The 288358-nt window shown below is 33.5% G+C and overlaps 3 protein-coding genes and 3 long non-coding RNA genes across 20 annotated transcripts in view; 2 read left to right on the forward strand and 4 right to left on the reverse strand.

Moving 5' to 3' along the window:
* Window positions 1–21716: 21716 nt before the first annotated feature.
* Window positions 21717–67923, reverse strand: LOC105836762 (nuclear pore complex protein Nup98-Nup96). Of its 7 annotated transcripts, none has more exons than XM_036291769.1 (21): window positions 67762–67921; window positions 67449–67656; window positions 65224–65295; window positions 64920–65144; window positions 63526–63762; window positions 63000–63200; window positions 61107–61190; window positions 54338–54517; window positions 49925–50052; window positions 48229–48535; window positions 47402–47585; window positions 47134–47245; window positions 46918–47058; window positions 46523–46803; window positions 46180–46412; window positions 42326–42568; window positions 32899–35203; window positions 27445–27756; window positions 27259–27356; window positions 26921–27170; window positions 22789–22981 (listed from the first exon to the last, which is right to left on the reverse strand). In XM_036291769.1, the coding sequence occupies exons 3-21, from the start codon at window positions 65252–65254 to the stop codon at window positions 22789–22791; spliced, it is 5745 nt and encodes a 1914-aa protein (XP_036147662.1). In that variant the 5' UTR covers window positions 65255–65295; window positions 67449–67656; window positions 67762–67921. The 7 variants fall into 7 exon arrangements, 6 of the variants coding, with proteins under 6 accessions (XP_036147666.1, XP_036147665.1, XP_036147663.1 ...); XR_004964553.1 differs by lacking the exon at window positions 67449–67656 and adding an exon at window positions 25891–25987 and having other exon boundaries at window positions 22913–22981; window positions 67762–67923; XM_036291773.1 differs by lacking the exon at window positions 67449–67656 and having other exon boundaries at window positions 21717–22981; window positions 49925–50049; window positions 54368–54517.
* A 12379-nt stretch (window positions 67924–80302) lies between these two features.
* LOC105832523 (peroxisomal biogenesis factor 19) lies at window positions 80303–157567 on the forward strand. 8 transcript variants are annotated; one of them, XM_036292109.1, is made up of 8 exons: window positions 80306–80667; window positions 85490–85672; window positions 104622–104773; window positions 109987–110217; window positions 118915–118960; window positions 119623–119718; window positions 134118–134237; window positions 157111–157253. In XM_036292109.1, exons 1-8 carry the CDS (start codon window positions 80601–80603, stop codon window positions 157119–157121), a joined length of 906 nt encoding a protein of 301 aa, XP_036148002.1. In that variant the 5' UTR covers window positions 80306–80600; the 3' UTR covers window positions 157122–157253. The 8 variants fall into 8 exon arrangements, 7 of the variants coding, with proteins under 7 accessions (XP_036147999.1, XP_036148000.1, XP_036148002.1 ...); XM_036292108.1 differs by lacking the exons at window positions 134118–134237; window positions 157111–157253 and adding exons at window positions 121707–121834; window positions 123192–126524; XM_036292106.1 differs by lacking the exons at window positions 134118–134237; window positions 157111–157253 and adding an exon at window positions 121707–122615 and having other exon boundaries at window positions 80303–80667.
* On the forward strand, window positions 80674–81984 carry LOC118647343. Its single transcript, XR_004964644.1, has 2 exons — window positions 80674–81063; window positions 81146–81984. It is a non-coding gene; the product is annotated as an uncharacterized LOC118647343 (long non-coding RNA).
* LOC118647344 lies at window positions 128612–133488 on the reverse strand. Its single transcript, XR_004964645.1, has 2 exons — window positions 133070–133488; window positions 128612–132118 (listed from the first exon to the last, which is right to left on the reverse strand). It is a non-coding gene; the product is annotated as an uncharacterized LOC118647344 (long non-coding RNA).
* A 27748-nt stretch (window positions 157568–185315) lies between the features above and the next one.
* LOC105837274 (nuclear factor related to kappa-B-binding protein) overlaps window positions 185316–288358 on the reverse strand; it is a 107099-nt gene continuing 4056 nt past the window's right edge. The window contains exons 2-15 of one of the 2 annotated variants that reach the window (XM_036292105.1): window positions 256958–257176; window positions 249030–249262; window positions 241753–242018; window positions 230778–231130; window positions 228065–228396; window positions 224272–224523; window positions 221504–221734; window positions 211012–211233; window positions 210378–210760; window positions 206878–207195; window positions 206333–206525; window positions 203449–204247; window positions 203071–203382; window positions 185316–186496 (exon numbers count right to left, since the gene is read on the reverse strand). In XM_036292105.1, the coding sequence (XP_036147998.1) occupies window positions 186032–186496; window positions 203071–203382; window positions 203449–204247; window positions 206333–206525; window positions 206878–207195; window positions 210378–210760; window positions 211012–211233; window positions 221504–221734; window positions 224272–224523; window positions 228065–228396; window positions 230778–231130; window positions 241753–242018; window positions 249030–249262; window positions 256958–257176 (4578 nt within the window). In that variant the 3' untranslated portion in view covers window positions 185316–186031. Of the gene's footprint in view, window positions 186497–203070; window positions 203383–203448; window positions 204248–206332; window positions 206526–206877; window positions 207196–210377; window positions 210761–211011; window positions 211234–221503; window positions 221735–224271; window positions 224524–228064; window positions 228397–230777; window positions 231131–241752; window positions 242019–249029; window positions 249263–256930; window positions 257177–288358 lie in introns of both variants that reach the window. The other variant, XM_036292104.1, reaches the window with a different exon arrangement.
* Window positions 195065–203057, reverse strand: LOC118647345. The gene is made up of 2 exons (XR_004964646.1): window positions 198554–203057; window positions 195065–198473 (listed from the first exon to the last, which is right to left on the reverse strand). It is a non-coding gene; the product is annotated as an uncharacterized LOC118647345 (long non-coding RNA).

Here is a 288358-nt window from a genome sequence, read left to right on the forward strand (position 1 = left end):
CTTCTACTTGAGACTGCTGAAATCCGTTTTTTAATCCTCTCTTGCATAAAACGTAGAATTGAAAAGAATTAAAAAATATTAACATTTTGCAAAAATCAGAATTAAGCTAGAAGATCAGATTCAATTAAATATCTTCTGAATTCTATTTTTTGAGGATTTAATTCATTTCAAATATTAACTCTTGCATTCAAAAGAATTCACTTGACGCTAAACATTTTTCGCATTTAATCGCAATAAGAAGCATTCAAATGAATGTGAATCCTCGCATTAAAAAAGATGCACTTTTTTTGCTAATTGTTATCAGATTCAGAGGCATACAAGATTTCATGGTTCTTTTCTCAATATCGCACTGAAAAGTATTGGCCACGATCCAACCCGAGATTTTTGCACAGCAGAAGTCACGATAAAATCTCGTGAATACGAAACAGTATTTTTAAATAAGACATTTTATGTAAGATCTTTTTATCTCACTTTTGACTCCCCTCCCCATTTCTCGAACTTGGGAAGCGGACTCAATTTAAAATTTTTCATCAAACTTTCATTTAGCATACAATTTAGCTCCAAATTTAAGGTCCAAAAAACAGGCGATTTATTGTCTATTTTTAGGGCCATTCTTTACTAATCATACAATTTCTAACCTAAAAAATAAAAACAACACAATAAATATAAAAGTATCAGAAATTTTATTTACTAATACCTTTATAATCCTGAAAACGCTGAATTACAAAATTAGGTTTTTTTGATTGCTATTATTTTTTCCATTGACTGTTGCTTTTTCTCTGCTGCTTAGAGTATATCCTCGTATCATTATTAAATTTTAGGAATATAAAGCCTTCAGCCCACGATACGATTTTTTATGCTTATTGGCTTACGATTGGTGACATAATTATCCGAGCCAATCAGGACACGTATTAAGACGCCTCGTATACGATCTAGCATGAAAAATCGTATCGTGTGCCGAAGATTTAAGTCTTCCATGAAACGTGAGATTTAGCATCTCAAAAAGGTCAAAGGTATTTAAGATGACAGTGTTGGAAAATGCATAATTTTTAAGTAAAATCAATGTTTACATGTCTGTAACTATTTTTTCCTTGACGTAATTTTAAGGTCAATTTTTGAATTCTACAGAAAAAAATATAAAAGAAAACATAGGAAATTCGTATTCACTTTGCAATTCCCAAATCGCCTAAAATTCATACCTTCCTCACTTCAAAAAAATGTATTTTTTTTTAAATGCAAAAATGCCTTGATTTAAGAATATTTTATACTTAAAATAGCGCCAAGAATAAATATACTTCAATTAAGAATAAATTATTCTTAATTAAAATTTTTTAAAAATTTTTATTAAAAACAAAATTTGTTTTAATTAAAGAATAAAATCGCATTAATTTAATACTAAATGTACTCTTATTAATTGTAATTTTCCTCTGAAGGAGTCTTTTTTTAACTTTATTTAAAATAAATTTAATTAAATTTAAACATATTTTTCTGAAATAAAAGTTTTCACAATTCTATCCTTTTCATTTTTCTCAATCCTTTTTATAGATTGACATATTTTAGCCAATTTTATATGTGGATGGCAAAATCTTACTTCCTTCCGCACTCTTGGCGAGCCCCTTTTATTTATAAGAAAATGCATTTTGTTCACGAGATAACACGCCACGTAGCGGTAGGTAGTGAAAAGAATACCATCTTAAGAATAAAATATACTCCACACAAGCTTAGTTACTAACCCAATATTTAAGCATGTTATTTTTAATCCAAGAATAAATAACTTTCGAATTACGTACTTAAGTGTGTTTTAATCATATACGACTTTAGAAAAAAGAATACCATCTTAAGAATCAAATATACTTTACGTAAACCTATTTGTTATTGATATAAATAAATATTTCTAGTTGATGATAGCATTTCATGCTTATATCAAAGTATATAGCATTTAATAATAAAAATTTACTTGCAGTAAGAATTCATTTTTTTCTGTGCTTTGATTATTTCAAGTTAGGCCTTTTTTACCAGTAAAAAACGGATAACGCCATATGACATCATTATTTTAATTTAATCCTTTTTAAGAGAAAAAATTAAAACTCTCTCTACTAAAATTTAATACGAATACTATCCAGGGATTACTAATCACAAATCTGCTACCAGATTTTTGAAATACAAAGTGGCAGATCTAATATGATAAATCGAAGTAGCATACCTTTGTCTTTCAGTTAATTAATTCTAAACCTCGATTTTCCAAAGATCGTTACGGTCGTTGATTATATCATATTTTTGAAATTAAAAATAGCGGATTTAATATGGTGGAAAAAAGGTAAACATTGATAATTTTTAATCGCTTTTAAAACCTTGTCCTTATGGATTTTTGGGGTTGTTCATTAAAAATCCACAATTAGAATTTCAATTTTTAATGGCGGATCCAATATGGCAGATAAAAATAGCAAATTAAAAAACTACATCTTTCCACACGTTTTTTTATTATTCTGTAACAAAAACTACTTTTAGCTAAAATCAAAGTTACGATAGGGACATAGCGATATTCAATTTAATTTTAATTTTTATGTTTTTATTTTTTATTTTTTTCCATTTGATATTCAAAATAAATTGAAAGTTCGAATACATTAAAAAAAACAGTTATAGATAAAGTTTCGAAATTACTAAAATATATCAGAATTTGTCAATATCGCTATATATTTAATCCTCCATTTTTAATATTATAATTCTGATTCGTAGATTTGTAATCAGCAACGAAAAATTCTTGTAACCAAAATTTATCGAATTGTTATTTAAAAAAGCTTCTTGTCCTTTACTAGTTATTTAACTCTGGTTACTAAGTTATAAAGTTACTAAATTTTTAGGTATGACTATTGATTAAGTAATTAAAAGTTTTAATTTGATTACTAATTAATCAAATAATCCAAAAAATTTCAACTTCAGTGACTAATTATTTAAATAATCAAAACATTTCAACTTTGATTATTAATTAATCAAGTAAATAAAATTGAAAATTTTTTATATTAATCTATTATTTTAGTAATAAAAAAACTTTCGATTTTGATTACTACTTATTTAAATAATAAATAAATTTTTGACTTTGATTATGATTAATCAGGTAATTAGAAATTTTTTAATAAATATAATAATTAATTAAATAATTAAATATTAATTTATTCTGAATTTTGCCGATCTCTGATTTGTAACATATCATATTAATCAAGATTAAGTAAATTAATGCTTTTTTAAATAAATAAAATATACGACTTATAAAATTAAATTAAAAGTTATATAAACAAAAGACTAAACTCAGTTAAAAGTTACAATAAGATTAAGTAAAATTAATAGTTAAGTTTAAAAATTATTTGTTTACATTAGAACGTTATAAGTTTTTAAAATTAAATTATTCAAAACAATTATAATATAAACTATCAAATAAATTTAATATTTTTTGTATATCAAGTTTATATATAAAATAACAAAAATATTGTTTTTTGTATTTAAAGAATTTTTTTTAATATGAAGACATTTTAATTTGAGGAAAAAGTTAATAAGTTAAAATTTATGTGCTTTAAAGATAATTAAATAAAGTAGAAATTAAAAATTAACTATAGTAAGTTAAATATTAGAACCTTTTAACTTTACTGTTTAACTTTTAACTTTTAATTATTACCCAACTTTGATTAGAATTCTAAAAAGCAGAGAAGCGCAAACTTGTTTCTACTTTCTGGTTGGTTAAACTGTCATGTCATGTAAGTCACAACATTCTATGTAAGTTTATATTTGTTGTTTTTAATGGTTTTTAATGTGAGGCGGCATGGTAAGAGTGAAGTTTGCATTTCTCTGGTTTTTAGGACTCTAATTTTAATATTAATATAATTTTACATTCAACAATATAGATGTTATGTCAAATGTTGTACATTACATTGATGAATGTAAAATTGTAACATTAGTATTGTTATTGTTAATTAGCGTTTTATCATACATTATATTAGACTTTTTTGTCAGGGTTTCCTTTATTTCAAGTTCTGGTTCTGTGGTCTTATAACCCTTGTGTCTTATAACCCTTAATTACAATACTGCTTTCGTTATTTTCCTTAGAGGAAATACGGGGAGACCGATGGAAGGTGAAGCACGCTTCATGGCAATAGTGGCGGTGGCGGCGACGGCGACGGCGACGGCAGTGGCAACACCGGTAACGCCGGCGGCGGCCAGCGCGACATCGGTCTCATCGAAGCTTCCTCGACCATCCCCGGTAGTTGCTCGCTCCGCGGAGCTTGGAACCCTTGCACAGAGGCGAGGAATGAAAGGGACGAAGAAGTGGGGAATACATCGTGAGAAAGACGGGTGGCGGTGGGGGCAGCGGCGTGGCATGCAGGGATGGAGGATGGAGTATAGTGAGTAAAAGCGGCGTGGAAGGTGGAGAAGGCCCGGCGCCATTCCGCAGAAGATGTGCTAGGTGGGGATGGACGCGGTGTCCTGACCTTACGCCACGCGTTACGGGGGTGTAACGCAGCGCAAGCCCGGTATCATTGATTTAACATATATCTATATCTTACATAAAGACAGCGCGAAAGCTTTTCCTATGCCGAAGCGCGAGGGTCGGAGAGGCGCGAACGTCGCGTTACACTTGTCCGAGCGGACTCGGCGGGGAAATGGTGTTATGTGCGCGAATTGTGCAACAACGCGGTGGATCTCTCTCTTCCGAAATAAATTAATGTTACTTTGTATAATAACATTTTATTGTCTCATACCTCACAATGTGTGAAATATTTATATTTTAATACATATTTTTCAACACACTTTTATTGTAAATGTCATTAAACAATAATTTTAACAATAAACAATAATATAAAGTTTAAATATAGCAAAAAAATAACCATTCTTTTTTTTCAAATCGGAAGTCTAAAATTAAGCTCTAGAGCGATATTATCTTTTTCATAGTTTAACTTACTGACAAGGACAAAAATATTCTACCCATACAGCACAGAAACTTTCAGCAACATTGCTGCTAAGTAATATTGCAGATGAGACGTTTCAGAAACATGCAATATCAATATTACGCCAAAATGTTCCAGTAATGTTGCAGAAATATTATAAAATTTCGAAAATATAATATTAAAAAATATGCAAGTGTTCCAACATACGTGCAACTTCGTATAAGAAAACATTTGTGACATTTTTATAAATAGTTTTGTAAGATTTAAATATTTGGATTTGTGTGCAATATTTATATCAAAGATTATAATCTTTTTGAGATTTATAATAGAACAGTAAATTAATCAATTTTTTTAATAAAAAAATAAAACTATTATATATGATTGATTATTTAAAAAATTGTTCAATTCACTGTTCTATTATAAATCTCGAAAAGTGCAATTAATCGACTATAAATATTAATGCTAAGAAATTCATATATATATATATATATATATATATATATTCATTAATATTATTGCTTTTGACAATAACTACATAAAATAATGATACTTCGATAATAGAATGTTATGTAAGTTTTTATTCCTATATAAAATGTAATAATAATTTTCTAATTTTCTAATATGCTTCTAACATATTTTAAATTTTAATAGGTAAACTTTGAGAATATATCAAAATATTCAAAAGAAATAAGAAAGAAATTCATTGCAATTGCGTAAATTCACAATTTTTTACCCGAATTTTGGATGCAAAAAGATTATAAAGTTACACAAATCGCAATGAATTTCTTTTTATCTCTCTTATCTTTATGTATTCACAAAATTTATTTACTAAATTTGAAGCGTTATGCATATTTATAGCAACGCGTTTCAATGCATTAAATATATTGTACCGTAACATTGCAGTAGTCTTACATTGTAATATTTCTCAGGGCGGACATTTCAGCGTTGCCGCAACCTTGCAGTAACATTACAAGATTTGCAAGGTGTAAGGTTTCTGCAATATTTTTCTAGTAATCTTTCAGTGCTGTATGGGTAGCACTAAAATTAAAAGTCTTTCTAAAAGAGTCGGTTCTCTAAAGGTTAAATAAAAAAATTAATATATTTAGTTTAATACACTACTTAAAAAAAAATAGAGAATACTTTTTGTATACCGAAAATTTAAACTATTTTCAAACCGCTGGAACTCGACAAAAAAATCACCGTAGAAACAATATCCGAAAAGCGTTTTAAAGCTTGAAACTTCTTCTTTCAAACACTTTTCGGCGATTTTAGTTATTTTTTTTTCGTGGAACAATGACGAAACTTGACCTGTTAAAATGAAAATTTTTAATTCGCATTTGCTGCACTGCATCTTGCGTGAAAAAACCATAGAGAATTTCTGTTACTTGCATCTTAGAGCGGAATCTTTTCCTTTTATTTTAAGTGGTTGTTCATTACTGTACGATTTTTTTTGACCGAGTTATTGATATTTTAAGAACAAATGGTCATTTTAATTTTCATCGCTTGTTACTCGTGAACAGATCAACGTACAGCGCTCAGCAAAAAAACGTTGGGGAAAGTTGAAAGTTTACACTTTTGCTGTTATTAATTTTTTCACAGATTACTTTTTCTAACAACAAATCGCGTTCAAAGATTACGTAAAAAATTGCATATTTTACGGTTTTCATTTAGTTCAATGTACTGTTGTGAAGAAAGATTCAAACACATCGCTAAAGCAAAGTTTTATAGTACGATTACTCCCCAGTAATAAACACTAACGTTCATGGAAAAAACATTTTTATTCCACGTGTTTATCATTCTTGGAATTGCTGAAATTGCTTACAACGTTTTTTCAACAATTTTTATTCTCTTTGACCAAGTTACAAAGTCAGTCTTACATTTTTTTTTTTTTAATGACGCTTACCACCGGCATTAACGTTATCCAATGTGCATCACGTGGAGGTTACCGGTCGGATTTTGCACATCGCGCGCGCGCACGCGTGTGTATGCGTGTGAATGCGTGCGTGCGTGCGTGCGTGCGTGCGTGCGTGCGTGCGTGTGTGTGGCGTGTGCGTGTCTCCAATCGTGCGGTGTCCAATAATGCGGTGTCCAATCGTGCCATGTCCAATCATGCGTGTTTAATCAAGCCGTGTCCAAACCGGATACTCTTATCTGGACATTGACTTTTCCTCAGAAAATTAATTATTAATTACCCCCATAAATTCATCTTTTATCACCTTAAACATTAACAATTCACTCGTTATTCCTAGTTCTCTTCTTAGTAGATAAATTACTTACAATTTATTCTAAATACCTTGCATCTATCAATTCAAAATCTTCTATAATGTTTTTCGTTTTAAAAACGTGAATAACTCTTTTTCTCGACCGCCTCTTTTTGCTTTCTATAAATATTCACAATATTATTAATACTTTCTATGTAAAATAAATTAAACTTATTCACCATATTGCACCAATTAATATTATTCAATATTTTAAAATCTATATTTTTCATAACTTTTCATTCTATTGGCACGCCTTTAATTACTTCTTTTAAAGTTTTCCACACTATCGCCGGATTATTCTTGTTTCGAGCTAGCATGTTTTCATTGTATTCTTTCTTTATAATTTTAATAAGCTTAATTATTTTATTTCTTTCAATTTTATATTTTAACCAATCCCATTCTGCACCTGTAAACACGGCTCTACAATATGCATCATCTCTTTTCAACGCTGTGACTCTTATATCATTCAAAAACCACTTTTTCTCCTACCATATATTTGGAATTTTAAATGTTTTCTTAGGAGCTACTACATTTAATGTGTCTACTATGTTAATGATCAATCTTTCATTTTCAGTTAAACCTTGCATTTACAGATAGACCGTGACCTTGCATAGTCCTCTTTTCTAATAATTAAAGAAATTTATTTATATTAAATTTAATATAATCTCTACCTTTAAATATCCTATATTTATCCACCAATTTACTTGATCCTAATTCAATTTTTAACTACGAATGATCCGTTATTTTAGGTTTAGCACACACTTTAACTTTTATCTCATTGTTGGCAAAAACTAAATCTATAATTGTCTGGCTATCCTTTGTAATTCTTGTCGGCTTATTAACTAACTGCTTCATACCGAAACTTAACATTGTTGTTCTCAATTTTCTTGTACAAAATGATTCCCGCATAAAATCTATATTAAAATCGCCTACCATTATACACTCAGAAGCAAAAAAGCGGTACACTTAAAATTTCGAAAAATTTTACGAAATTTCAAATAATCATAACTTGGTAAATAATAAAGATAAAAATTTTTCTCAAAAAGAAAAATAAAGCTTGAAGTGTCCACTTTAAGAATATTTCAATAGCAATTATGCGTGGATATTTTTTTCAAAATGGCGGATGACAGGGTTAGAGGGTGCAAAATTGATAAATAAAGATCGGAGTTTCCGGCGGTGCATGGCGTGAATCAGGTGTCACAGCCCAATGGAATGAAATGCAAATGAAAATATAGAGCATTAGCTTTAAAATGCTTTTTTACAGAGTTCGATGCGATCATTTTTCGCTGAGTAATTAAAATTTAAATTAAAAAACAGCTTTTCTCTTTAAACTTGCATAACTCAGCGAAAAATTATCGTATCAAGCTCCGTAAAAAAGCATTTTAAAGATAATACTTTATACTTTTAGATGATTTTTGTTCCATTGGGCTATGGCACCTACTTTACGCCACGCGTTATTGCAGGCTCGAATACTTATTTATTACCTTTGCTTGCACTTTCCTTGTCATCCATCATTTTGAAAAATTTTTGCCTACAATGTCGATACAAATTTCGAAAAGTATGGTTTCAAATCTTTTAAACCGTTTTTGAAATTTTGTGCTAGGGCAATTAGGTGCCGAGATGTTCAATTTTGAATTTGTAACAAGGTCGATTCATTAAGGCTTAAGGAGCTCGTAGGCGTTGCGATTCGTTTAGTTCTTTCATAACTTCAACAGCCAGATTTATTGTTCTTTACATTAATAATTTGCATTATTTTGGGAATTGAAAATTCATTATTTTCAAAATGTATCAATTTAAAGGCCAGGAAAGTAAAGACAAAATTCGATTCAAACTCTTCATTCTTCGCAATAAGTATTACGAAATAAAAATACGATTTACGTTTTAAGATACCGAAATCATTAGCTCAAATTATTGTTGCAATTTTTCCCAATATGATCCGCATAGGTTTTGATGAGAGTGGTTCACTTGGACACGGTACAATTGGACACAGTGCAAATGGACACAGAATAATGTACACGTTTCAAATGGACACGGTTTATTTCGACACAGGAATTTTGGACACAGTAATATTGTATACATGAAAAATAAATTCTAGACAAATTACAATTTGGACACGATAAAAATGTACACCGTGCAATTGGACACGTAACATTTGTACACCGCAAAGTTGTACACCGCCAAGTTATACACTGTAAAGTTGTACACCGTAAAATTGCACACCGCAAAGTTGTACACCGCACAAACTTGTACACCGCAAAGTTGTATACCGCAAACTTGTACACCGCAAAGTTGTACACCGCAAACTTGTACACCACAAACTTTTACACCGCAAAGTTGTACACCACAAACTTGTACACCGCAAACTTTTACACCGCAAAGTTGTATACCACAAAGTTGTACACCACGTATATTGTATTGGAAATCTGCAAACACATAAACTTTACTTTGTTTGCAATGTACAATATTGGTTAGCGACTTCGACTTCCGGAGGCCCCCCTTGCACCCCCCCCCGGTGTGTGTGTGTGTGTGTGTGTGTGTGTGTGTGGTGTGCGCGCGCGCGCGCAAACTATTCTCTGCACCACATAGGTTTGCGACTTTCCACGCAAAACTTTGTGGTGTACAACTTTGCGGTGTACAACTGTGCGGGGTACAAGTTTGCGGTGTACAACTTTTACGTGTCTAAATAAACGGTGTACAATTTTACGGTGTATAACTTGGCGGTGTACAACTTTGTGGTGTACAAACTTTACGTGTCCAAACTTTACGGTGTACATTTTTATCGTGTTTAAATTGTAATTTGTCCAAAATTTATTTTTCCTGTGTACAAAATTACTGTCTAAAATTCCTGTGTCAAAATGAACCGTGTCCATTTGAAACGTGTACATTATTTTGTGTCCATTTGCGCCGTTTCCATTTGCACTGTGTCCAATTGTACCGTGTCCAAATGAAGGCCACTCAATTTTGACTGGTCAGAATTGCATCTCCCCCCCCCTCTCTCTCTCTCTCTCTCTCTCTCTCTCTCTCTCTCTCTCTCTCTCTCTCTCTCTCTCTCTCTCTCTCTCTCTCTCTCTCTCTCTCCCCCCCCCCTCTCTCTCTCTCTCTTTCCCTCCCTCCCTCCCTCCCTCTCCCTCTCCCTCTCCCTCTCCCTCTCCCTCTCCCTCTCTTCTTTCTCTCTCGTTCTCTATCAAGACTTTTATCAGCACCGAGCGCTCCATTCTGCGGCGCTGTTATAGACGCATTGATAATTCCAAGTTCCTCGAGCTCGTCAGTGCTAATGTTGAGCATGTTTCTGCCACACGTAATATTTTGTCCGACAATGCTATTGTTAACGAATCATGCGCAACGCTTGCTAACGTACTTTGTAATGCGCTCGATGTCTATGCACCCACCCGCGCTTTCGATCAGGAGGCCGCCGGCGCGATGGCTGACTGATGATTTGAAAAGTCGTCTTCGTGCTCGTAGCGGTATGTACAAGCAGGCCAAGCGTTCACGCAGTCTACTTGGTTACTTGAGATACAGACATTTTAGAAATCAGCTAAACTCCGACATTAAACGTGCAAAAAGTGAATTCCTTGTTGACTCTCTGGACAATATTGATGATCCGGCTAAATTATGGAGAGAGTTGCCCGTCTTGGTCTTGTAAGGTCCACTTTGGTTTTCCCCTCTTCATTTCTTTACCTTATCCCAGTTAAATTCGTATTATGTCTTTGTCTCCTTCGATTTGCCATTGAGTCATTCTGACCTCAGCTCAGCCATTTCATCCTTTACCTGTCCACCCTTACGCCCAAAGTTTTCGTTTTCTCCTATCACTGCTAGTATGACTTACAAGCTTATTGTTGCCAGCCTCCTTCACTCTTACGCGTCTGGAGTTGTGTGTGTGTGTGTGTGTGTGTGTGTGTGTGTGTGTGTGTTCCACAAGGATAAGGACCCTGTGGTTCGTCAACTCCAGTATTTCAAGTTGAAAATGAACCGAATACTACTGTTAATACTACACTATTCATTCACAGAAGCTCAGACTTGTTATAAGTATTGAATTTTCCCCGGATAATGTGCTTACGCAAGCTTGCACGCTCTGAATTATACATTTAAGATCTAAGCTGCTTTTACAAGGTGTTTTTTTGAGGTTAGAAAAAAATAAGCCAATTTAGTAATTCTGACCTTGAATTTCGATTCAGCGGGTCAAAATACATAAGGATAAACTACTCTGGTCCGCCAGACCAAGATTAAAAAAAAATTTTTTTGAGGTTAGAAAAAATGAGCAAATTTAATAATTCTGACCTTGGATTTGGATTCAGCGGGTCAAAATACATAAGGATAGACTACTTTGGTCCGCCGGACCAACATTAAAAAAAAGTTTTTTTGAGGTTAGAAAAAATGAGCAAATTTAGTCATTCTGACCTTGAATTCGGATTCAGTGAGTCAAAATACATAAGGATTGACTAGTCTGGTCCGCCGGAGCACTTTTTTTGTGTGCCTGTGATAATTGTTCCTCCTTGAAATATCTCCTATTATAAAGACAACGATAGAAAACGATTATTGTTCCATAACATATATTTGATAGAAACATATAGAGACAATTTTAGATTAATTTGTATAGACTTTAAATCGTAATTTTTCTATTCAGTAAGATAATTAGGTAAGATTATATAGGAAAGTATCCATATTCAGATAAAGTTTTAATTAAGATACGATAAAGAACGACAGAATTTTATAAATTTTCTATTAAATTTCTATATGTTTCTATCATTTTCTATCCAACTTTTTAGTTAGTACGCGGCGCCGCCGATAGGCTGGTAGGCGATTACTCTCTCGTGAGTCAAATGCAGCCGACCCGCTATATAAAGACCACCCGCAACACGATTAAGACAAGCAATAATCAGTTTCTTTCGCTACAAGAGGACGATGTGGAAGACGACTGCCACATTACTTTTATAATTTACTCATTTTAATTGAGTAAACGATTCTGTACAAGAAAAGTAAAACGTTTACATTTTTTGACCTAGATTTACGATAGGTAATCTATACGAGAAATATGATACAGAAAGATAAAAAGTCTATCATAAGTTTCAGATAAGCAATCTAATATTTGCGAACCAAAAACACGATAGAATACGATTAATTTATATAAAACATGACGATAGAAATTGATTAAAAACGATAGGTAATCTATACGAGAAATATGATACAGAAAGATAAAAAGTCTATCATAAGTTTCAGATAAGCAATCTAATATTTGCGAACCAAAAACACGATAGAATACGATTAATTTATATAAAACATGACGATAGAAATTGATTAAAAACGATAGGTAATCTATACGAAAAATACGATACAGAAATATAGAAAGCCTATCGTATATTTCAGATAATTAATCTAATATTTACGAACCAAAAACACGATAGAATACGATTAATTTATATAAAACATAACGATAGAAATTGATTAAAACCGATAGGTAACTATATGAAAAATACGATACAGAAATATAGAAAGCCTATCGTATATTTCAGATAACCGATCTAATATTTACGAACCAAAAACACGATAGAACACGATTAATTTATATAAAAAATGACGATAGAAATTGATTAAAACCGACAGGTAACTATATGAAAAATACGATACAGAAATATAGAAAGCCTATCGTATATTTCAGAAAAACCGATCTAATATTTACGAACCAAAAACACGATAGAACACGATTAATTTATATAAAAAATGACGATAGAAATTGATTAAAACCGATAGGTAACTATATGAAAAATACGATACAGAAATATAGAAAGCCTATCGTATATTTCAGATAACCGATCTAATATTTACGAACCAAAAACACGATAGAACACGATTAATTTATATAAAAAATGACGATAGAAATTGATTAAAAACGATAGGTAACTATATGAAAAATACGATACAGAAATATAGAAAGCCTATCGTATATTTCAGATAACCGATCTAATATTTACGAACCAAAAACACGATTCAATTAGATAGAACTTTTTCTTATCTGCTTCTATCGGATTTTTTGAGCAGGGAAGGAGATTGAGTGACCTCGATCAGGTCGTGCAGAGAAAGGAAGGAAAACGGAGGTGATGTGATGTGATAGGAGTAGGGATTGATCGCTTAGGAAACAATGTTCGATGCGGGTATGGGAAGAGAAAATATGATGCGTATCGGCGTAAGGAATGATATAGAGGTGGTTGCTAGAGTAGAAGGGAATTGAAAAGGGAATTGGAATCAAAGGAGGTACGGTTCAGATCTATGTTGAAGTCGCCCATGATAACTGCATTAGAGTTATCATGGGCGACAGGATGGAGTCTCTCAAATTCAGCCTGAAACATGTCTAGATGCCCCAATTTAGGGGGCCGGTATAGTATACCTAGGAGGTAAGGTCATAGCGAAGCGACCGAAATGCGCAAGAATAAATATTCGGGTTGACCGGAAAAAGTTTCGGGCAAAGAGGCTAAGATGGTAGCTCCGATGCCACTGCGCATATATAGTCCAATCCTGCCTCCCCACTTACCCCTTCTATCGAACCTGATGAGCCGAAAGCCGGGTAGTGAGACCAGGCACTCAGGCAGGTGAGCCTTGAGCCAGGTTTCCGACATGGCAATAAGGTTGTAGTGATTGCGTAAGTAATCATGAAATTCTTGGAAGTGGGGGAGGAGAGTCTGACAGTTGATGTGGCATAAGCGTAGCGGCCTATAACCAGTGTTGTAATACATCATTAAATAAATAATCTAGATCAGATCAAGATCTTTATCAAAATATTAAATCTAGATCAGATCACAGATCATTTTTCATACATTTGATCTAGATCATAGATTACATTAATTTTGATCTAGATCAAAGATTGTTTCTTTTTTTTACTTGACAATTTGGTAGGAGTAAGAATCGAAGTTTTTTAAGCTTCTTTAATGGGCTTTTAGGAATGTCCCAAAAATTTTCAAATGAGAAAATCTTCGATAGTTTCATCTTACCCAGTAAACACATTTTATAGCGGCAATATAACATGGAAGTTACATGTAATTTAACATTGTTATTCTTGTGATATGTAGGTGCTATATGACATGGAAATAACCTGTTACGTAATATTTGTTATACGCAAGTGATATAGCTGTTATACATCGTTTTGGCGTTACAGTTATTCAACAAAAATTGTATAATCGTAACATAACACGTTCGTATCAATGTTATTACGGAACGATGCGTCGTAGTTGACTCAGAAATCAGACAACATTATAACATCCTAAATGATAGATCTATTTGATAATAAAAAAAATTATTATAAAGATAATGTTTTCAAAAATAACAGTTTGTCTACAATTACGGCGCACAAAAAATGCACAAAATCAAAATTCATCATGAACAAAAACAGAATAATAAATGTATACAATTCAATTTTTTCTTAGAATTCTATATAGTTCGTATATATTATAGTATATATGATCTATATAGTTAACCATCTAATTAATCATTTGAACGCTTCAAAGATTAGTGCTAAATAGATCGCAATTTCCATCAAATTATTAAGGTTATAGAAAAAGATAAATTTAACAATGAAATTAATAAGTAAATAAATTAATGCTATTTATTTTTAATATGTTTTGCAAAATTTAATTGCTTTTATAAAAAATAATATAGTTGCGTCAGTTTATAACATATAAGTATATGTAGACAATAACAAGTACCCATATCAATGAGTCAAATTGGCGTAGCAGGTAGAGTACAAGGTTCGTCATCCTAAGGTCCCGGGTTCAAACCTAGCAGCGGCAAGTAAGAATAAAATAAAAAATAACATAATTTAAATTTAATTAATTAATAAAAATTTATTCTAAATGTAGTATGTGCTGTTGATAAAAATAATTTTGAAAAAATGAAATTTTTATTTTATTTTATTTTTCTTTGTAACTGTTGTGTAACGGTTAGATAACATGTAATTATAACATGTTATATTGCTGAGTCGGAAATTGTAACTTACATGTAAGTTACGTGTAATTTCAGAGTAACGTAACCTGTTATATTCGGTTACATTGCTGTTACATTGCTGCTATATTACTGTGTTCACTGGGTATTACCTCCACTCTACGCCTCTAAAAGGAAGTTCTTGCCGTCAGAGATTTTTCGTCGAAGATTTAGTGATACGCATGCGCAGTAGAGAATCGCACAATTCACACGGAACTTTCAAAACAAAAAATTGAATTAATTAAACAACTATTTGTGACATTAACTTTAATAATATAATTATTTATAAGTATACATATATAATTATACATAAATAAATTAAAATCTGCAAGTTGATTGGCTACACATTTCCCGGATTGCGAACTTGGACCAATAGTACAGGGAAAGACTTTTTCGAGAAAAAATTGTAAGAGGCACTTTTATTGCAGATTCTTATTCGGAAAAATCATACAAACATATTAAACAAAAATTCAACTCGGAAAAAGTTGGACACAAGGACCAAGTTCTAGCATCGCGGACTTTAATCTCAGAAACTATTGACCTAGAGTAGAGGTTACAGTATAGATAGAGACCCTCTAAAGTCGAGTCAAGTAATAAAAAGATTTAATTTTTTATAGATCAAGATCATATAATTTAAAAAATCTAGATCAGATCAAAGATTATCGTAAAAAAAAAGATCTTTACCAGATCAATAGATCATAGAAGTTGATCTAGATTAATGATCTAGATCATTTGATCTAGATCGTTTACAACACTGCCTATAACTGCAGGCTGAGGCAGAAGACATGCGTCATGTCTTGCGCTGAGAGGATCGCTTGGAAATTGTATCGGTGGCTTGTTTGTTAGAGGTACCGTTTTTGGCAGGTGAAGGCGCGGAGTCGACCCAATGGCGAGTGGTAAAGTTAAGGCAGCCTGGTCGGACAGTACAGTGTCAGTAGCGCACGCGTTAGTAGGAGCGATAAAAGTTCCGGCGGCGACCTGCCTCGCGGTGGACACGCAAGGCAAAGAAGAGAGCTAGGAAGCCCCAGCGAGAATAGCATTAAGATGTTCAAGGTGGCGAACTGTAATAAGAAAAGAATTTGAGTGGCACATTACGTGTATGCGCCCATTTCGCGTCCAGGGGCGATGCAGCGATCCGCTCTGAACAACCTGCCTCGCTTTGGTAAGAATACGGCGCGTAGGAACAATGAGCCGCTCGGTTATGTCAATGCGCGAGCCGACCAGGAAGACAGATTTCTGCCTCGAGGATCCCCTTGGTACGCTTATCGCTAATTCAACGGTTACAAACTTCGTTCGAAATAAGATGGACAATGAATGGGCGAGGACGACCATACAATGAAATACGAAAGCATGACTGAATGTCACCCAGGGAGACCTCGACGTTAATCGTCAAAACGATACTTCTTAGTAAAGTGAGGAGATCCTCAGGAGAAAGCTCCAGCACGCTGAATAAAATCAGCTCACAGTTGAGTCGCAAGCGCTTGAATGCTTCAAGTCGAACTTCGAGTTGAGATCCAGTCATGTTAGGCTCAGATTAAAACGACGGGAGGTGCTCGAGAGCATTGACGCGCTTATTTAAATCTTGTGTGGTAGCGACGAGGGTGTTGATTCTTGTAGCGAGATCGTTGTAAAAAGCAGAACAGCGTAAGATGTCAAGTTCGAGCGTAGAAAGTTTGATGTTAATTGCGGTAAGATCTTGAAATTTGGTTTCGATGTTGGACACCTTCTGTAGCAGCGTGGACATAAGACACACAAAGTTGTTGAAGATCACCTGAGATGCGCGAGTGAGTTCGTCCTCAGCGGCAGAAATTGAATGATGAACCGAGCGTGACGAACTATTCTTACAGATGGGACGAGAAAGTCCCGCAGCATCACGTCCGCGTATTAAGGCCCACGATAAGAAAACATGTATTTCATGCAATCCGCATGAAATACATGTTTGTCTGGGCAAGAACTTGTCAGTGCGATAAAGGGCGAGATAAACTTTTGGTAATTATTTAGATTAAGGAACATCGCGCCGATGACCTTGATCTTGGCATATGTTGTCAAAGACACGACCCTGAGTAACTTTTCCTTATAATTTAATCGGCGGTCATTCGTTAAAGAGTTATTAACAAAAGAAGTTTGAAAAATATTCATGTAAAATAAAATAACATACATACACATGCACACACATACACACGCACGCACGCACGCTCGCACGCCCGCCCGCTCGCACGCCCGCCCGCCCGCCCGCCCGCGCACACACACACACACCACACACACACACACACACACACACACACACACACACACACACACACACACACACACACACACACACACACACACCACACACACACACACACACACACACACACACACACACACACACACACACACACACACACACACACACACACACACACACACACACACACACACACACACACACACACACACACACACACACACACACACACACACACACACACACACACACACACACCACACACACACACACACACACACACACACACACACACCACCACACACACACACACACACACACACACACACACACACACACACACACACACACACCACACACACCACACACACACACACACACCAAAACACCACACCACACCACACACACACACACACACACACACACACACACACACACACACCACACACACACACACACACACACACACACACACACACACACACACACAACACCACACACACACACAACACACACACACACACACACACACACACACACACACACACACACACACACGGGAAGGTGCAAAAAAGAACGCGTGGGCGGGGAAGGGGCTCCGCCTCTCCTATGCACCCCCTCCCCATAATTTTTTCTATCTCTAACCCACCAATTTTACGTCACTATTCGGTTGATGTGAAAACATTGGAAACGAACAGCGTGGAAAGTCGCAAACCCATGTGGTACAGTACAAGCGTGGACGTCGTTTGCTTTACGTTCAAGTTTATTAATATTACAGTAAAAGTGTCTAATAAGTTTGCTTCGTGTAGAAAGTCAATGAAAGAGCAAAAACCAAGAAAAATGCTGAGCTCAAATGTTTAATTTTTCAATTGTATTTGATTAAATGACGTCCACGCTTGTACTGTACCACAAGAGTTTGCGACTTTCGACGCTGTTCGTTTCAAATATTTTCACATCAACCAAATAGTGACGTAAAACTGGTTGGTTAGAGTTAGAAAAAATTACGAGGAGAGGGTGCAGGGGTAGATGCAAAGCCCCTCCCCCACCCACGCGTTCCTTTTTGCACCTGCCCGTGTGTGTGTGTATGTGTGTGCATGTGTATGTATGTTGTTCTATTTTACATAAATATTTTTCAAACCTCTTTTGTTAATAACTCTTTAACGAACAATGAGCGCCGATTAAGTTATACGAAAAAGTTACTCAGGATCATATCCAGGATCAACATATGTCAAGATCAAGGTCATCAGCACGATGTCCCTTAATCTAAATAATTAGGGACTGTCCCGATTGCGCACATAAGCGATTGGACACAGTAATATTTCCCGATTGGACACAGTCGCGATTGGGCACGGACTCAATTGGACACAAACCCGATTGCACACGATGCGATTCCGCATTGCAGATAGTACATGGGTTAGAGACTCGGGGTGTGTGTGCGTGTGTGCGTGCGTGTGTGTGTGTGTGTGCGCGTGTGTGTACAAAACATTTTCTGCACCAGGGTTTGCGACTATAAAATATGTATAAGAAAGAAAAATATAATAAATATTTTGTACGTATTTTTATGTCTGAGTGTGCCAAGTATTAAAAAATTATGATAAATATTTATAAAAATATTAAAAATAAATATTTATGCTATTATAATCCAAAAATATAAAAATATTTCGAGTTTATATACCATAAATATTTTTCAGTACATTTTAAAAATATATTTTATATATTGTTAATAATTTTTGTATTATTTCTAAATAATATATGAAAAACGATTATATAAATTTTAAAAACTGTTTTTTAAAAATAAATTCGTAAAATATTTATAAAAAGTTATGCTAAATTTTCTGTCCTATCTAGGTTGTTTTTGCAGTATTCTGCGATGCGAAATCGTATCGTGTGCAATCGGGTCTGTGTGCAAACGGATCGGTGTGCGATCGGGTCTGTGTGCAATCGGGTTCATGTGCAAATGGGTCGTGTGCAATCGGATCCGTGTCCAATCGGGTCCGTATCCAATCGGTTCTGTGTCCAATCAAGTCCGTGTCCAATCGGGATTGTGTCCGATCGGGATGGTGTGCAATCGGGTCCGTGTCCAATCGGGTCCGTGTGTAAACCCAGACAGCACACGGATATCTTAACGACATCCATAAGACGTCCTTAACGGATATTGAGGATATCCACAGGCCATCCGTTTTACATCCTTCGGACATTCTATGGACGTCCATGGGATATTGGTTTATGAAATTGGTGGACATGCTATATCCCTAAATTATGTCCGATGGACGTTTTATGGACGTCCTATGGACGTGATAAAAAGCGACATTCAAAATTAAATTTTACATTAAATAAAAGGGTAAAAACAGAATAAAATATATAAATATAAATATTTATTTAAGAAATTATTTTATTTTTTCGATAGATTATACATTAAACAATTTTAATTATTTAAGTATCATACGTATAATATTAATTAAATAATCAGCTTAAAGTATTTTGTAATTATCACACACATATATATAGTGTATATCCATTGTTTAACGACTACTGTGGAACGAATATTCTTTATATTGCAGACAATGACTGCAGCATGTGAGTGATCTCGTCTAGGCAACAAATGATTGACTCGTCAATTATAACAGAAATTAAATTTTATGTTTATACACACACACATACACACATATATACATATATACATAAGCTACAGAGTAGACTGTATAAAATTTTATTGTGTGCCATTGGCTTTGCTTCTACCTGGTTGATCAATTCGCCAATATATTCCATCACAAACTCGCCTTTAACGAAAATGAAGGTGCTCAGCCGACGCTTGCTTGCTCGTAGGCTCTGATTGTTCCTGTTGCTGCAATCTCTAATTCCGTTGTTCTTTATCGAGACCGTCGTAATCCGCGTACTCCGCCGTCGTCTATTACCATCTGTAATTATACGTCTAGAATTCGTCGCTGATATCGTGTACACGTAAACAGAACGGTCAATCAGGCAGAGGCAAAGCTAACGGCATATAATAAGATTCTCTGCTGCTCTCGTAACTTATGATTACTAAAAATTTTTAGGATGCTTACCCGACTGTGTAAAACATGCCGATAACCAACGAGAACCTAACCACTACTACGGCCATATTGATTTTAAACGACCATATTGCTTTTTAGTTCACCTGTGCATGCAGATGGTGTTGGCGGAGCGAGTACAAATAAGGATAGCATATGGACATACAAAGTAGTCCATTTTAGGACATCCCTTCAGTGTCCACAAATATACAAATATCCTATGGATATCTTCATAAGGTCCATGGACATCAGGACAAGAAATGGACATAAAACGGATATCCATAAGATATTCTGTGGTCTGGGAACGGGTCGTGTGCAATCGGTTCCGTATGCAAACGGGTCGGTGCGCAGTCGGGTCCGTGTGCAATCGGGTCGGTGTGCAATCGGGTCCGTGTGCAATCGGGTCCGTGTCCAATCGGGAAATACTACTGTATCCAATCGCTAATGTACGTAATCGGGCCTCACTCAAATAATTACCATATTTTTAAACTTCTTTTGTTAATAACTTTTTAACAAACAATGACCGTCGATTAAGTTATAAGGAAAAGTTACTCAGGATCATATCCTTGACATTTTACAGTAGCCACAGTTGAGCGGCATATTCGGTAAGTTCAAAAGCGGCAGTTGACAAGCCTGTTTGACAAGTGTGTGCGACGGCTTGTTATGAAAGTTGAACTCGCCACTGAAGCACGCACAGTAAAAGAAGACGGCCCGAGGGGCAGCAAACAGCAGTAAAGAAGTTTAAAAACGAATCAGTAGAAAAGTGCGTCCACACGTACTTACAGTGGCAGAGAGGGCAAGGGGGAGAGAGAGAGGAGAGGGAAGGAAGGTGGAGAGAGGAAAGGGAGGGAGGGGAAAGAGAGAGAGGGGGAGAGAGAGAGAGAGAGAGAGAGAGAGAGAGAGAGAGAGTTAAGAAGGAAGAAATAAGAAATATCAAATAATAACAAAATATGAAATCTAAAGGTAAAAAAAGGTCTCACTCAAAGATTGTAATTGGATTTAAAAAAATTTTAACTAATTTTTACTCAATTGGCTAAACGTGCGCATACTTACCCGGTTATACATACATTTTATAAATCTTTACAAATCTTTATCTGCACTGAATTTTAAAGGAGGTACCAATTACTTATAAAGTTACAAAACTGCAGAGAAGCACGTAGGTCAAAACATTTTAAAATAGAAAATCACTAAAAAAGTACACAAAAGAAAAAAGGATTTGTATATTTATATTCAGATTCATTTATATTTTTGTTTGCAATTATGCAGTAACTATATGTAAATATCTTATTTATTTATTTATTCCAATTTTAAAAGAGTGAAAACTTAATTTTATTTATACAAATGTTCCTTATACATAAAACATATCTTACTATTTCGTGATTGTAGTTATATAGCTGGATTTTTTTCATTCAGAAGTGTCTATTCTACCAATAATGCAAAAATTTATTATGTGCGCAACACTACGTTAAGTCTTTTTCTTTTACAGAACAATGAATTCCTCTGAGCATGTCCAACTTTTAGTGTAATGTACAAGTTTGTTGCAATTTACATTCGCGCAATAATTACACTGGTTATTTTTATCAAAATTTCTCGTTAATATGCAAAAAAAACATTCGAAAAAATAAATTCAAAATGTGGAAACGTAATAATACACATACTACACATACTATATGACAAATATATCACATAATATATATAAGTTGTTTTTTGCGTGCCTGCGTAACTGTATATCTCAGGCTATGTTTTAAAATTGTTGTCAGTGAAAATCTGTAGCATACGTAACAGAAACTATAGATTTTCAATATTGACAGCAATTTTGAAACACAGTCTTGAAAGGTGTGTTTAACATGACGTGTCACAATAGCATACAAATTATACAAAAAAAACCACGATTTATATGATAAAAATATTTTTCTGCGCAGCACAGAATTATTTCTTGTCCATGTTTCTTCTTGACCAATCGCGATTACACTTAATCACATACCCTCATCAGTGACAGTCGGTCACATACGTTTCCTAAATCACAAGATAATTTTGTGCACAAAGCAATAAAAAATGTAAGAAAGACTTAAATAGTATCACACATCGACATATTTTACTACATGTTTATAATTTCCAGCTTTTCATCACATCTACGTATAAACCGCGCAATTTGCTACTGCTATTTGTATATGCTTACCAGAATTACTGAAGTCCTTCGAGAAATCTCATTCTTACTTTTTGCACAAAATTATGACTGCAGGCGCGTATACACGAGAAAAAAAATAAAAGTAAGATCTCTGTTAATATGAAACTTTATAACTACACGTTCAATAAGTCAACTTTTGTGTTTGTGTGTTTCATTACGGCATTATTTCTGCTACGCGCATATTAACGATAGGTCGCAGCTCCTGTTGCGCATAATCTTCCGGTAACGGTAGCTGAGAAATTAAACGAACTAACAACTTTGTGATGGATCTTTGCTCATTTTCCTGTAGCAACAACATATTTCTAGCCAAGTGCAAAGTTCTCTTTGCAATTTCAGCCTGGCACAATCTAAAAATATAGAAAAAAAATTTAATATAGTATAAAGAATTAACAATTTGTATTAAAAGGTTTAAAAAATACATTTTGTAAAAAAAACTTCTTTAAATATTTTCTGTAAAAATTGTGAAATTTTATTCACAATTTCTACAGTGTTTAAATTTTATAAAATTTCCTCAAAAAATTTTTTTCAAATTTCTTTCAAAAATTCCACATAAAAAAATGAAATTTTAAATGCAGTTTTAAAATAAAATTTTTACAGTATATAACTTTTAGTGTTCTTTAACTGTACAATCACAAAGAAAAACTACTTAAGTTTTGAATACAGATTTGAAAAAATATGAGTAAACTTCCGTATAGGTCGGACCGCCAATTTTTTTTTTAATTGTGTATTCTTATGTATTTTAGCGCACTGGGGCTCGATTCTTGAATTCATTCGCAAGAAAACGTATGCGCAAATACCCGCTCTAACAGAAAAGTTGCAAGTTTATTGGTTAAAAGCCATACGATAGCCAATAAATTTTCAACTTTTCTGTAAGAACAGAATTTGCGAATACGTTTCTCTTGCAAATGAATTCAAGAATCGAGCCCCTGATTACGAATATGATAATGAAAATTAGCGCAAATTTGATTTTCATGGCGGAAACCATAATAAAACCATAAAAACACGGTTTTTTCCATTTATTTCCATAAATAATGGGAATTTCGAAAAATCACATAAAGTTGTAGATGTCATTGAAATACACATTTTATGCCCTATTGATTTTTGCCATAAAATTAATAGTTTTTGAGAAAAATGACGTTAAATGTTCAAAATTTCATATAACTCATCTAACACAATTCGAGTTTTATTAGTTAATTTTATTAGTTAATATCAAAAGAGATGTTTTCTGTACCATTGGATTTGCGACTTTCCACGCATAGCGAGGTCCATCCATACTCCTCCCTTGCTTACAGAGCGAAACAACGTACAAACGTTTTCTGTGCAACATAGATTTGCGACTTTCCACGCGAAGCGAAGTCCATCCACACCTTCCCCCTGGTTACAGAGCAAAACGACATCCACGCAAAACTGTACCACATGGGTTTGCGACTTTCACGCGTAGCGAGGTCCACTCATCGTCTTTATTACTCTCTTCAATATTTTAATGTTTTGGGGTGTTTGCATTACAGAGCAAGCATTGAAATAAACTAATAAAACTCGATGTGTGTTAGATGAGTTATATAAAGTTTTAAACATTTAATGTCGTTTTCCTCAAAAACCATTGTCTTTATGGCAAAAATCAATAGGACATAAAATGTATATTTCGAGGTATACAACTTTTATCTAAAGTATTTTTCAAAATTCCCATTATTTACGGAAATAAATTTAAAAAACGCATGATTTGGTTTTTTCATGGTTTCCGCCATAAAAATCAAATTTGCGCCCACTTTCACTATTATATTCGTAATCAGTGTACCAAATACGTAAAAATACATAGTTTTAAAAAAATGGGGAGTCCGACTTATACGAAAGTTTATCCCATTAACCCTTAATCCCTCTCTATGGATCGTTTTCGTCCTGCTTAAAACTACTATTCTTAATTTCTCATACAATCGTGAATCTAGCGCCATCAAAGTTGTACAAAAAAAACTTTGGAGGGGAAGGGTTTTTAGTGCAAAAGATCAGCCCGGTCCGTTTGTTTTACTCCAAACGCCAGCCAGGTAAAATTCAAATAGGACGTTTTCGATCCATAGGGAGGGATTACGTAAGTAAAAATGACTTTTTCAAAAAAAATTTTTTTGTAAATTAAGTATTTTCGGACACGTACATGAATTTTAGAACATAATTATGTATATATTTTAAGTTGATTGTGTACAATGCAGGTTAGAAATCCAAAATATTTTAAGCAGACCAATAAAATTTAGCATGCGGCAAATATTGGAAAGATTGGACATTAACTAATAAATTTAAAAAAAAAAAAGATGTTTTTATTGTTTATATAATATAAAAATTAATAAAAAAACAATCAATGTTGTGCTCGATGCAACAAACCCGTTTGCGATGATCGTCGTTTAAATTGTCGCGACTGCTTTTAAACTCTGTTCTCTTTTTCTATTTTTATAACAATTTTGTATTTTTACTGTGTATTAAATAATAATTTGTTAAAACTTTAAGCAGAAAAAATAATTGTAGATTTATTGATGTTTTCCTATTTTACAACACTATTCATCATCCTCAAAAAATACCAATTTTTATATGCTGAAATTGGATATCTGCTTTCATTCTACGTTGAGCAGACATTTTTTTCGTAAAGAGGAACTTTTTTCTTTCCAGAAACTGATTAAAAAAATTTTTTTTCAAAACTTTTACTATCGCTATATATTTTTTTAAATTAACTTTTTTACCGATTTTTCTCATTGTTTATTAAAAAATTATTAAAAAATACATATTAAATTTAGAAGGGGGATAATATAACGGTAATTTCTTAAAGAGAAATGTTTAAAAAATATACATGATTTTTTCAGATTTTTTAAACCATTATTTATATAGTTATAAGGGCGAAGACGAAAACGACCTATAGGGAGGGATAGAGGGTGCCGAAAAACACGGTATGGATTGAGGGTTAATTATACGTATCAATTTAGAATGATGTATTGTCTTCAATTGTCAACTTTTTTTTTAATTTATGAGTCACATGAAAAAATATATAAGTATGTCATATTGCTGATCGCTTCTACATCTTATTGGGGAAGAAAAAAAAACCCCCAATATATCAGAAAAAAATTACATTTAACCCCAAGCTGTCACACCAGGTCACTGTGTCACATAACCTGGATTGATGACTTATTAATAAAATCTTTTGGCGTGCTTGGAAATGTAAACTTATGATGCAATCTAAAATCAATTTCAAGTATCTACTACAGATAAAAACGCTTACTCAAAGGAGGAGAGCGTCAGTGTCTGTTCGGCAGCCGTTGGAAAAATACGTCACTGTGACCCACCCAGGTGTGATGATTCTTTTTTAAAAGGTTTATCTATAGAATAATTTTTTTATTAAAGTATAATAACATATCTCGAGAGTATAATTCTAAATTTTTAGCTTAAAGTATTAAAAATTAAAGAAGTTATGATTTTTCGAACAAAATGTAATTTAGAAAAAATTTTTAGTTTTAACAATTTTTTAATAATTTCTTTTTAAATAAAAATATTAATTATATTTGGAATATATTTTTCTATGTTTGAACTTTATTTCTGAATTTTTTAAAAAATTTTGGACATTTTTAAAACTCATTAAAAATTGTGTTAAGTCACAATGATCCAGTGTGACAGTTTCGTTCGAAAAAAGAAGTGTGACAGCCTAGAGTTAAAAATAAAATTCCGAAGATTTTCCCTCCAAATACAAAAAAATCCTGAAAATTTTTTATCTTCAAGATAAATTCCCTGAAAATTCTAGATTTTCACGGTTTTTCTCAATTGTAAACGTTCTGTAGAATTTAAATTTAAAAGTTAAGTTTTCTAATAATTTCCCTAAATATCATAAATCCCAATATAATTTTTTTTCACTTACACGATTACACGTAATGACTGCGATTTAGCAAGTAATTGGTTAACCAGGGAATCGATTAACCAAATCTAGAAGAACCGATAAACCGGTTAATTGTTTGATACCCGGGTAAAACCAAATACATGGTTAACCGGTGAACCATTTAAATCAGAGCCTTAATATTTATGTTACATTTATTATCAATCAATTGTCAATTTGCATCATCGAGAATAAATTATCAAAAAGACAATTAAAAATAAAAATAGAATTTAAATTTATAAATTAAAAAAATGTTCTCAAATATAAATATAAATGAAACAAAAATTCATGTAATTTTTAAAGATAAAAAAACAAATTTCCTGAAAGTTTTAGATTTTTTTAGTCTTTCCCGGTAGTACATACCTCGAATATGTACTGGTCTTACCTGTGTTTAGCAGTTAGACATGGGAATTGATCAATTTTCTGACAGACGGCTGTTAATCGAGGCTTCAGCGCTTCCAATTGATAAGTTAGCCCACAATAATCTGGAGCAGACTTCAATAGGTCCTGGATCTCGCTGGTTATTTCCATATATTCCCACAAAAGTTGCCCCTGATGCGACCATCCACTAATTGTGCCGCTACATTCGGCTGCTACTAGTGAACTTAATAATGATTTCAAATATTCGTAGTTTTCTGTAATACAGTACGTAAAAATCATTGCTGTAGAATCGTCACTGATGTGTAAACAGAAAACAAGAGAAAAGAAGAAATTGATTCTTACCATTTATTACAGCATCGGCTGCCAGATGCTCTATAATAATTTCATGGGCTTGAGTCCACTGTTCTGCCTGGATGTAATACCAAGCTGCTTCGCCATATCTACAAAAAGTATTAAAGTTTTCTAAATATATTCGGAGTTTCATATTCCAATTAATCTTTGTATATATTGTATGTAATGGTTAAATACCTTTTATTGATACTACTTTTGATGGCTTTAGCCTGATGAATCCAAATTGATGATATACCAAGTTCTTCCTTTAAGAATTGCTCACGTTTTACGTATTCTGGAGTATTATCTATCTCTATATGGCGTAACAACAGATCTTGCACAGCAGTCCGTCGTCTAGATGAATCTCGTAGATGCAATACCACAAAGATCGCCCAATGCCAGAGTCCGTGCGCCTCCAGTTGAGTTGCGAAATTTGTGTGCGTTAACGCAGCAACGTGATCAGAGAGATGCGTGTAGCCCAAAGCCACAAGCGTTTGTTGCATCAACCAACTATGAGAAAGATAATACATGTAGAGAAGATAAGAATACCATAAGCCACACAAAATAAATGATCTAAAAATTCACCTGTTTTTGGTCTCTTGATTTTTCAAGTAATTTATATATCAAATGTTATTTTATAATGAGGTATGAATCGTCGCAAATTTTTATCTTGAGATGACAATTGGTTTCTAAAATAGAGAAGGTCAAAATTCACCAGCAATAAAGTTTATGTTCTTCAAAGCTTTTGACATTTTGAAAACTTAAAATAACGTATTCTAAGGTTTTTTGTGTCGATAATTATGAATTTGAAGTCAAAGAGAAATTTAAGATAGCTGATATAGCGAACCTTATTACAAAAAATACATTTAATTATATTAAAGTTTAGCTTAATGATTCAAGGATAATTATCCTTTAGAATAATACCATATGCTTCGGTTCGAATAGACTAGGACACTCGCACGGAATGACGAGAGGTCCGGATTCATACTCCGGCTGAGGTATTATTTTTCGCAATAAATTAATTTATAGTTTTTCGGGGAAGATAAAAAGGGGGAATTTTAAGATGCTCGAGAGCATCGAAATTTAGCTTAGTAACTATGTCTTAAGTCTGACGAATCCTGTCGGCGTGCAGTTTAAAATAAAGCTAAAAAAATTAAAAATTAAATTTAGTAGAAAAATTATATCCATCACTAAAATCCGATGCAAACTGTTGGACGATTTACAACTCATTGAAATATTTATCCTGATATAAAGTTAGATTTTAGAACTAATATAAAATTAGATTTTAAAACTATTGATTGATTATGAAATAATTGATTCAATATTGCACTGTTCATAAAAAAATGGTTTTCTTATCTTGAGCGTAAGTTTCTTTTGTATCTTTTGTGTAAAAAAACTCCATTTTGTTATTTCCATTGCATTTCATTATATTGTGCCACTAAAATGGATTTCACAATATAAACATATTTTTTGTGATAAAGTCCGCCATATTGAATCAGCCATTTTGAATTTCTTTTTTGCAGAAATTTGATTTTACATTTGTAACTAGCGATCCAAAAACCTTAGAATACGTTATCTTCAGTTGAAAGAATCAAAAACACTATGCTTTAAAAAACAAATTACCGTTAGAAAACTTTGACCTTTTCTATCTTAGAAACCAATTGTCACCTCAAGACGAAAATTTGCTATAATTTATATCTCATTATAAGATAACATCTGGCATATAATTTGCTTAGAAAATTGAGAGATCAAAAAAGGGCAAAAAGTATTTTTGGGGGGATCAATCTTTAACTTAAATTTTCAAAAGTAGGAGAATAGAGGTAAGATGATAAATCGCAATTTTTTTTAAGTTAATAACGGTGTTATTAAGTTAATAACAATAAGTTTAACATTCGATCCGATGTTAAACTCATTGAAAGGTTTAGACAATAGTAGGTCATCTGATGTAATTTGGTTTCAATCGATTCACAAAAGTGGATAATATAACAAAAAATGTGTTTTAGGTACACTCATATATAACTTTTTGGCACTTCTTTATAGGGAATGAAGTAATTATAGTAAATATTTCCGTTTTTTAAATAAAAATCTTGATATAGTATACTTAAAAACGTATACACTAATACCAATGCATTCATATTTTTTATTTCTCGCAATGCAACATTTTTATTAAATAAATAAGTAAATACTATGATTGCGGATAAGATGACAGATAACGGCAAATAACGCATTTGACACAGACTAAATGCGCACAGACCAAATGCGCACGGACCAAATGCGCACGGACTAAACACGCACGGACCAAATGCGCACAGTCGCAAACCTATGTGGTGCAGAGAATGCTTTGCACACACACACACGCGCACGCACGCACGCACGCACACACACATACACGGGGGAGTGCAAGGGGGGACTTCGCCCTCCCTCCCGCACCCACCCCGTCGATAGAGGTGCCCGAAAAGTCGCAACCCATGTGGTAAGTTTGTTGGTTACTGTATAAATTTGGTCTGTGCGCATTTGGTCCGTACGCATTTGGTCTGTGCGCATTTGGTCTATGTCCATTTCACTCAGCCTGTATCCGTTTATTACTGTGCGCATCTGGGACGCTCCCTATTTTAGATTCTACAAATAACAAACAGTCATATTAAATATTATAAATTGAAGTTGCGAAAGAGACTTTTTTTCCTTCACTTTTAATAAAGCCGTGTAAGCAATTTTATTGTTGACAGTTTTTCGCAATGCTGATTGCTTCTCTTGCTGCGTTTACTTCGTATTGCGAGAGTAATTATCATTGCGATTGAATTTTGACAGCTATCAAATTTGTATAGATGGTTATCTATTCTATACATTTATTGGTGTAATTTATTTTTAAAAAATAAAAAAATAAAAAGTTAAATAGCGCGCGCGGCAATAGTGTCTAATACAAATTTCTGTCACGTCCACGCCATTGATTCTGAGTAATGCCAAGAGCAGGATTTACACGCGCGCGCACGCGCGCGCACGCACGCACGCACACACACACACACACACACACACACACACACACACAGCAGAGAGGGTTTGGAGTCAAAACATGCTACGGGAGTGACAAACCATGGAGTCCTTATTTCTGCTGTAACGCGCGCGCGCGCGCACGTACGCACGCACGCACGCACGCACGCACACACACACACACACACACACACACACACACACACACACACACACACACACACACACACACACACACACAGAGTGTCACAAATATTTATACATGCAGATATATGTGTATATATACATATGCGAGCAAGTTGACAAGTGCAAATTCACGCAGTAAACCTTAAAATGACAATTTTTTTTAATTTTTATCTCCGAAACTAGGCATAGAAAGTTCGCACAAATTGTAATTTTTCATTAGGGCTATAAGTACTCCAATATAAAAAATTCAAGGAAATTGACCGAGCTTTTTTTTTTATATAAATTGTGCGGGGTCCTTTTATATCCAATTTATTGGTCTCGTTATTTTAAAAAAATAAAGTAGTTGTACTATTAATATTGTTGCGCCGCGTCACCAAAAGAGCACTCGTGCACACACACACACTCACTCGCACCGAGACTTCCCAAAAGAAAAACAAACTGTAGTATGAATTTCTATAACTTTATTAAAGAACGAACTCAGACAGAGAATGCGCGTAACACGTCCTCCTCGGCAAGAGTTCGACGCTAAACTGTTAATGACATTTTGTTTACAAACATTCCTTGGCAACCGGCCAATAAATATATTTATTACAAATCTCTCCCGGCAATCGGCCGATTTATGATTTAAGGATATAAGGTGTACCATTGCGCATAATGGCGGGCAAATAGGAGAACAGCCAATCAATTTGTTGCCCAAAATGCAGCGTCAAATCATGTAATTTTTCAAATCACATGATTTTTAAAAATCAGATAACAATTTGAAACATTTTGTTACGTGTTTGATCATTAATTACATGATTTGTTACGTAATTTCGTAACGTGATTTTTTTCAGTAGGGCATGGAAGAAGCCATGCTGCTTTTCGCATTTGGGGCTATTCTCTGATTGGCCGTCTCATTTTCGGTCACTGCGCATCTCGGGAATACTACACCTTATACCAGTGCTCGGAATTAGTTGCACAATTCGCCTCGATTCCTGAGGCACCGCCTGCTATACCCCCACTACCGCTCTAGGCTCGACGGCCAAGCCGCCGATCGGCGCGCTTGGCCTTGTGTCTCAGGAGCGTTCTACGATAGATATGCCTGATCCATTCGCGTGATTAAAAAATTCTCTTGCGCTGTGAATAATTTTTTTTATTTTTACAGACAATTAAAGTTATTAATATTATTTTTCCTCCTGGGTGATGTGGAAAGCTATTGACAAAATTGCAATTATTACATTGTGTTATATTATACTCATTATATGTATATACAAATATGTTTATAAACGTAAAAATAATATTAATAACTTTAATTGTCTGTAAAAATAAAAAAAATTATTCACAGCGCAAGAGAATTTTTTAATCACGCGAATGGATCAGGCATATCTATCGTAGAACGCTCCTGAAATACAAGGCCAAGCGCGCGATCGGCGGCTCGGCCGTCGAGCCTACAGCGGTAGTGGGGGCATAGCAGGCAGTGCCTCAGGAATCGAGGCGAAATATGCAACTAATTCCGAGCACTGCCTTATACTTATATCCTTATATCATGGGTCGATCGATAACAACGATCGGTCCGTCAGCTGACTGGCGCTTCAGGGATGCATCGGGCGACGCGCGGCGCGCAACAATATATTGTTAAATAAATAAAAAAATTTGTTTATACAGATAAACAATAAATAGGTTACAATGCTACTTAATTTGACTCTTTGCTACTGAAAATCATCTTACCCACAGAGGGGCAAAATGACGAAATTGACACGTTCTTAGAAAATAAAAAATTTTTTTAATTCTAATTTATTTAACAACTTTTAATTTTTATGGTAGATATAAAAGGGTTTAGTAAAAAAGATTATTTTTACATTATCACAGAAATTAAGAAAAATCAACAAATCTTTAAGGTTATCATCTTACTCCCCTTTCCTCTACTTGTAAATATAAAATTCATTATTTCATTTTTTAGTGTATAAAAAATTATATATATGTTAAAATTTATTGAATATATTTAGTAGATATTAATTAGTTTTTATAAGAAAAAATAGAAATACATTTTTAAGAAAGAATCCAAGTCTCATACCCAGGACACTATGGGTTACATAAATAAAATATAGATTTATTCAAGAAGTGACGATAACGAAAATTAAAAAGAAATTTTAATTTATATTTATACCTCTTAACATAGTCACGGTTTTAGCATAATCATTGAAGTTGTTACTTTTTTAGACAACAAATATTTTATACTTTAAGTTTGGAAAACAAACACTCTATAAGTGTACAATATAAAAGAAACACAGTAAACATTTAGTTGATACTTTATGTCAAGATATTGGTCAGGGCATAGATAAGAATAATTCTAATCATTAGATCATGTAGTATAAACAAAACCGCTAATAATTTATAATAAAAAATTGAAATGTTTTGTTAATTAAATAGAAATTGTTTACTTAATTTTATCTTGATTTTATGATATTGTCCCAACTAAAAGCGCGAATACGAAATTACCTCAATCTGTAATCTAGGGGATTGGCGGTGTATGTCAGCGGATTCAGAAGCTCGCCCAGATCGTGATTTCCCGTACAGTACAGCTTTAAAAGGTGAAAGCAGAGATCGTGTATCCGTTTGCCGTTACTTAACTCAGCATCATAGTCATTCTGTCTATACTCGGGTTCGGGTACCGCCGCGTACGCCTGAGCCTCCGTTGTGTTAAACGATGCCTCGTAGAGATCTAAGGCATCAGTAATCGAGCAGGTCGGCGATGATAGGTACCATAGATGGATGGCAAAAGCGCGCTTCCAGTCCAGATACTCGCATACATTAATAGTTCCATGCTTGCTGGAGATAAGCGGCTCACCCGCCACCAGCATAAACAACTTGAGACGATCAATCGTAAGATTTTCATCCACGTCAGTTTCCTGCCAAAGTGCGAGCTGTTGCTTGATCAACTTCTTGACCGTTGCGCCGCTTCGCAGTTGCGCCATCAGCAACGCCAGACAGTGGTCTCCGGCCTTCCGCGCCTCCTGGCAGGCATCTTCCAGTTTGTAAGCAGAGAGTAGCGACAATATCATTTTCTCGTGGGAATTCTTCGCTTCGCCGTCGATGCTCTTGATCTCTCGTTCGACCGTTCTTTGCACTACATTTCTCAGCCATTCGCCTACAGCCTCTCTCCTTACCATAACATTGTAGTGTTCTTCGTTAGCATTATTAAATGTGTCCTGATTGGCGTAACTTCCCCAGAGCGCTATGCATAAAGCCCACACGATGTTCGCGTATTGACGGAACGATCTTTCGCTGGCGCCACTTTGTATTTGCTCGTCGTTGGTGTTTTCGCATGGTCTCTGCTCCTTTTCTGCAAGATCTTGCGCCAATGTGCAGTGTAGTTGCAACGCCTCATTCGCGCTATCAGTCGCTACGTCAAATGTGGGACAGTCCCCTTCGTGGCCCATCACGCAGTGATCCAGCTGAATTCTCAAATGACGCTCTATACTGTCGCTGAACGTTCTTGCGTCGTATTCATCGCCACCTAAGATCTGCAGACGTTGAACAATCACTGTTGACGAGACATCGTCGGCGAGACGACCGGAGACGTAACGACTCAGTTGACTGAATGCGCTCCGCAATTGCATCTTGGTCGCCTGCTCTTGCGTACTCAGCGACAACAGCGTCAGACCAGTGCCCCAGCTCGGCCGAAACGTTCGACCCATGTAAATGCCGGCGTCAGCAACGCAACGAAATCGTAGCCTGTTCAATCTGGACTCCTTGAGTGGCACAACCTCATAATGATATTTTAACACGCTCGTAACTGGCGTAATTATAGGCGGCAGAATAGCTTTCTCGATGATTGACTGTTTGTCTCGAACGCCAATATGAGACAAATGCGATCTTCTACTTGATGACGCGCAAAGTGCCACGTTCTCTGAGAGTGGTGTAGAGAACAATGTTTCATTTGCGACAAAAGTTGTACGCAACGCCGTGGTAGTATACAGAGCTTCCTGGTTGCTTTTAGCTTCCGTGACGTTCGAAAAGTAACGTATTAAAGTTTTCTGTACAGAAGGAAATATTCCGTTGCTCGGTTCTTCATTTACGTCTTCATCATTCGCGTTGAAGAAGCTCGCTTTCATAAGCTGCAATTTGTGACTATCTGTACCAGCGACTCTGGCGCTATCGCCGACCGGACTGACGGTCATCCGTTTCTCGTAACTATAATCCCCAGAAATGAAATCAGAACAACCAAATGGGATTTCTCTGACCGAGCTGACGATCATTCCTCGCTCCTCACAACTATGATCACTGTAACCGAAACGATTAATCGGGGTCTTCCCTAAAAAATTGCTCTCGGCCATGCTCAGTTGTTTGCCGTTCCCGATTTTTGTGCCATCGAACGTTCCGTTAATTGTTCCATTAATCGCCTTATTCATTGTTGCGGATGGATCGACGGGCTTACTTTTTTGTACGGACGCGGAGAATCCCTTTAGTTTCTTTGCGTCTGAAGTTGGCGAGACCTGACTGTCATCCTCATCCGAATCGCTGAGACCGTATTTGGAAAAGTGATCAACTTTAAAAACCCATGAACCAGTTTCTGGTCGATATTCGAGGAAGCGAGTATCATGTTTAGCAGAAACTCTGCGTAATTTTCCCTCGTAATTCATCGCAGCGAGTCGCTGCGGATCCGTGATCGGTTCGTGCAGTGACTTGTCGTGCGGCCACACTTTGTCCAGGGTAACTTGCGCTTTTCTGTTCAGACCTTGTCCCACTGGTGGTTTCTTCTCGTCATCGGGATAAATAATTACCTCCTTGTGACGAAAGTGTACTGCAATGGTAAATGTAACATCATTAACAATTGTTATAAAAATAATATTACAAATTCAAATTCTTAAGTTAAAAATATTGTTATTTTCCGTTCAATATATTTTTTTGCCAACTCATGAATGTTATATTTAAGGGATCATAAAGTCATCTGCTTTATTGACAGTCCCTATTTTAAACTAATCTTGTAATAATTAGCTTTATAAAGCTGTAAGTCTTTTGCAGAATTAAAATATGCACAAAAATGTATAAATCATCAAATTTATATCAAAAATATAAAAGAATATTTTTAGTATATCACTGTTGATAATTGCTGTCACTTTACTGTAAGCGAAAAATTTAGAGGAGCGTTAGGTAAATTTGAACTAGGGGTCCTAAGTACCACAGACTGCTTTCTGACTGCTACGCCACACTGCTTCAACTATTCTCTTATTTCTATTTCGCTTATAAGTCCCTAACTGATTAGAACTTACGGTTCTGTTGTGTAGGATATCCTTTCGATTCCAAATATCTTACATTAACATAATATTTACTTAAAGCAAAGCTGCCCCTCAAACTTGATCGGAGTAAAAAATGTAAAATCATTCGTGCATATCATTAACAAAAGTTTGTATGTATTTCTTTTATAAATTTCCCAGATAACACAGAGATGAACAAAAATTCCTAAAAAAGTCATTTTAATGAATACTTGGAAAAGTAGAAGAATGAATACATAAAGAATTCTTGAGGAATTAGCTACAATGAGTTCACATTGAAGTATTCCTTAAGAGTTCATTGCAATGAATACCTCGCGATTTATTATTATATATACTTTGAGTATTCATCAGAAATTACTCGAGTGTTTGGATAATCTTAATTACATTTTTATAATTATATATCGCTTAATAAATGCTAATTTATACTTTTATACACGAAATGCGCTATATAATTATATATATAATTAACAAAACAATATATTAACAAATATGTATGCATAAACAAGTGTTTATGCATACATATTTGAGTTTTTTATGCATACAAAAAGAAATGTTTATGGATCATCACGGGGCGTTAGGATGCGTACGGTCTTCGAAGTCAAGCAACGTTGGCGATGGTTAACACTTGGATGGGTGACCGTTTTTTCAGGTACAGAAATTAAACATGCTTTAACAGGTACGACTATATATGGCTTGGCTGAAACATGGTATAATCTTCTTCCTCTTACAAAATTAATCAGAATTTTTTATTTTTTAAATTTTTCTGAGAAACGTTCCAATATTATAAAAATCGGAACATTTATCAGAAATCTTGAAAATAAATTTTTTAATTCCGTTTGAGATATCTACTTGGAGAAGTCCTAATGAATACTTTAAGAAGTTCTGAGAAATTCCAACAAGTAATTCTATATAAATACTTTAAGAAGTTCTGAGGAATTCTAACAAATAATTCTATATAAATACTTTAAGAAGTCCTGAGGAATTCAAATCATGGTGCATGTAACTTCCTACGTTATTCTTAAAGTATTCTTCTATGAATTCCTCAGGAATTACTGTTCAGAAAGGAAGACTACTTTATGAATTCTTTAAGAAGACACTGTGTTATCTGGGTTAGAAATCCTTTTCCAGAATTAAAAGACATTAATATCAATCTGTGATCAGACTTTATATCGAAAATAATTTTTTTTTATATTGCTCTACTTATCGATTTTTCACACGTATGTAACCTAAATTTTTGTAAACATTTTTCTCCTATTCTATTAAGCTTCTGAACTTGCTGCTCGAAGCACAGTATTGTTCTTTGATGATGTAAAATTGATGCCTACTAGTTAGTTCGTACATACATACTGCAAAATTTTTATATTAGACAAATATTTCGTAAAATTGCAGTTTTATATATTACAATGTTATACAAATCTATTATATGTATTACATCTCTTTAATATACAAAATTTGATATATATGTACACTGCCCGACAATGATTCGTTCCTAAACATCTTACGGGATAAAGGAGGACTTAGAAAGTAGCAATAGTGCTATCAACCGGCAGTGGCTAATTGGAAATATTTATCAACTTAATTATCAACCGCTCCAAAATAGTCACTAGGTCGATAAAAAAAATCTATAGCCAGTATTCATAATCGAATCTTATATTTAAGATCATCTTAAATATTGTCTAAAGATGTCTTAAGGTGTCAACCAATTACAAAGCCATTAGCATCTTAAGATATTACTTGAAACAATCTTAAAATAAGATTCGACTATGAATGCCGGCCTATGTTCCCCACGAGAAGTGTCTAGAAACAAATCATTGTCGAGCAATGTACATACAAAATATAAGACTGTATTCCCCTAGGGAAACCATATAAAAATAATATTGTATAATTGGAATCAAATTGAAAGCCTGCAAAAAAATTAGAGCAAAACAGTTCCAAAATGCTCTTTTATAAAATGTAATCAACTTTAAAGAATTAAAAAATTTTTTATACAAAGTTCGTAATAATCGAAAAATGCACAAAGTGAAGAAAACAAAAGGCAATTTCATGTCAATAATAAAAAAATTAACGCTTAAAAATAAATTTTTTTAATATAAAATTGTCCTTAGCTCTTTATTTTTGCGTACTTTGACTGTATAAAAGAATTTAGAATTCTATAAAGCAAAGATATTTTCAAACAAAAAATATTGGTGATTGACTTTAGAATCCCCTTAAATAATAAGAATATACTTTTCTTGGTAAAAGTATAATACAAAATTTCTTTATATAAGCAAATTTGTTAAATGCTCTATAATCTGATTTATAGTAATAGTAGTTTATTCCGGACTCCTCTCAAAGTTGCCGGGGTGTTTTCAAGAGAACCACTCTTCACGTCCTCCTTTTCTTCTATCTCGTTAGATACATTCATAAATATACAATATTTATAATATTATACAATACAATTTCAACTCGCTCTAATTCTTCCAAATCCTGTCAATTAGGCGACCTTACAGTACAGCTCCCTCATCTCTCTTCACGGTCCCACCTTCCTTTCTCTTTTCCCCACCTTCCCAATCATCCTCTCTCTCTCCGTCATACGTCATTATTCCATTTCCTCCTTCTTCCCTCTCTTCTTCCTTCTGTCCCCTTTTCCCCTCGTCCCAGTTCCACCTCTTGCCCTCATAACTTTCTACTAAAAACTGTCACCCTTCTCTCCTTTGCTCTTTCCATCCCGAGACTCTCCACCATTCTCCACCTATTTCTTCATTCCTCCATAAGATTCTCGTCCACTCCCACCCCTTCAAATCCACCCACTTTTCATTCCTAAATCTCTTCTTCTTCTGAAAATCTCTTTGTTCATTAAATCTTCTAATTCTGTGATTAATATCCATCTTCCTGCCTCCTCTATCCTTTCCTCCGCTTTTCTTACTCTCACTCCCCTCCCCAACGCTCCCTCTATAACTCCCTCCACAAAGCATTGCCTCTCCTCCAAGTCATCTCCCTCCACTCCTTTCCAGACCAGATTCCTCTCCCTCTTCTTTTTCTCTTCCAAGTTCTTCTCCCTTTCCATCCCTTTTCTCATCTTTTCCACCCTTTCTTCTACTTCTCCCCTCCTACTTGTCCTTCCTCCTTCGCTCCTCCTTCCACTTACTCTCATTCTCCTCCTCCATCAAATTCCACCATTCTTCTCCTACTCCTCTTCTCTCCTCCTCTTCTTCGTCCTTGTGCTCCTCCTCCTCCTCTGGCTCCTTCTCTGGATTCTCTGACTTTCCTCTGTGCATTCCTATCCTCCTTTCTTCTCTTCTTATCTTTTTTCTTTTCCTCCTCTCCTCCTCGATCACCTTCTCCTTCTCCTTTTGCTTCTGTCCCTGCTTTCTATCCTTAAGGTCTGTCTCCCTCTCTTTTGCCTTCTCTATCCTTCTCCCACTCTCTTGCTTCTCCATGCCTCGCCTGTCCTCTTGCTCCCTCCTGTCTCTCCTTCTCCGCTCCCCCTTCTTCTTATCCGCCTCTTCTCCTGCGACATTCCGTCCTTTTACTCCTCCTCCGTTCCTCCTTTGCCTCCTTCCTTTTCTTCCGCTTTCTCTGACTTCCCCCTGCGCTCTACTTTCCACCTTTCCTCTTTCCTTCTTCGTTTCTTCTCTCCTTCTCCATCTGATTCTCTTTTTATTTCTCCTCCTTGTCACTTGTTTTTTCTCCATTTCCCCTGCCCTCCTTCTACTCACCTGTTCCTCCGTGCCACTTCTCCTTCTGTCCTCCTCCTGCCACTTCCTCCTTTTTCCTTTGTACCTTCTTCTCTTCTCTTCCCTCTCTAAGTTCACCTCTATCCTCTCTCCACCGTCTCTCCTTCCTCCTTTCTCTATACCATCATCATCTCCAGACATCTCCTTCAACTCTCCTATCACTCCCTCTATGCTTCTGTACTGTTTTTTCTCTTTATCTCTCCTTTTTTCACAAAATTTCTACACCTGAATTCTCTCCTGTCTTTCCTTTCCTGACTCTTTAACTTTTCGCGCTCTACTCTCCTCGATCCTTCCGACTCGATACTCTAGATCGATATATCGAATACTGATCGTTCTCCATCGCGTACTTGTGCCGTCATCTGCCGCCGTCCCCTACTTTTGTTCCCTTTGACTATAAAAGTTTGGACTCCCAATTGCCTATCCCAGCCATAGACTAACGTAGACGGAGCCTTTTGAGAGGGATAGCTGATTTTTGCGGTAAGGGGAAAGTCCATGAACTTCGGTCAGTTCCGTCGCGATTCGACTATGTTCGGCATTATATCGTCCGTCGCTCACTCGCTCGCGCTTTCTCTCTCTCCCTCTTGCAGTCATATTCTCTCTCGCTTGCGCGCTCTCTCTCTCCCTCCCCCCCCTCTCTCGCTCTCTCTCCCTCTTGCAGTCATATGTCGAATTATTAGTCGAATATTATCGAGCGTGCCCGAATTCAATCAAAGTTCATAGAGTACCTCTTCACCCCGAATATCAGCCCCCTCTCGTCCTAAGTGATAGGTAATGCTCCGTCTACGTTAGTCTATGATCTCAACAAAAGTTTTTGTGTAATGGAGACGAAACACGCTCCCAATGTTAAAGTGGCAGAAAATAGAAACATTAAGCAAGATCTCGATAGTAAAAGATGAAGAAAGAGAGAGACAGAACGAGTCATTCGTCGTTGTTTTATCACCTAGCAAATTATCAAATAGGTATTTAAAAAATTAACCCAAATAACGGCTGAATTAATTCTATAAACATATATATTTATACAGGTAATTCTGCTAATATATTCCCATAATAAAATTAGAACTAATTAATTTAAAAAAAATACAGTTTTATTAATACAGTTAAACAATTAATTACTTCTAATTTTATTATGGGAATATATTAGCAGAATTATCTGCATAAATATATATGTTTATAAAACTAATTCAGCCTTTATTTGCATTAAATATTTTAATGCATATTCGGTAATTTGCTAGAAATTGATAAAAAAAGCGACGAATGACTCATTCTATCTCTCTCTTTCCTCATCTTTTACCATTGGGATCTTGCTTAATGTTTTCATTTTCTGCTACTTTAACATTGGGGGCGCGTTTCATCTCCATTACACAAAAACCTTTGCTGGGATAGGAAACTGGCAATCCAGACTTTTATAGTCAAAGTTTTTTCCTACCTTCTTCTTTTACTCCAGCCTCACATTCCCTCTGCGCATTCTCACCTCCTCTTTCCATAAAACTCTGGAACCCAAGGTCCCACCTGTTTGCCACCGGCCGTCTTTTCGTTCTCTTTATAATCTCATTTTAACATTCCAAAAATAAAAATTAAAATATTTTCAAAATAAGAGCATTTTTTTCTACGCAGCATTATGTTTTATAGGAAAGAGAGTTTCAAATAATTTAATCGCAAACAAAGTATATAAATTTTTTTAAATTATATATACAGGGTAATTTAAAATAATCACTTGTCCTTCAATTAAAAAATAATTAAATCAAGAACTAATGAGCCAAATTATATCATCTTTTTATAAATAAAAACTATAAATATGCATTAAAAACAATGTCAGACATTCTGACTTATAAACTAGTCAAATTCAGTAAATATGATAAATACTTACAATTAGATAAAATTGAACAAATAAAAATATTATACATTGTTGAGATTGATATTTATCGTATATTAAAATGTTCTTGCCAGATGTCCAAGAATAAAACGAGTTATATATATATTAAAAATATGAATAAATCTCTCGATTAAAAAATTTCTTATCATTACATCGAGAAATTTCTCTATGTGAATAATTATAAATATTATAATTTAATAGAGTGGATTTACACATACAATATTTAGCAACAGCAAATGTTTGTGTGTTGAATTGATATTATTTTGCAAATAAAATCTTTTAAATATCATATTAGTAAAAATAAAGCAAGGCCACTTGCTATCATATTTAAATCATCATCAAAAACAATTCTCTTGTATTTTTTTTCACATTGATATAATAATATAATAATAAATAAAATACTTTAAAGTAAATTATATTTTTTATTGCTTAAATTTTATTCATTATCAATTGACACGATAATGGATTAAGTGAACATTTACACGAACCAGCGAATTAAGAGTACCAGATATTATGAGATCTCAATAACGATTGAATTCAAGTTTTAAGTAGGTTTAATTGATAATTTGAATTTAAATTATATGGTAAAGCTGTTTTTATTTTTCCTTTACATGATCTATGGGTGGAAATATCGCAATGCAACATCTGAAATGTTTTGTCTTTGAAATTTTTCGTAAGAAACATCATTATGCATAGAGGATTCAGAAAAAGATAAGAAAATGTACTTTTCGTTTTCTTGACACCATACGATACCTGCATCGCTTTCTCACTGCAACTATTGCGACATTTCTTTAATTATAATTTTGCTAGCATCATATATTAACAGTGAACAAGAGAGAAAGTAAAAGCGATTGAGAATAAAAAAACAAGCAAGTGCATTTAAGGAAATTGTTGATAATATTAATCTAGAACAAGAGAAAATAAAATAGCATGCAAGAGAACAAAGACTAAGAGAGTGAGTAAAAGATCAAATATTACTGCATTAAAGTGTTGACAAAATATCGATATAATACATTGTAATATATTTAGAAAGTTGTAATTAATATATTTTTATAAATTACCAATTTCATCAAGATTCAAGCCATATACATCGAACGAATCCGGGAAGTATACGTTGCCATAACCCTCGCGGCCAATGGTAAAGTTTGGGACGATACACGTCTCGCCGCAAACAAAATCGTCCAGTTTGTCAAGCGGCGGAATGGTATAATAGCCTACTCGTCGTAATGTAACTTTAGCCATGTTCATACTCCAGTTTGATTGTAACATAGAAAATGAACCCTCGTCTGTCTCCTGACCAGATTCTGAGAATTAAAGAACAAAAATTTAAAAAAAACATATAAAAGAAGCTCTTGTTAATATGTGAAAAAGTTTCATTAAAAATTGACTATTTAACTCTTCATTGCTTTTGTATAAGATAAATAATCAATTCACATTTTTTGAATTGCAGATGTGATATAAGAGTTGACTCTGAAACTTGACTCTAATTTTTTATTTATAACTTTCTTAAACATATTTGTTTTCTCAAATTTGTTTAGTACAATTTTTGTTAATAACTTTAAAAGTGTGATATATGTGAGCGCAATATTTATAGTAAGAACAAATACGTACAGTTGACACGATATGTACTGTTACCCTACCTGATTTACTGCTATAAATTGACAAATTAACTCATCCTGCTGCTTTAACAAAACTGTATTAACCTTTTAACAGGGGCGGTGGGAAGTATACTTCTCACCTTATTTTCTTCAGTGTTTTTAAATATAACTGAGATCTGTTACATCGTATGATCGTAAAATAAACTGTTCTATATTTGTTAATGTTAGAACTATACACTACTGTACTAGTTTTGCATCAATCATGCATTTTGCAATTATTAACAAATAAACAATGACGAAAAATGCTCTTTTTTATGATAAATACGTTCTAGAAGTCCTTTGAATGTAAATAAACTTTCAGATCATAATTTTAGATTCTAGAAATGACGAACTAAGTCATATTAAGTTAAAGTTGCAGAAAATATATTATTTTTTATTCAACAAAATATACTGCAAAAAATGCTATTTTTGGCATATAAAAATGATTTATTCATTTAATTTATAAGTCAATTGTGTAGAATTTTGTACTTAACGGTTATTTGGATTGCTGATTATGAAAATAACCTAAAAAATGTAAAATTCGCAATGGCGGCTACAAAATATCGAATAAAAGGATTTCAAAAATATCATTCTAGGAATTTTTTTCTTGAAAACTAGCATTTTAGCAAAATATCGAAAAAAACCTTTTTTATTACAAATTTTGTGTAGAATATGACTATAACTTTTTAATCTCCACAAATTTTGAATTTTTATGTTCAACGTGCGCCATATTAGATCCACCATTTTAAATTTTTTTATTTTGATTTCGGATTCGGTCTCAAGATAATCTAAAATATATAGATATGAAAAGACTTATCCGACATAATTGTCAGAAAAAATGTGCCCCTGAAAAAATTAATGCAAGATTTTTATAATTTTTACACTTTATATTTTTTATTTATCTTTTAATAAATTTTTTTTCAATAATAATGTAATCTAACAAGGAAATGCTAACATTTGCTATACCTACTTTCAAACGAGCCATAGTGCATTTGAAAGAGGAGGTGAAAAAACAAAAACCGTGTTTTGGCTTTTGGGTGAATGGGCCCTAGTTTCTGAGAAAATTGTTTTTTAATATGCATTTTCGACTGGTAAGGTAAGTACAATGGAAAGCCACTTTTCGACATAAAGCGCGGTGGCCGTGGGTGCTAAGTGCGCGCCTACTGTTTTGCTATCCGTGTGAGCTAGGTTTAAGACTAGTTCTAATAAATTTTTTTTAGTCTATACGCTAATTTTTTTTTATTTACAATAAAATTTTGTAGTTTTAATATAAATTTTTATAATTTTATTATAATAAAAAATACATTTTTATTTATTATACAGTTTTGACATTCTTGTATAATGTCGCGTTCATTTTTTTAACATGATCAAATTTGCTTGGTACGCATCAAAATTAGCAAATAAACGTGACATTATATTTTATTTTAATGTTAAGCAGTTGTGTTTTCTACTCACATACGTAACAAAAAATATATTTGCAACACACGAGTTGCTTTTATAATATGTTCATGATGCGAGAAAGCATTTGTTTCCAATGTTATTATGTAAATTTTCACCCACATTGTACAAGAATATCAGAATTTTATAATAAATAAAAATGTATTATTTTCTATTATAATAAAATTATAGAAATTTATATTTATTAAAATCGCAAAATTTTATTGTAAATAATTTAAAAAAACAAAATTAGTATATAGACTAAAAAAAATTTATTAGAACTGGTCTTAAACTCAGCTCACACGGATAGCAAAACAGTAGGCGCGCACTTAGCACCCAGGGCCACCGCGCTTCATGTCGAAAAGTGGCTTTCCATTGTACTTACCTTATCAGTCGAAAATGTACATATTTAAAAGCAATTTTCTCAGAAACTAGGGCCCATTCACCCAAAAGCCAAAACACGGTTTTTGTTTTTTTACCTCCCCTTTCGAATGCACTATGGCTCGTTTAAAAGTAGGCGTAGCAAACGTTCGCATCTCCTTGTAAGATTTTTATGTGACCTGAGAAAACCATGTAGTAACGTCGCGCATTATAATGACACACATATACATAGTGATAATCATTTACAAGCATGAGCATTTATCAAATGAAAACAATGGAAAAATTAATATCATTATAAATTATTATTAAAATAATAACAATATTAACTACATAAATATATAGCTATAATCAAATACCTATTATAATTTATATAATAGAGTTGTTAATATCAGTGCAAGCCTTCTAAAGCGATATTCTTTTATTTTTTAAAAACTAAATATTGCGGGAGCGTCCCAAATGCGCACAGTAATAAACGGATACAATAAGCTGAATGAAAACGGACATAGTAACAAACAGACACAGTGCGGAACGGACACAGACCAAATGCGCACAGACCAAACGGACTTACCACATAGGTTGCAAGCTTTCAGGGCACCCCTACCAACGGGGTGGGTGCGGGAAGGGGGCGAAGCCCCCCTTGCGCCGTGTGTGTGTGTGTGCGGGGGGGGCGTGTGCGTGTGCGTGTGCGTGTGCGTGTGCGCGCGCAAAGCATTCTCTGCACCACATGAGTTTGCGACTGTGTTCGTTTGTTACTGTGTCCGTTTCGCACTGTGCCCGTTTGTTACTGTGTCCGTTTCACTCAGCCTGCTGTGTCCGTTTATTACTGCGCATCTGGGATGCTCACTCAATATTGTACTCTAGTGACAAAAATATGACTTGCTTAGATAAATAAAAAAATAAAAAAATTTTAATTCGGACATTTTCATGACTTTTCAGTGTTTATACAGATAAAATCTATTAAAAACTAATCTAATCTAATCTTCATATATAGTTGCGTTGTATGCTGCTTCTTAAATAGTATCAAGTATATGTACATTGATAACAGTTTAATATTAAAGTGAAAAATTTATAGGAATTCTCATATTAACTCATAAGAATCCACATTAATTTATAAATCCTTTATACAAATGAGAAAAATACAAAAAAGGAAAATATTACCTACATATCTATCTATTGTGTTGTAAAAATATTGCAAAATATAAACAGTATTAATTAAAAATCACTATATCATCTAAGAAAAGTTTCTAGTTTTACCTTTTAGTTTATATTTGTTTTTAAAGTTTTATTTTTTAACTTTTATTTAAAAAATACTATTTAAAAACAGTATTAATGTGACCATCCAGTATTATTATTATAAACTATTTATAATTAATATTATCATATATTATTCATATAACAAATAATTAATAATTTATATAATATATTAATATAATCATTATGTTATTTAATTAGCAATTCACCTGCATTTGGTATGGTAAGATTTGCGGAGTTTTTCTCATCAAAAGTAGAATTTAATGGCATCTCGATCGAATTAATTGTTTCTGAATGATTCGATATATTATTTTGTGATCTCAATTCGGCCACCGTATTATTCACCTCTTCAGGTACATTTGTTCCAGAAAAGGGCGATCGCTGTCCCTCGAGCAACTCATCATCCAAAATTTTATTTTTCCGCGGAAGTGTTGACTTCAACCTACAAAATTACACTTAGAAATACTAAAAGACTTACGTTCTCAGAACCCTTAAGAACTTTTTATGAAAATTTCGTGGTATTAAAGGAAATCTATTATATCATTGCATTACCAAGATGTAGACGACCGTCGATCGTTCGCAAGTCGATTATTGTCTTGACTGTGATTTTCTTTGTCATTGACTTCGATATTATTACTGTGCATCGCATTTGATATATCTGCTCCATCTATAGTACCATTTCTTGTCACGGATTCTCCATTTTCCGTGGGTGATTGAACCAAGGAATTTATCGTCGACTTCGGTCGCAACACTAAACGTTTCGCGCTTGGCCGGGGTTGAAAAGCCTCGGTTATCACAGGATCTTCTTCCTCGAGGCCATCAAACAAAGATTTCTGGAACAGATGTTTTATACAAAAAAGTAATTTATTATTTTCCCAAATACAAATAAGATACTTTGTGACAACGTTTCATGGTTAAATATTTGTAAACTGACTTAGTAAATTTACCTTGGACAGCTGTGAAGAACTGACGACTCTCGCTTTGATCTTCGGAGATTTGTTATTAGCAGTAACTCTGTATTGCGGACTATTCAGTACTTTTGATGCTGGATTCGTAGGTTTTAACAGTTCCTCGGTTTTTCCAGATGCCTATAAAAAAATACAAACCAAAATTAAATAACATTTATTTATTTCAGGATAATATTAAATTGACGAGATGTTTACTGGTAAAAGATTCTTCAATAATGGTGAATCGCCAAATGGAGCGGAAACAAGAGCCAAAATTTGTTGATGCACTGGTACTGAACCATTTGTCTTAGCTTGATTTGACGTCATCCTAAGATATGTAGATATACATAACATTTATTTAATTAATAAACATTTAAGTAATAAGTTTTAAAGTCTATATTTATAATCGAGTCTTTTCTATTCTTTCAAGTTAGAGAATCCTTTTAATCAAATTAATAAAATTAGAGCATAAACATCACGTTACCCTCCATTAAGTAAACCAATTCCTGTTCCGGATATCATGTTAGAGCTCGTTCCAAAAGTAGAAGGTCCGAATGATCCAGGATTATTAAATGTCGTATTGTTTCCGGTATTTCCGAACAGACTGCCTGGCTTTTGTTGCCCGAATAATGAAGAATTACCACCTAAGCTCAAACCAGTATTTGTACCTATAATATACATACATATTTTACACACGCACGCACGCACGCACGCACGCACGCACACACACACATATATAATAATACTAAGACTAGGGTAAGTTAATAATACTTTCTTAAAACCAAATTAAACTTAGTGGTTTATAAAATTGATTACATTATAATTGCATAAACAACAAATTAATATTAAGTTAAAATTAAATTAAGTTAAATTAAAAGTGAACGTTGTAAAGTATTATATATCTTAAGTTAAAATAGATTTTTTTTTAATTAGACTACTCAAAATAAAGTAATTATGAGAATTATAAAATAAATTTAATATTTTATTTGTAAATTAAGTTTATATAAAATAACAAAAAAAATGTTTTTTAAGGAAAGTGCATTTTCTTTCATAATTTTTTTTACGTTTAAGTATCTAGTATTTAACTTAGTAAAAAAATTATAAATTAATGTGTTTTAAAAATAACTAATTAAAGTTAAAATAAATTCACGAAAATTAATGAAAATATTTAAAATTAACAAAATTAAAAATTATTTTTAACTTTATTATTTAATTATTAACTAATTACTATTCAATTTTGTGATAATATTACATTACATGTATTAATGGAATAACATATGTAAAATCGAAAAAATATTAAAGAAAAATTACCAAGTCCAGTTGAAGACACAGGTGTAGTTCCGAAAGAAAATGCTGGCGTTTGTCCAGCTGGTTTGAATGACGAGTTAAACAATGAAGACCCAGCATTGGAACCAGTATTGAAACCTGTATTAGTTCCGAATGTAGATGGTGCAGTTGCACCAAACGTAGATGTTCCTCCAAATCCAGTAGTAGTAGTTTTATTACCAAATAATGTAGTGGTATTAGTGGCCGGTTGACCAAAACCAGTAAAGCCAGTGCTGGTCGAAGTCGATGGAATATTGAAAGCGGATTTATTTTGATTAAACAATCCAATACTCTATAATAAAAAATAAATAAAGTATAAATATTATTTTAGAGAAATTTTTTTATTTTTTTTTCAAAATTCATTTTTAAAATCATGGTGATCATAAAATAACGTAAACATCGAAGAATTTTAGTATAATTTAAATAAAATTTAGCATAATTGTTATAAAATTGTTATAAAATTTTAGTACAATTACAGTATACCGTAATATATATGGTAAAACATAAAACTATAATTTTAATCAATTTCTATATTAAATTAAATTTTATTATATTATGTATAGTAAAATTAAGTATAATTTTACTATAATTATTGTAAAATTTTTCAATGTTGCACAATTATTATCTTTAATCATTTGAGAGTGGAAGCTTTATAATAGAAATAAAATTATAATTTTTTCAACTACAATTTTTGTTATAATTTTAGAGTCACTTTTTATGATTTTGACCTCAAAATTTTTAAAGGACAATGTAAGAAATCGTCGATTTTCGGCCACATTTACAAATGGATAAAATCTGTGTGTGTTCCATATGATTCTTAGATTCGTATGTAATGCGAAAATATAGCTCAAAAAGCAGGAAACTCTGGGGTAAACTGTTGCCAAAACAAATTTGTATGTCAAAAATGACTTTGCAAGGTGCTGATTTCATGAGTCTAATGTCCATTGAGATACGCCCAGTTCATTTATTTATTCACTTATTTACTTGTTTTATGACCAAAAAAGTTTATTTACATAGTTTACAAATCAGTTTTTGTATTCCTATGTTATTGGTAACTTATCGACTGCGTACTGACTGCGTGCTTAATTGTTAATATACGCGCCAACGCAAGTACTACAGTTACCAGCATCTCGGCTTTTCTTTGCTTATTTCTTATTTGAATATTTTCTAAAATCATGTATATAATCAATTTCATTAGTCTTGAGTTCTAAAACACATTTTAAATTCTAACAAAGACGGTGGTGTTAGAGCAAAACGTTTAGAGAATTTAATAAAAATTAGATATAATAATTCTTATTAATTTTTGTCGAATTATTTTTGTTGAATGGAATCTAAAATATATGCAACAAAATGTAGACAGTCTAGTTCAGAGCTCGGAATTAATTCCTTCTTCTGCCAGGTTTCTAACAAGGCGAGACCTACTGTCTCCCCACTACCACTCAAGGTTCGGCGGGTGAGCTGCTGAACTGCCAATCGCGCGCCTGACGCTGTGCCTCAAAAACGTCTGTATATGACACATAATAGTTATTCTTCATCAAGTTTCATTCATCTTTGCTCTTTCTTCATCAAATTTCATTAAAATCAAACTAATAATTTTTTAAATAAAAAATTTGGTCCAAATTTGGACCTGCTCATCCTCAACTAGTTAAGTGTAAAAAAAATCTCTCTATTTGTACATTACCTGATTAGGTTGTGTGGAACCAAATGCAGATCCAAATCCTGTATTCTGTGTAGTGTTTATATTACCAAAACCAGTTCCAGCAGTTTGATTAGTACTGGGGGTTCCAAAAAGTGGCGTCGGGGCAGCTGCTATACATAAAAGAATTATTCTTTACTTTATACTCACGCTTTCCATATCTTGCAAAAGCTACAACCAACTTGACGTTACAAATAAAGCGTTTAATTAACCAATCAAAACAAAGAATTTTACGAATCACTTAATCAAAAAAAGCTTTAAAGCATCAAGTTAACCGTAACTTTATTTTTATTTACTTCATTAATAAAATAATGAACAAAAAATCAGGCATACTAAAGAAACAAAAACTAAAATATCAACTTTTCTCTTCATAAAATTTTTAATGCATGTTCGTACGTATGCAGAAGTGTATAGGTGTGTAAATTTTAATACAATTTTTATAATTATTACATATTTTTTAATAATAAACCTATATGCGCATTGTAATTTGCAAGCTAAAATGAGATAAGACTATGCCCAGTTTCATATAAAAAATTAGGCCCCGAGTGAACAGCAATAAGACATTTCCATGAACACTATCTTCTAACAAGTCCCTAAAATGCTAGAGCCGTCCAAAGTTTGCAATTATAACCATGTATTGGTCTTGTGCAAGTTTTCTGTGTTCAAAGTACCTGCCCCCGTGGTGACGGCAGTAAAGGATTGTACCAAAAACATTAAAATAATATGTCTAGAATGTATTTGACATAGTTCATTATCCCAGCTAAGTCTCTGGACGCGTTGTATGGGGTGACCTCCTTTTGGACACGGCTCGATTAGACACGCACAATTGGACACGGCATGATTGGATATCGCACGATTGGACACCGCATTATTGGACACCGCATAGTCTTCTAGTAAAAAACATTAATATATCATATGACAGATTATTTAACCTTAGAAACATCTGGTAGAAAAAAGCGTCGCTCTGCCAGAAAAAAGTGAATTTTAAACGTCTATATACGTATTTTTACGAGCATCTCGTTTTGCGTGGAAAGTCGCATGTGGTACAGAGAATGCTTCGCGCGCGCGCGCGCCTACACACACACACACACACACACACACACACACACACACACACACACACACACACACGCACGCACGCACGCACGCACGCACGCACGCACGCACACACACACGCACGCACACACCAAGTTGGTAACCTATGTAAATCGTATTTGAAATCTGCAAACACACACGCGCGCGCGCGCGCGCGTGTGTGTGTGTGTGTGTGTGTGTGTGTGCGCGCGCGCGCGCGCGCGCGTGTGTGTGTCCGTCCAATCGTGCAGTATCCAATAATGCGGTGTCCAATTGTGCGATGTCCAATAATGCGGTGTCCAATTGTGCGGTGTCCAATCGTGCCATGTCTAATCGTGCGTGTCAAATCGAGCTGTGTCCAATCGTTATGTGTCCAAACGGAATACTCCCCATTATATGCCGTCATGTCAGAGAAACTCACAAGGAAACCTCGCAAACCCAAAAATTATAATTTTAATGAAACTTGACAGAAATGTAAAGAGGGTAAATATATAAATTTAGAAATTTTTCGTTTGGGCTTATAAATGGCTTATAATAGTTTAAAAAGTTGAAACCCTTCAAAAGTAAGGACATTTTTGCTTTTTCTCGATATATCTCGTAAATCAAACAATATCAAAAAATTTTTTATACAAAAGTTTTACAGTATAAATACCTCAATTTAACTATGCTATTCATTAAAAAAAAAATTTTTTTTTCAAAAAATGAGTAGCAGAATAGTATTTATGCTGTAAAACTTTTGTATAAAACATCTTTTAATATTTTGTTTAGTTTACGAGATACATCAAGAACAAGCAAAAACCCTCCTCAAAAATTTCTAAATTAATGTATTTACCCCCTCTACATTTATACCAAGTTTCATTAAAATCAGAATTTTTGGGTTCGCGAGGTTTCTTTATCAGATACTGTTCTTCTAATATATTTAACAGAATTCAATTAAGCAATTAAAACCTTCTATTTCATACTTCATAAGTAAGCCTCCTATCAATTAATCCATTAACGCCCAAGCGGACGCATTTTTAACGTAATTTTCAACGATTTTATTTGCAACGTTAAAGGTTTATAAAAAATTTAAAAAGTATAATTTCTTACGTAAAATTTTACGCTCCTTCAGAATATATTATCAAAATTTGTGTAAAATAAAATCCAAAAAAGTTATAGCAACTTTTAAGTAAAAAAATGCGAAAAAATCGCAAAATTATTCAATATTTATTCACATCGAAATAGTATAAAACTCCAACTCTTTTCGCAACCATCAGTGCAGAAAATAGTTGTACTTTAAGCGTATATTTTTTTAATTCGCCAAAATTGCCATTTTCATTGAAAAATGGCGGATAAATCACAAAAATTTACGAATTGTATTTTTTCCACAATAATTCATAAATTTCGGATAACTAAAAGTTTATTATCACTGAAAATAATGAAACTGATATTCGTAGTTCATTTTCGATCAAATACAATTTTTAATGGGATCCTAAAGTCGCCTGTTTTGCCGACATTTTGTTCAACCATCAAACAAAATTTGATCCAATAAACCTTTTTTTACGTGATCGTAAAAAAAATTTGTAATCATAATTTGACGAACATAGTCTTATTCCTCAATCTATTCCGAACTGCGGTGTATCATTCATTTGTACGTATAAACTACATAACTTATATTTTGAAGCAAATATTTTTATGAACAAATAAACTTTTAAAATTTTTTTTATATTTTGGTCTTGATCTAATCGTCCTTAGGTTTATTTGTGTACATACTTTAAACGTGTAAAATGATTTTCAATTCTGTAAATTCAATTCAAAACTAAATAGTTGAATAGAATGGTTGAATAGAATGTCGATAAAACAGACGACTTTAAGATCTCCTTAACATGGCGGATTCAATATGACAAACAAAAAGATGCAAATATCGTCAATTTTTCTACATTTTTCCTAAATTTCTCTATAAATTCTTTCTTGAAAACTGTTTTATGCACAAACTATTATCAATTTATAAATTTATTTATTGATATATATCAATAAACATTTATAAAATTATAAAGTAGTGAATTTAAAATAATAAAATTATTAACTATTAATTCTAAGTATACATGTTTTCTTACATACGTTTTTCATGAAATTTCGTATACATGGATTTTTAAAGTCATTGAGTCAAAGTCTGGAGTGAGAATTCAAAAATTTTCAAGATTTAAGAGGACGAAATTAATGAATAATGAGCCAAGTTTAAATTTGAGTATCTGGGAGTTTTTAGGATCGTTATTTATAAATATGAAATCCAAATTACAAATAATCAAAAATAAGACGGACCGTAAGGAGTCAGTGCTGTTGTCTGTGCGCAAAAATAAATTACACGACAAGTAACATTTAATGGCTTTAATCGTGGCAAGTAATGATCCGCAGACGTTTCGGTTCACTTTGAGCCATCCTCAGTGCAAAAAAAACATTTTGACAATGTAAAAATTGTATTCATGGTTATCCAAAGCCAAGTTTAATCAACATAGCTGATTCCATAGCCGGATAAAAGAACTAATTATATCAAACAGTGCTTAGAATTAGTTGCACATTTCGAGTCGATTCCTGAGGCACCATTTGCTATACCCTCACTACCGTTCTAGGCTCGATAGCCGAGCCGCCAATCGGGCGCGTGACGCTGTCTTAGAAACGCCCTAACAGATATACCTAGATTCATCTGTGTGATTAAAAATTTCTTTGCGCTGTAAATAATTTTTATTCACGACAATTTTGACAAATTTGACTAATATGTCCTTAAAGTAAAACTATTTCGTGCACCGATGGATGCGAAAAGAGTTAGAGTTTCATACTATTTTATTGTGAAAAATTTTTTAAAAAGTTCTTACAATTTTTTCGCATTTTTTTATTTAAAAGTTGCCATAACTTTTTTGGACTTTATTTGACACAAATTCTAATTATGGATTCTGAAAGAGTGTAAAATTTTACGTAAGAAATGATACTTTTCAAATTTTTTGTAGACTTTTAACATTATAAATAAAATCGCTAAAAATTATGTTAAAAATGCGTCTGCTTGGACGTTAATGCGTGTACTTTAATTTTAAAGATTTCCAATTCTATAAAAAAAATATGTACAAAATCTAGTTAACGTATATACTAATAATTCTATATTATCGACAAATAAATTGCTTTCATTTAAAAACTATTATCGCACGGAATTTTGTTAGACAAAATTGCTTTTTTTAATACAAAGAGCTTTTTTTATACACTTTGTGTACAAATTTTGGAACATACTCTGTACAACACATTTAAATCGATGGAATTTGTAATATACATATTGGGACAAATAAAATAACTTACTACCAAATGGTTTTGTTTGAGTATTAGTACCAAACAGATTTGTAGTGGGCGGAGAATTGAATACAAAACTGTTGGTCGTCGTAGTAGCTGATGATCCAAAATTACTAATGGGCTTTCCAAACAGTCCGGTCGATCCTGATTGGTTGGTGGCACCGAATCCTCCAGTCATCGACCCAAATCCTTCAATATGATAAATTAGGAAAATCTTCTATTTATGTAATAGAACAAAATATTAAATTCCATACAATTGTTGCAAAAAAGCAATCCAGTAAGCAACAAACATTGATCAACGTTTTTAAAATACTAATTTTAGAGACATTTTCTTAACGTTATATAAATATTTCATTATACCTACTTTTGAATGTGTTAATTTAATATGTATGTATACATATATGTATACAATTTCCATAATCTATTTTATTTCATAATTATTTGCTTTCTCCCTCTTTTTCTTTCTCGCTCTGTTACACTCTTTCTTTTTCTCTTTCACCATCTTTTTAATCTCTTCTTCAGAGGCTTGTAATTTTATTAATTTTTCATTAATATTTTTGACATTTATTACATATTGTTACGCCCCTGCCTGTTTGATCGGTCAGCTGTTCTGACCGATCGATATATTGATTTTTCCGGGAAGAGCGTTGTCAACTGTCGTCGGTTTGACAACGCCGATAAAACGGAGAGTTGAATTTCGGTCTCGCGTTTGAGTAGACGTGTATTGCCTGTCTCAGAATTAAACTGCTTGTTTATTAAGAGAGAGAGTGTTTCATTCATTTCCGCGAACATGCGTGTAACATTTTGGGGGCTCGTCCGGGATCCGTTCGTCGGATCCTGTAAAGCGCGCACGAGTTTCAAGTAAAAAGAGCGCGAAGTAAAAGTGCGAGGAAATGAAAGATGTCTATTCCCCGTTCCCCCGTCATGACCCGTTCTCACGGTCCAGCCCCTGCGGAGGATGCCCAGACGGACTCGCGGAACTCGGAGCAGCAGACGGGGACAATCCTCAAAGCACTTTTGGAGGAAATGCGGCTGTTACGAGAGGACCAAGCGCGGAGGGAGGAGGAGCAGACGCGTCAGCAGCGGGAGTTCATTAAGACGCTGCGGCGGCTACAGTTTTCCCGAGACACACAGCTAAGTCTTCCCAATGCTTCTTTGTCCGAGAACGCAGGTGGCGCGGCGCGAATGTCCGGAGCGGACGTGTGCGCGGGCGGGGATGTGCGTGCGAGCGGTTTAAAATTAAAACCCGACACCTTTGACGAGTCGGTTCCGTTGCGCGAGTTTCTTACTCAGTTTTCGCTTGTCGCGGTCGCAAATCGTTGGACCAAAGTAGAAAAGACGGTTGTTCTGTCTTCTTGCTTGCGAGGGAAAGCTCGCTCCGTTTTGGACTCTTATGTCGACGAGATAGACTTGATTTCTTTTGCGGCGCTCAAATCTAAATTAGAGTTGCGATTCGGAGAAAGTGAGCTCGCGCAAAATTCTACTTACAATTTACAAATCGAAAGCAGAATATGGGCGAGGATTTTGCGACGTTGGGCGCGGATTTAGAGCGGCTTTCGCGGAAAGCTTATCCGGAGTGCTCGCACGAGGTACGGGATAAAATAACTTGTTCGCAATTTGTTGCCGCGCTTTCGGAGGGATTTATTAAGCGTACTCTTCAGATGGAGGGGATAGCTTCGCTTAGGGTGGCGATCGAACGCGCGAAAACATTAAAATTAATAAATCAGAGTAGTTTTTCGGAAAGGCCGTCGGGAAATTTCCGTTTCGTTTGTAAAGAGACTTCAGGGCAAAAAGAGAAGAAAGCGCGTAGGAAGAAATTCGTTGTTTGGAAAGTCAGAACCCAAATTCTTTAGAAATTAAGACAGTTAAAATTAAGTGAAATTGTTTTTGTTTTCTGCCTTTATTTGTTTAATTTATCAGAGACTCTCGTCGTGGAAGAAAAGGCGGGCCGGGCAAAGGATTCTCTTGGAAACTGTTCCGTGGGATATTCGAGAATGACCCTCTCTGTCCACGCGGGAGAATCTTTTAATTATTAAGAAGACTGCCTTGCCCACGGTTTTTGAACCGTAGTTTTCCCGTGGGACGAAGGGCAAATGCCAAGGCAGGGACTTGAGGAGTCCTTTTAGGACGATGGGTCCACGGTGGTTACCCCCCCTCTTGTCCGAAGAAATAAAGAGCAGACACCGCTGAAGAGGAGTTTCTCTTCGCGGGACAAAATGTTACACGCATGTTCGCGGAAATGAATGAAACACTTTCTCTCTTAATAAACAAGCGGTTTAATTCTGAGACAGGCAATACACGTCTATTCGAGCGCGAGACCGAGATTCAACTCTCCGTTTTATCGGCGTTGTCAAGCCGACAACAGTTGACAACGCTCCTCCCGGAAAAATCAATATATCAATCGATCAGATCAGCTGACCAATCAAACAGGCAGGAGCGTAACAATATATATCACGTACAAGTATATAATTTAAATTATTTTATTTTTATTAATTTTGTTAAATTTTGTTAAATTAAAAAACACTACGTACATATATGTATATATACATATATACACTGAGCAACAAAATTAACGCAACAAAAATTTTTACCAAAATTTCATTCAACTTCAAATAATCGTAACTTCGCGAAAACTCGTATTAGAAAGTTCTTTTTTTTTCATTTTAAAGCTTAACGTCTCTACTTTAAAGAGCATTTGTCAGATTTTGGTTCTCTGCTTTTCCCTTTTCGACATCTTTTCAAAAGTAAGAGTGTTTTGTTTTCAAAATTTTTCATACTTTGACGGGCTCCACGAGGTGCAGTAAATTTTTTTCGTAAATTTTATAAAAATTATCGTAAAATATAAACTTTTCCCTACAAATTGAAAAAAAGTTAAAGTCGTACAATTTTTTTTTTTGGCGGGGTTAAGATTTTAAGAAAAAAATGATCATTTTGATTTTTATCGCTTATTACTCGTGAATAGATCAATGCATGATGTAAGGATATAAGGTGTAGCCATAGTATAACTAGTATGGGCACTTCGAGATTTTCTGAGGTTTGCGTCGATCCGTTCTGCGCATCCGCCATATTTTTGAGGGGAACCAATCAGACAATTTTGGTACATGTAATAGTGAGAGAGGGTTATACCAGGTCCTGAGAAGCCGACGAGTACAGACGTGTCTCACTTATATACTTGAATAAGTTGCTATTAGCGCATTTTTCTTTCGCCTCGCCTACATACTTTTTGAACATTCATTTCTCGAACATCCCTGTGGTCCATCTTCTTGCCGTACTAATATAATACAGGTTCCTTAAACAATTGATACGTTACTAAATATTAATCCAAAAACATGGCGGAATACCACGTGATCAAAGACAAAAAGATCAAAATGCCGACAAGAAATGCCCCTATCAGTTATACTATGGTGTAGTATTGCGCATAATGGCAAGCAAATAGAGCAACAACCAATCAATTTGTTGCCCCACATGCAGCGTCGAATCATGTAATTTTTCAAATCACATAATTTTTAAAAATTAAGTAACAATTTAAAACATTTTGTTACGTGTTTGGTCGTCATTAATTACGTGATTTGTTACGTAATTTCGTTGCGTAATTTTGTGACATGATTTTTTTCAGTAGGGCATAGAAGAAGCCATGCTGCTTTTCGCATTTGGGGCTACTCTCTGATTGACCGTCTCATTTTCGGTCACTGCGCATCTCGGGAATGCTATATCTTATATCCTTACATCATGGATCAATGTACAGCGCTCCGTAATAAAACAATGGAAAACTGAAAATTTGCACTTTCAAATATTAATTAATAAGTTGGGAAAAGCGCTTAGGCAAATTTGGCACAAAATTCCGCAGAAAATTATTGAGAAATGCATAAACATATCAAAACGTTTACAAGCAGTAATTGATCAAAGAACGTTAGTGTTTATTACTGGGGAGTAATCATACTATAAAACTTTGCTTTAGCGATGTGATTGGATCTTTCTTCATGACAGTACATTGAACAAAATAAAAACCGTAAAATGTGCGATTTTTTACGTAATCTTTGAACGCAATTTGTTGTTAGAAAAAATAAATCTATGAAAAAATTAATAACATTTGAAAGTGTAAACTTTTAGCTTTCTAATGCTTTTTTGCTGAGCGCTGTATGTTGATCTGTTCATGAGTAACAAGCGATAAAAGTAAAAATGACCATTTTTTTCTTAAAATCTTAATAACTTCACCAAAAAAAAATCGTACAAACTTCAATTTTTTTCAAGTTGTAGGGAAAAGTTCATATTTTACGATAATTTTTATAAAATTTACAAAAAAATTCACTGCACCCCGTGGAGCGCGTCAAAGAAAATTTTTGAAAACAAAACATTCTTACTTTTGAAGAGATGCCAAAAAGGCAAAAGGAGAAGATCAAAATCTGACAAATGCTCTTTAAAGTAGAGACTTCAAGCTTTAAAATGAAAAAAAGAACTTTCCAATACGACAAGTTTTCGCGAAGTTACGATTATTTGAAGTTAAGTAAAATTTTGGTAAAAATTTTTGTTGCGTTAATTTTGTTGCTCAGTATATATGTATACATAATACACATAAATATTTATTATAGATATATAATTGTAATTATGCTTGAATATTCCAGACGTTTGTAATTTTTAATATTTTATTATTAATATTTTGACATTTACATATATATCATGTATTTGTTTGTGTTAGATTTATTTTATTTTTATTAACTTATACTTTTTTCGCGTACCAATATTCACCACTTACATTACAAAATAATTTTATTTTAATTTTATAAAATTGTATGTAGGGATATTGTGAAGCCCCTTGAACGACAAACTGGCTTTACATGTGTGTGTACGTGTGAATCTGTGAAAAATAACTCAAGTGAGCTTTTTCGCGCTCGAGAAATCTCGAAAATTGAATGTACTATTTTTAATCGAACTGGTCGCAATCGAAAGCTCACATCCATTTATTTATATAATGTACAATTTTATGAAAAATAGTACGAAAAATTAAATATTTTAAAATTTTAAAGATTTAAAATTTCATTAATTAAAATCTTTACTTACTCATATAATACTAAAATTATTTATATATAATTGTATTTAATGTACCAAAATTACATTAATTTATTTATTATTTGATATAAATATTTTTTTGTAGAAATTTTCAAAAAAATAACCACTTAAGTTACTATTTTCTATTAATATTTTATAATTATATAGTTTTTTAGTTTTATAGAAGAGCAAACACAGATATTTTCATTAAGTTATTCCACGTGTTATTTCGCATATATAAAATTCAGTAAAAAAACTGTAAATTTATATTTATTTATAAAAATATTATTTAACTACACGTTTTATCTTTCTGACATCTATTAAACTGATCTATAACAAATATGTATTCGTGAGCATCAAATGTTCATTCATTAACATAAAGAGTTAGATTGCATAGGGTCTTCAAAGTTAGGCAACGTCGATGGTAGTTCACAGTGGATGGATAACTGTTTTTCTGATCGCAAAAGTTAAGCAATGCCAAATGCAACTATGGTGGGGTAACCGTGCTTGTTGAGAAACAATGTAAATTTAATTTTTATCTTACATTATAATTATGTTATTTCAACATTTTCACAATGTTATTTTAATTTTAATAATACTATTGCATAGTATTATTAAAATTAATTATTAATATTGTATTAACATTTTTTTAGCATTGCAAACATGTTATTTTAACATTGCAAATGTTATTTCAATATTACCGAAACCTCCAAATTAAAGCCAAAGTTTGTTCATAATGATGTTGTATACAACGTTAAAAACTACATACTTGGAAACGTTACTATGTTAGTGAATAACATTATATTAGGTTGTTCAAATCAAACCAGGACTTTTGAGTTTACAAAATAAAAGAACAAATAACAAGGAGCGAAAACTGCATTTATCCTTTGACACACTCCCCTGCTACATCCCAGTGCCAAACCAATGCCTGGAAAGCTCCGGCATAGAGAGATCTACCAGTCTAAATCATTTTACAAGAGCCCGTTTCACTTCGTCACCAGTGCTGAAATGGCGACTTCCAAGGAACTCCTTTAGAAATCCAAACAAGTGGAAATCACTCGGAAAGGAGTTCCTCAGAGATCACCATTTCAACACCGATGACGAAATGAAGCAAGGCTGTCACAGAACGGCGCAATGACAAACCCCTCCATGCCAAAGCCTTCCAGACACCAGTTAAAAGTTGGGATAAATGTACAAATGAGCAGAGGAGTACGCCGAAACATAAAGTGAAAGCTGCATTTGTTTTTCGACGTATTCCCATGCTCCGAGGAACTCTTTTCCGAGTGATTTCCATTTGTTTGGATCCCTCAAAAAGTCCTGGTTTGACTTGAACAACCCACGTAATAACGTTGCAGCATTGATTTTTTGCTTACTGAAAACATCTTTTTTACAAATGTGTCAACTTCAAATTTCATATGCAACAATTCTAAAAGAATTATACAACATGTTATACAAAATGTTGCAACAGAAATATTTCTAAAATCTTGTGACATAAAACACTGCAAAACAGAAAGTTAAATTTAATCAAGCTAACAACTTTTCTTAGTATAAATATGACAAATATAAATGTCTGTGTAATATAATATTTACAGTGTATATAAACATTTGCAATTTATTTCGATTTATATTTAGACATTGCTCAATTAATGCACTTGTTTAGTTTATTAATTCATTTTTAAGTCTGAATATCCATGTTTAGCTGAGATAAATTGTTCTATATCACGTGACTCACCTGTACCACCTGTGCTAGTACCAGCTGTTGTGCCACCGAACGGCGATGTCTGTGTTGATGTTCCAAAAAGGCCTGTTTGCGGACCTGTTTAAAAAAAAATCAAAAATGTTTTTTTTTTGTGTGTTAGAATTTAGTGTTAGAATTTGGGTTAGAACAGGGATCATTCACTCTCTATTTTTTTTTTATTATAGGAAAAAAAGGAGGAAACTCTTGACAAAAAAAGGGCAAATTTCTTATAAAATAAGGAAGATTTTATTTAATAAAAAAACAATTATAGATAACGTAATGTTATTATAATATAGAATACTAAAATATAGACCAACATCTGTAATTGGTTAGTGTCAATAAGTGCGCTCAGTAGAACATACTGCGAGCAGTCGAACGTGATTAGCTCTTACTTTTCAAGCAACAAATCAACGTCAAATTTTGATAAGACAATAACTCACCAGTTGTTCAACTAAACGCGGCTATTTTGAAAATTAAAAACTTTAAGGCAGTATATTCCACGATTCGCCCGATTTCTGGAAGTCAATGCCTATTGCTTTCCCCCTCATTATGAAATCCTAGTCTGACAATCGCATAAACAAGGTGCGAGTTGCTCTACCTCAGATACGACACATCAGTATCGCGAGATATTCCGTATCCTTACTGCCAAATGTCAAATATTTTAATTTTAAATGCTAATTCTTTAACTTTTATTATTTTTTTAAAAATAATTCAACAAAACAAAACTTCAATTCTCAATTATTAATTATCTATGAATAAAATTCCTCTAGAAAAAATATTATTAAATTATATTTGATTAAGTTTCTTAAATGTTCTAAATACTTTTTACAAATTAATAATATAATTTTTAACACTTTTTATAAATTAATAATATAATAAATATTTGGAATTTTATACAATTTTATAAGAAATTTTCTATTAAAAATATAAAATATTTATCAAAAATATTATTTACGTTATACATATAATTTATTCAATTTCCTCATATATAATTATATTTTTGGCAATAGGTTTTCCCGTCACCCAGGAGATACTATTATCGACGCATTTCTTTTTTTAAATGATATTCAGTGATGTACTCTGTAGACCTAATCCACTAAAAAAATAATAGCATAATAATAAAAATATATTAATTTTAAATTATTTAACTTAACTATTACATTTAACTATTACACCTATAGGGGATACCACTTAAAAAAAAACGCGTCGACAATAGTATCTCCTAGATGACAAAAAAACTTATATTGTTAAAAATCTAAAAGAAAATTCAACATTATATAACGTAAATAATGTATAAATATTTCATATTTTTAATTAAAAAAATATCTTTTATAAAATTTTATAAATTTCCAATTACTTATTAATTTGTGAAGTCAGAATATTTAAGAAACTTAATCAAATATAATATTTTTTCTAGATGGATTTCATTATATCATAAGTAATTAATAATTAAAAATTAAAGCTTTGTTTTGTTGAATTATTTTTAAAAAATAAATATAAAAGTTACAGAATTAGCGTTTAAAATTAAAGCATTGATATTTGGCAGTAAGGGTACAGAATATCTCGCGATACTGATATGTAGTACCTGAGATAGAGCAGCACAAGTCTTGTTTATGCAATTGTCAGACTAACAATAAAATTTCACGATGAGGAGAAAACCAGTAAGCGTTAACTTTCGGAAATCAACTAAAATATGTAAATCGTGGAACACACTGCTTTAAGGTACTAAAACTTTGTGTGCTAGCCATGTCAAAGATAAGAGAAAATAGAGGAAAATTGCGGAATTTAGTGTAAAAAAGAGAGAATTAATGGAAAAAGAAGAAAAAAAAGAAAAAGAGGGAAGAGTACGACCCCTGAAATTAAAATGGCTCCCAAAATACAATGTACCTTTTCTTCCAAGCTGATAATCTTCAAAACGTAATTCTTCGTACGATTTGTTTTCATATTCCTTCATAGATGCAATGCAACAATGACGGGCTGATATACTGTGTGATATTCCATTCTTTGACATTGAATCGGTCGTGATGACAGGTGTGAATTTCACTGCGGTACCAGCTGGTACAGTAGTAGGATTGGTATTACCAAAATCTATAAATAGCAAAATCAAAGTAAATTGTAAGGAGATTGATCCTGGAGAAGATCTTTTGAACTCTTTCTTATTTTCAACTTAAAATCTATATATTTATATAAATTACAATTATATTTTAATTGGAAAACATTTATTAATCTGGGTAAAGCTAAAGCAATAATTAGTGTGTAATAAAAAGTAAGCATTTTATATCAATAATACAGACGAATTCAGTATCTCCTTAATAAAACATCAAGTTTGTCAAAATTTTATCAAAATGTTATTAAAATTTTTCTACAGAATTATTAGATTAAGTATACACAAATTATTGTGCTTGTAATTTACTTGTGGTTGTTCCAAAAAGATTTGTATTTGTAGTATTAGTTTGACCAAATGGAGTAGTTTGCTGTGCATTCTGCTGTGTCTGTCCAAACAGATTGGTTCCAGATGTTGTGCCAAAGTTGAAACCAGGCTTGTTCGCTTGACCAAACGCCGAAGTTCCTGTACTCGTACCGAAAAGATTTGTACCAGTATTTTGTTGAGTACCAAAAAGATTAGTGCTTGTATTTGTCGTCCCAAAGCCTATAAAAATAAAAATATATTCGTCAGACTTTAACTATATAATAAAAAATGCACAGTATCAGATAAATCAAATTAAATTTGTTTGCATATCATATTTAATATTTGTTTATTTAATAATAGCATGTAAAAATAAATTATATAATAAAATTAAAATATTAAATATTAAATATAATAAAATTATATTAGAAGTAACATATCATTTATTAAAATGTTTTTTACACCACAGGAAATGATACAGTAAGAGTAAAAATAAACTATCATTTCAAAAAATCAATAAAATTAGTTTTAAGTTTTTTTTGGCTTACAAAAAGTAAGAGAAAGCTATGTAACTTTTCAGTGTCACATACATGTTATTAAATATTTTAAGAAACTTTCGCCATTGCCAACTTCAAAAATTAAGAAAAATTTAAATAATAATAGGAAATCATGATTTAAAAATATTCTCTTTATATTGATAAAAATTGATGTAAAAAAATTTTTTTAATTACTTATAATTAAAATGTACTGTCATATTGTAATGACTTAACGAAAATTATATATTCCATAAACATTTCAAAAACAGTCTTATACAAAAATAACACGTTGAAAGAGTGACCTGCAAAACAGTCAGTTTTCAACTTGCTATTGAGCTCCAATGAATTTGACATCATTTTAAAGTCTATTAAACGCCAATTTTAAATATCCAAAGAACTTTTCTGCCAAGTTCCAACAAAGATGTCAAAATTGTTCCAAAAGAACTTTAAAGACAATTAATGGTAATATTATTAATTTGGTACATGATACGATTTTTCATGTTAGATCGCATACAAGGCGTCTTACTATGTTGGAATTTAGCAGAAATAATCTTTGCTTATTTAAAATCAGTGCTTCAAGTTTAAAATAATATCAGATTGATTAGGGCCTGAGCCCAAAAGAGTGGGCTAAACCACAGGTCATTCTTTCATTCACTCTAATATGGATAAGCTTTACAATTCACAAAAATTTTTGTTTAAGTATGAGGTATTTTAAGCAATTTTTGGGATTATAAAATGTTTTTCTTCTAAAAAAATGACAATTGAGAGTGTTTCAAATGCATGAGTTTCTTGTGCACACACAAATACATACAAAAGAATTTTTTTTCAATTGTACATGCAATGAAACAGTTAATAAATTTCTACCTCCGAAGGATGGTTGAGTATTAGTTGGCTGTCTAAATGCCGGTGGCGTTGTGGTATTTCCAAACAAGCCACCTGTAGTAGAACCTGTGGGCTTAGAACTAAAGAGTGAAGTATTGCTACTACCAAAGACGGGTGTTGCGCCACTACCGAAACTTGTTGTGGTAATAGGTTTACCAAATGCAGACTGCCCGAACAGACTGTTCTGTGTTCCTGTGCTAAATCCACCTTAGAAGAAAAAAATATTACATATTTTAATAAGAAAGTTCTAGCTAAATCTCTCAACATGTATGTGTGACATACGTACTAAACGATGTATTTCCGGTTTGCCCAAACATATTTAAAGTTGAATTGTAATGGAATCTTACTCAAAAGCACTCTGAAATAAAATTAATTACAATTATTTGTGTATAAAACTCTTTTACAATTATTTGTGTATAAAACAGCTTTTTTACATTAAACTATATATTTAATTATTGCTCAATTATATAATAAATATAATTAGTTAAATAATTAAGGTATAAAAATCAATGCATGTAATTATTAATTATTAAATTAATTCATTTATTGTAATGGTTTCAATGTATAATTAGTATTATATATTATTCTAAATAAAAGATAAAAACTATATTAATAAAGAAAATCAATAATAATATTTTGATTAATGCTACTGAGAATTATTTATGGCAAGTTTAATGAGTAGGATATGGTTCACCATGTGCAACATGGGATGATGTATAATCTGCATTCCTGAGTGTATCCTATTAATGAGCGTTTCTATATATGTTCTTATTATATATGTATAATACATTTTGTGATAAAGAAAAATATCAAAAAACCATTGGAATATTAACTCCTTCACTGACAGGCAAAATTTCACTGTGGGTAAAAAAAAAAGTAATCGCAATTCAAAAATATCTTGTATCTAAGGATTTTTTGGAATGCTGAATATGAATCTAAGGTTTAAATTCCAAATTAAAAATGACAGATTCAATGTGTCGGTTAAAAAACTAAAGTCTATTGTTGTGAAAACTGGTATTTGAGGGTTTTTGAATTGCTAAATTTGAGGTACAAAATTGTGTTATTGAAAATAGCAAATAAGTATTTATGTGTTATATGTTTTTTTGCAAATACACGTACCCCCTAGGTATCAGATTTCATAAAAATTAAAAAATTTTGATTATTTTTGACTGCTGTTTTGGATCCACCATGTTGTATTTTGTAATTGTGATCTTGGATTCATACTCAGCAATCAAAAAAACCCCCTGAATACCAGGTTTCATAACAATTGAAAAACTTTGATTTTTGACCACCATATTGGGTCAACTATTTTGAATTTTGGAGTTTTGACCTTATACTCATATTCAGCAACATAAAAAACCTTTGGATATCAATTTTCATGTAAATCGATCCATCTAGCCAATTAAAAAATAAATGTGCACCAAAAATATACAATATGGCGTTAATGCCCACTGGGACACACATATTTTCCACACCATATAGCGCCAATGCCATTGAAGAAATTAAAAATGTATCTTGTTAAAAAATATAAAATAATTCTCAGATTTTTTAAAACCTTATTTTGTAGATTTTTAGACATATAATCTATTAAAAGATTTTTAGGTCTGGTTTACCTTTTTATATGTGCACTCTTGTATGTAAAAAATATATACAGAAAAAAAGCATTCCTGTTTTAAGGATATCTTTATTTTGGAAAATATTAAAATAAAGTTATACAGTTAAACTTGCAGTTACTTACGTGAACGAATTTTATATAATTCCAAAAAGTACACATATATTTTCATTATTTAATAATAATTTAGTCAAGAGAAAAAAATATTGGGTAAAAGGTAACAATATCTTTAATCTAAAAAAAAAATTTCTTAATATTATTATAAAAACAATTATAATATTCTGTAGATGATTGTAATAATATTGAAATAAAAGTATATTTTGCTAAAATTTAAAATCAAAATTTTGAAAGCAGATTCAATTATATGCAAGTGAGATTTTTCAGAAACCTTTATAATTTCAAAATATGTAAAAATTCTTAAAAAATAATACAAGAGATTAAGGGAATTTCTTTCACTCTATATATATATATATATATATATATATATATATATATATAGGTTCTATTTTTAAGCTCATCAAAGTACATTTCAAAAATATATTGTAATAGTATAACAATATATGTGAAAATGTAATACTTGATATCTTGGAATATTTATATCTTGTACATTATTTCTTTTCTTTGAATTTTGTTGGTTAACATAATTAACTAGTTATAACATTTAAATATAATTTTTTTTAAATATATAACTATATAAATACTGTCTAAAGATTCAAAGAGGGAGGACATGTATGCGTATGTAAAAATTATTTGATTTGTAAGTAATAAAAATGAACAATGGACGCAGACAACTCATAATGTACACTAAGTGATAAATATTATAAATGCACGTCATTCCTTTAAGACGCAACTTGACATTTCGCTTACATACAAGTTGTTGCATTGAATAAATTACAAACCAAAGAAAAAAGGGAGAATAAGAACGACGTTCTCATCATGATGAATCAATTTTTGTGCCTCACATACATAAAATATATATGTGGGATACATAAAATATATAAACTTTGTAAAGATTATTGAGATTTCTTCACTTTTTCATGGTTTTGATGACAAAAATGAGTAATGCGCATTAAGTTCACTTTGGTTAGAAACTGGTTAACCCGGAATCTATATGCAGGAGAAAAAGAAGAATCACAAATTGTCTCGGCAACTACTTGATACAAAAACAGTTAATTGCTACTTCCAGTGATGAATATTTGAAATTTTGCTCACCTGCACAAAGTTTACTTAAACTCGTGCGTGAAGCACGAATAATTCTTGCGATCGTCCGCAAATTTGACATACAACGTACTTTTACACGCAATTACACAGAATGGAGCTCGGAGGCTTGGATAGTACCATGGCACAGTATGGGTCTGTTCGCGTCACATGCCCCAACATGCTCCTATTCACCCCAACGCACTCCAATACGTTGATTCCGATGACGCCAACCTATTAGAATGCGTTGGAGTGAGTAGGAGCATGTCGGAGCATGGCGACGCAAACAAACCAATGGAGTTTTAGCATTACTTAACCAATGAAATAACAGCATTGACGTCTCAAGATCGTGCTTAAGCTGGAACTTGAATAATGCTAAAGGGCCATCTACAATGGAGAGTCGTAGGCCGTAGCAGTCACAGGGGGTGTTTACGATAATGGCTATCCGAGTAATTTTCTCTAGGACCGAAATATATGATAAGCACAACCATCTACTATCATCATGATTCGTGACAACTCAATGCTGTCCGGTATAGCAGAGAGAAGCCTGAGAGCGGCCACCGCGGCCTTTTTCGTGCGACCGAAATGTGGATGTAGCATCAGCGCCAAACGTGGATGTAGAACTACGTACCACATCCACTTTTCGACCCTGTCAATAAAATCGTTCGTTTGGTGTGCGTCCGTGCTACCTGGTTGTGTTCCGTGCTATGTGGACGAAATGACGGTAACAGAGTTATTGATTTTTCGTATGTGTGCGAGCGAGAAAATACAAGAGCGAACGAGACATTCAATAAGAACGAGCGAAACAGTAAAAGGAGCGAGCGAGAGATCATTAAGAACGAATGAGATAGTAATAGAAGTGAGCGAGATGAGAATAACAGCATGCTGAAGCCCAAGAATCGGATTGAGCTTCCTTGCACGTTGTTATTCTCATCTCGCTCGCCCCCCTTACTGTCTTGCTCGCTCGCGTAATGCAAATATATATATTATGTTTTTGAGGCCGACACCTTCTTTACTTAGAAAATTTAGAATATTAACAAATTATTATATTTAATATTTTTTATATACATCATTAATATGTCATTTTTTAAAATTAATTAAAATAAATTAAATAATTTGGTAATAATTTTGTTATTGTGTGGATTTTTTAAGCTTTAAAAATTTTGTAACAAATTGTTATAAACACATTTATTTTTAGCATAATCATCAAAGAACGACACAAAAAATGTTATACACATATTATAATATTTCTTTCGTTATTTTTTCCGATTAGCATAATTAGTTTGTACAGTCAATTTACAATAATTTGTTTATAAAAATTTGTTGCAAAATTGATTTTTTCAAGGTACTTTTTATATCAATTGTAGTTTTTTACACTCTAGTCTTATTTTTAATAGTTATTTTTTGTTAACTTTATTAGTTTAGCTACAGGCTAGAACAAGTTACAATGAATCCTTTTATTTATTTTTCGCACAAAGCCACAACGAAAATGTTATTTACGTTTTCTTCGAAATTTGTTCCATAGAAGCGGCGCAGTTTTTTTTAAGTCAATTTAATATGAATATTAATTATGTGTGTATAATTTACATTTTATACAAATTTTATCTGTTGAACAATTCCACTAATGACATCTTTATTTTCTTTTTGGCCCTGTGATCAATTCCAGTTAAATTATTTGAAAACGTGTAAACGACATTTTCATACATAGTGCACGCTTTGTGTATTACACATTTATTGATTACTTCATCGGAATTTGTTTAAAAAGTTACGTGAATAACTGTTGTTTTTTAAACGTTTGTTTCATTTTTATCATACTAAATACTTTGATAGTGAAAAAAATATCTAATTAGTGCGGTAAAATTGATAAATTTTTCGACATGTGTGTTTATAAAGATTCTTTAAATGGAAGAATTTCCAATGGAAAGCATTTACTCTAATTTCCACTAAAATTGAATTACAGACATATTTTATATGGTTACGCAATAGTAGTAAGTTTCTACGTATTATTTCTTATAATATTAAAAATATTACATGACTTTTTCTTATAGCATTACTTATACAATTATTTAACTTTAAGGAAGCACATACCTTTCATGAATTTTATTATTCATGAATTTTTTTAGAGCCAAGAGACAAACTGCAAAAATGGAATTTTTTGCACAATGAAGTACATCTTTTGTAGTTTTCATACAAATGTTACTACAATGATTTTGTTGAAAAATCCCCCTCCTCCTTTTACCGTCATGTAGACAGTTGTGCATGATTCCGCGATTACAATGATTTCTCCTTCCTTGTTTAAATGAAATACAAAAACCAAACGGCATCTTAAAGAACAGTAAATTTCAAGTTAATGTAAATAAATATAAAATTATTAGTGCAATTTTTCATCACGTACAGTAAAAATATAATCGATGTACAGTACATTATACAAACGTGTTATGAATTAAAAGCGCAAAAAAAGCGGTGTTAATGAATGATTTAAGTATAGAGAAATGCAATTGGCCTAAAAATGCATTTATATTCTTTGCAGAACCAATAAAATAAAATATTAGATTACGGAAATATATATACATACATAAATATGAAATTAACACATTCAAAAGTATGTATTTTATTTGTTCTGAAAAAAATATGAATGCATTTTTAGCATTTTGAGGCCAATTGCATTTCCCCAATCAGCAAAACAATATTAAAAAAATGTTTTCAATAATATTTAAAAAACATTTTAAAAAACCTTTCCAAAAACGTTAAAAATAATGAGATAAGTTCCCTTTTTTAAATTAAAAAAATGTTTTTTTTAATGTTTGGACAATATTTTTTTAACCTTTAATAAATATTTGTTTAAAAATTTAAGAAAATGTTTTTTTAACATTTGGTAAATAATTTTTTTAATATTTACTAAACATATTTACAACAAAAGCAAAAAATTGATTTTTTTTTTTAATAATAATTTTATACATTCAACATAACTCATCAATCTAATAAATTTCTACGACAATTTTGTAAAGGGGAGAAGACTATATACATGTTTCAGCCAAGCCACAGTACCTGTTAGAACATATTTAATTTCTATGCCTGAAAAAACGGTCACCCATCCAAGTGTCAACCACTCCCGACGTTGCTTGACTTCGAAGAGTGTACGCATCCTAATGCTTCGTGATGATCCATGAATACTTTATGTTAACGCACACATATTTGGTATACATTATTTCAATAGATGTTGTCAGAAGGATGAAACATGTATAGTTAACTTATATTTTTATAAATAAATATAAATATAAAGTATTACAATTTTTTACTGATTTTCACATATGCGAAATAGTATGTGAAATATGAAAAGATCTATTTTTGCTCTGTTCGTAAAAAAAATAAATAATAGATGTTATTTCTAAAAAATATTAATTAAATATTATATAAATATATATCCTAGATTATTATTTCAAATAATTAATTATTGTAACAAATATTAAATTAATATTAAATAAACATTTTTTTAATATCTTTTTAAAATGTTTTTTAAAGATTTAAATAAATATTACATAAATATTAAATAAATGTTATGTAAATATTATTTTAAACGTTTTATTAAAATTATAAATTAATATTAAATAAATATTAATTAAATATTATATAAATATTTGCTCTAAATCATTATTTCAAACAATTAATTGTTGTAACATAAATATTAAATCAATATTAAATAAACATTTTTTTAATATTTTTTAAAATATTTTTTTAAAGGTTTAAATAAATATTACATAAATATTAAATAAATCTTATGTAAATATTATTTTAAACGTTTTATTAAAATGTTAAATTAATATTAAATAAATATTAATTAAATATTATATAAATATTTGCCCTAAATCATTATTTTAAATAATTAATTATTAAAATATAAATATTAAATTAATATTAAATTAATATTTTTTAAATATTATTTTAAATACTTTTTTAAATTTAAAATAAATTTTGAATAAACATTAAATAAATGTTAGATAAATAATTTTCTTAAACTATTATTTTTAATATAAAATTAATAATTTTTAAATATTAAATAAACGTTAAATAAACGTTTTATAAATATTTTTTAAAATAATTATTTAAAATAAATAATTTATATAAAATAAATGTTTAATAAATATTAAATAAATATTATTTGTACAATAAACGCTAATAATGTAAAAATAATCAAAAATAAATATTTAAAAAACATTTATAAAATATTGCTTGCTGATTGGGTCTTTATACTTAAATCATTCATTAACACCGCTTTTTTTGCTCTTTTAATACATAACATATTTGTATAATGTACATTAATTATATTTGCACTGTACGTGGTGAAAAATTGCATTAATTAATAATTTTGTACTTATTTACATTGACAGATATCTTTGTCGTAGGTATAGATTTAATATTTAGATTTTTAATTTTTTTAATACAAATTTTGAATAACATAGTTTAAAAATTAAGAATATTGTTTGATTTTATTACATCAGTTTTTTCAATTATAGATTTAGTGTCACAATTAGTACATAATTTTCCTACGTTAATCTAATGTGAAAAATTATATATATATATATTAAATATTAAATAAAATATATTAGATTATAGAAATATATATACATACATAAATATGAAGTTAACACATTCAAAAGTATGTATAATCAAACTTAATGTAATTTAAAAAAGACGTAATTCGTTTATTTTTACAAAAAAGTAAAATTTCATTAAAAAATTTTAAATAAAAAGATAAAAAAGATATGCCAAATATATAAATGCGTGATTTCAAAAATTTTGAGATTAATAAAATGAACCAAGTATATTTAAAAAAGAGACTTAAAGAAATTTAATAAACATCGACTTAAAAATTATATAAGTAAAATTAACAAATAATAAGATTAACCAAGTATATTTTTAAAAAGCTTAGAAAAACCCCTTAACTTAAAAATTTATTCAAAAAGTATTTAAAAATGTTAATGTTATCAGTGATAAGAGATAGTGAAACAAAAAACTTGACATTTCCGGCTCGTGTTTTTTCTGTATTTTCAAAGTTCTATATTATAGTATTGATAAATGTATATACAAGAATGCAATTGATACGAACCAAGTTTTTGTTTCACTATCTCTTATCATTGATAACAGTTTTATTTTTCAAATAATTTTTGAATAAATTTTTATGGGGTTTTTCTAAATTTTTAAAATATATACTTTGTTAATTTTATTATTTTTTAATTTTATTTATATAATTTTTTAATCAATTTATTAAATTGCTTTAAGTCTTTTTTTTAAATATACTGGCTAATTCTATTGATTTCAAAATCATTTTTAAAAGCACGCGTTTATGTACTTGGCGTTACTTTTTTAAGATTTTATAATCATCAGAAATATATGTATTTAATACTTTATTTGTAAATTGAAGTTATATTAAATAACAAAAAAATGTTGTAGTTTATATAGAAACGTATTTGTTTTTTATATTTTTTCTTTACACAGATAAATTTTTAACACTGTGAAAAAGAGATAAAAAAAATTAAAATTGTATTTCAAAAATACCCAAGTTAAAGTTAAAAATCGTTTTCATATTAGTTTTAAAAAATTATCTGTGTAAAAGGAAAAATTATAAAAGAAAAAATACATTTTCATATAAACGACAATATTTATTTGTAATTTTATATAAATTTAATTTATAATAAAGTAAATTAAATAATTAATTTAAATAAAGTATCGAATATATTTCTGATCTAAATATAATTGTTTTAGTAATTTAGTTTAAATAAATTTATGATTTTTTAATTTAATATAAATATATTAATGTTTTGAAAATTAATTTTAAATTTAACTTGTTTTAATTTAATCCAACTTTCAACTGATAATGAGTCAGTTTTTTGTTTATATAACCTTTAACTTAACAAAATTAATTTTACAAGCAATTAAATTAAATTAAAGCAAACTAGCTTTAATTTAATTTAGTTTAAAAAATATATTGACTTATTCAACTTTAATGACTTTAATCTAATTGACGTTTTGCGATGCAATATTATTTTGTTCGCATTTGTTCCAACTTTAATTTAATTTTAAATTATTAAAGCATAACTGACAGCGATTTTATTATGATGCGAACAATTTTATTCATGTTATTTAAATGTTGTTTTTCTTAAATACGGCATTATTATATTGATAAACTTTAGTTTCTATGTTGAAAAATGCATAAGAAAATATAAATCTTGACTTCGAAGATCGTACGCTACCTAGCCCTTTGTGATGATCCATGAACACTTGATGATCATGAATACATATTTGTTATAGATCAGGGGCTCGATTCTTGAATTCATTTGCAAGAGAAACATATTTGCAAATTCTGTTCTTATAGAAAAGTTGAAAATTTATTGGCTATTGTATGGCTTTTAACCAATAAACTTGCAACTTTTCTGTTAGAGAGGGTATTTGCGCATACGTTTTCTTGCGAATGAATTCAAGAATCGAGCCCCAGTTCAATAGATGCGAGAAACATGAAACTTGTAGTTAACTAATATTTTTATAAATAAATATAAATTTACAGTTTTTTTTTCTGATTTTTACATATGCAAAATAACATGTGGAATAACTTATAGAAATATGTTTTTGCTCTGTTCTTTTGATAAAGCTAAATTATACCTCAGACAAAACGCAATATTTTATAAATTTTTGTGGTCTTAGATTTGACAAATCATAAAGATTTATCATAAATATTATAAAAATATTTATGAAATATTTATAAATATTTACAAAATATTACTTATACAAATCTTTATCTTTTATTTACCATAAATATTATATAAAATATTTAATCTATATTTTAATATGTTGAATAAAGATTTTTTTCTTCGTATATATAAAATATGTGTAAAATATTTATATAATATTTTGAAAAAATAAATATTAATAAATATTAATAAATATTTATCATAAATATTATGTGCTGCCTGGGATGATTCTAAAATATTAATAGTATTAATTATATAAAATATTATATTAATTTTAATAATGTTGTTTATTAACCAATCTTTAAATAATGATTAATAGTTATAGGTAGCAAGGTGTCGTCCACTAGATCTCAATAATTTGTCATTTGAGGTCAAATCGTCAATTATTACAAGGAATTATAGTTAACGTCAGTAATTAGTCACTAATAAAGTCTTATTAATACGTCGTAAAATGATCAATTAACTGACGTTATTAATTAGTCATAAATATGACGTCGGAAATACGTTGTAGGATGGATAAATGACTGACGTAATTAATAGGTCAAAAAATGACGTTACTATTACGTCTTAATTTGGTAACATGACGTCTGCGACCTTAAATGACGAATTATTGACGTCGTATTAACGTCACCTTGCTACCTGGGTATAGTCAAAATTGGAATTGTTATATTATTGCCATAAATATATAATTATAATGAATAATACATATATATTTTATGTTAAAAGTAAATTAATTGCCCTGTGCGTTTGGAACTCTATACACTGTTGTTCTTGTTAGGTTGATACATTTTTAATTATTATATGTCTCATGCTACATAAAATATGTTACGAATTTTATTATCTCAACAATATTTTATGAAAACAATACTAGTTGTAATCAACAATAAATCCTGTGGTTTATTACATTTGAAGTTTTATTATGCGTATTAATTATACGATTTTCTCATAATTCTTTAATATTATAATTTCTATCAATTTATTTCTATCGACTTTTTTTATTTTTTAACACAAAGTATAACATGTTAACATAAGCGTTTAATTAACACTCAGCATTTCTTGTATCATGTTTAATTTTAAAGAATTGGATTGTTATCATTAAAATTTGAAACTTAATAAAATATACATTATTTTAAAGTTACGATAAAAGCTTGCTGAGGAGCCCCTGCTTCTCTTTTAACCTTTTCCAGTTGCGACTGTAACACATAGCTCTTCCTGCCTTATACCTTTACACTTGTTAGTTAATTAATGAGCGATGGAAACAACACATATTATTGCTAATGTAACAAAAATTAAATAACGAATTAAGGGCTGGTTGCACAGATATTATTTTAATTTTAAGTGAGGCTTAAGTATGTGTTTGTCTTAATTTATTTGAAAAGAAAAATAAAGATAGGCATGTTTAAGGGGACATATATTTTTCATAAATTGCATTTTTTATGAATTGTTTTCAGAGCCAACAGATAACCTATAAAAATGGGACTTTTTGCACAGTAAAATGTATCTTATGTTGTTCTCATACAAATTTTATTACAATGATTTTGTTGCAAAATCGCCTCTCTTTACCGTTATGTAGACAGCCGTGCATGATTCCGTGGTTATAATGATTTATCCTTCTCTTCAACTAAAATATAAAAACTAAACAGCATCTTAAAGAAGACTTGTCATTGCCGTATCCGATTTTTAAAATTAGAATTTTAAACAAAATGACGGTCCTTTAAAATTAGAGTGCTGATTTTTGGTAAAAAGATTTATTTTTATTTGTTAAAAAAAAATTAAAAAAATTTACATTTAAAAAATGGATACAATAACTACAAAAAATGTACTATTGGTCAAGATGCCGTTTGGTTTTTGTATTTCATTTAAACAAGGAAGGAGAAATCATTGTAATCGCGGAATCATGCACAACTGTCTACATGACGGTAAAGGGAGGAGGGGGATTTTTCAACAAAATTATTGTAGTAACATTTGTATGAAAACTACAAAAGATGTACTTCATTGTGCAAAAAATTCCATTTTTGCAGTTTGTCTCTTGGCTCTAAAAAAATTCATGAATAATAAAATTCATGAAAGGTATGTGCTTCCTTAAATTTAAATAATTGTATAAGTAATGCTATAAGAAAAGTCATGTAATATTTTTAATATTATAAGAAATAATACGTAGAAACTTACTACTATTGCGTAACCATATAAAATATGTCTGTAATTCAATTTTAGTGGAAATTAGAGTAAATGCTTTCCATTGGAAATTCTTCCATTTAAAGAATCTTTATAAACACACATGTCGAAAAATTTATCAATTTTACCGCACTAATTAGATATTTTTTTCTCTATCAAAGTATTTAGTATGATAAAAATGAAACAAACGTTTAAAAAACAACAGTTATTCACGTAACTTTTTAAACAAATTCCGATGAAGTAATCAATAAATGTGTAATACACAAAGCACTATGTATGAAAATGTCGTTTACACGTTTTCAAATAATTTAACTGGAATTGATCACAGGGCCAAAAAGAAAATAAAGATGTCATTAGTGGAATTGTTCAACAGATAAAATTTGTATAAAATGTAAATTATACACACATAATTAATATTCATATTAAATTGACTTAAAAAAAACTACGCCGCTTCTATGGAAAAAATTTCGAAGAAAACGTAAATAACATTTTCGTTGTGGCTTTGTGCGAAAAATAAATAAAAGGATTCATTGTAACTTGTTCTAGCCTGTAGCTAAACTAATAAAGTTAACAAAAAATAACTATTAAAAATAAGACTAGAGTGTAAAAAACTACAATTGATATAAAAAGTACCTTGAAAAAATCAATTTTGCAACAAATTTTTATAAACAAATTATTGTAAATTGACTGTACAAACTAATTATGCTAATCGGAAAAAATAACGAAAGAAATATTATAATATGTGTATAACATTTTTTGTGTCGTTCTTTGATGATTATGCTAAAAATAAATGTGTTTATAACAATTTGTTACAAAATTTTTAAAGCTTAAAAAATCCACACAATAACAAAATTATTACCAAATTATTTAATTTATTTTAATTAATTTTAAAAAATGACATATTAATGATGTATATAAAAAATATTAAATATAATAATTTGTTAATATTCTAAATTTTCTAAGTAAAGAAGGTGTCGGCCTCAAAAACATAATATATATATTTGCATTACGCGAGCGAGCAAGACAGTAAGGGGGGCGAGCGAGATGAGAATAACAACGTGCAAGGAAGCTCAATCCGATTCTTGGGCTTCAGCATGCTGTTATTCTCATCTCGCTCACTTCTATTACTATCTCATTCGTTCTTAATGATCTCTCGCTCGCTCCTTTTACTGTTTCGCTCGTTCTTATTGAATGTCTCGTTCGCTCTTGTATTTTCTCGCTCGCACACATACGAAAAATCAATAACTCTGTTACCGTCATTTCGTCCACATAGCACGGAACACAACCAGGTAGCACGGACGCACACCAAACGAACGATTTTATTGACAGGGTCGAAAAGTGGATGTGGTACGTAGTTCTACATCCACGTTTGGCGCTGATGCTACATCCACATTTCGGTCGCACGAAAAAGGCCGCGGTGGCCGCTCTCAGGCTTCTCTCTGGGTATAGCCAAATCATCACGAGCAAGTTGCGAGTTCCGTGAGTTTGTAGCAGGTAACCTAAAAAGTACGACATAAATAATTTGATTATTACAATTAAAAATAATCTGTTTTTAATGTATGGTAAGATTATTAACTTCATTAAAATAGTAATTATATAACACAATCATGTATTTTTAAAGTATTGTCTAAAGTAATATTAAAGAGATTATTTTATTTACAAATATTTTATTTATTAATTTGTCTATCAAGTTTCTATTATAACGTATATCTAACGCATATCTAACGTATATCTGTTTACAGTATATCTTAATTTACTATGCACTTGTATTACAAATTAAAAAAATTTATTGTAAACATTATTATTAGTTTCACATTAGTGAAATATTCATGCATAATATTTATACATAAAGATATATGATTTTTTAAAATAATGATAACACCATGCAACTTATCATTAACAGTTGTTACAAGAAAGAAAAATATTTATACTTAAATTTTTATTTTACTTGTAATCTAAAAAATATTATTAATAATGATTTATTTAGTAATTTTACATAATTTATCTCATTTGTTTCAAAGTGTTAACACCATCTGTTTAATAAAAGATGACTTTTCTAATACATATGTTAGTTAATAATAAATAATAACATTTATTGAGAATCAATGTTTAATTAAAATATTATATTAGGTTTTGAAATAATACCGTTATGATAGAAACTTGATAGACAAAATAAATATTTGTAAATAAAATAATCTCTGATATTACTTTAGACAATACTTTAAAAATACATGATTGTGTTACATATAATTACTATTTTAAAGTTAATAATCTTATCATACATTAAAAACAGATTATTTTTAATTGTAATAATTAAATTATTTATGTCGTACTTTTTAGGTTACCTGCTACAAACTCACGGAACTCGCAACTTGCTCGTGATGATTTGGCTATACCGGATAGCATTGAGTTGTCACGAATCATGATGATAGTAGATGGTTGTGCTTATCATATATTTCGGTCCTAGAGAAAATTACTCGGATACCCATTATCGTAAACACCCAGTGTCTCCCCGAACGCACCCTAGAATAAAAACGACGTAGCAATAACATACAAGCCGGCCATCAAAGAAAGGCGACCAAAAACTAATCCCGAATGCCCCAACGCTCATCGTAAGCACGCAATGAATTGGCTCAATGTCTGCTGTAGGCTGTAAACAGTAAAGCAATACGAAGTGGAGACATTTTCTACGACTACTGCTACGGCCTACGACTCTCCATTGTAGATGGCCCTTAAAAAAAGATAGAATGATGCTTATTGTGTCGACTTGTGTTACTAAATGGAAAGCACCCAATGGACGTCGTAAGTCGTATCGTAAGAAATTTAACCAATCATGTTCGCTTTTCTTCTCTCTTCTTCTCTAAGGCCGGTATTCATAGTTGAATCTTATTTAAAGATCGTCTCAAGCAATGTCTTAAGATGCTAATACGACTCTGTGATTGGCTGATGGCATCTTAAGACAGTACTTAAGATGATCTTAAATATGAGATCCGACTATGAATACCGGCCTAAGATCAACTATGGCCGATATTCATAGTCAAATCTTATTTCAAGATCGTCTCATGCAATGTCTTAAGATGCTAATACGGCTCTGTGATTGGTTGATGGCATCTTAATTAAGACAGTACTTAAGATGATCTTAAATATAAGATCCGACTATGAATACCGGCCTATGATTGGCTAGATTTCTTACGACACGACTTACAACATCCATTATAGACCAGGCCTAAAGGGCCATCTACAATGGAGTGTTTTAGCCGTAACAGCACTAAAACTACGGCAATGCTGTCTAGAATAAAAACGACGTAGCAATAACATACAAGCCGGCCATCAAAGAAAGGCGCCCAAAAACTAATTCCGAATGCCCCAACGCTTATCGTAAGCACGCAATGAATTGGCTCAATGTCTGCTGTAGGCTTTAAACAGTAAAGCAATACGAAGTGGAGACATTTTCTACGACTACTGCTACGGCCTACGACTCTCCATTGTAGATGGCCCTTAAATAAAAAGCACCCAATGTCAAGGCCCTCGCACACACTTTTACATAACGCATAACGTATGTATGTACATAAGCAAATTGATTGGTCCATAAGTAAAGTGCATAAGAAATTCAACCAACCTGTGCGGAGGCCATTATGCATTTATGTTATGCGTTATGCAAAAGTCTGTGCGGGAGCCCTTACATATATAAGTGCGAGGGCCCATAAAAAGAATGACTGCTAAGCATTTTTTATTAATACAATTTTTACATTTAATTTTTTAGTTTTAAATGAATATTTGCGTCAACACGTAATGGTATAAAATTTTATGTTTGATCACATTCTTTATGATTCTTTATCAGTGACTTGAACTTCGTCAGTAGACAGTTTTTTTTGCACGCTTGCACAAGAAAGTTTGTGTAAATTAGTGGAAATATTATAATTACGCACAAATATGACGGACAATGTCAAGGAAACAAAAAATGAAATGGAAGATAAGGAATTGAACGATTTATTGGATAGTAAGTGCATTTTATTCGGAAAAATAGGTTAAACTTTATGGAAATCTATGTGTCAGATCTGATTTCATAATCAATAATAAAAAAGACAAGGAAAATATTCGCAGTTACATAATAAATTGTTTCGTAATTTTAAAATTAATTTTCTGATTATTTAGACAATATAATATTTTAAATAATTTTTATTAAATTTTAAATATTTATAAACCTTTTTTCAACAAAATCTAATTAAAAAAAAAATGTTATCTATTTTTTAAACATATCAAGAAAGTTGATTGGCCTATACAGTCTGCAGCGGATCTTGGTGCTCAATATAATTTTTCTATTTCAGCTCATATTTTTAGTTTATATGAACTGAGTGCCAACAATTTTGTCAGTCTTGAAACTGATAGTTACAAAGTAAATATCGATACTCAAAGGCATCTTTAAATCTCCTCTTACCCAAAAAACTGTAAATAATTTATTACGAAAAATATCTCAGCTAGGATTTCTCACCTGGATTTTCCTTTATTCCATGAGGGTGTCTTAATTTGACCATTGAGGCATATGGGATTCTTTGCAATAATCAATATATCTTTAAAGAATGTCCTTTCAAGCAACATGTATGTACAATAATAGTAAATGAATTCTTTGATTAATAAATGTTTTAACCCTCTGTCTGTACACTGACCCCAAAAGGGAACAAGCAAAATTTTTTACTTGTGTAGGCACAAAACTGGTGATAGGCAAAGCTTGGCTTCCCTCCCTAAAAAACTTTGTAATAGTAGGTACTCATACCCAAAAGGACGCTTTGATCTGATACTTGTTAAAATGGCAGAATGTAAACTTTTCAAGTGTTCTCAAAAAGACCCAGTGTATAGACCATGTTAGTATTTCGTGACAGAAATATTTAATTTTTGTATTTTTAATTATTTTGTCATTTTCATCATATTTTTACTTGAGTTACAAGCATAATTTGCTTTTTTTAATTGATAAAGATAATTTAATCACAATGGCCTCTTGGACACGTCTAATCGCTGGCTCTTGCGTATATTCTATGTCATGCTTGATTATGCTGACATAAATTCGTCATTTTATACTATTTGCGACAAAAAATCTATTTTTAAATCAGCGTGACTTTATAAAGACTTTGCTTTCAATTTAGTAAAGCCACATTTGCAACGTTGTTTAGAAATAAAAACATTAAGAAGCTATTTGCGTCATACAATTTGAGAAATTTTAAATAATGACGATGACTCTACTCAGGCTTTTAATCCTAATACAAAAATGAACAAACGAAAAAGATATTCTGTATTTCGGTCCGCAGATAATAACAAAAAATGTGATTTTGTGTGGTGTATGTGGCGAGCCAATTTACGACGATCATTGCACAATTTTCTGTTTAGATTGTGCACAAAAACATAGTTAATATTATTACTTCAATTTTGATCATTTTACATTATATATAGCTAAGTTTTTTATGATAATATATTATAATTTTTTATAATAAAAAAAGATTTGTGAAAAATTATCATTTTATTATATTCTCATTACTTGAAAAATACCTATTTTCAATCATGCAAATAATTATACTTTTTGCAATTGACACACGTAGAATTTTTTTCTGAAAAGTCATATTTTAGTCTAAAAAACCTCAAAAGAATTTTTCTTAATAATAATTTGTTATTAAGTTATTAATTTTTTTACGAAATTCTATTTCTTGTTAATTTCGGGAAATTTAAATTGTTATTGTAAAAAAAATTTTTAATAAATGACCAAAATAACTATTGAAATTAAAAGTGTAGTCATTTAAAAGTAATTAAGATTTTTTTTCCGATTTTTTGCATGTATTTAACATTTAAGAAAAAAGGGACAAGACAAAAAAGAATCAGTGTACAGACCGTGTTAATGAAAATAAGTGTACAGACGGAGGATATTGATAAAGTTGATTGATCTGTACCGTCTGCAGTGGATCTTGATGCTGAATATAATTTAATATTAATTTAATATTTTTAGTTTATATAAACTGTTTTTTTGCCATAAATTATTTACAGTTTTTCAGAGGATTTAAAGATGCCTTAGAGCATTAATATTTAACTTTGTAACTGTGTTTCAAGACTGACGAAATTGTTAGCGTGCAGTTTATATGAACTGAAAATATTAAATTAATAGAAAAATTAGTAAAAACGTTAAGAGAAAATATCGCCAATAAGAGCCAGCATTAGGTGTAATTATGCAAAAAATTATTGAATAAACATCTAACATTGCAACATGAACACAGTTAAATAAAAGATACAAATGTGCAACGTGAACTCAATAAAATTGTACATCAAGTCTGCAAATGTTTTGACGCACATTTCGAGTTCTCTTCAGTGCTATCCAATTGCGAATATAATGAAGTCAAATATTGTTATTTGTTTGGGCCAGGATACAAAACTGTATGTAAAACTGTATGTTAATCTGGAGTTTATTTTTAACACCAATAAAATTAGAACGCTTATACATACATTGTGATTTAACTTTAATTCAATTCTCTATTTGACTGTTGTTTCCAGATTGAATTTGATCTTAAATACCTCATAGTTTTACATACAGTTTTGTATCTTGATTCAAACATATGATAAAATTTGACTTCATTATAATCCTGATTGGATAGCACTAAAGAGGTCTTAAAATGTTAGTCAAAACGTTTGTAGACTTGACGTACAATTTTATTGCATTTATGTTGCACATTTGTATCTTTTATTTAACTGCATTCATGTTCCAATGTTAGATGTTTATTCAATAAATTTTTGTATAATTATCTAGTGCTGGCTTTTATTGGCGATATTTTCTCTTAACGTTTTGGAAATTGTAAACTCTTTAACACTCTTGTTAATTAGAAAAATTATATTTAACATCAAGATTTATTGTAAATTGTATAGGCCAATCAACTTTATTAATATGTTTAAAACATTGGTTGAAAAATTTATTTTCTATTATTTTTCTCTCACATAAAAACATATAATAATTAGATACTCTTGTGAATTATTAATGTCTTAAAACTTAGTAATGCATTATGCTATTTTAAAAATTAAATGATAGCTTTAATTCTTTAAAAAAAAGATAACATTACAAAATTATGTTATCTAACTCGATCTGAGCAATTTCAAAAAAAGAAACTTTTTAAATTGTACCAATTAAAAGAATATTTATATGCATACATACACTGGCGCAAAAAAAAACGAAACAAAATTTTTGACCGATTCTTAGGCAATCTTCGAAGTGATGCAACTTTGCGAAAAATCATCCAAATTACATGTACTTTTTTTTAAATTAAAGAGCAAAGACTCTACTTTGAGAATCCCTACGTGAAAGTTTGATTTTTTAAGTGTAAATCTTTTGTATCGCATGAAAACCAAACATGTTTTTTAAATTGAAAAAAGTAAAAGTTTGTTATCATTTTGCACAAGTTTCTCGTTAAAATCTGGCTAATATTAATCCAGATTCTTAAAGTTTATTCTTTTCTAAGCAATTAAAAAAAAAAACATGTCGATACGATGTTTTTTGTTGATTGCACACGAATTTGAAATTTGCACTGCATTTTAGAGTATTTTAGCGAATAAATACGGTATTTTTTGAATATCGTGAATTTTGAGTATCAATATGATATTGCACATTTTATTCGTGTTTAACTCAATCATACCGCCGTTATCAAAGTGACCCGATGTGCACCACGTAGAGAATGACGATCGGATTTTGTACATCATGTCCTGAAAAGACTGATTTTTAAAAATAAAATTTGAACTTTTATGTTTTATGTATGAGTATGTGTATATGTATGTTTACGTGTATGTGTGGGTTTATGAGTATAGATGAATGTGATCTTCTGTTAAATTCAGTGAAATTGGTGCGTCAGCTATCCGTAATATTCAAATCTGTAAGTACAAATTTCCACCGATGAATTTCAGAGCCACATAATGTACAAAATCTAATCGTCATTCTCCATGTGGTGCACATCGGGTCACTTTGATGACGGCGGTATGATTGAGTTAAACACGAATAAAATCAATGTGCAATATCATATTGATACTCAAAATTTATGATATTAAAAAAATACCGTTTTTTGCCATTTATTCGCTAAAATACCCTAAAATGCAGTGCAAATTTCAAACTCATGTGCAATCAACAAAAAATATTGTATCGACATGTATTTTTTTAAATTGCTTCGAAAAGAATAAACTTAAGAATCTGGATTAATACTAGCCAGATTTTAACGAGAAATTTGTGAAAAATGATAACAAACTTTTACTTTCTTTAATTAAAAAAAACATGTTTGGTTTTTATGCGATACAAAAGATTTGCACTTGACAAATCAAACTTTCGCTTAGGGATTCTCAAAGTAGAGTCTTTGCCCTTCAATTAAAAAAAGTACATGTAATTTGGATGATTTTTCGCAAAGTTGCATCACTGTGAAGATTGCCTAAAAATCGGTCAAAATTTTTGTCTTTTTTTTGCGCCAGTGTATATACGCGCGCGCGTGCGCGCGTGCGTGCGTGTGTGTGTGTACATATGTATATATGTATACACACACACACACACACACACATTTTGTTGTATTTTTACTCTTACAATACATACTATGGATCCACAGTACCCCAACAATACCTGTTGCACTATACATCATCTACAAAAATAGTTTAACATATACAGCCTTTTTTGTAAATAAAAATACATTTCAAACACATGATCACAATATGTATAAATCGATAGAAAAAAGTGTATTGTAAGGATTAAAAATAATTGTTGTGCAATTACTTTTAATTAATTATATATTGAGCTTTAAATTTTGTTACTTTTTTCTCAGGTGCTCTGCAAGATTTTGACAAAGTATCTATATCAAACGTTGAAAAAGTTGATGACACAGATACAGTAAACTTACCAAAACAAACAGATAAGTATGAGACATGCGAAGACAAATGGACAGAAGATTTTCTCAAACAGACAGCGGATCAGTTTGAAAGGAATTTGCAAAATTTATTACAAAATGGTAAGATCGGATAAAAGATATGTTATAAAAACCACATAATGTGTGCATACATAGAAAGAAAGAATATATTTAACTCTGAAAATGTCTTCATTTTTGAAATATTAAATATTGAAACAAGATAATAGGACGTTAAATGGATATAACTTGCTTACATAAAAAAATTTTAACTTAAAACATGATTATCAAACAATTATATATGCCATCATGAAGTTGGCACCATAACTTTCTGCATTGCAAGTTTTTATGACAGTTCTACTTGCACTCCAAATAATTCTAGAGTTCCTGAAGTTTCAGAAATAGTTCTGTTGATTTAGTTTTAAAAAATAAAATTTAAAAATATGTGGTGTTAACTTTCCATGGGAGCTCATTAATAAAAATCGAAAATTTTAACAACAGTTCCACTTGCACCCCAAATATTCTAGAATTCCAGATAAGTTTTAGAAATAGTTCTATTCATTTAGTTAAACAAAATGAAATGTGAAAATATGAGGTGTTAACTTCCTCTGGCACCTCCCTAGTAAAAAACACAAGTTTTATCAGCAGTTCTATTTGTACTCGCAAATCTTATAATGGAAGCTTCTAGTATAGGCATAGCCTGTAATAATTCTGTTCAAGGCCGTTAAAGCACTTCTTTTGAATTTGCATTTTTTCTTCTTAAGAAAATAAATATTAATTTTAGAGAGATAGTTCATAAATTGATTACCTGTATTAATGTTAATTTTGGATAAGAATTCATTATCAATTAAAGAATATTGGAGTTTGAGAAAAGTAAGAGCTTGTTTATAATCTATTTTGTTGGATGGAAGAACAGTAAGACGAGAAGCTTCTTTGGCAGCGTCATCTGCCCTCTCATAACCCCGGATTCCTTTGTGGGCAGGACACCAAGTAAATCTTATTTTTTTATTCAATTCATCAGCCCTAAGGAGCTTAGCCCCGATGTCTCTGATCAAATTACAAAGAGGAAAAGGGTGGAAATTCCCAGACTCTAAAGTGTTCAAACAACTCAATGAATCAGTACAAATATTAGCATTATTAAAATTACTGTTAAGGATAAAATCAACAACCTTTAAAATAGCAATTGCTTCCGATGAAAAGGAACTAGTGAGATTATTTAGTTTAAAATGGATAGTCAACCCAAGACTTGGGATCTATATTGCATAACCAATCATAGAACCCTCCTCGCTAGAGTGAGAACCATCAGTATGCAATCTTAATTCATCCAAGGACAAAGAATTCATACAGGTGAGATTCAAAAAAGCACGATTCGGATTACCAGAAGCCAAGGCAGAAACACCAGATGATGTATCAATATTAACAGTAATTTGATTCAGATTAAGGGCCTACATACACCCAGAAATTTTGAAAAAATGGATTTTTCGTTTTTTGCATATTCGTAAAGTATAAGGTCTTGAGAATATCCCTTGCAAGTTTCAAAGTGATTCCTTAAAAATTGTCGGAGATATAGCGAGAAAGGTCCAAGCGCGTTTGACAATGCTGCGGCGCGATAAGCGCTTTCTGATCCTTTGCAGCAGATAGCTTACGCGAGAATATTACGCCGGCAAGCTAGAATCGAAGCCTTTCATGCCATTACATCTGGGGAGGGTTCACTGTATGGCCCTGGAGTGGATGACTCTATGTAAGTTGGAAAAAAAATTATCTACGTTTTAATCGAATATCAAACTTTAAACGCGTTTTTCTCGAAATCATGTTTTCAAAACGCGTGCCAAAAATATCTCGAAAATGGCTGGACCGATTTACTTGAAATTTGGAGGGCTTAATCTACACAAAAAAAGGCAGTCTTTATCGTAGCGGTTTTTTTAGAGCCCTTACTTTTTTTTTAAAGTTAAAAAAACGACCGATTTTTATCCTAAAAAATCGCTTTTTTTCTTTAAACGGCTGCCATTTTGCCAAAAATCGATATTTTAAAAATCGGCTACAATAAAGACTAGATAATATCATTCAGTTTAAGAAAATTCTAGGCTGGTCTGTTTCAGATAAGTTCTGTACGAACTGCAATTGGCACCGCAAAGCACCTTTTTTCAACAAGGTCTTGCGACGAGGACAATATCTCCGCCATTTTTAAATATTTTCAGTTCAAATTTATTCTGAAACATGTTCTAAGAATGTATTTTAAAATAAAGAAAACTAGGATTAATTACATACATTACGTTTCGAAAAAAAAATCGAGAAAAAGGCCTATTTTTTACGTCTCTGGGTGTATGTAGCCCCTTAAGGGAATAGGAATATGCTGGATGAAAATTCCAGATAAAAAGATGATTGCGTAACGGATAAACAACTTTCAAAAATGAAAGGGATATTCCTGGGGGCAATTCTATAAGAGTGAACAAAATTAACTAAATTTTTCAGTTTATTACAGAAAGTTTGTTTGTTTAATTGAATTGATTTACACAAGAACTTATCACATAATTGAGTTATTCTTCTTTTCAACGATATCTGATTGCTAAACTTCTATACGACTCTATTGGGAGTAAAACGGGAAAGACCCAAAACTCTTTCAATTTTAGAAAATCTTGAACTGGCAACATTGAAAAATCAAAAGGAACCCCACTCAAGTTGGGCCCTAATTGTCGCGTTTACGAAATTAATAGATTCATTTGATCCTATACCCCATGACAAACCCGCTATCCACTTCAAAATGTTCAAGAATTTATTTATTTTAATTTTTAGGTCTTTAAGATGAACATGCCATTGAAGGCCTGAGTCCATAGTTAAGCCCAGATATTTAATTTGGTGATTAACAGTAAAAGAGCAATTGTCAAAGTATACTGTATCAGGAAGAATTAAAGATCTTTTTTTATTAAAGTTTTTATTTAAAAAAATAATAAATTGCGTTTTATTAATTGAAATTTTCATATTTAAGGAATTGAGCCAAACCGAAATGTTAGAGAAAGCAGACTCAAGATTATTAATAATAATATTATGCAAAAATAATAAGATAAATAGGTCAATATATTGAGTCAATACCAATTTTCCTAATACTATATAATCTATTAAATCAAAAATATATCATTATAAACGCTATTAAAAACAACTGTGTTAAAATTGTTAAACAAATTAACGTTTTGACTACACATAGCTCTCTTCAGTCGTGCTAAATTATCAATATTTATGAAATTAAACCTGAGTAAAATAAAGCAAACGAAAATATAATTAACCATTTAGAAAATTATACCGATTGAATATTCATAAAAAAAAACGCATATCGTCTATAATGTGTCATAATAATTAAAGCGTGAACGAATAAATAATACAATCAAAAACAGTCAAAAAATACGGCCAAAAATCTTGTCGAGAAATCTAAAAAATCAAAACCGATGGAAAATGTGTAATTTATGAACAATATAAATTGACATGCGTATTGTAAAAAAATTATAAACTACATATGTTGATTTCAGACAATACTAACAGCGCTAAAACGACTCTAACGTTTGGTCAGGGCCAGAATAATATTATGGTCTCTGTCGGTCGAAAAAATAACAATGTCGTCTGCAAATTGTAACGACAAACAATGTTGTGGAATATGAAAAAGATAATCCTTAATATACACATTGAACAAGATTGGACTTAAAACCGAACTTTGGGGGAGACCCCGACTCAAAGAACGACTATAGATAAAATTACCGGATTCATAAAAATTCACTAACCTAGGGCTTAACATATTAATAAGAAATTTCTTATAACCAACTGGAATTTTAAAATTATTAATACTATCAAACAAAAGCTGACGTTAGGTATGACGTTAGGAATGACGTTATTATAAGCCCCTTTAATATCTAGGAATAAAGCCCCTGCTCTTTCTTTATAAAGGACTTTTATATATCTATCTTAAGGAGAGAAAGACAGTCCTCGCAAGATCTTCTTCTAAAGCCGAACTGTGGTGATGGTAAAATTAATTCTAGTTCAATGTATCTTTCTAGCTTTTTAATGATTAATTTTTCAAATATTTTTAATGTAGATGTGGCAAGCAAAATTGGTCTAAAACCCTTTTTGTTCGGTTTAGGTAACAGCGAGACATCAAATAATTTCTAAATTAAAGGAAAGGACCTATCATTAATTATAAGATTAAATGAGTCCAATAGATATTGTAAAGATGAAACTGGAAATAATTTAAGTAGAAAATTGTCTATTAAGTCAGGGTCTGTCCCAGTATTCGACCTAGAGGCTTTAATAGTATCTGAAAGCTCATATAGTTGGAAAGGAGCGTCGAACATAGGTAGATGATCCAAATGCAAAATTTCAGGAAAAGAAGAGTGACACTATGAAGGAGCCAATTTATTAATAGTTTGCTCAATGCAGTCACTATTGAAGAGAGACGATTGTTGAGATTAAAAAATACACTCTTCTTAAACTTACTAATCAGTTCCCAGAAAGAATGCGAATTGAAATTATGACCAATTTCATCCATGAAAGATTTAAAGTTTTGAGATTTTCTTTTGGCAAATATCTTACGAGCGAATGCAGAAGCTACCCGATATTCGAGAAGATTAGTACGACAAGGATTTAATTTGAACTTATTGAAAGTCTTAAGTTTGTCAGTTACAGCCAGTTACAGTCAGTTACAGCCAGTGAACTCATCATTTCACCAAGGTTGGTTAATCTTATTCTGAGAAAATCTAGGTTTGAAAGTGCATAGTCTATTCCGCAGTAGATTAAAATATTTAATTTGAGTAAGACAATGAATTAAATTTTAACAATAAGACTCTTCTTTAAAATTAAATCAATTGATAGTAAAAAATGGCTATAGAGCCTGCCGCAGATGTCAGCGCGTAACAAAAAATCAACAGATAAACTTAGATGGTTATATCCTTTATTAGAATCAGACGTTTTGATCGCTTCCTTCGATTATTCTCAATGATATATCAACAGTCATTTTATAATGATGCAGGTTGTTAAAATTAAGCAATGGCAATCAATGATGATGCAATTAAAATCAAATGAAATAATGCTAACTAGTTACACCCTCGAGCTGTTGAATGAGTATTATACATAAATTAGCTAAAATATAAATATATACATACTGCTTGAACGTAATAAAGTTGAGAAAATAAAATTCTTGAATTTCTAAACTGATTGTGAGTCTGCATGTTAGACTGATTTTTGTAAATAATTATAATGAAGTCCAAAGAATAAAATTAAAAAGTGCTGTGATTCCGTGATCTACATGTAATTCAAATTACTGAACATTTTATATATTCAATTTAAACTGAGATTAATTTTGAAAAACACTTACAATTCATGCCAATATGATATGGATCCTATGAATTTTTTCAAGAACTCATATTCACAAGAACAATATATGCCAACGTTCTCACAACGACAGACAAATAAGCACTGAGAAGTCAGCTTGTATACAAACAATATTCCGGTGGACCGAAAACAATGATCAATATTTAAGTTTTACAACGGCTATAAGACATCTCAAATTTTTGCCAATCTATCGATAATATTACAATATGTATTTAAGAGGCCCTCAGTGTCCGTTTGCAAATTCAAGCCATTTTTTTGTCTCTTAATAAATAACATTTCCGAAACTAAAATATTTAATGTTACCATCAAAATCCGTAGACTTGACGCTTGATCTATAGGCATAATCTAGAATTTCATTGTACCAGTGCATGTATTTGTTACTATTTAAATTAAAATTAGGATTATTGTTCTTAAAAAAGGAGTTACATAGATTTACAAAAATAGATTTATCCAAGGATTTATGAAGGAGTTTGGGGCGTTTACTCAAGCAATTAATATTAATGAAAGAAAATTTTAAAATAATATTAATAGGCATATGACCATTACTGCCCATCGATTCCTCCAGAATTGACCACCCACAATAGGAAGCCAAACCAGATGAAACAAGAGTTAAGTCTGGGGCACTAATATAATTTTGATTAGCTGATTTTCTAGTAGGCGAGCTATCGTTTAAAAAGACAAGGTCCAAAAAGGAAAGACTTTCAATCAATTTACTATCATTATAATTAAGCTTAGTGGATATGACATATGTCATTGTTCAAGATAAAGTTAGATAATTCAGCAAATTTGTTATAAATGCTTCTACAGCTCCACTGAATTAAATTTAGAGTCATTTGTTAAGTAAAAGGCAAGAGACCAAAATATAATATATAAAAATAATACAACAGCAGTAAATTAATAGAAGTAACATTTGATGTAGTTAAAAATTAAACAAATATTCAAATAATTCCTTTACACTAAGAGGATCCCTGTTTTTTTTTTTTAATAAGATAAATATTGTTTAAGATTATTGCAACAGGTTGAGATCTAAGATTGCTTAGATTATCACAAGCATTTGAAGAATTGTTGGATTAATCAACTGTCTTTTATTGACAATATTAGAAGAGGAATCAATGCGAGCTAAATCATTAAAATCGTTAATACCTGAAACCGAGGGGAATTGAGGAGAAGGATTAACTGAGCTATTAGAGTTATAAAAAAGTGAGCTTTTATTGAGAGAGAGATTACTGATCGTAATTGGATTTTAAATTAGAGGAGGTCTTACCTAAAACAGTCACTGCTAATGCGAACACGTTTAGATCGTTTGTTAGGATTTAAATAATTTTTAGTTTTAATTAAGTTTTGTTCAGTGTTAGAAAGAACACCTCTCTCTCTCTTTGACTAGGAAGAGTGGCTGAGAGTTTAGAGTTAGTATGGGAGTGATTAGAAGCGAAGTTAGTAAGCGACCACCCCTTACAGGCGGCTGACTTAAATGTATCTTGTGCCGTTTGCACAGAAGTAATACTTTTGGATTTTATAAGTTTGGTAGCTTTAATTCTATCAATATTACAAAATGCCATTATGATATTAATAAGTAGATTAAGTTTTGTAATCGACACGCTTGAAAAGGACCCAAATTAAGGGTCGAAATGTAGCGCTTTTTGTATCAATAAAAATAGCCAGTAAGGTCGAATAACTTCTATAATTTGTTTTAATTTATTCACTGGCGAAGAGAACGACCGTTAACGAAGAGAACGACTATTTTAATAAGTTTATGTTTAATAAAAACAGGGCAAACCGTATCAAAAGATCTATGTGACCCTTTACAATTTGTACACGTAGATGATACACTAAAGCAGTCTTTGGAATAGTCACTACATTTAGAGCAAGTAATAGATCCTCTGCAGACAAGGACAGAGTGTCCCCACTTGCAGCATTTTAAACATTTCTTAACCCTATTAATAAAGAGAAATACTGGACATTTAACTCTCCAAATGTAAATGAACTTTGGTAAGAGGGGAGACTCAAACCAGACTTTAATAGAAGTGGAATTGATAAAAGAATCTAAGTTATCCTTATCCCTAATTTTAAGTCTTTCAATCTTATTTATCTTGATAGCATCACCACACCAGCTAATACCATCAAGAATCTCTTGATTAGATAGAGAAGAATTAACATTTCGAATTAGACCTATCCCATATATACAAAAGTCAGGATACGATACAGAACCCCGAAATAAATTATTTGAGGATTTTACGAAGCTATTAACCTCAAAAAAAGAATTAAATTCCATTCTTATTAAATTTTTCCCTAATCTTCTAATATGTTCTATGTTTTTAAACTTAGAGCAGAGCTTCTTACCAATGCTCATTAAATGGAGATTTCCAATGTTTGGAGACTGGTCATCATTATTATTTAATCCTTCCAAATGAACAACAAATGGTGGGAGAATACTAGAATATCGATTGGATCTTTGAAGGGTTATAAAACGTATACGATCAAATAAAGGAATTTTAGTAGATTGAGTTTGTTCCGAATCCGCAACTGAGGTAAAATCAATAGTAACCCTTCCTGGAATAGTATCAGAAGATTTTTGTTCAGTACAATTAAGTATATCTAGGTTTGTAGCGGACTGAATATCCATCACAGAGGCAGAGGAATGATCAATAACATCTCTTCCCACATTAAAACTAGAAGATTCTTGTTTAGTACTAATGACTGACCCATGACTAGTAGTAGTCTCAACGTTAATAGGGGATTTTTCCATAGAATCCTCAGAACTGTCACCCGAGCAAGAGGGACTACTACCTCTTCCCTGGATGAGATCTTCAAAGCAGGTCTCTTGATAGCTTTAGAATTATTAGAATGATAAGGCTCAGACGTAGAAGACTGAGATTGTTTAATTTTATTTTTTTTGTATTTTTATTTTTAGGCATTGTAAGTTAGTAACTAATAATTATAATCCAAAAATATAAGTATTAATTTATATCAAGGATTAAACGAAGAATACAGGGTTACAGTAAAGCAATCAGTACCTAAAGAAAGAATATATTCATAATATAAAGCAAAACCGAACAAAGAATTATTTTAAAGTAAACTCTGAAAATATACAGAGAGCAAGGACATAATCAGACTTGCCAATGGCGTGATTAGAGTCTTCCAAACAAAGGGAAAAACCAAGGTTAAATAAAACTGAGTTTCAAAGATTCGGTATTACTTAATACTATGACAAAATCAAAATTTATTAACATGGAATATCAAAACTTTCTGTAATAAAACTTAGGATATGAAAATTTTGTAAGATATGATCAGTAAGTAATAAAGATAACGTTAATACCATTTAACATTCCAGATAGCACAAAATATTTATAAAATATTTATAAGAAAGAAAAATATTTATAATAAATATCTAATAATTATAATTAATATTATAATGGCATTTTGTAATATTTATATTTATTATAAATATAGTATTTTTATGTCCGAGTTTGTCAGATATAAAAAAAATTATGATAAATATTTATGAAAATATTTAAAATAAATATTTATACTATTATTATCAAAGAATGTTACGTCCTGGGGGGAGACTGTGCGGGGGCCGAGCGGGAGCCGTAGCTCCCCCAGGAGCGTAGCTTGGTGAGGACTGGTTTCTTTGGGAGGGGAATCTTGTGAGAGAAAAAAAAATTGGGCAAGAAAGAACAAATGTGGGTGTACGAAAATATGTATATATATATATATTTTTTGTATATATTTTATATAATATTATATATTTTGAATCGGTTATTTGCGACCAGCCCACCCCTTTTCCTTAATTGTCTGCCCCGCTTTTCGAGGAGGCTCGACGAGCCTCTGAAAGACGGCCGTCGACCGCGGGGTTGCTTCTGCGGAGAGCTCCAGTCTCGGGAGTTCCCCTATGACAATTTTGTCTCCGATGATCGGGGGATCTCGGCGCGGTGGTGGCCGGACTTGCCGGTTCACCCGAGCGGGCCTGGTAGGCGCCCGCGAGGGAGGGATGTCCTGAATAGAGGGTGGCTGCGGAGGAAGGTGCCGTGCGGGGGGGGGGCGGAACTGGCCGGGCAGATGCGGGTGTCCTTGGCTGTGGCTTCGGGGGCGGTTTCAACTCGAAGGGGCCAGGGGACCCATTCCGGATCGGCGAAGATTCGGCAGACCGAGGTTGCCCGAAGACTCTGGGGTCGAATGTCCCCGTCTCTATCAGGCGCCACTTGAGGCGTTTTAATTGCCTCTTACAGCCACCTCGTCGCGAACGAGTCATGACGTACTGCAGTAAGGGTAGACGTAAGAGTTATTAATATATCCATATTGGCGGTATTTTAACGCGTGACAGGCAGGCTTTCCAGAACACTGTAATTACTAGAGAGATGGCCTTATCGAGAATGATCGAGCCGCTGAGTACTCAGCAGTTTTTTTATTGTATATCTTTTCCCTTCTTATCGATGAAATGTATTCGTGAATGTATCTTAAGGCTATGACATTACGGTCAGGTAAAAATGAAGGAGGTAATCTAATTACGCTATGCTCTAAGTATTATTGGGAACCCTCTCATCCAGCTCTATCTCTCCCCTTTCTATCCTTTGATTGAAACCAAGGGTAGGCTTTGCTAAGCTCCGTGATTTTATGCCTGCACGATAGCTAGTTATTATTGATGAGTTACTTTTTAGAATTAGAGTTGAGGGAGCCAGCGGGTATCGGGGTTAGTGGAATCCGCGGAAGAAAAACGCCTTAATAAGCTAGCCCGTTACCTGCGGATTGGAAGGGAGATTGCGAGGGGAAGCACCTTAATAGGCTGCCCGCTGCCCACGAGGTTGAAGGAAGATTGTGGAGGGAAAGCGCCTTAATACGCTGTCCACTGCCCACGAAGTTCGGAATTTAATTTGAGAGAGATCGGCTCAACTCTTTTTTCAAAGGTTACTATTTGGACGCCGATGGGTCGGTTGTACGCAAAAAAAATTTTTATATGTGTATCTATGTCTGTTCACTTGCGCGCAAGTATGTAATTATTTATGAAATATACAGAGAGAGAGGGAAAGAAGAGAGAGAGAAAAGAAGAGCAGAGAAGGAGGAGAGAGCGAGCGAGAGAACAGAGAGAGAAGAGATAGAGAATGAGAGAGAGAGAGAGAGATAGCTCTCTCTATCGTCGCGCTCTCCTCTCCTCTCGCCGCCATCCCCTCGTCTTCTTTCTTTCTATCTCTTCTCTCTGTCTCTCTCCTCTCTCTCGCTCGCTCTCCTCTCCTCTCCTCTCTCTCTCTCTCTCTCTCTCTCTCTCGCTCTCTCTCTCTCTCTCTCTCTCTCTCTCTCTCTCTCTCTCTCTGCTCGCTCTCTCGCGCTCTCTCTTCTCTCTCTCTCTCTCTCTCTCTCGTCTCTCTCGCTCTCTCTCTCTCTCTCTCTCGCCCCCCGTCGCGCTCGCGCTCTCTCTCTCTTCTCTCTCTCTCTCGTCTCTCGCGTCGCTCTCTCTCTCTCTTCTCTCTCTCTCTCTCTCCTCCCTCTCTTCTCTCTCTCTCGCTCTCTCTCTCCTCGCGCTCTCTCCTCTCTCTCTCTCTCTCTCTCCTCTCTCTCTCCTCTCTCCTCTCTCTCTCTCTCTCTCTCTCTCTCTCTCTCTCTCACTCTCTCTCTCTCTCTCTCGCTCTCCTCGTCCGCTGCTCGCGCTAGAGTGTGACAGACAGCAAACGAGGAAGTATATTAAAGGAGTGGGTTAATTTTTGCAATATGCCATTTCTTTTTCCCTCTGTTTATTGATTAGGGTATTTTTATTTATAATACCTGCCTGTTACGTGAATAAGGGTAACGCGAATCCTAATGGTGCTAGTGGGAGAGGGAGATTGATGAAAGTAAGTGAAGTTACCCTTGTTCTTTTGTGGGTCACTTCCAGGAAGCGCGAGCGAGCGCGAGTGAGAGGACGAGCGATACAACGGTGACAGGAATGAGAGACGTGAGACGGAGCGCCTTAGTGAGGCGCAACATAGCCTACGTAGGGAGAGAATGGTAGATGCGACTGAGAGCGACCCTGATGGGCTGTCCTGTGGTGCGCAGTAGGCAAAAGAATTAATGTAGTAGAAATAAAGAGCTTTAATAGGCGGCCTGTTGTCCACTGGACTCCCCCTAGCTTAAGCGTCTTAATAGACGCCCCTAGCTCGAGGTTCATGGAAGAGACGAGCGCCTGAGTAGAAGCGCGCGCCTCCAGGATGAGGAGTCAGGGAAGTCGCCTTTAGTTGCTCTGGAACGCTTGGAGCACCGGGGAGAAAATATTTTTATTACTATCTTAGAACTAGCACTCGTGCACCGAACACGAAAAGAGAGAAAAAAAATTTTTTTAAGGAATTATGGTAAAAATAAAAAAAACAAGATTGTAAGTCACGATTGCAAATTTATTCACCGGCGAAATCGATTATTTGATGGAATGTAATTATTAAAATATTGGTTTTGATACGACGGCGATAGTTATCGAAGAGAGAAATACTACTTACAATTATAATTCCTGTATGTCTTTAGGATAGCAAGTGTGCGTGTACGCAGGGCTGTACGTTCTGATTGCATTGGAGAAATATCGCGCACGATGGCAAGACGAGTCGCTTAGACAGAATGCTATAGCTCACTAGAGCGGAAGTCCTACGGACAGCACGACGGACTGTAAAAGAGAAAATGCTCCTTTCCGCGGCTCTCGCGCTCCTTATATACCCCAAAACTAGGAGGTTCTAAGGGTACGCGGGCGTGGGGAAGCTCAAATTCCTGGAATTTTCCGCGACAAATAACTATCATTTTTGAAATTTCATAATTTCTATTTTTATTCGGATTGTTATAAATTTCGGTCAAGAGGTAGCCAGGGGGGTTAGCGTTCGAATGCTTCTTTCGCTTCCCTCCTATCACCTCTGTGAGGAGTAATTAATCCGCATACTTTCGTAATTGCTTTACTCTTGTTATCTCACTCACACCTCGGTTGGAGTAATGCTCAAGCTATCGCTATCCCACTCAGGTAACGCGCTCCGCGGCTGGACCGACTCTTCGGCAGCGCGAGGGTGTCCCGCGCGAACCGCGTGGTTGAAAAATATTCGCATTACTCCAAGTTGTTAATAATAGTGAGAGCGGGAGCGTGATTGCGGTGGATGGTAATTCATAATAATTAATGAGAGAGGTTGAGGTGTGGCGATTGCACCCTGACGTCGTTAATGGCAAAAAAAAGGTGATGAAAGAATATTATTTTTCTAACAAAATTGTTAACTGAACGCGGCATGATTCGATGAATTTGAGCTTTGACAAAAAGGAGTAATAATTACGTACGCAATAATATAAAGTTAATGAGGATCGTACGCATAGGGCGTACATGCCGGTATCCCGTGTGTCCGATTTCGTGGAGAGGGGAGCGCTCGGTGGGACGGACGCCACGATGGAGCATGCGAGAGCACGAGACGCAAGAGAGTGAGGCGAAACAGATATATTGGAAAATTTTCGTCGAATGTAACAAAGAATATAAAAAATATTTTGAGTTCATGTACCATAAATATTTTTTAGTACATTTTAAAAATATATTGTTGATAATAACTTTTGTATTATTTCTAAATGATTTATGAAAAATAATCTTTATATATCTATATAATCTTTAAAAAATATTTTTTTAAAATAAATTTGTAAAATATTTATGAATATTTATCATTAATATTCTGTGCTATCTACGATCAAACTATTAAACAAAATAAAAAGCAAAAAACAGAATAAAATATTTAATAATAAGAAAAAGGAATAATAATTAAATATCAAATGAATTAAAAAAGCAACTCAAATAGTAAAAATAAACCCAGATAACACAGTGTCTTCTTAAAGAATTCATAAAGTAGTCTTCCTTTCTGAAGAGTAATTCCTGAGGAATTCATAGAAGAATACTTTAAGAATAACGTAGGAAGTTACATGCACCATGATTTGAATTTCTCAGGACTTCTTAAAGTATTTATATAAAATTATTTGTTAGAATTCCTCAGAACTTCTTAAAGTATTTATATAGAATTACTTGTTGGAATTTCTCAGAACTTCTTAAAGTATTCATTAGGACTTCTCCAAGTAGATATCTCAAACGGAATTAAAAAATTTATTTTCAAGATTTCTGATAAATGTTCCGATTTTTATAATATTGGAACCTTTCTCAGAAAAATTTAAAAAATAAAAAATTCTGATTAATTTTGTAAGAGGAAGAAGATTATACCATGTTTCAGTCAAGCCATAGTCGTACCTGTTAAAGCATGTTTAATTTCTGTACCTGAAAAAACGGTCACCCATCCAAGTGTTAATCATCGCCAAAGTTGTTTGACTTCGAAGACCGTACGCATTCTAACGCTTCGTGATGATCCATGAACACTTCTTGTTTATGCATACATATTTGTTATAAATTATTACAATAGATTATTACAATTAGGGTTGACATCCACTGTCCAGAGTGGAAAAAACCCCCTGGTTTTTTCCAATTTTGTCTGCCCCGGAAGAAATATATGTGCTGGACAAAATGGACAAAACTGGAGAAAATTAAACAAAACTCAGAAAAAATGAACTTTATTAAATAAAAACTTTGATTTTTGACAAAATACTAAATATATATATATATATATATCTTTTTAAAATTTGGTTAATCAGCTAACATAACAAAATTTAAACTAAACATAGGACATAGATAATATCTGCCTCTACATTGTCCACAGTAGTACCAAAATAGTACTAAATATAATAAAATCAATCTCAGTTCTATCAACACTGATGTCGATTAACATTTCTCATTTTATGGATTTCTATTTTATTTTGTCCATTTCATCTATTTATTTCATTTTGTTCATTTTCTTCCAGTGCTTCGGACAAAATGAAAAAAAGTGTAAAATGCCAATCCTGATTACAATAGATGTTGTCAGAAGGATGAAACATGTAGTTAACACAAACAAGGATAAATGTTGTATCATACACATCATGCGTGAAACAGAACGCGACACTCTCGTTGCAGATCAGCACGCTTTTAAGTTGTATATTAATTGTTTTGTTAATTATATATAGCGCATTTTGTGTATAAAAGTATAAATTAGCATTTATTAAGCGATATATAATTATAAAAATGTAATTGAGATTATCCAAACACTCGAGTAATTTCTGATAAATACTCAAAGTATTCCAAATATTAAATCGAGGTATTCATTGCAATAAACTTTTAAGGAATACTTCGATGTGAACTCGCTGTGGCTAATTCCTCAAGAATTCTTTATGTATTTATTTTTTTACTTTGTCAAGTATTCTTTAAAATGACTTCTCTATGAATACTCTAAATGTTCCAAATAAGAAATCGCGAGGTATTCATTACAATGAACTCTTAAGGAATACTTCAATATGAACTGATTGTGGCTAATTCTTCAAGAATTCTTTATGTATTCATTTTTCTATTTTGCCAAGTATTCTTTAAAATGACTTCCTTATTAATACTCTAAATGTTCCAAATAATAAATTGCGAGGTATTCTTTACAATGAACTCTTAAGGAATGTGAACTCATTGTGGCTAATTCCTCAAGAATTCTTTATGTATTCATTTTTCTACTTCTCCAAGTATTCATTAAAATGACTTCTTTAGGAATTTCTGTTTATCTTTGTGTCATCTGGGATAAAAAGGAAAATATTTATGATAATTTATGATAAATATTTTATACATATTTTTATGTCCGAGTTTGCCAGGTATAAAAAAAATTATGATAAATATTTATGAAAATATTAAAAATAAATATTTATACTATTATTATCAAAGAATATAAAAAATATTTCGACTTCATATACCATAAATATTTTTCAGTATATTTTAAAAATAGATTTTATATATTGTTGATAATAATTTTTGTATCATTTCTAAATGGTTTATGAAAAATAATTATATAATTTTTAAAAAACATTTTTTGAAAATAAATTTGTAAAATATTTATAAATATTTATGATAATTTTTCTGTGTTATTTGGGATTATTTTGAAGAAAATTTTACAAAAACGACAACTTTTTTATTTAAAATCAGCAATTCATAAAAAAATTATGATGGAAAAACTTTTTGAAAAGAGAAAATGAAATAAAAACACCAAAGTTTAAAATTTTGTTTTTCTTAAAAGTAAATGGTCGGATTTAAATATCGTGAGTGTGTGCATGTATGCATCCTGCTCTTGGCATTACCCAAAATTAACGACATGGACGTATAGCAAGAATCTGATTCCGCGCGCGTGCGTGTGTGTTTGTGTGTATGCGTGTGCGCGCGTGTATGCGTGTGTATGCACGCGCGTATATGTGTGTTTAATAATATATTGCCTCATCTTGCATCTAACAATTTTTGTATTTGTTGAGGCATACTGTTAATTAAATTTTTTATTTCTTCTTGTCTTAAGTTGTTTCATTTTTCTTGCAAAGCGTTGCGGAGTACTGCTAATGTTTGAGCATTATGTTTTCTAACTCTTCGTTTTAGGATATCCCATAAATGCCCTGTAGGATTCACATCCGGACTCAGCAGGTCACAGCATTCGGGGTATGTTTACATGATCAAAGAAATCGGTCACTTCGTGCGACGTGTGGTCTCGTGTTATCTTGCATCAATATGAAATTATCTCCAATGAATTTCTTGTAAGGCACAATGTATGGAATAATAATGTCTTCAATATAAACATGGAAATTCATATTACGCTATGATAAAAAAAAGTGGAAGTCCATATTACAGTCGACCGATATTTCGGCCCAAGCCATAATAAATTCACCATTAAAGTTTTTTTTCATTTTTAAGATGCATGGAGTAAATCGTTCTCCAACACGACGATACATACGTTGACGTCCATCGGGCATTCTGAAACAAATCTTTATTTATCTGTGAATAACACATGATTCTAATCATGATAGTTCCAATATTGATGTTTTATTACAAAATTTAATCGAACTTCGCGATGCCGATGTTTTAAAGCTGGCACCAAGACTGATCTTTAATATTGAAGATTTTCCTCTGCAAGTCTTCGCCGAATGGTGTCGTCGCTCACCTCTACTCCAATTTGTTGCAGATTATTTTTTATTTCAATTGACATAATATGCCGATTTCTTAATGCCGATGTAACAATATACTAGTCATTTTGTATCGTTGTACAACTTAGACGACCAGATTCAGGTCTTTGATCATAACTACCCGTTTTCACATATCAATTGTACACTCGTTGTACAGTTGTACGAGGAACGTTTAAAAAATTTGATACATAATGTTGACTTTTATCATTAATCAACGTTACAACCTATGCGACTGTTGCAAAATCGAATAACACTTACAAAAATGAGCTGAGTATCGAAACAATATGTTCAAAAGTTGACTTAATGCTCAAACCTTTGTACAACATAAACGTCGCCAAAAAATGCTCATCGACATTCAGGTTGTACAAAAATTGAGCATTGGAGAAAAGCGTTTTTTAGTGACGTTTACGTTGTACAAAGGTTGAGTATATTGTTTCGATACTCAATTCATTTTTGCAACAATATTATTAGATTCGGCAATAGTCGCATAGATTGTAACGTTGATTAATGATGAAAAGAGTTAACGTTATGTATTAAATTTGTTCATGAATTGCTGATTTTAAATGAAAAAGTTGTCGTTTCTTGTTTTAATTTTTTTCAAAACAATGTAACTCTGTTAAAAAGAATCGTAAAAAAATATCCCAAAGATGGATTTGTTAGGAAATGAATGAGCTTAAAAATTCATACCTGGTTTTTAAACCAGGGAGTTGACTTCCTTGAGCTACGCAACAATTAAAAAAAAATTTCTCTATTTTTTAAGCACTATCTTCAACGTGTCATTTTGTAAAACGTTTGTCATAACTCAATTACGGTTTATATAGTTCTCAAGAGGAAAGTTTAAACTTTAATTTAAGCTTTGGTTTATCTCGATACGATAATTTTTGTCGCTATTAAAAGATATGAAAACATTTGAGAAAAGTTAGGTGGCTCGTTTTTTTGCGGGTGAGTGTATTTAAACATTTTTTTTAATTTGGTCGCTGGCACTGCACCACAAGAGTAAAGTATCACTTTATGATGCGTTCCAGCCGACTTTATGGCATTTTCTGTTAGTTCTACAATAGTTCTAACGTTTTTTGTAGGTTTTGCTGACAGTTTCGGTTTTTAGGAATTTTTAAATAATTTTTTTAATTTGGCTGCTGACACTGCATTACAAAAGCAAAGTACCACTTTATGGTGAATTCCAGCACACTTTATGGTATTTTCTGATAATTCTATAATAATTCCAACGTTTTTTATAGGTTTCGTTGACAGTTTTGTTCTTTACGTGTTATTAAATAATTTTTTGATTTGACCACTAACATTGTACGACAAGTGTAAAGTATCACTTTATGACATTTTTTGATAGTTTTACAATAATTTCAACGCTTTCTGCAAGTTTGACAATTTCGATTATACGTAACCTTTTCTTACGATAGTAATTATAATTATTTTAATTATCATAATAATTAAATTATTATTATAGTTGTAATAATATTTAATATTATTAGATATATCTAATATTATTATTTTTAATAATTATTATTGCGACAAAAGGAAGAGGTTACGTATAAACGGAATTGTTAGTCAAACGGAACTATATGTCAGTCAAAACTACTTTGAAACTATTGGAGCGTTGAAATCGTTGAAACTATTGTAGAACTCAGAAAATACCATAAAATCGATTGGAACCGGTTATAACATGATGCTTTACTCTTGTGGTGCAGTGCCAGCGGCCAAATTAAAAAATTATTAAAAAATGCCTAAAAGCTGTCAGCGAAACCTACAAAAAGCGTTGGAACTTTTGCAGAACTATCAGAAAATTCCATAAAGTCGGCTGGAACTCGCTATAAAGTGGTACTTTACCACTTTGGTTGTGATGCGGTGCCAGTGGCCAAATTAAAATAATTGTTTAAATATATTTAATTTACAAAACTATTGTTAAAACCTATCAGGAATTGTAGAACTATTGCGGGTGCAAGTAGAATTGTTTTTAAACCTTTCAATTTTTATTAATGGGGTGCCATGGGAAGTTTGCACCTCATATTTTTAAATTCTATTTTTTTAACTAAATCAATGAAACTATTTCTGAAACTTATTAGGAACTTTAGAACTATTTGGGGTGCAAGTAGAACTGTCATAAAATCTTGCAGTGCAGAAATTTGCGATGACAACTTTATAGTGACCAGAAAAGAATCTTCTTGTTTTGAGAATATATTTAACTTTGGAATATTGAAATAAGATCATGTAACATTAAACAAATATAATTTGTTTACATAAAATTCATTATAATTTTATATAATTTTATTAAAAGAATATATTCTTATTAGTAAAAAATTTTCATGAATTGTGAGAAACAAATGTGAGATACAAAATAACAATATTTTTCAAAAAATTTTTAATACTATTTATGTTGTCAAAATAATCATATGTTGTATTTTTTTTAATGATTATGATTATTATAATGTTGAAATAAAGAAATATTTTTCTAAAATGCATGATCCTTTGAAGATTAAATTACAGTATATAAGCGAAATTATTGTTTTTTATATATAAGAAAGAATATAATTACTATTTATGAAACAATTTATGGAACAATTATTAAATTAAATATGTTAATTTTTATCTGAAGACTAATATTCCGTGTATTATTGTAATAATTTATTCTTAGGAGATAGTGAGCTGGAGGCTGCTTTACAGAACATGCTTGGACAAACATCGGTCAGCAATGATGTGGCAGATGACAAAGACATGAATACAGATTTTCAATCAACCATTTCGCAAGTTTTAAAGGACTTGACCACAAATTCTGAAAGCTTACAGGTACTTAAACGCTCTAATATTATATTCTGTATGTAATCAATGATACTTTTAGTAAGTACTTCTAGTAAAAGAATTGTAATGAAATTTCGATGAACTTGACGTTTCATTATATTTGATAAAATTTTAATAAGTACAACAAAATTACACACACACACGCACACACACACACACACACACGCACGCACGCACACACGCACGCACGCACGCACGCACGCACGCACGCACGCACGCACGCACGCACGCACGCACGCACGCACACACACACACACACACACACACACACACACACACACACACACACACAGCGCGCATATGTATGTATAATATAAATAAATAAATATGAATGTAATAAATATCTAAATATAAATATCAGCTTAATTAGAAAATCTTAGAACTCTATCGGACGTCCGATGGAATTATGAGATTTTCTAATTTAGCCAATGATTTATTAATATTATTAAAAAATATATATATATATATTGTTGGCTAAATTGCTTTTATATAAAGTTTATATATATATTATATATATGTATATATATAAACTTTATATAAAAGCAAGCCCTATATATCGATCATATATGGCTGTTCAATGCCATTTTCTACCCCGTCACGTAATAAACAACGTGATTGCGTTGTTGCATACACGTGTGAATATCACACTGTGCGGATGACATGAGTCCGTACGAATAATGTTTTCATTTGTACTGTGATAAATACAATCATACATAAGGAAGTACAATCGTACAGTGAAATCTTTTTTCGATTACTCATATACTCATATTACTCATATCTCATGCATGACTGCATAGTGCCACCTTCCACGCACACACACGTGTCGCCATCACATCGTGAGGGCAATATGATTGTGGTATTGCACGCACGTGTGATAATCACACTGTGAGGGTGACGTGAGTCCTCACAATTTGTTATCTGGGTACGGTAACTTTGCTGCTCTGTATCTTTTCCAATTTTTAAAATATCGAACTTATGGTTTTATTTAGTACAAGATTGAAAAATTAACTACAGTTTAGGACTATTATGTATGCGTGGCAAGCGTCGAGTTAGGTTTGATTGCCCATGTCCATTAATTGAATAATTTAAAATACAATGTTTTAATTGGTGGATACAAGAGAAAAAATCTAGCAGCATTGAATCGCATATGAATAGCTGTAGGTGATAATGACGTGGGTAATTGGGACACTTCCGCAAGCGTCAGACAGTGTTGTTAGAAAGGCGCGTTAAATATAGTATTACTGAAGTATAAATGTCTGATTTATATAGATTTTTTAGCAGTTCTATTTTACAGTAACTATATTACAATTGTGTAAGTATATGTAGATTAATTTTTTATTTCTAATGTCATTATATTTTAGTAACGTATTAATGGAATTATAAAATTAAAAAATATTAAAGTGAATAAAAATGACTGTAGTCTCATTGCGTGTGTGCGTGCGTGCGTGCGTGTGTAATATAAATTCTTAAACTATTAAAACCAATTATATATTTAAGAAAAATAACATTTTATTGACAATTACAATATATTACAAATTGAGCTTTTTATTGTGTAGCAGCATAGTTGAATATCCATTAACACTCATTTTTTAATATTACAACAAATTTTACTTTAGCTATGTTTAGCTTACTTTTTTCACTATTCACAAAACCGCTATGACAGCTGATGACAGCTCGCCATGGACGTCATATTCTTGGCTGTATAACCAACGCATGCGCAGAAGAAAATTAGACCCTCAATTTCTCTTTACTGTCGCTACTTACTTATACTACTGTACGCTATATACTTATACTGTGGCTGTATCACAGACGTCACAGTCATATCACTTGTACTCATAGACTGCGCATTTTGTAGGCATACGCACGCTGACACAAGAGAGAGAGTAATATCTGGAAAGTAGCTCTTTCTCTGTCTAACTTTAACTATATAGATTTTAATTAATTGGGAATAAACCAATAAAGAGGGAGTAGACATATATTATACAAATTCACAACCAATGTAAATTTTGTCAACCATTATTGTCTAAAACGAATAAGAGAAATAAAATTCTACACATAAAGTAGTACATATGTGCTATGTATAACTGCTTTGTATATGTAATTCACATGTAGAAGTCTCACCTTGCGTAGGGATCTTGCTAATCTTTCCAGTATTTATTATTTTTAGTATATGTAAGCTCATCTATTTAATAAGGCAAAGATTTAATACGTATATTTATTATTGTTAACCATTAGAATACAAGTGATTCATTACAAGTGCACACACATTTTAAATTCGCGCATTTTTTACATGCATACGTGATCATGCATACGTGATCATGTGCATAAGGCCGCGGAAAGTGTTTATGTCGCTACGTTTCGTCGGTGTGACAGGTTTCTTAACCTGAATATTCGTCAATTTTAACGATTAATATCTCGCTTCTCGGGGCAGAGCGACGCTTTTTTCTGTTAGATTCGTTTGTTTGAAGCAAAACCCCGTCGAATAAATACAACTACATCGATATTTGACTATCAGTGAAGCTAAACTGAATAATTACCTATTATAGAACTATATTTAATGCTTACGAATATATGATTTTCGGTAGAATAAGGAGGATTACTTAATAAAATAGCGATAGACGAACGTAGATAAAACCACGCAACGAATGACAGATGGCACCGAACACTTACGTTGTACATTGTCCGTGAATAGGTGCATTTAGTAAACTAGTTCCGATCATTTAGCAGACGACTTTAACCCTTTGCCTACACATTATTTTTCTCCCGATTCCTACACACAGGGGTTACGCTACCCCAAAATTTCGTTGACTTATATCTCTAAATATATTTAATCAATTTTAACTTCTTTTTTTTTAACGAAAGGAAAAAATCTCAGAATTATGGGCTTGGCTGAAAAATCGAAGATATTAAAAGAAAAGAGATTTTTTGAAAAGAATGAGAAAGAAACGAAAAATTTTTGTAAAAATTTGCCTTTTTTTCAAACGCCCGTATTTATTAGAAAAAAAAAAACAACAGATTAAGTAATTAAAATAATGATCAATGGAAAGGGGAAGAGTTGTACTTTAAGAATCTATCGTCAGTTTTTTTATTCTGTTTAAAAAATATATTTATTTTGTAATGTGAATTTAGTAAAAAATGAATGCAGTTCAAACACAATAGTAAAAGAAAATAGTAATATTTATTTAAAAAACATAATTATTAATACACAAAAACATAATTATTAATACAAAAATTTTTTATTACAAAAGATTTTATTTGTTATAGAAAAAATTTTTAATTTGTAATGCTACAATTGGAGCATATTTTCGCAAAGTGATCGCGACATTGGTAATATATATAAGTACTATATGTGTAAATGATACGTAATGAACAAAAAAATAACTTTTACTTAGTCTTCAAATTTGGAACTTTTCCATTTTTTGTTATGTTCCCTACACACGAGGTAACTGTAACCCTAACATACACTTTCGATGTTTCTACTTCTGTTGTTTTCAGAACATTGACAACGCCCAAAGAGGAATAAGTAGAGCATAGTTCAAACTCCCCCCCCCCCCAGTCCCAGCGTCCCTTTGCTAAATACTTTTAAGTAGCGGACATTTTAAAATCGACTGGGGTTACCGTAACTCCATGTGTAGACAGAGGGTTAATATTTTTTATTTTCGATCATTAATTTTAACCGTTTGAAAATCGTTTGGAAACGATTAGATCAAATTTTATTTCAAAATGGATTGGAGTAAAGAAAGGTATTTACACTTTATTGCACTATAGTGCAGACTTTACTGCAAACATTAAAACAAAATATTGACCTTTAATTAATTTTTATTAGAATAGGAATATTTTCCAAATAATAAAAATTATATCGACACTTTATCTAAATGATTCTGGAGCGATTAGATTAAAAAACCTTTTTAGACACTTTCTGCTAACTATGCGCTTAATCGATTTTAATTAATTGTGATTATTCTATGGTTTTTCAAAGTCTAAAAAGTTTTTTTCAAATATTTCCAAATGTTTTTTAAACAATTGGTAAGATAATTTTTAATAATTTTTAATTCGTTTACCAACTATACGTCGGTGCTCCTCGTTGCTGAACAAAGAACTAAAGGCAAGGACTAATTCTATTAGAGAATCATTGAGCGCTTACTGATCCGCTCCGTCTGCTGAACGCGCCCACTGGTTATTTACTTAGCTTGCGTATGTGCAGTTCAATTTTGTTCATGCTAGAATCGAGAGTTGCATTACTGTATATACTGTGGCTGTGCTTTACTTATTTCTCTTTATTGTCAGTGTTCCGAAAGCATCAGAAGTAGGAGCATCGAAAGTGCGTGTGTGGGAGTTAGAGTTATCCAGTGTGTAGGGAACGTAACAAAAAGTGGAAAAGTTCTACTTCAAAAATTTGAAGTATAAGTAAAAGTGACGTGTTTGTTAATTAAATATTATTTATGCATACAGTACTTACATATATTGCAATTTATATATAAAAATATAAATCGACTATACAGGATCACGTAGACGACGTGACACTTCATCGATGCTTCATCGCAGTATTACAAATTAAAAAATTTATAAAAGAATATATAATTTGGCATCGATGTATATGTAGAGTGAGGAAAAAAAATTTGATTATAGGATATAATCCTCGACGTTTGATTTAGTGCAATGGGACATGAAAACGGCAATCAAATCAGCGCGTTATCCAAACACCACATAGCCGAATTACGTTTTCTCTAATCATCGCATATATATGCATTTATTAAAACTAAAATAAACTTTTAAACAGTATGCTAGTTTTACTTTTGTATTATTGTTTCTAGGAGGTTGTACCCATTGATACTTTTTATTAGGAAGGTTGTGGACAGTAACATATTTTAATTTTAGCGAAATTTAATTGAAAGCTATTTTTTATATAAAATGTGCGAGATTCTTTGGGTGATCAAAATATTCTATCAAAATCTCTCTGATCAAAATATTCTAAAATAAATATAAAATTTAATGAACAAAATATTATTGAAATTTCATGAAAATTTTATCAAAATTTTTTCAGGAATAATTTTGTAGTGTATTGCTCTATATTGATTTCACTTTGTGAAATTTAACACATTTTGAAAACCGTAGAAGTAATAATTAACGATAATAGATAAGCAATATTATCTTTTATGTCTTCCTAATCGAATTATGATCAAAGATGAAATACATTTTAGAATGAAGCGGATGTGGCGGCTATGCTCAGGCAAACATCTCTTGACGGTGATACCGGCGATATATTGCCATTTATGCAAGGGATGATGGAGCACCTTTTATCGAAAGAAATTCTTTATCCGTCATTGAAGGAACTGTCAGACAAATATCCAACGTGGTTAGAAGAACACAAGACGACTTTGAACACTTCTGATTTACAGAGGTATACGAAACAATCAGAGTTGATGCAAAAGGTACGTTGATGATGAACTAATTTCTGAAGCTTTACAATTAATGCATCTATGTATTATTGCTGGAATTTTTTGTCAGTTTTTTAAATATTATTTTGTATTTATTAAAATTTTTTAATACTTTTTATTTGGAATTATACCATTTTTGTTTGTATACAGAATGTTTGACACTTTGTGAAAGAATAGTACATTGAGTAACAAGAACAAAAAAGCTTTTTTTACCACAAGTGTAAGGAGTGATTGCACGAGCCTTTGGTTCGTGTGTTTACAAGCATGAGTGGGAAACGTCGATCCGCAATGTATTTTTTGTTATTAGTGTGTCAAAAGTGGACCTTGCGTGTTCTTGAGTCCTGAAAAATTAAAGCCTGGCTTACAAAGAGTCGGTAATTGGTAATCTGTAGTCTTAAGGGGATACTAAACTGCTCTGTTTTATCATTAATTTTCGGACACCGAAATCTTTTTATTGATTGCATGGAATGGAAAATCCTTCTCCAAAATTAAAATACAGATAATAACGCGGTGCGCTGCGATCAATTTCATACGAAAAACGAAAGAAAGTTAGAAAATTATAGTTTTGTTATCGACTTCTGTAGTCGACTCGTGAAAACATTGGTTGGGTATAAAAGTTTTAGACTTTGTACTTATAAAATAAGCATGGAACGCACTTGGCATTTTAGCAAAGAACAATACTGTGCTTTTAGAATGAGCTTAGGAACCTTAGAAAAAAAGTTTTCGGTGTTTAAGAGGATTCTATCTGTTTTATCGTCAGAATTGTACAATTTGTTCCAATGTACAACTTTTTATTGCATTTACAGAATTAAAAATTCTCCACAATTAATTCTGGAAAAGGATTTCGAAATCTATAAAAGAAATACATACAAAATTTTGTTAATAACGTGCCCAAATGACTCTACATTATCGACCTCGATCAAGTTTGACGAGCAGTTTAGCATCCTCTTAAGAAGTTATCGTTGAGGTTAGAAAGGCTATCGGAATTGGAATCGGTGAATCGATAAAGCTTGCCAACAGTCAACTTGTAAGATTACAGATTACCGAATTTTGTACGACTGGCCAAACATGTGCTTCGCTAGTATTGACGAGTGTTGATTGTTTAAAAATATAGCGCGAGTGTGATTCAGTGCGTTGCTTTAAGTTTTAATATGAACAATGAATCTTGACGACTTGGAAATTATTAAATTTGTGCAGGCAAATTCTTGCCTGTATGCAAAAAGTACTAAAAAGGTGTGTGTGCGTGCGTGCGTGCGCACGTGTGCGAGTGTGCATGTGTGTGTATGTGTGAGTGAGACACAGGGTGTCTGACGTAAAAAAGTGTATTATCGCTCGTATACAGATGTTAAATTAATCGAATTATAAAAAGTCCTATATATCATGTTGCAATAACGTAAAATCTAAAATATTAATTAAAAAAGATTGGCAAATCTTTTTTGTGAGATGAGCTTTGTAAGCGCGATCTCATCAAGAATAATAGATGCGTGACGGCGAGTATCAAGTGGAAGCAGTAGATAGAGTAAAAAGCGTGAGAGACGCGTTTAAAACAATTGCTTTCGACGTTGCCCGACACTCACTGCGAGTAGACAATCACGAATATTCCCTCGACGTTCAACGATGATGTTTTTTTGTTTTACTATTAAACGCGAATAGCATTCGGAATACTTGTTGAATGACCGAATGCTGCGAAACGCGCGTGTTAATAGTAAAAGAAATACATGTTTTTAGATGCCGGTCTGGTGAAATACGAAACATCGAACACCGATCACGAATATTAAGAAACGTGCATATCGCAATTGCGTAGAACAATTATTGCACTATAATAACGATAACCTGACCCATTAGATTCAACACTCCCGATATTCGTGATTTCAGAATCTTTTTCTTTTTTTCAGCATGTAGAATGGTTATAATTAATTCTTGAAAATGGTTTTCCATAACTTTAGTATAGCATAACTTTATTATACATGGCTAAATTTGTAATAAAGTCTTCGATTTAGTCATAAATAAATTTCAAAATTTTGAAAAAAATGATGAGTGGGTGGGGTATTTTGAAAAATTAAAAAAAATTTTTCTATTGTTTTATAGTTATATATTTCTGAAATTACTTAACTTTTACTTGATTTTTAAAAATCTTTTATAGTTTTGTCAATATTTGCCCCGAAAAAAAAAAAAACGATTTTTTTTAACGGGTGTTTTACCCCATAAACGGACACTTAAAAAAATACGTGTTTCTTATTTTTAGCTGTTCTACAACATATTTCAAGCTCTTTCAAATCGGAGATTTACACCTACAAACGTTGCCTTGTTAATGACATAAGCGGTCTGAAATAAAGTCAAAGTTTTTGATTCTCTATCCCTTTTAATTTGCAAACCGACAAAGAATTCAGCCTCACAGCGCGTAATCTTTATCTAGCGCCAAGTATATCAAGCAAATTATTCATTTTTAATTTATTATTACAACAGATAATTCTACATACAAAATTCGTCTACATACAAAATACATACATCACAGTTCCGGCATCAAATAGAACAAATACGAAAAAAGGCTGAGTTAAACCGTACTCCACAAAAAATTCATTTATCAGTTTATTTCACTCTCTTAAGGCTTGCTTGAGTCCGTAAATACTTTTCTTCAATAAACACTTGGATCTTTCTCAAAACTTTGCAGTTGTTTCATGTAGACCGATTCGTGTAAAGTTCCATGTAAAAATGCACTTTTTACGTCGAATTGTGACATCCAAATCCAGTGCGGTTGCAAAGCTAGATTCTTACAGTGTTATATTTGACAACAAGAGCATAGAAATCAACTCCACGCGTTTGTGAAAAATTTCTTGCCAAACGCGCCTTATACTTTGTTATTTTACCATTAATTGTGATTTTTTTTTTAAATGTCCAGCGGTTTGAAATAACATTTTGATCCTCTGGTCTTTTCACCAAAGTACCGTTTTCATTAAGTGAGTCCAGTTCTTTTTTTTGTTGCCTCCATCCAACATGTTGAGTCCTCGTTTTCTACAGCTTCTTGCAATGTTTGTGGCTCATTAACAATAATGTTTGCTTTGGCAGTTTTAATTTCAGCAAAATATTCTGCATTCAGCAATGAAGCGTTTCTTTTACGTAACAAATATGGCTCTATTGGAATTGGCTCTCTAGAGTTTTTCCATGGAAATTTTTGCTCCAACTTCCACAGTCGGTTAGCTTTATTCTTACCACAAGTGATCTGTTCATTTTCTTTGAAACTGCGGTCCAGCTTATCATCTTGTATAGGACTCTCGATTAATACCATATTATCAGATCGAGAGTATTCATCAAAAATCACATTGCGTCTCACATACACCTTTATCATCACCGGATCATATACTTTATATGCTTTGTTGCCATCACTATATCCAATTATTATCATTTTAGTTGAATTCATCTCCCACTTCTATGTGGTTTGGGCATATGTACGTAGCAGGTGCTTCCAAAAATTTTTAGGTGCTTCACCAATGGCTTTTCTCCAAAGTATAATTTGAATGGTGTTTTGTTATTCAAAGTATTTGTAGTTGTTTAATTTTTTACATACACAGTAGTCGCAGTAGCATCAGTCCAAAAACGCAATGGCATTTTTTGCGCATGTAACATGTTTGTCACAGATTCTATGATTGTGCGATTTTGTCGCTCTTGTTTCATGCTTGATACCTTTCTCTAACAAAAATTTTTTTTTTGTTACAAAATTCTAATCCTTCATTAGTTATCAGCCTTTTAATGTAAAAAAACAGATTTTGTATTACAACCATCGGCTTCAACATCTGTGTAGAATTTTTGTAAGCATTAAAAACTTCTGATTTTTCTTTTAGCAAATAAACATAACTGTACCGAGAATAATTATCTCTAAATAACAGAAAATAATTTGTTTGTCCAATAAAACTTTGGCTCATTTTCTCACAAAGATCAGTATGAAACAACTCTCTTGGCCGCTTTGATCGCCTGGCTTTATTAGAAGGAAAACTAAATCTATGTTATTTGTCTAATGTATCTTCTTCGCAAAACGGATCATCTTCTTTTAAATCGTAAATCTTCAAATTGGTTACACAATTAGTGGAGACCATTTGCCTTAAATCTGAAAATTTGCGTTGCCAAATTTTTTATGCTAATTTATCAAAAAATCTCTAGTAATTTTATTCGCCTCAGTATCTTTAGTTACAGGTAAAAAATTAAATCGATACGGTCTATCCCTTTCCTTAACGCCGTTTCCCATAAGCTTGCCATTTTTCTCGAACATGATCTTTTTACTACATTCCGCAAAGATTACTCTGATATCTCTCTTAGACAATCGTTCGACTGACAACAAATTCCTTTTAATTTTTGGCGCATATCAAACATTACAGATTGTGTAAACTTCATACGAGCCGTCAGGGTTTCTCTTCGATATTACCGATTCCTAAAACGTTGACTAGACCGCCATTACCTACCCATATTTTACACGAATCATTCTGTACAACATTAAAAGTTTTAAATTATTCACGCCTCATATTCATATGTTCGGTCGCGGCAGAACCGAAAACCATGCATTATTTCTGTCAAGTTTATTTGCGCACTTAATATTAAACATGTTAGCAAAAAAACAAACCAGTCTTTTTATGCGACGCATTTTTGTGCATTATAGAATAATTCTTATCCGTGTTTTGTCTCTTCAAAAACCCTCTTTTCTCAGAACAATCACAAGCCCAATATTTTCTCTCTCTCTCTCTTTTTTTATTACAAAAATGGCAATTACCGCGCCTTTTTCCACCGCCCGCCATTGAACATTTATTCTGCCTTGCATCCTCATACCTCGAGTTATTATTATTATCGCGCGATTTACGACCTTTGTTATTATTTCATTTATCGTGTGCAAAGTAAACTTCTTCGTTGTTCTTCGGCTCTTCTTGTTTACGTTGGTTCAATAGAGCTTCCGGTAATTATTTAGATTAAGGGACACCGCGTCGATGACCTTGACCTTGACATATGTTGTCAAGGACATGACCCTGAGTAACTTTTCCGGTATAACTTAATCGGCAGTCGTTGTTTGTTAAAGAGTTATTAACAAAAAAAGTTTGAAAAATATTCATAGAATAAAACACACACACGGGTGGGTGCGGCAGAGAGAGGCTGAAGGCCCTGTTATCAAGATCATTGTTCTGAACATGGTGTAAGGAGACAAGGTGTGCTCGTCAAGCAGACCAAATTTCGACCCGTTCTGCACAGGTGGATGATCTTCCATATCGGAAAATAAGAGGCACTTGTAAACAAACTGGTGATTTGTGATTATTTTACTGCTGACATAATGGTAGCATGCAGTATTTAAAAATGTACAAATTGCAGTGAAAATGTCAAAGGGAAAAAAATTATATTTGATTCTTTTCCCAAAGAACCTGAATTTGCGATAAAATGGATGGAAGTCTGTGGGAAGAAGGTTAACCTCAAAACTGCTATATACATAAATTTAATTTTATTGTATGTAAAAATTGTAATAGATAATACATTTTTTAATGTAAAAAATGTTACCGCACGCATATATTTCACTCATTTCCTGTCAACTAGTACATATATAAAACTTATACTGCTCCTTCGCTTCTTTTTAATAAAATAATTTTTTAATCATTTTTAATTAATAAACTGATAATGATATTTTTCCATTAAATTAATTTAATAATTATCCTTTTATCATTAAAATTAATTCTACGTTTTAATTACTGCGAGCCAAGGGCAAAACGTTGATTGGCTAATATACCAATATGGCTGGTCACTTGTTCCACAACGCTGATTGGCTAACCATCATCGTGCGCAATAGCACACCTTGTCTCCTTACACCATGATTCTGAGTAATGTTGTAAAGGTTTTAGACCGCGTTCAGCCTAAAACACATACATACAAAATTAAAATATTGTCTGTGAATTGCAGTTAATCCTGCAGTAATCTTGCGTTTCACAAAATTTCCACACAAAATTTTGTGTGGAAAGAGAATATATTTTTAGAAAGTGCGTGGGCGGGGCCTCTCTTCTTGCACTCCTCATAATTTTTCCTAACTCTAACCTAACTAATTTTATGTCGTTATTTGGATATTTGCTGTAATTGACAATCAATATTAACAACTATTAATTAGTTTGAATAAAACTTTAAATGTTTTTAACAATACTAATTTTTATTCTTTGGTTTACTAGTAACGTATATAATTGCCACTACCTTGGTGACAAAATATAGTTCTTATCCTTACAGCGTTATCAATATTTAACAAATGCACAACTCTACGTCACACTTCATCTATTTAATCATCAACACCAGTGTAAAATTAATTAATCAGTGAGTAACAAATTCAGATTTTACGCTGGTGTGGATGAGGTAGATAAGATGTTGTGTGATATAGAATTGTGATCAATTAAATGTTGCTGTACTTGTCAATTAATATTAACTATTAATTGGCTTAAATAAAACTTTACATAAATGTTTTTAATAATACTAATTTTTATTTTTTGGTTTACTAGTAACATATATAATTGCCAGTACCTTGGTGACAAAAGATGGTTCTTATCCTTATAACGTTATCAATATTTAATCGATGCACAACTCTACGTCACACTTCATCTATTTGATCATTAATACCAACGTAAAATTATTTAATCAGAGAGTAACATAACTCAAATTTTACACTGGTGTCAATGAGATAGATGTTGTATGATATAGAATTGTGGATTAGTTAAATATTGCTGTAATTGACAATCAATATTAACAACTATTAATTAGCTTGAATAAAACTTTAAATGCTTTTAATAATACTAATTTTTATTGTTTATTTTAGTATTAACGTATATAATTGCCAGTACTTTGGTAACAAAAGATGGTTCTTATCCTTATAACATTATTAATATTTAACAGATGTACAACTCTACGTCACACTTCATCTATTTAATCATCACCACTAATGTAAAATTAATTAATCAGTGAGTAACAAGCTCAGATTTTATACTGTTGTCGATGAGATAGATGAGATGTTGTGTGATATAGAATTGTGGATCAGTTAAATGTTGCTGTAATATTAACTATTAATTAGCTTGAATAAAATCTTTTTACACATTCAGATGCACGCACAAAAGAAAAAGAAAGAGAGCTGGCAAATTATTCGGTTTAGCGGCACCAAGTTTTTGTAGTAAAATATTTATTTGTAATATTTGTAATTTAATTTGTAATTTGTAATCAAACTATGAATGCTAGCCAAAGAATAAACATCTATTTTTATAGATTGGCGCATATCTCTTCATATCATTATTTTTGTAGATAAAAAACTTAATACTCTCATTTTGTAGTGTTTATTTTTAATTGGCGCAAAATATTTACATATTATTTTTGTAAAAAAATTAATTTGTGTGTGTGAATACAATAATTTTTTATTTAAATTTTATTTAAATAATAATTGTTACTTTAATAATCAAAGTTATACCATTTTAGGAATGTATATTACTTAGGTTGAATTTTATCAAAAGTTTTATTTTGGATTTGTGATTTTTTGGGTTTTATTTTAACCCTAGAACCCTACACTATTTGTACAAAACAAAAATGCCACTCTGGAGTTCCGCACATCCCAATACTTTAATCCATTTTTATTTTCTTAATTTTTATTGTACAAACATTCATTTTTTAAAATTATACATAAAAATTCTGGAAAAAGTTGCTATGTACTTGTATTGACTTAATTATCAATTTTTTATTTTGAAAAATGTGATTAATTAGCGGAAAGAAAATTATTTGTACATTTTTTTTGTTGAAACGATAAAAAATCCAAAAATTTTTTTACACGTGTAGGAGCTTAATGAGCATGATCGATTCTTAAAAAAAAAAACATTACTGAAAATCTCCCCAAAAATTGTACAAAAATTTTAAGGTTTTCCTAAATTTCCCAAAGAGTGAAATCGTTATTTTTCACAATTCTTATTTGTTTTGGAATAAATATTTGGTTCAATAACAAAAATAATTAATGTAAAATTATTATTTAAGATAAGAAATGTGTTTATTATGTTTTTCGTGTATTACAAAAAAACTAATACATTTTTATATATTACTAGCTTTGCCCTGCCACGCTTTGCTGTGGCTTTTTTTTAATTTTGTGCACTTTTTTTATGGGTCGCTTATTAGATTGTAACTCTTTGTTAATCATAACTTCTTTTTATTGCTTAATTTTCATTGTTTTTTTGTACAGTATTTTTCTTCCTCTTTCCTTCAATACAATCATTCCTTTTTTTTTGTTCTAATTCCTCTTGTCCTTTTTTTCTTCGTCGCCGTTGCTTCCTTCTGCCTTTCCTTCTGCGCCTTTGGCCTCTTTCTTCGGGATTGGGGGGGGGGGGTTTCTCCCATGGACCCATCGTTTTCTTAGCTCCCCATCCCCTACCTCGGCATTCGTCCTTAGTTCCACGGGAAAACCATGGTCAAAAACCGTAGGCGAGGTAGTCCCTCGGGGCATACATCAATCCTTTTGTTTATTTTCCTTGCTCTCTGAAGTACTCCCTTTCTGAAGTACTCCTTCTCTCCGTTGCTTTTCTCTGCTTTTCTGGAAAAAATGACGATAAATTATATGTAAATTATATACATTCTAATTTTATCTATTTCTACTTTCTTGCCTCCTTAATTCTGTCCTTTGTTTTTATCTTCTGTTTTTATCTTTTGTTTTTATCTTAGGTACTTAGCTGGTTTTTCGCCGTGCTGGTTAACTGCTGCCGTCTGGGTAACTATTGCCTCTCTTTATTTCCGTTGCTTCCTCGTCTTCTTCTCTCGCATCTTTCGTTGCTCCTCTTTACTTTGCTGGATTTCCGTCTTCGCTGCCCTTGCGCTTTTCTCAGAATCTCTCCCCCTGATCCCGTTGCACTTGTTTTCCGCAATTTCGATGTTTCCGTTGATTGATTGCCCCAATCCAACAGCTTACTTCTGTCCGCTTATGTTTTTCTTTTGGCGCGCGTTCAAATATATTTATTTTTCCAATACCTGTGGGTATACAATATTTTTGGTTGTTCCTTTGTCTGTGTATATATATAGTTTTTCTGGTTTTCCAACTCTTGAACATGCCACATATAATTGTCCATGGGAGAAGCAATCCTTTTCTAGATCTATTCCACACATTTCTAAAGTTTGTCCTTGTGCTTTGTTAATGAATATTGCAAACGCCAATCTAATTGGATATTGCATTCTCTTAAATTGAAATGGCATATCCGTTGGAATCATAGGTATTCGTGGAATGAGGACATCTTTCCCTTTGAAAGGTCCTGTTATGATTGTTGCTTCTATGATGTTGTTCATTAATTTTTTTACTGCAAGTCGTGTTCCGTTGCATAGCTTTGGCTGATTGATATTTCTCAACATAATTATTGGCACTCCGATTTTTACTTGCAGTACATGAGGGGGCATCCCTGGCAAATCCAGTGAATTTAAAAATTCAGTTGGATAATTTACCACTTCTTCTACTTCCACAACTGTGTCTACAGACTTGTATGTGACTATTTCGCTTTGTATTTTTGACTGAATAATATTATTCAGTTTGTTCACGTCTTTGTTCTTGGCCGCCATAATTGCTCGTTCACTCAGCCAATTGTGATTTTTAAAATTTATTTGAATATTTGGAAATACTTTTCCAATCAATTTCTCTCTTGTCGTCACTAAATTGCAAAAGTTTTTTGGTAATGTAATTCTTTCTGTTGTCTGATCCTCCGACACCTTTCCGTTCCCAATTTCTAGCAATTGTTGTAAGAATCTCTCTGCTGTTTTATCGTTTTGTAGTTGCACTCGCATATTTGTTTTTAGTTTCATTGTCTTGACGTGTTTCCACAAAGTTGAATTTTTCAGGCATGCATTTATTTCATCCGCCGGTGTCGATTTAGGAATTACAGGTAATGTTTGCCTGAAATCTCCTGCCAGCAATATTATTGCATTCCCAAATGGGCTAGTATTACCACGCAAATCCTGCAATGTTCGATCTAGAGTCTCTAGCGATTTTTTGTGCGCCATTGTGCATTCATCCCAAACAATTAGTTTGCATTTCTGCAATACTTTTCCCATGCTTGATGCTCTTGTAATGTTGCACGTTGGATATTCATTGAATTGCATGTTCAATGGCAATTTCAATGCGGAATGAGCTGTTCTTCCACCTGGTAGTAATGTCGCTGCTATTCCTGAAGATGCAAGAGCTATGGCTATATCATTTTGTAATTTTATTGCTGCCAATATCAATTTTAATAAGAATGTTTTTCCAGTTCCTCCCGGCGCATCTAAAAAAAAAAGATGCTCCATCTTCGTTATTTACAGTTTGTATTATTTTTTAGTAAATCTCTTTTTGTTCCTTTGTTAGTTTTTTGTAATTTATTTGCAAATACGACACAAGATCTTTTTTGTTATAATTTTGTTCACGATGCATTTCGACATTGATCATAGTCGCAACATTTCGATTTGATGTTGGCATTCCCAATTGATTTAGTACTTTGTTCGCGATTTCTATACACAAATTCTCAATTATTATCATTGTTTTATTATGTATTTTCTCTGTGTATTCCATGTTTATATTTGTATTTTTCTCTTGTATTCGTCTCAAAATATCTTCTGCCATGTATGATTTATATTTCTCCCATAACTCTGTTGGAGATGCTGGAAAACAGGCTGTTAATATTATTGCAAACAATGCGCGTATTTGATTTGGATGTGACGTTTGGCACGCATCATTTAAGCATAAATCCCAATGTTGGTCATTTTCTAATAAATTTAGTGCTTGACATGCACTGCGATAAGTGGCATGTGTTATCCCATTTATAATTTTCAATTGCTGGAAAGACGTTGGATTAGGCACATTTATCAACAGCAGTCTTAGAAAAAAGCATTCATCTTGTTTCGGATGCACGGTGTATAGTCTGACTATCGTATTTTCTTTGTATAAGCCAAGTTGTCCCTCAACTCGCTCTCCTCGTTTGCGTCGTTCAAATGTTTTTAATCTCGTATTCTATGTGTAATACGTAGGCACTTCTGAATACAGTAGTGTTTTTACATACTCGTCTTTTTGACATAACGTAAAGAATGCTGTTAATGTTGTTTGCGGGGGATTCTGTGCTATTTGTTGGATATTTGTTTCTGTGAAATACACGCGTTGTCCATTTTCTAGATGTACTGCTAAATGTACCACAGCTGGACTTTGTTCATGAATTGGAAATGGTAGAATACGCCATACAGCTTCATTGCTGTTTATATATCTTCCCGTCTGATACTGTGCGATTTCATCGATAGGTATATTCGCATTTCTTTCTCTTCTTTTTGTTTGTAGCCCAAAAACTGCCATGTCGCTGCCTTTATTCACGTATTTACAAATATATTTTATTGATTTTACTGAATTACAGTATTCTACATTTATATGTGCTTTGTATGTTTTTGATAACAAAGGCGAATATGGAACAACCCATCGGTTATCTACTTATAACATTGTTTCGCATTTGTAGGGTTGCTATTTTTCCACCATCTTCTGCGGATCTTCTTCTGTATAAAGGATATCCAGCGTTTCTTGTTACTGCGTGGGATACTAATGCTCGCGGATATCTCTTTGTGCATATTCCGTCTCTCATACATGGTGAATTGTGATTCACTGTTCCACATGGTCCATGTATCATATTTTTTGTCACTACTTTATGCAAATCCTTATCGACATCAGCATCTGGTATTTCCGCGCATATTGCATCATCGATTTCGTTAGTTTGGATTTTGTTAATTAGCCAAATTAGAATATGTGCATGTGGCAATCCTCTCTTGCCATTCCACAGAATACATCCAGTAGCGCACACACCCGAAAACTTTATGTTTAATCACAAAAACCATCATCGATTTTAGTTTTTGTCTGAAAACACGTGCTGTGATGTCCGGTCTATCCATTGGCGCTTGCCCATGAAGTAAGAGTCGTTTTATTTCCTCCCAAGCTGGATTACATGTGAATGTAATAAATAGGTCTGGCCAGCCGTAGTATCGTACATATGCTATTGCATCTTGAGCATACTCATGCATATGACGTGGACTGCCTGCATATGATGATGGCAAAATTGTAATTCTTCCTATGTTTGTTGTATTGCCATTATTTTCAATTGCATCTCGCAAATGGATGTATTCTTCAGTGCGCAACTTGTTTTGATTTATACGTATGAAGATCAATCTTTCTGTTTCAATTTTAGCATACATATCTACGATGTATTGTTGAAATAATTTTCGGCATTTCAAAATGTGATTTTTTTCATTCTCTCGAATCATTAATCTGTAGGAATAATAGTTTTTTGCACTGCATTTCTTATTTGTTTCTTCACCACTGTTTGGATTTATTATCTTAATGTTGAAGTGATATCTATCTGCACCATCCCAAAAAATGAGGGGATATTGCAAAGCATCGTAGCTTTGATGTGTTTCTGCTACTTTTGTTAATTTGGCGTTTCTACGATATAGAACAATATCTCTTGAATTGAATTCATCTCCGACTATTACAATTGCCATTTTATCCACAGTTGGTGCATTGTATCTTCGCACATGTTCTCCAGCTGGCGTTTTATCAGAAGAACAATTTTGTGTGTATCTGTGGCCATCATTTCAATTGCTGTTTTGAACAAATGCAGTAAATTGTTTTTTAAGTGTAGAAGCTCTTGCAGTTAGTTTACGATGTTCTTTTTTATGCCTGTTGAAATTCTACAGCGTGCATTCAATTCTTCTTTTTCATCACCAATGAAATATATTTGTAGGTATTTATGTTGTCCTTGAGGTAATGGAAGTAAGGAGCCTGCTTTATGATATATTTGTTCTTTGACTTTGAATGTTGGCATGAATTGTTCTGTTATAATTTCTGCCCCGAAAGACGTCATTTGAAAGCATGAATTGTATTTCCTTTTAGTTTTCTAATAGTAGGTATGCTCAAAAATGTCCATCACTTATGAAGCAACCTGTTTTTCTAGAAATAAAAAAAAGGCTGCCAAAGAAAATAAGGCTGCCATTATTACGGCATTACCATATACAGGCTGTACCAAAGAAGGAGATATGATTCCACAAAACGTCCCTCACTTTTGAAACAACCAATATTTCCAAAATTTAAAATTCGAAATAAAAGCTGCAAAATATATATATAATTATCCTCCAATGACATTTACAAAAAAGGTCGTAAGATTCACCAAAATCACGCCCCACATTTTTGAAACAACCAGTATATCTAAAATCAGACCCCATAAGAACACAACAGAAGTCGAACGTTGTGTCAAAATTACAAAGCAATCGGTAAATAACTTTCGGAGATCTTAGCCAACTAACAAACATACATTTACATTTTTATTTATATAGATAGATTTGGTGCGCAAGTAATACATTGCATTGATCGATCATCTTGACAACGGGGTATTTTGCATTTGGAACATAAATATTTTGTTTTTTTATCTTTATTAGGGTAGCAAAAACCGCAACGTATTTATTTATCAAGAGTAAATTCAACAATATCCGGAGGTTACTGAGTTGAAAAATCGATTCTTAATATCATTTCAATTTGAGCACGAATGGAAACGCGAAGAATTTTTGTTTCTAAGCGACGTAGCAAAAATGGAGTTACTAAATGATACGCTAGATTTCCGTTAAATTAACGGCGTTTGATTAAAGTATTTTCCTTTTTTAATGAGTACAAAATGTGTGCATTTATAGTGCGCTTTGGTCTAAAATATCATAGAAGAAACGTAAAAGTCATCGTTGAATACCGCAAGTAACAATATTCGTGACATATTTGGTCGAATGTGTCAGTTGCGCCTTTTGTTTTATTATAATATAGAATTATTTACGGTTTGTTTTGATCCGAACTAATATTTTCGGTTTGATTCAAAGAAGATATTACAAATACTACTTTATTTTTGGGGGGGATTCAATAGGATTGTTACGTCCGGCAGACTTCACGATTTCCTTTCGTCAGAGAAACAAATAAGATTACAAAAGAAATTCCGTTTCAACGGTCTCCGATAATTTTTTATGCGTCTAAGATTAGTCCGTTAGAAACGTGATGACAAACATGAATAGACGAAAGTTGATAATTTTAACTCTTTTTGAATATCGAGTCAACAAAAAATAAATTCTGAAGATAATACAGAAATACAAAAACGAACATGAGTTTGAAGCAAGGTTTCACGTTTCCTTTGTAACGGTTCACCTTTTCCGAACGCCTCGGACAGGCTCGCCGGGTGCCAGGATTCGGGAGAAGGGGGGAAACCAGCTTGCGTACACCGATATCAAGTTAACAGATCTTTATTACAGATTCTTTACATACAAATCTTAGCTTATCTTACTCTAAATACTTGGTTTACGGGGAGGTATGTACAGTATATACAGCCTAGTTCTACGTTGGCCGGACGAGAGCGCGCTGATGCGCAGCATCTTAGCACGCGGTTGCGGTCGCGGGGTTGCGTAGAAGTCGGGAAGCCGAAAGCCGGCGTGCACCAGGTGGCGAAATGGTCTAATGCCTCGTCGGCGGGAACTAGGACACCGAGAACCGGCGTGCACCAGGCGGCGAGACGGTTTAATGACCTACCTCGTCGGCGGAGTCAAGGAAGCCGAAAGCCGGCATGCGCCAGGCGACGAAACGGTCTAATGACCTGCTTCGTCAGCGGGAAGTAGGAAGTCGAAAACCGGCGTGCGCCAGGTGGCAGAGCGGTTTAATGACCAGTTCTGTCGACGGGGAATGGTGCTCGGTTTTGATCGAGCTCGGCTTTTATACTCGTCAGGGCGATTCCCACGCGCTCTCAGCAGCGTGGTGGGAATGGTTCCCTGACAGGGATACTAGACTCTCGGGAGGGACGTTCGTAGACGCCGAGTCCCGTGTAGTGGGGCAGATGGTCGACCCCGGGACGTAGTTACATTTGTCACATTCCTTACAAAAAAAAGAGCAATAAAGTATCTAAACATTAGCAAAAAATAAATAACCGTTTCCTCCATCTGCAAACCATACAAGACAAACATTCAATATCGTAGCACGTTTAGCACGATAAAGAATTATTTGTCTTTTAAACCCAAAGGGAAGATAATCTACGCGATAAGTCGCATCTCTTCGATAAAATTTAAAGGAATGTGGGAGGAAACAGAGAAACTTTCGACTCAACGTATGATTGGTCAAAAAGGAAAAACTTTCTTCAATAAGAAAACTTAGAATTCACCCACCACACAATCCTGAAAAAGAGTCCTACCAGTTAAAATATTTGAACCACTTACATCTGAATTCTCCCTCTGTAAGACTCTGTATATACAAAATCAAATCTTGAGGAAGAGTTTCAATTTTTCACCCCAGTCAATAATCAGTAACGAGTAAGAGAGTTAGTTACCAAATAGTTACCTAGTTAGTGAGTCAGTTAGTAATCATGTAGAATCAGTGCACGAATAGACTAGTACCGTTCCATCCGGTCAAGAAAGCCCTTCGATTCCGACAGATTTGTTCGAGTAATGAGTAAGTTCCACAATCATAATTTTTTTTGTTTTTACGTTATTTATCTACTCCCTTCCGTTTTAATTCTTTAAGACACGCTCCTATTATTTATAAATAATTTCTTCACACTCACACGAACTTGATGATCCCGCGTGCGATTCTTGAGTTCCCCCACACTTACACAAACTTGAGGCTCCCGTGTGCGAATCTCAAGTTCCCTCACACTTACACGAATTCGAGGCTCCCGTGTGCGAATCTCGAGTTCCCTCTTTGCCCCCTCATTTTTTTTTTCATCGTACTCTCCGATCAGTTCCCCAAAACTTAAAGATGTTCTACCCCTACTCTCTCCCGCGCTATTCCTTATCTTCTTACAACTTCAAACATCTTTGTTTTCCTCATGTAACCATTTAGTAAACTCTTTGACTATTTCTTTGCTCCGCGTTTACCGTTATAACTATAGAATTAAAAAAACAAAAATCTTTGTTTCCCTTTCTCCGCCCACCACATACTTATATAATATTTGTACAATTATACATATTCACTATGCGTTTTAAATTCGATTATACCACCGTTATTACAAAATTGTCAAATCACGACTTCAGCGCTTATTTACATTTTTTTAACTTTTTGGGAAATTTAAAATAAATACTTTGTTATTTCTTTTGTTACATAAACTTCATGATTTATTTTAATTAATAACGACCTCCCTTCATCCCGAACAAAGACTGCACCTGGTCCGAGCCTGAGTTAACCCTTAAATGCATGATTTTTTTTTTTAATGAATTTTCAGCTCAATATGATACAATAAAAGGAGCGCAATAAGGGAAAAATAAGAAAAAAATTCCATGTTATTGTTTTTTTATTTTTTTCCACAAAAAAAAGGGTTTGTTGCCGAATGGCAACAAACCGTAATATGTACATATATGCAATATATTCAGTACTTTTGCAATTCCAACTATTCTATTGAAGAATACATACCTTGACTGAGGTCAATAGCAATTTTATTCGCAACGGATCACTGTAAATACCTCAAAAACATTGAGTGATAACCTCACTTCACGAGCGTTTTTACATCTGGGCGCACCAGCTATTGCTCAGCGCAGCAACAAAAATTGGCGCGCTATTTTGACGCACAGCGTGACGGAAAACACTCGAGCGGTATGTAGGCAATCGACTACAATGTGTGCTTAGTCGTTTTCGTACATACGCTCAACGCTACCCACCTAGATATGGCATGTTGCCAAATGGCAACATGATGCATTTAAGGGTTAAAGCGATTCAATTTGTTGACTCGAAACTTGGACCGACGACGTATGATTTGAAACGGGTTATAGCGGGCCTATCGGCACGTCGACCTATATTTTTGAGTCGTAAAAAGTGCGTTCGACCCGAGGCACCTACCCTTCCTTAATTTGTATGCCTACGGGAATTCTACGTGTTTGTTACGTTCTTTCCTGCTTTACCTGTTCTCTCTGAAATATCCCTTCTACCAAGTAAAAGAGTTAAAATTCCATAAGGCGTAACAGGATGCAAACGTCATATTATTTACATACGCAAATTTACTCTCTCGAACTTTCGTAAAAGCCCGTCTACATAGGTCACAATACGCTAGACGCAATTTGCAGACGCAAACGCAAGGTGACGTTTCTCGCACGCAACGCGCACGCATTCGCAAATCCGCCGCGCGCGACGAATTTAACTTTCTACGGTATATAACTGCGTTGACCAATCATAAAGCTGTGTTAACCAGCAATAGTTGGTTTATTCTCGTTGCCATGTTGGTAACGGAGAGATGGAGGGGATGGAGGAAGACGGAATAGAGGGGAAAGGAGGTTAGATAGGGAGGTAAGGGAAATCAGAAGGGAAAAAAGGGGGGGCGAAGAGGGAGAGGCAGGGAGAAAGGGGGATAAGGGTAAAGAGTGGTAGAGGGCGAGGAGGGGAGGGTGGTGAAGATGTGAGGCTGGCTAGGTTGGTAGGAAGAAGTATATTCATTGTAGATGGATGTAAATATGTACACTGTAATGTTGTGAAAGGAGAAAAGGAGGAGGTTAGAGATGTAAGGGGTTTGGTGCACCCCAGAAAACACCCCGCTGACTCCATTTAGGAAAGCAGAATAAATCGTTATATATATATATATATATATATATATATATATATATATATATTAAAACGATATATTATGTAATTTAACATAATTTCTCTTCTGTATTTATAAAAAGAATATGATGTAGCAGCTGCAACTAGCTCGAATATCGTGCTCAGTCGAAACTATCAACTATAGGCATATTTGTTGTAGTAAGGGGGTAACGGTTAGAACGTGCAGGTAGAAACTTGAATGGTTGTTCAAGATTGAAATTGTCGTAAATTATGTTTATATAAAAAAATCGTTTTTTATCTAAAAATGTACTTTTTTAAATGATTTTTTTTGCACAAATAAATTTTTTAATTAGAAAAAGTTGAAGTTTATGTATTTTAAAAATAATTAATTAAAATTATAAATTAAATTATTTAAATAAATAAGGATTTATTAAATTAGGAGTACATAATTTTTTAACTTTAATTTTTAATTTTTCTATTGGATTAGCTCTGTATTTCGTCAACGCAGCTACCGCAACGCAGAAAGTTAAATTGATTCAACTCGTTGCGTGGAGCAGACTTGCGAATGCGCGTGCACGCAGTGCATGCTGCGTGCGATGGCGTCACTTTGCTTACGTGTCTGCGAATTGCGTCTGGCGTGTTGCGATTTATGTAGACGGATTTTTACCGTATAAATATGTCCTGCGTTTTCTTTGCGTGTGCGAATTGCGTCTAGCGTGCTGCGACCTATGTAGACGGGCCTTAATACTTTTCATTGCTTCTGGTATCTCTCTTTTATTCTTCCGAATCGTTCCGACTACCGTGAACGAATACTTTTTTTCATTCTTTCAATTAGCGGAATCGAAGTGAACTAATTGTCACAAGTAACATTTCTATTATTTTCAGAAATTGATTTACTCAATTTACGCACGTAATGTCCGGTATATCTTCGTTCGGTTCTACAGCAACTCGTCCTACATACGGAATTTTGTCGATCAAATAAACGATTTCAGAGTCATTCATAACAATTTTTAATCCGTAGTTATCGGGCTTATTTCTTATGTAGATACGGAAAACACATCTTCCTCGAAAGCTTAATAACTGTTCATCAATTGTAATGTTATTTTTACAGTTATTTTTACAGTTGACAAAACTATCCTAGATTTTGCGGATAAGTGCTAATTTATCTTTATTTATCTTAAGTTAATAAAAATTTGAACCTTTGGCAAGGTTGCGCGATAAATTGGCGAGCTGAGTTTACCGTACAATGTTTTCATATTTCGACGAACCGATCCTCGCAATCCCGAAAAATACAGAAGAGCAAGTAAGCTTTCAATTTCATAAGGTTTAAATCGTAAGTATAAGTAAGCTTTTCCGAAAAATTAGGTCTCTTCCGAGCAATTCGCTCATTTGTATGAATAACATTTTTTCCAGTAAATTATCAGGTAATAATAGAGACCACGCCTCGCCTTCATTCATCACAGTAGCACCATTTCCTATGCCATAGGGACCAAAATTGTCCGTAACAGGCGACCTTCGCGCGAAGCAGGTGAATCAAGCGACCATTTATAACGGTTATTACCATAAATAAATTTTAATGTAATAGCAGTAGGATTTCTTGAAAATCGTGCTTTTCACTGTTTGTGCCTCACGATCTAATTCGTCGTCAGAGTCGTCTTTTCCATTTTCACTGTATGAATTTTCCTTCGCCAATTTATCCGACTCTGAACTCTCCAATTTTTCATTATTATTTTCAGAATTACTCGATGAATCATTTAGAAATTCTGTTTCATTAGAAGATCTCTCCATCATTATCCGAATCTCTTCTGCCTGTCTCGCTCGTGTTCCAGTCTCCATGGTTTTTTTCTTTAAAAATTATATATAAACGAATAATACAATAAATATCATAAAACATAAAAAACAAAAAAAGGCCTAACAGAAATAATAAGGCAAATTTGGGATGGTGGTAGCATGCCGAAGGTTGGAAAGTAAGCGTTATAGTGCCATTACATAAAAAAGGAAGCCAAGAAAAAATGGAAAACTACAGAGGAATTTCATTGCTCTGTTCAGCATACAAGATATACGCAGAATTGATAAAAAATAAGTTAGAAAAGGAAACAGAAAGCTGGGTGTACTGCCTGAGAGTCAAGGAGGATTTAGGAGAGAAAGAGGAACAATGGATAATATTTTTATCTTGAACCACGTTGTACAGAGGGAGAAGAGGAAAAGTGAAAGTAAGGCTCTCTTTGTAGACCTGAAAGTAGCATTTGACAACATTAAAAGAGAGAAACTATGGAGCATGATGGAAGAAGTAGAAATAGAGATGCAGATGATTAGAAGAGTGAAGAAAATATATGAGGACACGAGGGTAACAATAAGGATAGAGAACGGACGAACGGAGGTTTTCAATACGACGAAAGGAGTAAGATAGGGATGTGTGATGAGCCCACTGCTTTTCAATTTGTATATTGCAGATTTAGAGTTATATGCAGAAGAGATATAGGAGGTATTGAATAAGATAGAGAAAGAATATGGTTCTTAGTATATATGCGAATAATATGGTTATTTTGACTAAAAATAGAGTAAGACTATTAATTTTTTAAATTGTACGAATGAGCGCGTCGAGGGAAGCGCTGAGCAGATCGAGTTATAGCACAGCCCATTGTGTCAAGCATTGGCTGCCGGCGGTGAGAGGGAAGAAGGAGAAGCGCGGCGAAACACGAGCAACGGCGCGCTTCCCTCCCTCCCCCGCCGGCAGCAGACAATGCTTGACACAGTGGGCCATGCTACAGCTCGAGCGGTTCGGCGCTTCCCTCGGCGCGCTCTCATCCGTAGAATTTGAAAAATTTATATTTCGACTATCATTGGAGATATCTAAAAACTATGGTAGATTTTTATGTCCACCTTGATCCCATCTATCTTTCCATGAAAACTTTCATACCTTATGCATGACACCTTGTATAATGGTAAGAATATTAGGGTTAAATAAATTGGAAATTAAATGGGGGTCTAGAGCTAGGAAATTTGAGGAAAAAATAAAGAAATTGGAGGAGAATAGGTGGATTAAGCTGGAGAGAAAAGAGAAAAGGAAGATTGGCTGGATCAATATGGGATAGAAAGAGAGAAATATTATAATAGAAATGGATGGAGCGCGAGGGCAATAGATTTTCTAGGAAATAAGAAGGAAAGAAATTTAGTTAAAGAATTGTAGAATAGGGATAGGGATATACGAAAACAAGAGAAAGATAACAGATTTAGAAATGCGAAGTATAATATAAAATATAAAGAAAAAGATATAGATAGAATAGAAGTTAAGCTTAGGTATCTAAGTAGGAAAAATTTAAAGAATAAAAGTAATGGTGTAGAAGTAAGAGCACCAGTTAGATTAAGATGCGGTAATATCCGTAGAGTACAATAAGTATTGGTTAGAGGAAAAGAGAAGAGTATGCGTATTTTGTAGAAAAGGAAATGACGAGCTAATGCATTTCATAGAAGAATGCGAAGTGGCGAGTGGCGAATGTGTGGTTTAAAGAGCTAGAAAAAAAATAGAGCTAAAAGAATGGAGAGAATAAAAAATGATGAATTGGACGGAAACCAAGAAGAAGTCCTGAAGGAGTTTTGGAGAGAAGAAAAAAGATTGGAGAAAATAAGAAGAGCGGAAAATATAAAAGGACAGAGGGAGTAAGATATGGATAGGATAAAGAAAATGTGTCAAGTCAAAGAATTTAAGAGATAGAATAAATAAGATATACGTTAGGTATAAATATTAAGATGTAGAATAAGAAAGAAGATTGTAAAGAATGTAAAGAGGAGAAAGAAGAAAACTGTGATACCGAGACCTTTATTTATAGCAAGGCAATAGAGTATTTATTGTGTATCGACGGTCACTAGTCACGTAGTCATGTAGTTATTGAGTTTACGTATATTTTGTGCGATATAGGTTATTATTGGTCTATGACCATACTTAATGTTAAATGAGTAAGATAAAATATAGGATAGCAGGACGAGGGAATATGTAGTGAGTTAAGGATACTTTGTGATAGTATTATAGTTTAAGTACAGGGTTAAGATAGAAAAATAGAAAAGCGGATGGATGGAAGGATGAGTGATTTAGATTGTATGTAAACCAAGTCTCCTTCTTGGCTGTATATTGCTGAAGAGAATAAAGAATTGTTATTATAGTAACGATAATTTTGTTTATAGTTTAATAGATTAAAGAATATTAAAACTTTAAATAATTTGCACCCGACATTGAGATATCTTAAATTTTTTTGCGGGACTCGATTTAGAATCGTTTGTAGTCAACCGTTTGTGAGGTATAAGGTAAATATACTGATCAGGGGAGCCCTCCCCGATGACCTTGGCTGTGACATGTTGTCAAGGTCACTTTCCTAAGTGACCTTGAACAGATTTTAGCCGTCGCTCGTGATTCGTTAAAAAGTTATTAACAAAAAAAGTTTTATAAATACGACACATAATTATTCAGTATAGGAGTATATTAGATGAGTTTGTAACTTTCCACGTGTAGCGAGATCCATCTCCTCTTACAGAGCGAAACGACGTCCACGCTTGTACTTTACCACAAAGGTTTGCGACGTTAGATTTGAAATTGTGGTTAAATAACGAATTTGAAATGTTTAGGTTAGATTTAGGTTAGGTTAGAAAAAAATACGGGGAGGGGGGCAGAGCCCCTCCCCGCCCACGCGTTTTCTGAGAATAACCCAACCAATTTTATGTCGCTATTTGGATAATACGACAACATTGAAAACGAACAGCATGGTTTTTTTTGGAGAGATGTATATGTTAATTGTATTTTGGTAAAGCAGTGACTTTCATGCGTTGTAAATAGAAGATGTTTATGGATCTTGCTTCGCGTAGAAAGTCAAAAATCCATATGGTACAATACATAAATACTTTATGTATTGTACAATAACATTATTATTAATGGGATAAATTTTAGCGGCATAAAATTGGTTGGGTTATTCTTAGAAAACGCGTGGGCGGGGGAGGGACAGAGCCCCCCTCCCAGTATTTTTTCCTAACTTAACCCAAACATTTTAAATTTGCTATTTGACCACAATTTCAAATCTAACGTCGCAAACCTTTGTGGTAAAGTACAAGCGTGGACGTCGTTTCGCTCTGTAAGCAGAGGAGGACCTCGCTACACGTGGAAAGTTACAAACTCATCTAATATACTTCTATACTGAATAATTATGTGTCGTATTTATGAAACTTTTTTTGTTAATAACTTTTTAACGAATAGACACGAGCGACGGCTAAAATCTTTTCAAGGTCATTTAGGAGAGTGACCTTGACAACATATGTCAAGGCCAAAGTTATCGGGGCTGCCCTGATCGGTATATTTATCACCCAGCAAACACAGATACCTCGCGAACGGTTCAACTACAAATGAAAGCAAAGTGGTAATTTTGCTATAAACAACTACAAACGATTCTGAATCGAGACCCGCAAAAAATTTAAGATATCTCAATGTCGAATGCAAGTTATTTAAAAAAATTTTAATATTTAATCTTTTAACAACTACAAACAAAATTATTGGTACAAACAGCTATAAACAAAATGAGAGCGTCCCGTTTGCCCACGTCAATATTGGCCACGGTTCCGATTGGCCACGGATTGGATTGGCCACGTCAATATTGGCCACGTTATTATTGGCCACGCGTCATTATTGGCCACGCGTCATTATTGCCCACGCGTCACTATTGGCCACGTCATTGCTGTATATGGGTTTGCGACTTGGACGGGTGGGTGCGGGAAGGGGGGCCGAAGGCTCCCCTTGCACTTTTCCCCCGTGTGTGTGTGTGTATGCGCGCAAAGCATTTCTCTGCACCACATGGGTTTTCGACTTTTCACGCTAAACAAAAAAAATTTGATTAATATTGACGTGGGCAATAATGACGCGTGGCCAATATTGACGCGTGGCCAATATTGACGCGTGAGCAATAATGACGTGGTCAATGTTGACGCGTGGTCAATATTGACGTGGCCATTATTAACGTGGGCAATATCACGCGTGGCCAATATTGACGTGGCCAATATTGACGCGTGGTCAATAATGACGTGGCCAATAATGACGCGTGGGCAATATTGACGCGTGGCCAATATTGACGTGACCAATATTGACGCGTGGCCATTATTGACGTGGGCAATATTGATGTGGCCAATATTGACGTGGCCAATATTGACGTGGCCAATCCACCCCGTGGTCAATCGGGATTGTGATCAATATTGACGTGGCCAATTGGGACCGTAGCCAATATTGATTATGTGACCAAACGGGTGCCACTCAACAAAATGCTAACATTTTCTACAAAAAAATTATTTTTTTTTAAATCAGGTACTAGATTCACACATGTGTGCAATGTGTGGTTCGGCTATTGCTCACGAGTGAGGGAAGTGGACACACGAGCCGAAGGCGAGTTTGTACACTTGTTACACAATGTACTATTTTTTAATGGTAAATATTTACTTTAATTTAGCTTTAATGTAGTTAAAAATATATTTAATTGATTTTTTGCGTAAAAATATAGATTTGAAAATAAAAAATTGTCGCTCTGCTTTTCAAAGCAAAATAATAATTGTTAAAGATGACTTTTAGGATACCATAGACATATCAAGATAGACTGTTTAGAAGGTAGGGGAGAGTGTTTCTCACAAAGAAAAAGAAGAAGCGGATTGACAGGGCAGTTTCTCTCTCTAACTTAATATATATGTGTTAGCGGAAAGTGCTCTACTAATTTGTCTCTTTCTTTTTGTGGAGGATATCCCCATTTAAAGTTTCGGTTCTTATAAGCAATCTATTTTAATATGTTAATGTGTACCGACGAAATACGGTACTGCATCGTGGAAAATGCTGTGACAATATGTACGTGCTCATCGCACATGCATGCGTCCACTTTTCATTAGAAACAGCTCAAAATTTAAAATGTGTGATCCAATTTTAGTCGTTACTTTATATAATTTTAAATGTAAGATTGCAAAGTTGCATGGTTAATTGAATATTGATAAAGACTTTGTCCTTCTCCCTACATTTCTGTATAAATAATTATAACATATTCTATCTCCGTGGCGCAGAATAATGTGGAAACAAACACTGGATTTTACTGTTTTTTATTTATTTATTTGTAAGATTAATTTCACGCTATTCATTTTCAGATCTTTGCTGAAAAGCAAAAAGCAGAAAAACAAAAGCTAACCAGAGTTTGTGCTAGTAGCAAATAATGCATTCTGTTTTTCTGCTTTAGAAACTATCGACTACCAACGCGAATTCTGATTGGTTTTCTGCTTTACTGCTAAGATCTGAATTCTTCGTGAGGGAGAACCTTGGCAAAAAAGCAAAAATCAATCACAATTTGCATTAATAGTCGACAGTTTCTGAATTAAAAAAGCAGAGTACACTGTTTGTTTAGAACATATATAACTGGAAGGTGAATAAAGGATTGAGCGCGAAAGAATTGAGTGCAAAAGAGAAAGGTTTTAATGAAAGAGAAAGGTAGATTTTCACTTTCGTAATGCGCAAACGCAAGTTAAATAGCAATATTATTGTTTGTAGGAGGTTAGGAGTTATGATATAAGAAATATTTTGATGACATCCCCACTCGGCATGTAATATTTCTAAAACATTTCATTCAGAATATTACATTTCTACAGCAATATCACAGAAATATTCCATGACCATTTCTGCAAAATTTCTGTAATGTTTCAATGTCTGCGATTATTTCAAATGCAACTTTGCTGAAAGATTTCTGCAATATTTTGATAATATTTCTGAAACATTCATCCTACTCGACATGTAATGTTTCTAAAATATTTTATTTGAAATGTTACACTGTATACAGCAATATCACAGAAATATTTCACGACTATTTCTGCAACACTTCTGCAATGTTTCAATGTCCGCGATCATTTCAAGTGCAATCTTTTTGAAAGATTTTAGTAATATTTCGATAATATTACTGAAATATTTCTGAAACATATCTATGCAGATAGCTGAAACATTTCAGAAAATATCTAATACATTTTATCCAAGAAATTGCAGATACACTTAAAAAAAATCATTGTAATATAATAATAATAATTAAAACAGGATCGATGAAATTGTTAAATGTGATAAAATTGTTAAAGATAAAAATGAAATTGCCTATATTGGTTTATAGCGGGTTTTGATACTAAATAATTTGTGTAATTTTTACTATTTCTTATGAACTATGTCGCATTCTTGTCAGTCTATGTTTAATGACTTTCAAGACCGATAAAATGTTTATATATATGAGTTAGAAATAATAAAAATTATACCAAAATTTTTTAGCACCAAAATCTGTTATAGATCAATATAGGCGATCTTATTTGTATATTTATTTTTGACAGTTTCATCGGTCCTATTTCAATTATTATTGTATTACAATACTATTTTTTAAATGTAAACAATTTTATTTTTATGTAATAATAACAGTTTAAAAATAAATATATTTAAAAAATGTTTAATACATTGATTATGTTAATAAAGATTTACTTTAATAAAGGTTTATAGATTTGCATTATTATAGAAATTTGTAGCAGAACACTTTCATTTTGTCAAAATTTTTTAAAACTTTGTTTTGTTTTAGTAACATTAAAAAAGATATTTATTTTATAACATTACAAAAAAGTAATATATCGTAAAAAGAGACTTGTTACATGAGAAAATAATAAAAAAAGATAAATAAATATTTAAAGTGAATGCTCTAAAGTGTACAATAGCTAGAAAGATAGAAAGGATTGAAGTTGATAAAAGTTTCATTATTTTGCAATGTTGCAATAGTAATCAAGATATTAATTTTTTTAACTTATATGAATGAGAACGCATCGAGGAAACTATAAGTGTTGAAAAGGTAATATCTCAGTAATCATTGCAATAAAATATTAAATATTTATAAAGTATTAAATAATAATATATGCACATTAAAATACGGTATTTTTTTATTTATTTTATGTATACTTTAATGTTATTATTATTAACTATATAATTATATAGAGAATATGTTTTTATGTCAATTTTAAACAATCAGAAATGTTTCTGAATTATTATATTTGCAATATTTCTTGTGCAGTATTGCAGAAATTCATTTTCAGCAATTTAAATTTTTATTACCTACACAATCCTTCAGAAATTTTTTAGAAATACTTTAAATGCAATGTTGCGTTTGATATTTTGCTGAAATATTTATTGTGTAACAAATATTAATATTACTTTATAATTTTCCAGAAATACACTGGCGCAAAAAAAACGAAACAAAAGTTTTGATCGATTTTTAGGCAATCTTCAAAGTGATGCAACTTTGCGAAAAATCATCCAAATTACATGTACTTTTTTTTAAATTAAAGGGCAAAGATTCTACTTTGAGAATCCCTATGCGAAAGTTTGATTTGTTAAGTGCGAATCTTTTATATCGCATGAAAACCAAACATGTGTTTTTTAATTGAAAAAAGTAAAAATTTGTTATTTTGCACAAGTTTTTCGTTAAAATCTTGCTAATATTAATTTAGATCCTTAAAGTTCATTCCTTTCTAAGCAATCTAAAAAAAACATGTCGATACGATGTTTTTTGTTGATTGCACGCGAGTTTGAAATTTGCACTGCATTTTAAGGTATTTTAGCGAATAAATACGGTATTTTTTGAATATCATAAATTTTGAATATTAATATGATATTGCACATTGATTTTATTCGTGTTGAACTCAATCATACCGCTGTCATCAAAGTGACATGCACCACGTGGAGAATGACGATCGGATTTTGTACATCATGTGGCTCTGAAATTCATCGGTGGAAATTTGTGCTTACTGATCTGAATATAACGGATAGCTGACGCACCAATTTCACTGAAGTCAACAGAAGATCACATTCATCTATACTCATAAACCCACCCATACACGTAAACATACTGTGACGTGACAGCCGCAGGCTGCTGTCCGTCACAAGGCCCTGAGGGCCCTTACGCAATAACATCCCGCGGGCCCTGCGTCCTTCCGCTCGGGAGCGGACGCAAAAGCGTATTCTCTTGCACTTTGTGTGTGTGACGTCCCACGTGCTGTCCATCTAATTACTTGTTAAGATTTTTGCGAGCGTTATACCGCGGGTGCGGCGGAGATCGGTGGCTATGAAGATCTCGTTGTAGTTGTCGGACGTCTCTTCTCAACGGAAAATCTTCCCGGAGATTGCAGAGGAACGGGCAACGAGGGAGTCAAAGAAGACCCTTTTAAGCGGGGGTCCGCAGGTAATGCCGCCCTTATCTTGCCTACCGTTTGTGCCATGTAAGAATTCCGATACTGCCGCTGAATCACGCTTTCAGGACCCAGCGACGGCGCGCGATGCCGACATCCCGACGGGGCGATTGCAGACCCGATACCGCGGGAAGTCCGGCGGAAGAATCACGACAACTTAAGATACGCCGACGCCCCGTCGAGGAGGAAATGACGTCCCGATGGCGGAGGATACGCCGGGCGAGGAGAAAAGAGTCGGGCGCGCGAGAAAGCGCCAGGATTCCCGAATCATCGACCGCCGTGCGTGGATCGATCAGCCGGCGACAGCGTGGGCACCGCGCTCTGCGCGAAAATCGATTTTCGCGAAATCAACCAATAAGGGCCGGGAACGCCGGAGGCAAGGTGGGGCGCGCCGCCGAGCGGCCCCCGCGAGATTCAGGATCCCTCACTCGTGCTGCGGACGTAGAGATAAAAATTGTGTGTGTGTCCCGATTTCCCGAGCCGAGTTGTAAGGAAGGACGTAGGGACGAAAGTCATCCCGACCCGGAGGAGGCCAGCAGGGGAGAGGCGAAGTGGTGAGACGAGCGTCACACATACTGTAAAGCCACCGATTTCGCGGGTTGGACGAGCCGCGAGGAAATCGCGTACTTATTGCAAAATCTTTCGGCGTGTTTATGAGAATCCCGAGCTCGCGGATTCAACGGGGCCTCGTCGTCTCGCCCGATCGCGCCCGTCCGCGTGATTTCGCTGCGTGCTGTGTATTTCATGATAGTTTCGCGTTGCGTGTGCGTCCCGATCCGCAGCCGAGTCAATTGTCGTTTCGTCCGGTCGTCGTGTCGCGGGTTATTCCCGTGCTGTATCTTGTCGCGTCGTGTAAGAATTCAGTCGTTATTGTTGTATAATTTGGTCGATCGCACTGTTACTGCGAGTTCTTCGGTGAGCGTACTCTGATAGTTATCGACGCAATCGTCTTATACCGCCGGACTGGCGAATACTTAATAATTATTGCGCTTATCTTTCGCGAGAATCGTTGGGGCGCGGGAGAATACGAGTCCGTCGCGTGTCACGCGGGCTCGGAGTTGCGATCCGTCCCGTTCGCCCTTGGCGGGGTCATCCTGGCGGGAGTCGGCGTCCTCCAACGACGCCGGGTTAAGCGTAAGACAAGTCGGAGAGTTCCCGCGTACGCATCATAACCCGCTCGTTCAATATACCGTTCTCGCACCATTTGATACCCAGCGGAGGCCAGCTGGTAACGCGCGCGAGCCGCCACCGCTCCGCAGAGTCGTCATCTACTGTAATTCTTACGGTCAAATACAACTGTTACTTTTTCTGTTACATTTGTGTCGTGTACGTAATTCTCGCCTTCCCGATTCCATCCGCCCGCACCGAACCTCTCCCTCTGCCATTTGAGGGCTGAGCAGCTGGATCTCGGAGCCGCTAACGCCCCGGTCGCCTAGCGTGCGCCCGTCTTTCCCGAGATTCAAGTATTGTAACATTTGTTTGCGAGTTGGTTCACACAGAGTGTGAACCAACTCGCTTAACGTACCTGGCGCCCAACTTAGTGTGACGTCGGGAAACCTCGCGAAGATAGTCGCCCCGACACCCGGGCGGCTCAGGGCCGCGACCAGGGACGGAGGCGAAGTTGGCCGTCGCTCGCGAGCGGCGGTTACAATACATATACACATACTCATACATAAAAATGATGTACAAAATCCGATCATCATTTTCCATGTGGTGCAGATCGGGTCACTCTGATGACAGCGGTATGATTGAATTAAACACGAATAAAATTAATGTGCAATATCATACTGATACTCAAAATTCATGATATTAAAAAAATATTGTATTTATTCGCTAAAATACCTTAAAATGCAGTGCAAATTTCAAACTCGCGTGCAATCAACAAAAAACATCGTATCGACATGTTTTTTTTAATTGCTTAGAAAAAAATAAACTTTAAAAATCTAAATTAATATTAGCAAGATTTTAACGAGAAACTTGTGCAAAATGATAACAAACTTTTACTTTTTTCAATTAAAAAACACATGTTTGGTTTTTATGCGATACAAAAGGTTTGCACTTAACAAATCAAACTTTCGCGTAGGGATTTTTAAAGTAGAATCTTTGCCCTTTAATTTAAAAAAAAGTACATGTAATTTGGATGATTTTTTGCAAAGTTGCATCACTTTGAAGATTGCCTAAAAATCGATCAAAAAAAAATTTTTTTTTTGCGCCAGTATATTTTTGAAATAATGCATTTGTCACATTTCTTTTGTAATATCACAGAGCCATACAAATATGAAAGCAAACTTTTTTTATCTTTTCTCAAAGATTTCAGAGATATTACATTTGTATTATTATAAAAATATGATGCAGGTTTATTTTTAAAATGTTTCACATGCAAAGTTACAATTAAAATATTAACGAAATATTTATATACCATTTTCAAATATTACAATATTTCAACAACATTACTTGCCGAATGGGATGTAAAAATATTACAGAACCTTTTTGGAAAATATTTTGGGTACATGTCTCGTCTAGCATTTCTGAAATATTTCGGATGTAAAATTACATTTAAAATGTTAATGAAATATTTTGGTACCATCTCCGAACATTACAATATTTCAGCAATGTTATATGCCGTGTGGGTCGATACTGATCGCAAAAAATATTTAAAATGTATTAGTCATAAAAACGTTTCAAATTGTTTGCTATTTAGTTTTTTAACAATTCTAAAATTACGGAACATATCATGGAACAAGACGCTTTACGTAATCACAAGACTGAATTGATACAAATTATTGCTAACATTTATATAAAATTGCATTTATTCCACGAAGGAAAAAGTGCAAGTGATATAAAACACAAAGAATTTATTAGACAAAAATATTCAAAGTTAATACACTTTAAGCATTAGTAATATACCTCAAATGTTGTTTGTTATTTTATTTATAAAAAAAGTTTAAAGTTAAGTTTATCATTATTTATAAATAAAGTTTATTATTATTTATAGTATGTACATTAATTATCACCTTTTTGATCATCGTCTATTGTATCTTACAATTAGTTAAAAATCACATTTCAATTTTTAAACGCGCGGTAAGCGTCACCCGCGTTTGCGCATTACGAGCAAAGGTTATAATCTACCTCTCTCTCTCGCACACAATTTGAACACAAATCTTTTCCATGAGTAACACAGGCTATTCCCCTTTCAGGTATATATATTCTAAGGTCGGTATTCATAGTCGAATCTTATATTAAGATTATTTTAAGGACTGTCTTAAAATGCCATTAGCCAATCACAAAGCCGTATTAGCATCTTAAGACATTACTTGAAACGATCTTAAAATAAGATTCGACTATGAATACCGGTCTAAGACTGTTTGCTACCAGCACGAACTCTAATTGGCTTTTGCTTTTTTGCTTTCTGCTTTTCTGCCAAGGTGCGAATTCTCTCTTAAAGACTCTTCAAACAGAGATTGGTTATTAGATTTCCCGTGTGTGAGAAAAAAATACGAGTGAGTGAGATGTGCACAGTAGTTGGGTTCGGAGAGCACGCTTTTGGCGCTGTGAGCGTGCTCTATCTTTCTTTGACATTCAATGAGCAACAAGGATACTCTTAGCGCTAATAGCGTCTCCCCGAACCCAGCCAGTGTAAAACGGACACCACCAATCGAATTCTATAAATTTATCTTAACTTTAGTTAAAGCAGTAATCTGATTGGTGATGTCTGCTTTACATTGTGCGCATCTGAAACACTTCCAAAAATACAAGCTATTTTACTCTTTTGCTTATAGTCTAGTAGAATTACACTCAAAAAGGGCCGTTTTGGGAAAAAATTGGAGACTTATTTGACTGTGCGTAAAGCACAATTAATGTGTGTAGATTAAGATAGGCACGTTTGCCACTCGCAAAAAGTTAGGGATTATTGCAAAATTACGAGTTGAAGTGAGGAAAAAGTAGTTTTTTGCTTGCGACTTGTAACCTAAAAATGCAATCCAAAAAAGTTTTAAATAAAAGTTGTAGGTATTAAGTAGATCTATAATAATAAATTTGGTTCGTTGAGATCGGTCAATTTGGCTGTATAGTAGAGAAAACCATGAAAAATGGCCATTTTTTAAATTGTTAATAACTTTCTAAAAATTAACTGAAGCATTTGAAATTAGGAAAAGATAGCTTTTATGACGATAAAAAACTGTATCAAATTTTATCAAAAAATATTAACAACTTTTCAAGTAATGTCAATTGTTTATCCAAAATGCGCCCCACTAACATTTAATTTCTACATTTTTGAGACCATGCACGAACCCAAACCAAAGTTTTTTCTCTTTTTTAAAAAATTGCAGTATCATATATCGGTATTGCAAAATGTGTGCAATGCAATTAAGTGCCTTAAATAAACGTAAAAAATAAGCCTAATTAACAATTAAATAACTTTCAAATATTAACGCCATTAAAATGGGAAAATACATTTGAAAGGTGCGATTTTTCTTTAAATTAAAAAAAATACATTGTTCTAGCTTATTTAGAAGCCAAGATAATTTTTTTTAATCACTTGCTACAGCTATGAATATTAATAGCTAAAATTTTGACAGCGTCTTACTAAATAGTTAAAGTAACCTTTCCCAAAGTTCAAAGCGATTTATGAAGATTGACTACTGTAAACGTGTTAACAAAAGCAGTATCACTCGAGACGGCCGGCGCGCGGCGGGGCCGCGCGCATGGGCGCATCGTCTGCTGGCACGCGGCTAAGCGCGCGCGTACAAGCCAGTCAATAAAGATACAAAGAATCGAAAATTTAACTTTAATTACAAAAGTTTTCAAACTTTGATGGAATATTAGGTGAGTTGAAATAACAATAAATCTCATTTTGCAACCATCTCCGAGGTCCGGAACATGCTAAACATTGCAAAAAAATGTTAATTTATTATAACTGTGAAAAAAATTGCAAAAGTCCTGCAAACTGAAAGCAATGTCTATTGTGGTTTTCCACAATGTGTTAGATTTGCAACCTATTTCGAGGCACGCAACCTTGAAATTTATTGCAAAATAACGTTTTTGTTTATATCTTAAAGAGAAAAATTGCAAAAGTGCAGCAAATTGATAGAATAACTTTTACAACTGCTCCGAACATCTGTACCAATTTGCAACTTTCTATGTTGCACGCAACATATTGTTTCTTAATTAATGGAACAATTGTTCATTTGGTCATAATTTTGCGAAAAAAATTGCAAAAGTTTTGCAAATTGGTTGCAAACGTTGAGATTATTTTTTGTCACAAGCTGGTAAGTTTGCAACCTCGGACCAGATCCGCAACCTTGAAAAATTAGCAATAATTATTATTTTGTACTTTTTGCAAGCGTGAAAAAATGCAAAAGTATTGCAAATTTTTGGGAGTGCTTCAAATGTTTTCTCCCATCCGAATATGAATTTGCAACCTTTTACTAGTTACGCAAATTATTATTATTACAAGTTATCACTGATTAATTTTGTGTTACAAAATTAATGCAAAAGTGTTGCAAATCTGGGGAAAAAGATTAAAAATACATTTACTTATGATGTCAAATTTGCAGCCTTCTACCTGTCACGCAAAATATTCAAATCAGATATATACTTTACATTCTCAATATCACGTGGCTCCGCGTGTGTTAAGTTTGCTCCACACATTAAAGTTCTGATATAAGTTCCCGTTTTATTTTGAAGAAAAAGATTTTTAGAAAGACTTTAGAAAAAAAAGAAATTAAGACGCCGCGATTCTTTGACGGATCGAGATCAATCGCAGCGCGGTTTTTAGAAGTCTTTGACTTTCCGCGGTGTCTCCGCGGCGTCTCTATTTAAAGTGTCGGCTAACTTTTATATTGTGTAGCGCAGAGATACCGCGGAGACACCGCGGAAGTCGGAGACCTTTATAAACTGTAATTTTTAACTGAACAATAATCACGTTTAATCGGTAAAACAGACCCATCTCCAGCATCCCCTTAAAGTCGAAGTAGAGTTGAACAAAATATTTTTCTTCTCATTTTTACACCGGTAAATCTAGTAACAAACCATAAGGAATCACAGTAAGTATATGTGATACATAGTATTTCAATTTCTTTCACAATGCTATTCGAGCATTACCTGAACATGGCTCACATTTGTCGATCTACGAAATTGTAAACTTAATTCCAAGATTAACAAATGTTTCAAGTGTTTTCATTTCAAAACGTTTATCTTAATTTTATTTACATAACGCTTACTTAAATTTGAAAGATATAAAAAAGGTATAGGTTGCAATGCTTTTTACAATATTTATATTTGATTATTTTGCGTGACAGATACAAGATTTCAAATTCGACATTATAAATTCGACATCATGTGTGAATGTATTTTTAATTTGTTTCCCTGGATTTGCAACACTTTTGCATTAATTTTGTAACACAAAATTAGTCAGTGATAATTTGCAATAATTTGCGTAACTAGTACAGGATTGCAATTTCGAATGGGAGAAGACATTTGAAGCACTCCAAAAAATTTGCAATACTTTGGCAATTTTTTCACGCTTGCAAAAAGTGCAAAATAATAATTGTTGCTAATTTTTCAAGGTTGCAGATCTTGTCCGAGGTTGCAAACTTACCAGCTTGTAACAAAAAATAATCTCAACGTTTGCAATCAATTTGCAAAACTTTTGCAATTTTTTTCGCAAAATTACGACCACATAAACATGTTTCACTATTAATTACAAAACAATATGTTGCGTGCAACATAGAAGGTTGCAAATTGGTGATTCAGCGTGCAATTGGTGTCCAGCTACTCGGGACAGTTGTAAAAGTTATTCTATCGATTTGCAGCACTTTTTTTCTCCAAGATATAAACAAAAACGTTATTTTGCAATAAATTTTAATGTTGCATGCCTCGAAATAGGTTGCAAACCTACCACATCGTGGAAAATATCACAATAGGCATTGCTTTCAATTTGCAGGACTTTTGCAATTTTTTTCGCAAAGTTATAATAAATTAACATTTTTTGCAATGTTTAGCATGTTCTGGACCTCGGGGATGATTGCAAGATAAAATTTATTGTTATTTCAATTCACCTAATATTCTATCAAAGGTTGAAAACTTTTGTAATTAAAGTAAATTAACTGTCTTTATTGAGTAGCCTACAAAATTGATCTGGCGTGTTCAAATTACTTTAATCGTCAATATCTCGGAAACTAAGCGTCCTAGAAAGACGATTTTTTTTAACTGGACTATCTCGACGAGACAAGATCAATGAGCTAAACTATTTTCTTATATTTCCTCAAATTTTTAGGTGATTGTTATTTATTGTTAATTGAACTTAAATAAAAAGAACTTTAATTAAGGTTATAACGCTTGCAATAACCATGGAATTATTTCATCCTTGTTGTTTATAAAATATTAAAGACAAATAATGCTCGCGAGCGTTGCAAGTGGAGCACACACAAAATATATTGTTGCATAATTATAGAAAAAAAATAAAATGTTGCATAATACATACATTTACGCATAACTTCTCTTGTCGTAAGCATACATGTCACGTGAATTATAAATCAACGGTACAGCAACAATCGATTTATTGAAGAATTTTCTCGATATGGAGATGATCGGAAGTGATGATATTACGCTTGGATGGCTATATTAGCAAAATTCTATATCATTGTTTAATTTTATATAACTTGAAATATGTACAGCCGAATAAAGAGTTAAATAATGAAAATACTCAAGAGTACGTACATTTGGATCATAATGCTTTAAATTTAAAAGGAATGAGGAAGTATGTGTAATTAAATGTTAAAACCTTAAAAAGAGTTCGAAATTTTTGAAAGTAAAAATGCCTTATAACAAATGTTGTATTTTATCATATTTGTTATGTTTTGTCACTATATATACTATATTTACTATATATACTATATTGTCTTGAAAGTAAAAATGCTTTATAACAAATGTTGTGTTTTGTCACTATATAACGGCAGACTACTAAACAAATAATATCATAAATAATTATTAGAATTTGTCAGTTAATAACGGAGATAATTGAGTAGCTTTATTACCACCTTTTTCTCTATAATATTTTATTTCTTTAAAATATTTATTTTTATGTATATTGAATTATAATATTAATAGAAAGGTTTGGGTGTTTTAAATATGAATGGGAGTTGACGAAAATTTTCATCCGATGAAAAGTAGCGGCCAATCTCTCTGCTTGGAAGGTCTTTTGCATTGACGTAAAGTATGGACTATGTGATCCCTGCAAAAAACTCTTGAGTTTCTGGCAGAATGACAAAGAGGAAACGTGGTGTAGGTCAATTTTTTTCTTTGTCTAGCGCTCATTATACTACTGGTTAGATAGAGACAGCGCTTAACTCTTACCAGTCACTGTCTTCTTCTTTCAGTCGGACATGTTTTCTCTGTCGTCGCGTAGTCCATACTTTACGTTGATGATCTTTAGTATTGCTGCATGATTTTTGTCATCTATTAAAAGGACAAAAACAGTAAAATACTTGTTTGAGAAACCTGTTTTGTGGGAAATCGGCGACTTTTTGAACAAAAAATGTAACTCTTCTTTGGCTTATGTATCGGGGATATTACAATTTCTGGAGCGCCAAGATTCTGTATCTACAAGCGATTATAAACAAAAGTTAAAGAGTAATGAAAGTGGCTATCTGTTTTATTTGACAAGATATAGAAGTTTTTAGTTTGAAACGTAGCGACACGAATATGTTTTACATGCTCTGCGATCACGTGCCTATGTGAAAAGTGTGCGAATTTGAAACGTATGTAAGTAGGGACTTCCTCGAACCATGCAGAACAACAAAAGGGTTGAGGGGAGGAGGAGTGTGAAACTCTCATAATGTAACTAAAAGCAATTGCAAAAACAGACATATTTTGTATTACAAATACTAAAAAGATTAACAAGACTTCTGTACAGGAGTGATTTAATGGTACATCACATCTTGTGTAGGGGCTTCGCTAACCTTTTCCATATCAGTTATTTTTAGTATATTGTAGACTTATTTATATTTAATAAGGCAAAGATTTAATGGCATACCACACCTTGCGTAGGGGGCCTCGTTAATCTTTTCTGTATCAAGCGACGCGGTAGCGGCGCAGCGCCAAGTACATACATAGAGAATCGCGCAACTTCGCGCATGATGCAAACTTCCCTACGCAAATGTCACGCCGCTACTAAGCTTTATCTGGAATTTAGCTATCAAATTCACTTTCAGTTAAAATATCTCAGAAACTAAAATCATAATAAAAAATCTAATAGCAATTTTATTATATAATATTGATGTGAGCTTTTGATTGCGACCAGTCCGATAAAAATTGGTACACTCAATTCTGAAATCTCGAGATCTCTTGCGCGAAAAAGCTCACTTGAGTTATTTTCCACAGATTCACATGTATGTACACACACACGTAAAGCCAGTTTGTCGTTCAAGGGGCTTCACAATGTCCCTACATACAATTTTATAAAATTAAAATAAAATTATTTCGTAATGTAAGTGGTGAATATTGGTACGCGAAAAAATATAACAAACTTAATAATTCTGTGATCTTGAGATCTCTTGCGCGAAAAAGCTTATTTGAGTTATTTTCCACGGATTCACATGTACATGCACACACACATACACGCAAAGCCGGTTTGTCGTTCAAGGGGCTTCACATGTGCCTACATATAATTTTATAAAACTAAAATGTATAAAAAATTATTTTATAATATAAATGGTTAATTTAGTATTCGAGAAAAGTATAATAAGTTAACAGAAATAAAATAAATATATAACATAAACAAATACATTATATATATGTAAATGTCAAAAATATTAATATAAAAATTAATAATAAAATTACAACAAACGTCTGAATATTTAAGCTATAATTACAATCATGTGTGTGTGCGTGCGTGCGTGCGTGCGTGCGTGTGGTGTAAAATAAATATATAATATAAACAAATACATATGTATGTGTATGTAATATATGTAAATGTCAAAAATATTAATAATAAAATATTAAAAATTAATAAAATTGCTGAATAAGAGCTTCTGAATATTCAAACTATAATTATAATTATATATGTATAATATATGTATATAAATAAATGATTAAATAAAAAATAAATAAATAAAAATAAATAATAATAACATAAACAAATAATATACATGATATATATGTAATAAATGTCAAAAATATTGATAAAAATTTAATAAAATTACAAGCTTATTTACAAAAAAGAGTGAAATCCCATCAAAAAAACCTTAAAAAGGTAAAAAAAAAATACGCCAAGTACATAAAAGCGTGCTTTCCAAAATAAATTTGAGATCAATACAGTTAGTCAAGTATATTTTTAAAAAGACTTAAAGAAATTTATTAAACATTTATTTAAAAATTGCTTAAACGGGCTTGATGATTAAATGATTAAAATCAACCAACGGGATTATAGTGAAGCAAAAACTTGGCGTGCCCGGCTTGTTAGAACGCAATGACTTATCAATGTTATACAATATGAAAATTATTTGTACGAATAGAATAATGAAAAGATAACCTATCAAAAACTTTACAAAGTTGAAAAAGATATGTTAAGTATATAAACGCATTCAAAAATGGTTCTATTCAAAAATTAATTGAAAAGGGAATATCAGTGATAACAAATAATGAAGCAAAAACTGACAGATAGTAAAACAACACCCGAGTCACATTAATTGTATTCTTGTATGTACATTTATCAATATCAATAACATAGAGCCTTGGAAATTCAGAAAAAATATGAGCCGGGCACGCCAAGTTTTTGCTTCACTATAATCCCGTTGGTTGATTTCAATCATTTAATCATCAAGCCCGTTCAAGCAATTTTTAAATAAATGTATAATAAATTTCTTTAAGTCTTTTTAAAAATATACTTGGCTAACTGTATTGATCTCAAATTTATTTTGGAAAGCACGTTTTTATGTACTTCGCGTATTTTTTTAATAGAAAAATGTACGTTTTTTATGTTTGTGCGTTACTGGCACTGGTTTTATATCGCGCATATGCTCGCGGAACTCCTCTACAAAAATCTGTGGGTTGGGTGCATAATCGTCGTAAAGACAGAATTCGCCCGGTATTCGAAGCGTCGTACCGTACACATATTCCGCGGGAGATGCGTTTGTGTCCGTACGCACATGCGTACGCAAGCCTAATAAGACTGTGGACAGTTGTCTAACCCAGTTTCTGTCAGAATGGCACATTAACACTGCTTTCAAAGAGCGATGCCAGCGCTCCACCATTCCATTAGCGGCCGGATGGTAGGCTGTTGTCCTGATGCGTTGACATCCAATTAGCGATAGGAGTGCACTGAATATTTGAGATTCGAACTGCGCACCTTGATCCGTAGTAAGAATCTCCGGTGCACCGTATCGTGAGATCCAATTGTCGAAAAACGCTCGCGACATTGTCTGAGCCGAAGTTTCTTTCAGGGGAATCGCCTCTGCCCACCGAGAAAATCTATCTATTAACGTAAGGCAACTCTGGTAGCCTTCGTAGTTAGGTAGGAGGCCGATTAGGTCAATGTGTACGTGTTTAAATCGTTCATCTGGAGGAGTGAACTGTGCCGGGTTGTTCTTGACATGACGAGTAATCTTTGATTGTTGGCAGTCCAGACAATCCTTGCACCAGCTCTTGATGTCTCGATGCATGTTGGGCCACACGTAGCGTTTTCTGATGATTTGGTCGGTGACCTTGGCGCTACCGTGTGCCGGCTGGTGAAACATGCGGAATACTCGCCTGCGAATAGGTGCGGGGATGAACGGGCGCAGGGCTTCTCCAGTGAGGTCGCAATAGATCCTCTGGTGATCTGGGCCCCATTCAATGCACTTCAGCGCTAGAGAGTGGTCTGAGGACTCTCTTATTTTTTGCAGCTCAGGATCATCTTTTTGAAGTTCGGCTAGTTCCGATTAAATTCCAGTGGCAGTCGTATGGATTCCACGCGGGACAATGGATCAGCTACCAAGTTCGCAGAGCCTGCAAGGTGTTCAATGCAAGTGGTGAATTGCGAGATAAATGACAGTTGCCGTCGCTGTCATGGAGACGTTTTGTCTGCACGTTGTTGAAAGGCGTAAATCAAGGGTTTGTGATCGGTTATGACCTTAAACTCTCTCCCTTCTAGGAAGTCTTTGAAAAATTTGATTGCCTCATAGACTGCCGTGAGTTCGCGATCATAAGCACTGTAGTTTAGTTGCGCAGAACTGAATTTCCTGGAGAAGAACGCGAGTGGTTTCCATGAGCCGTCTAAATACTGTTCCAACACAGCGCCCATTGCGAAGTCAGATGCATCTGTAATGACGCGGTTATGCGCGCTAGATGAGGGATGACTAAGCACTGTCGCGTTGACTAGGTCTTCCTTGACCTTCTCAAAAGTTCTCTCAGCCTCTGTGGACCATAAGATTTCTCTTTGGTCGTTCCTCTTGGACTCTTGAGTATATTTGAAAAGTGGTGCTTGCACGCTGGCTGCATTAGGCAGGCTACGACGATAGTAATTTGCCATGCCTAGGAATTTGCGAAGTTCGACAACCGTTTTAGGTTTGGGAAATTTCAGGATTGCTTCTGTTTTTTCTCTCGCCGGCCTGGATCCCTGATTACACAGTCACACACAAAAAAAAGTGGTTGGTCCGGCGGACAAGACTAGTCAATCCTTATGTATTTCGACCCGCTGAATCCGAATCTAAAGTCAGAATTGCAAAGTTAGCTCGCATTTTCTAACCTCAAAAAAAAATTTTTTTTTAATGTTGGTCCGGCAGACCAGACTAGTCTATCCTTATGTATTTTGACCCGCTGAATCCAAATCCAAAGTCAGAATTGCTGAATTAGCTTATTTTTTCCTAACCTCAAAAAAAATTTTTTTTAGGTTAGGAAATGCGAGCTAACTTTGCAATTCTGATCTTGGATTCGGATTCAGCGGGTTAAAATACATAAGGATTGACCAGTCTGGCCCACCGGACCAATATTTAAAAAAAAATTTTTTTTAGGTTTAGAAAATGCGAGCTAACTTTGCAATTCTGATCTTAGATTCGGATTCAGCGGATCGAAATACATAAGGATTGACTAGTCTAGTCCGCCGGACCAACCACTTTTTTTTGTGTGCCTGTGTAATTAAAAAAGAATTTTTTTTGTGGTTAGAAAATGCGAGCTAACTTTGCAATTCTGACCTTAGATTCGGATTCAGCGGGTCGAAATATATAAGGATTGACTAGTCTAGTCCGCCGGACCAACCACTTTTTTTTTGTGTGCCTGTGTTATTGATCAGGTGACCTAGAAAGGTTAGTTCGCTCTTCCCAAATTCGCACTTTGTTGAGTTTATGCGCAGGGAGAATTCTTTTAGACGGTTGAGGACTGTGCGCAGGTGAGCTTCATGCTCCTCCGGGGTTGCGGACGCTACAAGAATGTCGTCAATGTATGCGAAAACGATAGGTAAGTCCGTGAATGCGCGGTTGATGTACCGTTGGAATGACTCGCGTTACGGAGGCCGAAGGGCATGACCATGTACTCAAAGAGACTAAATGGGGTGATCACTGCTGTTTTTGGTATGTCCTTGGGCGCCACCGGAATCTGGTGATACGCCTTCAGGAGATCTATCTTAGAGAATATAGTTTTTCCTGTTAAGTTCACGGAGAAATCGTGGAGGTGCGGTATTGGATATCTGTCGGGCAACGTAACTGCGTTGAGTCGACGGTAATCCCCGCAGAATCTAAATTTTCCGTCTTTCTTGTTCACCAGGTGTATGGGACTTGCCCACGGACTGCTCGACGGTCTACATATTCCTTGTTCCAGAAGCTGTGAGAATTCCTTTGCCGCTTGAAGTTTTTCCGACGTTAAACGTCTGGCGCGCTCAGCGACCGGAGGACCGTTTGTTACAATATAGTGAAACACATTGTGAGATTCTAGGTTCTGCACGGGCGTTTGACCGGTGACTTCAGGAAATTCTGACAGCAACTGGGAGTAGTTTGACGATTTGTCTAAAACGCCAATTCCTAAGCTAGAGGCGTTCATAACATCTCCCACGGAAGATATGTTTGTCGAGGGATCTATCAAACGTTTCCTGCCTACGTCGACAATTAGCCCGTAATGTTTGAGCAGGTCTGCTCCTATGATCGGGTAAGGTATTGCCGCGACGCGAAAGTCCCATGTTAAGGGACGTCTTAACCTAAGGTTTAGCGTAATGCGTCTTTCGCCAAATGTGTCTATGAGCGAGTTGTTCGCCGCGAAAAGTTTGAAATCGGAGGGTTTTCTTTTCTCGTTCTTATCAACCGGTAAGAGGGAGATCTCCGCTCCGGTGTCGATTAGGAATTTTAGCCCTGACTCTTTGTCGCGAATGTGGAGACGTTTCGATTCTTCGTGACCCTCGCTTACCGTCTCCGCATGGGCGGGATTGTTTAGTTTTCCGGTGTCTCCGGGTCCTTCCACGCACACGGTTTCGAACAAAAACGTGTTTTCTCTCCGAATTTACGGTGGGTTCTACATATCGATGATTTCTTTCTATCTGATTCTACCTCCCGCGACTTCGAGCGCTCGCGTGACTTAGATCTAATGCGGCTTTTGTTACGACCACGACCTACGTCCGCCTCTAGCTTTGCCATTCTAGCCGTGAGCCGATCTAGCTTTGCCTCAAGTCTATCGAACGTGGAGGGTTCTTTCGAAGCCACCGCCGCCACGAGGGTCGTTCCCGAATCCGACGCTTCAACATATTTGTCGGCCATTTTCGCCAATCTGTTTAGGTCGGTGACCTCGGAAACAGTTAGGGCTGCTCGACATGGTGTCGGTAACTGGTCTAGAAAAACGGTTCGTAAAACCTCCGCGGGGCAACCTGAGTGTAAGGCGCGCAGTCGCGTCAGGATGAGCAACGGTTTCCCGCAGGCAGAGACTTGACCTTTTATCAATTGGCGCAACCGTGATTCTGCCAAACTGCCGAATGTGGCGATGAACCGAGCTTTAATTTGTTCGAATATGTCCGCCGGTCGCGGTTCGGCTGTTAGGAGATCTTGTACGGTTTGGAGAGCCTCCATATCGAGTTTCTCCGCTATACAATCAGCCTTGGTGGCCGAAACTCTAATTCCCGCGTTTTGGAGAGTTATCTCCGTTTGAACAAACCACGTGACCGGATTGTCGCGGCAAAAATTTGTGATTTTTGGTTGGCGGTATAACGCTGCGACGTTTGCGGGAAACGCGGCATTAATATTTTTACGGTGGTCAACTTGTGTTTCCTTTAACCGCTCGTTCTCATTCCGCAGCGCGGTGAGCTCGGCCTGCATTTGTTGAATCTCTTCGGCCGACATCTCTATTGCGTCCATGAAATCGTTGCTCACTGACGAGGTATATGACAAGGGGACGCAAGTTAACTCTATGCGCTATAATGTATCTGGCACTCGCAGGTGCAACGCGACTGTCGGTAACTATTCTCAACGACTCGATGCTCTTATCTTTGATTCCGCGTAACACGCTTTTCCGTCAACGTTTCGCGATCTTCAGAACTACTTAAAAGAAAAGAAGGGGACGTTGGCGCTACTCCCGAAATGGCCGACACACGCGATTCGCGCCTTTTTTCGCTCGTTATGGCCCGCCAAGATGGCGGTCTCCGAACTTTCGAGACTCGAGATATGTGTACCGCGCGGTACCCTCGCAGGAATTCCGCTGTCACGCTCGTCTTCCTTGGCGGTGCCGTATGGTGCTTCTTAAGGGTGCGTTGAAAGGCGCCGGTGCCGGTGGCTTCCCGCAATTTCCTCTGGACGCTGCTACCACGTTCTCGCGGTGCTGGAAGGCGCCGGTGACGGTGGCTTCACGCAATTCCTCTGGTCGCTGCTGCCACGTTCTCGTAGTGCTGGAAGGCACCGGTGACGACGGCTTCCCGCAAAAGGATGTCCCTCACGTGGCGGGAACTGCGCGAACGGCTTTCCTCTTTTTTCAGCTTTCTCTTGGAAACACGCGCACGCCGGCGTGCCTGCACGTGCGCGTCGCGTTGGATTTTTCGTCCCCGCGTGCTGCGGTATCTTGCTCAATAAACGGCGACCAAGTGCGAGTCGCGTTGAATTTTTGAGCCTGTAGGCGCTAAGATTGCGCTGCTCTTGAGGGTTCTCGGAGAGGTGAGGCTTTCATACTCTCAGATCACGTCGAGGTCACCAATTTGTGGGATATCGGCGCCGCCTTCTCACAGGTGGTGATTCCGGCGGTTCTCACTTGCCGGTTCGTCGACGAAGTAGAGAATGAGACCAAAGGATTGCAACGTAATAAACTTTTATTCTCTCTCGAGTACAACGTAGGGAGATGCTCTCGCTTAGCGTGTCTAACCAATAACTGAACTATGGCGCCGAATCTTCCCGCGCAGGGCAGCCACGCATACCTCCACTAGTTCCTTTTTTCCTACTCTAGTGGTTCTCTCTTGTAGCCAATCCCCACACACCGTTCGCGTAGATTGTGGTGCGTCAGCATGAGCGCCAGCATGCGCGCCAGCATGCGCATATCACCAGAATTAACTTACTTCGGTACTTGTGCTCTATGGCGGCGGTTCACGTTGTATCTCGTGCGATCGTTTTCAACGTAATTTTGTGCTCAAGTCTATTCGTGGCATCTTCAAATACCTACTCAGAGAGTGCTCAACGGAAGGACTCATACGTAATTAAGAGAGACTCATAATTATCGCTTAGGTACATCACCATTGAGAGACTCACGCTCACCACGCTATGCGCACGCCGGCGCCGCGTGATACTGGCTCACGGGCATCATCATCACGATTGGTAACAGATTAATATAATCTCTCCCGAGTAAGTAATCAAGACATTTATTCTTGTGCTCATTAAACAGTAAACGTATGTAATGTGTATCACTTCTGTGATAAATATACGGTACGATGAGTCCACGTGACACATAATCGCAGTGCATTTTATTTAACATCTGTTCCACGAATGTCCTCTCACCCTGCTTAATATCCTCAGAGGTTAACCAGCGAACTCTTTGCCGAGTCGCGAACAGGAGGTAACATTTGTGTACGAGCATATGCTTTCGTGGCATCGTCACAATAATAAATCCGTACCAAGCTCTACGGTAGTTGATTATTATAGCTATTGTTGTGAAATAGCTGAAGTTATTGTGCCGATATTCGCCTAGGAGATGACAATAAAACGGTACAGATAGATGAAATGTTTTTGATAAAACGAAAGATAAACCATCGTAGCCGCTTGAATGAACAAATGTTGATAATTGTTCTGGTCTTATATTGTAAAGAGGATAAGATCGGTCTGTTTTTTTAATTTGAAAAGTAAAAATGAATCATGGCCTTACTTAAAAAAGTATGTTGACCAAAATATTGCTTTTATTTGCACAGACAGTACTAGATAGTACTACGGAAATAAAATAAATATTTAACGAAAATACAGTTTATTTGCAAATAGATCATAGTAAAGGAGAATTTGCTAGTTCCAGCAATTCTGCGAATACAATAATGATTTAGAGAATCAGAACAAATTATTAAAAAATTCTATTGTATGTCGCAGATCTCTTAAACTACTTCATCAATATATGGCACTTTTTCAGTATAGGAAACATTATCTTGAAAGAAAATACAAAAATGATCTTGGTTCTCAAATTATGTAATTTCTTTTACACATAAAGGATGTCTTTTCCGGCATGACTAATAGTGTGAGAATAGAGGGTCTTTAATTAAAAGAAATTGATTCTCCAATAGTCAACAGCAAAAACTTGACAACATTGATATCATTAAAACAACCACGTCTCAAAACAATCGACGAAGAACTTGAAAATTTACCTGACGATGTTTTATTTCCTCAAGATTGCAAGAATTTTGATTTTTAATTTGATGGTAAAATATTTTAGATTTGTGCTCGAAAGTTTATAAATTTAGTTTTGTGAAGATTATACATTCTGTATTACAGACATAAACGTACATACTTACACATACATTTATATATTATATTGATTGGAAGGATTGGAGTCTCTAAGTATCGCGGGAGTGACGAATCGTGGGGTCCTTATCCCTGTCATACGTGCGTACATATACGCATCCCCCCTCCACACATACACACACACACACACATACACACACACATTTATATATACTTACATTTACACATATGAAATGCGAAGCAACTTATATCTCCACGTGGTGCAATTTGGATAACGCAAAAATGGCAAAAAATGTCGATTTTTAAATTTGCAAATAAAAACTTCTATATCTCATAAAATAAAGCAGATAGGCACTTTTATTATTTTTTAACTTTTGTTTATAATTGCTTGTAGAATCTGCATCTAAGTTAAAACTTGGCGCTCCGGAAATCGTAATCTTGCTCATGTATCCACTTCCCATATTCGTGAACAATAGCCGACTTTCCATACTTATACAATATACTATTAGTTTTTAAGGTCAAGGTCTGTAGATGAACGACGGGTGGTCTTCGCATCCATTGTTACATATTTGGCCCCATCATGGCCGGGGCCAATACGATGTATCAATTCCATCTTTCCTTGCACATTCTACTTTATTACTACTTACTCACTCTTCTTGTACAACAAACACTACACATACACTTTATAGCCCCAAAATGGTGCTCATGCGAAGACCTTCCTTTCCCTCCCGTCGTTCATGTACAGACCTTATTTAAGGCCAATGTCCGACAAACATACAGGCTTGTCGGTTTTAAAGCTACGAGTAAATATTATTTTGACTTTAATGTCTCAGATCTATAAATACAATCAGAGGATTAACAATGCAGATTATGTTTAATCAATCTTCGTAACGACTGATGTCAACCGATGTTGTCACAGTTTTGGCAGACTCGTAAAAAATGCTGTGTAAAAAAAAGAAAAAATATAAAATTTAAATAGTCTTTTTTTTAGGCATTTGTGAAATCCGGTCTTATGTGGTAAAATTATCTTAACGCAAAACTTTTCGTAATTGAGTTAGTTTTTATTTTTGTTATATGAATGCAATTTTTAATTTTTTGTTTCATGCAATTTTTAATTCTTTTTTGTATGAAAGTAAATTTATAAGCCATTAACTTTAACTTAATTGAGTTAAAAAAGTTATTATCTTGTGTAAGGTGTGCGTTGAATTGGAAAAGGAAAAGGAAGATGACGGGGAAGATGTTAAACAACGTCGATTCGAATGCGTGTTGAAACTAATGACGGAGATGCAGAATTATGGTCAAGCACCAGAGGATCTTGTTGGCGAACAGTGCTCGCTCTTTCAATTCGATTCCGAAGGCAATCCCATTTTTCCTTCCGGAAACTCGCAACAGGATTGCTGTATTATGTGAATGTATATGAACACGTAACGGAATAATAGCTGATGTTTTGTGGAATATTGTATTGTTTCGATCATTTTGTTGTCATCTTTGTTTCCTGTAAAAAAATTTAAGGTTTTTATTGTTTGGCTATAAGAAATATTAATAATATATGAATTTATAGCAATTTATATTACGAAATTTAGTCCTTAGGCAACTCTGAATTTTAGAATAACTTTCTCGCAAGAATCGTGTGCAATAAATATAATCGTCATAAATTTTGAATATATTTTATAATATAATCGTAATATTAATTATATTATTATATATAATATGTTATATAATAGAATTATATTAATTGAGAATTATTTACTAAAAAATGAAATGTGAAAAATTAAGGATTTTTTTATTATAATTAAGTTTCTCATAAAAATTAAAAAAATTAACGTAGAATAATTAGAACTTCTGATATTTAAAAACAAATGAAAAAGGAGCATTATATATGTTTATAAATAGTCTGACACAGGCTTTAATTAATATACAAAAAACCTTGTAGATCTTATGGCCCTTCGTTAAATTAGCCCAAATTTTGGTAAAAGATAGTTCTTAATCTCCTGAACAAAAGTCCTAATAGCTTCAACTCACAAAAACTTATAGATTTTTGTGTAGCCTTTAAATGACTGTAAATACCAATTAAAGTATATAAAATATTGAAAGGAAAAAACAATTCTAAAGTTTATAACTATGAAATGTTTTTACAATCTAATTGATTTTTGTGCAGCGCTGTCAGACTTGATGCTCTGCCACCTAGTCAGTGTGACGCAAAGCTGTAGTGGTGACAACGCACACGGAAGAAGCCGTGTGCTGCTCGGCGCTCACATGTACACGGCTTCCATGTGCGTTGCCACCACTACAGCTTTGCGTCACACCGATTAGGTGGCAGAGCATCAAGTCTGGCAGCGCTGCTTCTGTGGTTAGAAGAATTAAAAATATGTTTTTTTTAGTTAAGTAGAAATAAGTTGGAAAGGAAGTCAAAATCACAAAGTTTCAATGGTCACAACTCACAAAAACTTGTAGATTTTTGTGTACGTGCTTTTAAAGCGAAGTCTTTTGAGTAACACTCTGTAATTTACCAACTCATTTATTTATATGCTGTGTGTGCCTGTATATTTATAGGCGTCCTTGTCTGTTCATTTATGTGTGTGGATGCATATATGTGTGCACGCGTGAGTATATAATTATATGTATATTATATGAATATGTAGATATATAAAAGTACACATAGCACATAAATAAATGAGTTAATAAGTTACAGAGTATTGGTAAAAATATTTTGCACGTACACAAAAATCTATAAGTTTTTGTGAGTTGTGGCCGATGAAACTTTTATTCGGGAGCTTAGAAACCATTTTTTAATAAAATTTGGACCAATTTAACAGGGGGCCAATTTTTATAAGATTTGTGCGGGATTCTTTAATATTAAACAAACTTATGATTGTATTCTTAACGCCTCGTTTTTAATTTTTTTAAATTAAAAATTTGTAGCTAACGTTTAAAAATAACATCATTTACCTATTTATAGATTTATTATGTCTTTTATTAACCCTAAAGCTGCCAATTTATGTAGCGAAAAAATCGTTGCAGACATAGATCACGTGATCATTCGCAGTTCGTTAGCGAATAAACGCTATTCGCTAGATTTTTTCAGCTTTTAGCAAGTGTTCGCTGAAATAAAGCGATAAGAAAATGATAATATTATTCCAATAAACGTAAGTCATTAATTGAATTTATAAGTACATTGTATATTTATGTATTTTATAAACGCCTTTGCTAATTTAACTATTAAAAATTTTAACTATGAATAAGCAAATTTATAGAATGTACCTTAATATATGCATATATGTAATAAGACTATATTGCTAGTTGAGCTCGGAAGAGAGTGAAAACATTACGGTGCGACTTGATGTACCTTGACAGTTTTGCGCACGCGCAAAAATCGCTCCCGCTACCTCACGCTCCGCGCGTGTCTACTAACCATGTGCCACGTTTGCGCACAACGACGCAGGTACATGATTTTCACTATGTCTATCTTTTTGATTTCACCCACTCCTCTTACGGGATAAGTCCGACGTTAGCAATATAGTCTTATTACATATATGGATATATGAAGTAAAAAAGTATAAAAGTTTTCAATATCTGGGAAAAAATTGTTTATATAAAAACAAATATATATGAAATATTTATACTTTCTTTTTTTTTGTAAAATTTTTGTTTGATGTAAGGTACATAATAGTCATACTAAAAAGACAAAAATTAATTAAAAAGATATTTTTTAGATTGTTTCTTTTACAAAAGATGAAAGTTTAAAGAAATGAAAAGAAATTGCTCATATATAATCATATAAACTATTAAAAAAAAATTGAACAAAAGTTTGAAATAGCGCCAAGTTCGTAAAAATTGAGTAAAAAATCTAAATTTTTGATATGATGTAGTCCAAAGTGTTGACTTAACCTCTACGAAGTTTCCCCGCTGTGGGTCCAGTAGTTTCGGAGTTACGCCCCTCGAAGCCCTTGTCAAAACTTCCTGTCAAAAACAAAAGTTGCAGTTTGGAAGGTACAGGGCAATCTGATGCGGAAAACTGCCCAGAAAAATTGAGAAATATGCTGAAACTAGAAACCTTGAAAGGGGAGACTGGCATAACTTCTAGTTAGGTAGAAAATGGTGGACGTAACTAACCTAAAAGGTAAAAATGTGGTGTCTAAATAATCAGACCAAGTCAGAATATGCTGAGTAAAAAATGAAATGAAATGTTTGTAATACCTCTCGAACCTGAAACCAAATCACTACAATAAGATAATGTACAATTAAATTCATTGTACTATGTATGTGGTTATAGAATTTATTTACTTCAAGCATATACAATGTCAAGAAGGGACTTGATTTACAATCAAGGACTTATCCAAACATCCATCCCTATCTTACCAATTTTCTATCACACACGTACCTCCATCCATCCGTTTAACTATCTCCTCCATCTATCCTAACTGATACATCGCATGGCTTTTTTATATCATCATTTATATCAGTGCTCGGAATTAGTTGCACATTTCGCCTCGATTCCTGAGGCACCGCCTGCTATGCCCCCACTACCGCTGTAGGCTCGACGGCCGAGCCGCCGAACGCGCGCGTGGCCTTGTGTCTCAGGAGCGTTCTACGATAGATATGCCTGGTCTATTCGCGTGATTAAAAAATTTTCTTGCGCTGTGAATAATTTTTTTATTTTTACAGACAATTAAAGTTATTAATATTATTTTTACGTTTATAAACATATTTGTATATACATATAATGAGCATAATATAACACAATGTAATAATTGCAATTTTGTCAATAGCTTTCCACATCACCCAGGAGGAAAAATATTATTAATAACTTTAATTGTCTGTAAAAATAAAAAAATTATTCACAGCGCAAGAGAATTTTTTAATCACGCGAATGGACCAGGCATATCTATCGTAGAACGCTCCTGAGACACAAGGCCACGCGCGCGATCGGCGGCTCGGCCGTCGAGCCTACAGCGGTAGTGGGGGCATAGCAGGCGGTGCCTCAGGAATCGAGGCGAAATGTGCAACTAATTCCGAGCACTGATTTATATCATTAGCATATGAAATCTTATTACTTCTATAATTCTACACTTTTCTGTATCGCATGAATTTTCCTACAATAATAAACTTTATTCTCTTCAGCATATCATGGCTACGAAGAGAATCCTACATAAAATATGGTATGATTCTATCTAAACATTTTTCTCGCACTATCTTTCTATCATCATTTTACTTACAGTCTTTTTTTCTTTCAACTTATAACTATACACCCTTATAACTAATCTCTCTTGCTTTATTTACTAATCTTTACAAAAATCTTTTTTTTTCTACCTCCTCTTTTTCCCTAAACATTCCTTTTGCCTTTTACTAAAAGTTATTTCTATAATTCCTAGATTCCATACTTTGTTAGTTGCCCTTTATTTCTTTCCTAGCATGTCTATCATAACATAACATATCCTTTTATACCATTCTAATTGCAAAAATCCTGCCTCTAATAATCTAATTAAATCTCATCGTTCTTTTACCTATCATTCCATCTTTTTTCTGTTTACAATCTTCTTACTACTTATAATTATATTTATCTAACCTTTCTATTTAAGCCTTTCCTTATGCGTATTAGTTTCTCTGCACTTCCTCTGGTAATCATACTCTCTCTTAATCTAATTCTTTATATTTCTTATTCTATTCTATATGTACCTATCTAATTTTACTATTTACGAGCTGAAAACCAAAAGACTCATCTCACAGACCCGTCTTGTTCCCATCGTTGCACTGCACACTTATGCCAATCCTTACTATTGCCCTCGTGTCATTGTATCTTTTTTTACTCTTCCTTTCTTGACAGTTCCTAATTCTTTTGGATCTTTAACGTTATCATGAGCTGCTTTCTAATCCATTCATAAAGAGGGCGAAAAACCTTTTACTTTTTTCTCCCTCTGCACAGTATGGGTCACAATAAATAATGTCCCGTACTCCTTTACCTTGATATTTCCTCTTGTTTCTTCTCTTTCCTACAACTCTGTTCCATCCAATAGTTTCACCAAGCGGATTTTCCTTCTTCCTATGTTATTTCTTATTCACTCTTTTTCTCTTTTCCTAGTTATGTATTTCCAATTCCAGTGTATTGCCTTTACAGACTTCAAACTTCGAAATTTATTTCCTCGCCTTTCTTCATTTGTTTTGTCTTGCTTTTGATTCAGAAAAAGCCTTTTAGTTTACTCTTTTCCTCCAATTAGTCCTCTTTCGTAACTCTTTCTTTTTACCTCTTTAAAATCCATTTTTCTCTTCTCATTTGTACAGTCTTTATTTCACTTTACCAGATCTTATGATCCGCTCCTCTTCTTTCCTTTACGCCTATCTATATTGTTGCTTTTTGGATCGTCTCCTATAATATTCTTCTAGAATTCTGTTGCCTTGTTACCCAAGATCTCTATTTACCTTTTCCGCTTTTTTTTCTTGTACCAGATCTGTAAATATGAAACCGGAATTTGCCCATAGATGGCGCTAGCTGTTAATGTAGTGTGGGATCTCTGGTAGCTGCACCATGACTCAATGTGAGATCTCTGGTAACTGCACTGTGACTCGTTCACCCATAGGCCCACGCCTGCTGCGTGTAATGTGATGGAAAGCAATAGATAAGACACTCGTGCAGAAAAACTCAGATGCTTTTTTTCTTAGACAACTTACTAGCAAAGACAAAAGATATCTGAGGAAGCGCGCGCTCCGCTATATCCCCTTCGCACGCGCCACGTGGCGTCGCAGTGTTCGAAAATCGAATATTTTGGGACAAATTACTCTAGAGCCGTCAATTTTCAACCAATCTTAATAAATTTTTTTAAAATAAAGCTATTTGAATTCCTAAGAGATCCCTCGAGGCCGATTTTTTAATTTTTTTGCCAATTAAAACGTGCAAGCCTAAAACTCGAAAATCTAATAACTTAATAATCTCTTAATAATCTTACATCCATAATATCAAAACGTTTATGCTGATATCTTGTATATAACAGTAAATGTACATCTGTGAACTTTAATAATAAACCACCACTAATGTAATTAAAGCTATTCAGTTGCTGATTCTCAGTTAATATTAAAACCAAGGATGTAATAAAATACTTAAGATTAGCTGTTTATAAAACACGCAGGATGCGTTACGGGGAGGCACTTAGTACGATTTTACATCCCGTTTCTCTTTTCTTGTTTTATTTTTTTTATATTTAAAAATTTTTTAAATTTTAATTTACTTTTATTTAATATTTTTGTTTTTTTAATTTATTTGTTTAATTAAAAAAAAACATTTTTGCAGAAAACTGTTGTATCTTTGTATCTATATCAACTGTAAACTAAAAGGAAAGAATTTAAAAAGGAAAACGGATTTAAAAAGAGTTCGGGAATGTAATACAGGCAAAGATTTCAGGGAACATACCAACAAAGATTTAATACTCTATTTATTAATGTCATCTGACCCTTTTATAACCAGTCTAAGAAATATACAAAACAAAAAATACAAACCTCTTCTTCTTGAAGCCATACAATTGCTCTCATTAAACGAATAAGATTATTTCAAATCGATAGGCTATAAAGCGATGATAGATAATTTCAATTTATAACTTATTATATAACATAAGTTTATTTTCATTATAAATATAAAATCACTCAAGTTTATTTTAGAGAAAAATAATTACATGATATTTTATTATAATTTTTAGTTTACAGTTAATATAGATACAAAAATACAAGTTTTCTACAAAAAGATATAAAAATATTTCTTTTTAAATTAAAAAAAATAATTAAAAATACAAAAATATTGAATGAAGTATATTAAAATAAAAAATTTTTTTAATTAAAAAAAATTGAGACACCCGTTGGATAGCCATAGGCGTTGCACGTGGTTGAGAGAGACTCCGAGAAAATTGTATTTTTTAGAGTTGAATTGGAGGTAGTGATAAGGTCAAGAGTGGAGAAGAGTAAGCGAGGGGAGGAGGAGAGTGACAGGGATAAAGAGATAAAGGGCATTGGGCCCCTGTGAGAGAAATAACTATGGAAAAAGGACAGTGAGAGTAGTCGATAGTACTACGGCCACGGCGCATGGAGAATAGCGAGAGGGACGTCGTGCAGGATAAGCGCGAAGCAGTAGTGGTAGGAATATAAGTGGAGGTGGAAGAGGAAGGTAGGAGTAGCGGTGAAGGTGGAGCGGGAGTGACGAGGACGGAGAGGGAGCAAGGAAAGGAGAAAAAAAGAAGACCGACCAACGCCAAAAGATTGGTGAGAGATAGAGCGCAAAGTTACGGTTCGATTCTAGATTTTATCAGTGTAAAGAGGAAAAGAGGGGAGATCTCACCGGAAAGTGCAGAGCAAAAAGCCAAAAGTAAGAGAAGCGTAGAGGAAGGCGGGTGGTCCACTCAGATCAGTCCAATCAGATTGGAGGGAGAGGTCCGTTCAGTGGAGGTGGAAAGAGAAGTGGAGGATACAAACACTGAGAATATGGAGGAACAGTGGGAAAGTAGGAGTGAGAAGGAGATAATGTTAGAGCTGTTGAAGAGGTTTAACGAAGAAAAAGATAATACAAGAAGAGAGATGGGAAAAATGAAGGAAGAACTATTGAAGAAAATAAACTATATGAGGGAGGAGGAGATTCCCGGATAGAAGATTCCGGGAAGAAACGAAGAGGAGGATGGATAGACTGGAAGAAAGGATAGAAAATAGCGAAAAATTCACGAATAAAGAGGAAGTGAAAAACAGACTAGAAATGCTGGAAGCAAGAACAAGAGTGGAAATAACAGAAGTCAGAGCGGACCCGAGTGAAGCAGAAAAGGCGATACAGGAAATCAAGAATACCATGGAAAGAAAAGAAAGAGAGGAAAGGAAGCTAAGTGTGATAATTAAAGGATTGGAGATAAGTAGTCAGTGTAAGAATCTAGAAGGTGGAGTAGAAAAATTTCTAAGAGACAACATAGAGACGAATGTAGAAATTGAAACAGCAAGAGCGATAAGTAGAGGGAAAATAATTCAAGTTAAACTCAGAAGATGGGAAGATAAAAATAAGGTCATGCAAAATAAGAAAAAACTGGGAGAAATGAAGAAATACATAGATAATGACAGGACGAAGAAAGAAAGAGAGGTGCCGAAGAAAATAGTAGATCACGCGAAAAGATGTAGACTGGAGAATAAAAGAGTACAGATAAAATTCTGGAAGCTAAAAGTAGAGGATAAATGGTATAAATGGAATGAAACGAAGGATGCGCTGAAAGAAGAAGCGACATTTCGAGAGAAAAGAGAAAACAAGATGGATTTTGCCAAAACGAACTAAAGAAGAAGATAAAGGGACAAGCAATAAAGGAACAACGAATAAGCAGAAGTATAACGGGATTGAAGAGAAATAAAAAATGGAAGAAGAGCAGTCCGGAAGGAAAAGAGAAGGAAGAATGATTTTCTGGAATGTGGCAGGAGTAAAAGGAAAAAAAGGGGATTTTTTGAATTTCATAAAAGAATACGAGGTCATAGGACTCACGGAAACATGGCTTGAAGATAAGGAGGAGGCGATAGTAAGAAAAAAACTGGAAGATGAATTCGAAGTAGAGATGGTGACAGCTAGAAAGAAAACAGGAAAAGGAAGACCAAAAGGAGGAATCATTCTGGCTACAAGAAAAGGGATATATAAAGAGGATCCAAAGGCAAGAAGATGGAAAGGGAAAGAATTTATAGGTAATGAAGTAAGAAGAAAAGGAGAAAGGATGTATGTGGGAGTTTATGAGAGAGTGCAGGAAAGAAAACAGAGAAATGATGGAGGAAATTATGGAGTTAGCAAGAAGTGAAGTGGTCTTATTTGGAGGAGATTACAATGCAAGAACAGGAGAAGAGATGGGATGTGAGTTATACAAGGAAAAAAGAAGACGCTCAAAAGACAAAGTGATAAATGAGGAGGGAGAAGAATTACTAGAGTGGCTGGAGAACAAAGGACTAAACATTGTGAATGGGAGAACGGAAGGAGATGAGGAAGGAAGCTTTACTATATCAGCAGCAGAGGGTGTACAGTGATAGATTATGTAATAACAAATGAAGAAGGGGGGGAGAAGATAGAAACATGCAATATAGAGGAAAGAGTGGAGTCGGACCACCTCCCAGTAACAATAGGATGGAGTACGGAAAAGGAAGAACCAAATGAAGAAAAATGGATTGTCAAATACATATGGGATGAGGAAAGTATAAAAAGATACCAGGTAAAATTAGAAGAAGAATTAGAGAATAAGGGAGACAAAATAGAATGGAGTGAGTTAAAGGAGATTATCAAGAAATGTATGGTCATAAAAAAATAAAGATAAAGGGGAAAATAAGAAAAGGAGAAGAATGGTATGATCAAGAATGCAAGTTGAAGAAGAGAGAATTGAGAAGACAGCTTAGGAGCTCGGTAGTCTAGTCTCGAATGAGCGGGATATGACTTCGCTTTGGACGGCCAGTATAACCCAGGCCGAGGCCGATTACTCAGACCTCTGCGTCGCGGCGGAGTCGGAAAAAGAGTGTCCCGATTCTTGCCCGTCGCTCTCCTTTTATACCCGAGCGGAGTGGAGGTTCCTCCACCGCTCGGGTAGTGGGCATTGGGAAGGATCGTGGGGCGTTCGGATTCCCGATCGTTTTATCGGGCCGGGATAGTTTCTTGTTTAAACGATCGCCCTCGGTGATCGTGGCATGCTAGGTTTTGAACGGGCGCCGATGCGCCTGCGCGGCCTGATAGACGCGGCACGGCGTCGTCTCGTGCTTGCTGGCGCGAGCATTGCATGTGCTTGTGGTAGCGCTTAGGTGGGCGCGTAGCGCCCGTCGTCGTGATCGACGACCCGACGGTGGTTTGTCGCGGTAACGGTGTTACTCTACGGGGCACCGTTACAAAAGGATAGATGCAGAGACATGGGAGAAACATTTCAGAGAATTATTGGGCAGAAAGAGACAAAGAAAAATCAGAGAATGAGAGAAAGTTAAAGAAGAAAGGGTAGAAGAGGAAATCACAGAACAAGAATTAGAGGAGGCAATCAGAAAGGAGAAGAAGAAGAAGGCACCGGACGGAATTCCGAACGAGGCTTGGAAGCTTGCGACAGCAGAACTCAGAAAAAGTCTGAAAAAAATCCTGAATGAAATATGGAAAGGAAATGGTTACTCAGAATAATGGAAAATAGGGGACATAGTACCGATCTTTAAGAAAGATGAAAAAGACGATGTGAAGAATTACAGAGGAATCACGCTGATGGACACAGGATACAAGATTTACACGGAAATTATCAGAAGGAAATTAGAGAAGCAACTAGAAGGAGAGAAAATGCTGGAAGAGACGCAACAAGGTTTTAGGAAAGGCAGAGGAACTGTTGATGCAATATACTTGGTGAAGAAGAAGGCGGTAGAGAAGGAGATAGGAAGAGAGGCAGGTAAGGTATTTGCATTCTTTGTGGCTTTAAAAGCGGCATTTGACACGATAGGAAGAAAGGAAATAAAAAGGATGATGGAGAAAAAAGGAGTAAAAGGAAGGCTAGAAAACAGGATATTGGAAATTTATAAAGAAACCAAAAGCAGGATAAGCAATGGAAGTGTGGAAGTGGGTGAGTTCTGGATGAAAGAGGGGATAAGACAAGGATGCCCACTTAGTCCTATTGTCTTCAATTTATGCCTGGCAGATTTAAATGAAGAACTAGGGAAAGTACAAGGAGCTGAAATCATGATGGGGCAAAAAAGAATGTGTGTGATCACGTATGCGAATGACATAGTTCTTCTGGCAACGAAGGAAGAGGTGTTGAAGGAAATGATGATAAAACTGCAAAAGTATTTAGAGAAAAGCTGACCTCCGGACTTTCAGTACAACTATTATTTTTTTATATCAAACAAAAATTTTACAAAAGAAAGGAAACTAATATAAACATATATGGACATATTTTTTATATATTATTATTTTATATATGTTATATACATATTTTATATATGTTTTTATATGAAACATTTTCCCCGGGTACGTACTGTGAAGCCAAATGTGATTGGAATTGACATGCAATCGCATTTGTTAATTTTGCTTAACGACAAATTTGATTGATCAATTGCAGAAATAATCAACATTAGTGTAAATTCTTTATTTTGGTTGGAAACTACCAGAATTCCTTCTAAATTGGCTGACTGACTACCAGAATTCCTACTACCCTACTAGTCCCAAAATTTTGCTACTGCCGCCTGTCCGAAAACTACCAGATTTAGTAGGAAAGCTACTGAGTTGGCAACACTGCTTGCACGAACGTGGAATAACAAAATGGCGGCGGTGCGCGGGAATTTTAGTTGCTTGTAATGCCTCACATCTCGCAGATCTCGAGGATGATCTTGTAGGTGCTGATGAGGATGATTTCTTGATCTCGGCTCGTTGAGCACTTGCTGCCAGTTTGTCGGTGGCTGTCCAGATGGACGGCGGCTGAACGCCGTTTGCGACGATCGCCGGCTGCGATACTTCTGTTGATGACGCGTTGAGCGTCTGCTGTTGGGCTCGCCGGTGTCGATATTGTTGGGTACGGCGGTTTGGTGCCGGTTGCGAATATCGCCGTGGCTATGCTTGCCACGTGGCGACAGTAATTGTCCCTGCTCTCCTCGTTTCCCTTGTTGTTTTCTGGGGAAGGCGGTTAATCCCGGTGTGGATATTATTGGCCGCCGACGATCCGCGGATTTGGCGCTACACATCGCCCCGGTACCTGCTACCGGACCTCTTGGAGAGCCTAGCAAAGGAAACCGCTACTCGAGGTACCCAGACCGAGGAGGACACTAAGGAGGTTGCCTGGGAGAACCGGGCAACGTAGACCGTCGTACGGCTGGCGACCAGGGACCACGGCACCCAGCACGAAGGCAGTCCAGGCAACAACGCTGAACAGGGCGAGAAATCAACGGGTAGCAGCCAATCCCGCGACGAGCCTACAGGACGCTCTCGCAGGGAGAAGCTAGTCGCCAAGAAGAAGGAAAGACGATCCCTAAGAAGAGGAAACGATCTCCGAAGAAAGGGAAAACCACAGACACCCAGGTGCCGGAGATAACATCCACACTATCCCTGGATGAGAACAACAACTTAGGTGGAGTACGGGTGACGAAGGCTCACCCGCTAATAGCTTGGAAGCCGCGTCAGGCCTAAGACCCCATACATACAAACGGCCCTTGTCAGGGCCAACCAATTAAACACAAACATGAAACTCTATACAGTGTACATAAATAAACTATTTATTTAAGGGAAACCAGCGTACTTCTCTTCAACTAACCATATTTCTCTGCGCACGACTTAACCGCGAGCGAACAACACGCCCACAATCATAAAGATAATGTTTTCAAATATAACGGTTTGTCTACAATTACTGCTCACAAAAAAATGCACAAAATCTAAATTCATGTACTGAACAAAAACAGGATAAAAATGTACTATTCAATTTTTTTTAGAATGTATGATCTATATAGTTAACCATCTAATTAACCATTTGAACGCTTCAAAGTATTAGTGCTAAATAGATCGCAATTTCCATCAAATTATTAACTCAGTGAACAATATGTTGTTAAAAAGATTTTTAAAAGATATCCTATTTTTAAAAATGATAACATAAAGAGACTTTTAAAAGATAATATAATGATGTCAGAATGCTTCATTTTTTGAGAACAGAAAGATATCATGAAACTGATATCTAAAGGATTTCTTAAATCGGATATCTTTAAATAGTCAAAGTTTATTATGGAAAAAGATAAATTTAACAATGAAATTAATAAGTAAATAAATTATTGCTATTTATTTTAATGTTTTGCCAAATTTAATTGCTTTTATAAAAAATAATATAATTACGTCAATTTATAACATATATTAGGTATGTACATGTAGAGTCTACACGTACCTATATGTAGACAATAACAAGTAGCCATATCGATGATCGATGAAATCAAATTAGCGTAGCAGTTAGAGTACAAGGTTCATCATCCTAAGGTCCCGGGTTCAAAACCTACCAGCGGCAAATAAGAATAAAATAAAATAATATAATTTAAATTTAATTAATAAAAATTTGTTCTAAATTTATGTACAATTGATAAAAATAATTTAAAAAAATAAAATTTTTATTTTATTTTATTTTTCTCTAGTTGCAGTTTAAGGATATTCGATTTAAGAAATCTTTTAGATATCAGTTTCATAATATCTTTCTGTTCTCAAAAAACGGCGCATTGGTTAACATTCTGACATCATTATGTTATCTTTTAGAAGTCCCTTTATGTTATCATTTTCAGAAACAGGATATCTTTTAGAGATCTTTTTGACAACATATTGTTCACTGAAAACTTCCATCATGAAAGTAAATATTTCATAAAGCTGTAGAAGTTTAATGGATCCCTAATGGACGTCTATTTAACTTCTATCATGGAAGTAAATGTTCCATAAAGCTATGAAAGTTTAATGGATTCCTAATGGATGTCTATTTGATTTTCATCATGGAAGTAAATATTCCATAGAGCTATGGAAGTTTAGTGGATCCTTAATGGACGTCTATCTAACTTCCACCATGGAAGTAAATGTTCCATAGAGCTATGGAAGTTTAGTGGATCCCTAATAGACGTCTACCTTTTTTTAAATATATACTAGGGAAAATGCGTTTACGCATTTCTCTACCGATGGGAAAAGTCGGCAGAGGATATGTGGAGCTCGGGAAAGGTCCAAGGACCTCCCAATACCCACTAAAAACCCTAGTATGGCCGTCTGCCGGTGCTATAGGCCGGAAGGCGGGATCACACAAAGTACTCCACCGCCTCCCGGCCACCGCACCTCCCCCTTCTCAAACTCCCTGAAGAGGAGGAGGTTGAAAAGGGCCCTGCTCGGGACCCGCCATTGAGACCTCTCTTGTTCGGAGTGGTCCGGCGGGCTCGCGTCGTCCTAACTCGGCGGAGAATGCGCGGCCACGTCGCATTCTCCGCCCCTATCTCGGGACCAATTTGCCTTTACGGCAGCGAAGGCTTCCGCGTCCTCCCGCGAAGACCCCCATCGGTCCCCGAGGAGGCAGGGGCGGGAGGAGTCGCGGAACTTTCGTGTGGCCCGCGACTCCCCCCCCCCCCGTAAAGCCTCTGCCTCTTTACCTCGCGCGAGCGGGGCCGGCGCGCGGAGACGGAATCCCTGCGCGCCAGCATCGCCCCGCGCCCACCCTCCTATTTGTCACGGAGGAAGGGCGCGAACCTCTTTCGACGCGGGAGAGAGGAAGCGCTCGTCGCGAGAACGTCACACCCCCCCTCCCTGTCCCTATCCCGGGGGACCGCGATGGCTCCCTGGAGAGGACGGGGGAGGAGGGAGCTACGGGATGCCCATTCGGCCCGCAAACTCTCTCTTTCTTCTGCCCCCCCTTCTCCGGCGGGCGGGCTCGACCTCTCGTTCCCGCTCCGCATCCTCCTTCCGTGAGATCACTTCCTTGCAGAAGGTAGACACGGTCGCCCAATTTTCCTCGCTGTCGAGCATCTTGCATACGACGCTCGACAGCGAGAGATCGCCGGTGCCAAGGGCACCCGTGAGGACCCGGCGCTCGTCCGCCCACGCTGGACATATCTCCAGCGTGTGCTGCGCCGAGTCCTCGTCCGCTCCGCAGCCGGGGGGGGGGGGGCGACCTCGTCGTCGACTTGCGCCCCACCTTATTGTGCAGGTACTCACCGAAGCACCCGTGTCCGGTGAGCACCTGCGTCATCTTGAAGAAGAGCGTCTCGTGCCGGCGATCCAGCCATTCCGACAGAACCGGCTGGATCGCTCCGACGGCTCTAAGGCCGGCCGTCGCAAAGGCCAGTCTCTCCCGTCACGTCTCGACCATGAGCCGCCGGGCCTGGTCGTTTCACCGCGCGACCGCTCGCGCCGTCGGGGTCGCTTCCCCGGCGCGGAGCCCAGAGCGCCAGCGGTAGCGCTCCGAGTGCTTCAATAGACGTCTACCTAACCTAACTTCCATCGTGGAAGTAAATGTTCTATAGATCTATGGAAGTTTAATGGATTCCTAATAGACGTTTATCTAACTTCCACCATGGAAGAAAACATCCAATGGAGCTATGGATGCTAAATTTTCTATGCTATCTAGATTGTTTTTGCATTATTCTGGGATGCGGAATCGTATCGTGTGCAATCGGGTCTGTCTGCAAACGGGTCATGTGCAATCGGGTTGGTGTGCAATCGGATCTGTGTCCAATCGGGTCCGTGTCCAATCGAGTCCGTGTCCAATCGGGACTGTGTCCGATCGGGATGGTGTGCAATCGAGACTGTCCAATCGGGTTCGTGTGCAAACGGGTCGTGTGCGATCGGGTCCGTGTGCAATCGAGTCGGTGCGCAATCGGTTCCGTGTGCAAACGGGTCGGTGCGCAATCGGGTCCGTGTCCAATCTCCTACTGTGTCCAATCGCTTATGTGCGCAATCGGACCTCATTAAAAAAACTGTACATTTATACTTATATATACATATTTATAATTATTTATAAATATTATTTAACTACACTGTGGCGACTAGTGAGTTTCCACTCTAGCTTTACGTATCGTCCGCGCCAGCGTGGCGCTGTAAACAGTTCGTTTCCGGCGGTAATTGTTCCCGCCGAGTCAGTCCGCCATTAATTGTTTGGTTGACGAGTCATGCCATGTAACCGGCGTCATATATTTTGAATAAAGTCCGTTGAACTTACTCCCAGTGAAGTTTATTGCCGACACGACTACCTTTCCTCTACCTCGGAAGCTCGTGGGGACTTCCGCGATGACGCGTAACATATTTTGGAAAACCTAATCCCCACAATACGTTTTATGTTTCTGACATCTATTGAATTGATTTATAACAAATATGTATTCATGAGCATCAAGTGTTCATGGATGATCGTGAAGTGCTAGGTTACGTACAATCTTCGAAGTCAAGCAATGTCGACGACGGTTCAGAGTTGGATGGGTGACCACAGAAGTTAGGCAATGCCAGATGTGACTATGGTGTGATGGGGATAACGATGCTTGTTGAGAAACAACGTAAATTTATTTTTTTTTACATTATAATTATGTTATTTCAATATTTTTACAATGGAAGTGCTGCATATATGGAACATGTACCCAAAATATTTTCTAAAACGTCAAAATAACGGCGACTTTTACTACCTGGGATAGTATATTCCCGTAATATTTCAGAAATGTCCTTGCGGATCAAAGCGGACATTTTGACATTGCTGCAACCTTACAGAAACATTGCAGAGACATAACGTAATGTAACTGTAATAGTTTCAACATTTCAGTGTTATGTCTCTGCAACATTGCAGAAACTTTTCTGTGCTATCAGGGATGTGTTCCGGGAACCTGCTGCAGCAACACAGAAAGGGCAAGAAATTGTCCTGGAACCCAAAGAAGCCTTCTAGAAGAAGTGTACTGCGTAAACTGCCTCTCGAATTGTCGGGACGACAATCTTGAAGAGCGGGGGCAATGTTACACACGCCGCCCGGTATACTCCTCAACCGCGAGTCAGCTGTCAAGAGTTTAACAACAGGAATAAACAAATAGTCGAAAAGAGCTTGCGAGCTCTTTCGGACGTGTATATTATCCTAAAATAAAGTCGTTTAATTTTGTGAATTTAGCAGTGTTTCCGCGAGTGTGCACGTTACAATATGTCCATGTATGTTTATACTAGTTCTTTTCTTTTGTAAAATCTTGTTTGCTATAAAAAGTTATGAAAGTACTGAAAAGATGAAAACTATTTAAAAAAATCATTTTTGCATTGTTTTTACAAAAAGTTAGGTATAAAAAATAAAAAAGTTATCCATATATAATTATATAGATTGATTCTGTGAATCAAAAGGCTAAACTACTGGACAAAATTAGAGGAACACAAATTTGAAATAGCGTCATGTTTGTAAAAATTGAGTAAAAATTCTGAATTTTTTTATATGAAATAACAACGAAGTGTTGACTTAACCCCTGCAAAGTCTTCCTGCTGTGGATCCACCCACATAGAAATTGGCATTTAGTGGATGTCCAGTGGACGTCCATTAAACCTCCATAGATCCATGACGTCTATGTTCATGGTAGAAGTTAGATGGACGTCCATTTTAGAGGTCTAGCTCCTTGGCGGAAGTTAGACATCCATTAGGGATCCAGTAAACTTCCATGGCTCCATTGGAGGTATACCTCTATGGCGAAAGTTAGATAGACGTCCATTAGGGATCCATTAAATTTTTATAAATATTTTATGAATTATTTTTAAAAACTTTTTAAAAGTTATATAATCGTTTTTCATAAATTATTTAGAAATAATACAAAAATTATTATTAACAATATATAAGATATATTTTTAAAATGTACTGAAAAATATTTATGATATATAAACTCGAAATATTTTTTATATTTTTGGATTATAATAGCATAAATATTTATTTTTAATATTTTCATAAATATTTATCATAATTTTTTTATACTTGGCAAACTCAGACAGAAAAATACGTACAAAATATTTATTATAATATTTTTCTTTCTTATACATATTTTATAGTCGCAAACCCATGTGGTTTGCGACTATAAAATATGTATAAGAAAATTCTTTGTGGGCGCGCGCACGCACACGCGCGCACACACACACACACACGCACGCACGCGCACACACACAAACGAAGAGCGGGTGCAAGGGGGGCTTCGCCCCCCTCCCGCATCCACCCGTCAAAGTCGCTAACCTATGTACTATCTGCAATGCAGAATCGTATCGTGTGTAATCGGGTCCATGTGCAATCGGGTCCGTGTGCAAACGGGTCGTGTGCAATCGGGTCTGTGCGTAATTGGGTCCGTGTGCGAACGGGTCGGTGTGCAATCGGGTCGGTGTGCAATCGGGTCCGTGTCCAATCGGGTCCGTGTCCAATCGAGTCCGTGTCCAATCGGGTCCGTGTCCAATCGCGACTGTGTTCAATCGAGAAATACTGTGTCCAATCGCTTATGTGCGCAATCGGGACAGTCCTAGTTTTTTTACTGATTTTTACATATGAGAAATAACATGTGGAATAACTTATAATAATATGTTTTTGTTTTGTTCTTTTGATAAAACTAAATTATATCCCAGACAGCACACAATATTTATAAAATATTTATAAAATATTTATATTATTTATTTGAATATTTTATAAATATTTATCCAAATATTTTATAAATATTTTTGTCTTAGATTTGACAAATCAAAGATTTATCATAAATATTATAAAAATATTTATGAAATATTTATAAATATTTACAAAATGTTACTTGTACAAATCTTAATTTTTTATTTACCATAAGTAAATTATATATAATTAAATATTTATTTACCATAAACACACCTATAACCCACATGCATATAAATGAGGATGCTATGACATGAGACGTAACTTGCATAATGCTCTTTGGCGCTGTACCCGCGTTGCCGAGAATGTGCACCGAACGTCATATGAAAGGTTTCAGAAATTTTGTATTTGTAATATTACAAAATATTACATTGCAGGTACATTTCAAATGTAAAGTTTCAATCAAGATGATTGCAGAAATGTTGCAAATGTAATGTTTGAAAAAAAGGTAGTCTCAGAAATATTACAAATGTGATGATACACAATTGAAACATTGAAACGTCTCTGCAACATAACTACAACTCTTTGTGCTATCAGGAATCCACCCAAGCTCACTCTCTCTTGATAGAATTTTCTCGGGCTTCCTTCCCCGCAGAGCTGGCCAGGCTCCCGTAGAATTTTCTGCGCTCGTATCCTATTTTTTGTTCCCGTATTCTTTTGTCTTTAGGCTACCTTTTGGCACTGGGTCTTGAGCGCTTTTCTCTTCTTTCTTCGGGCATGAGGGGGGTAACCATCGTGGACCCATTATCCTAAATGGACTCCTTTAGTCCCTGCCTCGGCATTTACCCTTCGATCCACGGAAAAACCACGGCTCAAAAATCGGGTGAGACAGTCTTCTTATCTCCAATAACTATATAGCTGATTCTTCTTCTCCTAAAATCGCTTTACAACGCTTTCCAAAACGCAGAAAACCAAACAAAGAAAAACATGTGAATTCCTTAAAATTTACAATCGGATTCGGACTCGTGTCGGCATTACTCTCCCATAAAAGAAGCCAAACGATTCACATGAACGACTATTTCTGAGACGGGGAGGTTTTTTAATATAACACTTCACTCATTTCTTGATTATTTTCCACGGCCCTTCCCAAGAACTTTGCAGTTTTGGAGCTCTTTCTGCAATTCGACGAGGATTGTGAACTTTCTGTTCCGGCTCGAAGGCCATACGCCTCGTCCGTTGATCGTATCAAGACTTGGCGTTATTCGAACTTGTCAGAAGACTCTGTCGGGCGAACTGATGAACCGAGTCTAATCTCTGTCTGAGCCTAGGAACAAAATTTCCTTCAATTTTCTCCTCTTCCTGTTTCCTAGGAGGGTCTGTCCCGATTGCGCACATAAGCGATTGGACACGGACTCGATTGGACACAGATCCGATTGGACACCGACCCGATTGGATACGGTCCCGATTGCACACGGACCCGATTGCACAAAACCCCGATTGCGCACCGACCCGATTGCACACGACCCGTTTGCACACGGACCCGATTGCGCACCGACTTGTTTGCACACGATATGATTCCGCATTGCAAACAGTACATGGGTTAGCGACGTGGACGGGTGGGTGCGGGAAGGGGGGGGCGAAGCATCCTTTGCCCCCCCCCCCCCCGAGTGTGTGTGTGTGTGTGTGCACAAAGCATTTTCTGCACTTCATGGTTTGCAACTATAAAATATGTATAAAAAAGAAAACTCATAATAAATATTTTGTATGTAGTTTTATGTCTAAGTTTATCAGGTATAAAAAAATTTTGATAACCATGAAACTAAATTATGAAAATATTAAAAAAATATATTTATGCTATTATAATCCAAAAATATAAAAAATATTTCGAGTTTATATACCATAAATATTTTTCAGTACATTTTAAAAATATATTTTATATTTTGTTAATAATAATTTTTGTATTATTTTTTAATGGTTTATGAAAAATGATTATATAATTTAAAAAAATATTTTTTTTATTAAATTTGTAAAATATTTATGAAAATTTATGCTAAAATTTCTGTGCTATTTAGGTTGTTTTTGCATTATTCTGCGATGCGGAATCGTATCATGTGCAATCGGGTCCGTGTGCAAACTGGTCGGTACGCAATCGGGGTCCGTGTGCAATCGGGTCTTTGTGCAAACGGATCGGTGCGCAATCGGGTCCGTGTGCAATCGAGTCCGTGTCCAAATGGGACTGTGTCCAATCGGGTAATACTACTGTGTCCAATCGCTTATGTGCGCAATCGGGCCTCACTTATATATATAAATATTTAAAAAATGTCAACAAATTATTCATAGCAACTATATGTGACATTTATTGGCATATATATGTATATAGGGTGTTTCTAAAGCATCGGATTTGCTTAGCACCATGCGATAGAGAATGAAAATCTAAGAAGAAATGTCTAATACTATTTTTCGATGCGGTAAATAGTTTCGCCCTAATTCATCATTGTAATAAGTCAATAAGCGTGGAGGTACAAAAGAAAGTCAGTGACGGAGAATGCGTGAAGTTGACTCCCTGTTATTAGAAATTAAAAAATGCTTCTAATGCTAATAATTATCAATAAAATTCTTTGAAAGGCTACCAAAATTTTCAATAGAACTATCGGTTATCGAAAAATACTTCCATTTTGACGGGATTTAAAAAATTTTCAAACTTGTCTTCAACTAAAGAAATTTTTTATTCCACAGCTTACAACTTTGAGTGCTAATAATTATCGATAGAATTCCATAATAGCCATCCCCGGAAAAAATGCTAAATTTTGAGACCAATTGCAAAAGGATCGGGCCAAAAAGAGCGGTGTAGTTCGCGGGCAAACAGTTCAGTCATTTATACATATATTAAGGCCTATCATTTTTGAAACACCCTGTTTTTGAAAAATCCGATTCCATAGGCGCCATCCCCGGAAAAGATGCTAAATTTTGAGACCAGTTACAAGAGGATCGGACTACAAATGACGGAGGAGTTCGCGGGAATACAGACTTTAGTCAAAAAAACTATATTTTTCTCATTTTTGAAACAACCTGTTTTTGAAAAATTCGAGCCCATGGTAGTAGTCTCCGGAAAATTTGCTATATTTTGACACCAGTGGCGTTAAGATCGGACCACAAATGACGAAGCAGTCCGAGGAGTTACGGACATACCCAGGTAGCAAGGTGACGTTAATACGACGTCAATAATTCGTCATTTAAGGTCGCGGACGTCATGTTACCAAATTAAGACGGAATAGTAACGTCATTTTTTGACCTATTAATTACGTCAGTCATTTATCCATCCTACAACGTATTTCTGACGTCATATTCTTGACTAATTAATAACGTCAGTTAATTGATCATTTTACGACATATTAATAAGGTTTTATCAGTGATAGTAATTACTGACGTTAACTATAATTCTTTGTAATAATTGACGATTTGACCTCAAATGACGAATTATTGAGGTGGACGACACTTTGCTACTTATAACTATTAATCATTATTTAAAGATTGGTTAATAAACAACATTATTAAAATTAATATAATATTTTATATAATTAATACTATTAATATTTTAGAATCATCCTAGACAGCACATAATATTTATGATAAATATTATTAAAATATTTATTAATATTTATTTTTTCAAAATATTATATAAATATTTTACACATATTTTATATATACGAAGAAAAAAATCTTTATTCAACATATTAAAATATAGACTAAATATTTTATATAATATTTATGGTAAATAAAAGATAAAGATTTGTATAAGTAATATTTTGTAAATATTTTATAAATATTTCATAAATATTTTTATAATATTTATGATTAATCTTTATGATTTGTCAAATCTGAGACCACAAAAATATTTATAAAATATTTGGATAAATATTATAAATATTTTATAAATATTGCGTTCTGTCTGAGGTATAATTTAGCTTTATCAAAAGAACAGAGCAAAAATATATTTTTATAAGTTATTCCACATGTTATTTCGCATATGTAAAAATCATGAAAAAAACTGTGAATTTATATTTATTAAAAATATTAGTTAACTACAAGTTTCATGTTTCTCGCATCTATTGAACTAATCTATAACAAATATGTATTCATGAGCATCAAGTGTTCACGGATCATCACAAAGTGCTAGGTAGCGTACGATCTTCGAAGTCAAGCAACGTCGACGGCGGTTCAGAGTTGGATGGGTGACCGCGGAAGTTAGGCAATCCCAAATGTGACTATGATGTGGTGGGTCACGATGCTTGTTGAGAAACAAGTCAATTTTTTTTTTACATTATAATTATGTTATTTCGATATTTACATAATGCAAGTACTGCATATATAGGACATGTACCCAAAATATTTTTTAAAACGTCAAAATAACGGCTTTTACTAACTGGGATAGTCATAAAAATGACGTTAAAATGTCGTCTTTATTAAATGTAATCTAAAAACCTATGTTTTGTCATAAAAATAACAATAAAATACCGCCAAATGTACGATACTAGCTTCTTGAAAATGACGTCAATAATATGAAAATAATGACGTATTTTTGACGTCAATATATGACGTCGTTAAGATGAGACAAATGTACGTCAGTTTTACGACATTTAGACGTCATTTTATCTCGACATTATGACGTCTGGTTCGTCATAAAATGACCAAAAAATGCCGTCAATTAGACGACACCTTGCTACCTGGGTACATACATCGCGACTTGTATATATAGATTAGACACCACAGACGCTGTCATTTATTTTTCATAAACTGAAAGAGTATGAAAATGACCTCTTTCTTTTCGCTGCAAATAACATTGGCCGAACTAATTTTTTTTTTGAAAAAAATTTTTTTTTTATGTAATAACAGCGCAATAATTATAAGTAAATTAGTAGCCGCAAATACTTTTTTAACACGTTGAATGTCCATACCATATGAACGCATAATATTTTAAATATATTCTTAGAATATTAAATGTACACTTAATATTCTAAGAATACACTTAAAATGTTACTTAATATTAAATAATATGCTTATAGGGTAATAAATATTTAAGTTTTTATACTTAGAGAAACACAAAGATTATAATCGATGAATTAATAATACGGATAACGATTTGTTACGTTAAGATTACGGACTCTCATTGTAAACGATAGGAGGTGATTTTGATTATGGATACAGTTATGGTTACGGTTTAAAGTTACGAATCTCCATTGGACCTGCGCCTTTAACCGCTCAATGAGCGACCTGCTCACTGCTTAATTCGTATGTATTTTCTGAAGATCTTGCATGCGTCAGATCATTCCAATGAGTATCGACCTTTAATTACAATTATGAATGTGTAAGTACAATTATGAAAAACTTATGTTTAGAGATCAGTTAACACAATAATTTAACAGTACGATAATTTAAACAAATGTACGGTAATGCACGGTAATGAGCGGTAATCTGCACCGACCCGTACGACTATTCGTTCTTCAAAATTTGGCAACGCTGCCTGACTGTATTTATCGCCGAGTATCACCCCGCGTGGATGAGTCGTCGCGGAACGCGGCTTCCCCTCAATATAGGGTTACCGGTTATGCATTGGTCCGCTCAGTGCACGGCCGAGAGTAGGATGCGGGTTATGTGGAGGATGTTCCGCTCAGTGCGCGGTCGTCAGATACTCTGTGTGCGTCCGGGTAAAATCGAAGTTTTTAGGTTAAGGTTCTCAATGTGCGCTCGAGAATGCCTGACTTAATCCGTCAGGAGGAAACAGCTCAATTCGCTCGATCGAAATATTCTGCTCTCTTGAGATCGGTGGAGGGCTTTTATACCCTTCATTCGGTGGTGAGGAGAGTCGAAAACGTCAGGGGGGGGACCACACGAGGTGGGGGATAACGGTCCTGTGATGTGCCTCCGTAGGCAGCGGCGGATGGCTTGTTACAGCCAAAACAGCAAAACTTTTTATAAATCTCCTATAATATGAGCAAAATTCAAGAAAACTTCGCACCTGTTTTTGATTTTTCGGAAGTAGCCAATCTTTAATAGAAAAAATCTTTTCAGGGTCAGTTGCAAACCTCTCAGCAGAAATAACATGATCAAGCTATTTAACTTTTTTCTTAAAAAAATACATTTATCTGGATTTACTTTTAAATCTGCAACGAACAAAAACTTCCTTCAAATTATATGTACATATATATGTATGTTTTTATATAAATTTTTTCCGGGTACATTAAAACAAACGAATATTTATACTTTAATATGTTTTTACGATAACTTTTTGCGTGTGGCGTATGTTATGTCCGGCGGAGGGATAGCGAGGAAGAAAAGAAGTTAGAAAACAAAAATTATTTTTAATTATTTATTTCTGGTAATTATTAGCTCCCTTGTCGCGGGTATACAAGTACACGGGGACAAGACCTTCACGACGATTATTACGGGCCCCCTGTCCGTCCCGAGCGAAGGAATGCCACTTCTATAATTGGTATTGAGTCGACACGTGACTCGATACGATTTAGGGAAGATGGTTGCCTTTATTAACAAGAGTAATTCGGCCGCTGTGATCGCCTTATAATTACTGACGAGAGTGAGAGAGAGACAGAGACCACGTCCAGTCCCTCTGACGGAGCGCTAGGAAGCGCTCGCGCAATGGTGACCAGCGTGACTGCGCTGTCGGGGAAGGACCGCGGGCGTCGCGGGGTTCCTCGATGCATAAGAGAGCTCTCCTCTCCTCCGTATGATTCTCTAAAGGATGAGAAAGAAAAAGATAAAAAAAATGGGATAAGATGTTTCGCTCGAAGGTGAGAACAAAATACTCACTTTTTATATAAAAAAAAGATTACTCCGGAACTAGCACCTTTACAAAAAAAATATCGCGCTCGCTCGCAACTAAATCTAGTTTAAACAGAAAAATATAAAATGATTAGGTACGGAAATTGCCACCTCAATTCATACAAATCTAGTTTAGATTCAAAAAGGACTTAGTCCGAAAACGCGATTTTAATTTCACTCAGAAATAATCTAAGTCCAAAGCGCGAGTTGATTTTCACTCAAATGGCTAAGTTCAAAATGTGCAATCACTCCGAAATAATCTAAGTCCAAAGCGCGAAATTATTTTCACTCGAAAACAAACTGAGTCCGAAAACGTAAATTTATCTCGGCGACTCACGATGTACTCTCAAGGAATCGAGGAAGCAAAATCCGGATTTCGCCCGAAAATTTCGCCTTATATACGCAAAAGTGAGGATGATTGGGGGTGAAGGGCTATGAACCACGGGTCATAAATCATTTGACGCCTGTCAATTAATTCGGTAATTAATTGGCTATTGTGTTTGGTTCTAATTTTGTCAAATGAGATTTTGTCCCTGCGTTCATATTCCCCACTCGCGCGGCGTGTAACTATCACCCGCTCTTTTTAATCAGCCGTATTCCTGATTCGCGTTTTTCATAACAGATTTCGGGATATGAGGTTTTGCAACCACGGAGGTACCGCACGCTCCTCGTGCCTGAAATCTATCAAAGCCATTTATTAATTAATTAAGGATGCTCGGGCCCCGCTGCCCTGCGCCAATTGTTCCCGCGCGATTGCAGATGCACCGGCGCACGCGAGAGCAGAGGCCTGTCCCTTCTCTAACGAGTCATTAGCGAATTAAACTAATATAGTTAATCTTTGCGGTTACCACCAACAATCCGAGGCCGAGGCGCCTCCGAAGGGAGCTGTCATTGTATGAGCATGTTGTACGTACATTGCAAACAAAGTAAAGTTTATATTATTAGCAGATTTCCAATACAATATACACGGTATACAACTTTACGGTGTACAAGTTTGCGGTGTACAACTTTGCAGTGTACAAATTTTACGTGTCCAATTGCACGGAGTACATTTTTATCGTGTCCAAGTTGTAATTTGTCCAGAATTTATTTTTCCTGTGTACAAAATTACTGTGTCGAAATGAACCGTGTACATTATTTTGTGTCCATTTGCACTATGTCCAATTGTACTGTGTCCAAGTGAAGGCCACTCCGACAAAAATGTTTGCCGCAGAAGGTATTGACATTAGTGATTTGAAAAAATTACAGATTTATACCTTTCAAACCTTACCTTTACCTTACTTTGAGACAAAATAATATTTTAATGTAAAAAAAATTCCGAAAGATGCAAAACATTATTTATATTACTTAAAAAATCTCCACAAAATTTCAATATTTTAATAAAATTTAATCAATAATTTTCAAAATATGACTTCAAGAAATAATCTGTCGAATAGTGCATGTTGCAAAAAAGTATTAATTTTGATAATGGAAGTGATGAATTTTAGGAAAAAAGTAACAAAAAATTTTCACGAAATACAATGATTTATTTTCAAAGTAATTCAATTTTTCTTTGTATTTTTCTCAAAAAAAGTCTCCGCATCATTCTTTTCAACATTTTGTTGAAGTCGACTTCGGAGGTTATAAGATATCCTGATTACACAGGAAAATTGTTTAAATACTTAATTTAAAAATTTAAATAACTTTTATATTTATAATAATACACTTACCTTCAATTGAAGATAATAGACAAGAAAAATCCCACAAAATATTAAAAAAAATATTCCGAATAACTCTTTGAGTAATGCATTATTGTTTAAGACCCACTTCTTTTCTTATACATAAAAAAAAGGGTTAAATATTGAGAAAATCGAAGATAAAAAGGTGGGAAGAATACTTTCCACTGACACTCAAAGCGATAATCACAAAAGGTACACTGAAGTCTCCCCAAACCTCTAAGGCTCGAAACGTCTGCTTTTCTCGAATGCTAGTACCACACTGCTGCTTGGCGAGTGTCGTTTCAGAGTGAATTAAAATGCTCGAAACTAAACTAAATGGTATGCCACTTATAATTTTCGTGAATTTTCGATAATTAATGTTGGGGTCAGATTGATTCCATAATACCGAGAAAGGATTAATCTATCTAATTAAGTTTAATTTAATTGGATATATTTTGATATATTATCAATTAGTAAATTATGAATTGGATATATTATCAATTAGTAAATTAATCAATATTCTCACAATTTAATATAAAAAATTAAAGATTTTCTATTGTAAGTGGTGTTTCGTCAAATTCTTGTAAGAATTTAAAAAATTATAATAATCATATCAGAATTATTACTGACATCAAGAAAAAATCTTTAAATTGCTGAAAATCTTTGTGTTTTTTTTATTAGAAAAAGCCTTATTTCAAATTTCGCGTACTAAATTTCGGAGCGTTTTCGGAAGTACAGCCCACATATAAAATCGGAGCGTTTTCGGAAGTACAGCCCACATATAAAATTGTGAAAATGTTGACTAATTTATAATATATAAAAAGATAATATACGGAAATAATATGTATATGAAAATCGATTATAAGCTATTTGTAATTTATTAAGTGAATTAATAGAAGTCATTATTATTTATATATAATATTATTTATAATCGTGATCTGTAAATTGGAAAATGTTATTTTTAGAAATTTTAATCAGAACAATTTAAAAAATTATTTTGACTAAAATTTCTAGAAATAACATTTTCCAATTTACAGATCACGATTATAAATAATATTATATATAAATAATAGTGACTTCTATTAATTCACTTAATAAATTACAAATAGTTTATAATAGATATATTTTCATAATTTAATATGTGGACTTCCGAAAATGCTCCAATTTCAAAATTTAGTTCAAAATTTGAAATAAGGCTTTTTTTAAATTAAAAAAACCACGACAAAGATTTTCAGTGATTTAAAGATTTTTTTCTTGATGTCAGTAACTTTAAGTCAATAATTTTTAAATTTTTGTTTTATCTTCACTTTTAATAAATAAGTTTACAATATAAAAAATTATAATATAAAAATAATGGATACTGAAAATATTAACAAGACTCCTCCAAGATAGGACATATTATGAATCACAAACAAGAGCATTACATTATATACTACTTGAGATGTAAAACTTTTCTTGTTTCTAAGTTGTGACTAGTATAAAATTTTCGAAAATTTTCGTTTTAATATGTAGAATTATGTTTTATTCTGATATAATTATTGATATATTTTTAAAATATATTTTTTTATAGAAAATATATACCTGCAGATTTCATAATATACATTTCTGGATATATGATAAAACAGTTTCAATTATATATATAAAATTTTACTACACCCCCCTCATACACACATACACATGCACACACATGCACGCATATAGGTCTTTCGACGTTATTATATCATGTCAAATAAATATCTGAAAAAATTATTTAGATGTAAATGTATTTATGCATAGATATTGTTTAAGTCTAAATTCAACTACATAAGTATAAGGAAATTCAGGTTTAATTAATATTAACTGTAAATATTAATTTTAACTTGTATGTAATTTTAATATGCATTTTTTCCATTTTGTTCGTTATGAAGACATTACATATCGTTATTAAATTAAGTGAAGTGTAGTCACGTATATATTTTCTTATACAAGACTTGTTTCGTGATACGTGTATTTTCTATTTAAGGTACCTGAACTGAATAAGACGCACTTAAATTATTTTATTTTTTAAAAACCACCATTTTTGAAACTATTAAGTAAAATTTATAGAAAAATAAATTAAGCGAGCTTTACTCAACCCAGAGTCAGTTGCCTGGAATTTGAGATTTTTTCCTAAATTTGAGTTTTGTCAATTGTTATCGTCACGAGGATTTAAATGATAAAAATATTATAATCTTTACATTTTTCTTTTCAAAATTTTTTTATCCTTCCAAAAAGTTCTCTGTGATAATAACCAAATCCAAATTTGTGGAAAAATCTCCTAACCTGGTAATTCTGTCTTAAGTGCACAAATATAAATACAAATTTATACACATATTTGCACACATACATGTAAACGCACACACGTACACATACAAAACAAGTAAGCCAAAGTTATCTTGTACACATACGTATGCGCGCATAAGTATGTGTGCGCGTATCGTTTTAAAGATTTCCATTAACAATACGCGTAACGTATAAACAAGTCGGGAAAACTAAGGAATTAAACAAATTAAATATGAAGACGTGTAAACAATATCAATTTTGTCAAGGTGTGCCATACGAAGTGACATTCCTCGGCGATTGCGTTTGAAGGGTTTGCTGTTGATTCGACGTGGCCTGTGTGGAGGAGGCAATCGTCGTAGGCGCGATAACTCGCGCATATACGGCACCACCGGCGGTCTTCAATCCACTTGGTGTTGGTATCACCTTGAGCCCATGCAACGTCTTGATGTTGAGTAGTTGACTCGGCAGAATAATCGGTTGCTGCGTCTGTTGCTGCTGCTGCTGTTGTTGAGAAGCTGGCTGCTTGCCTAACACTACGTTCCCGCCACTGGTGCTCACCGCGACTCCGACATTCTTGTTACTGCTCGCTAATACAATGGGTTTTCCCGCGAGTTGAGCGGTAACCATTCGGACGGTTTGAGCCTGTTGCGGCTGAGATTGCTGATGTTGCGTGCTGACTGCTATTATCTTTGACTGACTAGAAGACGTCTGTGCCTGCGGCACCACCTGCAAATATTCATGTAAAATAAAAAAAGGATACCGTGTTACACTTTCTTATTCTAATTCAATCAACGAAAATATATATAAAGCCTGTTTTTACATAATAAGATTTTCATCTTGATATGTTTTATAGATGGAGATTTTTAAATCTAATTGATTTTTTGTGTACAAAATATCATTTACAAGTAATTAAGTAAAGCCGATCATAAATATAAGAATTGACTATGGTCAGTATTTACAGTCAAATTTTATAATTAAGACGATTTCAAGTACTGTTTTAAAAAAATTATCAATTACAGAGCCATATTAAGATATTATTTAAGGTCTTTAAATAAGTTTTGACTATGAATACTAGCCCTAGATCTAAAGAGTTCCTTTGTAACTATAAGAACAGACTATGAATATCAGGCTTAATGAAAGTCAGACCTCTTAGGTTGGTATTCATAGTGAAGTTTTATATTTAAGATCATAAGTGCTGTCATCAACCAATCACCGGGTCGTATTAGCATCTTAAAACATTATTTGAGACAATCTTAAAATAAGAATTGAATAGCCTTAAACCTCTTTTTCTCTAGATTTTAAACACAGTTCCCAGATTTTTTTAGGCTTGACATAGGCTTGATATATTTTCCGATTGATATTTTAAAACAATTGTGCGATTGCAAAAAGGTGGCTTTTATACGATATTCAAATTGTCGTGCGAATCACTGTTTCGTTTGTTTTTATGATAAATATTATCCTGTAACATATGTACTCTCCCGTCTACTTCTATATAAATAAAACGTTTCAAATTTATTTGTATTGTATATAACACTGACCCATCTTATTGCTGTCATTATTGTTTAAAAACACAATTACATTTATTTATTTCCAATTATTATATAACAAATTTGCTGCTAGGCAAAGAAAAAAACGAATTTTTGTAAAATAAATAATTAAAACGTATTAATTATATTAATTTTGTGTAAAAAAATTGTTATTAAAAAAATGTTATCTTAGAAAAAGTTACTCATCGAGACTTAAACGTCAAAATTACGAATCTAGCACGGTTATTTAATCACCTGTTATGAGTGACACGCTCATAACGATAAAAAAGGTGTCAGTAGCACGATGACGTAAGTCGGTCAGCTGCAGCAGTCAGCATCGAGCGCATTGCGCGAGGTTCCGTGCAATCCGCTCAACAATTAGCGCAATGCTCCTTAGACAGCACTTGCTGTCTAAGCAATAATTTGGAATACTGACCGATTTACGCCCTCACGCAATCCTCCCCTTCTGTCGATCCAACTACCGAATTATCGGATATATAAACTGCCAAAAGAAAGTGAGGGACGGGTTAATCCGATGTAGACAAACTAAGATAACACACGACACTCTGCTTTGCGAGTTCGTGTATCGCTGACAAACTAAGATAACACAACCATGACACTGCCTTGCGGGGTCGTGAACAACAAACTCATAGACGCGACACTCTGCCTTGCGGGGTCGCGATCTATTCGAACAAGATAATAAAAGTGTTCAAAACGAATAACGGTGTGAGTGACTAAATACCTTCCTCGCGAGATCTCTGGCAGTGATCCCCAAACGTACGTATTATTTGTATTTTAAATCAGAATATCGTAATTCTTTAAATTACTTTAAATAATGTAATAATTACAACATGGGTTGTAATTATTACACCCCTCTCAACGAGGAGTACAACACACCCATGTTGTAATTATTATATTATTTAAAGTAATTTAAAGAATTACGATATTCTGATTTAAAATACAAATAATACTTGATTTAAAATATAAATAACTACTGTTATTACTGATTTCAAATATAAATGATACTTTTCAAGATTAATTTTTAATTTAATTTAATTTTAATACAATTTTTAAATAACAAGGAGAGGTTGCAGTTAACTCTTTTCCGATTTTAACGTGGTGAATCTAGATCGAAAAAAGTTGTTCCGTGTTCAAATTTTTCGTCCAATGCGCCTTAGAAATTTTTTTTTTATAATAATCGATAATATATAGTTTGGAAGACATTAAGAAAAGTCCATCATCGCACAGTGCCGTATAGCACAATGGAAGCGTGTATGACTAGTGACAATAGAGAGCTCCAACGGGTTTAAAACTCGTCGACGGCGTTAATTTTCTTTTTTAATTTATATTACTTTATAATTGTGTATTTTATATTATTAGAACACTACATTGCGCTTCGCGCGCGCCATTTAGCCTTTTTATATTGAATGTTGCACTTATTCTTCTTCTGTATTTAGTTCTGTATTCAGTTTGTATACAAATAATTTTATTCCCGAATGTTTTTTATTTATTCTAATTTCTTATTTCTTCTCTCTAAAACTCTTTTTCTTACTCGCTGTGCCTCCTTCTAATTACTTGCCAAACGTAATCTCTTGCTCTATATTTTCGTGTTGTTCAATATTACCCTCACACACTTTCTTATTAAATTTTTAAAATAAATTATAAATTATAATACATTTTCAGGTTGTCCCTTCGAACTCCTTTTATTGCAAAGCGCGGGCGAAAAAGTTCGTCGCAAAGCGCGGGCGAAAAAGTTCTTACTTCACATATATAAATACTGCGTCTGTTTGTCCGCGGTACTTATATAACACTGAAATGTAAGCCTAATCATTTCTATGTCCATCCATTTGCTTTTGGTATTCAAATTTTACATTTTTTGATCAAAAATACACGCCCGTTTGAGTAGTTTGCGAAAATACAAACAAACATGCGTACTTATCGTATAATACAAAATCATTAGTGGTGCCGTTTACATCAGTACATCATGCCGTACTCAAGCGTGATCTTGTCCTATACATGTTTTTACCAAACTTTTTATAATGAAGATTATGTTATGTAACCCCTCTATAATAAAAATCCAGATTCAATGGATCCATATACAGGTTGTTTCATTTAAAAACCTACATTTCTTAAAGTTACGCCATTCATTTATAAAACATCCTTCTGTATATGGAAAATCCAAACCCATGGCTGCCATCCTCAAAAAATTTGGAATTAAATGAGACCATTTGCAAGTGATTCGGACCACAAATGACGGTGTAGTTCGCGGTCATACAGATAAACGCATATCCGTTAGTAATCTATACTAATATATACATAAGGTGTTAATAAACCTTTGCATAACATTTATACCATCGTGTTGCCCACGAAAATCGAAAACGAAAAGCTCTCCAAATTTTTTCGATTTCATGCGTACAGTTCTTATAATTATTGTCGGAAAATAGTGAAATATTGCCAATGTACGCACGGCTATAACAGAAACACGATCGCGGTGGGAAACAAGACGATCGTCGTCGCTCGCCGCGAGGCGAGGAGAGCACAAATAAAATTCATTGCTATTCGCAACGTTGTTCATAGCGATAAGCGATGGGGACTAAGGATGGTCGACGATAGCTCATAACTAAAATTTTTTACATAAATTTTTAAACTGTACTACATAAATTGCAAAGCTAAAAAAATTAAAAGTTAATTGAAAACATTAAGAGAATCATTTTTTACATACAGTTTTACATACAGTTCTAATAAGCTTGCAAAATTACGAAAGAGCATAAACTGTAGTGGATTTCCAACAAATTATTCGCTTTCATTGATTTCAAATTCAAATATATCAATAAAAATACTATGAAACGATTCTCTTAACGTTTTCAATCAACATTTAATTTTTTTAGCTTCGCAATTTATGTAGTACAGTTTAAAAATTTATGTAAAACATTTTAGTTATGAGCTATCGTCGACCATCCTTAGTCCCCATCGCTTATCGCTACGAACAACGTTGCAAATAGCAATGAATTTTGTTTGTGCTCTCCTCGCCTCGCGGCGAGCGACGACGATCGTCTTGTTTCCCACCGCGCTCGTGTTTCCGTTATAGCCGTGCTGCATTGGCAATATTTCACTATTTTCCGACAATAATTCCGACAATAAAAACTGTACGCATGGAATTGAAAAAATTTAGAGAGCTTTTCGTCTTTGACTTTCGTGGGCAACACGATGGTATAAATATTATGCGAAGGTTTATTAACATCCTGTATAAAGAAAATTTTGGAAAAATCCTGTTTATGTAAAAAACAAACCTCTAATTTTAATCCGAAATTTAAAACAAAATGAGACCAATTGCATGAGGATCGGACATCAAATGATGAAAATTATCGCGGACATACAGCCATACAAACAACTGAACTTATATACATAAATTTTTTAAAAACCCTGTATATGTAAATAACACCTCTTTACATTGATTATTTATTTATTCATTTCCATAAGTTGTTTCGTAAATGTTTGGCGTAACTTTAAGAAAAGTAAGTCCTTAAATGAAACACTTTGTATAGGAAAAATCCAATCCCATGGCAGCCTTACTCGTTAAATTTGGAATAAAATGAGACCATTTGCAAGAGATTCGGGCTACGATGTTGTTCGCGGTTATACAGACAAACGCTTATCCGTTATTAATCAATATATAGGTAATTTGAAAAACCCTGTATTTCAAAAAACCAAATCCATAGTAGCAATCCTCGTAAAATTTTGAATAAAATAAGATCTTTTGCATTAGAATCGGACCACAAATGACGGAGTAGTTCGCGGGCATACAGATTTCAATCATTCATAACGTATATTTTGGCCTATCATTTTTGAAACACTGTTTTTGAAAATTTTTTTGAAAAATTGGAACCCATAGTAGCCATCTCCGGAAAAAATGCTAAATTTTGAGACCAGTTGCAAGAGAATCGGACCACAAATGACGGAGGAGTTCGCGACAATACAAACTTTAGTCCAAAAACCATATATTTTTGCCCATCATTTTTGAAATAACCTGTTTTTGAAAAATTTGAGCCCATGGTAGCAGTCTCCGGAAAATTTGCTATATTTTGACACCAGTGGCGTTAAGATCGGACCACAAATGACGAAGCAGTCCGAGGAGTTACGGACATACATACATCGCGACTTATATATATAAATAATCCTGTGTAAAAAATGTAAAATACACGATCTGTTAAAAGTTTAAAAAATATATTAAAAAGAAATATATATTTATTTAAAAACTACCTGTTATTTCTCCTTATTTCTTCTCTTTAAAGCTCTCTTTCTCTCTAAAGCTCTGTGTCTCCTTCTAATTACTTGCCAAACGTAATCTCTTGCTCTCTCTTTTTCAAACTATTAATCTATCTATCTACCTATCTCTTTCCGATAAAACTTCTTTCTTTCTGAAAGATATATAATATTTTTAAAAATAAAATTTTAAATTAAATTATAAATTATAATACATTTTCTCAGGTTGTTTCTAATTTCAAACTTTCTCTATTGTCGGTACGCTTATAAACTATATATCAAATTATCTCTTCCCTATCCTACTAAGGAAAGAATACAGAAAGATTATTATGCGAAATGTCAAATTCTTAGATACCTAATATTATACCTTATTATTACAGCACCTTCTGCTTTTTACACTCAAACTCTCTCTTTCACACTAATCTCTTTTTCTTTCTCGATCAAATTTCTTTCGTTTCTCAAATACGGGAACTGGCTCTCTTTCTCTTTCTCAATCAAATTTTGTTTCTTAAGGGGATGCTGGAGTCGTCTGTTTTACCGATTGAAAGTTATTATTTTTAATTAGGCCTATTTTTTTACTGATTTCATAGAATTAAAAATCCTTTTCTAGAATTAAAGTATAGACAATAACAAATAGTGCCTCCCTATAATTTCATGTAAAAAACAAAAAAAGTTAGTAAATTATACTTTTGTGCAGTCGTCTCGTATCTTTCATTTGCAACACATAAGTTTTAAAAACTTTGTAAGTACAAATAACTAGTACGCACTAATCTTATTATATGAAAGAATAATAAAATGCTTGCAGAAATAAGCTAGAAGCTTTAGTATAAGAAAAAAGCCTCAGAGAAAATTTCGTATATATGTGTGAGTAAGGAATCGGTACGAGGCGGTCCGAGGATAGAAACAGAGCACTAGTTTAATTCACAGATTAATATTAATACGTGTATTTTAATTCTGGAAAAGAATTTTTTAATCTATGAAAGAAATATATACGAAATCTCATTAATAATGTGCACGAATGACTCTACATTATCGACCTCGATCAAGTTTGAGAGGCAGTCCAGCATCCCCTTAAATAGTTCTTTTTCTTTTTCAAATAGGGGGAACTATCAAAAGTTTTTAAAAATTGTCAAATACGGCGAACTGTCAAAAGTTTGACAGCAGCAAACGACAGAATGAAGCAAATCACACAGCACAAACTTGACAACCAACAACCAATTAGCATCGCGGAAAAGCGGTGACAAAATAAATAACACTCCTTTTTTAAAAGTGGATATATGTATAATAATATATGTATTTTATGTTGAAGATATTTGAAATCAATATATAATTAGTCGCTCATATATATCTTTTAGTATATTGCACATGATACCGATTCGTGTCCAATATCCGTTGCACTCAAGAGAAAGACATCATTAGCATCATCCACATGTGAAAATTAAGCATTAAAATTGATCAGCAGTAATGGTCGAGATCTTAAATTATTTACAACGCTCATTAATTAAAGCAGCACAAGCTAAGAAATCTTGATTTGGTGATTTCGTAGTGTTCATGCAGTTAAATCTTTGATGAAGCAAAAATATTTTCTTTCCAAACATATGTGAAAGTTTAAAAACTGTAGTTTCGAAATCAAAATCTCTGTATTCTTTTAGAAGAATAAAATCTATGTATTACTTATGTGAATAAGTGCTTAATTTTCATAATAAAAGTTTTATTTTTGCAGCGTCATCTAAATCTTTAGCATGTACCTGAAAAAGTCCTTTGTAACGGACAAATCATGCGTCAAAAGTAAGTCCATTCTCAGAATTATAAGTAAATTCCGTGATAGAGCTGGATCCGTTTTAACTTCTCTTTGCGGTGCGCCATTGGCGGATGTTACAAGAATTACAGAAATCTGATTCATAAAATTGTTTTGTCATTTTTGCTCCTGTTGCTGTTGAATGAATAGCTGCTGTTGCTGTTGTTAATGAACAAGAGCCATTAACGCTTCTTTGAAAACATCCATATTGAAGATGTAATTAACAAATTAATTCCAGAATCCTGGTCGCCACTGTTGTATTTCTTCGATCACTGAATACAACTGATATACTTGGAGCGTTTGAATAATAATCTCAATAAATAAAATTAATTATTTGAATTAATTAATATGTGTGCTGCAGAAGATCAAGTCAAAGAATGTATTGATTAAATCGATAAATCAATGTTGCTAAGAAATAAAGAAACAAACAGGGGAAAGGTTTCGTTGCTAAATTAATGGTGATCAATGTTCAGATCATTGGCGACGGCAACATTTACATATGTCAATAACTTACTTTATTTTATCTTCTTACTTTTTTTTTATTTCTTAACTATTTCAAATTCTCTCTCTCTCTCTCTCTCTCCTTCTCTCTCCTTTTTCTCTCTCTCTCTCTCTCTCTCTCTCTCTCTCTCTCTTTCCTCTCTCTCCCTCTCTCTCTCTTTCTCCTTCTCTCTCACTATTAGATATGGGAGATACACAGTTAAGTAGGCTCCAAAAAGCGCAAAATAGAGCTATGAGAGTCATATTGCAATGTGACAGACGTACCAAAGTTAAATGTATGCACCAAGCGTTGCAATTTATGACCATAAGACAAAGGCTGTATTACAACACGTGCATATTTATTTTTAAAATTTTAAATAATATGATGCCGGAGCAATTTAGTAATAGACTTAGAATAGTAGAGGGAGAACGCGAAACTAGGCAGACAGGGGATATTGTTATTGAATTTCGAAAAACAAGAAGCGCGCAAAAAAGTTTATTTTATGAGGGTGTGTTAATGTATAACGCATTACCACCCGAAGTTAAACATTGTAATCGTTTAGAAATATTTAAACGAATGCTAAAAGAGTTTGTTTTTAATGATGTAGCATAAAATTGTATATATATGTATTGAAAATAGCTGAGAAAGCTAATAAAAGATCAATCAATCAAATCTCTCTCTCTCTCTCTCTCTCCTTCTCTCTCTCTCTCTCTCTCTCTCTCTCTCTCTCTCTCTCTCTCTCTCTATCTCTATCTCTATCTCATACTTACTCTAATTATTAATCTACTTAACTGTATCCTTTCAAACTTCTCTCATTTTAGAAAATTTTATGTATTAATAAAAAAATTAATTATATATCATTTTGAGGTATATATTATTATATTTGAAATTAAACTATTAAATAAATTATAAATTATAATGTATTATATATATATTATTTATATTACCTAATACTTTTCAAACAAATTACAAGTTACGCTCTCAAACTTTCTTTCTTAATCTCTCTCAAAATCTATTTCACTCTAATCTCTTTTCTTTTCTTCTCGCTTACGATTGAACTCACATTCTATGGGTCGAAGCACAAAACATGGCGTAATGATTAAGACAGTTGTAGTCATAAACATAGACAAAGCTTGTGCGTTGTCTACTCTACGACTACGACTGTCTTAATCGTTACGCCATGTTTTGTGCTTCGGCCTTATCTTTGACCATTCCGTCGCTATTTCTTCGTCAAAAATCTTGTCTCGCGTAAACTTGTATTCTATCTCTCTTTTTCTATCTCTTAATCTATCTACCTACTTAGCTCTTTCCTTTTTAAATTTTTTCTTTCTAAAGATTTTAAAATTGAAAAAAATATGAATATATGATATATTTTATGTATAATTATAAAGAAAAAATTTTAATTAAATTGTTAATTATATTATATTTTCATGTTGTTTAATAACACTGTCACACACAATACCTTTTTATTTAATCCCCATCTCAAAACTGTCACGCTCTGCTTCCTCAAACAAATTTTCTTCGTTTCCAGTACTTCTTTCTCACTAATTTCTTTCTCTTTTTTGTTTCTCAAATATTTCCTTCACTTCAAAATCAGAATTGTTAAATTGTTAAATTGTTGAAGAATGTAGATCGAATATTGCCGTGTAGTCAGCAGAAAATTTCTAAGACTTATAAATTTCATGTATGAACATTCATAGAGGATTCTGATACTTATCTACATTTGGGAAAATTCTGCTACATTCATACTAAACTCTTTTAATAAAATATGTTCATCATACAAAATAAAATGAGTGAATCATGTTAAGTTTCTCCGCTCAAGAAATTGCGGTTGCCCAGCTCTCACCATTTCAGTTTTTTACCTTTTCTCATTTTTAGTTTTTTGTTTATTTTTATATTTTTTATATTTCTTCAGTTTTTGAATGCATATCATATAGAATACAGAAAGTACGAAAAAAATAACAAAAAAATTGAATTTGTAAAATACAACTTTAACTCATCTGCGCCCGTATAAGTAAGATAAATTTAAAAATTGATGAAATTTGAGTAATTTTGACTACTTCATTTATGATAGTAAATTCGCCGTTCACAACTCGACAATTCAGATTCGTAATCAGCGACGCAAAAAAGCTCCTCCATATAGTGATTTTCAGTAAATTTGATTAACTTGAGATATTTTCGACCGCCATATTGGATGCGCCATCTTGAATTTGATGTCTTATAACAGAATCGCAATCAGCCACTTCAAAAAATGGTAAGAGGCCAAAATCCATAAAACAAGAGAGGATAATGTTGGCAACGCTTCAAAATTTCTAAAATTCATAAATTTATTTTTCTGAGCGTACAGCACTGTTGAGAGTTAAAATTGCACAGAGTGCATGCACAGAAATATCTCTACATACACTCTTAACGCTCAACAGTGTTCCACTTTCAGAAAAATTTTATGGCTCCTAGAGATTTTAAAGCGTTGTCAATATTATTCTCTCTAATTTTATAAATTTGGCCTCTTACCTCCAAAAACCTCCAAAAACCAATTTGGAGGATAAAACGATGGAAAAAACTATTAATATACGGAGAAATCAAAGATTTTATGAATTTTAATTCTTCTAACCGTCATATTGGATGCCACTATCTTGAATTATTCACACGTACATTTCAAAGTTCATAATCCATGGACGTAAGATTTTGACTTCTCAGAAATATTTCCATCCATTTTCTATGTGTAAATATTGATTTAAAAAAGCAATTCAGTAAAAAAATCAGCTTTTTTTACAAATAAATTAACATAAGTTGTCCAAATTGCATTTTAAATAAATTCTGACAATAGATATTAAAAGTTCAGAAAATTTTAAATAAGAAATAGGTGGTTTGAAATTTTTTGAGGATTAGATTCATAGTATAAAATACCACTAAAAAAATCACAGAAAATCGTCTGCTTGGGATTTAATGGGTTGAGACATATTCTAGTGTCCGTGTCAAACTCGTAAGCCATCTATCGCGCGGAAAGCAACAGTACAAATCTCGGCCGACGACGACGATAATAATAATGGCGACGTTTCTTAAAATATTTTACTCTTGATGCGAAACTTTAAATCGCGATATTTTCGCTCGTAAGTCACGTAGCGGAAAAATAAAAACACTTTTATTATACAAATCGGATCCAAGCTATTCCTAAAGCTATTTAAAAATGAATCGATTCAGCCGTTATTAAGATCTGATAATCTACGAAATCTCGCAAACGGCATAAAAGAGGCAAGGGTGGTGCCTCGCTGTGCGTACACATGGCGCAAGGCGCTACCATGCATTGCTTTTTGATGTATAATATATATAGTTACATAAAATGATTTTTTAAAAATTGACACCACCGACAAGTCGAACCCAACTCGCTGAAGTTCCTGTTGTTACTAGTCGTGCGCGATTTCACTGCGCTATACAGAACTGCGTGATAACTTTTGGGCTTTTCTTTATGTCTTAGAAACTACATTATCAATTGTTATAAAAAAAACTTTTTCGAAGGCGCATCGGACAAAAAACTTGAACACAGAACAACTTTATTTTTCAATATAGATTCACCATGTAAAGCTCATTAAAATGGAAGAAAAGTTAACTGCGATCTCCCCTTATAAGTCAGTGTTTCATTCATGCAACTTTAACACAACTAAATTAATTTTCAGAACAGATATTTGTTGACTTGCCAACAATCCAAAACGACAATAATTTTTAATAGTGACTAGTCTGGCAATTGTTTATTGGTAAATTACAAAATTACGACGTTTTGGCCAGTCGTTTTCTGGCCCTTATCAAGTATATCTAAAATTATATATTGCAGAACGTATAACTAACAGATAGAATCAGACAACACCAATCAAATTTTTACAATCATTAAATTTTTTTACAATTTGATAAAAAATACAATCACAAAATATACATACTTGTTTAAATTACGTCAATAAATTAATGTCTCTCCATTATAAGTTTTCGTTGAAGAACTGTTGAGTGTTATTTCAGACTTATAAGCATTTGCATTGCACCAATGGTAACTTACCAACATATTATGGACTGCCTAATAGCGTTTTCAACCGGTGCTGGGTTAACCCGTTTCAGTTTCTTTTTTTCTAGAACTGGCCAATCACAGTTATTCCCTTCTTCAGAAGAATGGCTGTGATTGGTCTTATGATGTCATTAATCGTTTCCCGGAGCGATTAACCCAGGCCGGTCGAAAACGCCATAAGATTCACAAATCGGGTTTTCCCCTACGAGTTATTGTCTTGTCAGTAAGCAGCCCCATGTATAACATAGCAAGATTCCTACAAGACATTCTAAGGGACAGTTTAGAAACACTAAATTTGCATGTTAGAGACAGTTGGTCATTCGTGGAATTAATAAAGAACATAAAGATAGAACCACATGAACGACTGGTGTCTTTGGATGTCAATGCTCTTTTCACCAACATCCCTAAAGAGTTAGTCTTTTTGAGCATAGAAAAAAAATGGAACAATATATTCTGAAGTACTAATTTAAGCTTACCACAATTCTTACACGCGATTGACGTCATCTTAAGTTCTACTAGCTTCTCATTCAACGGTAATTTTTATGAACAGATCTTCGGCAGTCCAATGGATTCCCCTCTCTCCCCTATTTTAGCAGACATAGTTATGGACAATCTCGAAACCGATTGCATAAGAAAACTAAACTTTAAACCGAAAGCTTACTACCGTTATGTAGATGACATCTTCACGATAATTCCATAAACAGAACTAGAACATATAGTTGATGTTTTCAATAATTACCACCCGAGGTTAAAATTTACCTACAAAATAGAAAACAATAACTCTTTGAATTTCTTGAATGTTTTTGTAATTAGAAATGGTCGAAGGTTAGTGAGTAACTGGTATAAGAAACTCACGTTTTTAGGCCGGTATAACAATTATTTTTCTTCTCATTCTAAGGGCTACAAAATTAACACGATTACAAACCTCGTAGATCAAGCTATTTTATTGTCTGATGAACGATTTCATAGACCTAACTTGGAAACTGTTAAAAAACTCTTGTTGAACAATTGTTATCCAACCTCATTCATCAATATGTTAAGAGACGACTGAATGTATTAATGAAATGTAAAAATACAAACACCAATAATGATACTCCATAAAAAATCAGACAGTACGGGGGGAATCATAATACCTTATGTAAGACATGCTAGCAAGGATTTGAGACGTATACTTGATAAATATGTAGACGTATGCTACACGATACCAAAAAAGCTTGAGAATGTAATAAAAAACGGGAAAAACAGAATAGATGATTCTTTGGCGATTGAACTTGTCTATAAAATTAATTATAAGGATTACGACTCAACTTACATAGAATATACAAAGCGACATATAAAAACGAGAATCAAAGAACATCAACGTAATATAAAAAGTTCGTCGGCGCATCATAACGTTGTCACCGACTATCGCGTATCTCTGCATCACAATTTTGATTGATCTAAATCTATTATTTTACATAAGGAGAAACAGAGAAAAAAGAGAGATCGTGGAGATGGTTTTTATTTACAAATTTAAAAATAACATTAATTTACAAAAAGACACAGACAATCTTAATGCTATATATGACAGAATTATAAACATAGTTTAAGTATTATTTTTCGACTAGTCATATTCTTAACTGACTTATTTAATGTTATCAAACTTGACTTTCAACGATCTTCTCATTTCACTGACAAGCATTGTGTAGTGCAGACGTGCTATTTAACACGTCTGAAATAACACTCAACAGTTCTTCATCGAAAATTCATAATGGAGAGTCATTAATTTATTGACGTAATTTAAACAAGTATGTATATTCTGTGATTGGATTTTTTATCAAATTGTAAAAAAATTTAATGATTGTAAAAAATTAATCGGTGTTGCTGATTCTGTCTGTCACTTATACGCGTTCTGTAATATAATTTTAGATATACTTGATAAAGGCCAGAAAACGACTAACCGAAATGTCGTAAATTAATTTTATATAACTTTTGTTTTAACCCATTAATGCCCATGGCTAAACCGGCGGAGGGATCAGAAAAGTAACTATTGGAAGCTTTATTTTAGGTTTAAAAAAAAAAAAACATTTTAGGCATAAAACAATTTTTTAATTTGTTTATAACAAAATTTGTTTAAACAAATGACAAAAATTGACTTTTTAAGAAAAATTAATAGCGTCATTCAATTGTACCGGAAAAGTTACATGAAAATTATGTATAACATTACTGCAGCAAAATAAAAAATATTTTTGGCAATGTCATACATGATTTCCATGTAATTTTTCCCGTACAATCAAATAGCGCTATTAGTTTTTCTTTATTATTAAAAAAAAATCAATTTTCGTAATTTGTTTAAACAAATTTTATTATAAACAAATTAAAAAATTTTTTTATGCCTAAAATTTTTTTTTACCTAAAATAAAGTTCCCATTAGTTACTTTTCTAATCCTCCCGCTAATCTAGCCATGGGCATTAATGGGTTAATTTAGTTAAAAAAATGTTAACTTATTTAACTTTGATAATCTATTTATAGATTTCAGTCTTTTTTATCTTGTTAACTCTTTAATTGCCGAATTAGGTTTTTTTCAGTTTTCAATTTATGCAATTTTCTTAAAACTTTGCATACATACGTTTTTTGGATCATTAATTCCGAATTTGAATTCAGATTTTGCAAATTCAATATAACGGATCTAATATGACCGCCATCAGCTAGTAAATTAGTAAAAATCTGGATATTATTGCAGTAAATTCAGTTTTTAGATTCTGTTACATATCTAATATTGAATGATAAAGATAATATCAAACTTAAATACAATATGACTGCCTACATGTATAATATTTTCAGCAATCTTCAATATTCATAAATTTCTATCTCAAAAATGATACACCTAAGTGAAAATCACAAAAGACCATTTATATTGTAAATTTTGTGTAAAATACGGTTATATTTTTTTAAACTTAAAATTTTCAGTTTTTAATATTTTCATCCACCATGTTAGATCCGCTATTTTTAATTTTTCAGTTTTGACCTCAGATTAATAATCAACGATCTCAAAATCCTTTATAGCCGAAAATGGTCAAATTCAATATATTTTAGGAGAAATTGACTTTTTCGGAAAAAATTCGCTTTTACATTTAAATTGTTATAAATAATCACAAAGTGACAATTGAGTGACAAAAAACTTTGGAAACATATAAATTAAGTATTTCTGTACCGGAAAAGTCAAACATCATCATTAGTATCCTAAAACATTTTTAAAATATAAAAATAAAAGGAAAACAAGTGAGAAGTATACTTTCCATTTGCAATGAAAGAGTTAAGGTTTCTTGCCTTTAGCTGAGAACTTTACATTAATAACAGCAATACAGCCATAAGTGTTAGAAATAAGAACTATAAAACGAGAAAGTGACGTGTTGACAATTCATTTTATTTTTGCGTATCATTTTGTTATTATTCATTTTGCGCTAGTGTTGTAACGTGTGACGTATTTGTGCGACTCTTATTAGGATGTTGAATAAGTTCTCGCTGTTTTTTCGTGAAAATTAATGCGTTATTTTAAAAAATCAGTAAAAAACCTGTCACTGAAAGTATTGTCCATCGCTAGCCACTACTTTTTCCCATTTTTCTGGCAGCATTTGAATTCCACGTCGGAAAAACGACACGTCTTTTGAAGCTATCCAAAAGTCGACCCATTTTTTGGCATCTTCATAAGAATGGAAGTGCTGCTCAGCCAGGCCATGTGCCATCGATCGAAACAAGTGGTAGTTGGAAGGCGCAATGCCCGTTGAATACGGCAGGGTAAGACTTTCCATTTAAGCGTTTCCAAGTAAGTTTTCATCGGTTTTGTAACATGTGGCCGAGGGTTGTGATGCTGCAAAATTACTTTGTCGTGTCTCTACTCGTATAGCGGCCGTTTTTCCAATGCCCGGCTCAAACGCATCAATTGTAGTCGGTAGCGATCTCCCATGATTTCATTCGGTTTGAGCAGCTCATAATAAATTACACTTAGCTGACATCCTACCAAATGCAAAGCAGAAGCTTGGAACCATAGATATTCGGCTTTGCCGACGATGTTGATGCATGGCCGGTCTTACACTACGATTTTCTACGTTTAGGGTTATCGTAGTGTATCCACTTTTCATCGCCAGTCACGATACGATGCAAGAATCCTTTCCTTTTCTGCCGTGGAAGTAGCTGTTCACACGTGAAAAGACGCCGATCGAAGTCTCTCGGCTTCAACTGGTATGACACCTTGCTTTTGAATCGTTCCTAATGCTTCCAAACGTTTTGAAACTATTGTGTGATCAACTCCTAATGATTCTGCAAGTTCAGCTAGCGTCTGACATGAGTCTTCATGAAGTAATGCCTCCAATTCTTTGTCTTCAAACTTTTTCGGTGCCCCAGAGCGTTCTTTACCTTCCATATCAAAATCATTATTTTTGAAGCGTCTAAACCAATCTCTGCATGTTGTTTCCGACAGAGCATGGTCGCTGTAAGTCTCAACAAGAATTCTGTGTGCTTCAGCTGCAGATTTTTTTTGAATAAAGTAGTGAAGTAAAATTTCCCGCAAATACTCTTTTTTGACATGAAATTTGACATGTTTAACACTATAAAAAACCAAGTTGTTTACACTTCAGCGAAATGACATTGAATTTCAAGGTCGTTTATAGTATTTCTATGTACATGCGTCACCATCTTAAACAACGCGCAAGTAGTTCTAGTAACGCCATCAGTTGGAAAACAGCGAGAACTTATTCAATGTCTTAATAAAATTTAAAAAATTAAGATTAGTGAATAAAACAGTACGTGGAAGGTATATTTTCTGCTCCTTTTGACATCTGTCAAATTGCGTATTTAGTCACATAACTAAGGCTTCGTCATGGTATATTAAGGTTGTTTATTAACTGTTAAAAGAAAAGTCGTAGTTTTCGGCATATCTTAGAAATATACTAAAGCGATCTGAAGTATTATTTCATTCAAATATCTTTTTATTTAGAAATAGCACGCAAGAATTCTCAGCATATTTCTCGCCTCTGACGAATTTAATATAGCTACGGCGAAAGTATCCAGGATCCTCAAGTGATATTTTATCACTATTGTATATCCAACACTTATAATTTCCAATTGTTATGATATATATTAAAGGTTTATTCTTGTTAATACGTAAACAAATTTATTATGTGTAAAATACGCACGCTTACCTGGTATTGAGCCTGTATGACCTGTTTGCCTTGTCTACTGAGTTGATTAGTGTGACCGGTGGTAGTAGCTAATTTCAATCCTTTCTGCGCCAGTAAACTTTCCACAGAAATGATCTGTCCTCCACCACTATTTGTCAATACTTTCGCAAGTATCTTCTGCTGTTGCTGTTGTTGCTGATGATGAGGCGACTGTTGTATTTGCACGGCGATCGGCTTACCTCCGATTTGCGCAATTATGCGTTGCATTCCAGAAGTTTGTTGTATAGACTGTTGCTGATTAGCTGTGATCCGTTGTTGCTGAAGTTGTTGTTGCTGAAATCAGAATACGATTTATGTAAAATGATAAATGTAATATAAAAAGGTTTGTATCAGAGATACCTTTAATTGCTGTTGCTGCTGCTGCTGCTGTTGTTGCTGTTGCTGTGATTGATTATTTGATGGTGAAGACTGTTTAATAAATATAGTTTGACCTTGAAGACCATGGCTCGTGAGTAATGATTTAATTTGACTCGAGCTAACTAATTTAATCTGCGATGCTAAAAGAGTTTTGCCTGGTAATACGTGTTGCTGCTGTTGTTGTTGTTGTTGTTGCTGCTGTGATTGCTGTTGCTTTATATTAGCAGTTTGTAAAATACTCTTTCCAGCTTGATTCGTTACTATAGTTGATTGTTGCTGATTTTGTGCTTTTGTAGATGGTAATATCGTTAAATTTGTCGTAGTTCCATTTACTACGTTAGAATTGTTACTAGTCGAAGTGGTTTGCTGCGCAGACTGTAACACAGAATGTCCGGACAAACGAATGGTCTGCAGGCCGGCCGACGTCGATACTTGAATTTGATGATGTGGGAAATTGTGTTGATTCGATTGCAGTAGACTCTGTGTGGCATTCGTCTTGAGTACGGCGATTGGTTTTCCTCCGACGGTAGACGTCTTCTTCACCATCGTTATCGGAGTAAGTTGTGATTTCGTGTCTGCAATTGTATTATCCCGTTCTGTGTTCACAACATTTGTGATCGTGGCCGAAGTCACGATTGATGTAACCGAAGCGGGAGTTTCAACTGTAGAAATGGTTGACGTTATTGTACTCACTCCCATTTCTACATTAGTATTAACGGAATGTTCGGGGAGGGTAGGATGGTCGGGAACAATTTTCTCCTCAGTTTTACGCTGTTCTTTCCTGCAAAAAAGATAAATATATTATATTTTTTTATATAATATTTGTACAACTAGTGCGGTGAATCGGCTAATTGCCCGTAAAGTACAGGATATGAACACACGAGCCGAAGGCGTGTGTGTCCACCCGCATGGGCGGACAATAGCCGATCCGCACATGTCGCATACAATATTTTTTGCTATCTGTGTGTCAAAATATTAATCCTTTTGTGCAAAGTGACACGTGAGAAAAGGACCTTTTTCGATGCACTGGTAGCAAAAATTTATTTTATTTATTTCTAAATATTTATTTTTATTTATAACTTTGTTTTTATTTATATTTTTTTGTTGTAGTGTGCCAGAAGTGGGCCTCTTTGTATCATTTTCTTGTGCGTAAAGTTGTCGATTTCAGCACTTTAACATTATTGCACCGTTTTTGCCTTTTAATAGATGGCGCGAGTTGAAAAACATTCCAGTACTTTTTCAGCTCATTTGATTAATTCAACACTCGTATGCACGTCATCTCGCCACATGCATACGGTAACTCTCGCAGAATTACTGATGACTTCATTGCTTTCGTGAATCTAATCTTAGTTAACCTGTCAATTCGTAAGAACCCAAAGCACTCGAGAGATCACACATCAACACAAAAATAACAAAAATTACAGTGTGCAATTCGGGCATAATAGTCTCGTACTAAAAAACTGACTTTACGCCTTTGTTATATAATTACTTTCAAACAGGGACCCGGACCGAATGAAATTAAGGTTCGGTTACGGTTACGGTTTAATAAAAAGATTTGAAAACCGGTTACGGTTTCAGTTTCGGTTTCTTGGCAAATACAAAAACCCAAAACCGTTTAATTACGGTTTTTTTCGGTTACGGTTCCGGTTCTTCTAATATTATTATTTAAGAAGTAATTATTATGTAATAGTAATTATTACATAATTCCTATTTATATTTAATAATATATAATATTTAACATATTATTAAGTATTATAATATTTAATAACATTTAATAATGTTTAATAATAATTTATAAAAAATATTTACGTATGAAAAAAGGAATCAATTTGAATTGTGCTACCAATAAATTTATTGCTTCAAAAAAAGATTAAATAAGAGAAATAAGAGGAAAAAGCAAAAAAAGTATAAGTAGATAGACAAGAATCCGCAAAGTTGCAAATAAAAAGTAATAAGCAAAATGTGTACAATAATTTTTTTAATTCAGAATATATACAGGGTGTCCCACATCAGGTATGCAATACTTTATGGAAAGATAGACGGGATCAAGGTGAACATAAAAAGTCCACTATAGTTTTTGGATATCTCCAATGATAGCCGAGATATTAATTTTTCAAATTGTACGAATGAGAGCGTGCTGAGCCGCTCGAACTATAGCACTACTGTGTCAATCAGTAGCTGCCGGCGGCAGTTCGAGCGACTCAGCGCTTTCCTCGGCGTGTTCTCATTTGTACAATTTGAAAAATTTATATCTCGGCTATCATTGGAGATATCCAAAAACTATAGTGGACTTTTATGTTCACTTTGATCCCGTCTATCTTTCCATGAGATATTGCATATCTGATGCGGGATACCCTATATATAAAAAATACAAATATGTAGTAATAAGACTAAATGCAGTGGTAATAAAACTATGTACATCTTAAAAAGTATGTACATCTTAAACTAAAAAAAGTTTTAAAAAAACATTATGTTCATGTCACATACGATTGTTGCAATTTCATAATTGCAATCTCAGTTCAAAGATGTCACATTAAGAACCAATTAGATATAGGAAGCAGTAATATTCAATTAGACTCGAAGTAGTATTAAGTAAAAATAATAGAAACGACAAAAAATTTAAATTAAAAATATAAAAATATTATGTAAAAGTAAATTTAAAAAACCAGAAAAATATACCGAAAAAACCGTAAACCTAAAAATATTTAATCGGTTCCAGTTATGGTTCCGGTGCTGTAAATTTAGCAGAATTTGGTTCTGGTTTACGGTTTCGGTCCGGCTAAAAAACCGGTTATGAACCGGTTATCGGTTTCGGTTTCGGTGCGGTCCGGGTCCCTGCTTTCAAATAAATACAAAATATATTTACTTGGGAATAACAGGTTGCGTAGATATAGCTGTCACTCGTCTTTCCTTTTTAAGAATAACTTCTTTAGTACTCGAAGATTGCTCTTTATTTATATTGGATGATTTAAGAATTGGTTGTACCACTTTACTTCGCGATGTACTACCGACGCTTTTCTTATTCTTTGCGATACCTTGTAATTGTTGATGAACCATTTCTATAAAAGATTAAAAAAATATCTACCACACAAACAAACTAAAATTGTAAATGTTTTAGAAATATTTGAACTGCAATAAACTATATTAACTCTCCGTAAACCACGTGAAGTTAAATTAACTCCAGCTTTTTAAAAACTGCTGTATTTTTTTCAAAATATATGTATATTTAAATTTTTAATTTTCAATTAAAAGTTAACAAATGTTTATGCTTGTTTTTTATAATTGTTTATTTTTAAAAAACAAATCTTTGTTTAATTTGGATCTTTTATTCACCTGGTTCATGGAGAGTAAAAAATATTTTTCATATATTTATATAAAATAACCGAGACACATAAATAAATAAGAACAAACCAAATTCTGATTCGGATCGGCCTCGATGAAGATAAAGCCATTCCTTGCGACGAGGATAATATCTAACGCAGGGATCTGTCTCGTAATGTAATCTATCAAGCGCGCCTGATACTACTGAATGAAGATAACCTTCCTTCTCGTCACTATCTTGTTCTATGATATACTGTGAGTCCTTCAGTAATTGACAAATGTCGGCTCGAGTCCCTTCTCCGTTAGGAAGTCGGGCGGTAGCATCTCTGACTAATGCTAAAATTGTCACAAAGTTCGGACGATCTGGCACCAGCAGCGAATGTCCTCGTGCTTTAGTTTGCCCTGAAGCTTAATATAAATGACACAATTAATTTAACATCTCATTGAAATAATAAATTAATAATCACAAAAAATTTTATTAAAAAATGAAACAATAGTTTTTCTACCAAAAAATTTAAATAGTGGTAAGAAAATAAAAATATATTCTTACAATTACATTTTTTCTTAAAAATAAAAAATTAAATGTAATTATTGCTAACAAAGAAAACATCAGAAAATTTCCTCTTCGATTGTGTTTTATATATGTTGTAGCCTATCCTTCCTTTATTTTACGTTAAAGTTATACGATGTAGTAACCAAGTAGCGCCTTACTGACTGAACTACAAATAGCTATTTATAAATTAGTTCTTACAATTTGTTCGTATATAAGCAACACTCAAATTTTTTAACTCGTTTTTCTCAAAAACGCTTGAGAATTACATCGTAAAACAGAAGCTCAATATTGCCACGGTCTCGGAGGTTTGCACAGTGATATTGAGTGAAATTGTAGTACTGCGAAGTAACCCCACTCTATCGACAGAGGAGAGCGGAGGGGGGGGGGAGAAAGAGTGGCGTACGCAGCGTGAGCAGGCTGCGCGGTGCGAAAGTGCAAGAATAGATTTCCCCTTCAGTGAGGCAATGAAGAAAGGTATTGAGGGAAAATGCAATAAATTAGAGAATGGCAATGCAGAGCTTCTACTATATAACTTTAACATAAAATAAAGGGACGATAGGACTACAAAACTCGGCACAATTGAAGGGAGAACTTTCTGGTGTTCCCCTTGTAAGTGTAAAAATTTTTACAATAACATATATGTAACAAAAAATGTTTTACAAATAAATAACAATGCAAAATAGTCTAAATATAAATCAAAATGTTTCAGTTATATTTAAACTACTTTTTGTTATTATAAACTATTTGTAAAACATTTTATAGTACTATTTATTGTTACATATATATTATTGCGCCCGTTAGATCGGTCAGTCCAATCGATATATTGATTTTTGGAGAAAAGCGTTGTCAGTTATCATGAGCTTGACAACGCAAATAAACAATGAATTGAAGTTCCGTTTTGCATTAAGACGTACTTTGTGAAACGCTCGTGACTTTAATTAATAAAGTCTTTTGACTTACTCGAAAGAAGTGTGTGTGTGTGTGTGTGTGTGTGTGTGTGTGTGTGTGTGTGTGTGTGTGTGTGTGTGTGTGTGTGTGTGTGTGCGCGCGCGCGCGCGCGCGCGCGTGTTTCTTATTTACGTCCGCGACTGCACGTAACATTTTGGAGAATCGTTCGGGATCGAACGAGCCGACGGAAAGAAAAAAAGTGTCATTCTGAGCGATGACTCGGTCTCAAATACCGGCGGGTGCGCCGGCGGAGACTAGCGTGCGGTGCTACAGGAATTGCAGGAGCTGAAAGAGGAGTGGCGTCTGGAACATCAAGAGCTGCAACGGTTCCGGAGAGAGATGCAGTTCCGTTCTTCAGAAAGAGACGAGACTTTAAGACGGTTCGAGGAGCGACTCAACTCAAACCAACTAAGTTGCTCCAATAATATTTCAGCGAGCGAGGCTCCGACAGATACGGCGCGAGTAAATTTTCTATGCGTAGTGTAAACGCGGCCGGGAATCAAGCGACGCATGGTTTTAAATTTAAGTCTGACACGTTTGACGGAGCGCGGTGTGAATTTTGGAATCTAGCCATAGTATAATATAATGCAATAAGATATAAAACAATACAATAATGTAATAGAGTAGAATATAATACAATATAATACAAGTGTACAAGATATAAAATTATTAAATTATTTTACAATAATATAATGTTATGGTTGTGGATGTAAATAAGAAACATTCACACACTTTTGAGTAACTCAAAAAACTTTATTAATTAAAATTATGAACGTTTCACAAAATACATCCGTCTTAATGCGAAATCGAGCTTCAACTCATTATTTATTTGTCAAGGTCATAACAGCTGAGAACCCTCTTCTCCAAATATCAATATATTAATCGGCCAGAACAACTGACTTTATTTTTTAAAGTTTAAACGTATTAGGTTGTGGATGTTGCTGCTTATGGGAATGTTCAAGTTTGTGTTTGTTGTTGAGGCTGTTCATTTGTTTCAAATTTCAAAGATTTTTCGGAAGGAATTGCTACAAAAAGTGAATTCTTCAGGGGAAAAGAGAGTGAATTTGTAATTAAGAAGACTGCTTTATCCAGTTTTTAAGCCCGTGGGTTTCCCATGGGTTAAAGAACAAATGTTAAGGCATGGATTAGAAAAGTTTTTTAAGGATAGCGGATTATCCCCCCTTCCTTTATCCAAAGAAATAAAGAGGAGACACCGCCGAGGAGTTTCTCTTCGCGGGATCAACCTTCTAAAGCCTTGGAGAACTTACTATTCTTCGGAGAAGAAACGAGAAGGAAGATTCTACTGAGGCTGCATGTTGGAACTTGAAATGGCAGGCTCGGTAATTCAGACAAACAATTTGAAATAGAGCAGGTCGTGATTCCTGAAGCATAGCGGTTGAAAAATTTTCTTTAATGTTTAGTTGTCGGGATAACCATTTGCGAAGAAGGGGGCAGTGTTACGCCCGTTAAATCAGTCAGCTGTTCTGGCCGATCAATATATTAATTGGAGAAGAATTGTCAGCTGTTATGACCTTGACAACGTAAATAAATAATGAGTTGAAGCTCGATTTCGCGTTAAGACGGATGTATTTTGTGAAACATTCATAATTTTAATTAATAAAGTTTTTTGAGTTACTTAAAAGTGTGTGAATGTTTCTTATTTACATCCACAACCACACATAACATTATATTATTGTAAAATAATTTAATAATTTTATATCTTGTACACTTGTATTATATTGTATTATATTCTACTCTATTACATTATTGTATTCTTTTATATCTTATTGCATTATATTATACTATGGTTAGATTCCAAAATTCACTGCCAGTACTAAAAATATATAGTCCACATTATATATGCTATAGATTTTCAGTATTGACAGTGAATTTTGAAACGCAACCATATCGTATCACGTTATATCTCGTACATAATCAATATAAAACTTGTATACTGGATATATATGGTAATTGCCTGTATATCAAATGTATATTTGCGTACACTATATTTATTCGTATAATTTTCAATAAGCTTTTAGGAAAATCAAATTTAGCATTGTTTTTTCATAACAAAATATAAGTTGCTTACCAACGTTATGCTGGTAAATCCCTTTGACAGGACCAACTACGGATGCGTAACCGTGCATGCGATAAGTAAATGCCTTATGAGGCGCAGCGTAACGCATACGTTCCTGCCTTCGGAACTCCTCGCGTTCGTCTTCTGTGGACGAGCGAACTTTCCATTCTGTGGGAAACAATGGACGTGGTGGTTCCCAGTCGGTTCCAGCGGCACTAGCATCCACATTAGTGGGTTCCAACGCGGGACTTCCGCTTCTACCACCTTGCGAGATTCCGCTAGCAATAATCGCATTGTTACTCAAACTATTACTGCTTGAAGTAAGTTGAGACTGTTGCGACTTTGTGGTTGTCGCAGTGTTGGTAAGCGGAGTATTTGGCAGTGTCAACATATCTCTATAAAAGTACAATTATTCTTGTTAAATAAAATATAATAAATAAAATTAACAAAATAAAACATTATTTTTGTATATAATAAAACTATTTAACTCGTAACTTGTTGCACAAAATTAATAAAAAGAATTTAGAAAAAGACAAGCAAGCGAGTTAATTGAACAAAAAAACCATTTGGCTCTATTATATATGTATAAGAATCTATAATATAACAATGGAGATTTTAAAAAATTGGTGTTTGCTACGATTCTTACTTATACATAAGGAATTTTGTACATAAATCCTGCAATCGAGCATCCGAGTCTCTTCCAGCTCCAATCCATGCATATACTCCGTGACCTTTATTTTCTAGATAGGGCACGAGTTCTTGATCTCGTTCTTGCCGTTGATCCAAGTCTTGAGAATACGTCAATTCGCCCGCGAGAAATCCTAGAGCTAATGACACTAAGGTAGGCCACGAAGGTACCAAAGAATACCTGCAATGTCATAAAATTCGTTAAAAAGTATTAAACGGCAAAAAATTTTTCTTTATTAAAATTTATCTTTAAAATTATGATAGTCATGGAATAATGTAAACTTCAAAGAATTTTACTATACTTTTAGTAAATTTTAATAAATTTTTGATAAAACTTTTGCTAAAATTTGATTAGGGCAGTTCTATTGTCAAACAAAAGTTCTAAAATAAATTTCAATTTTTAAAATAAAATTATCCAAATTAAAGCCGGTTGTCGACCATTTTTGTAAGAAAAATTCAATTAAAGATAGTTCTTTTATCAAATATAAATTCTGAAATAAATTTCAATTTGAATGAGGCGTTACAAGGTCTCGATGTAGAATAAATGTATAATATATTATCTTATTGAAACATAAATAAAGTAGACGTTTCGATCTATATATCAGGTGATTTTCAATACATATAATTATAAATTGTGCGCAGATTACATAGTATATAAAATATGTTGATTAGATGCGTATTATTATGTGTCAAGAGTAAAAATACATAATCTGTGCTGTTTGAATCCGTAGTGGATTATGTAGTCAAACCATGAAATTTAAATTCTTGATAATGTGTGCTGTAATTAAAAGAAAATCTCTATTGAACCTAACATCAATTGTTAATAAAATTGGAGGAGAAAATATTTTATTAAAATACATACTTATTTGTAAACTCTATGACGAGGCATCTGGATTAAACATTTTTTAAGTCATATAATTAAAAGGACCCCGCATAGATCTTATGAGAATTAGCCCCCGATTAAATTGACTTAAATTTTGATAAAAGCTAGTTCTTAACCTCCTGAATAAAAGCCTCAATTGCCACAACTCACAAAAACTTGTAGATTTTTGTGAACGTATCTTTAAAAGACTATAGATACCAATTACCAATTAATCTTTTGAAGTATACATTTTCTCTTACATGCGTTTTTCATGGAACTTTATATATACAAGGATTTTTGAGATTGTTAAATCCAAGTCTGGAGTTAGAATTTAAAAATTCTCAAAAGGAGGATGTTAAAAAAGGTCGATTTTCCGACTACATATCGAGACAATACATGAGAATCGCTTGGGTTGCGACCGCACTCATTGAATGTATCGATCACCGGCATAAGCAATACGTCCACGAAATCAACGCAGGGAGTGCGGGTAAAACTTCAATCACGCTACACTCCGTATTTTGTCATCACTGAATGTATTGTTACAGATCGCATCGCGAGCAGTCTTCTTGTCTTTACAATGAAGCGAAACACATACAATCTTCCACACAACATCAAATTGGTGGATCGGGCATTCAACATTTCGGCGAGCATTGATATTCTTATCGGAACCGAGATATTTTGGGACTCCCTATGCATGGGTCAGATCAAATCTTCTCCTGAGCATTCTACGTTGCAAAAACCGCAGGATGGATTCTAGCGGGGCACCAGAGTTGTTCCGGGAAGCTTCCTCAGACCTTGCAATCCTACCACGCTATTGTTACCAACGCGCAATTGCAGGCGCAGTTAGCCAAATTTTGGCACTTGGAAGACATTCTCATTAGTTCACCGCAGAGCTCCGATGAAGCTCAGTGTGAGAAACACTTCTTCGATAACGTATCTTGGAATTCTCAGGGGAGATACATCGTAAAACTGCCGACCTAGGAGCCATTAATCAATCAGTTTGGCGACTCTAGGAGAGCAGCCCTCAAACGCTTGCGCAGCATGAAGAGGCGCTTTAGCCGAGACACAGGACTGAGAGATAAATACACCAGATTAATGTTTTGTAAATTTGGTGTATTTATCTCTCAGTCCTGTAAAAATGAATATTTAAAGCTGGGTCACACGACTCGCATGAAACCATCCACGATTGAGGCCAGGGGTCGTATTATCTTCCCCACCACTGCGTTTTCAAAAAGGCGGATTCGTCGTCAAAGATCCGAGTCGTCTTCGACGCTTCATGCAAGACGACCATCGGTATATCCCTAAACGACGCGTTACGAGTCGGCTTGGTAGTACAACAAGATCTTATATCTATCGTAATGCGATTCTGTACATTCATGTATGTACTGGTAGCAGACATAGTTACAATGGAGTGGCCTTCATTTGGACACAGTGCAAATCAATACGGTGCAAATGGACACAAAATAATGTACACGTTTCAAATGGACACGGTTTATTTCGACACAGAAATTTTAGACACGGTAATTTTGTACACAGAAAAAATAAATTCTGGACAAATTACAATTTAGACACGATAAAAAAGTACGCCGTGCAATTGGACACGTAAAATTTGTACACCGCAAAGTTGTACACCGCAAACTTGTACACCACAAAGTTGTACACCACGAAGTTTTGCGTGAAACCCATGTGGTGCAGAGAATGGTTTGCGCACGCGCGCGCGCGCACACGCACGCGCACGCACGCACGCGGGGGGGGGGAGTACAAGGAGGGCCTTCGGCCCCCCTCCCATTGCGTCTGTAAGGGTGCCCTAAACAGAAGGGTATAGGAACGTACGGTGTACAACTTTGCGATGTACAACTTTACGGTGTACAAAATTCTTGTGTCCAAATAAACCGTGTCCATTTGAACCGTGTACATTAGTTTGTGTCCATTTGCAACGTGTCCATTTGCACTGTGTCCAATTGTACTGTGTCCAAGTGAGGGCCACTCAATGATTTACCGTATTTAAGCCCGGGTCACTTCCTGGTTGACACTGCTATGAATAGTCCCCCCCTTGCGCCGACTTACTTAGTGTAAATAAAAGGGAGCTTCCCAGATGCGCACAGTAATAAACGGACACAGCAGGCTGAGTAAAACGGACACAGTAATAAACGGACCCAGTGCGAAACGGACGCAGACCAAATGCGCACGGATTAAATGCACTCAGACCAAACGGACACAGTAACAAACGGACTTATCACATGGGTTGCGACTTTTCAGGGCATCCCTACCGACGGAATAAGTGCGGGAGTGGGGCAAAGCCCCCCGTTGCACCTCCGCGCGCGCGCGTGTGTGCGTGCGTGCGTGCGTGCGCAAAGCATTCTCTGCACCACATGGGTTTGCGACTGTGTCCGTTTAGTCTGTGCGCATTTGGTCTGTATCCGTTTCACTCAGCTTGCTGTGTCCGTTTATTACTGTGCGCATCTGGGATTCACTCGAATAAAAACCGTCTCCTGCGGTGGTAGCGGATAGAACAGTTAAGACAGCATTTCTGGCGCAGGTGGAGTGGCAAATACCTACAGTTGCTTTAATCCTGTTCTAAATGGAAAACGAAGAGGGGCCTTCAATTAGCGCGTAATCAATTAATTCTCATAAAACACCAAAATTTAGCTCTGCTGCACTGGCTGCTAGGGCGCGTGCAAGAAGTTCACTAATCCTCGGAATAAACGCCATTTTTATACATTTGTTTATACATTTTTTCGATGTCGCTAGCAAAAGCAAAGCAATGTCGTCACCAACGAAACAAAATATCCGCCAAAGCTGGCAGTAAGTTCGACTTTGTATGTAAATAATGGTTAAGGACCGCACCTAAAGCCACAATAGTTGACCCGTTGAAAACTACTCGCAATTTCGTCATTGCACTGGTTTCTCGCATCACTCCGTGATGTGGGAGATACTCAACAGGCTGCAACGGATTCGACAGCACGGTAGCAAGCGTCATGTGCTCCAAGTCGACATACTGACGTTTAAAGTCAAAGTAAAGGCCATGGAAGGAAGCATTCTGCAAAAACTTCCTCTCCATGTTATGTAGCAAGCGAACGGTAGCGCGACGCGTAGCAGAAAGATTCGGTAGGGGCGCAATAAAGGGGAGACGTATCGCGTAACGCCCGTCGGAACTGCGCGTGTGAGTCCTTGCGAAGTTCCGACGAAGTCCTTCCTCACACTCAAGGTCACTTATTGTTAGTGAGAACTTGGCTCCCAATGGAACCTCTTCCTGCTCCCAAAAGCGTCACATTATGTCCGTAAGATCTTCCTCGATTCGGCATTGGTGAATCCCAGCGACGGAACCGGTAGAAGTCTCTCCGACTGCTCCGGACAAGATCCATCCATAATTTTCTGTACAACCGGTTCATGTGGATTGTCCTTACGGAGTCTTTGGTTAAGTATAATCGCGCATATGTCGGTTCCGAAAAGAATCGACCGGATCGGCTAGCTCGAATCCTTTCACGTAAGACCATACTTTCTTGCACGTATCGGTGCCGCCAGAGTAACTAGCTAGTGAGTCGCGGAAGAATCAGGGCCAAAACAGATATCGGTGCATCTCCGGATCAAGACGAAATCAGCAAGGTAACTCTCCCTCGGGAAATGCAAGTCCTCTGACCACCAACCCCGAAGATAAGCTGAGGCTGGTGAACGCGACAACCGCAAAGTTTGAACGAGACGTTCAGTAACTATAGAGGATTCGGAACCTTTATCAATGAGAGCCCTGGCTAGGTAATAGGTACCGGTTCCCGCAGTGCTCTTGACTGGAAACATCGATTCTAAAGTATGTAATTGCCGGTCAAGAAATTGTTCGAGTTCGTGATATAAAGGTGAATCAATCGCATCATATTATCCCATTCCTGGCGTAAGCGTGAATCGAGAAATTTAACGGCTAGAAACACGGAAAGATCCTCGCTACTCGTAAATGGTCGTCCGTTACTCTCTAGGGAGTTATTTGTGACCTTGAGGCAATGGAAGATTTTTCGCAGTTCCGTCACTGACCCGTTTTTCATTCGCGTCAGCGAGGTATCGAAGGATCAGAAAAATGCGCGAACAAAGAAAGAAGATTGAATTCTCCTTACAAAGCAATGAAGCACGTTAAACCAGTCAGTTAATCCTTTAAAACAAGCGTTTGACGTTTGTTTACAGGCGGCAAGGAGCATCGATTGGACCAAAGCATATATCGAGAGTCCTTTTACTTAATTATTATATGCTCAATCCGCATGTTTCCTTCGATTCTTCGTTCTCAAACATGTTTTTCTTCTTTTTGCATTTATTAATATTGTTACGAGCCAAATTTCCCCATTCGACTTTGTATCCGACCTATGTAAGCCGCAATTAAGCATTCGGCGAAATATAAAATGTAGCAAAATAATAAGATCGCGCAACGCCGAGCACGGCAATGAAAAACAAGCGCAATGGTCCAATTAGAGCCGGATAAGCAGAATTCGGCCACAGCAGCCTTGCTGAATAAAAAGAACGTTGGCAAGGATGCGTCTTAACTCAGAAAACTAGGACTCAACCATGATCATTCTGTCGCGTAACTCTGTCGCGTAATACTGTTGTAAAGTTAATCAATCGCATGAAGTTAATCTGTGAAATAAAGTGTCTATACTACCTAAAACATGAGTGCCTTATTAAAAACCCTAGCCCCTGAGAACGCGAAACCAAATAAATTAAATAAGGCAGAGGTTGAGAACAATTTATTCAACATAATTATAAGCAATAACAAAAGGTCAGTGGTGCAAGGATCCGGACGGAGGACAGACCCCTACGTGCATGGAGCGACACGACAATATTTTATTACCTTTTCATAATTTCTTTATATTCTTATTTTTTAAGTTTTTTTTTCTTCGTAATTGAATCTAATAATTATTTTCAAAACATGTCTCACAAAAATATAAATTGCAATGTTTACAGAATTTTCTTGTTCTTACTGTATATGTTTTTGTTGAACAATATTTTTGTGAGCTAATTGACTCGGTTTCATGTTCTTTCATATTCTTAAAGTAAAGTGAGAACAAGAAAATTACGTAAACATTGCAATTCACTTTGTGAGACATGTTTCGAAAATACTTATTAATTTCAATTACAAAAAAAACTTTTTTAAAGTAAAAAATAAAAATATAAAAAATTATTTAAAAAATAAATGACAAAATAAAAAAATAAGATTGTCAATAATTGTCCACTACCTATTTCACGCGGTAAGAATAAGTAAATCTGACATGGAGTCATTGACAAAAGACGATTTAAAAGTCAGATATGTCATAAATTTTAAATTATAATTATTTCCTGAATTGTATGTACGTACACACACTCGCACACAATGTACATAGTTGCTTTTGTACTTCCCAGTCACATTAGTACATGGAAATATAAAAAAAACTACTTATAGTTTCTAGACTATTATAGTTTCCGTCAATTTTAGCTGTCGTACTGGAAGCATCATATTAGATTTCACTTTTTAAGTTACAAACTAATATGGTCAAACGTTTCTAATTAATAAGCATTAGTAACTCGAATTACGATTAAATAAAAAAATCGTAAAAAATGGGCATTTCTAAAATTTCGGACCTTTAGGCGCCATATTAAATCCGTCATGTTAAAAAAAAATTTGCGCTGCAATGTCTTCAAGTACAACTAAAAAGTGTACGCTTTATGCAGTTCCGATCCCAATTCAAACCCGTTGCAATAAAGAAAATCCTCTTAAAAAGTTTACAAAAAAAAATCGTAACTTAAAAAAAAGTCAATGCTCAAAAACTTAATGTTCTTAACTTATTTTTCCATTTTTCTCGGCGGCATTCGAAAGAGCACACTCAAAATCTTCTAAAAAAGTACTCTTGGATAAAAAGTTTGTCCGTTTTATAAAGTCTATACCGTCAAAATTTATAAAAAAATCTTGTGCATTTGAGCGTCAAAAAGTTAAACAGCCTAGCGAAATAAGCATGTAAAATCTGTGAGACTGTCCCGATTGCACACATAAACGATCAGACACAATTCTAATTGAATACAATCCTTATCAGACACATAGCGTTTGAATCGGACACATAATTGCACACGGACTCGATTGCGCACCGACCCGTTTGCACACGGACCCAATTGTACACGGACCCGTTTGCACACGGACCCGATTGTACACGATTCCGCATTGCAAATAATACATGGGTTAGCGACTTGGATGGAGTGGGTGAGGGCGGGGCACCGAATGCCCCCTTGCACCCTCCCCCCGCGCGCAAAGCATTCTTTGCATCACATAGGTTTGCGACTTTCTAAGCAAACTGGCGAATATGTAACGGGTAGTTTGGATAAGCTAAAAATTATAATTTTAACTCAGAACATCTCAATATTAGCTCAGCATTCCCAGATAGCACAAAATATTTATAAAATATTTATAATAAATATTTTGTAAATATTTTTATGTCCGAGTTTACCAGGTACAAAAAAAATAACGATATTTATACTATTATTATCAAAGAATATCAAAAATATTTCGAGTTTATATACCATAAATATTTTTCAGTACATTTTAAAAATATATTCTATAGACTGTTAATAATAATTTGATAATAATAAGGGAAGGTTGACCGGAAATGTGAAAAGAAGATATCATGGTAATAATTAAAAGAGAGGGAGAATCTATAGAGGATTATAAGGAGATTACGTTTATCCTTTCAGGGGCGGTGGGAAATATACTTCCCATTATATATATATATATATATATATATATATATATATATATATATATATATAATTATCTAGTAGACAAACATTATTTGTAGACTTAAAAGCAGCATTCAATGCAGTCTATAGGGAGACACTATGTAAGATGATGTATGAGAGAGAGATTAGAGAAGGTTTAGTTAGGAGGATAGAAAAACTAATGAGAGAGAGACAAAGAATAGGGTAAGAATAGGAGAGCAAGTCAGTGAGAAGTTTTGGAGGCGAGGAAGGTTAGATACGGGTGCCTGCTTAGTTCTTACTATTTAGTATTTAGTATTTACTATTTAGTATTTTAACCGCGGATCTAGAAAAAGAAGATTAAATGAGAAGAAATAAGGCTGGGCGATAAAAAAATGTATTTTCTCACATATGTCGACAACATAGTACTGATGACGGAGGAGAAAGGGGAAATAAGAAGTATGTTAACAAAGCTAAGAAATTATTTACAAAGAGATTGATGATGAACACAAAAATGATAAAGATAATAAGGTTTAGGAGAGATAAGGATAGGACACAGAGAATTGATTGGAGATAGAAAAAGATTGAGAAGGTTAGAAAATTTACATACTTAGGCGTAATAAAGAAAAATGAGAATCAAAAGGTGCACGTGAAAAGAATGGTGAGGAAGGCAATGGCAATAATCGGGCAAACGTGGGGGATAGGACGGCGGAGGTTTGAAGGAGACTAAGAAAGAAGATTATGGTTATTCGACAGGTTAGTTTGGCCACTGGTGGCATATGGAATGTAGATTTGGAGATGAAAATAAAAAGAGAAAGTAGAAAACTTACAAAAAAATACATCTAAAATGGATGCTAAGGGTAAAGAGAAGGAGACGCTGGGTTATCTGATAAAACAGGAACTAAAAAGGGTAAAGTTTCAGATGAAAACAGGAAAGAGGATGCTTTAAGAAGAGATTGAAAGAGGGAGGGGGCAAGCTGGCGAAAAAGTGTCTGGAAGAGGTAAAAGAAAGCAGCTAAGGAAAGAATGACTAAAAGATGGCAGGAAGAAAAAAAAGGAGTTTTTTAGGATTAGGGAAGATAGAAGAAATGGAGAAGAGAAGAGAAGAGAAACAGCTGGTTTAAGATAATGGAAGAAAAGAGAGACAAAAGAAGAAAGGATAGGAGAGAATAACGGAATCAAGATATAACAGGTGATATAAATAGATAAAAATAGAGAGAATCACAGAATATTTGAGAAGAGTAGGGAAAGAATATAGATGGAAAAGGGCAAGATTAGAGAATAAAATAGGGGAAAGAAAATATTGAGAGCAGGAAGAGAGAAAGTTGTGTAGATTATGCAAAAGGGATAAGAGGAGACATGAGAGCACGCATGGAAAAAGTGTAGAGATTGGGGAAAAGAAGAAGGAGAGAATTGGTAGGAAATTGTAGGTAGAATATTGGGTAAGAATGGAGAGAGAGAATGATAGATAAGGAGGATTGAGGAGAGAAGAGAAGAAAAGAGAGGATGGAGAAGGGCAGCAAAAAAGGTATGGTGGTGGAAGAGAGGATTGGGGAAGGGAAGAAAGAGAGGGTAACAAGAAGAAAGAGTGAGAGTGAAAGAAGAAAATGGGTAAAAAAGTAATATAAAAAATAATTAAAATTTTTTTAAATTTTAGATGTTTTTTGGTTGTTGTTCTTATGTTTATTAATGTTTTTAAATATAAGGCAAGAAGAAGTGGAAGTCCCAGCAGGAGAAAAGGGTGTGCATGCAACACAAGCGAGGTGGATGCCTGAGCGTTGACAGACGCTCACACAGAGTAGAATTTGAAATCATATGCTAAGCTAATTTAGATGTATATAAGGCATAATGCAACGTAGGTTAAGATTAGATATAAGACTGTAATATAAAACAATGTTAAGATTTTAACCCTAAGATTGTAACCCTAAGAGAAATAATAAATTATCTATCTATTCAGAAACTATAGAATTCTTTGAGAACTATAAAAAAATACAATGATAGTTCATTTTCTTAAACTTACAGTGTCATGGAAAATTAGCACTTCAGATTTTTAAATTATTTTTTTAAATTAATTCGGTAGAACTATTATTATAAACTATCAGGAACTGTAGAACTACTGTAAAACAAGCTAGAACTTCTAAGAAATAATTGATTTCTACGATTCAGAGTGCTGCGTGAACTTAGTGCACCATATTTTTAAATTCAATTTTTTTATATTTATTCAACGGAATTCTAAAAAATTATTACAGAGAACTCTAAAACTATTCAAAAGAATACTAGAATTCTAAAGAAATTTTAAAATGTTTAAATATGGTGTATTAAGCTCACGAGAGTTCAAAGTAGTGCATTATGGTGCAGCGTCACTAGTAATTTTTCTTCACTGTGTTACACCACTTAAAGAAATTGAGCAAAAACATATGTCATACAGGATATTCTAGAAAATATTTATGTTAAGTATGGTTGGTATAAATCAAAAACATAACCTCTAAAAAAAATTTTAATTAAAAAAATTTCTAATCTTTATTTTTGTCAAAAATTTTTTGGAAAATTGTCTCATTGATATTCATAACGTATACTTTCTTCATCAAAATCAAATCGTTTTTGAGAAAATTAACTTTTTCAAATTTTTCTATCTCCTAAAACAATGGAAATAATAAGTTATTATTTAAGGAAATTTTATATCACATTGATGTAAACTTATGGTATGAATTTGAACCCAATATCCGCGGGGGTAAATTTTACATGCTTATTCCGTTAAGAATTTTGTAAAATTCAAAGTTTTATGACTACCGTAATTTTAAAAGTAAATTCTAAGAAAAATTTTCTCCGTATATCTACGATCACGTGAAATGTATGTCACATATTACGATAAAATCTCATACAATATTACCAATCGTTTAAAGGTGAAATAGGATTGCCTTGCCACTGCGTTATTGCTTCCTTCATTTCCACCGCGCTCATTCGATATTCCCCCTTTGAGGTAAAAGCATCCCGCAGCAGAGAGAAGAAGCATGTATGAGTTTCCTGCATCAATTCTGCCCCGTTGTTAATGTCTATACCTTCATTGGACGGTACAATCATCTTTGTGTCAGGTATCGATATAACTCTCTCGTCTTCACACCTGCACATTAGTGTTAAATTAAAACTAACATATTTAACATTCATTGTTTCACATATAAACAAGAAATTATTCTTGTTTATACATGATAACGCTCGCTTATATTATACAGGATGAGTCTGATAAAAAATTCACTATGTTTTTCTCGGAAACAATTAAAGATAAAAGAAAACATCTATGAAATTTGTAAAACAAGTGAAGACATATATTCTGATGATCTTGAATAATCTTGAATGTTTTCTTTTCATACCAAAAATAAAAACCAATTTTTTAATAAGTATTCACAGATATTTTTTTTAATGGAAAGAGATACTTTTTAATTACTCTATCGATAATACTCAATGAGCTCAATAATACTTTTATATTAAAAACTTTTATATCAAAGTATTATTTTTGAAAAATCAACCATCGTCGGGATATTAACAAAATTATAAGTCAAAATAAATATTTATAATCGACTTTTTTATTATTATAACAAGTGTTCGAAATGTCCACCTTGTTGATCCAGACATACTGGACTACCTTAGTATTCGGAAAACATGCTTGTATTTCTAACCGTCATACATTTATTTGACAAAAAGTATTTTTTAATTTTTTTTCATGTTTTTTGCAGTAATAAAACATTAGTGGCGAGTTTCTTCACTCTTCCCTAGAGGTAAAAGTCCAAATATGTTAAATCGCAGAAAATAAGGGTCCACCTCTACCATCTCTATCTATTTGGAAACATTATATTAAGCTTTCGTCTAGTATTTATTCTAAAGTGAGGTAGCGCACCATCTAGCTGTAGCCACATTCGAATCCTATCTCTCAGTGAAATATCTTGCATTGAATTTGGAAACTCTTCGATAAGAAAGCGAACAAATCTCTTAGTTGTTAGAAATTCTTAAAAAAAGAATGCTCGAATTAAATAAACACCAATCATTTCTATCCAAAACATATTTATCATATAATCTATAGTTTTCATCCTGTGTGGACTTTCGCTCCAATAACGCCAATTGTGTTTATTAATGGTTCCATTACTTTTAATCCCTTTGCTGTGGATGACACATACATATACATATGCGCAAAAATTAGACATGCCACCAGTGTAGATGACATATATGTGCATCTTAAAACAAAGAAAGTTAAACTACCAGTATTTTTATAATTGCAAGTATTCCAAGATTTTTGGGGTCGCTGAATTCGAATTTAAGATCTAAATTGTAAAATTCAAAATGACAAATCTAATATGGAAGTTTTCAAAAATAGTCAGATTTTCTTCAAACCGAGTTTCTCTATGTTTTTGGGTCACTAAATCTAAATTTTATGTCAAAATTACAAAATTAAAAATGGCAGATCCAATATGGCGCACCAAAGTTTTTAAAAATAATCAGATTTTCTTAAAAATGAGTATTCCATCGGATTTTTGAGTTGCTAAATCTGTATTTAGTACTTGATTTTGAGAAATAGTGTTAAGTTAAAATTCTTTTTATAAATGCTTTTAAAAAATAATTTCTATCTGCTCTTTGCCGAACCCATATTAAATTCGCTATTATAAATTATAAAATTGTGATCTCAAACAAATTCCTGAAAATCCCAAGTTTCTCTAGTAATAAACAACCTGCTTCAATTATTGTTCCTAGATAACACAAAGATGAACAGAAATTCCTAAAGAAGTCATTTTAATAAATACTTGGAGAAGTAGAAAAATGAATACATAAAGAATTCTTGAGGAATTAGCCACAATGAGTTCACATTGAAGTATTCCTTAAGAGTTTATTGCAATGAATACCTCGCGATTTATTATTTGGTATACTTTGAGTATTTATCAGAAATTACGCGAGTGTTTGGAAAATCTCAATTACATTTTTATAATTATATATCGCTTAATAAATGCTAATTTATACTTTTATACACGAAATGCGCTATATATAATTATCAAAACAATATATTAACAAATATGTATGCATAAACAAGAAGTGTTCATGGATCATCATGGGGCGTTAGGATGCGTACGGTTTTCGAAGTCAAGCAACGTTGGCGATGATTAACACTTGGATGGGTGACCGTTTTTTCAGGTATAGAAATTAAACATGCTTTAACAGGTACGACTATGGCTTAGCTGAAACATGGTATAATCTTCTTCCTCTTACAAAATTAATCAGAATTTTTTATTTTTTAAATTTTTCTGAGAAACGTTCCAATATTATAAAAATTGGAACAATTATCAGAAATCTTGAAAATAATTTTTTTAATTCCGTTTGAGATATCTACTTGGAGAAGTTCTAATGAATACTTTAAGAAGTTCTGAGGAATTTCAACAAGTAATTTTATATGAATACTTTAAGAAGTTCTGAGGAATTCTAACAAATAATTCTATATGAATACTTTAAGAAGTCCTGAGGAATTCGAATCATGGTGCATGTAACTTCCTACGTTATTCTTAAAGTATTCTTCTATGAATTCCTCAGGAATTACTGTTCAGAAAGGAAGACTATTTTATTAATTCTTTAAGAAGACACTTTGTTATCTGGGTTAATTACTGGATACAAGTAACTCACTTAACATCATCGAGTATATCGATTCCATCATCAAGTTGGATTGGTAACTGCATCATGTCAATACTGTCTAAATCAAGTTCTTTCTTCGATTCATTTTCTTCCTCTTCCTCAGTCTCGGCCAATATATCTTCGTTAACATCCAAACTTAACTCGGTCTTAACTTTGTCATATTCTATATCTTCGATTTCCTTCTTTATCTCTGCTATACTGGTTATTACTGGTGGTTTATTAGCCTTTTGAGTTACTGGACTTCTGCAAAATGAGAAATACAAAAGAAGTGCAGCAAGAATTATAATCCTGATGATATTTATATAATGGACGTATAACTCTGATAAAAAACTTTCAAAAAATTTTAATAAAATATTAATAACATCTTGTTGAACTGTGCTTTTATTTTCAAATATTTTTAAAAATTTGATATTTTATTTAAAACTTATTATAACCTTGACCACAACATGTCATCAAGGTCACTTCTGAGTGACCTTGAAGAGATTTTAGCCGTTGCTCGTAATTTATTTTAAAGTTTACAACAAAAAAAGTTACACCATTCTTGCCGGTGCGATAATATGTGTATTTATAAGGATCTTGTTTTGTGTGAAAAGTTGAAAAATGATGTGGTACAGCAGAGAACGCGTGGGCGGGGAGGTCCTCTTCCTGCACCCCCTTCTCATAATTTTTCTTAACTCTAGCCCATTTTATGTCGCTATTTGTTTAATCCGAAAACATTGGAAACAAACAGCGTGGAAAGTCGCAAACCTATGTGGTACTGTACAAGCGTGGACGTCGTTTACTTTACGTTTCATAAATACATGATATCAGTGCTTTTCGTAAAGTAAACAACATTCACGCTTGTACAATACTACACAGATTTGCGACTTTCAATGCTGTTTGTTTCCAATGTTTTCGCATTAACCAAATAGCGACATAAAATTGGTGGATTAGAGTTAAGAAAAATTATGGGGAGGGGCTTCGCAAATTAAAAAAGTTTCGTATTTATTAAACTTTTGTGTTAATAATTCTTTGTGTATAACTCAAAAACTAAGGCCGAGCAGCGGTAACATGTATAGGGAAAAGTTGTTCAGAATGATGATCTTGACAACATATTTGAAGGTCATCAAAATCGGTAATCACTATAATAGGAATCACTAATGTAAATAATTACCATTATTAGTTTTAATAAAACGCCATTAATTTGTTATTACGTCTTTTGTTATTGCGTCTTTTATTGTAGTTTTATAAAAAATTTATTACAATTTCAGTAAAATTTCCTTACTCTTCATTAAATAAATAAATATTTATAAATCTTCGTATAAATTTTATTGCTTTCGCATTGAATTCTCATTAAAATGTCATCTATTTTTTATCAAACGCGGAAAATAATCTTTTTAGTAAAATATAATTAAAATTTATAAAAAAATAATCTTTTTAGTAAAATATAATTAAAATTTATAAAAAAATAATCTTTTTAGTAAAATATAATTAAAATTTTGTTAAATTTTAATTATATTTTACTAAAAAGATTATTTTTTTCCGCGTTTGATAAAAAATAGATCACATTTTAATGAGAATTCAATGCAAAAGCAATAAAATTTATACAAAGATTTAAAATTTCAAATCAAAAAGTGACCGAAAAAATCGCCCGTTTCGTAAACATCAAGTTTTGATACAATTTTGGTGGTAAATGATTATATATCATTAAACATTCATTCCCTAAAAATTTCGAATTAAGCATACCTTTTATTGCTGAGATATGAAGGGTTAAAATTGATATTATTCACGAACTTGAAAAAGATACGTTTAATCAAAAAAATCACATAATACTACTTTTGTTAACAATTTTTCGTAGCTCAATAACAGTTATGTAATTTGTAAAATATCTCAGTGAAAAAGCTACCACTACTAAAACTATTAGAAAAATCATAGTAAATACCGCAATATTTCAGAAATTGGTACCTATATTGGAAATATTTGTATAAGGTTATCGGATTTATAAAATACACTGGCGCAAAAAAAACGAAACAAAATTTTTGACCGATTTTTAGGCAATCTTCAAAGTAATGCAACTTTGCAAAAAATTATCCAAATTACATGTACTTTTTTTTAATTAAAGGGCAAAGACTCTACTTTGAGAATCCCTATGCGAAAGTTTGATTTGTTAAGTGCAAACCCTTTGTATCGCATGAAAACCAAACATGTATTTTTTAATTGAAAAAAGCAAAAGTTTGTTATCATTTTGCACAAGTTTCTCGTTAAAATCTTGCTAATATTAATTCAGATTCTTAAAGTTCATTCTTTTTTAAGCAATTAAAAAAAAACATGTTGATACGATGTTTTTTGTTAATTGCACACGAGTTTGAAATTTGCACTGCATTTTAGGGTATTTTAGCAAGTAAATACGGTATTTTTTGAATATCATGAATTTTGAGTATCAATATGATATTGCACATTGATTTTATTGTTGAACTCAATCATACCGCTGTCATCAAAGTGACCCGATCTGCACCACGTGGAGAATGACGATCAAATTTTGTACATCATGTGGCTCTGAAATTCATCGGTGGAAATTTGTGCTTACTGATCTGAATATAATGGATAGCTGATGCACCAATTTCACTGAAGTCAACAGAAGATCACATTCATCTATACTCATAAACCCACACATACACGTAAACATACATATACACATACTCATACATAAAAAGTAAAAGTTCAAATTTTATTTTAAAAAATCAGCCTTTTTAGGGCCATATGATGTACACAATCCGATCGTCATTTTCCACGTGATGCAGATCGGGTCACTTTGATGACGGCGGTATGATTGAGTTAAACACGAATAAAATTAATGTGCAATATCATATTGATACTCAAAATTCATGATAATCAAAAAATACTGTATTTATTCGCTAAAATACCTTAAAATGCAGTGCAAATTTCAAACTAGCGTGCAATCAACAAAAAACATCGTATCGACATGTTTTTTTTTAAATTGCTTAAAAAAGAATGAACTTTAAGAATCTGAATTAATATTAGCAAGATTTTAACGAGAAACTTGTGCAAAATGATAACAAACTTTTACTTTTTTCAATTAAAAAACACATGTTTGGTTTTCATGCAATACAAAAGGTTCGCACTTAACAAATCAAACTTTCGCGTAGAGATTCTCAAAGTAGAGTCTTTGCCCTTTAATTTAAAAAAAGTACATGTAATTTGGATAATTTTTCGCAAAGTTGCATCACTTTGAATATTGCCTAAAAATCGGTCAAAAATTTTGTTTCGTTTTTTCTTTGCGCCAGTGTATAAGACAAGATAAAACCGTGTTGACATAAAATAACATTAATAAAATACTCCCGTATACACATGTACTCGTTCAAAGACCGCAGAGATAAGTATCCGACAGTTAAAAAACACTTTCTTGAAAATTGTAAGTTGACCTCTAAATGACATTCTGACTTAAACGTCGATTTGAGATCACGATAAATTAGTCCTCTAACAGACAAACAAATTTTATCGGAAACATTTTTTTATATGAGAAATAACCTCGAGGTTTTTTGTGTTAAACGGATAAAATGGCATACCCTTCATTGGTGAATAGTGACCAATTTAATCCCTTATATCTTAGTAATAAAAGGTATGCTCAATCTGAAATTTTCAGAGGATTGATATAGAATTATTTACCGCCAAAATTGATGTTCACAAATCGGGCGATTTTAGGCCTGTTTTTACGGTCGCTCTATAGTAAAATGTCAAGTTTAAAGTTAAAACATTTTTTATTAGAACAGCTAATCATAATTACATTTTCTTTTTAGCTACTTGATGCAAATCATACGTCTCAGTAGGTTCCGATTTGACAGGTGTTATTCTATAATCCATTTCCATGACGTTAGATTGTCGATTGTCATCCGTTGTATGAGAATAATCACTATTGTCGCTTTCGGGTTTCACAGAATTGGAGTTCATCAGTTTCGGTGCGGGCGGACACAACAAATTCTGTTCCAATTTAATTTTTTTCTTTGCAGATGTAACCTTCATAGAATTACCAATCGTGAGTCTCTGCTTTTGACCAATTTGCGATCTTTGCGCGAGATCGGCAAGCGCGATTCCCTGAGTATTCAGTTCCGGATGAAGCTGTACATACATACATAGTTTAATTTATATCAATTAAATACATAAATATAATTGTATATTTCAATTGTAATAAAAATTTCTCTTATTTTTAGAATAATGTCTCTTCTAAAATAGGCACTAAAATATTTTTTAATTTTAAAAGAAATTCTTCTGAAAGATATATTCACAAAATATTCTTAAAAATATATTCTAATCTAAAACATAAAAAATCGATTTTTTAACATTTTTTAAACATTCAGTATCTCAAAAATAAGTCCTTAAAAAGTTTTTTATTAATATTTGTAAATACATATAACAAAAATGTATGAATTTTTAAGTTGTAACCCATAAATCGTTTAATGCGTTCTGTCAACTTTAAACACGTTTTTCTCGAAAACCAATAACAATTTTTCAAGCTAGCTTGAAAGTCTGACACAATTCTTCAAAACTGCTAAATATATCAACTACAATTTGTGTATATAGGGTGTTTCTAAAGCATCGGATTTGCTTAGCACTATGCGATAGAGAATGAAAATCTAAGAAAAAATGTCTAATACTATTTTTCGATACGGTAAATAGTTTCACCTCAATTCATCATTATAAGTCAATAAGCGCGGAGGTACAAGAAAAAGTCAGTGATGGAGAATGCGTGAAGTTGATTCCCTGTTATTAAAAATTAAAAAATGTTTTTAATGCTATTAATTAGTAAAAAATTTTTTGGAAGACTACCAAAATTTTCAATAGAACTGTCGGTTACCGAGAAATATTTCCATTTTAACGGGACTTAGAAAATTTTCGAGTTTGTATCTTCAACTAAAGAAATTTTTTATTCCGCAACTTACAGCTTCAAGTGCTAATAATTATCGATAGAATTCTTCAGGCGGCTATCAGAACTGCCAATTACTGAAAAAATTTTTACCGTTATAGGACTTACAAAAATTTGTCTATTGGACAAAGTAAAAAAAAATTCAATGGTTAATAAATTTATTTGTTATAAAACGATAAAACATTATAACAAGTGTTCAAAGTGTTCCACCATTAGCTTCCAAACATTTAATTGCTCTATTTATGACACTTTCTGTGGTCGAATGTGGTGTCGTTGTACGTTATTAAACGCTATTTGAATTTGCTTCTCCAATTCGTTCTGCGTTTCTACGCGATTAAAATATATTTTTTCTTTTTATGCACCCTACAAGAAAAAATCACAAGGATTTCAATCTGGTAATCTTAGTGGCCATTTCCAAAAAAGTGCTTCACGACCCATCCAATTATGTCCATATGTATTATTTAAATATTGCCGGACAGATGCTATTTAATTAAAAAAATAATATTTTATAAAATTAGTATTGATTTTTATTCAGTTTTATTAGGACGGAAAAATTAAAATAAAAAATTAAATAAATTAAATTAAATTAAATTTCTTTAAAATTAAATTTTGCGAAAATACAAACATTAAAATAATAGTAAAGCATCATGTGTCTATTAAAAAGCAAAAGTTTAAAAATTATAGCCGCCTAAAGAATTCTATCGATAATTATCAGCACTCGAAGCTGTAAGCTGCGGAATAAAACATTTCTTTAGTTAAAAATACAAATTCAAAAATTTTCTAAGTCCCGTCAAAATGGAAATATTTCTCGGTAACCGACAGTTCTATTGACAATTTTGGTAACCTTCCAAAGAATTTTATCGATAATTATTAGCATTAGAAGCATTTTTAAATTTTTAATAACAGAGAGTCAACTTCACCGTCACTGACTTTCTCTTGTACCTCCGCGCTTGACTTATTACAATGATGAATTAAGGCTAAAACTATTTACCGCATCGAAAAATAGTATTAAACATTTTTTCTTAGATTTTCATTCTCTATCGCATGGTGCTAAGCAAATCCGATGCTTTAGAAACACCGTATAACATACACATCTTATATAACATCAATACCTTTTTCATAAATACTTAAAACATTTTAAAAATTTTGTTTAAAAATCGATATGTTTCTTACAATCGTGACATTTTAATAATTTACAATATTTTTTATTTATAGTTTAGAGTACAGCCAAATTCCCAATAACTATATTTTAAAATTTTTAATTTTAGTTAAGTTGAAAGGCTGCAATCGTGTCAGTCATCGGCACATGTCTCCTTTATGCTTTGTTTTTAAATTTATGTAACAAAAAATTAATGAACACTTATTGTTAGCCATACAAAAATTTTTAGATATTTATTAAACAACCAAAACAAGCAGATATATAAAAGTGTCCATGCAACAATTTTCTTTTTAAAAATTCTCAGGAATAAGCCTTTTTCGCGCATAAAATACTAGAATAATTTTTGATTTATTAGAATATACAAATAAGATAAGATTAAGATTTATTTTAGTAATTGTAACAAAATGAGATACGTACATCACAACGGGCCCGTCGTTTCTTATGCGCTATTAACATAGCGCGGTAGGTTTCCTCCGTTTGTTCGCGTACGAACAATGGTCTACTAGAAGCATATTCCATTCGCTGTAGGGTGGAAAATACAGGTCGAATCGTATCATCTTCATGATTTAGCTGTAGACCTTTAACTAACAGTCCCTGAAGACTCATGGTAAAACGTCGTTTCCTCTTTTGTTTAGCTCCAGTCATCTGATAAAATGGATAGTTTTCCTCGTTTTCAGACGTCATGTCGGCAGACAATCTCGTGCTGGTCCTAAGCTCTGCCCGAACTGCATTCAGTTCTTCCAAGTAACGCAACTGAGTCTTCTCTTCAACTATTATTATTATTATTATTATTATTACTATTATTATTTAAAAAGTTTCAAATTAACTGTGAGTCACCGCTTTTTTAACGTGTAAAAATTATCTGATGTATTCAAAACTTAAAAAATATATAAATGGGACGTTTCAATCTTTATTCTCTTAATTTTTCTTCAATGTAAACTTTAAAAATGTGAAAATCAAATCTGATCCGAACTCTTCTATACATCATCAAGTTAAGCTTTATTGCACAACTTTCTTTGCTGAATATATTTTGGTAAATTTTAATATATAGAGGTTTTTTTAAGATTTTTAATTTCTAAAGTTAAAATTAAAAAGTAAAAATGGCTAATTTAATAAGTCAATAAATTAAAGAATTAACTATAGCTTATTTACGTATATTTAAAAAAAATTTTGTAGACTTCTAATTTCAAATTAGAAGTCAAAATATAAAAATACAAAATAGCGAATTATATATTTTAGAGGCAACTTTTGAGTCGATTTCTAAGGTAACATTCACTATCCTCTTATTATCGCACCAATGTATAGCACAAAAATTTTTTTAAGTAATTTTACTAAATATAAATCATTTTTCAAAACCGAATCTTCAAAGAGTTAAATTATAATTCAAATTTTAATGTTACATATATATAAATTTGAATTTGTAATCAGTGGTAGATTAAAAAACAAAATATAATTTATGTTATTTATATACACATATAAGTTTCAGGAACATAATGACATCAAATGTGTTACATAAATTAAAATACATAAAAACAGCAAAGATTAAGAAGTCCAAAAATAATTAAACACCAAAAAGTTCTTATTAGATATCAAAATTTAAAGTTATCCATTAAAAATTCTAACAAAAAACTAAGTATAAAAATAAAATTATAATATTGTTACGCTCCTTGGATCGGTCAGCTGTCCTGGCCGATCGATATATTGATTTTCGGGAAGAGCGTTGTCAGCTGTCATTAGCTTGACAATGCGAATAAATAACGAGTTGAATCTCGGTCTCGCGCTCGAGCGGATGTCTGTCTCGCAATAAAACCGCTTGTTTTATAAGAGAGAGTGTGTCTTATTCATTTCTGCGCGTGTAACATTTTGGGGGCTCGTCCGGGATTCGTTCGTCGGATTCTGTGAAACGCGCGCGAGTTCTTGTGTTTGGTAGTGAGCGAGGTAAGCAGAGCGGGTGTACTTGGAAATAAGATGTCTGTTACCCTGTTGTGACCCGTTCCCACGCTCTCGTTGCTGCAGAGGATGTCTGCACAGACGCACTGGACTCGGAGCGGGAGTCGGAAATTCTGAAAGCTCTCCTGGAAGAGATGCGACTATTGCGCGAGAGCCAAGCGCGGAAGGAGGAGCAGGAGTTATCCGTGACGCTGCGTCATGAAGAGGAGCTCCGCCGTTTGCAGCTAAGTCTTTCCGATAATAGAGTCGAAGGGGATGACGCTTTAGGCGGGGCGGGCGTGAGACTCGGAAATTCGGGGCATTTTCGCGCGGACTGTCCCGAGGAGAGGGAAAACTTGGCCTAGTCGACCTTCCTGGAGCGAGTTTGACTTTTGGGACGAGAGCTCCGATAGTCAGCCGTTTTATTAATGAGGCTGACGCTTTTCGTTCTGTTTATGTTTTTATTAATAATAAGGGAATTTTTGTTTATACAGGGAGTTTGAATGGAAGAAATTGTTTCTTTAAAAATTGATCCGGGCTCTGACGTTTCGGTTGTAAATAAGAAGTTTGTCGAAGGTAAAGAATTTTCGTTGAAAACTGAGTTATATTTTGAGATACCCTACCGGAGAGAGAGTTCCTTGCAAGGAGAGAATCTTGGCTAAAGTTCAAATTGGAAATTTTTCGATGGAAATTCCTTTTATTGTAGCTAGCACTCGGGACGATTGTTTACTTGGTGCCGATTTTCTTAAAAGAGTTAATTTGGGGAATATTTTTGATGCCGCTTTTTCTGGTTTCTTTCCCACAGAAAAAGAAATTTCTTCGTTTGGAAGCATTTTCGGGAGGGACTCTTTCCGTCATGGAGGAACTCACTCTTAAAAATTCGTCTAATCTTGATGAAATCCAAAGAAAAAATTTTTCTGATTTTCTTGAAGAATTTTGTGATGTGTTTTCTAAAGAGATCGTTGCTGATAACTGTGATTTAGTTCAACATGCTATTAATATCCAAGATTTTTCTCCGATAACGCAGGTACTTCGTCGGATTCCTTTACATTTACGTGGGGAAGTGGAAAAAATCATTGAGAATATGAAGAATCTTGGTGTCATTAAGGAGTCTCAAAGTCCCTGGGTTTCCTCTGCTGTTTTGATCAGGAAAAAAGACGGGTCAATAAGATTCTGTGTAGACTACCGGAAATTAAATGCTATTACTATCAAAAACTTCTATCCCCTCCCCAGGATTGACGACATATTCAACCAGTTTTCGGGTAATGTTTGGTTTTCTACTTTAGATTTGAAAAGCAGTTATTGGCAAATAAAGATTCGTCCTAAGAATCGTGAAAAAACTGCGTTCTCCATCGGGAGAAGGCTTCAAGTTTACCGTTATGCCCTTTGGTTTGTGCAACGCTTCCGCGACTTTTGAGCGGCTCATGGAAAAGATTTTGAAAGAATATTTGTCAAAAATTTGTCTTGTCTATTTGGATGACGTAATTGTTTTCGGGAAAAGTTTTGAGGCAATGTTAAAAAATCTTAAAATAATTTTTGAACGAATTCGTTAAGTCAATTTAAGGATTTAATCCTGGAAAATGTGTCTTCTTTTCTAAAAACGTTAAATACTTAGGTCATGTAATTTCCGCGAGTGGCATTACTACCGATCCTGATAAAATTTTTGTTTTAAGAGATTGGCCAGTTCCGCATATTAAAAAACAGTTGCGCAGTTTTCTTGGATTTTCCTCGTACTACCGTAAATTCGTGAAAGGTTTTTCTTTTATTGCGAAGCCCCTTTTTGTGCTTACTGAAAATAAGGTCAAATTTTCTTGGAAAAAAGAATGTCAGGTTGCATTTGACAAACTAAAAAACATTTTGTCCTCTTCTCCTATTCTTTTTTTCCCTAGCGAGGAAGGACAATTTATCTTAGATACCGATGCCTCGAATAATAGCATTGATGCGGTTCTTTCCCAAAGACAAGCGGGAATAGAAAGAGTTATCGTGTATTTCAGTCGCGTTTTGAATAAAGCTGAAAGAAATTATTGTGTGACTCGCCGCGAACTTTTGGCCATTGTCGAGTCTGTTAAATCCTTTTCTCATTATTTATTGGGTCGAAAATTCTTTATACGTACTGATTATGATACGAAAGCCAAGTAAGTTTTATTCCAAGAAGGTCAAAAGGTTTACTTGTTCAATCCTCAGAAAACAAAAGGATTAACTCCAAAGTTACAGAGGAATTGGCATGGTCCTTATTTCATAATTAAGAAGCTGAGTGAAGTAGTCTATTGTATCCATAAATCCCCTAAACATCTTAATAAAATTGTTCATTCCGACAGGTTGGCTCCTTTTTGGAGAAAGAGAGATAATTTAATGTAAATGGATTTAGCGCAGGATAGGAAGTTAGAGCCCGGAGCTTTTGAAAATTTAGACGTTAGTAACTAAGTTTAATGTTAATTTTGTTGTTCTGCCCTTGTTTCTGTTTAATTTTACAGAGTTCTCATCAACAGATAGAAGATCCACTTGGGAACTGTTTCGGAGGGTACTTCTAAGGTGTACTGTTCTTTCCTCGCGGGAGAAATTTTTATTATTAGACGACTGCCTCGCCCGCGGTTTTTAACCGTGGTTTTTCCTGAGCTTAAGGCAAATACCGAGACAGGAACTCGAGGCGCCCATAAGAGCGGAGGGTCCACGGGAGTATTTTCATCCCTTGTCCGAAGAATAAGGATTCGAAAAGGTCCCCACAAGAAAAAATTTCTTGAAGGAGAACCCCTCAAGAAGTGTTCACCTCAGGAGAAGAAGTCTAGAGGAGATGCCTTAGAGAAGAAAAATGTCAAGTGGGGGATGAAAAGAGATCTCTGAAGAGGATCTATGCGGAAGAAGCCGGATGTTGGGGCCTGGTACGACGGGCTGAGAAACTCGGGCGACAGTCTGAGGAAAAGCTGGGTCGTGGCTCCTGAAACTTCGCTAGCTGAAAATTTGACTAAGCTGAATGTAGGACCTGAAACGACGGTTCGGAAATTCGATCAGCAAGCCGAAGAGGAACAAGGTCGTGGTTTCTGGAACATCGCAGCTGGAAGTTTTTTTTTCTTCAATACGTAGTTGTCGAAACGACAACTTTCGAAGGAGGGGGACAGTGTTACGCTTCTTGGATCGGTCAGCTGTCCTGGCTGATCGATATATTGATTTTCGGGAAGAGCGTTGTCAGCTGTCATTAGCTTGACAACGCGAATAAATAATGAGTCGAATCTTGGTCTCGCGCTCGGACGTGTATTCTCCATCTCGAAATAAAACCGCTTGTTTTACAAGAGAGAGTATGTCTCATTCATTTCCGCGAGCGCGCGTGTAACAATATATTAATAAAAAATATAAAAACAAAGTAAAAGACTGAAATAAAAAGAATATGTACAGAATCAATTTTCCATTAACAAGAAAAAATTTTGTAACATTTTGTAATATATTGCAAATACATATAAAAACATAAAGTAAAAGACTGAAATAAAAAGAATATGTACAGAGTCAATTTTACATTAACAACAAAAAATTTTATAATATATTGCAGAAGAGAATCTAGTTTAGACTCTAAAATGCAATAACAAAATATACATGTGACAATTAATTAAAAGAGAGAGAAAAATATAAATAATTCTCTATTAACTTATTATTCTTTGTTACACGTTGTCAAAAACGTTTCTTTTCGTGGTCCTCTATCGACCAGAAAGTCGCTGATTGTGCACAGGCAGTTTTCTTCCATAAATAACTCTTTTTTCTCACCAATCAACCGTGCAAAAAAGTCGTACAGAAATCATTTTCGCACGGCTATCCCTCCTAAATTCCGCACGATTGATCACTTTGTTATGCGTTTCCCTTCATTCTGACACTCGCGTCGTCTCTCGACACGCATATGATAACTCTTGAAAACTTTCGCAAAAATTACCGACCATTACCAATATTTTATCGCCATTTATGGTAAACTTTCGACGCTTCATCGCTTTCAAATGAACTTAACCCTAAATTAATAACCTGTCAATAATCCGTGTCGCATAAACATTGTGTCACATCATATTGTATCAAAACAGTGAAAGTAGTAGCACAGTGTAGTGGAAATAGTAAAAATAAAAAAATAATTTTTTTAATTGCAGGAAGCAGAGCTCCCCATAAATCCCCCGCCCTCCGCCCTAAATTCTCCACCTTCCGCCCTGAATTACTTCTCGCCATTTCTTACGCACTTACAACAAAAAATAGAATGTATTACTCGTGCGAATCGGCTATTTCTACTCGTGCGGATAAATGCATTCGCCTATGACTTGTGCGTCCACTCCCCGTACTCGTGGGAAATAACAGATTTTCCACAGTTGTAAAACAAATATGTATTATTAGAATTGATATTAGAAGAGATGTTAAAATTATCATTAATACGCGTTTTTTGTTATTTATACGCATACATTTTGTTGTTTATTGGAATTTTAACAGTTCTTAGCATTTAACTATCTTCAAATACCTTATAGTGGAGTACAGTTAAATAAAAAAAGCATTATTTTAGAATAATTTCCTCTTCTAGAAATTGACTTAAAATTTTTTGATTTTACTTTAATACCTTAAAATAAAAAATTTACCTTTGAAAATTCGACGCTAATAATTTATAATTGATTTATTTGATTTATAATTTTTTTTTAGTTTTTGCATCTTTAAATATATTATTTTGAGGGCAAAAGATTCAAGTTTAAGCTTATTTCCTTAAAAATTGTAAAAATGGCGGCTCTTTAATTGATTTTATCAAATAATTCATAACAATAATTTAACTTTATATATAAATTAAAGATATAAATTAACAAATTCAGATACATTATTTTTGTCTCAAACTAAGCCGTATTTTCATGCGTTAAATAAAAAATTCTGACTTCTATAGTTTTGCTTTTACAAAACTTTCCATAGATTTATATAAAATTTCCTACTCTTTCAATTGGCGTAGTGTTTTAAAAAAAAAATGAAAGTTTAAAGAGTTATTTGTTAAAAACTGCTTTTTTGCAATTAATTTGTTAAATAAAAAAGTAACGTACAGGCTATAGTGTTAATTTTTTTTTGTATATTTAAAATATTTACGAATCTTTATCAACAAACGTTTACCGACGGGAAACGTTTTCCGAAGTAAAAATCTAACTGTACTCCACTATTAACATGAAAGATCTGATTAAGTTTTATTTGGTTTCCATAATTCTAAATTTTACACTAAAAAACATCTAAATAAAGGGTCAAAATGTGTTTATCACATTTATCATATATATTTTTAAGTCTCAAATTAAATAACACTCATGCATCAATAACCGTGATAGCTCAGGCAATTTAATTTTTTCATTGATTTATTCATAGAATAAATATAAGGTTATACGCGCGCGCGCGTATAATGTGTGTGTAAACTTAATTCCTGCCGTTTTTTCCTATCTCTCCGGCAATAAAGCAATCCCACGACGGTAGAACGCGTTGTCTTTCGAGGTGATCCATTCATTCACTTATTTTTTGAATTTCTTCTAACTAGAGAAGTGTATGTTCATAAGTGTTGCATCAACCGGAAGAGATGATCCGACGGTGCCAAGTCTGGAGAGTACACTGGATGCAAGAGAATTTTCCATTCAAACTCTAGAAACGTTTGCTTTGCGCTTTTCGCAACATGTAATCGAGCGTAATAGCATTTTCTGATAACTCATGTAGTAGTCCTTCTTTATAAATTTTTCCCATGGTATGCAAGCGTTTTGAGACAGCCATTGAAATAATATTGAACGCTTTCAATAACTCTAAAAATGTTTGAGCTAAATTCTCATCGAACAATTCTTGTAACTCGACATCTTCAAATTTTTTATTGTTGTTCGGGACGTTCTTTATTTCTCACGTCAAAATTACCGTTTCAAAAGCGTTCAAACTCTACATACTCTACATACTTTTGGTAGAGTTTCATCACTATACATTTAAAATAATAAAAGATATGTTTCAGCTGCGGTTTTCTTAAAGTCAAAATAGTAAAGAAGCACATATCGAAAAAACAACTTATCACGGTTCATTTTCAATCAATTGGAAAATTTATTTGGCTCGAGAAATCTAATCTATGAGGACTGAATCACTTTCAGCAATGTATAAGCTACAAAAGACATGCGAGTTTACCATCAAAACTCATCAGTGTTGACGCTCTCTAGTAGCAAACGGCAGGAATTAAATTTTACCACCATATATATATAGTTTATTGTTACTATTATTATTGTTTTTATTATTAATATTGTAACGTACGTGGGAACATTTAAACTAAATTGTAATAATTACTTTAAAAACTAAATTTAAATAATAGAATACATGAGCATTGATTTCTTATTCGGTTGCTGTATTGATTTCTTATTCGGTTGCTGGCATTATCAAGTGCAGGTCGATATCGGAATCAAAATCGATTGAGCATAGGGTTACACCTTGAGACAAAACCTTCTTCCTCCACAAGAAAATAAGTTTGCGTAGGGGAAAAAAATGCGGCTTAAGTAGAGGGAAATTAAGTATAAATAAACGAGCTAAATGCTCAGCGTTAGTCTTGAGTCTTAAGTCTTAAGTCTTTAGTAAGTCTGTAAGTCTGATAATTAGCCTTGTAAAAGTCTAAGTCAATTGCAATACTACTCGGGTTAGTCCGACAGTTATTCAGTTAGTCTGGGATTGTCGTGATCTTTAACTTGAGCGATTTTAAATCGAAGTCCTTAGCGGACCAATCCTAGAATTCAGGCTCAGTTTGTTGTTTCGAAGTAGATTTTGGAATTAAAGGTAATTAAGTTAAATACTTCTCAAGTTCATTTAGTTTTCCTTTCAATCTCTGTCGCTGCCTTTTGAGTGGCAACAGATTCAATTCAAACTCTGTCGCTGCTGAGAGCATCGAGGCAGATCTTTCGGGCCCTGTCGCTGACATTTGTGTGGCAACAGACCTGAATCCTGACTCTTCCTCAGGTGTGGCAACTGAGTGTAATTAATTAAAACCTAACTCTAATATTAAATGCCCAAAAAGAGTGGTAGGCGTGTAAGAATTAAAAAACTAAGATATCAAATTAATCAAGCGATAATCTTTAATCGCGATCTTCTGAAATTTATTTACAAATTAGATAAACTCTTGATTCAACCTTCCCAAAAGCCTAAAGAACTAAACAAATATAAACTTATCAGGATTGATTTTAAAATTAACTTTCCTCATTTTAAAAATATAAAGAAAAAAGATCCTAGATATCAAACTTATCAAATTCGCTATTTTTTCGGTGAAGATTAATATTTCTCACAAACTTGTCCATTTCCGGGTAAATTACTTAAATGTATTGACCCAAAACGGACATAAAATCAAAACGTGACAATATTATAATTACTATTATTCAACTATTACTATTCTATCTCCTAATTATTACATGCTTCTCCATCAATAGCCAAAATACAGAAGAAATACAGGGTGAGGTATAAGTTTAATATATTTTTTAATATATATTTTTTAAACTGAATTAAAATAGTATAATAAAATTTGTTCAGATACGTTAAAAGTTAAAATTAACCTTCGGTTGTCACATTGGGTCCAGGAGACCCGGTTTTTTTATTCTCCGTTCTGTAACTACAACGTAGACTTGTAATGTCATCTCTTGTTAGTTTGGTGTATTAACTACAACCTAGTAGTAGTATTGGGTAAAGCGTAAAGTTTGCTTTAGGCAGCTGTGCAAAGTGGAATATGGGTTCCATAGGACCCATGTGTGACAAAGGCTATGGTCCACTTGACGCTACAAACGTTTCGTAGCATTCTTTGATTGGTCAATTCATAAAATTCTTTGTTTCGATTGGTCGATCATCAACGCTTCGAAGCATTTGTAGCGTCAAGTAGACCGCAGCCAAAGTAGTATAATAAAGCTACTAAAAAAAAACTTTGCTTTTAAAACATTATTTTGATTCAAAATACGTAAGTATATGTGTAATATATTCTAAATTTCTTTTCTTTAAGAAATATCTTGTATTCCATAAATAAAACGTGCACAATTGTGTAGCATCATGCTGTACGACACGAGAAGCAACATTTTTTAACAAGCTTTACTTGTCGAGAATGAGAAAAAAGATAATTTTGGGGAAAATCCGCCATAAAAATCATTTATCTGAACATTTAGTAGGTAGCGAATACATAGTGCCAGGATTCGGATGAAGAAGAAAATAAAGATGAGAATGATTCACGAGATCACTCCCGCTTTGATAAAAAGAAGAGATGCAGCATCGGTCCATATCGCCAATCGAGGATTGAAAGACATGGCTGCAATGCCCTTTTTGCTTAATGCCCATGTGTGACGAACAGGGGCATACATCTGTACTACATGTTTCGGGGAAAATGAGAAAACTTTATAGTTTTTAATTGATTAGTTTTTAATGTTTTACTGTATTTTTACTCATATTTGTGCTATTTCCAAAATTTTTTCAATAAAAATTGTGTTTACTTCAATACAAAAGTAGCTCGTTTTTGTCGGTATAAATAAATACTTTTTTTATTTACTTATTTTTTATTTACTATATTATAGAATATATTTATTCATATTCTGTTATTTTTTCCGTAAAGTAGAATATCTTGACTTCAGTTAAATTTTGAGCTCAAAATATTAAAAATTAAAGAAGTTATGATTTTTTTCACAAAACATAAAAAATAGCAGAAACTGATAACTTCATAATTTTTTTAAATATAAAGGTATCTATATATTTTGACTTCATAATACAAGTAATATATTCTACAAGTATTGAAGTTTTTTGCATATTTTTTTGGTGCCATTATGTAGATTTATTTGAGAGTAGTCACACTTTAAAATTTGTACTGGTCCATTAGACCAAGTGTAACAAGTTTGTTACAGGACGGATATGTGACAACCGAGGATTAAATTAACTTGAGTATTAAAAATTAATTTTAAAAAGTACTATTTGTTGTAATTGCATATTGCTGCCGTAAATTTTAAAAAATAACTTGTGCTAAATAATAAAAAAAATCACAATATAAAAAAAAATTAATATTTTATTTGTAAATCAAGAGAGAATTTATATAAAAAAATAACACAAATATTGTTTCTTCTGTAAGGATGCATTTCTTTCTTTTACACAGGTAAATTTTTAACTTGGGAAAAAGATTAATAAGTTAAAGTATGTATGAGTTTAAAAAATAATTAATTAAAGTAAAAATTAATTATTAATTTTTTAGATTAACTAAATTGAAAGTTAATTGTTTAAGTTATTAAGGATTGATTGTTTTGATTTATTGAAAAACATTATCCAATAGATACCTATTATCTCTTTATTTAGAAAGATATAGATAATAAGGCATTTACTTATCTGATAGATAAGTTTAAACAATCATAAGTTTTTATCTTTATCATTTAACTTTCAACTTTTTAATTAATTATCAAGGAGTTTAAATAGTCAAAAAATATTAGATAGCAAATATTAAAAAGTGGATATTCACCCATAATTGGCTGTGATTTGCGCCAGTGAAGCTTAGACACTGTGCGGTTCACTGGTTGATTGAAACCTTGTCTGTACGCATTCGACAATAAGCTTTCCCGTGATTTTAGCAATTGATTTGCCAATTCGTATGACCGTTTCCGTTCCTCAAACAAGGATCTTCTTTTTTGCGCCTTGCGAACCAAACTACGTATTCTTTTAATGTCGGGACGATAGTAACCCGAGGAAAGATGGTTGTAAAACTTGTCCAATGCTGTTACGCCAAATCTACAATACGTGATCCAAAATATTCTGCTTATCAAATTCCAAAACATACATCTATTACTTCTATTTTTATAATTATATATTTATACACAATGTGTTCATAACAAGTGAGAGAAAAATAAAAGAGTGAAATTTTATCTAACAAGAAGAGGTCACAGTGTAATAATAATAGATTTTGATGAAACTTATTCTATCATTTATCAATATATTATCATGTCAAGTATTACTGATTGTGAGTAAAACAATAATTGGAATTACTCAACTGTTCGTGAGAACATCGTAATTAGACCATATTAATCCCCCCAAAAAAAACATTTCAGCATGTAGCACAACGGCAGCTGCTAAACTTGTAATTTTGACATTGCGGGTTCAAATCTCAATAAGCAACTTTTTTTCTTAAATAAAAAGAATTTTTTCAATGACATACGATTTTTTAACATGTCGTTACATTACTGTTTAAAAACACAATTACATTTATTAATTTTCAGTCATTAAAAAAATATATACATATAACAAATTTACTAGGCAAAAAAAATGCACTTTTATAAAATAAATAATTACAACGTATCAATTTTATTAATTTTATGTTAAAAAAGCATGTCATTAAAAAACAATTTTATTTAAGAAAAAAAAGTTGCTCATCGAGACTTAAATGTAATGTCAAAATTACAAGTCTCGCACGCAGTTGCTGTAATATGCACTTCTTGCTGAAATGTTCTCTTCTTTAGGTTGATACAGCATTCGTAATTATGATTTCTTTCACAAACGCCTGAGTAGTTCCGATTATCCTTTTACCCAGTAACACTTGACACGATAATATATCGATAGAATAAGTTTCATCAAAATCGATTACACAGACACACACAAAAAAGTGGTTGATCCGGCGAACTAGTCAATCCTTATGTATTTTGACCCGCTGAATCCGAATCCAAGGTCAGAATTGCAAAGTTAGCTCATATTTTCTAACCTTAAAAAAATTTTTTTAAATGTTGGTTCGGCGGACCAGATTAGTCTATTCTTATGTATTTTGACCCGCTAAATCCAAATCCAAGGTCAGAATTGCTGAATTGGCTCATTTTTTCCTACCGCCCTCTCCCGAAAAAACACCCTTTGTAAAAGTAGTTTGAGTCACAAATGTATAATCCAGAGCGTGCAGGCTTGCGTAACCACATTACCTGGGGAAAATTCAACGTATGACAAGTCTGAGCTTCTGTAAATAAATAGCATAGAAAATTCACTCCCTTTTTCTATTATATCTAGCTTTTATTCTCGAATGTTCTGTGCAATGGCTTTCTCTTACGTTTCTTTCCTTTCATAGAGACATCCAAGAATCCGATTGGGCCCCCAAGAAAATATGTAGTTCTTGTTATATTATAAAATGTTGTGAAGTTGTAAAAAAAACAAGACAAAACTGAGGATAAAAGTATCTGTCATATGGAAGAAACCAGTGACCAAAGAAGATTGTTATTTCTGTATAATAAGCCTGAATGGAATAAACACAAAAAAATCGGCATTATGCTACGTCAATGTTTCGAGTTAAACGAAATATATGTATCTGCATCCGACGGAACAAACGATGAAGTCTGGATAGAAGTATTACTTCTGAACTCAATCGAATGGAGATTGAAACAACCGTGTCTCTTGTGCTGCGGAGTAGCTCGTGAGAGGTTCGAGCGAGAGGGAAGTAGAAATAACATTGACGCGAAATGTTTCGATTTACAATTTTAAAAGAGTTTTTATTATAACAAAAATGTTTATATACAGATATTTACAGGTTTTGATTAATGGATCGCTACCGCGGGAGTTATAATATGTAACTCGTGTTATATGAGACGCGGTGCATGTGAATGCCCGATGGCGTGTGACGCGTAAGCGGTGATTCGCGGCGCGGTCGGTGTGTCGCGGGAGCGTCAATTGTCGTGTGTGTGGAAATTTCGGATGCGCGGTTGTAAGTTCGCGGGCCCTGCCCGTGGTGTAAAGTGGGAAGGAGTGTACGGGTAGTAGCTGTTTCGGCCAAGACACTTGGCGGGGTGTAAGACTCTTACTCCCTCCCTTCTCGGGCGGAACAATTTGGCGTAGGTAGACTTAAGGCCATCACACAATGCCAGGCAACAGGCAATAAGAATAGGAAATAAAGAAAGAGAGAAAAAGAGATCCTTTCTCTCTTTCATTATTTCTGTTTGTTACGGGAGAAATTAGTTCAAAATATAGGATAATTAGATTAATTAGGATTAGATTTAATTAGTTTGTATTAGAGTAAGGAACATGTTATTCGAGCGAGAGATTTCTTTTATTATATTTTTTGTTTGTAAATAATAGTTTTTTCTTAGTTGTAAGTGTGTTGCGTTGATTAAATCGTGGATTTAATTGACGTATGTATATAGCGCTTGTACAGAATAGAATAGTTAACTTATTGTTAACATACATGTGTTACGAGAGACCGATTGGATGGTGAATGCAGGAGAGCTGTGAGAAGCAATGCATTGTAAAGGCGTGAAGGAGGGACAGTGTTCACGGTTTCAAAAGACATTTTTGATTGACAAGGAAGCTGTCCGATGTCTCTTGGCACGAGTCGCATGGACTCGTGGCCGTCAAGCCATTTTTGCAATCAACGACCTCGTGGGTTTAACAAACTCGGTGGTGAAGATCGAAAGCGTGCACGGGGACCCCAAAGGGGGAACCCGGGGCCGTTCAGGCTACAGAGACATCGGCGGCGCGACTCACAAAAAACCGAAGGAAAGGGTAAAAAAAGTCGAGAAACTGACCGAAAGGCCCCTCCTCCACGTCTAAAAACACCGTCAGGCTAAAAAGTGTGTGTGAGCCAAGAGAGGGGATATTGCGTTAGCAAATCGGACGAGCCCTTGCGTGGGACGTTGCGATTTTCGGGGACAAATGTTCGACGACTGCGGAGACAGAAGGTACGATCCTTAACCAGACGAATTCTGAGAACGTCTCTACTTGTAAGCGTTGTCTCATAAAGTTGCAAAAGATTAATTTCGCTTGTCTTTTCCTGCCCACAACACTGTTCCTATTGCCTGTTGCCTGACATTGTGTTTAGGCCTTTAGCGGTGCGAGTGACGTCCAAGAACGCTTGGCAGGAGCGAGGACTCTCCATCCCTTTTCGTTGCCAGGTAACGCTTACAAGCGGAAAATAGATGGAAAATGCTAGCTTTGCCGAGAACGCTCGGTCGAGGCGAAGACGCTTCAATGTTGCTTTTGCTAGCTTTTTGACTAAGAGTAGTTTCTGGGATCGAGTGCTCGGAATCGTGTCGGGTGATAGGATAATCTTGGAGCTGCCTTCACCGGCTTTTATACGGTGGAGGCTCCGACTTCGGAGGTTTCCGTCTTGACTTCGGGTACCCTCGCGTGCCGCAGTTCCCCCGCTCTCGGAGGAGCGTGTGTGCGGCGGCGATGCCGCTCGTCGGACGCGCTTGCTCGCCATGGCCTTCGTCGTGGCCGTTTGGAAATGCTTAAATTTGGGAGCCGGCGCCTCGCGCCTTTTCGCCATGGGGTCTTATGGCGATCGGCGGCTCCCTTCGCCGAGTAACGATGCTTTGTCGGGGGGGCATCGTTACAGATTGATAGAAGTTTAGAAGAATCCGAGAGTGAAACTGAGAGCGAGATTGAAAGTAAAAGTGGATCAAGTGATGGTGACTATGTTTCATATAATATTTTAAAAAAGACAGGAAAAATAACACAAGAGAAGGTGAACAATCTCGTTCGAGATTTGGGTTTGCCCAAGAATGGAGCAGAGTTTCTGGCGTCCTGGTTGAAACATAATGCTAGGAAGGCGAAAAATGTGAAAACCTCCTATTATCGTGACAGAAAAAGAGAATATCGGCAATATTTCTCTGCAGATAAACAATATTCATTAGTCTATTGTCACGATGTTATCGGATTAATAAATAAACTGAAACCTGGATGTTACAAGTCTGATGAGTGAAGACTATTCATCGATTTTTCTAAGAGAAGCTTAAAAGCAGTGTTGCTGCACAGTACTAATGTATATGTCTCCATTTCTGTAGCGCACTCGGTAGTGATAAGAGTACACATATCTGAAAACTGTTCTTGAAAAAATTAAATACACAAACATAAATAGCAAATTTGTGGAAATCTGAAAATTCTCACCATATTACTGGGTCAACAATTAAGTTATACAAAAATCCGTGCTTTCTATGTGAATGGAATAGTAAAAATCGAACAAACCATTACATAAGAAAAGAATGACCGACAGACGTTTTTGCAATTTGAGTTTAAAAATATCATAAATGAACCGTTAGTTGAGCCTTTAAAAGTTCTTCTTCCACCTCTTTATTTCAAATTAAGACTCGTGAAACAATAGGTTAATGCTCTGAATAAAAAAGGTAAATGCTACTAATATTTACAAAAAAACTTTCCCAACATCTCTGATGCAAAATTGGGGGAAGAAATTCTCGATGGGCTTCAAATACGTAAAATGTTGAGAGACAATTTTGTCACCAAAATAAATAAAGACAAAAGAGCAGCATGACTAAGTTTTAAAGGTGTCATATAAAATTTTCTAGAAAACCACAAAAGTCAAGATTACAGAAAAAGGGTTAACGGAAATGATGGAGAACTATGAAAAACTACTTTGCTTAATAAATCTTAAGTTGCATTTCTTGGATACTCATATTAACTACTTTCCAGAAAATCTAGATAATTATAGTGAAGAACAGGGAGAAATATTTCATCAGAACATCAAGGACATGGAGCATCAATATCAAGGCAAATAAGATGTAAACATAATGGCTGATTTTTGCTGGACGCTCAAACGAGATGTCTCTCTGAAAGGAAAGAAACGTAAGAGAAAGCCATTGCACAGAACCGTCGAAAATAAGAGTTAGATATAATAGAAAAAAGAAGTGAATTTTCTACGCTATTCATTCACAGAAGCTCAAACTTATCATACGTATTGAATTTTCCCCAGGTAATGTGGTTACGCAAGCCTGCACGCTCTGGATTATACATTTGCGACCCAAACTGCTTTTATAAGACGTTTTTTTAGGTTAAGAAAAAATGAGCCAATTCAGCAATGCTGACCTTAAATTTAGAGCGGATCAAAATACATAAGGATAGATTAGTCTGGTTCGCCGGACCAAAATTAAAAATTTTTTTTTAAATTAGGAAAAATAAGCCAATTCAGCAATTCTAACCTTGGATTTAGATTCAGCGGGTCAAAATACATAAGGGCTGCGTTCCGATATTCACTGCCAGTACTGAAAATCTATAGTTTACGTCACATACACTGTAGAATTTCAGTACTGGCAGTAAATATCGGAACATTTACAAGGATAGACTAGTCTGGTCCGCCGAACCAACATTAAAAAAAATTTTTTTTAGGTTAGAAATATAAGCTAACTTTGCAATTCTGACCTTGGATTCGGATTTAGCAGGTCAAAATACATAAGGATTGACTAGTCTGGTCCGCCGAACCAACCACTTTTTTTGTGTGTGCCTGTGTTATTATCACACTGTGACCTCCCCTCGTAAGTGATAAAATAAAAATAACAAAATTGCGATTAAGGCTTCTTTTAATTATAAATATTTAAACATTTTCATGTATTAGGCATTTCTTTATGTAATTCAAGTATTTTGTGTGTGCGCGTGCGCGCGTAGAGTAAGCTTCGTTTACCTACAATCCCGATTGCCTACAGCTTCGTTTGTACACAAATTTTGCAGAGCTGCTCGTTCGCCTGCATCCCGATTGCTTACAGCTTTGTTTGCACACACGAAAATAATTAAGATATAAGAGTAGGATTGCACACATAACATTATTGCACACATGCACATTGTACACGTGACATTATTCCGCACATGCACATTGTACACATGATAATATTGCGCTGATACACATTGCACACATGACACTATTGCACACATGCACATTGCACACATAAGATAAAAAAATAATATTAACACATTGCACATACGACATTATTGCATACATGCACATTGCACACATTCGGATTGCACACATGACATTGTGCACATGCACATTGCACACATAATATTATTACGCTCATACACATTGCACACATGACATTATTGCACACATGATATTATTGCGTTCATACACTCTGTAAGCAAGAGGAAGGGAGTGAATCCCACATGCGCACAATGTAAAACGAACCAATCAAATAAATTGATCCTAACATTAACTAAAACAGTAATCTGATTGAATCGATGTCCACGCTTGTACTGTACCACATGTTTGCGACTTTCCAGGACACTTTTATTAACGGGGTGGGAGTGGGGAGTGCAAAGCCACACGCGCGCGCGCGCGTGTGTGTGTGTGTAGCTACAGCAAAGAAGTGTCCACGCTTCGTACTGTTTCACATGGGTTTGCAACTTTCCATGCAAAGCGAGGTCTACCTATTTTTCTTTTTATTTTTAATCTACTTTTATTTTTATTTTTAATATAGTATATTTCGAAAACTAAAGCAGTTAGAGCTATAAGTTCTATACAATTTTTTGTTTAGCATAAAAAATATCAGAAACCATCGTCAAATCAAAGCGCTCAAGTTATCGGAATCGTGCCTCCACGCATTTACTCTCTCTTGCTTACAGGGTGTATAAGCGCAACGATATCATGTGTGCAATGTGCGTGTGTGCAATAATGTCATGTATGCAATGTATTCATATTGTTTCTTTATTTTATGTGCGCAATATTGTCATGTGTGCAATATGTATGTGCGCAATAATGTCATGTGTACAAAGTGCATGTGCGCAATAATGTCATATGTATAATCCGAATGTGTGCAATAGTGTCATGTGTGCAATGTGCATGTGTCCCATAATGTCATGTGTGCAATCCTACTCTTGTATTTTAATTATTTTCGTGTGTGCAAACAAAGCTGTACCATAGGCAATCGGGAATGTAGGCAATCAAGCAGCTCTGCAAAATTTGTGTGCAAACGAAGCTTTAGGCAATCGGGATTGTAGGCAAACAGCCCCCCCCCCACGCGTACACTTTATAATTATTATAAATATTACCTATCATTTTCTCTATTGAATAACATTTGCAGCGACTTCTCCATTTGTGCTTCTACATTGGAGTCTTTTGGAAAAGTAGGTAAAAGATTGTATAATGTTTCTCGTTGACTTTCAGTGAGCCATTCATTCCAAAAGCGTGGAAAATCTAGCATCTCCTTGAAGATACTAAAATGTTCGCAAAGATCTTGTGGTAGTTTTATTTTAACATTAGCAGCAACACAAGTTTCCCATCTCTGTAAAAATCAATTTATTGTAATTAATTACAATTAAAAATAGTAACAAATTGTAATAACAGCTATTTTTAATATTAAGAAGAAAAATATATTTAAAAATTGTAATAGCAATACTTTTTTAAACAGTAGATTGAAAAACAGTAGAATTTCTTTTTTATACATTTTGTACTTTGTAAAATAACTTTTGGGTTTCTAAACGTTTAAAAATGCATCAATTAGAATAGGCAAAGCCTTCTAAATTACAAGTAGAACAAAGATGTTTTAATTGCTTGTTATATTTAAAAATTTAATTTTAAATTTAGAAAATGTTAATAAAAGCTCTTTAAAATATTATGAAGTATTATAATTTTTTCACTAAAGTGTTGGACATATTTTCCTAAAATTGTAATAAATAATTGAAATATTATTAAACCACATGTAAAAATTTCTTTAAATTGACTCATTTTTACTCAGATTTTGATAAAAGAATTCAATACATGTCAATATTATAAGAATTAAAAAAAAATCAATAAACCCAATAAACTTAATAAAAGAATTCAGTAGAATTTATAAAGATTCAATATATTTGTATGAGTGGATCAGAACAAAAGTAGTCCAAGTTTTATAATTATAAAGAAGCAAATATACTTTAAGGATGTATCAGACTGAAGTTCAAAATAGTACAAAGTTGCTAAAAATTTGTGGAATTGTTCTTTTAGTTTCCCTAATGTATTGCAAAAAATTAAAAACGCATCCACTAAACGGTTGCTGAGTTATAACTATTTTAATTTTCACTGATTTTACATGGTATCCTTTTCTATCTTATGGAAAAAGACAATCTTGACGGACGAAACAGCTAAAAAAATATAGAAGAAATAGTACCAGTGTTTTGAATTTTTTGTACATCTAGTATATATATATATAAAAATATCTGCCAAGTTTCAATTGTCTTCACTACACCGTTTTAAAGAAATAAAATATAACTTGAGATAATTATGCATTTTCACTGTGAAAAGTTTAAACTCATAAGTGAAAAAAATCGCAAATATGTAAAAAATACTTTTGTAAGAGTAAAAATAAGACTCCAACTATCGTTCAAGTTTCTTACATCTAGATTTACTATGCGTTAGGCGTAAATATTTAAGTATTTCAAATTTCATGCACTTTTGTCTAAGATTGTATGTCCGATACACCCTTAAGAAATTTTTGGTAATAATTTACATTAGCAATTCTTCACCGATTTTGATGACCTTCAAATATGTTGTCAAGGTCATTATTCTGAACAACTTTTCCCTATACATGTTACCGTCGCTCGGCCTTCGTTTTTGAGTTATACACAAAAAATTATTAATAAAAAAATTAAATAAATACGATACTTACAGGTAGCTCCGATAACCTTGACCATAACATGTCGTCAAGGTCACCCTCTTGAGTGACCTTGAAAATATTTTAACCGTCGCTCGTGATTTATTTAAAAGTTTACAACAAAAAAAGTTTTGTAAGTCTGATACATAATATTGGTGCTTTAGATACAGCACCGATCTCCTATCTTCGTGGCACAGAACAATGTGAAAACAAACGCGTGGGCGGGAGAGGGGCTCCGCTCCTCCTCCTGCACCCCCTCCCCCTAATTTTTTTTAACCTAACCCACACATTTTAAAGTCGATATTTGGTTAATGCAAAAATATTAGAAACGAACAGCGTGGAAAGTCGCAAACCTATGTGGTACTGTACAAGTGTGGATGTCGTTTACTTTACGTTTCATAAATATGATACATGATATCAGTGTCTTATGTAAAGTAAACGACATCCACACTTGTACAATACCACATAGGTTTGCGACTTTCCACGCTGTTTGTTTCCAATATTTTTGCATTAACCAAATATCGACTTTAAAATGTGTGGGTTAGGTTAGAAAAAATTACGGGAAGGGGGTGCAAGAAAAGGGGCGGAGCCCCTTCCCCGCCCAGGCGTTTTCTGCTGTATCACATCATTTTTCAACTATTCACACAAAACAAGATCCTCACAAATACATGCACATATTATCGCACCGGCAGAAATGGTGTAACTTTTTAGTGTAACTTTTTTTGTTGTAAACTTTTAAATAAATCACGAGCAACGGCTAAAATCTTTTCAAGGTCACCCAGGAAGATGACCTTGATGATGTGTTATGGTCAAGATTATCTGAGCTACCTGTAAGTATCGCATTAATTATTTTTATTAATAATTTTTTGTGTATAACTCAAAAACGAAGGCCGAGCGGCGGTAACATGTACAGGGAAAAGTTGTTCAGAATGATGACCTTGACAACATATTTGAAGGTCATCAAAATCGGTGAGGTATCGCTAATGTAAATAATTACCAAATGTTTAAAATTCTAAATATTGTAAACTTAAATATTTATATCACAATTAACTTGTAAACATTTAAATATAAAAACTTAACTAACAATTAATAATTTAATATTTATTTCTGCTTTATTACTTTTCTAACATTTTTACTATTTTTCTTTGAAATTCCTCATATTTTAACGTATAAGTATTATATATTTTGCATTACTTTTCCAGACCTTTTTCTATCATATTTAAAAATTGTGTTTAGATTTCGTAGTCTTCTGCTATTATAATTATGATTTATATACTGAATACTATCCTCTTATAAAATAGCCATGTAACCCTAAAGTTGCCTGCTAATCGCAATTGCATTGTTGCCTCTTTATTCCGATCGCGATTGGCTGTCTCGCGTTTGACTCGCTTCGTTCGTGTGTGAAGTTTGACAGTTTATAGTTGACAGTTTTTGACAGTTTGACTGTTTAACGAGAGACGGAAAGACACAAAAAGAAGCAAGAAAAATACCGGGAAAAAATTACTTAGACTGGAAGATTATAAAATAGCAGAGAGTATTTGTTTTGAATTGCAGATACGTTTAACTGATGCTTAACAAAGTAAGTTGAAATTTAATACAATATATTATGACATATTTAATTTAATATAATAATATTATGATATAACCATTTTTGTATCACCATCGCTGTTAGAAGGGTAAGGAAGAGACGTTGGACGCCACGACAGAAACACGTATTTATCAAGTAATTCTTAATTATCTTAATTATTTTTTTTGCCAATACATTAAATATAATTATAATTTTTTTTATTTGTATTGATTAAAAAATTGATATATTGTTATGTAAATGTATGTATATTAATTAAGTTCTTATTATAATAAGTTTAAATATATAGTTGACAATTACAGGCATTACTGCTAAAAATATTGTATGGCGAATTAAATAACCTCGCAGTTGAGAATATAAAATTAAGAAAAAAAAATTGTGTGGTACGAAAAAAAGAGAGAAAGAGAGAAAGAAACGGGAAACAAGATAAGGATCAGGATTAAAATAAGATAAGAAAAAAGAAGGTATAAATATTATGTTATTGATATTGATAAGTATACAAGAATATAATTAATGCTACTCGAACATGTTAAGTTTTTGTTTCAATATTTATAATTGGTAAACATTTTCATTTCTTAAATAATTTTCGAATAAATTTTTATTCTTTGGAGGATTTTTCGAAGTTTTTTAAATATATTTGATTAATTTTATTGATCTTGTACTGATTTTTGAATGTGTATGTACTTGACGTTTCTTTTTTACTTTTATAAGGTAAAAATATATTTTGGTTATATTTTGGTAGAATTTATCTTCTTTTTGTAAAAATCAAGTGATAGTTTGTTCCTTACATAATTTTATTTAAATTGATTTATTTATTATACATTATTCATTTTTTAATTATAAACATATGTAGATGTACGTAACATTATTAATATTTATATTGAATATACATGACTATACGGCAATCATATTTGTTAATGCACATATGTATAAATTTTAATAACAATATTAGTAAAACACAATATAAACACAACAAATAACATTAATATAATTAAAATTATATATGTATATGCATATATACAGGGTGACAGCTAACCGGCAGCCAATCTGTAATAGATAGATATATGTATATATATATATATATATAGATATACTAATAGATAGATGTATACAAATATACTAATAGATATATTAATATACAAATAAACGTAAATATATATATATATATATATATTTATGTTTATTTCTATATTAGTATATCTATACATCTATCTATTAGTATATCTATATATATCTATCTATTACAGATTGGCTGCCAGTTAGCTGTCACCCTGTATATATGTATATACATATATAATTTTATTTATATTAATGTTATTTGTTGTGTTTATATTGTGTTTTTACTAATATTGTTATTAGAATTTATACATATGTGCATTAACAAATATGATTGCCGTATACATGTATATTCAATATAAATATTAATAATGTTATGTACATCTACATATGTTTATAATTAAAAAATGAATAATGTATAATAAATAAATCAATTTAAATAAAATTATGTAAGGAACACTATCACTTGATTTTTACAAAAAGAAGATAAATTCTATCAAAACCTTATAAAAGTAAGAAAAAAACGTTAAGTACATATACATTCACAAATCAGTCGAAAGATCAATAAAATCAATCAAATATATTTAAATACGTCATATATAATTATATCTAAATTATTTCTTCATAAGATAATATTAATGTGAGTTTTTAATTGCAATCAATCCAATTAAATCGGTACATTCAATTTTGAGATATCAAGATTTCTTTCTCGTAAAAGTTCAATAACATTATTTTCTTCAGATCAGATTCATATGTAATATACACACATGTAAATCCAGTTTGCCATTCAAGAGGCTTTACAATGTGCCTACATACAATTTCATTTTACTAAAACAAAATTATTATGTATAATGTAAATAATGAATTTACGAGAAAGAAATCTTGATATCTCAAAATTGAGTGTACCGATTTAATTGGATTGGTTGCAATTGAAAACTCACATTAATATTATTTCAGGAAAACATAATTTAGATATAATTATATATGACGTTATATATAATTATATGTAATTATATATGATTTATATATACCAGCATATATAATTATATATAAATTATTTATGGGCACTATATATAATTTATATATAATTTATATATATTTATATATATTTTTATATATGGACTCCATTGTTCTTGCCGGCTTATATCTGAAGAAATGCAAATGCTTTATATGATTATATATAATAATATCAGGTCATATCTGATTGTACCTATTGAAGTTGAGTAATCATATATAGATATATATATAATCCTATAAAGTCATATATAGTTTCATATATGAAAGAATAAGAACAACTGAGTCTATATATGAATCTTTCCGAGAAAAAATAATTATATATAATTATATCTAAATTATTTTTTCATGAGATAATATTAATGTGAGTTTTCAATTGCAACCAATCCAAATAAATTGGTACACTCAATTTTGAGATATCAAGATTTCTTTCTCGTAAAAGTTCAATAACATTATTTTCTTCAGATCTTCAAATGACATTATATACAATCATATAAAAAAATGGCATTATACAATCGTATACGATTGTATGTAACCATATATAAACATATATAACCACATAGCCATATATAATTATATACAACCATATATAATTATATATAATCATATATGATTATATATAATTAACATTATATACAATCAGATTGTATGTAACCATATACAGATATATAAATATTTATATATAAATAACCATATATAGATATTTCTAATGAGTAAATCATAAAAATAGTGGCAGTCCTCTTCCACATCAGACAGGAACAAGAAGCTAATTTTTGCTTGCCTTAACCACGCTACGAGTGATCTTTATGTAGCCGATCGACTGCACTTTGCTCCTGAGAGAGTACGCCGCCTATCGACGGCGCCGCGCTCTAACTAGCGGGCAAGTCTGCATATCTAATTGTATATGGCGCCATATATAATGCTATATATAATTATATATAGGATGCTCACATAGCATTATATCTGGCGTCACATACAATTATATAAAATTAGATATGGTGCTATATCTGATTATATATGGACCCAGATTAGCCACATTAATATATATGGCTATATATGACTATATAGTTGTATATAATGCTATATATAATTATATACAAAATGCACTACTAACACAGCATTATATATGGCGCCACATACAATTATATACAATTAGATATGGTATTCAGTTAAACGTACCTGCAATTAAAAATATACATTTTACATAACGATATATTATTTTTTTAATTAATACAAAAAAAAAAAGAATTATAATTATATTTAATGTATTGGCAAAAAAGATAATTAAGATAATTAAAAATTACTTGATAAATATGTGTTACTGTCGTGGGGTTCAACGTCTCTTCTCTATCCTTCTAACAGCGATGGAGTAACAATATAGTACTGGCACCCGTAATAGTTCTAGAGTTCCTGATAGATTTCAGCAATAGTTCTGTACATTAAATATATTTAAACAGTTTTTTAATTTGGCTGTTGGCATTGCACTACAAGAGTAAGGTACCACTTTTTGGCGAGTTTCAACTAACTTTATGGCATTTTCTAACAGTTCCGCAATAGTTTCAAAGCTTTTTATATGTTTCGTCGACAGTTCCGGTCTTTAAGCATTTTTAAACAATTTTTTTATTAGACGGCTGGCACCGCACTACAAGAGTAAACTACCATTTTATAGCGAGTTCCAGACAAGTACATAGCATTTTTCAATAATTCTGTAATAGTTCCGAAGCTATTTGCAAGTTTCGTCGACATATCAGGTTTTTAAGCATTTTTAAGCAATTCTTTTATTAGACGGCTGGCACCGCACTACAAGAGTAAATTACCATTTTATAGCGATTTCCATACAAATACATAAAATATTTAAAAAAATAAAATTTAAAGTGAGTTTTATCGAAAGAGATTAGAAAAGGAAAGAGATTAGATGAAAGGAAATTATAATTGAGAGAGATTAAACAAGAAAGCCAGAAAGTGAAAGTTTTGAAATTTTATTGAAAATTAACAGGTAACGTTACATATAATATATTATAATTTTTAATTTATTTAAAGGGGATTAAGTATGGAGGTAAAGTGTGTAAGAGTGATATTAAGAAACATGCAAATATAATATAATTAATAATTTGTGTTTAGAGAGAGAGAGAGAGAGAGAGAGAGAGAGAGAGAGAGAGAGAGAGAGAGAGAGAGAGAGAGAGAGAGAGAGAGAGAGAGAGAGAGAGAGAGGTGGGGAGGAGGGGGGAGAATGAGAGAGCGTGAGAGATATAGAAGAGGATTAAATAAGAAAGTAAAGTGTGTAAGAGTAATATTGAACAATATGAAAATAATATAATTAATATAATGAATAATATAATTAATAATTTAGAGAGAGGGAAAGGGAGAATGAGGGAGCGTGAGATAGAGAAGGGCATTAAATATGATAAAGTATGTGAGAGTAATATTACAGAAGAAGAATAAGTGCAATGTTCAATATAAAAATGCTAAGTGGCGCGCGCGAAGCGCGCGCAATGTTGTGTTCTAGTATTATATATTTAACAATATTTTAATCATTTTTATTTTTAGTTTTATTAATTTTCAAAATTATTTTATATGATTTCAACGATTTAGGGTTTGGCTACATTATTTTAATAAATATATCTTTTTTTTCCTCTAAGGGTGAATATAAAACGAAATATAAATCGTACCACGGCATGAGGGCTCTCGATGTTTACCATGTAATCTGCATTTTCGTTCTCGTCCTCGTCTTCCTCTGCAGAACTATGGCTCTCACTACTGCTTGTAGCACGTTCTTCCGCGCTATCCTGTTCGCTGTCCGTTGTACTACTACCGCTCATACTGCTACTGCTACTGTCAGTTCTGGAGTCATGCGTTGAAGCTTCTTCTTCATCCTCCTCTGCTCCGCTATCTCCACCGGCAGAACATTCGTCTATCTATATTTAGCACAAAAAAAAAAACCATTAAACCTAGTGATTTGTTAACACGTTAAAAAAAAATATTACAATTATTTTTATCCATAAAAAGTTGACTAAATTTTTCAACTTAGCCCATTTCGACCAAAAATCCACTATTTTTTCTCCACGTTTAACGCTCAAACTTTTTACATAGACGTCGTAGAAAAAAACTCGACATAGAGTTTTCAATAGGCTGAAACTTCCTCTTTCGAATGCCGGCGTCAGAATTGATCTACAAAGCGAGTAAAAAAAGTTATGGCCCATTTTTCAAAAAAAGCAATATTTTTCGACATTTTTTCTGAAAATTTCACATTTTGGATGCCAAAATGTTTTGCAGAACCATTGCAATAGAAATAAATCGTGGAATAAATATCTGCTTTTTTAAATCCCATTGCAATTTTTAAAAAATTCAACATGGCAGTCAAAAGATGAAAAAACCGTATATAACCAAAATATTTAACCGTATAACCAAAATATTTTCAATTTCCTTGTTTTTTTCTTGTAAAATCTTCTCAAAATACATTAAAAATACATAAGCTTGTTATTTTATGTCAGTCAAAATTATAATAATACATAATCTATACAAATAATGGCGGTTTCTTTCAAAAAATGCGAAAAAAATATGATTTATCGCCAAATAATGTAAAAAAAACGATAAGAAAGTGTTCATTGCTGGTATTTTATCATGCTTACATCTACGCATATACCTATGTACAAACTCACACAACATACACACGCACACACACGCGCGCGCGCGCGCGCGCATATATATATATATATATATATATATAACAATAAATAAAAAAAATATAAATATATACATGATTTTTTTTTGTCGCATTTTTTAGCCGTCAAAATATATTACCGTTGCTCGACTCTCACTCCGAGAAAATGAACGTAAATTAGAGAGCCTCGTTTTGTTTTCGTTTTTTAATTTTTTTGTACTTAAAAAAAATTTTTTTAGTTTTTCAAATTTTAATTTTTTTGCATTTTTTATTTTTTTTTAAATATTTTTGCAACCCTTATTTCAAAAAATTTCAAGGCTTATAAATTTCATAATACATTAAAATCAAATAAAAATTAAAAAAAAAAAAAGATACAAAAAATTCGAAAAAATACAATAAAATTTTGAACTAAAAAAACTCTAATTCACGTTTACCTCGTCGAGGTGAGAGTATGGCAACGGTAATATATTTTGACGGTTAAAAAATGTGAAAAAAGACGAAAATTATGTATATGTACACAGGGTGTTCCAGGTTAACCAAAAAAGCTGGCATTTACGTATTCCTCATTAACCCTTTAACATCAAACCAGCACTGTTCTGTATCGTTCACTTCAATTATTTAGCACTCACAAGTAAACCTACGGAAATGTCACTCTCCGATTTTTCTAAAATTTGGATATGTTATAATACATAAAAAATTAAGGGACACGTTTTTTTTTTAGCGGCGGAAAAACATATTTAGAGGGTGAAATGATCCCTCCAAAATGGAATATAAATTGGCCAAATTGCGATATCTTAGAGATTAGTGAAATGATTTTAATGATTTTTGTTATGAAAGTATCTTTTGATAAAAGACGAAAATCGGCCTAGGTATATTGGAGGGGGAGTAAAAATTAGGGAGCCAACTACCCCTAAAATAACCAATTTTTTGCTGCAAAAAATTAGTTTTGATTTAATCAAAGTGGAATCTATTAAAACTTCAAAAGGAAGGCTAATTAAGGAACACGTATTTTTTTGTTTTTTTATATGTAAATATTTGAGGGGTAAACAACCCTTATATTGCCGCGCTCGTTTGATATTTCGCTTGAAACACCTTGTGAAACTATATTTTTGATCTTTTTAATACATTGGTATTTAAAGTCGCTGAATCCGAATCTGAAATCAGATTTTCAAAATTCAGTATAGCGGATCTAATATAGCGGATGAAAACTCAAAAAATTGCTTAAATAGACAGTAACTCGACATGCGACTTTCAAAATACTTTGCATTTAACAATAAAAATCAACTTAAAAACAAAAAAAAGTAAATTTTTGTAATAAAACATCTATTTAAATTTAAATAAAATATTTTATTTGGCGGAACTCATACAGAATATCGACATTGGTCACAAGGCTAAGGGAAAACTGCCAAAAAAATCTTATCAGTATTCATCAAATACGATATTTATAAATTATTCTATTTAATACGAGAAAATATACATGCATGTTTAATATATAAAAGGTGTTAATGTTTTTATAAATTTACAAAAAAATTGTATGGGAATTAAAGATTTCCTTCCTATTGAAAAGGTCTTCCTTTTAATGAAAATGTACGTACACACTAACGTATATACATATATATATGTATTATATTTGCCACTTTTTTGTAATATTACCATAACAGTCAAATATGAAGGCAAACTTTTTTTTATGTTTCTGAAGAATTTCAGAAATATTGCATTTGCAATTTTATAAAAACATGAAGCAAATACATTTCTGAAATATTTAGGATAAAAAATTATAATTAAAATGTTAATGAAATATTTCTATACTATTTCCAATCGTTACAATATTTCACCAATGTTACATGCGTGTGGGATGCTACTTTTGTTATATATATGCATTTATGCTTTATACGTTGTGTAATACGTTGAGTATTATATAATTAAGATTAATCCGTTTTTGTGTTCTAATATAAAAATATACGCAAGAGAGGCAGTTATTGAATGTGACGCGACTAAAGAAATAACGCAACTTCTAGAGCGGCGCCTATAGCACGAGATTATTATCTAATTTTGCCAATAATTGAGAATAATGGAACCTATATATTATTATATATGGATAAATTTGGCTTTTAATGCTCTTTAATTTTTGTCCTTACAAAATTCTCAAAATTTTGAAAAAAGGAGCGGAGATGGGGTAAATTAAAAAATTTAAAATTTTTGGAAAATTTAAATATACTATTGGAAAAAGTATAAAATACCATAAAACTTTTGTATAAATCATTTTTTTATAAACCTTATATTTTCAAAAATATTCGCCAAAAACGAAAAAACGCGTTATTTTCGAGGGATGGTTTTAACCCCTAAACGTCGAGATACGCCGCTTAAAAAAAAAGGGGGGGGGTCTAATATTTTTTTATGTTCTACAACATATTCAAAGCTCATTAAAATTGGTGAGAGACAGTTCTGTCCGTTCCCTTGTGAGTGCTGAATGATTGAAGTGAACGATACGAAACAGTGCTGGTTTGACGTTAAAGGGTTAAAACTGAATGTTAATAGCACTCAATGTCAATAGCAAAATTTTGAGGGGTCAATAGTTTTTAAATGGTGCGCTTTTGAAATTTTCCAACCAGGCCGTAAAGCTCGCGCTGTCAGGCGCGGCGCAACTAAGCGGCAGACCGGGCGCTTTGATGAATACCGCTAAACAGCATGGTGCCGAACAAGTATAGCACCGTATAAATCTATAAAATCTCTATTAACATCTGTTGCTGTATTCTTAAATTAAGTCTAATTTAATTGACAAAAAGTAATATCAGTTGCAAATTTGATAAAGCATCATTTATATCAGCATAATTATATAAAAAATATGTGTTTCTAAAATACGTTTTATGTATAAATAAATTAATAAACAAAATTAATATTAATTAAATTATTCAATCAAATAATATTAAAAACATCAGTCGGAAAACATTTCCAAAATTTCTTTTCAAAAAGTTCTGTCACAAACAATATTAGAAAACATTTACATTTGAAATTCGCATTTGATGTAAATAAATATTTCATATTTAGAAAATGAACGAAATTCCGAATTATACTATAAGAGAAAAAGGAAGTAATACTGTGAAGGAATCAACGTAAGCAAATAATATGTATTATTACTACAAATTACATTTTCAATATTTTAGAAACTTTTAGAGTTAGACGTGCTCAGCTTTGTATTGAAATGGGTGGTGGCCATTTTGAACACCTACTCTAAGAGTTTCTAAAATATTATTCAAAATCTAATTTGTAGTAATAATACACATTATGTGCTTACGTTGATTCTTTCACAGTATTACTTCCTTTTTCTCTTATAGTATAATTCGGAACTTCGTTCATTTTTTAAATATAAAATATTAATTTACATCAAATGCAAATTTCAAATGTAAATGTTTTCTAATATTGTTTGTGACAGAACTTTTTGAAAAGAAGTTTTGGAAATGTTTGTCGACTAATGTTTTTAATATTATATAATTTAATTAATATTGATTTTATTTATTAATTTATTTATATATAAAACGTATTTCAGAAACACATTTTTTTTAGACTTAGAGCTTTCACGGCCATTGACGTTGCTTCCAATAGAAAGGGCTTCCGGATACATGCCGCGTTCTGGTACAGCGTTGCGCCGATGTTTCGCAAACGTTGCAGTTTGCATTAGGGCTAGGAGCTCCGATACTGAGCTCTCTTGGATTGTAACCATCCTTATATATCCTTTGTCCTGTGGTTTGAAGATCACTTTTATATTGTGTCTACGCTTCGAACCACAAAGGAAGATTTTCCAGTTACTTCCTAATCCGAAGGATCTAAGACCACGCTTAGAATTACCAAGTGTATACAAAATCCTGCTCTTGCAGAAAAGTGTACATAGAAGAAACCGGAACGAAGATTAGTACACGAATCAAAGAACATCAACGGTGTACCAAATACGGCCACTTTTCTCAATCAGCCTTAGCTGAACACTGGATGGAGACTGGATACTCCCTGCAATACGAAAAAACTACAATGCTAGCTCCTTCTCAAGGTTACTTTGCCAGGAAACATCGTGAAAGTCTAGAAATTCTGAAACACCTCGACAACCTTAACCTGTGATAAAGGTTATCAGACAAACCCGATTTGGCACACTGTCCTCCCGGTTTTTTAATTGATCAATTAAAAACATTTCCGAACAGCACATATTAATTGGCAAATAGTAAGCCAATATCGCATTAAAAGTGGCCAACAGTTGACCAATAGTAGGCTCATGAACTGTGCTACTATTGGACAAACAACTCCGCTCCGCTCCCCTCCCCTCATTCCCATCCCTACTATCAGGACAAGGAATATATAGGGATGATTACAATCTAAGAGAGCTCAGTATCGGAGCTCCTAGCCCTAATGCAAACTGCAACGTTTGCGAAACGTCGGCGCAACACTGTACCAGAACGCGGCATGTATCCGGAAGCCCTTTCTATTGAAAGCAACAAATTTTTTATTGATATAAATAATGTTTTATCGAATTTGCAACTGATATTACTTTTTGTTAATTAAATGGGACTAGATTTAAGAATACAGCAATAGATGTTAATAAAGATTTCATAAATTTATACGATGCTATACTTGTTCGGCACTGTGCCGTTTAGCGATACTCGTCAAAGCGCCCGGCCGGCTACTTAGTTGCACCCTGCTTGACGACGCGAGCTTCATGGCCTGTGGTTGGAAAATTTTAAAGGCGCATCATTTGAAAACCATTGACCCCTCAACTTTTTGCTATTAACATTTTCGACTGTTTTTTATGAGGAATACGTACATGCCGGCTTCTCCGGTTAATCTGGAACACCCTATATATACATATATACGTGTATATATATATATATATATATATATATATATAGGTTTGTTGTTATATATATATATATAAATATACATACACACACACATATATGAGGTACATAAGTGTATGCGTAGATGTAAGTATGATGAAATACCAGCAATAAATACTTGCTTATGGCTTTTCTACATTATTTGGCGATAAATCATGTTATTTTCACATTTCTTGAAAGTAACCGCCATTATTTGTATTAATTATGTATTATTATAATCTCGACTCACATAAAATAACAAGCTAATGTATTTTTAAAGTATTTTGAGAAGATTTTACAAGCAAAGAGCAAGAAAATCGAAAATATTTCGGTTATATACGGTTTTGCTATCTTTTGACCGTCATATTAAATCCGTCATGTTGAATTTTTGAAAAATTGCAATGAGATTTGAAAGAGCAGATATTTATTCCACGATTTATTCCTATTGCAATGGTCCTGCAAAACATTTTGGCATCCAAAATATGAAATTTTCGGACAAAAATGTCGAAAAATATTGCTTTTTTTGAAAAATGGGCCATAACTTTTTTTACTCGCTTTGTAGATCAATTCTGACGCCGGCATTCAAAAGAGGAAGTTTTAACCTATTGAAAACGCTATGTCGAGTTTTTTTTACGACGTCTATATAAAAAGTTTGAGCGGTAAACGTGTAGAAAAAAATAGTTGACATTTGGGCCAAAACGGGTTAATTAAATATTTTTTAGTCCAAGTATTTATGCATTTGAGTTAAATACATAAAGTACTTAAGTTCAAGTACTTCGTGTTAGGGTTACCAAACATTATCCCGTTTTTTATGGACAATTTTCAAAATAAACTTTGTCCCTAAGCAAAGTTTATCTCTCCGAAATCTCCCTAAATACTTCTCTAAATGTCTTCTTTGTATGTCAGGTTTGTTTAAATTTTTATTTTTTTATTATTTGACATAGGAAAGATATGCATAAATAAAAAAATATATATATTTGTACATATATACATATAGACATGTCTACATGTATACAGGGTGTCCCAAATCTGGTGTGCAATACTTCATGGAAAGATAAACGGGATCGAGATGAACATAAAAATCCAATATAGTCTTGGTTAGGTCTATCAATAATCGAAATATTAATTTTTCAAATTCTACGAATGAGAGCGCGCCGTACGAAGAGCCGAGACGCTCTAACTGTAGCGCGGCCCATTGCGTTAAGCATTGGCTGCCTGCGGCGGGAGGGGAAGAGGAGAAGCGCGCCGCTGCCTGTGCCTCGCCGCTCTCGCGTCCCGCCGCACTGGCACCTAGACTCGCGTAGATGGCCGCTACGCACATATTCTTATCGTTTTTTTTCCATAGAATATTAAATTAACAAAGGTTTATCACAATTAATATCTACGATTGATTCCTCATACATTCTCTTTTCTTAAATATCTAATTAGAAAATAAAATGCGCGATATATCCATGGATATTTATATTACACTCTTTGTTCATAACATGATAGAAAAATATTTCTTGATGTCACGACAACGATTTCGCGATAGATTACGCCTTCTACGATAATTATGTCTAGAAATCGATATTCAATATCAAGTATTGTTAATACAACAAAGGATTTTTCTTTCATAACGATTAAAACTTTAGAGTTTCTTTTATCTTTAATTACATTATCTTTAATTACGACAGATTTTTAGTGATTCATTTAGAATAAATACCAACAAAAATACGAGAATCTAATTCATTTCTTTTTCGTAATTCATCATTTCTTTAAATCGAAAAGAAAAAATTTCAAGAAGTGATACCATTTTCTATTGTTCTCTCGTTTTCTGTTAGAAAAGTATATTCCTCGTTAGAATATGAAAAAATATCTACGAAAACATCGTGTTTAATAGTTCTGTTGGATCTATCGTAATTAATAATGTATTAACGATAGAAAAAATTCTAAGTTTTCTATCGTTAATATGAAAAAAACCCTTCGTTGTATTAACAATACTTGATATTGAACATCGATTTCTAAGCATAATTATCGTAGAAGGCGTAATCTATCGTGAAATCGTTGTCGTGACATAAAGAGATATTTTTCTATCATGTTATGAACAAAGAGTGTAACATAAATATCCACACTGAGAAAAAAAATGCTAGATTCAAATAAATATTTCTTTGAATAATGCTAATAACATATTTTATAGAAAATCTATAATATTTATTTAAAACAAGTAATAGTTTTCTATAATTTAGAAGATATTATTTGTTTGAAATAAATATTATTGATTTTCTATAAAATATGTTATTAGCACTATTTAAAGAAATATTTATTTGGATCTAGCATTTTTTTTCTCAGTGCATACATAGATATTTTTCGCATTTTGTTACTTTTTAATTAGATATTTAAGAAAGAAAACTTTGTTATTAGCCATACTGACGACAGTTAACATAACAATGATTTCTAAGTGTAATTATAGTAAAAATCGTATTGCATAATTTATCGCAAAATGGTTAGATCAGGCATGAATACTTTCTATCGTGTTATTACAAAAAGTGTATATTATAGATAAATATTTCGAGCATTTCATAATTTTTTAATAAGATACTTTCGAAAAAAAAATGTGTACAGAATTAATCGTGTTAAACGATTCGTTAATCTACCATTTTATGAAAATAAAAAAAACAATGAAAGAATTCGATGCGACAAATATTATAATATACTAACAAAAGGAAACTAGCAATCGCAAATTTACGGTTGTCCTTTATCGATATAGGATTTGTAAATATAATAAAACGCAAAGTACAATAAGAAAAAAATTATAACTGTGGATGTTTCGAGGAAACGCTATCGTTCTAACAATTTTACGATAAATTATGCAATACGATTTTTACTATAATTACACTTAGAGATCATTGTTATGTTAACTATCGTCAGTATGGCTAATAACAAAGTTTTCTTTCTTAAATATCTAATTAAAAAATAACAAAATGTGAAAAATATCCATGTATGCACTAAGAAAAAAAATGCTAGATTCAAATAAATATTTTTTTGAATAGTGCTAATAACATATTTTATAGAAAATCAATAATATTTATTTCAAACAAGTAATATTTTCTAAATTATAGAAAACTATTACTTGTTTTAAATAAATATTATTGATTTTTTATAAAACTAGAACAACACAGGCGCGCGGTACGCGCGCGCTATTTAGCTTTTTACTTTTTGTAAATAATAATAATTGCATTATATAAATAAATAATTGCTACGCGCGCGCTATTTAGCTTTTTACTTTTTGTAAATAATAATAATTGCATTATATAAATAAATAATTGCTACGCGCGCGCTATTTAGCTTTTTACTTTTTGTAAATAATAATAATTGCAATAATTATATAAATAAATAATATATACAGATTTAAAGAATAAAAAAGAGATAGAGAGTAAACATTCTAACATACATTAGTTTATTACTTAATTTTCTTCCTTCTTTAAAAACATTATACGCAATAAAAAAAGTTATAAAGAAATACAAAATACACAACATACATAAATCTATTCTTTAAAGCCGTTTAATATTGACACTGTAATATTACGAAATGTTGTCTGTTCTTTTCTTATGCTAATTGGTTCTCTTTCTGCGCTACGTGCGTGTATAAATAAAAAACGGTTTCAAAGTTCTGCTTTTTTGGGTAATAATAAATAATATAATTATTTTATTTTTTTTAAATAATGGCAATACTTAACAGATATAAATAATGGCCTGAAATAATTATATAGACGTTAAAAAATATATACAAATAAATTACGAAAGTTATTTCTTCCTTTTTGTTTGATTTTGGATGATTTCTTTAGATTTTAACACAAATATATACAAGATATCATGGTAATCATATTACACATTATTTTTATCTATTATTGTATTCCTCTTTTTTATTATATCTCTCATTTTATCTCTTTTTCTCTCATTTATTCTTCTCCTTTTTTTAGCTTTAAAGAAATACTATTACTTTTTAACTTAAAAAAAAATACTCTCTCTTTTCCTATTCTCCATCTCTCCCTTTCAGGAAGAGGGAGAGAAAGAGAGAGAGAGAAAGAGAAAGAGAAAGAGAGAGTTATGTTCGAGACTATAACAGTTACGTTAGAATTTTAACATTTCCTTTTTATGCTTAACATTTCCTATTTATTTGCTCTGTTTTATCCGCGAGTAGTGAGAGCTCCTGACAGCCATCGAGCTCCTTGTAGTTCATTTCTTCGATGCACCTACTCGCGCGACGCTGTCACTAGCTCCTCACGCGCGCGATTTTCATTTGCTCGCATCGTAGGTAACTATGCAAATAAACAAGCCCAAAAAAGGGCACGTCCAAATCAATGCCCAAATAAGTCTCGATATCCGTTCCCTACCGTCCCTTTTTTCGCCTCCGATCGTAATTGTTTTACGATGCAAAATTCGTCAGTCTCTCGCAGCCCGGCACCGACATAAGATCGTCCCGCGGATCTCCCGCGTCATCCGCCGATCCTAGCTACGGGGATTCACTTCCATTTCCTCCATAATTCGGCGACCATGTCAATTAATTTTTACCTTCAAGTATTCGTGTGAATGTGTGAGTGCGTTACGTTAATGCGCGGGTGACCGTATCTTTCCCGCGAACGTCCTCTGCCTCGCGCACAAGATCTCCGTCGGATCGCGCACAAGATTTCCGGATTCGCGAGGACCTCGATCTCGAGGCTCTGCAAGATTTCCGCGTCGATTAGACAGCGTAATATCAGGGCGTATCAAGATATCCGAAACCTTGTAAAAGATACGGTTCGCCCCTCGCTCCGAACGTTCGTTTGTGCATAAATAATTAAGTGTGAGTGACACCATCGCTTCCTTTTTCTTCCCATCACCTCCCGTGAATCTACTGCATTCCTTATCACTCGCTTCGCGTCTCTATCGGGACGGATCCCGGCATTCCCTCCATGCAATCGCGTTTACCCTACGCACGCATAAACAAGTTATAAGTTAAAAATTGTTATTAAATTGTTTTAAATTGATTTAGGACAAATGCTTATTTAATATTAAATTTTTTTTTTAATGATAAGAGAATAATAAGAGATATTCAAATCCTGGTTAAGATATTATTACTTGTAATAAATTATTTAGTTTTATCGGGTAAAGGAGAATTTCAAAATGCTCCTTAACATCGATATTTAGCTTAGAAATTGTGATTTCGCATCTCTGCGTGTGTATGCTATGGATTATTTCCGTGCGTGTGTGGTTTCTTTTACTTGAATGAAAGTTCTTTGAAAGTTAGTTTTCTTTTTTTGTTAGACACACACACACACACACACACACACACACACACACACACACACACACACACACACACACACACACACACGCACGCACGCACGCACACGCACACACACACACACACACATTCAGATGCACAACCAAAGAAAAAGAAAGAGCTGGCAAATTATTCGGTTTAGCAGCGCCAAGTTTTTGTAGTAAAATATTTATTTGTATTAAAGTATTTATTTGTAATATTTATAATTTATTTGTATTAAGACTTATTTGCCAGCTCAATATTATCTCCTTTATTTCTTGCCAATATGCTTCCTGACAATTGTTTTTTGCAGGCGCACAGCAGCCAATAATTTAATACAAAAAACTAATATTTATAATTTAATCTTATATTTAAAAATCTTCTTAAGTTTATCGTTAAAATACTTCGTATAATTAACGAAATTGTATCTAAAGACAAACTTAAAACAATCCAACTTAAAACAATCAAATTAATACTCTCATTTTATAGTATCAAATCTAAAAAATTGTTTTGTATTATAAAAACTAGCAAAAAATACTAATAATGTTTTAGTTTCTATAAAAATATTTGTTCTTATAATTGGTGCAAAATATTTAGATTTCACTATTTTTGTAGAGAAGTTAATCTGTGTGTGTGAGTATAAACTTTAAAATTTCAGGAATATATATTACTTAGGTTAAATTTGACATTTAGTATGTATTACTTAGGTTAAATTTGACACACTTAGGGCGGGTTTATCAATGCTCAGCTAAGTTAAATTTGACTAATAGTTAAATACTAACTGTAAGCTATGTGTTTATCAAAGCGGAATAACTAACAGTTACGCATAAACTGTTGGTTAAAGTGTTTGTTACAAACACTTTAACCAACAGTTTATGCGTAACTGTTAGTTATTCCGCTTTGATAAACACATAGCTTACAGTTAGTATTTAACTATTAGTCAAATTTAACTTAGCTGAGCATTGATAAACCCGCCCTTAGTATGTAATACTTAAGTTGAACCATACAAAAGTATATACCACTTAGGTTGAATTTGATTAAAAGTTTTATCTTAAATTTGTTATTTTCTCCTTATATTACTTAGATTAAACCATCCAATAATTTTTTTGCTTAAAGGAAAAACCAAACACTTGGCGCCTTTACCTTTTTTTTAAAAAAGGTAAACAGGTAATTTTGTTGGGATATCACGCATTTTGTAGTGTTTATAGACCACTTAAATTGAATTTGATGCATGCATCACTTAGATTGAATTTAATAAAAAATATCTTATTTGATACATAAGTAAATTATTTTTTTTTATTCCATATATCACTTAGGTTAAATTTGATCAAAAGTTTTCTTAAATTTTGTAAATTTTTTTTTAAAGGAAAGCCACACACTTGGCGCTTTCTTTTACCTTTTTTAAAAAGGTAATTTTGTTTGGATATCACGCATTTTTTTTTTTTTATTAACTACTTAAGTTTCTAGACCATTTAAGGTTACACTCTAAAACTTTCTCTTTAAGAACAATTTTACGAAGAAGTTAAAGTTTATATAACGGATATAATACTATAAATTTTTAAATAAAATTTTCCTTTAGAGCATGTTTTGAAACCAGGCCTAAGTTGAATTTGATCAAAACGATTATTATGAATTTGTGTCTTTTCTTAAAGAAGCCCACACTTGGAGCCCTTTTATCTTTTTTTAAAAAGATAATTATGTTTGGTCACTAAAATGTTATTTGATGTAACATAGATTGGGTGATATTTTATTTTAAAGAAAAAATCATAAATCCAAGATAAAACTTTTGATCAAATTCAACTTAAATAATATATACCTTTGGATGGAAAAAAATTACATTTATTTATGTATCAAATAAATCCAAGATAAAATATTTTTTATCAAATTTAACCTACGATGTAACATAGATTAATTAAAGCGAATATTTTAATCATTGATTAATAAATTGCATTATGCACAAATACAACTTTATTGTGTAAAAAGAACATTTACACATAAAACAAATAATCAATCAATGAATTAAACAACTTGCTTCAAAATTTCTCAGTTTTTTAAATATTAATAAAAATTTACATTTATATTAAATTAAGAATATATACTTAATAAGAATATACTTAATGTAAAATTAAAATCAAAAAGTAAAATAACTCTCAGATTTTACATTAGTGTCGATGAGATAGATGAGATGTTGTATGATGTAGAAGAATTGGTTAAATGTTGCTTTAATTGTCAATCAATATTAATAACTATTAATTATATCTAACAAAATTTCAAATAAATGGTTTTAATAATACTATTTTTATTCTTTACTTTATTAGTAATATATAATTATATCTTGGTGACAAAAATAATACCTTGGTGATGATGATAGTTATCTTTACAACATTATCATTGACAATTACAGCAATAATACACATTTTACATTACACAACATCTACCTCATTGACACCAGTGTAAAATCTGAGCTATGTTATTCTCTAATTAATTAATTTTACATTGATTAATGGTGTCAATGATTAATTAGTTGACAATTACAGCAATAAACCAATACACAATTTTACATCACACAACATATCATCTATTTTATCGACACAAGTGTAAAATCTTAATGTACTATGTTACTCTCTGATTAATTATTTCTTAATGTACTAAGTTACTCTCTGATTAATTATTAATTTTACATTGGTGTCGATGATTAAATAGATGAGATGTTAAAAAGTCAATATAACCTCACACTACACATGTCACTTCGTGTGAGCTGATACATAGCGCGAGCGAGCGACTGGCGACCCACGTGACTTATACACGATGCTATAGTGACGATGCGAACGCCACATAGTAGCAGATGCGCGAGATGGAATTTAGTCCCTCATTTTCGGCACCCGCACTATCCGCAGAGATACTTACAAGGTTGACGATAATGACGACGACGACGACGACGACGACGTATCTTAAATGAAATTTTGACATTTCGGACTTTGCGTCGCAATACCTCCATTCATAGGGCATGTAGAAGAAAAATAAAGACAGTTTTCTTATATAAATCAATCCCAAGCTTTCGATTGAGCCTAGTTAGAACTCGATCGGTTTAGCCGTTTCTGAGAACCGATAATCTCGGGTGCTCGCAAGTCGCGTACTCGCGTAAAAGAACACGGTCGGTCTTGCTGCGCTCTCACTTGGCACGAGCCACTACCGTGTCTCTTGATACTTCCCAGATAACAAAGTGTCTTCTTAAAGAATTCATAAAATAGTCTTCCTTTCTGAACAGTAATTCCTGAGAAATTCATAGAAGAATACTTTAAGAATAACGTAGAACGTTACATACACCATGATTCGAATTCCTCAGGACTTCTTAAAAGGCTACATACACCCAGAGACGTAAAAAATAGGCCTTTTTCTCGATTTTTTTTTCGAAACGTAATGTATGTAATTAATCTTAGTTTTCTTTATTTTAAAATGCATTCTTAGAACATGTTTCAAAATAAATTTGAACTAAAAATATTTAAAAATGGCGGAGATATTGTCCTCGTCGCAAGACCTTGTTAAAAAAAGGTGCTCCGCGGTGCCAATTGCAACTCGTACAGAACTTATCTGAAACAGACCAGCCTAGAATTTTCTTAAACTAAATGATATTATCTAGTCTTCATCGTGGCCGATTTGTAAAATATCGATTTTTGGCAAAATGATGGCCGTTTAGAGAAAAAAAGCAATTTTTTAGGGTAAAAATCGGTCGTTTTTTTAACTTAAAAAAAAAGTAAGAGCTCTAAAAAAAACCGCAACGATAAAGACTGCCTTTTTTGTGTAGATTAAGCCCTCCAAATTTTAAGTAAATCGGTCTAGCCGTTTCCAAGATATTTTTGAAAACATGGTTTCGAGAAAAACGCGTTTAAAGTTTGACATTCGGTTAAAACGATAATTTTTTTTCAAACTTACATGGAGTCATCCACTCCAGGGTCATACAGTGAACCCTCCCCAAATGTAGCGGCATCAAAGGCTTCAATTCTAGCTTGCCGGCGTAATATTCTTGCGTAAGCTATCTGCTGCAAAGGATCAGAAGGCGCTCATCGCGCCCCAGCATTGTCACACAAACGTGCTTGGACCTTTTTCGCTATATTTCCAACAATTTTCAAGGAATCACTTTGAAACTTGCAAGGGATATTCTCAAGACCTTATACTTTACGAATATGCAAAAAACGAAAAATCCATTTTTTCAAAATTTCTGGGTGTATGTAGCCCCTTAAAGTATTCCTCAGTTAGAATTCCTCAGAACTTCTTAAAGTATTCATATAGAATTATTTGTTGAAATTCCTCAGAACTTCTTAGAGTATTCATTAGGACTTCTCCAAGTAGATATCTCAAACGGAATTAAAAAATTTATTTTCAAGATTTCTGATAAATGTTCCGATTTTTATAATATTGGAATGTTTCTCAGAAAAATTTAAAAAATAAAAAATTCTGATTAATTTTGTAAAAGGAAGAAGATTATATCATGTTTCAGCCAAGCCATAGTCGTACTTGTTAAAGCATGTTTAATTTCTGTACCTGAAAAAACGATCACCCATCCAAGTGTTAACCATCGCCAACGTTGCTTGACTTCGAAGACCGTACGCATCCTAACGCCCCGTGATAATCCATAAATACTTCTTGTTTATGCATACATATTTGTTAATATATTGTTTTGTTAATTATATATAGCGCATTTCGTGTATAAAAGTATAAATTAGCATTTATTAAGCGACATATAATTATAAAAATGTAATTGAGATTATCTAAACACTCGAGTAATTTCTAATGAATACTCAAAGTATTCTAAATAATAAATCGCGAGGTATTCATTGCAATGAACTCTTAAGGAATACTTCAATGTGAACTCATTGTAGCTAATTCCTCAAGAATTCTTTATGTATTCATTTTTCTACTTCGCCAAGTATTCTTTAAAATAATTTCTCTATAAATACTCCAAATATTCCACTCGGCCATTCGACACATACATATTCGACCTCGAATATCGTCGCTCTTATTCACTATTAAATTCATTGTCTGACAAATCGGGTAACCAGGATTTAATATTATCAAAGGAAGTCGTAGTCGTGTATGAACTATCACTTCCACTCTCACGCTGAACAATATATCTCTTATTACGCAAAACTTTTATTATTTTGTAATAAAAGTCCAAAAAATTTCATTCGCTTAATTGCAACTAAATCGCCTTTATTATAGGTCATAGCAGCAGTTCGTTTACTATCCTCGCCTGTTTTCTTTCTGTATTTTATATATGTTTTCTATAGCACGTTCTCTTAATTCATTGCGCTCTCTCTGAAACATTTCAATCCATTCATTTTCAATTAATTTTCGTACTTCGGAATTATCTTTCAATCGCGCTTTAGTACCAAATAACAAACGAAAAGGATCCATGCCTAAACATCTATGTACGGTTGTATTTAAATATTGTTGCGCACGTCTTAAATATCGATACCATTCATCATGTTTCGGATCTGCGAATTTTGTTAATAATGGTATAAGCGTATAATGGTATATGGTTCACGCATTCTACCTGACCGTTCGCTCTGAGCACTCTAGTCGTAATCAAAATATGCTCAATGTTTTCATTTAAACAATATTCGAAAAAATCATTAGATGTAAAAGCAGTACCCCAGAAATTATTCTACGAAGATTCCCGAAAATTATTGCCTGTTTCCGCAGCTTTTCTAAAACCTCATTTGTATTCGCGGTTTTAGTAGTGTACAACCATGTAAATTTAGAAAACGCATCAATAATGACAAAAATGTATTTGTAACTTCTTTTTAGTGGAAGGAAGAGGACCTAAATGGTCGATTGATCTATATGATACGTATCAAGGAGAACCTCCCCTTACGCGATTGGATTTAAAAATCCTTCCTGTTAACCGCGCTTTTTTTCTGCTAGGATACACGCCACAGTTTCGTATTACCTTTTCTATTTTAATTTTAACATTCGGTATCCGATAATCACCACGCAAAATTGCCTCAGTTTTTGCCACTGAGAAATGTTCCTTCTCGTGCGCTTGTCTAATAATTTGCGATTGCATGCTTTTTGGTACTACTAATAACAATTCACCGTCGCTCTCACGAAACAGAAGTCCATTTCTAACAATGTAATCTTTCGCGTTAGTTGATTTTTTCGACTTGATTATCTTCTTGATGTCGACGTCCTCTAATTGAGCTTTTTTTAATCGCGCCGTTAAACTATCTCTTTCACTATTAATTAAATTACATTCTGATAACGGGTAACAACTTAGAACATCCACATGCTTCATATTTCTACCAGAACGATGCTCAATCCGGTATTGAAACTCCTCAAGTAATAATGCCCATCGCGCAACTCGGACACACAAATCTCTTTTGTTCATTGTAGCTACAAAAGCACGACAATCAGTCACAATAACAAATGGAATCCCCAAAAGATAAACTCTACATTTTTTTAGTGCTTTTATTATAGATAATACTCAAGCTCGTAGCTTGGATATTTTTGTTTTGCAAGTGTCGTTTTATAACTGCTGTAATAAGTAGGATGCCATTCATTGCCGATCTTATTTTTTTGCAGCAACAGTGCACCGAATCCAAACATTGATGCATCAGTATAAAGCTCAGTTTCAGCGTTAGTTTCATAGAATTTCAATACAGGTTTAGAACATAAAATTTCTTTTAAACGAAGAAACGCACGTTTTTCTTTTTCACCAAACTCAAATTTAGCGTTTACCCTCAAAAGCGTTACCACTCAACGGTCGCGCAATAATCGAATATTGCGGTATAAATTTACAAAAATATCTGCTAAGTCCTAGAAAACTCTGCATTCGTTTCACGCTTGTAAGATCAAAAAAATTTTTGATCGTTTCAATTTTATATTCAGATGGTGATACATATCCGTTCTCTATAATATGTCCAAGGAACTCTACGCGTTTTTTCAAAAAACTACATTTACGTTAATTAATTACACAGGCACACAAAAAAAAAAGTGGTTGGTCCGGCGGACTAGACTAGTCAATCCTTATGTATTTCGACCCGCTGAATCCGAATCTAAGGTCAGAATTGCAAAGTTAGCTCGCATTTTCAAACCACAAAAAAAATTCTTTTTTAGATACACAGGCACACAAAAAAAAAGTGGTTGGTCCGGCGGACTAGACTAGTCAATCCTTATGTATTTCGATCCGCTGAATCCGAATCTAAGATCAGAATTGCAAAATTAGCTCGCATTTTCTAACCTCAAAAAAAATTTTTTTTTAAATATTGGTCCGGTGGGGCAGATTAGTCAATTCTTATGTATTTTGACCTGCTGAATCCGAATCCAAGGTCAGAATTGCAAAGTTAGCTTGCATTTCCTAACCTAAAAAAAATTTTTTTTGAGATTAGAAAAAAATAAGCTAATTCAGCAATTCTGACCTTGGATTTGGATTCAGCGGGTCAAAATACATAAGGATAGACTAGTCTGGTCCGCCGGACCAACATTAAAAAAAAAATTTTTTTTTGAGGTTAGGAAAAAATGAGCCAATTCAGCAATTATGATCTTGGATTTGGATTCAGCGGGTCAAAATACATAAGAATAAACTAGTCTGGTTTGCCGGACCAATATTAAAAAAAACAATTTTTTTGAGGTTAGAAAATGCGAGCTAACTTTGCAATTCTGACCTTAGATTCGGATTCAGCGGGTCAGAATACATAAGGATTGACTAGTCTAGTCCGCCGGACCAACCACTTTTTTTTGTGTGCCTATGTTATTATTAATCCAGCTTCATTCGCGGCTTGTAAAACTTTTTTCAAATTTTGTAACCCGTTTTCTAAATCGTTTGACTGTATAATCAGATCATCTAAATATGTTAAAACAATTTTCGCTCGAATTAAATATTTAAATACAATATTAATAAATCTTTGAAAAATGGCCGGGGAGTTACACACCAAAAGGAACACGCGAAAACTCATAATGTCCGTCCGGCGTTATAAAAGCAGTATATTTACAACTTTGTTCATCGACCATAACATAAAAAAATCCGTTTTTTAAATCAAGAGTGCTATAAAGCTTTGCTCCTTGCAAAGAATTTAATTGATCTTCAATCAACGGTAACAGATATCTATCTCTTATTATTTTTTTATTCAATTGACGATAATCTACGCACAATCTCGCAGAACTGTCTTTCTTCTTCGCTAAAACAATCGGGCTCGCATAGTTAGACGATGACAGTTGTATCACGCCATCACGTATCCATTCCTTTCAGAGGTGCCAGAAATGAGGATTTGGTACCAAGCTGCGGCTGTAGTCTAAATATGCATCATTGCAATCTTATGAGGGCGCTTGAAGGCATTTAAAACTAGAGTTCCTATAAGGAGAGTTGTGCCAATGTGACGGAAGTCGCCATTTTCCGTTTCATAGCATGTAAAGGCGGCAAATTTCAAGTCTTATTCAAGTCTTATTTCAGTCTTATTTCAATTGTAAATAAAATAAATGTGATTGAAAATGCTGTGGAATAAAGGAAGGATGTATTTATAAATGTAACCTTAAAAATACTGAAAAACCTTAGCATCTTTGAGATTACATTTACAAATATATTCTTCTTTTATTCCACAGCATTTTCAATCACATTTATTTTATTTACAATTATATTACTATTTTAATAGTATAATTAAAATACCTTCAATATAAACACTTTGCTTTATATATGGATGCACAAAATACTGATGTTAATGCATTGATGATAGCTATACCAAGATTGAATATCAAATTGTGCTGGAAATAGCTGAAACTACCGGAAGTTTAACGGAAAATGGCGGAGCCAATCACAATCGAGAGCAGTATTGGCACAAGTCTCCTTACAGAAACTCTATTTAAAACCGGCTTGTGTCGACTCTCAGCCTTTTCTGTTATATGCTTGTACCAAATCCTCACTTCCGGCACCCTTGATTCGTTTACTTGCGCATTAACTGTCTCTCTATCAGGCATCGCTAAACGCCTCGCTCGCCGATAGACAAACTCATCGTCTTTTAGGATTAAAGACATTTTAAGATTTATCTGTTGCGTTTTTTTGGGCTTGTAATCGCGTATAAGTTGTTTAATCTCTTCTTTGTACTTAAATTCCGGCACGTAAGACACATCAACATCAATATCTCTTTTTTTTTTATCTAAATTGATCTGTAAAATTTCCGGCAAATTATCATCTATACGCGCTTGTTCTAATAACAGTCGGATTATTATATTCCCCATTTTAATTGTTAACTCAACTAAATTTCGGTACCAACAAGTAAATTTTGATTCATAAGTGTACCTGGCACGACGCGAACAAGAATGGGAAATGTATGCTCATCTATCATTAATTCGGTATCAAACTCGCCTAACGTTGAATTACTACGATTCTCGTAGAGTATTGAGCTTGTATACAAAATTTTCAAAATGCCGTAGACATTTGAACGCATTTGAAACAATATAAAACGACATTTAAGAATCGCAAAGAACAGCTGGGAGCGCGCGCGTGACAAACCGCGGGATCCTTACCTTTGCTGTAAAACACATATACACACACACGCACACGCGCGCGCGCGTGCGCGATGTGCACAATCCGACCGGCATCTTCCACGTGGTGCACATTGGATAACGCTAATGCCGGCGATAAGCGTCATTTAAAAAGAAATGTAAGGTTGACTTTGTAACTTGGTCAAAAGGGTATTAAAAAAATTGTTGAAAAAACGTAAGCAATTTCAGCAATTCCAAGAATGATAAACACGTGAATTAGAAATGTTTTATTCCACGAACGTTAGCGTTAATTACTGGGAAGTAATCGTACTATAAAACTTTGCTTTAGCGATGTGATTGAATCTTTCTTCACAACAGTACATTGAACTAAATGAAAACCGTAAAATATGCGATTTTTTACGTAATCTTTGAACGCAATTTGTTGTTAGAAAAAGTAAATCTGTGAAAAAATTAATAACAGCATTCAAAAGTGCAAACTTTCAGCTTTCCAACGCTTTTTTGCTAAGCGCTATACGTTGATTTGTTCACGAGTAACAAGCGATGAAAGTCAAAATGACCATTTTTTCTTAAAATCTCAATAACTCTAAAAAAAAAATCATACAGCAATGAACAACCACTCAAAATAAAGGGGAAAGATCCCGCTCTAAGATGCAAATTAACAAAAATTCGCTATGATTTTCTTCACGCGAGATGCAGCGCAGCAAATTCGCATTAAAAATTTTCATTTTAACGGGTCAAGCTTCATCATTGTGCCACGTTGGTGAAAAAAAAGATAACTAAAATCGCCCAAAAGCGTTTAAAAGAAGAAGTTTCAAGCTTTAAAACGCATTTTGGATTTTGTTTCTATGATTTTTCGCTGAGTTGCAGCAGTTTGAAGATAGCCTAAATTTTCGGTATACAAAAAGTGTTCCCTATTTTTTTATTAATATTATATTAATACTCAAAATTCATAATATTAAAAAAATACCGTATTTATTCACTAAAATACCCTAAAATGCAGTACAAATTTCAAACTCGTGTGCAATCAACAAAAAACATCGTATCGCCATGTATTTTCTTTTTTAATTGCTTAAAAAAGAATGAACTTTAAGAATCTAAATTAATATTAACCAGATTTTAACAAAAAATTTGTGAAAAATGATAACAAACTTTTTTCAATTAAAAAAAACATATTTAGTTTTTATGCAATACAAAAGGTTCGCACTTAACAAATCAAACTTTCGCCTAGGGATTCTCAAAGTAGAGTCTTTTCCCTTTAATTAAAAAAAAAGTACATGTAATTTAGATGATTTTTTGCAAAATTGCATCACTTTGAAGATTGCCTAAAAATTGATCAAAATTTTCGTCTCGTTTTTTGGGAAATAAGAAAAATAAATAGATTAAAAATAAATCAATAACATAGATTAAATAGATAGACGATAATTGAATAGATATTTATAACGCGAAGTACTTAACGGGGATAAAAATTGACATCATTGTCGACTTCGTTTCTCTTGTATACAACAATAATGAACGGGAAAGTGATTCACTGGTTCCTTTTCTTCAACCAGGTTTTTTTCCACATTCCTGGTGACAGAACTATCAATAGAATAGTTCTGTGCAACTTAAAAGTTTAGTAGGATAGTGTCCCTACTTTACCACATATAAGAATTTCCTTTTTCTTGAAAATCAAGAAAAAACCAGATTTTCTTCCACATACTTGGTGACAGAACTTCTAACATAATAGTTCTATACAAAAAGATACCCTGGAAATAACCCATTATGATTTCCAAGGTATTCCCAAGCGTTAAAACAAAGACACCCGAGGGGGTTTTAGTCGGTAAGAGTCCGGCATAACCTTCACTGAAAGTCGTAGGTTATCCATGAGGATTTCCCCCCCGATATAAAAAAAAAAAACTTAAATGGCTGGAAAACTGATAAACAAATAATAAACAGATGAGTAGTTAGAAAATTAATAAATAGATAAAAATAAATAAAAAAATAAAATAAATAAATAGAAATAGAAATAGAAATATATATTTATTTATATATCTCGTATACATATAAATATATATGCATACTTATATACATATAATGTATATATGCATATATGTATACACACAGAAAAAAATGTAATATAGCCAATAACATAAGTGATTGCGAGCTACGAACTACATAAAATACTCAATACAATAATATTTACTATTAATGCAAGTACAATGTTGATACTGCAATAGCATATATTATTGTATAGAGTATATCTGTAGTTGGCAGCCCGCAATAACATATCTTATTGAATATGTTATTTTTCTTTCGGTGTACGTATACATATAAATTGAACAAATGGCGCGCGCGTAGCGCGCGCCTGTCTTGTTCTAGTATATATATATATATATTATATTATATTATATATGTATATATATACATATAAGGACCAATCTAGTATTTTTATCTTCCTAACAAATCCTTCTGATAATAACAAAATTTAAATTTGAGGGAATAAATTCGCAGCACAAAATTAATAAATTAAAAATAATAAGGTTTTAATAATCTAAATAAACGCCCTCAAAAATCTATTTTTGTACAAAATAATTTTTATTTAGCATTACAAATGTGCACTACAGTGGAAATTTTAATAAAATTGTCTTTTCCCCCAAAAAGAACAAAAAGTTCATTTTTTCTACAAAAATTATGATATGAAGAAAATACGGCAAGTATAAAAATGGATGTTCATATGAACTAAAATATTCACTTTTACAAATAATTATTTGTTCAAATATTACAAATAAATATTTTAATACAAATTTTATTACAAAACTTGGCGCCGCTAAACCGAATAATTTGCCAGCTCTCTTTCTTTTTCTTTTGTGCGTGCATCTGAATGTGTGAGTACAGGCTTGCGTGCGTGCGCGCGTATGCGTGTATGTGTGTATGTTAATATATAATTTTGTTTATAAGAAAGCAATTTTTAATATCTTAGTTTCTTATGCGTGCGTACGTCGAATGTGTCTCTGTCTCTCTCTCTCTCCCCCTTCTCTCTCTCTCTCTCTCTCTCTCTCTTTCTCTCTCCGCTCTGTGGAATAAAATAGACGTGTCGAACATCGCTCCGTCTTTATAGTATGTTTTAAGAAGAAAAGAGAGCAGTAGAAAAATACCAAATTAGTGTGGTGATAGTTCCATAGATCGGTGACAACAGGAATTGTTATCTAGTCCGGAAGTGCAGATCTGTGAATAGCTGAAGTAGATTTCTATAATCATGTGTATCAACGAGGTTGTGACAAGCAAGCACTGACGTGGATGGAATCTGCTGACGTGTAGCGAATCGACGGCGGCGGAACACAGATGTCGACGATAGAAGAGGACACCGAATATCGATGTTCGGCATGCAAGAAGACTATTAAAACTAAAATAGTATTGTAACGTGCGCGCCGCGGAAATGAAAGACACTTTTGAACTTAAAAACCAAGCAGCTTTATTAACGCGTCCGACAAGGCTCGAGAGCGAGATTAGACTCGTTGACAAACGTTGCCAAGAGCATGACAATTGACAACGCTCTTGGTAAAATCAATATATCGATCGGCTTCGGAACAGCTGAGTCGCAGTCGCGGAGTATACCGGGCGACGCTCGTAACACTGCTCCCCCTCTTCAAGATTGTCGTCCCGACAATCCGGGGAGCAGTTTTCCTGTTACTCCAAGGAGGCCCCTTCGACTTCCAGGAAGATTTCCCTGTCCTTAATCGGACCACGTCCAACCGAGACGACTCTCTCAGTAAGAGCTTCTCCGGGCACTCTTCCTCGCAGAGCTAGCCAGACTCCCACGCGGAATTTTTCTGCGCCGGCTCCCTTTTCCGTCCCCGTGCTCCTCTCCTGCCGTGAAGCTTCCTCTTCGCCCGATCTTGTGCGCTTCTCGTTTCTTTTTTCGGGATCAGGGGGGGAATTTACTTCCACGGACCCAACGCTCTAAGAGCTCCCTGCCCCCTGCCTCGGCATTTGCCCAATGTCCCACGGAAAAACCGTGGTAAAAAAACCGTAGGCGAGGCAGTCTTCTTAATAAAACTTTCCTCCTCACCTCGAGAAGCAGCCCTCATGCGTCCGCACCTCTCAGCAAAATTACTGAAAATAAAACAAAACAAGCAGAACAAGAACACAAAAAAAAAAAACGGAAAGAACTTTTTTTTCCTTCTTTAAGCAAAAACGATAGTTGCGTCTCAACGTACTCAATCAAAAGAAAACAATCCCTTGACATTCGGGCTCGGATTCACGTCCCCAAATTCAATTCGCCCTTCCCAGGCGACGGACATTCCGCGCGGAAACGCCTCACTCGATCCACATTCCCTCCTACAACATGGCGCCAGAGCCATCGCTTCCGCGGTCTCATCCCAACCGATTCTAAATCGTAGGCGCCCGTTCTCCGCCCGCGTTTACACTGGCGCATAGAAAATTTAGCGGCGCGCTTGACGGAGCCCCGTCCGCGGAAATATTATAGGAACAACTTAGCTGGTTTGAATTCCTTTTCATGTCCCTCCGCGGGCACCGCTACCACTGGCCGAGAACGAGTCCTTCCGGCATCAAAGCAGTCCCCTCTCCTCTCGCCGCTCATCCCTCAATTACTGCAACTCCCGCAGCTTCGCGCGAAGCGAATCGACCTCCATCGTCGCACCCGCCGAGACTGAATCTTTCTCGAGGAATGTGTGGTTGACACCTCTCTCTTGCACTTTCATTCCGCGCACTTTCTGACTCTTAAACTCGCGCGCGCTTAACAGGATCCAACGAACGGATCCCGGACGAGCCCCCAAAAATGTAACGTGCGCGCCGCGGAAATGAAAGACACTTTTGAACTTAAAAACCAAGCAGCTTTATTAACGCGTCCGACAAGGCTCGAGAGCGAGATTAGACTCGTTGTTGACAAACGTTGCCAAGAGCATGACAATTGACAACGCTCTTGGTAAAATCAATATATCGATCGGCTTCGGAACAGCTGAGTCGCAGTCGCGGAGTATACCGGGCGACGCTCGTAACAGTATAATGCAAATCATGCGTTAAACTGTTTTACCATCCAAGCTGTGTTAGTAAACACAAAATTTATGATAGAAATAATAAAATAGTACCGTGGCAGGGTCCCTTTATAAAATTTGGGATAGAGAATGAAATTAGAGAAGTAAAGAAAACGGCAAGTAGCAACAGAGATAGGTTCGGATCGACAGGAGCATCTAGAAGACCAAGCACAAGTACGAGTGGATCGGCAAATATGGACCTAAAAATTGATTGGCTCATGAGAACAATAAAAGAAATAAAAGACGAGACTATATGTAAGAAGGAAATTAAAGTGATGATAAAGAAAATTATCCAGCACGAGTTAAAGAATACCAAAGAAGAGCTAGAAGTAAGAAGGATGCTGTCCACTGGACCTAGTAATTCATCAAGAGAAGCACAGAAAAGTTATAGTGAGATAGTTAAAGAAAAGAAGAAAGAAAATATTATAATTGTTAAACCAAAGGTTCAGCAAGAAAATGTTGATACGGTCATGTTAATAAAAAAGAAAGTAGATATAAAGAATATGGAAATGAGAGTAACGAAAATAAGAAGAGGAAACAATGGTACAGTCATCTTAAGATGTGAAAATGGAGAAGAAATAGCAAAATTGAAAACTACAGTGCAAAGCAAGCTGGGTGATGACTTTAAAGTTTACTGAGTCACTACAGATGAAGCCAAAAGTAAAAATTGTTTGATTCAATTAAAAAGCAAAATAAACTTGGAATACGAGAAAAAAATAATATGAGAATCGTGAAAAGATTAAAAACTCAATCTAATGGGAGAGGTAAAACAGAAGGCGCCATAATAATTGAACTACGAAAGACGAAAAAACACATAAATTAATGTTGAGCCAAAGAAAAGTAAATATAGGATGGAAAAAATGTCTTGTATTTAATCATATTAGTGTCAAGAGATGCTTTAAATACTGGGGCTATCACCATTTTGCGAAATACTGTACGCAAAATAAGGCGTGCCATAAATGTGCAGGTAATCACAAATCAAATGAGTGTACAACAAATGAGAAGAAATGTGTAAATTGTATGTATAAAAACTAAACGTACAACCTGAAGATGACCATGATGCACTGAGTCTGGAATGTCCGACGTTCAAGAGGGTTCTACAAGAGGAGAAGAGAAGGGGCTGGGAGAATGCAAAATAGCAATCACAGAAGGAAGAGGAACTGATACTGTATACAAATGCGCAAAGTTTAATAGCACACAAGGACGAGATACAGCACCAGATTATGAAAAAATTAAATCCGGCAGTTATTGCATTGTCGGAGTCGAGACTGATTGCGGAAATTGAAGACAGTGAAATAAGTGCACCGGGATACAGTGTGGTTAGATGCGACGCGGAAAATAAAAATACAGGGGGGATTGCTCTGTATGTAAGAGATGATATCAAGTATGAAATAGTAATATCGAAAAAATTAGAAAGGATTGTGTGATGCGTTGCAATAGAAGTAAAAGAGAAATTGTTTAAAGGAGTGTTAATGGTAATATATCATTCACCGAGTGCGTCACATGGAGAGTTTATAGGATTCTTAGAGGAAATAGTAGAAGAATTAACGATAAAAGAAGAGTGTATAATATTAGGAGACTTTAATATAGATTGTATGACAGACTCTTATTATACAAATAAACTAACAACTATGCAAAGTTTAGGTACAAAGCAATATGTGGATAAACCAACGAGAATTACCGAAAGTAGTAAAACAATTATAGATCTAGTTTTTGCGAATAAAGATATAAATGTAGAAGTCAAGTACGAACCTAAGATAACGGATCATGCGTGGATAAAAGTCGTGATAAATACGAACAAGATTGTAAATAAATATAAAGAATTCAGTGGTAGAGATTATAGTAGATATAATGCGGATGAGTTTATTAAGCTAGTGGAGAGTAATTTAGAAAAAGGATATGATTTAGATATTAATGAGTTAGATATTAATGTAAGAGTAAAGAATTTAATTAATAGTATTGTAGATGCGCTAGACATCTCAGCACCTAAGAAAATTTTTAAAATACCGAAAATATGGGAAGAGAAAAAATGGTATTCAAAGGAAATAGAAGAGCTAGCGACTAGAAAAGATGAGGCTTATAGAAAAGCACTGTACGATAGCACGGAACAAAACTGGCAACAATTTAAAATAGTAAGAAATGCAGTTAATTTAATTAGAACAAAGAAAAAAAAATATTATGAAAACATGATTAATCATAATAGTAACAATCCCACAACTATGTGGAAATCATTAAAAGAAATTATTAGAAGAGGACCAATAGGCGCGAAAGTTGTAGGAAAAATAGATTTCGAAATATTAGACAATAATATAGAGTATGATATAGCTGATAAATTTAACTTATATTATATACAAAGTATTAAAAACATAATAAAATCTATAGATAAGAATTATACAACAAGCACAAATAAGAGAACTATTTGTTGTATTGAAAAGAAGGGAGAGATAGAAAAATTTGAGTCAATCACGACAGAACAAGTAAAAATAATTATTAGGGAATTACCAAAAAAGAAAGGTACAGAAGAAGGAATAACTAGCAATACATTAAAAACGGTGTTTTGTGTCATAGAAGAGGAATATTGCGATATAATAAATAAGTCATTGAGTGAGGGTTGTTTTTTGAAAGAGTGGAAAACATGCATGATAATTCCAATACCAAAAGTAGAGAAACCTAAGAGGGCAAGTGATTATAGGCCTATTAATATATTACCAATATATGAAAAAGTATTAGAGATAATAGTTAAAAAGCAAATTGAGGTCTACCTAGAAAGTAATAATATCATAACGGAACATCAGTCGGGCTTCAGGAAAAATTATTCGTGTAAAACAGCAATTCAAACAGTTATAGATGAATGGAAATTGATTATTAGTGAGACACATATAGTAAGAGTTATTTTTGTAGATCTTAAACGGGCTTTCGAGACAACTGATAGAGAAAGACTATTAGAGAAATTATACCAGTATGGTATTACAGGAACAGTTCTAGAATGATTTAGGTCGTACTTAAAAGATAGAATGCAACAAGTTCAATTTAATGATAGATGGTCTAAGATACTGACTACGGAATACGGAGTGCCACAGGGTTCGGTATTGGGCCCATTGTTGTTTATAATATATATGAATGATATTGTTAACGTTTGCTTGGATGTGTGTAATATAAAAATGTTTGCGGACGATACTTTAATATATGTAACAGGTAAGAGTAGTGCGGAGGTAAAGAGGAAATTGAATATTGCATTTAACGTAGTGGAGGAATGGATGAATATTAATAAACTGAAGATGAATGCGGGGAAAACAAAATATATGTTAGTTAGAGGTATAAGAAAAGAATTGAGAGGCAATACTATTGTGAGATGTTTGGATGGAAATGAGATTGAGCGCGTAGAAATAATAAAGTACTTGGGTATAATTATTGATGATAGACTTAGATTCAGCGATCACTGTGATTACATGCTAAAAAAAATAGAGAAGAAAATAAGTTTTTTAAATAGAATAGGGAACTTTATCTCGACTTACACCAGATGTACGATATATAAGACAATTATAGCACCTCACTTTGAGTATTGTGCGACGCTACAAATAGATATGGGAGATACACAGTTAAGTAGGCTTCAAAAAGCGCAAAATAGAGCTATAAGAGTCATATTGCAATGTGACAGACGTACCAAAGTTAAATGTATGCATCAAGCGTTGCAATTTATGACCATAAGACAAAGGCTGTACTACAATATGTGCATATTTATTTTTAAGATCCTAAATAATATGATGCCGGAGCACTTTAGTAATAGACTTAGAATAGTAGAAGGAGAACGCGAAACTAGGCAGACAGGAGATATAGTTATTGAATTTCAAAAAACAAGAAGCGCGCAAAAAAGTTTATTTTATAAGAGTGTGTTAATGTATAACGCATTATCACCCAAAGTTAAACATTGTAATCGTTTAGAAATGTTTAAACAAATGTTAAAAGAGTTTGTTTTAAATGATGCAGCATAAGATTGTATATATATGTATTGAAAATAGCTGAGAAAGTTAATAAAAGATCAATCAATCAATCAATCTCTCCCCCCCCCCTCTCTCTCTCTCTCTCTCTCTCTCTCTCTCACGCGTGCACGTGTACGTGTATGTTACACGTATATAATGCCATTACGATTTCTATTGTAAGAAATTGTAATTTCAAGTAATTATTATTTTATTATGCAAGTTAGATTATAAGAAAGCTCTTTTGTATTAAAACAAATTATTCGGTTTAACGGCGTAAATATTGGATTATAAGTTTTTGTAATAAAATTTGTATTAAAATATTTATTTGTAATATTTGAACAAATAATTATTTGTAAAAGTGGATATTTTAGTTCGTATGAACATCCATTTTCATAGTTGGCGCATTTTCTTCATATCATAATTTTTGTAGAGAAAGTGAATTTTTTGTTCTTTTTGGGGAAAAAACAATTTTCTTAAAATTTCCTTTGTAGTGCACATTTGTAATGCTAAATAAAAATTATTTTGTACAAAAATAGATTTTTGATGGCATTTCATGCGTGCGTATACTTAGCGTTTTTTTATACCTTTTTAAAAAAAAGTAATTTTGTTGGGATTTCATTTATTTTGTAGTACCAGATATCTCATTTCTTTTTATAATATATATGAAGGTCTTCAAGACAATTTTAAAGTCTATATCTAATTAAAGATTGAGACTCAGATTTAATTAAAATAACAAAACAAAGTTATATTGGTTTTATTCTTTACCTGTAATATTCACATGTTTATTTCATTAATAATCAATTATTTTTATAAATAATGCGATGCGTATAAGGTCTAATACACATATATAAACGGAGCATAAACTTACTAACTATATTATTCGAAGTATATCTGTTTTTCACATGCTTTCACATTGAAAAAGATACTCTGCAATAGTATATAGTCAGTATGTCTAAATATTTTTATCCGCTTGTATATGTATATGTATATAACTTTGTTTTTTTTTGTTGCGACAATACGAAAATTAACATTTTCTCAAGTTCACTTTATTGCTTATAATATTAGATTTTTAACAAACTAAATTACGCGACAAAAAGCTTAATATTCTCTCACATATTCAAGCAAATAGAAATGCCTAAAGATACTCTGCAATAGTATATAGTCAGTATGTCTAAATATTTTTATCCGCTTGTATATGTATATGTATATAACTTTGTTTTTTTTTGTTGCGACAATACGAAAATTAACATTTTCTCAAGTTCACTTTATTGCTTATAATATTAGATTTTTAACAAACTAAATTACGCGACAAAAAGCTTAATATTCTCTCACATATTCAAGCAAATAGAAATGCCTAGACATATTAACTGCACTATTTCAGATTGATATTTCCTTTTTCACATGCTTCCACATTGAAAAAAATCACGTATCCGAAGTAGTATAGTTAGTATGTCTATCATTTCTATCCGTGTATATGTATTAAAATTTGTATATTATCTTTCTCTTCCATATTGAAAATGTCTCTTGTATGCGTATCGTTTTTTTTGTTGCGGCACACGGAATATACGACCTAACATTCTCTCACTCTTTTATTATAAATAACCTAATAAACATTTCTTTTAAACATTAAATAATGCGATGCAATTGAAGTCTAATATTCTGTAACATAAAAATTGCCCAGACATATTGGTTGTACTGTCTCATGTATCCAAACATAAGCATAATAAAACCTTAAAGACACACATGCACGCACGCACGCACATACATTTGGTGTCTTTTCTTTAC

The sequence above is a fragment of the Monomorium pharaonis genome, chromosome 9 (assembly GCF_013373865.1).
Source record: "Monomorium pharaonis isolate MP-MQ-018 chromosome 9, ASM1337386v2, whole genome shotgun sequence".
In the NCBI taxonomy this organism is placed as follows: domain Eukaryota; kingdom Metazoa; phylum Arthropoda; class Insecta; order Hymenoptera; family Formicidae; genus Monomorium; species Monomorium pharaonis.

Excerpts from the sequence above, each read along its gene's own strand:
- LOC105836762 (XM_036291768.1), bottom strand. The coding sequence starts at position 65,254 with ATGTTTGGGCAAACCGGAAATACATCGTTTA. Across the intron at positions 50,053-54,337 it reads TCAAACAAAACCATTTGGTA|CAGCTGCCCCGACGCCACTT; the intron begins GTAAGTTATTTT and ends TTTTATGTATAG. Across the intron at positions 46,413-46,522 it reads CGACGGTCGTCTACATCTTG|GTTGAAGTCAACACTTCCGC; the intron begins GTAATGCAATGA and ends GTAATTTTGTAG.
- LOC105832523 (XM_036292106.1), top strand. The coding sequence starts at position 80,601 with ATGACGGACAATGTCAAGGAAACAAAAAATGAAATGGAAGATAAGGAA. Across the intron at positions 80,668-85,489 it reads ATTGAACGATTTATTGGATA|GTGCTCTGCAAGATTTTGAC; the intron begins GTAAGTGCATTT and ends CTTTTTTCTCAG. Across the intron at positions 110,218-118,914 it reads AATCAGAGTTGATGCAAAAG|GTACTTAGCTGGTTTTTCGC; the intron begins GTACGTTGATGA and ends TTTTTATCTTAG.